Source organism: Engystomops pustulosus, chromosome 1 (genome assembly GCF_040894005.1).
Source record: "Engystomops pustulosus chromosome 1, aEngPut4.maternal, whole genome shotgun sequence".
In the NCBI taxonomy this organism is placed as follows: domain Eukaryota; kingdom Metazoa; phylum Chordata; class Amphibia; order Anura; family Leptodactylidae; genus Engystomops; species Engystomops pustulosus.
This window is the reverse complement of record NC_092411.1, coordinates 26884188-27127980: the sequence shown is the minus strand read 5'-3', so window position 1 is coordinate 27127980 and position 243793 is coordinate 26884188. Positions and strand designations below refer to the sequence as shown.

Genomic DNA, 243793 nt, shown 5'->3' with positions numbered 1-243793 from the left:
ATGGTTGTCAATGCAACCGCTATCAGCTAAAGTTTTCCTGCAGTCTAACTGCGTATAACTCATGACGGCGATGAAAAAAATTTGTGGTCTCACAATTACTGGCTGTTTAGGACTGGGTGGACTCCAATGAGACAATAGCAAGGACGGGTTCTGTTAGGTAGTTATGGCTAAATTCTATCATAAGCTCTAAGGAGACCTAGGGACCTTTACTTTGACGTGCTTCATGCTGTCCTAATGAGAAGTTTTAGAAATAGTTACAAATAAAAGTCACATTTTATATTAGTAGTGCTGACCCAATAGGACTTTTTGATTTCTTTTTCGAACGTGTAAATAATCTTCAAGCTCTTAAGAATAACAGAGCAAGGTAAGAGAACACCCACACCAACAACAACAACCACTGGTATATAAGGTAGTCCCCGGGTTACATGCAAGATAGGTTCCAGAGGTTTGTTCTTAAGTTGAATTTGTATGTAAGTCGAAACTGTATACTTTATAATTGAAGTTCTAGACAAATTTTTTTCTTTTGTCCCAGTGACAATTGGAGTTTCAAAATTTTTGCTGTAATTGGACCAAGGATTATCAATAAAGCTTCATTACAGACACCTTACAGTTGATCATTGCAGTCTGGGACTATAGTAACATCCAGAGAGGTCACCAGAGGTCACAGTGGGCAGAGGGGTCCGTATGTAACTATAGGTTGTCTGTAAGTCGGGTGTCCTCAAGTATGGGATCGCCTGTGTATAGGCAGTCCCCGGGTTACTTGCAGGATAGGTTCTGTAAGTTTGTTACAGTTGAATTTGTATGTAAGTCGGAACTGTATATATTTTAATTGTAGCCACCGCCAAATTTTTTTTTGGTTTATGTGACAATTGGATTTTAAAAATGTTGGATTGTTATAAGAACCAGGATTAACAATAAAGCTTAACTACGGACACCTGTGATAACTGTTACAGCTGTTTATTATAGCCTAAGGCTAAAGTACAGTAAATTACCAACATCCAGAGGTCTGTTTGTAACTAGGGATCATTTGGAAGTTGGGTGTTCTTAAGTATGGGACCGCCTGTACACATATCTAGAGAGATTTCCCTATGATTTAGGGAGACTCCTGGCTGTCACATCGATAGATGTTTGTCCACCCCTGTATGATAATGATCTAAGCAGCACATGTGCCACTGACATTGAGGTGCTTTGGTCATGCCAGTTAAGTGGCTAACACCCAATGTTAGTTTTGTTTTGAGAGATGCCAGCTTGTGTATATTGGTTTCTGGTATAGATAGTTCCTTGCGGTATTCATAAACATCAAAGGCTGCCAAAGTAACCACGCCAAGGAAACACTGGGAAACATTGTGCAAGGACTGTGGGAAAGAGATGTGGTGGGGCCACCAGGAGACATGATGTGGAGGGACCACGAGGAGAATGCACTGTGAAGGGACCACCAGGAGACGCAATGTGAAGGGACCACCAGGAGACATGATGTGGAGGGACCACAAGGAGATGGACGGTGGAGGGAACACCAGGAGATGCACTGTGGAGGGACCACCAGGAGACGCAATGTGAAGGGACCACCAGGAGACATGATGTGGAGGGACCACCAGGAGATGGACGGTGGAGGGAACACCAGGAGATGCACTGTGGAGGGACCACCAGGAGACGCAATGTGAAGGGACCACCAGGAGACGTGATGTGGAGGGACCACCAGAAGACACAAAGTGAAGGGACCACTGGGAGACGCAATGTGGAGAGAACACCAGGAGATGCAATGGAAGGTCAACTGGAAGATATTGCGCAGGTGCCGGTGGAACGTCTTGTGGAGAAGCCAACATGAGGGATGTTCTGCTTACAGTGAGGAAGAGGTTGTCCATCAGAATCGTATGCTTAGTGGAAGACCCTAACCCTAACCACTGTGCGGGCAAATTGAGCTGCACAGTGTACATAACAGGTGAAAACCCTCCGTAGCACAGGGTCGGAAACCGCGACATCGTAATAAAACAGTGTACTGCAATGTATACAGCAATCAAGTTACGGGCCTCATTTTTTCTAGTTCCCATATGGTAAATAATACAAATATACATGTCATTATATTTTCTAAATTTACATATTTTTTTTAAATAGCATAAATACAGTAGAGATATAAACAACACATTTTAACAATTATTTTATATATTTTTATATTTTTATTTTCTCATTATGCTGCATTCCCTCCATTTTAACTAAACGTAGAGCACAAAGCTCATCATCAAAATCAGAAACCTGATAAATCCAATTATCTATGTAGGTTTGGGCACCATATCATGTACACTACATCACATAGAAGAATAGCCAAATAAACATATCTTCCACTAGTGAAAATGTACAGTACATTTTTATGTTTCTTCACGTTCTGTGGAAGGTTTTGTGTCCTAATACTTTGTTATAGAACAATTGTTTTGTGTCCTGCATTTGAAAGATGCATAAAAAGGAAACCTCAAAAACCGCACAATGAAGAAATGTCACTGACTTCTCAAGCTCCGCTCAATACAAACCTTACACAATGTAAAGAAATGAAAGCCTTCACATCAGATCTGATATTAACTGTTTAATCCTCACTCTAATCCTGCAATATAGCCACAGAGCTGGATTCACAGTTCTGCACTTTGGTATTAGAAACATTCACACAACTCACATTGAGTACAAAATCTGGTGTAGTAAGCAATTGAGAGACAGAGGAGGGGACGGTGACAAAAGTGTCAGGAGCCAAGTAAAAACATAGTAGTTAAAGCAAAAATACTCAAAATCCTGGATATAACAACCAGGAAGAAGTGCAGTAAAAATCATAGGTTAGAGAGAGACTATATAACAAAGTGTCTTTAGGTAGAACTGATTAGATCACCAAGATACAGGAAGACCCCAGGTTATGTACAAGATAGGGTCTGTAGGTTTGTTCTTAAGTTGAATTTGTATGTAAGTTGGACCTGTATATATTATAATTGTAACCCCAGACAATTTTTTTGGTCTCTGGGACAAATAGATTTTAAAAATGTTGGGTTGTCATCAGAACCAGGATTAACAATAAAGCTTCATTACAGACACCTGTGATAACTGTTATAGCTGATCATTGTAGCCTGGGACTAAAGTACAGTAAATTACCAACATCCAGAGGGCCGTCTGTAAGTTGGAGTACGGTGTAAGTTGGGGGACCGCCTGTAATATTAAATCCTTTAAAAGGGTAGTTGCATCCTGTCAGGGTTCGGGGCAGTGGACCCCCTGGACCCCCGGGGGAGATGGAACTAGCCGACACCTGGGACCGGAGTCTGAGTGGCACCTAGTTTTCACCACAGCCCGCAGCAAAGCAGGATGGTCATGGGGTGCCACCAGGTCGTTCCACAGGTGCGACTAGCCCACGGTGCAGCTGAGGTAGAGGTACAGAATCGGAGTCCAGGCTCAACGTCAGAAACAGACACGGAGTCAGGGCAGGCGGCAGAGATGCAGAGGTCAGGTCCGAGGTCACAACAGGAATTCAGCAGAGGAGGGAACAGGAACAATGCAGGGAACACAGGAACACACTGGGAAGCTTTCTCTATGGCAATGAGCGCAAAGATCTGGCAGGGAATCCTGGAAACCCGGGAGTGCCAGCGCCAATCAGCGGTGCGCTGGCCCTTTAAATCCTCGAGTGCCGGTGTGTGCCCTAGGGAGCGGGGACGCCTGCGGACCAGGCCAGGCGGGAGCAGGAGCGTGGAGAGGGGAGTTTGGTGCAGGGGCCAGCCACACGGAGATGGGCACGCGTGTGCCCGCCATCCGAGACACGGATCGCAGGGGCACCCGTGACAAATCCAAGTATTCCTGGCTTTATCTCAAGTGTAAGTTCGTCAGTCTGTATCTTTCTTTATGTTAGGATTTCTAGTGGTCAATACGTTTGCATATTTCCTTCTCTTCACCCATTTTCAAGGGTCAGAGATTTATGTGTTTCCATCCAACCCTTGTGTACCTTGGTTACAAAATGCTTTACCCTACTGGGAGATGCTTGGTGTTGATGCCTGATATTAAATTTATCCTGTTTTGTGATTCTGAATTTTGATTTCATATGATGTCCTTAGCTTGACCTGGCCTTGATTCACATCTTCCGGTCTTCACATTGACCACTACCTTCTCTGACTTGGATTGTGCTTTACGTCCCTATCTCCAGGTCCATCTTGGCTAGCTGTCACTAGTACATGGAAGAATTTCCCATCTATGTTCTGGGGTGAAAGTGTAAAAAATTGCTAAGGTTAGTTGGGTGACACCCATCGGACTGATGAATCCAATCTTGTGACAAATTGGATACAAAGGATATGGCAAAAATATCTGAAAGATTCCTCAATTGCAAGAACGGGACCCTCTTTGTAACTTCAAGGGAAATGAAGATGGTTATTTGTAGTGTCCCTACTTTTACTTGGATTTTTCTAAAAAATAATCATATTTGCTTGTGTCACTTTCCCATTGTCCTTATGGGGCCTTATTCTACAGCACAGGCCTGGATTAGGTGCTTGAACATCTAATGTCAGTCCAAACCCTTTTCTACTGACTGGGATCCTAAGACCCTCCCATCCTCGTCTTTTAACCGTTTTGCAGGGCTGTACATTTGCACATCAATGACACCATCAGAGTCCAATGAAAACAGGTTTTAGAAATGTAATTGTTAATATTAAAATCTATTCCTCATTTTTCGCTCATTCATCAACGTCCAAAGTAGAAAAATGATATTGCCAAGCTTTAAAAATGACCGTCCACGTAGCTGCTCGACTTTGCCAAATAAACTTTTAATCAATACGTAAGAAATGATTTTTTTTTTCTTATAAAACAGGCTGTTCTGTCTGTGCTTCCTCTTACTCGTACACAAATACATTATTAACCAAAGTGACGTCCAACAAAATAATTGTTCTGTTTATTCAAAAAGCAGTAAAATAACCAAGACTTTGGAGTTTTAGAAGTTTACATATATCAGCAATGGTCAGCAAACCGTCTACCCTTGTCCTGTCCCTCTAAAGCTCAGGTTCTAAATGGACTCTAAACCTCTAAATAATTTCTAATTAATTACCACTCAGAGCAGACTGTACCCACACTAGGGTCACTTACCGGCTTCCTAGTGGTGCTGCTTATAACTATCTTTGCTGGCAGAAGGCCATGTGTTCCTGGTGCTCCATACAAGTATTTTTCAGTTTTGTTACTGTGTGGTTCTCTCTCTATTGCTACCTAACACCCTGTTGGTTACAGATCTTTATGGCCAGGAATTTCCATCAGTTTTGGAGGCAAGCTGTAACATAGTACAGGGCTTACCTTGGTGGCATGCCAAAATGTCTTGTATTAAAGGGAACCAAACATACCTTGAGAATGCTGTACCTACACTGATTAAGACACATATCTTGTTTCATCCCTGAGTGGTTTTGCTGAAATAACAGTTATAACATTCAGGAGCTTAGGAAAGCTGGATTGCTTCAGCCTTCCATTGATAAACACATTACACTGAGTTTTCTGAACTGTCCAGACCAGACTAATCAACCTGTGCTGTATAACCTATACACAGAAGCTGGGGGATGGTGCAACGATTGATTACTTCTGCCTGTCAGGGACAACACAGTGATTACATCATTCTCCGGAATGTTTGCCTGCATGCCCCCTCCGTCTGCCAGAAGCCAGCAGGACACTTTCTATGATGGTCCCTGAGGCTTTACGGAAACTTTACCAGGAGTAAGTACTATTATGTTTAACCTATTAGAGTCTTGTACTTACCCTGGTAAAGTTTTGTGATAGTGGTCCACTCCTATAAATTCTATCATTTTATTAAGGCAATTAAAACCACACACAAATCTTTTTTTTAAAAAGGTTACCATTGATAAAAGATACAAGTTAAATAATTATAATTTTTAAAGAGGACTTTTCACCTACCACATGTAGAGATGAGTATACGATTCAGAGGCACTTTAAATTTTCTTTGTAGCCCCCATAGTTGCAGTGATATCAGTCCCAGTATATGACCATTGTAATCTGTATTCTGTCTGACAGGAAGAGCTGGAGACATGTTTTATGCTAATCTTCTCTCATACTGTCCAATTAGTGGCAGAGAGTGTATGAACTCTCTTATGCTCATCTAGATGCTGTGTATTGTGTTAACATTCTGCTAATAAAGGCAGTCCCCAGGTTACGTACAAGATAGATTCCTTGGGTTTGTACTTAAGTTGAATTTGTATGTAAGTCGGAACTGTATATTTTATAATTGTAGCTCCAGAAAAGCTACAAGGGACCAAGGATTATCAATAAAGCTTCATTACAGACACCTTACAGCTGATCATTGCAGCCTGGGGCTATAGTAATATCCAGAGAGCTTCACCAGAGGTCACAGTGGGTAGAAGGGTCCGTCTGTAACTATGGGTTGTCTGTAAGTCGGGTGTCCTTAAGTAGGGGACCGCCTGTATCTGGTTAACATTGTGTTTATGTAAGCGTGTTTGTGTTGATGACCATTGTAATCTGTCAGATACTAGGACTGACAGTTCTCCACAACCGTGGGGGCTATATAGAAAATTTAAATTGTCCCTAATCCTGTGTTGCAGCCCCTACAGAATTGTGAAAGGTCCTCTTTAAAAGAATCTTTTAGAAGATTTTTGGTCCTTAAACCACTATAATACTTTCCCGCAGCTGGGGTTTAGGGGCCCAGCACTTTTAACCTTAAAGCTTTTGGGCGCTTCTCTCCCTTGTTTTTACAAGGGTCTCTGGAGGCTTGAATCTTCTTTGGACCCCAAGCACATGTTCACTATGCATAATGTAGCCAAATTCTGTAAGCATCGCTTCCCTCTGCTTGCTCTGAAGCATTTGGCATAGTGTTCTAGTCGACTAACTCAGACCCCATAGTCTTCCCCAATCAGAATATTGGTAATGCAGAAATTGAGAGCGGCAAGGTGAAAAGATTAGGAACCCTAACCATGCATGAAGGCATATTGCCAGTTTAGCGACTCAAACCTACTGACAGATTCTCTTTAATAAGAAGGACAGATACAAAAATTACCAAACTAAACCATAAGAGTCACTCACACTGCTTTCATCTATCCACTCCAACACCATGCACTCACTCAGGCCTCATGCACTCACTCCTGCTTTATCCAATCACTCAGGCTTCGTATACTCAGGCCTCACCACCTTTCCTTTCCTCAGCTTTATTCACTCACTCAGGTTTCATCAGCTCCTTCCAGATTGATCCAATAACTCCAGCATCAGTCACTCATTCAGGTCTTGTCCTGTCACCCAAAACTCATCCCAGCTTTATTCACTGGTTTAGGCCTCATCCATTTACTCAGGACTCATCCACTCACTCAGGCCTCATCCATTCACTTAGGCCTCATCCACTCACTTAGGCCTCATCCACTCACTCAGGCCTCATCCACTCACTTAGGGCTCATTCACTCATTCAGGCCTTATCCATTCACTCAGGCCTCATCCACTCACTTAGCCCTCATCCACTCACTCAGGCCTCATCCACTCACTCAGGCCTCATCCACTCACTTAGGCCTCATCCACTCACTTAGGCCTCATCCACTCACTTAGGCTTCATCCACTCACTCAGGCCTCATCCACTTACTCAGGCTTCATCCACTCAGTCGGGTCTCATCCACTCACTTAGGCCACATCCACTCACTTAGGCCACATCCACTCACTCGGGCCTCATCCACACACTTCGGCCACATCCACTCACTCAGGCCTCATCCACTCACTCAGGCCTCATCCACTCATTCAGGCCTTATCCACTCACTCAGGCCTCATCCACTCACTCAGGCCTCATCCACTCACTCAGGCCTCATCCACTCACTTAGGCCTCATCCACTCACTCAGACCTCATCCACTCACTCAGGCCTCATCCACTCACTTAGGCCTTATCCACTCACTTAGGCCTCATCCACTCACTCAGGCCTCATCCACTCACTCAGGCCTCATCCACTCACTCAGGCCTCATCCACTCACTCAGGCCTCATTCACTTACTCAGGCTTCATCCACTCAGTCGGGTCTCATCCACTCACTTAGGCCACATCCACTCACTTAGGCCACATCCACTCACTCGGGCCTCATCCACACACTTCGGCCACATCCACTCACTCAGGCCTCATCCACTCACTCAGGCCTCATCCACTCACTCAGGCCTCATCCACTTACTCAGGCTTCATCCACTCACTTTCTGGTTATCCCAGTTTTTTGAAACATGCAACCATTTCTATGTACGGAGCTGTGTGAGGGTTATATTATTGGGTCAGGTTGTAAATACCAATTTGGGGAATATTTGGCAATGCAGCAATATAAAAAAAAGTCTATCGAGACACATATGTACACGAATATTTCACTACAGATAAAAAATGCCATGAGGTCAATTCAGGTCAATGCAAAAATAGAAATCATCTTCTTCCTGGCTTTCATAGTTACCATGGCAGCTGAAGTGAAGGATCAATGTACATCATTATGCCATAGTATCCGTGTATTACAGGTTTTATACTGGGAACCACTCTGTACATCAGACTCTTTGTGCGTTAAGGGTTTTTATGCACTGCAGCGTTTTATGTGAAACATCCTGCACTGTATGCACATTAGAAGGGTTTTCCCAGGCACATTTACTACATATCCCCAGGAATGAAATACACTGTTCTTGTAACTCTTATCCATTCTGTGGGACTAGCTCAGTACTTATGTAACACCAGAACCACACCAATACAGATTTGGGGATATATGTGTTGGGCAAAGTACGATCAGCCCTAATTTATAACACCAAAACTTAATTGATTACACACAAATAATAAATATCAGAAGGGAAAAAAAAAACATACAAATAATCTTTATTGTGTAAACAAAATTCCTAAAACATATAAAATGACAGACAATATAGGAGCAACTAACAAACAAAAAAACTTCACAATGCCCGGGTGTAACTATAAATCTCCCAAATCTCCTTTATGAATTATAAAATGCGGGGGAAAGTGGGGGCTAAAATAAGTCCCAAAGAAATTGTATCTTCAGCTTGGACTTTACATAAGGAAAAAAGCGCCTAGAATAATGTCACCCCTAAAGTAAATAAGGGCGACAATAACATAGCAGTGGTACAAATAAAAGGGAAAGAAACAGGTTAAAAATAACGACCACGGGTAATGAACACCGACCCCGAGACGTGTTTTCCAATAATAGCTTTATGTGGGGGAGTGATCAGTCTCAGTATGTTCAGCCTGCTCTTGGGGGTCCAGGGGAGGCATCACCCCCAGTCTGCCCTGGGGGTCTGGGGCTGGCAACAGCTTCAGTCTGCTCTGGGGGGTTCTGGGGTCAGCTCCAGCCTGCTCTAGGGGGTCCAGGGGAGGCATCACCCCCAGTCTGCCCTTGGGGTCTGGGGGCGGCGACAGCTTCAGTCTGCTCTGGGGGGGGTCTGTGGCCGGCTTCAGCTCAAGCCTGTTCTTGGGGTCTGGGGCTGGCATCAGCTTTAATCTTCTGTGTGGCGTCTGGGGCCAGCTCCAGCCTGCTCTGGGAGTTCTGGGGCCACCATAAACCACAGCCTGCTCCAGGGGGTCTGGGGCCAGCGTCAGCCGTAGTCCAATTTTGACAATAAAAATGTTGTACACCATTTGATTAAAACATGATGTTATATTATTATAAATGTCTCAATTGGCTATTTGAGCATGAAAACAGGGGCTGTAACAATTTTCTTGTATAAATAGACGTCTATTAACACTATATAGACTTATATATTTGTATTACTGAAAATTTCATACTCCTCCTTAGCTAAAATTATTTCTCACCAATGGCGAGAGGAGTATTATTTCTATGGAAAAATATTAGTGTGACCTCTGCCTGTAAGTGACGCGTGGGCCCCCGTCCCGCCTGCATGCATTCCTTGTATTGGCTTCACATGGGTATTGTAGTTTAGGTTCTATGGGTGGTGGGCATGCACTTTAGCCCCCTTGTGGATGCTATTATGCTTCTCCCATGATGCCATGTAAATGTTTGCCAGGAAAGGGGGAGTATTTGCACCCCCCCCCCATCACATCGTCTGCCCAAACTTCTGACCAAAATGTTTGCCATAATATGAAAAGTAAGTCTTTTTAAAAAGTATTTCTACCAAAAGACATAAAAAAGGTTTTCACCGCATCATTATACTGACTTATGTATTTAGATGGTACATTAAACATCCCATACTGTGTCATGGTCTAATGATGGAGAAAGACTAATGACATCACATGTTAGCGCTGGGAACCAGGGACTACTTACATCTTATATCATTATGATGATTGGAGTCCCGTCCCCTGCCCACTGTGCTCCATCCGTGTAATCCACCCGGCGCACGCTTCATCATTCACAGACCGACCACAGTCATGTGTCTGTAGCCTTAGAGTCAGACCGAACAGAATATTTACAAAACTGATATTGAAACTGTTGGCATATATTGACAGTCACAGGAACATACTATATATATATATACACTCACCGGCCACTTTATTAGGTACACCATGCTAGTAACGGGTTGGACCCCCTTTTGCCTTCAAAACTGCCTCAATTCTTCGTGGCATAGATTCAACAAGGTGCTAGAAGCTCCTCAGAGATTTTGCTCCATATTGACATGATGGCATCACACAGTTGCCGCAGATTTGTCGGCTGCACATCCATGATGCGAATCTCCTGTTCCACCACATCCCAAAGATGCTCTATTGGATTGAGATCTGCTGACTGTGGAGGCCATTTGAGTCCAGTGAACTCATTGTCATGTTCAAGAAACCAGTCTGAGATGATTCCAGCTTTATGACATGGTGCATTATCCTGCTGAAAGTAGCCATCAGATGTTACAGGGTACATTGTGCTCATAAAGGGATGGACATGGTCAGCAACAATACTCAGGTAGGCTCTGGCATTGCAACGATGCTCAATTGGTACCAAGGGGCCCAAAGAGTGCCAAGAAAATATTCCCCACACCATGACACCACCACCAGTCTGAACCGTTGATACAAGGCAGGATGGATCCATGCTTTCATGTTGTTGACGCCAAATTCTGACCCTACCATCCGAATGTCGCAGCAGAAATCGAGACTCATCAGACCAGGCAACGTTTTTCCAATCTTCTACTGTCCAATTTCGATGAGCTTGTGCAAATTGTAGCCTCAGTTTCCTGTTCTTAGCTGAAAGGAGTGGCACCCGGTGTGGTCTTCTGCTGCTGTAGCCCATCTGCCTCAAAGTTCGACGTACTGTGCGTTCAGAGATGCTCTTCTGCCTACCTTGGTTGTAACGGGTGGCGATTTGAGTCACTGTTGCCTTTCTATCAGCTCGAACCAGTCTGCCCATTCTCCTCTGACCTCTGGCATCAACAAGGCATTTCCGCCCACAGAACTGCCGCTCACTGGATGTTTTTTCTTTTTCGGACCATTCTCAGTAAACCCTAGAGATGGTTGTGCGTGAAAATCCCAGTAGATCAGCAGTTTCTGAAATACTCAGACCAGCCCTTCTGGCACCAACAACCATGCCACGTTCAAAGGCCACAAATCACCTTTCTTCCCCATACTGATGCTCAGTTTGAACTGCAGGAGATTGTCTTGACCATGTCTACATGCCTATATGCACTGAGTTGCCGCCATGTGATTGGCTGATTAGAAATTAAGTGTTAACGAGCAGTTGGACAGGTGTACCTAATAAAGTGGCCGGTGAGTGTATATATATATATACACAAAAATAAATCCACATACACATAATTATATATATACATATTCCCAGTACAAAAAAAAAGTAGCAACGAAGCAGCACTTCATAAAAAAGTTTTTCTTTATTCCACCATAACAAAAAACAGGGGCGTTTGAAGGCATTATCAAGCAACGGTACAAGTGCATGGAAGACATTTATACATTATCTCACATATGATGTCATGACATCAAGTGACATCAAGACTGCTGCAGTAAGCCCCGACCCCTCACCCAGGGTTACAGAGCTTATTGAAAGGCAGGGAGAGAATGAGTATATGTGTGTTGTGGGCGGCCATCGGCCCTGAACAATCGCCCATAACACGCTAATGAGAATCCACCATTGGTTGCAACCAGGCCCAAGAGGCTTAGTGGGCCCACAAGGTGTCACTTTCCCATATGAGAAAAATAGTATCCATAAATTATATTCGGGGGCCTGGCATAGACTTTGCACTGGGGCCCATCAGCTTCATGTTACGCCACAGAAGCAATTTGTCTTTCTGCTGCCCACACTAGCCTGGCATAGAAAAAAACACAGCGGGCGACTTTTCACATATGAAAAGTCGCCGGCAGCAGAGAGTGCGCCGGCGCGGGGACTAACGCAGGGACTAAGTTTGTTCTTAAGTTGAGTTTGTATGTAAGTCGGAACTGTATATTTTATAATTGTAACCACAGACAAAATTGACAATTGGATTTTAAAAATGTTGGATTGTCATAAGAACCAGGATTAACGCTAAAGCTTCATTACAGACACCTGTGATAACTGTTACAGCTGATCATTGTAGCCTAGGACTAAAGTACAATAAATTACCAATATCCAGAGGGCCGTTTGTAACTAGGGGTCGTATGTAAGTCAGGTGTTCTTAAGTAGGGGACCTCCTGTATTAGTAGTATAGCAGGTCTGCATAGAGAAGTATTGTCACCTCTCTGGCTGCAGTGAGTGCACCAGGGCGGGGATAGGAACGCCTGCACTGGGCCAATCCCCCACCAGCTGTGCCCACCCCCTGCCAGCCACGCCCTCTGTGCCTCCCTGGCCTGGAGGTGACAGAATGAAGAAAATAATAATAAGTCCTAATAAATACCCCCTATATGTAGTGGGTGTCCTCTGGGTCCTCCGATTTCCTCCCACACTCCATACTGGTAGGTTGATTAGATAGGGTCTGATTAGGCAAGTTCTGTGTAGTTCTGTGGAATATGTGCACTGTATAAATAAAGAATTATTATTATATATAATATGTAGAAAATTTCATGCAGCAATCATCACACCATGTGCGTCCATTCGCATTAGTGGGGCATCAAGTCACAACTTTGCTTGAGGCCCCCAAAATGTCAAATCTGCTTCTGTTTTATATTTAGTTTCATCCAGGTAGTATGTCATAAAGCAGGAAGAGCTGAGCAATTGTACATATTGGGGCACATTTACTAAAAACAGTGCAGTGTGTACTATGTGCAGTGTCCTGTGTACTATGTGCAGTGTGTACTATGTGCAGTATGTACTATCTGCAGTGTCCTGTGTACTATGTGCAGTGTGTACTATGTGCAATGTGTACTATGTGCAGTATGTACTATGTGCAGTGTGTACTATGTGCAGTATGTACTATGTACAGTGTCCTGTGTACTATGTGCAGTGTGTACTATGTGCAGTATGTACTATGTGCAGTGTCCTGTGTACTATGTGCAATGTGTACTATGTGCAATGTGTACTATGTGCAGTGTCCTGTGTACTATGTTCAGTATGTACTATGTGCAGTGTCCTGTGTACTATGTGCAATGTGTACTATGTGCAATTTGTACTATGTGCAGTGTCCTGTGTATTATGTGCAGTGTGTACTATGTGCAGTATGTACTATGTGCAGTGTCCTGTGTACTATGTGCAATGTGTACTATGTGCAATGTCCTGTGTACTATGTGAAGTGTGTACTATGTGTAGTTGCCTGTGTAGTGTGCAGGGGGCGCCAGATTCAGGATTTCTATCTCTTGTCCTTCATGAATCTGGTGCCCCCTGCACTGCCCCTACTTTTTTTTGGTGCAACTTTAACATGGGACGTGAGACACACTTTTATCGGTCTTTGCATGATAAATGTGGGACTGCGCACGGGAACGCCCCTTTATTGATGAAATTTGTGTTGCATGATGACTAGTGCAGCCGCGATACAAAAAGGTCAAGTGCGACACATATGTTGCGCAGACACTTCTTAAATACCTGTGTGAGCAGTTTGTACATGAAAGAATGTGCAAAGTCTGACCGAAAACTGGCGCAAAGACCAGTAATGTTTTAGTAAATGTGCCCCTGCATGTTATAGAGCAGGAAGAGTTCAGCCGCTATCTGCATGTTCTATGTTATAGAGCAGGAGAGGCTGAGCAGCCGGTCCATAGTGTTCTACCTGCAAGCAGCATGTTATAGAGCAGGAGTTCAGCCGCTATCTGCATGTTCTATGTTATAGAGCAGGAGAGCCTGGGCGGACGGTCCATAGTGTTCTACCTGCAAGCAGCATGTTATAGAGCAGGAGTTCAGCCTCTATCTGCATGTTCTATGTTATAGAGCAGGAGAGCCTGGGCGGACGGTCCATAGTGTTCTACCTGCAAGCAGCATGTTATAGAGCAGGAGGCGCTGCGCAGATTGATGCTCAGCTTTATAAGAAAGGATCCCGTATAACTTGTCATACTCACCCATGAGCAGCGATTTTCTTCTATCTCTGGGAATTGCATGGCTCCAGCAGTCTGCAGTGATGTCTCAGAGATCCTCCAAGCGACTCATCCCCTTTGACAGTGCGGTTTAGCTCCATCCTGCAATACAAGTAGAAGGCTTGTAGGATTGAGCGTGTATCGCCAGCATAGGATCCGGCACACAATAGTATAGGCCTCCTGCTGTGAGTCAGTGTGCCTACCCCTACACTGTGGGTGTGCCTCTGTGGGAGGCAGTGTCTGTGCTTCCCAGGGCCAGGGTGCCTGTGTGTACAGTGTCTGCAGCTGTACATGGAGTGACTGCAGCTCTCCCCTCCTCTCCTCTCTATCTCTCTCCTCCAGTGTCTGCTCCACTCACTCTCTCCCTCTCACTGTGAGCAGCTGATTATTGTTATTATTCACTACCTCTCTTTATTGCACTGACAAGCGGGGGAGGATTTCAGCAACTCAGTCCATTGTCAGGAGGGGAAATTGCAATAAAACAGCAGCAGCAGAAGAAGAAGAAACAGCAGCAGCAGCAGCGGCAGCAGCATCAGCCTCCTCTTCTTCTTCCTCCTCCTCCAGCAACAGCCACATCTTGTAAGGAGAAGCTTTTGGGCTGACACAGAACACACGAAAGGCTGGCGGATTTCTTAGTATTATTTTTTACTATTACACTTGAACTGGGGGGGAAAATAAAGCTGCTTTCCCAGGGATTTATTTCATGGGGATGTGTTCAAGGCAAGAGAGGATTCAGAAGGATATTGACATTGTCATTCAAAAGTGCAAGGCGGAGAAGGACTGCCTGTTTTCAGGTGAGTTATCGCCTATGGAGAGATGGCCACCTCCATGCCCATGGTGCCCCTGGTCTTGTCTTCAGCATCTGCAAGTCAAGATGGGGCTGCACACATTGCAATACCTATATATATATATATATATTCCCCCTGTTCATCTTCATCCCCATCTGTCTACCTGGTCGCATCCACTGTCAGCCATAACATCAGTTCACTTGTTGAAATGGGGGTTCCCTGCATGTAGGGTGTCTGTAGATTGTCGCCTTTACCATCTCCTTTTTTTATTCTATCTCTTTTTAGATTTCAGATATTCGGACAATACTTTCACCTTTACCTTCCTAGGAGGCTCCAAAAGGTAATTGTGTGATTTCATTTGCTTAATGATACGCCTCATGTTATGCATTGGACTGTGTTGCCATGACACTCCGTCTTCTCAGGTTACTGGAGAAGGCTGTAACAACAGACATGTTAAGTGTGAGAAGCTGGAGGAGTAGGATACAGCCCTGCAGGGGGACAGGGACCTGATACAATGTGGTAGATACTACACCACTGCTGGATTTGGGATTGGAAACATTGTATCCCTTTTGCTTCCTGTTATGGACTGTTGGTTATCAGTCCTACAAGAGTAATATTTAGGGTATATCTATTGTATCAATTGTGTCAATTGTTGGTGAATCTCGCTCAGTCGGACGTCTACTGTGACTATTATTGGTAGTATTACCCATGAGTTGTGCCTATAGGTGTGGGAATGCACACATCTTCATGTAGCCTTTAAATGGGGCCTATACTAAAGCTTAATAATTCTCATACAAACAACCTTTCTAATATAGTTTTGGTTTCAATGTTGGGCGCGGTGGGTAATTATACTACTAATAATAATCTTTATTTATATAGCGCCATCATATTCTGTAGCGCTTTACAAATCATAGAAGAAATATACAAATATAATATTACATCACAGAGTACAAACAGTCATATGGAACAATAGAGAACACGTCCTGGATGAGAAATTGATAATATTATTTGTCTTGATCAACTACAGAATTAAGGGTTTTGTTATTGTCTTATCCTAATTTTAGCTTAAGGGAAAACAATCCCCATAGAATACAAAACCCCTTGAATTCAATAAATTATTGTAGTGCTATTATCATATTGTACAGTATTTGCCTTGTCCAAGTGTATGTTATGCACTCGTCAGGTTTCATCTTATATTTTGACAAAGAGTCAATCTATATATATTGTAATCAATGGTGCAAAATTGTATTAAAAAGTCCAATAAAAATAAATAAATGATACCCTGGTTCTCTCAATTCCCTGCAATGGAAGTGAATGGAATAACAAGCAGGTGGTCCCATAGAAGTGAATGGACAGAGACAATCACCCAGGCCATGAGTCCAGCTCTGTCATCTATGGCAGTGAGACAGAGGATCAGTCAACCCCTGTGTCATAAGGATGAGAAAACCCCTTTAACCATTAAAAACAAACATCTTTGGTTTGTTCAGATTTGTATATTTTGTTTTTTTTACAGAAATTTAATCAATTTTTTTATTCAGTTGAATGGCATTTTCAGAAATCCATGCACATGCTCTGTAAATAGCTGGTTTGGATGCATGGAGTTTTCGGTTTGAGTTTTGGCAAATATCTGGGTGTAACAGTGTTATTTTAACACTTGATATGGCACCTTGGTATTCTGTGGCCTACAATGTGCAAATCAATGCTGGGTGGTCACAAATCACACACATTTTTGGACCTTTAGTTAAAGAATAGGGATGATTGGACCCGTTCGAAGCTGAATATCCTGAAATCTCGGTCCGGGAATGCTCACCTCCACGCATATCCCAGCACCACTGCCTGCTATGTGCCCGGCTTTATAATCTTATGGGAAAAGAAGACAACAGAGAGTCCGTAAAATATTGTTTGGTCATAAAAAATCTCAAAGTAGTCAAATTGAGAGTTTTTGAGACATTTAACTGCTAAAAAGTCTCAAGGTCTATATAGACCTCTTCATTAATGTGGCCTAAAAATAGAACTACTGCTGGTGCAACACCAAGATTCATGACTGGAGACTTTTGTAGAAAGTCTCATAGAAAGTCTTATAATCCAGTCCCCTGCCGGTCTATGTGCTGGGACTTTTTCTGCATTTTGAGACTTTGTGAAAAAAAATCCCAGACAGAAAATAGACCATAAGATCATTTATTACAGGGCCAAAGCCACTTTGATGAATCTGATGGGCAGAGCTCCAAAATTAGACATAGAACTGTCCCAAGGAGCTGGTCTAAGGATAAATGACCCCCATTGAGTATAATAGTTGCACCTTCTAAGCTAAAACTTAGATGTAGTGTATACGTCCTGATAATCTATCCTTAATGAATGTTGGGTATCCAGTACCCTGGATCCCTGGTTATGTCTGATACTGCAGCATGATGAATAGGACCTAGTTGTAGCACTAGGCATGTATAGCTGTACAGGCAGTCCCCAGGTTACGTGCAAGATAGGGTCCAGAGGTTTGTTCTTAAGTTGAATTTGTATGTAAGTCGAAACTGTATATTTTATAATTGTAGATGCAGAAAAAATTTTTTTGGCCCCATTGACAATTGGAGTTTAAACATTTTTTTGCTGTAATGGGACCAAGGATTATCAATAAAGCTTCATTACAGACAACTTACAGCTGATTATTGCAGCCTGGGGCTATAGTAAAGCATTCAGAAAGCTTCACCAGCGGTCAGAGGGGTCTGTCTGTAACTATGGGTTGTCTGTAAGTCGGGTGTCCTTAAGTAGGGGACCGCCTGTATATAGAAATGGTGGGAAATATATTTTAAAGTAGTGGTGGATCTCCAGGAAGTGCTGTGGTTTCTCACTTTTCTGATCATATTCAGTCACAGCAGGTAGAACCATGTATATCACAAGTGTTCCAAAAAAAAAACCGCACCACTCACATTATTGAACCTTTCTTAAGGAACTCTTGATGAACTCACATGATAAAGGTCCTAAAGAACCCCATCAGGGTTTCTCATAAGGAACCTAACTAATCATATGATAAAGGTCTGTTCTATGGAATAAGCAATTATCCAGCTTTAGATAAAAACTATCTCAATTTAGTCATGGGATTTTATAGTCTCAAGTTTGGGATTTTATAGTCTCATAAACTAAAAACCTCAATGTGTCTCTTGTGCAGTATGCAGCCTTACTCATGTGAACCTAATGATGAAGAGCTATTCTAAGGAACCTAACTAATTAAATGATCATATGATAAAGGTCTATAATAAGGAATCTGTTGATCATATGATAAATGTCTATGCTAAGAAATCTGCTGATCATATGATTGTAGGTGTATCCTAAGGAATCTGCTGATCATATGATGAAGGTCTGTAATAAGGAATATGCTGATCATATGATAAAGGTCTATAATAAGGAATATGCTGATCATATGATAAAGGCCTATCCTAAGGAATCAGCCAATCATATGATAAAGGTCTATAATAAGGAATCTGCTGATCATATGATAAATGTCTATGCTAAGAAATCTACTGATCATATGATAAAGGGCTATCCTAAGGAATCTGCTGATCATATGATAAACATCTATGCTAAGAAACCTGCTGATCATATGCTTATAGGTGTATCCTAAGGAATCTGCTGATCATATGATAAAGGTCTATAATAAGGAATCTGCTGATCATATGATAAAGGTCTATAATAAGGAATCTGCTGATCATATGATAAAGGTCTATAATAAGGAATATGCTGATCATATGATAAATGTCTATGCTAAGAAATCTGCTGATCATATGATTGTAGGTGTATCCTAAGGAATCTGCTGATCATATGATTGTAGGTGTATCCTTAGGAATCTGCTGATCATATGATAAAGGTCTATAATAAGGAATCTGCTGATCATATGATAAAGGTCTATAATAAGGAATCTGCTGATCATATGATAAAGGTCTATAATAAGGAATATGCTGATCATATGATAAATGTCTATGCTAAGAAATCTGCTGATCATATCATAAGGTTCTGTCCTAAAGGTACCTAACTGATCACATGATAAAAGTAAACCCTAAGCAACCTATGTAATCATATAATAATAGTTTATCCTTATCAATTATATCATAAAAGTTTATAATAAGGAAACTTACTGACATGATAAAGGTCTACCTTAAGTGACCTATCTGATCACACGATGTAGGTTATTCTAAGGATAGCTCATCAATATATAATTTTGGAAAACCCTACAGATTGGTATTTACCAGCGGTCCCTACCAGGTGCTGTTGTTGCCACCCGATAACACCAGGTATCTGTAGCTGATAGGAGTTGCAGTAAGTAAAGACGGTTCTTTCTTTTTTTGGAATTTCATTTACGACGCATAACATTACTGGGTAATTGCTAAACAAGCCTACAGCGAAAAAGGAAGTTTATGCGTTAGCTGATTCAGATTGTGAGGATTTCATAGCGCAGAGGACAATATTCCTGCCTCACATTTATCTTGCGAGCAGTAATAATTTAGCAGTGAGGCCGCTCATCTTGATTTGTGTTTATTGCCGTTCATTTACAGAATATTACATTTGTAGCAATGTCTCTGGCTGCTTCATATGTAGAAAAGATGGGAAATTAAAGGAATGATTATCGGTCGGGTTATTTGGGTGCAGGGTCTACCTTAGGTTCGGTTGGCAGTATCTCCTATAAGAAGCTCTTATTTCTAATATATCAAGAATGAGATGGAAGCTCTCTATTGTCTATTGTGTAGTATTCACCCAAGATTAATAAAATAAACTAATTTTACATTTTACCCTGACATCTGTTATCAAAGAAGAACTGTGAGTGCTTCAAACACACTTCCTTTAGGGGTTATAATATAGTGGCAGCTTGCTGTAGAGAATTTCCAATGTACCTTTATTATTTCTGTCCATTATCTCCAAGATATTCCAACTTTTATCTGTATGCTAATGAGGCAACTGGTGCATCTGAGCATGTCCTTAGGACCACATCCCTTTATCTTCATACACTTGTGATATTCCTGTCTATTGATCTCCCGTTGTGACCTCAAACCTGTTCCCATTTACGCTCCTCCACTGCCAGCCCTGAGCTTCTGCTCTGCCTCTGACCCTGAACCTTTGCTGCCTGTCTTGACCTCCAGCCTGTCCCCGACCACAAACTTGCCTTCTGACTCTGTACCTCACCTTGGCTGCCACCACAGACAAAGTTGCACCTGTGGAACAACCTGGTGGTACCACACCACAGCAAGTCCAGCCCGCTTTGCAACAGGCTCTAATGAAAACCGGGTACCCCTTAGATTCCGGTCCCAGGTGTCGGCTTGTGTCATCGTCCACTACCCCAGAATCCTGACAATGGGCAGCCATGGGTGGAGCAGACAGACTGGTGTCACCTACCTAATGAGCCTAATTCACATATTGCATGCCAAATCTAACAGTACTGATTGTTTAGGAGAGGAGGGGTCCTCTATCACTAGTGAAATGTGTCATAAGGATAAGGTTCCATTAAAAATGTAAAAACATTTAGGAACTGCAGCAAAACATGAGGTAGGTATTTTGTGTCACGCCATCACTCATCGCAACGTAGCTTTAAAGCGACCGGCATTCAACTGTCTGTTCTGCAGCGACGTCTCGGAGACATGAGGCGTGAAGACGTTGTTAAATGTTGTCATTAAATTATATGGAAATTGTTTAGAGGAAAAGAGTAGGCTTTATACTAGTTTGTTTTTCTCCTACATGTCTTTCTCTATTAGTTTCAGTATTATGGCGCCTTTGTTGTAAACGTACTGCCATCGACAGGGATCCGTGACATTATTAGGGGAGGAAGACGCTACACTATGTGTGTGCACCCATTAGCATTTCTGTGACTGACACTAAGGTGCATGCCCCAAGGTATGATGTTCCTATTCCCACGTGTGTCTGAATGTCTGCCGTAACTTGGCCTCCGAGAATTGATTTGTTGGGTTTCAGATTCTCGCTAAATCATAGTGATTCACATTTTGGAGAGTCAATGAAAAATAGAATTTTTATAGATTTGCTGTTCCTTAATATGGTTTATAGGTTTTACAGTGATGGCGTATTCTGTCCTGTGGGAGCCAGAATGATAAGCAGAACGAGGGTCAACCCTTTACCCTGGCACAGTGACACATGTATGCCCACCACTATGTCAGTTTCATTATATATTGATGAATAATAGATGAGAAAGGTCATCAATATCAGATTGGTAGGCGTTCTGACTCTCAGCTCCCCTAAAAATTAGTTGATCCCAGCTTCCTGGCAGTCAGGGTGATCTAATAAATGAGGGTGCCATGTTTTGGACCCTCAAAAAATTCGATATGTATGAACTGTAGAAAAAGTGGTATATTGAACCTTATGGGCCCACCAGTCTTACACTTCATCTTAAAGGGCATCTACCATCAGTTTACTGATGTGTTTGAATAAGAAATTTCTGAAGACTTATTTTATTATAACTCTATCCGCCGCGTAATATAAAAGTTATGCTAATTACCATTGGCACTCAGGCTACTCCACCCAAGCACCTCAGGGAGCCTAGTATTTTAATTTATGCACTCCCCCATAGCGCAAGCTGTCCCCCCTGGTCCCGACCCCCCATAGCACATAGAGTAGGTGACGGGCGGAACCGCTAGCGCTGGGGGTGGGTGGTGCATAAATTCAAATCTGAGGCTCCCTGAGGTGCTCAGATGATGTAGCCTGAAGTAATTTGTATACTTTTTATTACCTTATATTTCTACAACCAAGGCATATAGGGTTATAATAAAAGAAGTCCTGAGGAACATCAACTTCTTATTAGTACACATCTACCATCAGTACTGATGATGTCTTTTAAAGAGGAACAGTATTTATGATATTTCTACAGTATATTTTATATGAATGCCATAGATGTGGGTCTTACCTTAGGGTTTACCAATTCTGGTCCTGTGGCCATTCTCCATTTAAGTCTATGGGAGCAAAGTCTATTTGCTTGGCTATTTTCCCAGCAGCCCCCCATTCCTGGGATAGGTGCGGATTTGTCATAAATATTGTTGTGAGAATACCTGAATGGAGGAGCAGCTGTGGATATTGTGTTCTTGGACTTTGCAAAGGCATTTTACACTGTCCCTCATAGACGCCTGATGGGTAAAATTAGGGCTATTGGTTTGGCAGAAATCATTTGCAATTGGATTGAAAACTGGCTGAAGGATCGTATCCAGAGAGTTGTGGTCAATGATTCCTACTCGGAATGGTCCCCAGTTATGAGTGGTGGACCCCAGGGTTCTGTGCTTGGCCCACTACTGTTTAATATATTTATTAATGATATAGAGGTAGGTATTAATAACAATGTGTCTATTTTTGCAGATGACACCAAACTGTGTAGTGTAATACAGTCTATGGAGGATGGGAGTAGTAGTACAAGCTGTGTAGTGTAATACAGTCTATGGAGGATGTTCATAGGCTGCAGGGTGACTTGGACAAACTGAGTGTTTGAACCTAATTTGCCAAGTGGATGACCAGTGTGGATAAATGTAAGGTTATGCACCTGGGGTCTAATATTCCACAGGCAAAATATGTCCTTGGGGGAGTAAATCTGGGAGAGCCCCTTGTTGAGAAGGACCTGGGGGTACTAGTGGATCATAAATAAAATAACAGCATGCAATGACAATCAGCTGCCTCTAAAGCCAGTAGGATCATGTCCTATATTAGAAGTGGTCTGGACTCTCGTGATAGGGATGTAATATTACCACTATACAAGGCACTGGTTCGGCCACACCTGGAATATGCCGTCCAGTTCTGGGCACCGGTCCATAAAAACGATGCCCTGGAGCTGAAGAGGGTTCAACGTAGAGCCACAAAAATGATAAGGAGCATGGAGGGTCTCAGTTATGAGGAAAGATTAAAACAACTAGATTTATTTAGTCTGGAAAAGAGACGACTACGAGGGGACATGATTAATTTATTTAAATATATGAATGGTCCATACAAAAAATATGGTGGAAAGTTGTTTCAAATTAAATCAAATCAAAAGACGAGGGGGCACTGTCTCCGTTTGGAGAAACCAAGGTTTAATCACCAGAGGTGACGGGGATTTTTTACTATGAGAACTGTCAATCTGTGGAATAGCCTGCCTCAGGCACTGGTCACAGCAGGGACAGCAGAGAGCTTCAAGAAGGGTCTAGATGCCATTTTACACATTGATGGTTATGTTATATAGAATTCCTAAATCCCTTCCTCATCCAATCCCTTCCCTTCCTTGGTTGAACTTGATGGACAAGTGTCTTTTTTTCAACCATATAAACTATGATACTGTGATACCTCTAGATACTGAGGTGAGGGTCTGCAATGAATCTTGATTCCTCCTACTTCCGTTGACTGGTGGGGAACCTGGAAGTAAGACCTCACACATCCTGTATGTGAGAAAAGTTATTATCAGTGGAAATTTTTGGTGTTGAAAATTCCATTGATCAATGGTCATTGCTCCCTCATCGGTTGTGAATGGTTCTCATCAGAAAGACAAGGTTAACAAAGTTCAGACTCATAGTCTTCTAATAGATACGTCTTAAAGTACATCTCCAAGGAGAACTAATCATAGGTAAAGGGACATGTGTCTCTGCTAATCGCTTCTGCTTCAATCAGTGACAGAAGGTCTCAGCACTCAGACCCCCGCTGATAAAATCTTCTGTCATGTCACTAGGACCTGTCAGTAGATTTTTGAATGCCTGAGGTCAGGCCATCAAGGGAGAAATTGGGTTTGTTTAGGAGGAAGAACATATCATACTTTTACTTTACCAAGCTTAAAACTGATAATATGTGGAACTTTGCAATGTCATTTTAAGTATTTTTATCCCTTTTGATTGATTAAATGTCTGAATATTCCACTATATTTCCTGATCTACGTCAGTCTCACCTTCATGACACGGCGACGTCCCTGCTGTACGTATCAGTGATAGTACCAAATCTTTAATACACTTCATTTTTTTAACATTTAGCCATGTAAATGTAAAAAAGCTCATAATCCCCTCCCAATTTTAATAAAGATGTCCTGAATCTCGAATTACATGTCACAATAATGCAAATTTCCTCCAACTACCCCCTTTGTGTCGCTGTCACTCACCACCTGTCTGTCATTATTCTAACTCCCGTGACAATAACATTTTCTGGCTATGAAGCATCGGCATATCCTGCAGCACACTACACTGGCAGCTCGTCTACCTTATGTCTATGCTGATTATCACTGGGATGAGTTATGTTTCCAAAAGGGTTTTTTGACCACATTATGTACAAATCAAATGATTTTGGTGAAAAAAAACCATTTCAGCCCACAAGATCCCTCAAACCTCGCCCCTAGTGGCCCCCACCAGAGTCAGCTTCAGGTTTCAGTAGGCCCCTGGGCGACACACCCTCAGCGGGCCCCTTTGCAGTGAATTCACATAAAAAATTCAGAAACTAAAACAATCTCCTGTCCTAAAATATTCCCTAGTTTCTCATACCCAACAGCTTCCTCATGGTTATTTTATATAAGCCCCCCTGACACCCTATGGAATCATTAGATGCAGTCCCCTTAACCTCCATGGATTCCTTATATACAGCCTTATGTGCCCCTCCAGCAGCTCTGGGCCACGGCACTTGCTCAGTGCGGGCATCGGACCTGACCCCCACAATTTATAATGTCGCATATGTACTCGGGTACAATGTGATGACATAATCACACCTGCCGGCATTTTCGGACTAAAGTATCTTGGGTCCACCAGATAATATTTTGTGGGGGGTCCTTATCAACCCCAGGAAAAAGACTTTACAAGCTGATGAATTAGGGTGTCTTCTACTGTATCTATGGCTTTCCATATTTTGTTAGAGCCTGGTGCACTGAAGGGTTCTCCGGGTGGCCACAATACTACTTGCCAGTTTCTGCTGTACACAGCAGTAGCTCAATGGTGGAGAAGGGAGCCTGTAGCTCCCTTCTCCAACATTGCATTCAACACCCTTCTGAAGAACACTGCAGAGTTTCCCCCCAGGACACACATGATAATCCACAACTGTTTTGCTCAGCTCAAGATAATTGGGAGGTGTAGGTGACTTCTCTATTTTTTCATTACACTATATTCACCAGTTCCCCTTCACTGCAAATTATATATTTATTATCATGTTTTTTTAATCTTTGGTCCCATGTTTGTTGTACAAGGTTTGATCTGGGAAATCCTTCCAGCACACAAAAAGTTTTTCTCTGACCTAACTCACGTGTGGGCAGCCGGCTTCACACTGGTATATGCTTGTCCATGTATGTGGCCATATCTGTATGTGGATACGTGTTCACCCGGAAAGGAAGTAGTGAGTTATGTATCATCCTGAGTGTATGCAGCGAGCAGACCGCACTACAGGAAGATAACTGCATATATTCTGCAAATATCTGACACTTACAGTATGTTGTATGTACATAGCAGCAGCAACATACATTCTTGTTAGCCCTTTGTTTACTCTCAGTTTTTGTTTTGACTTATTAAAACCAGATAGAAAAATGTATCACTATTTTCTAATTGGTTTTAATTATTTTTTTTTACTTAAAGGAACACTACAGTCAAAGCTAAATTATTGAATAATGCATGGTTCAGGGCCGGAAGGGAGGAGCAGAACTCATTTCCGAGTATTCCTAGAACCTTGCTTAGAGGCTAGAGTCCTGCTCCTATCTTCATGCTTTCCACAAGGTATAATTCAATGACTGAAGTGTCAATTCTGGCAGAGCTTTCATAACAGCATTGAATGATATAGTTTACAACGGGTTAACTAGTATTAACTATATAGAGGTCATTGTACAGGGAGGGGGAGGAGATAAGCTGTGACATCATCTATTGTCAGTAGTGATGTAATGATGGGTCAGTGTTATCTATATAGAGGTAATTGTACAGGGAGGAGGAGGAGATAAGCTGTGACATCATCTATTGTCAGTAGTGATGTAATGATGGGTCAGTGTTATCTATATAGAGGTCATTGTACAGGGAGGGGGAGGAGATAAGCTGTGACATCATCTATTGTCAGTATTGATGTAATGATGGGTCAGTGTTATCTATATAGAGGTCATTGTACAGGGAGGGGGAGGAGATAAGCTGTGACATCATCTATTGTCAGTAGTGATGTAATGATGGGTCAGTGTTATCTATATAGAGGTCATTGTACAGGGAGGGGGAGGAGATAAGCTGTGACATCATCTATTGTCAGTAGTCATGTAATGATGGGTCAGTGTTATCTATATAGAGGTCATTGTGCAGGGAGGGGGAGGAGATAAGCTGTGACATCATCTATTGTCAGTAGTGATGTAATGATGGGTCAGTGTTATCTATATAGAGGTCATTGTACAGGGAGGAGGAGATAAGCTGTGACATCATCTATTATCAGTACTGACGTAATGATATTTTCTATAGGAATTGTATCCATTGTAATCCTGTCTGCAATGTGAACTGTTGTTTAGAAAATTCTTATATAAATAGTGTCAGTCTATTATTGAAGGAAATCTACCATCATGATAAACCAGGAAACACTTACTCATAGATCCAGGCACCGTGACTGTGGTAATCTTGTTATATTTATTACCCATGGTTTCTGAAATTAGCCTAAGGCACTACCCTAGTCACTAACTTCACAGACTAGCCTTGTCGCACCCCCAGGAAGTGCTCACTGCACAAGTGCTGAGGAAGCAGGGGGGAGGGTGGCAGGGCTGGAAGGGCAGAGCTTCTATCATATGCCGGTGCACGAGTGCTACATAAGATAAATCTCCACCTGTGCAGGAACTTTGGTGCGGGAAGGGAACGATGACCAGTTGTCAGTACCGCTTAGGATTGGCAAAGCTTTTAGGTAGGGATAGCTTGGAAGGGGTTATAGCCTTAGGGCTCACTGCCCTTGCCTGTCCTTCTAGTCTGTCCAGACCATTCCCTAACCCTGCATATCAGATTTCCATATAAGTTCAAATGTAATAATGTAGTTAACTTGCAGGATCACTATATGCTCCATATCCAGTGCTGTATTATAGTATAGAGCCATAGTGTAGTAAATAGCATTAAAAAATCTACATAATATACAATAAAATCCTGATAACTGGTGTCTTTCATTAGCTGGAGAACAAAGTGGTGTTTTAAATAGAAGGAGCCAGTTGGGGACATTACATTAATGTTGACAGAGGAAGTACAAATATTTTTTGGAAAATAACAAGCAAACTGTGGGCCATCTAATAGTGACATTAATCAGAGCGCTAATCCAGATAACAATAGTGATAGCGGAGAGATAATTAGAACAGTAGCGGGATGGAGCTCATGAATAATCAAACACAGAAATGAACTGATATCCTCACTGGTGCTGAGAATACATCTTCTCACCTGCTTCAATAGCCCAGCTCAGGAATTTCAGTTAAAGGGGTATTCCAGGAATATGAACGTCTGCTGCAAAATCCCATAATACAAGAAATAAGTCAATATAACAGAACTCAATATCATTAGTCACAAAATGGAGCTTAAATACTTTGCATTTATGATTCATTCACACAACTTTATGGCCTTTTATAAAGTAGGCGGAGTTATCTCCAAGATGGCCGCCACTGGAAACTACAAGTCCCATGATCCTTTAGTTCTTAGAAACAGCTCCTCCCTCTTATGCACTGCTCCCAATGATAAAATAACAGACTGTTCTGCTCTGTTACCATAGTAATGATGTGTAACTGCCATCACTGAGATGGGTCTCACTAAAACACTGTCCATACTGGATGCACTGCAACCAACCGACTACAGCCAAACATAGTGATGATCACATGACCTGCTCAGGCAGATACAGGACATGAGATGTCGACATGTGATAAGTGGCCATGTTCTGTCCTGTGTCTCCTCCACTGGGGCAAATCAACTGACTGATTAAGGGGGCAAGTAGCATTTTAATTCTCTTCAACATTTTTCTGCTAAGCGGAGCAAAATTTTAAATAACAACTAATTACATGCAAGCTTATATTTTAATAACCCATTTGAATATGAATTATGCCTATTCCTGAAATACCCTTTAATTACAATAATTCCTGGTGGTTACGCATATTCAGCAATAAAAAAAGGAAAAAAGGTAATGGGAGGGTATTTGTAAAACTGTGTACAGGTGAGCATGGAAAATCAATGAAATAAAAAATTGTAAATTGTAAATTATATAAAACAATAAAGGTGTATCAACTCTCTGTAAGTGGGGAAGACTTGTTACCAATATGCAGTCCTTTCCGATAATCCCACCCCTGCTTAGCGAAACAATAACATCTTTGTGAAGAGCTTTACCCCGATTATATTACAACAATTTCTATTGATAAACCCTACTCCTGCTAGGTTAAAAGGAGCATATTTATGGAGGAGCCTACCCTGTTTATCTTAAAGCTATTTCTTTTTATAAATCCAACCCCTGCTTAGTTAAACAATAACATTAAAATGATCCAGTCTTACTCTGACTGTCTTTAAACAATCCCTTTTGATAAACCCCGCCCCTGCTTAGTTAAGCACTGACACTTTTATGTATGAGACTTACCCTGATCATCTTTTAACAATTCATTTTGATAAACCCCACCCTTGCTTAGTTAAGCTGTGAGATTTTGCCTCCTTCTGATCATCTAGTAATCAAACTCTATACATTTACCACACCCTTGATTATTGAAGGAAAGAGGATAGTGGATAGTTGGAACACAGAACTCATATTTTCAAAACTGTCCACATGTGTTCCATATGATGCATCCCTTCTGCTTGCTTTCAATCTGCATTTTCAGGACCTTTGGAGGACCTTCAAAGGTCCTGAAATTGCTCTTGTGTGTATGTATATTGAGAGCATTAACAGATTAAACAGATTTTATGGGTGAAGCTCCTTTTCAGTATGAAATTTGGTGGATGGTTTGGGTGGCCATGGGCCCCCTTTAAGGCAAACTGTCTATATTATAACCCACAATCATGGGCTAAAATTAATTTATAAAAAGGTGTTTTGTTTGTAGATACTGTAGTCTTTCCATGCTTCTGTTTCTTTTGTGCAGAGAAATCCGTCATAGAAGTAGCCTGACTGCTCAAAGTGTGTGTTTTATATGTATTGTCATAAGTGGTTAGAAACACTCATTTCAACAACTTCCACATTGCAGCATTTTTGTCAGTATTTAGCAAAAGAAATGGATTCTAAACAGATAAAAGGTAGACATCTTTTTACTATCGATCATTCCCTAATCTACTATTCCGTACCTACAAGAGAAGTAAGACCTACACTTGCTGTAAAATAGCTATGTAGGTAAATGTCTAGATTTCTTTGTATATGTAAAAAGTCTGTTGTATGAGAGCGACCTATTGGCCTATATTCTCAGCATCTCTTATTTTCTGCAGCTCATTTTTGTCTTTACCACCACTTGTATAACCTACTTAGACCGAGAGCGCTGATGAGAGACATAAAGCCACAGCTCGGCGCCTCCCGCTGACAAGTTATTGGTGATTATTTTAATGAAAATTATGTTCTGCTCCAATGTCCATCTCTGTGAATTGCCAGCACGTAACACAATTACATGAACATATAAGAACTTGGCTAATATATATATATGCTTTCATTATCTGTTAACCACAATAGGTTTACATTAAAAACAATGTAATCCAGTAATGAATGATAATGCAAATGCCTTAAAAAGCCTGTAAGGGAGACAAAAGCTCCTAAATCAGATCTCCCCAAGCTACTCCTAAACTGCTTCACTGAAAGATTTCCTTATGGAATACATTTATTCGTAGATTAAATCTGCTCTAGGTTCTAAAATCAATATTTTTTGAATATTTCATAAAACTTGATTTGGGTCTAAATCTATTAGGCCCAAACTAATGTTGCTTTAATTGTCCTGGAAACTGGTATGTAACCTCTAATCCTCAATTTTTTTTAAAAAAAGCTGATTTTCAGTTTTCACTAATAAACAGACAATTACGGAACCCAACAAAGGTCTATTGAAATCAATGGGCAGTTAAAAGAGTCTGTTAGACTTTCGTTATTATCTCATATCTAAGATTCATCCAACGTGAATTAGAAAATACACTGGAACCTTGGATTACAAGTATAATTTGTTCTGGGCACATGCTCGTAATTCAAATCGCTTGTATATCAAAGCAAGTTTTCTCATAGGATATAATAGAAACACAGAGAATTTGTTCCGCACCCCAAAAATATTGAATCATATGTAGTACCTTTATTTCTGATACTTCTTCAAAATTGTGTTATACAATTTTGAAAGTGAGGGAGGAGCTGTGCAGTAGAGGGTGGGGAGAGATCATATAATGCTTGTATTATGAAATTTTGCTTGTAAACCAAGTTACAATTTTTGTAAAATGCAGACGGGGACCTAGATACAACAGCACCGAGTTATGTTACCATTGGGCACTTTGAGAATGGCACAAATAATAACCATACTTGTATAAATATTATATACTAAACCTCCTATTAACCCCTTATCAACGTGTGGCGTATCTGTCGGCTACGGCTGTATGGAGAGGGCTTATGGGCTGAGCCTTCTCCATAAAAGGTGGGTGTTTGCTGCATATTGCAGCAAATACCCACTGGTAACACCAGCGGTCGATGCTGGCATCTATCGGGGGTATTAACAATCATAAAAATGTTAGGTATCACTATGCCCTAAAATGTTCGTTCTATCAAAATATAATAACAATAACCCTGTAATGGAAAATAGCGCCAAAGTCAAAAATGCCACTTTCTTGCCATTTTGAAAAACATTAAAAATTCAATTAAAAGTAATCAAAAGGCCGTACAGTCTTGACAGTAGCATTGAAAACATCATAAACTGTTGCAAAACATTACACCACATACAGCTCCATAAACTGAAGTATGAAAAAATTATTAGCGCCAGAAGATGGCAAAATGAAAAATAAATTTTTGTACAGGAGGTTTTAATTTTTGTAAATGTAGGAAAACAATATAACCTGTATAAATTTGGTATCCTCGTGATCGCATCGACCCAAAGAATAAAGTAGACTTGTCATTTGGGGCGCACAGTGAAAGCCGTAAAAATCTAAACCCACAAGAAAACGGGGCAAATGCATTTTTACACCAATTTAACTGCATTTGGAATTTTTTTCCTGCTTCCCAGTACACGACATAGAATATAAAACACTGTCACTATAAGATGCCCTCACACAGCTCTTTACATGGAAAAATAAAAAAGTTATGGAGTTTTGAAGGTGAGGAGTAAAAATTAAAACACAAAAAAGGGCCTCGGCTACATTGGTTAACCCCTTAAGGACGGAGGGTTTTTCAGCTCATTTTTCGCTCTTCAACTTCAAAAATCCATAACTTTTTCATTTTTACGTGTACAGACCTGTGTGAGGGCTTATTTTGTGCGTAACAAATTTTACTTTCCCGTAATGTTATTTATTTTAACATGCCGTGTACTGCAAAGCTGAAAAAAAATTCCAAATGTGGAAAAATTGAAAAAAACGTGCGTCACGTTCTTGTGGGCTCAGTTTTTACGACTTTCACTCTTCGCTCCAAATAACACGCCTACTTTATTCTTTGGTTCGGTGCGATCGCGGTGATACCAAATTTAAACAGGTTTTATTGTGTTTTAAAACATTTTCAAAAATTAAACGAATGTGTACAAAAAAGAAAAAAAAATTTTTGCCATCTTCTGACGCTAATAACTTTTTCATACTTTGGCGCACGTAGATGTGTGAGGGATCATTTTTTGCTAAATGAGCCGACGTTCTCATTGCTACCATTTTGAGGTCTGTGCGTTATTTTGATCATTTTTTATTTCATTTTTTATGTTATGTAAAAAGGTGTAAAAGTCGCATTTCGGACATTTGGGCGCAATTTCCCGTCTCGGAGGTCACCGCCGCCAGTAACCGTTTGTATAGTTTGATAAATCGGGCATTTTGGGACGCGCCGATACCTAATATGTTTGTGATTTTTACTGTTTATTATGTTTTATATCCGTTCTAGGGAAAGGGGGGTGATTTGAATTTTTAATATTTTATAAATTTTTTTTATTTTTTAAACTTTTTTTTTTCTTTTTTTTTTCACTATTTCTTAGACCATCTAGGGTACATTAACCCTAGATGGTCAGATCGCTCGTACCATGCAAAATGCAAAAACCCCCACCTCTGTATGAAGAGGACTCAGCCCATGAGCCCTCTTCATACATCCCTTATACCTCTGCGCCGTAGAGCTACGGCGCAGAGCGTTAAGGGGTTAATTACCTGATATCCTGTCCCTTCCCCCACACTTACACACATTACAAAAACATGCGGTAAAGTGGCCAACCCCTTTAAACGTTTCTATTTCTGATTCCGATTAAATGTCATGAATAAATACTGAAAATATCTACACTCTGAGTTTTATAGGTTATTGTTGAAGTGGTAGTGACTATAAATAATGCTAAAGTATATACCAAAAATATTCCTTCGGCTCTTTCTGGATGTAATCATTTTGGGATGTAGAAGCTTTGCTGTATGGAGATTACTCCCATTTACCTTTATTGGTTCAGTGAGAGCCCCTTCTCCGGGCGCGGGCGCGACTGCGCTTTCTTTATTATGATCTGTATCTAAATACAATATAAAAAATAAAACATAAAATAACAAGTAAATTGATGTAAACGTTATTGAAATGTTGATATTTTTTCGGTATGACTCTTTCAAGTTACACTTAGGGGATGAAACACAAATTCCTTTGTCGTACACTACACAGGGCGGAATTATTCATATAGATCTTTTTTGGGTCCGGACACGGGGTCTTTTGCCCAGTGACTTGGGATTTCCTGACTTTTGTATCACCATTTTTAGTTGTGGTGGCTCCTGCCTGGTGTGGTATAAGAATAAACACTGAGCCTATCAAATGTCTCCCCTTGCAGCTCTTCCTCCCCTCCCATAGCATTAAATCTTAATAGCCACAGACAGGGCTGCCATCAGGGGGGTTTAGTGTCACTGTGTTCATGGGCCCTGAGGAGCAGAAGGGGTCCCAAATCACAGAAAACCCTCCGCCCTTACCAGTTGCAGAGAACTCACTGCAGCACATTTACTTACCCGGTCCTGGCGTGATCCCGTGGTGCGTTGTCGAAAAGGATTCGGAGCTGCTGCAATTCTGTACGGTCGTGCGTCCAATTTCCTGCATCCGTTGCTTCTGATCCGCCGGAGTTCACCTTCTTCTTCCCGGTGCATGTGAGGGCTGATCATGCGACACAATTTTGTTTTTAAATTCCACGGTTTGTCCGAAACCGTCAGGTTGTCCGATGGCCACGCCCCACAATTTCTGTTGCATGTAAGACGGCGCCGATGCGCCACAATCTGATCATGTGCGCCAAAATCCTGGGGCAATTTGGCGCAAGAAGGAAATATTCGGAAAACCCCACAGAATCGCGGTCCGCAGACCCTTATTAAATGAGCCCCATTGTGTACACAGGGCCGGATTATCAATCTGTACAGGGTCTACAAAATTCCTAGTGGCAGTTCTGGACACAGGGCATAGATGCTAAAGATCAGATATAGTAGTAAATAGAGTTATATATAGAGAGAGTTTTTAGAGTATTATAGAGTTTTTAGGGCTAAGAGTCCCAGGACACCATTTTAATTTAGAAGCGAGAGGGAAAATTACATATGTGATCCGCCAGCAAGTAATGGATTAGGTGAACATCCTTTAGGCTATGTCAAGAACATGGCTGCCATCTTGAAACCAGCCAAGTGCAAGGTGATCATGTAGCAGATAAAAGAAGACACAAATTGTCTTAGAAATAAGATTTGCAGTATATATTGCTGTTCAATAATTGTTAACATAGAGATTCTCTATAGATGTGGGGTTATAGCGATTGGATCCACCGCCTTCGGCTCTCTGTTCAGCACCATGGACAACACGTCTAGTAGCCGCACATCCCAGGTTCGTTCTTTGTAGATAACTTTCGAAACACAAGAGATATTTCAATTCTGATTGTGGCAATTGGTTTCTCAGACTACATGACCTCCTTCTCATCAAAAAAAAAACTTGCTCTTGATCCAGTATGGCGGCTTTCAAGATGGTGGCCGTGTTCCTGACTTCAGGTTTTCCTTTTGTAACTGAAATAAAAGGGTGTCCCGAGACTTTGACTCGTCCTATGATGTCTCATCAGTGTATGAGGTAAAACTGTTCTAGTTGCACATGGCAACCAATCAGAGCTCAGATTTTATTTTATAAACAGGCTGTGGAAAAATGAAAGCTTGGCTCTGATAGGTTTCCATGAGCAAATGGAGCAGTTTTACTCTCAGACACTTCAGAGAAATCTCCCCCTTTATGAACCACTTTGGCCTCTATACTCTGTTCACAAAATAGTTAATTAATGCTCAGTTATTTATAAGGAGCTCAATGTTCAGCCTCCCTAACTGTATACTTATGCCATGCAGAATATTATAAGACAAGATATACACATGTCGCTCAACCTCCCTGCAGATTCCTCTGTCTCCTATTAATCTGCAGGCACACAGAGTAACACAGTCATCTAGCAGCAGGATACATTGGCCCAGATTTATTAAAGCCCCTGCGCCAGTTTTCTATCTGCACATGGATTTAAGAAGTGTCTGAGACACATTTGTGGTGCGGCTGCACTATACCCGACACAGCACTAAATTCTGCAGATAAAGGGGTGTTCCGGTGCTCAGTCGGACCGTGTGCCACTTTTATCATGTAGTGTTCGACAAAATTGTGTTGCACGACCCATGTTAAAGGTGAACCAAAAGAAAGTTGTTGCACTCTGTCGAAGCAGGGGGTGCCACATTCATGCACGGTGGCTTAGTGGTTAGCACTACAGCCTTGCAGCGCTGAGGACCTGGGTTTAAGTCTCAAGGTCAACAAAGGTCTGCAAAGATTTGTCTGTTCTATTCGTGTTTGCGTTGGTTTCCTCCGGGTCCTCCGGTTTCTCCCACACTCCAAAAGACACTGATAGGTTGATTAGATTGTGAGCCCCATTGGGGACAAGGGACTTATTAAATTATTATGCAGAATGTGCACCACAATTCCTGAATCTGGCGCCCCCTGTATACTACACAGTTAAACTGCACCTAGTGCAGTTTGTCTTTTTTGGACAAATGTGGGCCACTATTTGTAAGGTATCCAGCACTACACCGGTTAAGAATTCCAGAGCTTTATTCTTGCAGTATTATAATGACCTGTAGCCTGTCAGCATGGTTTGTAGTGTATGTCAGTGCATTTTAGACAGGCTACATGCATTTTTAATTCTGAGAGAATAACGATACAGAATTTTAAATAAGTAAAGTGCTGAATATCTGCAAGATAACAGATAGAGAATGTACATGACCTTTTGATGTACCAGCTTTGCAGTTAGTACAATAGGAACTTCTGAACCCCTGGCTTTCGAAAGGGACTGCCTCCAGAATACTGGGTCATAATGTATCCATATAGAAGATTCAGTCTTTAGCTGGTCATGTTATTCTCTGCTTAAAGGGAACCTTTCTACAGAAATTGTCCAACGAAATCACTTCCCGTAAACAATTTTCTCAAGCAACTTTGTACCTTTCAGATCCTGGTTCTTTCATAGCCCAGTACGGTGGCATCATCTCATAAAAATCAACTTAGAAGACAGAAGTAAAGTGCTTGTGAGTCAAGGAGGCGCTGAAGTCAAGTGCTGCTATCTTCAGAATGTCCCCTTTTCTGTTATTGATGGTCCTAGGTCCAGACCCATTATAAATGGATCTGGTGAATGCTATCAATTATAACACAGGAGGTGTTAGGAGGCAGGGAGAGCTTGACTTCAGCACTAAACTCTCTTCAGCCTAACTTGCTGATCAGTGGAGGTCTCAGTGCTGAGACCCCAGAGATCACAAAAAAGAGGGGTCCAATGGGGTCCCACTTACCTCCACCGGACCCCTTGTAATGGATTAGACGGCCGCGCATTCATCTCTATGGAGCTGACGGAAATTATAGAGCGCAACACTCACAAATCAATGGAGCAGAATGTTCATGCGCGGCCGTCTGCTCTATTAGTCTGACGGAGGGTTGGACCCCTTGTTTTAGTGATCCGTGGGGGTCTCATCACCTCGAGTAATATTATTGTTTGTATCATGAAATATGATACAATTTTCCAATATACATTCTGTATCAATTTCTCATGGTTTTCTAGATCTCCGCTTGCTGTCTTTCTATAGAAAGCTTCTACCTTTACTTCCAGTGGACAGAAATCCATGGTCACATAGGTGCACGGCCTGTTATGTCACAGAGAGTAATCAGAGCTGTGTGATAATGAGCTGTGCACCTGTATGACCACGGTCAGATTTCTGTCCACTGGAAGGAAACAAAGAAGCTTTCTGTAGAAGGACAGCAAACAGAGATCTAGAATACAGCTGGGGATTGATACAGAAAGTATATTGGAGTCTTGTATAATTTTTCATCATTTCATCAAACAATAACATTAATTTGCCAAAGTGGGAATACCCCATTAATTGTCAAGCAGGGACTGATAAACTGTTCTGTTAGAAGTCAATGCTTAAATAATACTATAGCTTTGTGAATTAACACAGGGTTATTAGATCAGAATGGCAGTCAGCCTTATATATACACACTATACAGTATTTCCTTCTCAACAGGCAGGTACTGTCTAACTTAGGCTACATACCGTAGTACGGTGGGCATACATCGGCGCTGCGGAGAGGAGAAGGGGATGAGCACAGCTCACCCCCGCCCCTCTCCATAGGAGTATACGATACATGTCCTATCTTTCCCCGGGCTACGGAGCGGTACGGTGCCGCACGTGTGTTGCACCATACCGCTCCCGTACAGGCCCGTGAGCCCATAGAAGTGTATGGGGGACGTATATCGGCCGTGTTTACGTCCCTCATACATGTGTGTGAATGTAGCCTTAGGGGGAATTTTGTAGCCAGTTTACTTACAAAGTCACAATATTTTCTAAACAAGGGGTAGCACGGTGGCTCAGTGGTTAGCATTACAGCCTTGCAGCATTGGCGTCCTGGGTTCAAGTTCCTGGGTCAACATATGAAAAAAAGTTTGTATGTTCTCTCTGTGTTTGCTTGGGTTTCCTCCAGGTCCGATTTCCTCCCACACTCCAAAACACACTGGTAGGTTGATTAGATTGTGAGCCCCATTGGGAACAGGGACTGATTTGGCAAACTCTGTGCAGCGCTGCATTATCTGTGTGCACTATATAAATAAAGGAATTATTATTATTATTAAAGTAAATTAAAAAATATTCAAAGCACAACGACCCCCCACCACAATAGGCAAATTTATCTTACATATACACTTTGAGACAGCCCTCAACATTCTTCCATAGTGACCATCCATAGGGGCACATTTAACTTACCCGTCCCTGCGCGATCCCCGAGGTGCATTGTCCGACGATCCTGCACAGCTCCGCGATTCACTAAGATCGTGCACCCGATATCCTGAAGGTGTTGCTCCAACAGAGTTCACCTTCTTCTTCCCAGTGCATGTAAGTGCTTGGCTTGCAACACAAATTTAAATGCTAAATACCGCATGTTGTTAGAATCTGCCGGATCGTCCGGCGGCCCGCCCCCCGATTTGTGTCGCATGAAAGCCGGTGCAATTGCAACACAATCCGATCGCGTGCGACAACCCAAAAACGTCGGGAAACCCGATGGAAATGCGGCCACGGGACCTTAGCCCCATAGTGTCCATCCATAGTGTCCATCCATAGTGTCCATCCATAGTGTCTAAAGGAAGAATATCATTGCAGGCAGCACGATTCCTATAGTCAGATGTAAAAAACCCTTAATGGACGCTCTGATACAATGTGAGCAGGATGAAAATGATCCATGCTCTGACTATTCAGTGTATTATAGTCCACAAAGCAAAGAAGAACAAGATTTTAATGGGGTCACTCATTGTGTTACTGAGAATTGCCAAATGTCAGCCGGCCACCCGTGAGCCTGGAAGTAGAATTAGGGGTCGGCCATGCTGATCCGCACAAGAGCGAGCACATCCAGCGTGGTCACCTCTGCCGGTTCCTAGGCAACTACCCCATCTCATTTGCTTGCGGAGTGTATTTATTAGGAAGTCCCTCATGAGTATTTACAACAGGAAACTCAGGTTTTCACCGCTTGACTGCTGCATTTTCTTACCGCAGCGGAGAGAAGGTTGATGTTTGATGCGTGTTAATTCTTATTCACACACATCAGTGGTGACCACTCCTGGGGTCGGGTACACTTTTAGTATGACCATGACATATCCTTTCCTTAGCATTTTACCTACCTAATTACCTTTCTTTCCCTTTGAGTTGAATTGTCTTATTATTAATCATTTTTAATTTTTTAATAGGAATCTTGATTTTTAATGGTTTATCCCTGTCTTAATCATAGTGGATATCCCCCATTCTGGACCACCATTTATGCGTTAGCTTGAAGAGGTTGACCACTGTTTTACATAATTTTTCATCTGCATTAATAATTATACCTGAATCTTCATCAAGTACTTACTTTAGTGCTGCCTGCCGACACTGTGGATCTTTGTTTACATGTCTGAGCTCAGATGAATAGCAGAAGAGTTATGACTTACCCTGCTCTCCCCCCTTCCCTTTCCCTGTGTCTATCAGTGAGGATGGACTGTGAGAGTGAGACAGTGGGTGACGCCATAAGAATGGACTGAAGGAGTGAGAAACAGGAAGCTGTATATATATAGAGGGCAGCTTGGTGAGAACAGGGGACTTAAAGGGAACCTACCACCACAAATCTACCTATAAAGGTAGATCGGGTGGTAGGTGGATCAATGGGACGTGAGGATAGCCCTTTTAAGGGCTAATCCTCACGTCCCCGCACTTTTTTAGTAACTTTTATCAAACTTTTATGCTAATTTTATTACGCGGCTACTGGGGCGTGGAGTAGCCGCATCTAAGGTTACACGAGGCGGCTACTCCACGCCCCGGTATCCTCTTTTCTCCTCCTATTCACCATCTTGCCCCCCAGTCCCCGGGGGGCAAGTGCCTGGTCACACAGCACATGGCATTGAAAGGTACTATATAACTTATCTTTTTTTTTGTTTAAAACTGTTTTTTATACTAAAACACTTTGGCAGTGTATGTACTATATGCTCTGTGGGGACTAGGGGAGTTAAAGCGCTACGGAATTTGATGGCGCTATATAAATAAAGATTATTATTATTATTATAACAATGGGTCTTCTGGTGGCAGGTTCCCTTTAAAAAGCGAGCAAACACTTTAGCAAGGATTTTCTTAACCTGAGATTCCAGTTCATATCCTTACTCTGGAAAGTAGGTTGCTGTTGACCACTTGACAGCCAGTACCAGGGCCACATACCCTGGTAACACCCCTCCCTACAGTCTATAGAAGGAACTACAGATATAATTAATCTACCTAACGACCTGTCATCTTGTACAAAATGATGAATGACCTAACCCATTTCATTTGTGCTTTGCTCTTTATTTAAGATGAGTGGACCCTTTGGTCTGGTTCAAGATTTGCTGGCCCGACCCGAATGTATTGCCGAATTAGTGACCAAACAACCAATCCGGAAAATCGATGCCCCTAGCTACTAGCTATAGCAATTATTGGCTAGGGTGAGTTCCCCATGCCCCATATTTGCTCGGCCGCCAATATGGCAATTCTCCGGTGGCCAGACCCGAACGTCAGGTCCGCTTATCTGTACCACTAATCAATTTGGTGTTTTTATTTCTAGAATCCATCCAGCCATTTAAGAGATATGGCCCTAGGAATGTATATGTAAATTAGCTCATTCTAGCCGAAGGGACCATAAATGTTTTACTTTCTCTGGGGACATGTCGGTGTATGGGGAGTGCCTCTCCCACTGTTTAAATGGTTCCCCCCTTCAGCTAATCATCTTTATATGTATTTTTTTTTATGTATGTATGTATGTATCTATCTATCTATCTATCTATCTATCTATCTATCTATCTATCTATGTATCTATCTATGTCATATCTATCTATCTATCTATCTATCTATCTATCTATCTATTATCTATATATATATATATATATCCATCTCATATCTATCTATCTATCTATCTATCTATCTATCTATCTATCTATCCATCTTATATCTATCTATCTATCTATCTATCTATCTATTATCTATATATATATATATATATATATATATATATATCCATCTCATATCTATCTATCTATCTATCTATCTATCTATCTATCTATCTATCTCATATCTATCTATCTATTATCTATATATATATATATATATATATCCATCTCATATCTATCTATCTATCTATCTATCTATCTATCTATCTATCTATCTATCTATCTATCTATCTATCTATCTATCTATCTGTCTAGCTAGTATGACCTAATTCACATATATTCTTCCAGAGGTGATATCTATATACAGTACCAGTCACAGTAAATAAACCTAGGTAAGGGAGACACCAGGGGCGTAACTTAAGGGGGTGCAGAGGTTGTAGTCGCACCTGGGCCTAAGAGGTTTAGGGGCCTTTAGGCCCCTTCCACACTTGCGTTGCAGATCACGTCAGAGTCTGATCAGGGAGCGATCTGGGTTTGGTCAGTGAAAAACTCACATTTTGCATCAGAGTGCAATCAGTTCTCAGTCAGTGTTTGTTCAGTGTCTCAGTTTTTCATGCGCTTTTTTGATGCAATTTCAATGCAATTTCAATGCGTTTTTCACGCGCAGATAATGCGCGTGAAATGGACTCAGGACTGAGCTCTATCTTTTCTATTGCAATTGATGGGTGAAAAACGCATTGCACTTGCATTGTACTTGCATGTGTCTCAGAGTGCGATGCGTTTTTGATGCATCTCCATAGACTTGTATGGTGCGTTTTTCACGCGCGTGACTTGCAAAAGTAGAGCATGTCGAGATTTATATGCGCAAAAAAAAAAAAAACGCGCATGTGTCCGTGAAAAAAAATGCAAGTCTGAAAAGACCCATTGATTACATTGGGTCAGAGTGCAATGCAAGTTCTGCACGTCAGAAGCACGCGCAGAAAACGCAAGTGTGAAAAACGCAAGTGTGAAAGGGGCCTTATGGTGTCACTTTCCCATATGAGAAGACTATTACTACAAACCATACGTTATAATCATGGGACAGACTTTGCACTGGGGCCCATCAGCTTCTAGTTACGCCACTGGGAGACACTGTCCCTTTAAGTACAGACGTCTACATAACTATCTTTCAGTTTCTTCAAATTTTAACGTGCAGGTTTGAAAATGTATTTTCTTGACTTATGTTCAATAATATCTTGCAAAGATGAATGAGACAACAAGGAGCTTTGGCACCTAAGGCGAAAATTCCATCATTTTACATGTGCGCTCATTAATATGCTGTAATTGTATTGAGCTTACATAATACGGCTCTGTGTCCTTTTATTACCTTCAATGAATTGCACTTGCCCTTGATATTCACTTGATTTTCTGCTGCAGAATTCAATATATTTTATATATAACTTGCAACGTTTCACAGTGCTGGCACTGCATGCCAGCAGGTAGGAGGTAGATTTTTCTCCCTCTCTCTCAGCGGGAAGTCGCAGCAGCATCTCAAGCACCAATTATTGGCTTTACATTGCTATACCTTTGCCTTTGTGAAGCAGAGGAAGCTCCCTTGGACCTAGTTATCGCTTTCCTTACAAAACAAATGTTATCAATATTATATTGTTCAGATAGGATGCATTAAAAAGGAAATCTATCTTCATAAATCAGGGGCGCTTACTCATAGATCCAGGCACAGTGTCTGTGGTAATCTTATATTTGTTATTCCTAGCTTCCTTTCTTCTAAAATCGACTTTTAAAATTAAGCTAATGAGACAGAAGGGCTACTAGAACCCCTCTGTATTGTGGATTCACAGGCTGTTACAGTGTCTCCCCCTCCCCCTGCTGCCTTCCCACCTCCCTCTGCCTGTTGTAATCTTACTTCCTAGGAGGGGGAAAGTGATCCTGTACAGAATAAAAGCCTGTGAAGCTGTAACACAGAGGGCCTCTGTAACACACCCATAGGCTTTCAGGTTCATTAGAATAATTTTTAAAGTTGATTTTAGAAAGAAACAGGTCATGGATAACAAATATAAGAAAATTACCACAGTCACGGTGCATGGATCTATGAGTAAGTGTCCCTGGTTTGTTACGGTGGATTTTGATGGTAGATTTTCTTCACTAATGTAAGTCACTGTGGTTTAGCCGCCACACATTCGGCTTTAGCTTAACCAAGGCTATTCCCTTATGCATGTCCCTAGTCTAAATAGGTTTTAAAGTAGTTTTATTTTTATTACCTATCTTTAGGATCAGTCATAAATCACAGATGAATGGGGATCCTATTCTTGGCAGCGGATTTCCTATAGATGAGCTCAGGGCTTTGGGACCTGGGACAGCGCCATCAGTTAGGTAGTGGACCAGCTATGCCCATTAACAGCCACAATGAAATGTATAGAGCGGTGTCTGGTCTTCAAGCATCATGGACCCTGCAGTCAAGCAATCCTGGTATCGATGACTTTTTCTATGGAAAATGTATGAGTATTAATGTCCGGGAACAACTTATACTTTATAGGTATTTCTATAATATTGTTACAGGGATGGAGAAGAATGAAGAAAGCAGGGGACTATATATCTCTACGGTGCATGGGTGATACAGTCCAGTGAGTGAATGATAGCATCATGGCTTCTAGGCAAGAACACAACAGCATAAAGGAAACAACAGCGGTCGCATCAGACCAGCTCTACACATTATTTCATTAATAATTAGCCATGTTATTCGGGTTCAAAATCCCATTTCCATGTATGAGGTTTCATGTCTACATTTCAACACAACAACTTATTGATGTCAGCAGTGTAATAATTTACTTCCCCTGTGTGGGCACTGCACTAGCACTTAAAGAGTTAAACGACATCTACCACCAGGATGAAGGCTTGTAAACCAAGCACACTGACATACTGGTGTGTGCCCCCTCAGACAGGATTTGCACTTCTTTTAGCTTCTTATGCCCTGGGTTTTTAAAAAACTGAGTAAAAAATTATGCAAATGAGCCTGAGCGGCTTTGGAGCCTGGAGCAACTCAGGCTCATTTGCATAATTTTAAAATCCTTTTTATTCGAAAACCAGAACATAAGAAGCTAAAAGAGTAGCAGATCTTGCCAGAGAGGGCACATTTCAGTATGTCAGTGTGCTTGGTTTACAAGCCTTCATCCTGGTAGTAGATATCCTTTAAGCATAGATTACATCTGATTACAATGGATATCATGGGATCCACCTATAGTAATGGGATTAATTTTAACAAATAGGAGTTTCCTAAAGTGGGAAAACCCCGTCAAACCCCAAACCACAGGGTGTAAAGATGCAGAATTTCCCTGATATTGTTTTTCTGAAGCTGTCATAGCTCTGAACGTTTGCATGGTCGACAGAAATCCAGGGATCACTTTGTACATCAGGTTTGTGTGACAGAATGAAGATGAGATTTCTTTAGGATTCGTGTATCGCAATACGGGGCAGCCCGGCCTGTAAGTCTATGTGAGGTTCTGGAAATATAGAGTTAATTGGATCGGTGCCATCCTCACCTGCAGGCGTTCTGACATCGCCCCAGTACTCCACAGTGACGTGAACACAGAATATACCAATGCATCCTTCATCCTGAAGCTGTGATCAGTCATCCATCCGCCTCTGCTCCATGCATCATAAACACACAGCAATACATCCTTCCAGCTGGGGCTCGTACTAAATGGACTGTTGTGGGAAGGACGAGAGGAAGAAATACTGCAGCGATAAAACTGTGAGGACGATGGGGCATGAAGCACACTCTAGCTAGGTGTCATGAGAGGACAATGGCCTAGATTTATCAAAAGTTGTTCAGTTTACGTCACCAATGTGCAGGGTGCATCAGATTATTGAATACACAGTCTACTATTATCTGGTGCACCCTGTACTGCTCGGGATGTGTGCACCATCTTTTAATAGCTGCACCTTTAACATGCAGGGGCACATTTACTTACCCGTCCATGGAGCGTTCCCCGATGTGCATTGGGCGACATTAATGCATTGTGCCGCGATTCATTAAGATCGTGCGCCCAATTTCCTGCATGTGTCGCTTCCCTGCTCAGGTCCGCCAGAGTTCTCCTTCTTCTTCCTGGTGCATGTAAGTGCTTGACACAATTTGAAAGTTAAATCCCTCGCTCAGTCCGGATCAGTCGGATCGTCCGATGACCCATCCCCCAATTTCTCTCACATGAAAGCCGGCGCAGTTGCACCAAAATCCAATTGCGTGCAACACAACCCACTGCTAAATACTTCTGCCAGCGGCGCAAATCACGAAAACGTCAGGAAGTCCGACGAAAATGTGATCCATGGACCCTTAGTAAATAAGCCCCACAGTGTGTGACACAATTCTCTGACTAAGCAGTAACCTGCCCCTTTAGGTGCACATTATTCAGTCTTGTCGGGCACAGCGCAGCCGCAACATAAAACTGGCGCAGACGCTTTATTAATACATGTGCAAGCTCCAAAATAAAAATCTGTGCTATGAACTGTATATGAACTGGACTCCTGTTCTTAGGATTGTCAAATGGTGAATTGTGAACTTGGAACAACTACACATACTGCACATACTCAGCTATACTCCTCTTCACCTCCATCCCAGCACTGGACTTTTTTAAGCTTGACATGACCGGGATCACCTGAAAAAAAAGTTTTAAGCTTTATAAAGTTTATAAAGCGACCTCGAACGCCGAGACATGATGTCTGGTATAAGGCTATTCATTTTTGACGCAGTACGAGAAAGAATGCCGCCTTCCTCTCCCAAAGCCGTGAAGAATTAACAGCCCGGAGTGCAGGACATAATGTCCCGGGACTCCGAGATGCTTTTTATAACTGTTTTTTTCAGGCAGTATAGGTGAGTATGTGTAATTTAATTTAGCTTAACTTTAGTGGTATATTTCCTATAAGGAACACACAACCGAGTTGTATAACATCCAATTTATGTCTGTGAAAATCATATGAGTTTCTTCAGAGTTTGATCAGAGTCCTAGTACTATTCAACCACCCATTTTTTGTAGTCCTAGTGCCATCCTAGGCCCCATTCGTATATAAACCCGATACTGTACATAGACCGCGCCAGGTGACCACTCACTTTCTGTGGAGAGGGGAGGGGTGAGGAGCTTTCATCCCTTCTCCCACCTACTTCCTCCTCCCGGCCGTGTACATGCATGAGCCCTTAGTTGCATCACATTTCCTGAGCTTTTAGCTACTTCCTATAAACTTTTGCAGGAATAACTGAACTCACAAAAATGTATCCTAGTGTGTAGAATAACACAAGTAAGTAGTGGTTCCCAACAAATTATAAAGTGTAAACAGATAAACCATTAATAGTTTATAGTTTTTTTTATATAAGGAGGGCGTACGTTGACTTGTACATTAAATGGCAATTCTGGATCATCTTTCCATATAACATATTGTTATGCTTTTTTTAAGAAGTGGTTTTTACTAGTTAAAAGTGTCACTGCACAGCCTGACATTGTCCAATCAGTGTAGACAATAAAGTCACACACATCCTTGACAAAAAGAATGGAAACGCCCACTTGTCAATTTATTCTTGAATTCTTTGGTGGAATATCTGAGTGGCAGCACCATATAGAGTAATAAGAACATGTGCTCCAGAAATGTTAATTTACAGTGAATTCACATGCCAAAATAAACATATCAAGAAAGGTTTTCTTAAAAATAATGATCTATCCATAGGATGAGGTATGGGGGTACAACACCCAACTCCACTACCAAATAGCCAATGTACTGTGCAGTTTGGTTCATATATTGTGGCGGGAAGCTGCGTCTGTGGTGAGGCAGGGCATCCACTAGACCAGTGATGGTGAACTTTTTAGAGATCAAGTGCCCAAACTACAACTAAGACCCACTAATTTATCGCAAAGTGCCAACACACAAAATGTAATCAGTGACTTATATTCTGTGCTCTGTCACAGCTTTCATTCATATCATCCTCCTGAGGACACCAATAAAGCAGAAAATAGAAAAAATTTGGATGATCATTGTAGCTTCCCTCCAGGGTCCCATAAACAGGAAGAATTGTCAGGGCCAGAGCAGGAGCTACAATGATAATCCAGATCTGTCCACATCTTCCCACTCCTCCAGTAGTCCCAGGTAGCTCTGTCACTTTAAAATAGCTCTGTGCACAGCAAGTACTGGGCTGTCTGGGACTGCAGGAAAATACCTGGAGTCATCTCTGGTGATGGCCTGAGTGCCCACAGAAAAGGCTCTGAGTGCCACCTATGGCACCAGTGCCATAGGTTCGCCATCACTGCACTAGACTATGGATGAAGCTATTTGTTCCCACTGTAAATAAGCTGATTGGGGAAGGGGTCTTGGTTGTCATATTCTCCCCAATTATCTATACTAACCATAGGTCAATAATAGTTGGTGGTTGTTCAGGGTGATATTTTTACTTAGATGGGTATCAAGGAGTTAAAAGAATCAAAAATGACAAAGAACCTACATTTAGCTCGCTCTGTCTCCAGTATTCGAGTATAAGCTGAACCGAATATAATCGGATGCATCTAACTAATAAAAAGTCTGGCAGCAGCCTCCACTCACTAATGAAATGACCAGCAGCTGCCTCCCCTAACTAATGAATTGTCCCACAGCAGCCTCCCCTAAATAATGAAATCTCCCACAGCAGCCTCCACTAAATAATGAAATCTCCCACAGCAGCCTCCACTAAATAATGAAATGTCCCACAGCAGCCTCCCCTCAATAATGAAATTGTGCTCAAAAACTTGGCTTATACTCAAGTATCTATGGTACATGATTATGTAGTAGCTTTGTTATTGATAACCCATACAGAGGCCATTAATATCAAATTGGTGGGTCACCGAGACCAAGTACTCCCACTAATCTGCAATACAGAATTGATTTGAGTAAGTGAGTTTTCAATAAAACAACTTGACCACTACACATAGAACGCAGCTGTTCTTCAATTGACTGTGATGCTTCTGAGAACGGTAGTGTTTCCAAGTAGAGATGTACGAATAATACAAGATTCTCTTCCTGCAGCTGCCTTCACCATATTTTTCATGAGATTCAAGTGGGTTCAAATCTATTATTTCCAATACAATGTTGCTTTAAAATGTCATGGAAATTGATACATAACTCCCTCTAGTCCTCTAAAACACAGGTCCAATCTCATTTTATAATTTTTTGATGTTTTTTTAATTTCTAGTTTTCACTAACATGAAATAATAGAAGCGTAACAGACATGGTGCAAATAACGCAAACCATCAGAAGTCCATGGAAAAAAAGTAAAATGTTAGATTTCCATTATCATATATGCAAGATTCTTCCAAAGCAAATAATTCAGTCACGATAGATAAGGGGGTGGAGGCCCAAGACTCACAACCACTGTCACCTACCTGACAAGCCTCAAAAACCAAATTGGTTAGGGACTTTTGGTCAACAATACCTACACTGACTAAGCGTATAGGAAAGCGGACCAAACACAGAGGGAGAGACAACAGATAACAGACAGACAATGAAAGTCAGACAGAACTCGGTAAAATCCAAGATGGCGGAAAAGTTCAGAATCAAAATAGAAGTGGAGTGGTCAGATAACGTGGCAGAGGTCGGATACACGTTAAAGCAAGGGGATAGCAAACAGAAATAAAAAGGTATTAGGAAAGTAGTAAAACCAGCAAGGTGTAATGGCACTGGGCAGATATATAAATGAGTTCCTGGATGCTGCTCCTAGCAGCTGACTGGATCAACTTCCCATCACTCAAGTCACACGTGAAATAGAACTGAGCTCTAAATGACAGTACCCATCTTCCCCATGCAAAAGACTCTGGAAGGCAGTTGTAAATCAACTCCAAACCAGCCAGGAAGCTTAGTGTGTGTTCATACAGACAACTGATATGTAAAACAGAAAGAGCAAAATCAACGCCACATAAGCCACATTCTGCGGACAAAGGAAGACTTTGGAATATATTTTACACTTTTGGATTTAATTGGAAGAGATTTGCTCATCTCTAGTCCTGAGGATTAGATTCCTACTGATCTGATGACTATCTGATCCATATTTATAAGGTGGAAATCCCCTTTAAATATACCTTAAAGTATCGGATGGTTCCATTTTGCTTTTCATTAGCACCAAGTGAAAGCAAACACACTAGAACTGTCTACACAGGGATCTAAATAGCACAAAGTAAAATTCCTACCTATAACGGTGTCACACACTGTGCCAAGATCCGGGCCGCTGCAGGATGCCAGCCTTTTATCTTCCGCAGTGCCATAGCTGAAGGTGAGTTATTAGTTGCACTTCAGGAAGTTTACAGTTCATGAATTCCTTCTTCGGCAAACGTGTCCTGATCGGATAGAATAAAATTAACGGATGACGAACAGTCCGTAGAACAGGCATGGAATGGCAAATAGGAATGATAGAGGCCACGGGCAAAACTACCTTTGTAGAAATACACCCCGGGGACGTAATTAAGAACGGGAATCGCTTCCGAAGAAAACGGCTTTTTGATCTTTCTTCCAGTTTGTTATTCTGCAATTCCCTTTGGAAATCTTCCTTCCATACGATTGTTTCATACCCAAAGCTGCTTCCAATTAGTCTTTGTATAAAGGGCACATTAAAAAGGTAATAAATATTTGTAATATTTGTTTTTGCTAATGTGCTCAAGAAATCGACACAAGAACAAATGATAATTTCTATTAAAAAACGGAATTTTTTAGTACTTGCCTTTTAATTGGTTTATGAGATAATTAATATGAAGTTTTGGCCGAATCTTTGTATTTGTTGTTACATTTTCCCAGTAGGCTAATAATTTTCTGTCGATGGAGATTATTGAGGCTTCATCCATGTTATATTATGGTGTACATTCCCAATGGTATAGAGCCATATAAATCTGCAGGATGGGTCCATATTGTACCCATACTATTATTTACCTACCTAATTTTCCTAGGTAAAGGGATGAGGCTTGTGCGGGATTATGCAAAAGTTGACACTTTGGCCTTTTTTAGGGGAATTCCTCTAAAGTTGGGGATGGAATTAAGATTTGTACCCCACATTGGGATGCCAATGTTCGGAGCTATGCTATTGTACTGCACAGTGTCGGACTGGGGTTCCTTGGGCCCACCAGATAAACTATGCTGGGGGCCCACCCTCCATGAACTTCCAGAGAACAAACTCTAGAATCCTCCTCCAAATTGGGCTGTCTTCTGCTGTATCTCTGGGGTCCAGTACTGGGTTAGAGCCTGGGCCCACCAGAGGATCCTCTGGTACTCTGGTGGGCCAGTCCAACACTGGTACTGCATGTACCCATTGTGCTGTACATGTCAGATAAAAGAGATAAAACTTGTGCCGTACAGTCAGCCATGCCTTAACCCCCGTTCATGGGGACAATTTTTCGATTCTTAGACTTGGTAGAGGTCTGGGGATTTTCAGAAACTGATTTGAGTCCATATATTTTCTGATTAGATTTGGACGATATCTTGCTTATATGGTCATAACGGATGTCTGATGGATCCATTAAAATGTTCATAGATTTCTATGGACTATTGATGGTTTCCATTATTGTCCATTTGCACCAAATTTTGTCAGAACTCGCAAATTGTTCTGATAGGATCAGGTTTCGGGCTTCTTGCTGGAAAACCACACCCAGAGCTGTCTGTGATTGACAGCTCCATTTCTGATCCTGGGAAAGCTGGGTGTGTCTTTGTATTTGTTTTGCCTGCAGGTGCGGTTTGAGTGATGGACGGCTGAGCCAGTCAGTGCTGGAGGTAGTGTCCATTACTGCCTTATATTCTGCTCAGCCCCTTCATTTGGTGCTGGTTATTGCAGTCTCCTGTGTATCTAGTGCTCTTGCGTTTCTTGCTATTCTTGCTACTCACCATTCTATTTGCTATACGAATCTGTACCTTTGCCGCCATCTTGGTTTTGACCCGGTTTGTTTGACTTCGCTTGTCTGTCTTACCTGTTGTTTGTCCCTCAGTATCGTTTATCCCCTAGTGTGACCCCACCTTCCTGTTTGTCTTGTGTCGTTTTCTGTTACCAGTGTGAACACTGACCTATATCTGTATTCCGGTTACCTGTCCGCTCCACCAACGAGCATCTGCCAGACGAAGTAAGTCTTCCTGTCATCTTGTAGGGTCACTCAGGGACCATCAGATAGGTTCCTGATAGTGGGTTTGCCCTTACCAGGGCGGTTTATCTGCTTTAGGCAGGGCCTTAGCCTGCAGGGACGTCGCAGGGTATGCTCGCCACCACTTACCTAGTCTGACAGCTAGCGCCAAGCCTGGTTGTGGTTGCACAGTTGCTGGACAGGTATTGACACATTCGTTATCATCAATTTAGTGAAAACTGAAAAGGATGCTTTTATGTGTTTTTGAGGACTTGAGGGGTTATATAAAAATTTCCAGGACAACTAAAGCAACAGTTGTTCATATAGAATTGATTTGGACCCAGATGATTTGCTCATCTCTACCCCGGTGTCTATTTCCCGCTCAACACTGCCCGTAATAACAGCACTGATCGCCAGTGTGGGCGCCAGCAATTACAAGCCATGGTGCCATTTTGGTGAGGATCATTGTTCTTCATGACGTCATAGGGGAGCGCCAAACCCTCCCCAATGTGTGCATGCTACAAGGCTGATAAGAGCTACTTTGCGTGCCCCACATTAATTTAAATGGAGCTGGCAGCTTTGACAGTGACATTTGAATGGATAATGCCAGCCATGGGTGCAGGTTACTGTTTTGGATTTGGGTCTGTTAGCTGGACCCAACCAGGATTTTTTAAATCGTGTCCGGCCAATTTAAAAATAGGGTCCTCTCATCCATAGTCAGCAAGTTTAACCATACAAAGTTCCAAACAACGTTCAGTATTGGTCCTGGTGATCTGATATGCATAACTTTTTCATTGATAGCAGTAGAACTTTGTAGCAGCAGGACTGTGAAATAAGAATTTATATTTGCAGATTGTTGCTGGACTGGAGAATGTCCTGACACTGCACCAAACTATGCCACATACATTTTTAATCTGAGTGATATCATAATAAATCAGAAGCCTAATACAACTCTTGCTCATGCCAGAGGGGTGAGTGAATATCAGTTCTGTGTGGAGATAACACAGCAGTTTCAGGACACTCCTCTACTGTTCCAAGTCCAGCTACAATCCTGAATATAAATCTATTGTCCACAGTCCTGTTGCTATTAGCAACACTCACAAAGGTAGGATTCAGTGGCTCTCCAGGTCTGATACCTGACACTGGGGTAAGTAAAGATATGATCCCTATTGGATTTTAAAATAAGGCCAAAACTTGTAACCCTTATTGCTCCTGGATACAGACTCCAATTCAGTTTAATATCTGAATACCCTATCATTGAGTGGCCACATACAGGATATTGCAATGTGATACAACATCACAAGATGACATTGTCTTTAAAAGCTACTCATCTCACGACATAAATAAAATAAAGAGTAGAGGTAATCTAAAAAGTCCAAAAACTAGGAGTGGAATCTGAACTACTTTGCTTTGGTAATATTTAAAAAACTATATTCATGGAACAAATAAAAGCAATACAGTAACTTCTTAAGAAGACTCTAAGAATCCTTGGACGCATCTTGTTTTCAGACTCTGTTTTCCCTCGGGACAGAAATGGTTTGAGGAAATAATTGCGGATTCTGTTGTGTGCCGCACGGTATTCTCCAGGTACCACGATCTGTTAGTTCTGCAGCTCGGTAATGATGATAAACAAGAAGTCTACAAAAAAAAAGCAGAATAAAGACTCAGTTTATAGCTAATGACCATGACCAGATTCACAGTTTCGTGGTGACCTGAAATGACCAGGTTTTACAGCTGCAGCCTAAGGACTAATAGACGCTGGCTCGGAGCCTGTACGCAAGCACATGGTGGAAGCCTTGTTCCTGTATAACCTCAGTAACACTCCATTCATAAAAAATATGATGGCAAACACCCCCAGGTATTGATGGAACTATGTACTGTGATATAGACCCTTATTTGTAATATTTAAGGATTCCTTAAGGACAGGTTCTATCCTTTAGGACTGGTGCATAGAAAATGTTGTGCCACTGTTCATTAAGGGTTAAAAAGTGATGCTGTAAAATACAGACCTGTGAATTTAATATCTATAGTGGGGAAAATATTTAAGGGGTTTGTTAGAGATGCTATCCTTGAGTATCTCACTGTAAAAAACCCTATAATCCAGCATCAGTAAAGGTTTATGAGGGACCGGTCCTAATTTGAGGAGGAAGTAATGGATGTGGATGTGGATGTTGCATATTGTGGACTTTTCCAAGGCATTTGGTACAGCGCTGCATAAAGGATTAGTGAGACTGCTGGGACTAGGGGAAATTGTAAGTATTTGGGTTAGAAATTGGCACAGTGAAAGAAAACAGTGGGTTAATGGCACATATTCAGATTGGGTTGAAGTTACCAGTGGAGGCCACAGAGGTCAGTATTTGGTCCCCTTATTTTCATTACTTTAATTAATGACCTCCAAGGGTTTACATGGTAGAGTTTTAATATTTGTAGATGATACAAAGCTCTGTAAGGTAATTAATACAGAGAAGGATAGTATAATATTAAAGAGGGATTTGTGGAAGCTGGAGGAATGGACGGAGAAATGGCTGATGAAGATAAATATTTATGAACTTGGATATTGGAAACAAATCGTACAATTATGTTCTAAACAGTCAATAACTTGGTAAAACTGCAGCTGAAAAAGACTTTGGGGTATTGGTGGATTGTAAATTTAACCCCTTAAGGATGCAAGGTTTTACACCTAGAGGAGAGGAGGTTCTACCATCACCCTAGACAGGGGGAATCCTCTACACCTAGAGGAGAGGAGGTTCTACCATCACCATAGACAGAGGCATCCTCTACACCTAGAGGAGAGGAGGTTCTACCATCACCATAGACAGGGGACTTCCTCTACACCTAGAGGAGAGGAGGTTCTACCATCACCATAGACAGGGGACATCCTCTACACCTAGAGGAGAGGAGGTTCTACCATCACCATAGACAGGGGCATCCTCTACACCTAGGGGAGAGGTGGTTCTACCATCACCATAGACAGGGGACATCCTCTACACCTAGAGGAGAGGCAGCTCTACCATCACCATAGACAGGGGCATCCTCTACACCTAGAGGAGAGGTGGTTCTACCATCACCATAGACAGGGGGCGTCCTCTACACCTAGAGGAGAGGTGGTTCTACCATCATAATAGACAGGGGGCATCCTCTACACCTGGAGGAGAGGCAGCTCTACCATCACCATAGACAGGGGGCATCCTCTACACCTAGAGGAGAGGAGGTTCTACCATCACCATACACAGGGGGCATCCTCTACACCTAGAGGAGAGGCGATTCTACCATCACCATAGACAGGGGGCATCCTCTACACCTAGATGAGAGGAGGTTCTACCATCACCATAGACAGGGGGGATCCTCTACACCTAGAGGAGAAGAGGTTCTACCATCACCATACACAGGAGGCATCCTCTACACCTAGAGGAGAGGGGGTTCTACCATCACCATAGACAGGGGCATTCTCTACACCTAGAGGAGAGGAGGTTCTACCATCACCATAGACAGGGGACATCCTCTACACCTAGAAGAGAGTGGGTTCTACCATCACCATAGACAAGGGACATCCTCTACACCTAGAGGAGAGGTGGTTCTACCATCACCATAGACAGGGGGCATCCTCTACACCTAGAGGAGAGGTTTTTCTACCATCATCATAGACAGGGGGCATCCTCCACACCTAGAGGAGAGGTGGTTCTACCATCACCATACACAGGGGGCATCCTCTACACCTAGAGGAAAGTAGGTTCTACCATCACCATAGACAGGGGGGATCCTCTACACCTAGAGGAGAAGAGGTTCTACCATCACCATACACAGGAGGCATCCTCTACACCTAGAGGAGAGGGGGTTCTACCATCACCATAGACAGGGGCATTCTCTACACCTAGAGGAGAGGAGGTTCTACCATCACCATACACAGGGGGCATCCTCTACACCTAGAGGAGAGGCGATTCTACCATCACCATAGACAGGGGGCATCCTCTACACCTAGAGGAGAGGAGGTTCTACCATCACCATAGACAGGGGGGATCCTCTACACCTAGAGGAGAAGAGGTTCTACCATCACCATACACAGGAGGCATCCTCTACACCTAGAGGAGAGGGGGTTCTACCATCACCATAGACAGGGGCATTCTCTACACCTAGAGGAGAGGAGGTTCTACCATCACCATAGACAGGGGACATCCTCTACACCTAGAAGAGAGTGGGTTCTACCATCACCATAGACAAGGGACATCCTCTACACCTAGAGGAGAGGTGGTTCTACCATCACCATAGACAGGGGGCATCCTCTACACCTAGAGGAGAGGTTTTTCTACCATCATCATAGACAGGGGGCATCCTCCACACCTAGAGGAGAGGTGGTTCTACCATCACCATACACAGGGGGCATCCTCTACACCTAGAGGAAAGTAGGTTCTACCATCACCATAGACAGGGGGGATCCTCTACACCTAGAGGAGAAGAGGTTCTACCATCACCATACACAGGAGGCATCCTCTACACCTAGAGGAGAGGGGGTTCTACCATCACCATAGACAGGGGCATTCTCTACACCTAGAGGAGAGGAGGTTCTACCATCACCATAGACAGGGGACATCCTCTACACCTAGAAGAGAGGGGGTTCTACCATCACCATAGACAGGGGGCATCCTCTACACCTAGAGGAGAGGAGGTTCTACCATCACCATAGACAGGGGGCATCCTCTACACCTAGAGGAGAGGAGGTTCTACCATCACCATAGACAGGGGGGATCCTCTACACCTAGAGGAGAAGAGGTTCTACCATCACCATAGACAGGGGACATCCTCTACATCCAGAAGAGAGGAGGTTCTACCATCACCATAGACAGGGGGCATCCTCTACACCTAGAGGAGAGGAGGTTCTACCATCACCATAGACAGGGGACATCCTCTACACCTAGAGGAGAGGTTTTTCTACCATCATCATAGACAGGGGGCATCCTCTACATCCAGAGGAGAGGAGGTTCTACCATCACCATAGACAGGGGGCATCCTCTACACCTAGAGGAGAGGAGGTTCTACCATCACCATAGACAGGGGACATCCTCTACACCTAGAGGAGAGGAGGTTCTACCATCACCATAGACAGGGGGCATCCTCTACACCTAGAGGAGAAGAGGTTCTACCATCATCATAGACAGGGGCATCCTCTACACCTAGAGGAGAAGAGGTTCTACCATCATCATAGACAGGGGCATCCTCTACACCTAGAGGAGAGACAGAGACAGGAAATCTTTACCGTAAGAGCAGTGAGACTAAGGAACTCTCTACCGCAAGATGTTTTAATGACTTCTAATTTGTTCATGTTCAAGAGAAGCCTTGATACCTCTCTTTAGAACAAAAATATCAAACAATATAGTTGATGTTGATTCAGTTGTTTATTCTGACCCCCATATTTGGGGTCAGGTATTTTTTACCCTACTGGGGCCAATTGGCATCAGCCTTGCAGGGTATTTTTTGCCTTCCTCTGGATCAGCACTGTATTATCTATGATTAATATGTTGGACTTGATGGACCAATGTCTTCTTTCAGCCTTATCTACTATGATAGAAATACTGATAAGAATACAGACTCTTGCACATTATTGATTTTTCGATCCAAGTGCAGTCGACACATAGGCCCATTATAGTCAATGGTGCTATTCATATAGGATGTCCATGTTTTTATCAGATTTATATATAGAAGTAATAACTGGACAATAAGGGGACAATGTCCACAGAGGACATGAATCGGAAACCAAACAAAACATGGATGCACAGTTCCATTCCTCTCTCCATGTAAGTCGCCTAAAATAACCAAACATGTACACATTGCTATATTTGGAACTCACCGTTCAGTCCTGCCATGGTAACGGAGTCTGTGGACTTGTATCCTCTGAATATTTCATACACACGAAATATAAAAACACCCCTTTGAGTAAACACTGTACATGTTATACTTAATTGGGCAGATTTATTAATATGTTTAGGGCAGAAATTTGTAGTCACTGTCTAAAATGTCTAGTAGGATTTTATAGTTTTCTGAAACCATTTTGACTTACTGAGCATCAAAATTATGGACTCACATCAGGGTTTGTGGATTTGCTGGGGTCCTGGGTTCAAGTCCCATCCAGGTCAACATCTGCAAAGACTTTGTACGTTCTCTCTGTGTTTGTGTGGGTTTCCTCCGGGTCCTCCGGTTTCCTCCCACACTCCAAAAACATACTGGTAGGTTGATTAGACTGTTAGCTCCCTTTGGGGTCAGGGACTGATTTGGCAAACTCTGTGCAGCGCTGCGTAATCTGTGTGTGCTATATAAATAAAGGAATTTTTATTATTTGCAGGAAAAGGGTTATGGTATAAATTGTGCCATTTGGAATAATTTTCTTTCATAAACTTGGTGCAAACAGACCATTTTTACCTGATGAGGTTGAACCCTTTGCAGCAATTATTTATTTATTTAGTTCGGAAATTAAGAGAGTGTTAAATTACGGTATATGAAACTTTTCATTTTTTTTCACTTCTTTCTTCTCCTGCAGTGAGTAATTTATCTAAAGATCTTCCCAAACCCTTACATAGCAGATAGATAAGGACAGGAAGCTAAAGATTAACTCCTTATATACCTAGAGAATATTTCACCTGATAATTAATCTCTGTAAAGTGTTAAGCCATTTGAAACTTAATCGGCTGCTTATCTATTAGCTGTCAGAGTAGGGAAAGCTGATTTACACACACTGCTAAAAGCAGAAAGGGAGGAAAAAAAGAGACGCGTGAACATTTTTATTTAATAAAAAAATATTTTGTAAAAAAAAACATTCATGTGTTCTTTTAATTGTTAAAATCTGCTAAGTTCTAACTTTATAAACGTTGTTGACCCTTGTCTTATACAGTGAACTGAGAAAGGCATCATCAACAATTCCTTAAAGGAAACCTACCACTTGAAGTGGCAGGTTTCAGATGGAAATACCGAGCACCAGCTCAGGGTGAGCTGGTGCCGGAGCTGATTTTTGTTAGTGTTTTAAACCACTGTATTGCGGTTTAAAACACTTTTTAAACTATATAGCCGGCGCAGGGAGGTACGCGCTCGGTGCTTACCATGCGCGCGACCGTGCCCGCGGCTACATAGGAAATATAAAGTTTCAAAAGTGTTTTAAACCGCAATACAGCGGTTTAAAACACTAACAAAAATCAGCTCCGGCACCATCTCAGCCTGATCTGGTGCTCAGTATTTCCATCTGAAACCTGCCACTTCAAGTGGTAGGTTTCCTTTAATATTTATATTGCAGCAAAGATTCAGGAAGAAGAGGAGAGCAGGGAGGTCAGAATTACTTTAACCTTAAGAGAACGTGTGAGAATGTAAGTGAGAAGGAGCTGTCACACTGGGCCACATTTACTTACCCCGTCCGAGGAGTTCATAGTAAGTGCATTATCCGTGTATAATGCCCTGTGCCGCGATTCACTAAGATTGTGCACCCGATATCCTGCATGTGTCGCTTCCCCCTCAGGTCCGCCAGATTTCACCATCTTCTTCCCGGTGTATGTAAGTGCGTTGGCTTGCAACACAATTTGAAACTTAAATCCCGCTCAGTTCGTATTAGTCGGATCGTTTGATGGCACGCACCCTGATTTCTGTCGCATGAAAGCCAGTGCAGCAGTGTCACAATCCGATCCCGTGCGTCACAATTCCAGCGCAAACCCCTGTTAAATATGTGTCAAAGCTGCCCAAATCCTGAAAACAGCAAACAAACCGACGAAAGTGCGATCTGCGACCCTTAGTAAATAAGCTACAATGTGCGTGTAGCTTCACATTTGGTCTATTGACAACCAATAGATGTGTCCTAAACCTGAAGCTGCCAAACTGCATTTCCCAGTCTATAGTCGAAGGTTTAGAGCCATAGCACTATAGGACTAAAGTGCCCAAAATCAGTTTGGGAATAATAATAATAATAATTCTTTATTTGTAAAGCGCCTACAGTTTACACAGCGCTGCACAAAACATGAAAAGTTGGACCCTGTCCCGACGGGGCTCACAATCTACTGCAGACTTGCAGCAAATATATCCCATGTATGTGGTATCAAGTAATGTGCTATGGGGAGGAGGCAAGAACACAAATCACGGGAGTTCAAAATATGTGACCAGAGGTGATGGGGGGAGTATTAGCACATGGTGGGCAGCATTTATCAGGAACTATTTGCCAATTTTTTCACTATACAAACCCTGAAATAATTGTAATTACTTGTGAACTGCCAGTAATTGTGATTATTTTCTCCTTTATGCCACCACAGCTCCAAGAAGGTGTGTAGGGGGGTGCAGTGTAGTGGGTCAGCGCGAGTCTTAGTCTACGCCTCTCTATATATACATCATACACCGGCTCTCCATATGATAAATCCCTCCCTACCAGTGTGCTTATGGCTATGATGTGATGTTTCTAGGATGTTTTAAACTGAGAGCGCTCCCACCATATGTGTAGGAAGGTGCTAGCTATGAGCGTACCTGTTCAATTTCAGGTGTAACCGAACTGGCACTGATCACTGGTCTTACCCTTTAAATCAGATATTTTTATTTAAAAATGTTTTGCTTTTTTTTTTAACACACAAACGAAGAAAATACTAAGTAAAGTATCACTCTGTGAGGCACCAGACCATGACATACTTTATTCATCCATAGAAGAGGTTGTCCTCCGTCAAGGTAGCAAAAGGAGGCATTGTTTTCCATTTAACACCTTGGAAAACTTTTTCCCATACTTCCCAGAATTCCCTAGTGGAGCATCAATGGCTTTAAGTCTCCACATACCTATATGGCAGCCTCAATTGGAAACCTCTCCATAAGGAGAGCTCTTACCTTCTGACCCTAGTCAATAGCCTCTCACACAGCCAAACGAGTTCCCTACACTGCACTGAGGAGACCCAAGCAAACATAAACTTCAGAACAAATGAGGGCGACACTTTTTGATACACAGGAAATCTTGAATCCTTTATTCATACATGGTGCCACAGCAAGTTATAGGTATTAACACATAAGTGCAGGAAAAAGCATCATCTTACGCGTTTCTGACCCATAAGGTCCTTAGTCATAGATCAGGAGACCCAACCAGGTCGAAACAGTGCTGTCTACATTTGGCTGGTTTGGCTTAATCCCACACCATGTTTTTAGAGTTCTTGTTGGTCATATTTGGTATTAAGGGGGCTGCCTTTCAAGGTAGCAAAAGGAGCCATTGTTCTCCATTTAAGGCTGCATTCAGATGGCTGTTGGGGGACCTATATATGTCGTATATACGTCCCTCATAGGCCGGCAATGGGCGTACTGTGCCCTATGGTGTGGTACGATGCAGCACATGTGCGGCACTGCACCGTTCCATAGCCAGGGATAAGATAGGACATGTCCTATCTTCCCCCGGAATTCGTCTCCGTGCGCCATGTTTCTTTATGGAAAGGGGCGGGGTGAGCGCCGCTCACCCGCTCCTCCTTACCCCATCGCCTTGGGCACGGCGGGCACACGTTCGTGTGAATTTAGCCTTGGAAAACTTTTTTGCATACTTCCCAGAATTCCCTAGTGGAGCGTCTATGGCTTTAAGTCTCCATGTGCCTATAATGCGGTCTTAATAGGCAACCTCTCCATAAGGAGAACTCTTACCTTCTCCCCCAACCCCGTGAGCTTCAGAGAATCCCTTAGTGTAGAGCATTCGGCAGAGAATTTGCTATCAGGATGAGCTGATTTTCTAAACTTGTCCAAATTTACAATAAGGCCCTCAAGGGCAACCCACCCAGGGGTGTCAAAGCATCTACCCAAAATTTTTTCAGACTTTGGTACACAATTAAGTTTCACATGTTGTGTGTTGCCCTTTACATGGCGCCAGCATTTTCCCAAGGATTCTTGTGGGAGTAACGTGCCTAGAATAAATGGTGGCACACATTTAAAGAGTTATTGGAGGGGAGTTGACCTGAATCCTAAACCCAAACCCGAACTTCTGGCTGAAAATTGTGGTTTGGGTCCGCACATCATTAGTAGGTACCATTAAGTGGTTATGGATTCATCCTACATGTGTAGCACAGCGGGAGTCCTGTACCACCTACTGATGAGTCTGAAGTGCTTTTCCTGATTGTAATGCATCTGAATGGGCCACAAGAGCTCTGCAATATGTATCGGACAGGTTATCACTAATTCTTGCTCCCATGATGAGATTAATTTTGGTGACGTTTTTGAGAAAATAGTTATATGGGGTGAAATTGGTTTTATTTTTTTAGCAGGAGAACTGTAGGCAATCAATATATTGAGCTCAGTTGCCTATTAATGTCACCTTGTTTATTTAAGTTTCACCCTCGAAAAATACCCCCACCAAATATGTTCCCCCTAATCTTGTCCCCAGCCCCTTTAAATGTATTCAATTTTTATTACAATGTGTGTGTGCAAACTTACTTTTAATCGATCCGACCTCTTACCAAATAAGAGGTCGGATCGTCGTACAGGTCCCCTGGCAGTCGGCCGTATTCATGAGGGGGCCGGCTGACACACCCCCTCCACGCCCCTGTTAGTCAGAGACCTGTAAGATTCGCCGGCAGCAGAGCAGGTGTAGCGCAATCGCTGCTGGCTCTATGCGATGCGGTGCGCTGACAGCGACAGCAGAGGGGCTCATTCACAGCGCCGATTGAATGTTCGGCCGGCGCTGTAAATAAGCACAGCCTGGCCCAGCTGCTGTCAGTGCGCCGCATCGCATAGAGTCGTCAGTGATTGTGTAATGCATGTCCCTGACTGACGTGGAGGGGATGTGTCGGCCGGCCCCCTCATGAATACGGCCGACTGCCAGGGACCTGTATGACAATCCGACCTCTTAAATCTAAGTTTGCACACACAAATTTTAATAAAAATTTAATAAATATAAAGGGGCTGGGGACAGGATTAGGGGGAACATATTTGGTGGGGGTATTTTTTGGGGGTGACAGGTCCTCTTTAAAGCATGACCGTCTTTTTAGGTAATTTTGTGTATTGTACATAGGGGTGGAATGGTGAGAAATTTTCTAATATAGTTCATGAACAAATTCTTTTTAGAGATGCATATTCTAGGCTGTAGATTGTGATTGGTTAAACCACTCTGAGAAGGGAGGATTATAGTGCATGAACACAACATTATTCGAAGAGCTAAATTTTAAATAACAACTAATGACATATTAGCTTATATTTTAATGACCCATTGGAACATGAATTATGCTTATTCCTGGAATAGTCCTTTAAAGCCACCATTTAGCTGTTAACAGAACAGAAGGCGCAGCCGTATCCAGCCGAAGTTGTGTAGTTTCAGGGGAAATAGACAAAGTCTTAGCAATTACAGAAAGCCTCTTTTTGCAGCTTTGTGCCGTAGCTGCTGAGTCCTCGCTTTTCTATGACAATTCCCAGTCCACTGTATATAATCCCTCCCCATTGTATGCAGGTTATGACAGCCAGGTGTATGGAGCTATTCATTAAACGCGACGTATCTGTACAGAAGGAAGGCAATACATCTACCTGTGTCACATTAAGTTGTGCGTCCATGACTAAATCACTGGAGACTTGGTTTTATTTTAAGGAATTTTCCTGCTGCTTTGAGAATTGTAAGTGAGGAGAAAAATAAAATTAATGGTTTATCATAAATTTGCGCATAAAGCCCTTTATTCAAATTAATTAATATTGTACCAATTATAATATTCCGTATATAGCAACAACATATCCTGTAACACCTTATAATGAAGCATGATAAACCAGAAGCAATTACTCATAGATCCAGGCACTGTGACTGTGGTAATCTTCTCATATTTGTTATCCATGACCTCCTTCCTTCTAAAATAAACTTTTAAAATTATGCTAATGAGCCTGGGGGAAGGGGATGGGGTTACCTCAGCCCCTCTGTGCTGTGGCTGTCACACTGTGTGCTTTTAATCTTTCACAATCAATTTACATTTCCATAAGTTGACATTCTCATCTTTAATATGACACCAGAAGCATGGTTCTAGGTGCTACAGAAATCAATTATAGAGGTTCCTGAAGTGATGCTGCAAATGAGCTAAAGGTTACTCTTTTCAGCTGATTTACATATGGAGATGATTTTATATGCCATAGGTTACTGAGTTTTACAATTAAAAAGGAGTGTGCCCCCTACACTTGCTCATACAGTTGAACTCTTCTTACTAGGTGCATGTCATGACCTAGAGTATATTGTCTTGATGTATTGATGAGATAATGAATGTGTGCCAGACATTTGTCTAAGCCAGTTGATGGTGGGAAATAAGTGTAAACCCAGCAGTGAACCTTGAGGCGTATGTAGAAAAGAGTATTTGGCTACCACTCTATCTTATTGCAGAATTCTATAAAATCGTCTGCTAACTGCTCCTTCCCCTGTGCATTCGGCCAATGCAGCCTTTAATATTCGACTTTATTCAGAATCCATCCATGAAAACATTCTACAAATGTAGGACGTAAGCCGCATCGATTCACCTACGTGCAACTGCTCTGACAGTGTGCACCAACTTTTTTTTTGGTGCTCCTTTAACATAGGCCATACGACGCACTTCTGTCGGACTCTGCATGATAAATGTAGCGCACAGTCCGATTGAGCTCCAGGACGCCCCTTTCAGTGCAGAATATTGGGGCAGATTTATTCACCCGGTCCCTTCGCGATCCAGGGGCGCGTTCTCTGCGGTGGATTCGGGTCCGGCTGGGATTCATTAAGGTAGTTCCTCCGACGTCCACCAGGTGGCGCTGCTGCGCTGAAGTCCGCCGAGGCCCGCCGGAATGCACTGAAGTTCACCGGCCTATTCCTGGTGAAGGTAAGTGCGAGTCCAGCGACACTTTTTTTTAAAAAATGCAGCGTTTTTTTCCCGAATCCGTTCGGCCATACATGCCAGCGCCGATGCGCCACAATCCGATCGCGTGCGCCAAAATCCCGGTGCAATTCAGGGAAAATTGGCGCAAAACGGAAATATTCGGGTAACACGTTGGGAAAAACGTGAATCGGGCCCTTAGTAAATGACCCCCATTGTGTTGTGTCGGGTATAATGCAGTCGCAACACTTTATAAATACCTGTGCAAGCAGTTTGCACTGAAAAGAACGTGCAAAGTCAGAAAAAAAACGGTGAAGGGCTTTAATAAGTCTGGTCCAAAGACGAGCTGATGCAACATTCGGGTCGGCATCAAACTTTTTGTTCAGGTCCCTGATCCTGGACTACAGCCACAAGTTTGGCATTCGGGGGTTTCTTGGAAAATATGGGTGATGGGATGCTGAGGAAGCATCCACCGGTTACGGGAAAACGGTGCTGGTACCAATTGCGAGTGTTAACCATTTAAATGATGTTGACATTATGTGATGTCATTGGAGAGTTGAAAATGGAGCACAAACTACCGGAATTCACAGGTTTAATACCAGCAAACATTGCCAGAACTAATGGTGGGTGTTACCGGTGGGTGTTTGAAGGGGAGGTCAGCCTGTAAATCTTCTTCAAACATAATCAGCAGCCCATCAACCAGCTCTTCCAGGGTATCCCGAATCCCAAATCCGAACTGCTGGCTGAAGTGCCGATTTGGCGACCCAAACCTACAAAGTAGGTGGACTGGGAATTTGTGTTGTTTGGGTTCACTCAACACTAGTTATAATATCTACCTCAATACTTACACAAGGAGGAATCATGGATGTACCCTAATTATTGGGCCTGGGAGATCGTGGGGGGGGGGGGGGGGACACACTAATGTCCCGAGGACGCTAATACAGTGAGAGCTATGGGAGAACAGGTAACAATAGACTAGAACATTCCCATTGGAGCTATGTATTAGAGGGCCCCCAGGAATAACTTTGCTGTTCACGAGTATAGCAATGAAGACACAAATCTATGGTATGCGAGCTAGGGCAGCACGCTCCCCTCCATTACCAAAGCTCCCAGGGGTCCTATTGTTGATGTCCACTCATCTATTTCCTTCTAGTCTGACCCAGCATCTATTTCTATAGTCTTCAGGGAAGACAGAAGTTGTTGGTATCACGCACCGCTTCCTTCTCACTGGATGTTACAAGTAATACAGTCAATTAATTACAGTCAATCTGCATTCTCCGTGCTACAGAGTGTGGTTTCTCTCAGCGGAAGCTTCGCCACTTGGAAGGATTTGCTAAGGAGTCAGAGATTGAATTTTATCCATGGCAATACGCCTAGAGATAGGAGGTGGTATCATGTTGAGCTGGATTTACATGTGGCCAGTGGAGCAGACACCAGAACTAATCCTGTAGGGTAATAATTTTTGTCATCCGGCACATGAAACCTCTCAACAATCGGGCAGGAAATGCATGAACAATCGTCATCACTTGTGTCCATCTCAAGGACAGAACTACCGGCGGCACAGAACTGATATGTATATAGTGGGGCACATTTTCTACATTTGTCAGACTGTGCCCGTTCTTCAATCTTAAAACTGCTTGCACAGGTATATAAGAAGTGGGTACCCTGGATTGTGGTGAACGCAAACCCTTTATGTGGGGCAGCTGCGCTGGCCTCCATGTGACACAGATTAGGGGGCGTGCTGCCGGACAGTCCAATTGATTCGGACTAAGTGCAGTATTTAAGTTTTAAATGGTGTCGCACGCCCTGTTAGAGATGCACAACAAAATAGATCCGGTGAGCCTGTAAGTAAATGTGCCCCATTATGTTACAGTTGCGGGCTGAACCAAGTTTTATCCACAGCTGATCAGCTTACCAAACTGATTGGTAAGGGTCTGACTGCTGGGACCGATCACCTTAGAAGGCACCCAGTAATCCAGAGAATGGGTGCCAACATCTTGTGATCAGTGGGGGTTCCAGTAGTCAGACCATCACTGATTGTTGTTACCGATCCTGTGTATAGGGGATTTCATGCGACCTTGGTACAACCCATTTACAGTGGGTACAGAAAGTATTCAGACTCCTTTAAATTTTTCACTCTTTGTTTCATTGCAGCCACTTGGTAAGATCAAAAAAGTTCTTTTTCACTTATTAATGTGCATTCTGCCCAGTCTGAGGTCATCAGACCAGAGAATGAGTGCCGTACTTTCCTCTCTTTTTTTGCCCCAGAGAATCTTATTTCTTGTAGACTAGGTCCTTCATGTGTTTTTTTGCACACAGTATTTCTTTCATTGAGGTGAGGCTTCTGTCGGCACACTCTGCCATAAAGCCCCAATTGGTTGAGGCTGCAGTGATAGGTAACTTTGTGGAACTTTCTCCCATCTCCCTACTACATGTCTGGAGCTCAGCTACAGTGATCTTGTGGTTCTTCTTTACCTCTCCAACAAGGGCTCTTATGTGTGATTATGTGGGATTATGGAAGCCACGTTGCTCTTAGGTTTGAGTGCTTCAGAAATTCTTTTGTAATCTTGGCCACAATTTGGTCTTTGAGCTCCTTGGGCAGTTCCTTAGACCTCATGATTCTCATGTGCTCTGACATGCACCGTGAGCTATGAGGGCCTATATAGACAGATTTGTGCCTTTCCTATTCCAGCCGAATCAGATTACTTAAAGACAGCTGGACTCCAATGAAGGACCAGAACCATCTCAAGGATGGTCAGAAGGAAATGGACAGCATGTTAAAGTTGAATATTAGTGTCTAAATATATATTAGTGTCTTAAATATGACTGTCTGAATACTTATGACCATGTGATACAGTATTTCAGTTTTCTGGTCTAATACATTTTCAAAAATATCTATATTTCTGTTTTGTTCCTATCAAGATGGGGTGCAGAGTGTACATTCCTTTTTTTTTAATGTTGCCAATTGGCTGCAATGAAACAAAGAGTGAAAAATGTAATGGGGTCTGAATACTTTCCGTACCCATTGTATGATTATTCTGTGATTTCCTGCAGTTTTGGACACAGATTTATTCACAAAGCTACGGTAGTGAGTAGATTAAATGAAATACTGCTAAAATTAGAATACTTCTTATCCAGAATACATACTGTGATATTTGGAACTTCCTTTTGAGGGAAAAGTGATTTGGGCCATACATCAATTTTCAGATTTTATGCTTATTAGTATTGTCTATTATTAGAAAAACATGGCTGCTTTCTACAAGAAACAGCGCCTCCCCTGTCCAAGAGTTGTGTGTGCTAGTGCAGTGCAGCTATACTAGAGAAAACAGAGCTGCAATACCACACATAACCTGTGGATAGAGGTGGCGCTGTGTTTTCAATAAAGTAGCCATGCTTTTGTCATCCTAGTAACCCCTTAAAAACAAAGAGATATTTTCAATACTACAGACAGGCCATAAACATGGGTGGGGTTGTTTCACGTAAGAAGTACAAGCTTTTATATTTTTACCCTGGATATTCTGTTAAATTCCTTATTTTACTTCCTCCCTGAGCAAGCTGGGAATTTTCTATAGCATCTCAGCACCGATTGTGGGTGTTAACCCTTTGAATGAGGCCGACAAAGCCATGCATGCTGCCATTTTCCCTAGGATTGTCGCTCCTTGATGATGTCACGGAAAGCGAAGATCTCAGGAAAAATACTAGTGTTTCATGCATAATGTTGTTGCCACCTATCGTAGATGTTGCTGGTGAGCAGTCTCATTCGGGCTCTGGTTCCCGAACAGAAGTTTGGCCAAACTCTGCAAACCAAACGGGTCTGTTCATCACTATTCAGGAACCCTGTGTAGACTGTCTCTCCATGCTACACAGACTAGTTACATATCAATGTATAAAGGGGATTTAGTCAGACGATATAGGGGAAGGCTTGGCAAATGAAACTATCTGAGTCATCTATTTAGGCCTCATCCAAACGACCATACATGGTGGCCGACAGCACAAATTATGGTTAGCTGACGGCCACCATCGATCAGTCACGGTGAGGCTGCCGTGTTTATCCATACTGTGACCAGGCCCCGCTCACCCTTCCCATGTCCACATTGCCGACAGGGACGTAACTTGAGGGGGCGCAGAGCTACCGGACCCAGGAGGTTTAGGGGGCCCATAAGGTGTCACTTTCCAATATGAGAAGACTAGTACTATAAAACATACATTATAGTCAGGGGCCCTGGCATCGACTTTGCACTGGGGCCCTTCAGATTCAAGTTACGCCACTGATTTCCAACACAGGCCTCTTTTTGTGGCCCGTGTCAGTACACGGTTGTGTACACGAGACCTAAGAGAGCAGCTCGGAGGATACTATACAATACTGAGCAGAATTTTTTATTTGAACCAATTGGATGAACAAAATGGAGTCTATAGTAGACCATGACATCACATGACCACGCCCAATATGATGTTTTTTCCCCCATAATTCCCATGACAAAGCATATGATATGGGAGCAGAGGGAGTGCGGTGTCTGGATTGTGTTTTGTGCACTTGTTTTCTTCACTTCTCATTAATCATCAGATGCCGGGGCGGGCATTAGGCACAGCTACAGTGTTCTTCCAGCGTGTATTTCCTCATATAACACAGATTTATTCTGAGCGTACAAGTGTTAATTAGTAATTAAAATATTCTACTGTGGTATTTTTAATTGGTTTTCTGCAGAATGGCGTTGGCATCACTGCTGTGACACCTATGGAGCTAAATATATACTGTATATATAGAGGGGAGCCATGATTTTGGTGTTACTTCTTCTTTTTAAAACTGAGTTTCCGAACAATTCTACCTCAGCCATTGGTTCTAAGTTGCCGAATCGGTCAAACTATTTTCTTAGACTCTTGGAAGAAAATTCTCTCCAATATCTTCCACCTATGTCTTCACTTTTTCTCAGATGACATCAGAGACCCTATAAATTTCCAAAAGCAGATTTGATTCTCCAAATGTTTCATAATATTCCATTTAGGTCTCAAATTTTGCTCAAATTGTCCTGGAAATCAGTATATAACCAGCTCTAGTCCTCTATTACTTTTTATGAAAATGTCCCAAATCGTCTTCTACATTTTCTTTAAAATTTTTCCTTGTCTATCCCCCTCCCTATCAATGAATGCATTAGCTCACCTCTACTCCTAAGCATTGATTGTGGTGTTGGGTGTCTTCCTGAGCCTTACAAAAAATGTTCATCCCATGGGGGGGGGGGGTTATCACAAGTTTCTTAGAGCAGAACTGTTCTAGTTGTCCATGTAAACCAATCAGAGCTCAGCTTTCATTTTCCCACTGCTGTTTTTAAAATGAAAGCTGAGCTCTGATTGGATCCATGGGCAACTAGAACAGTTTTATCTCAGAAACTTATGATAAATCTCATAAGAAAAGAAGTTGAGCTCACAGCTACAGCCGAGAATCCCTAGGTGCACTAAGAAAATGTCAACACGACTCAACATACAATGGAAAGGATACTCCAGCGCGTCCATATATAATCACTTCATGGACACAGCAAACCAGCGCGTTTTATCCAAAAGGACTGAATCATGATTAAGTCCTTTTGGAATTTTTCACGCCCCTTTGCCAGGCTTACTGACGCCTGATCCCTTCGCTCCCCAACCAGAGAGCCGTTGGCGTTAACCGACACTCGGCAATTCCTGCACATGTATGGTTTTCCCTGCAGTTCACAGCCAAAATTGGAGAGAACCGGTTGACATCAGCGCCACTGTGGCTGGAACGGGAGAGGGGGTAGCAGGCAGTAAGATGTGCAAAGGGGCATTTGAATTTGAATTTAAGAGTGTACAGCCAAACACTGCCAGCAATGTTTGTAGTGGATAGTCCTATGTAAATGAACAAGGCACATGAAAGAAAAATTGATACTAGAGCATGACTTTACAGATGTCACTCGTTAAAAATTGACAGGTAGAGTTTCTAGAGATAGACTTTAAAGGGTTTTGACTAGAGATGAGCGAGCACTAAAATGCTCGGGTGCTCGTTATTCGAGACGAACTTTTCCAGATGCTCGAGTGCTCGTCTCGAATAACGAGCCCCATTGAAGTCAATGGGAGACTCGAGCATTTTTCAAAGGGACCATGGTTCGGGAATAAAATGTGTTAATTAATTGAAAAAGAATGTCTTCTGATAAGTTATCAGATGTATGCAAACATCTGCAATCTATTCTTCACTGTTCCGCGCGTATATTATCTCCCGACAAGTTAGCAGATGTGAAGAACAGTAAAGAATAGAATAAAAACAGTGAACACAGGATCAATTAAGTGAAAAACACAGTGAAAAACACAGTGAAGAATAGATTGCAGATGTTCGGCACATCTGCTTACTTGTCGGGAGATACGCTGTCCCGGGATCCGCTCCTCTTCTTCCACTCTGTCTCTCTGCCCTTCCCGATGTCTCTGCGCCGCTACCCCAATGTCTCTGTACGTGCCGCTGCCCCGGTGCCTCCGTGCGTGCCGCTGCCCCGGTGCCTCCGTGCGTGCCGGTGCCTCCGTGCGTGCCGCTGCCCCGGTGCCTCCGTGCGTGCCGCTGCCCCGGTGCCTCCGTGCGTGCCGCTGCCCCGGTGTCTCCGTGCCTGCCGCTGCCCATATGTCTCCATGCCTGCCGCTGCCCCAGTGTCTCCGTGCCTGCCGCTGCCCCATGTCTCCGTGCCTGCTGCTGCCCCAGTGTCTCCGTGCCTGCCGCTGCCTGATGTCTCCGTGCCTGCCGCTGCCCGATGTCTCCTTGCCTGCCGCTGCCCCGGTGTCTCCATGCCTGCCGCTGCCCCAGTGTCTCCATGCCTGCCGCTGCCCCATGTCTCCATGCCTGCTGCTGCCCCAGTGTCTCCGTGCCTGCCGCTGCCCGATGTCTCCGTGCCTGCCGCTGCCCGATGTCTCCATGCCTGCCGCTGCCCGATGTCTCCGTGCCTGCTGCTCCCCGGTGTCTCCATGCTGCCGGTGCCTTGGTGTCTCTGTGCTGCTCCCCGGTGTCTCTGTGCTGCTCCCTGGTGTCTCTGTCCTGCTCACCGTGTTCTTCAATGTGTTCTTCACATGCTATTTTGTTCGCACCGTTCCGCGCGTATCTCCCGACAAGTAAGCAGATGTGCCGAACATCTGCAATCTATTCTTCACTGTGTTTTTCACTGTGTTTTTCACTTAAATGATCCTGTGTTCACTGTTTTTATTCTATTCTTCATTGTTCTTCACTGTGTTTTAAATTAAATGCTCGATCTCGAGCAGGGGAAATACTCGTCCGAGCAACGAGCCGTTTCGAGTACCTTAATACTCGAACGAGCATCAAGCTCGGACGAGTATACTCGCTCATCTCTAGTTTTGACCATGAAAGAGAATTCTCAAATTTTAATCCCCTGGTGATGATTATATACGAAAGATAATTTTAACCCCCTAACTTTACAATTTTACTCAGTTTTATTGATGTTTTAGCTTTTATCACTCAGTAATGGTCAGTGTAAGATTCCAGAGTGTGGGCGGGGACTCTCTAAGCAGACACTTCATGATCCCTCTGTGCTATGAGATGCTTTGTGCTGACAATGTGCTAAGTTTATCAGGGTGCAGGTGTATATACACTTTCATTCAGCTTCTGAACATTCTACTATTATCTGACACACAGAAAGAGAAATGAGACATATCAGAGATGATGGGATCCATGAGATGCATATTACACATAACATTCTCCACTCGGCTTTCACAGCCATTACATCAGCTCTGCTATATGCCTGCCTCCACCTCCTGTGGATAAGGACATTATCTGTCTGTAGCTTGTACATTTACTCTCCTCCAGCTTTCCTGCCGGCAGGGAGCAGCTCAGTGCAGCGGCAGACAGGAGAACAATGGGGCTCATTTACTTACCCAGTCCAGTCGCGATGTCCGACGAGGATTCGGGTCTCCCGGGATTCATTAAGGTCTTACCCCCGAGTTCCTGCAGGTGTCGCTGCTGCGCCGAGGTCCGCCAGAGTTCACCTTCTTCTTCCCGGTGCATGTAAGTGCGACACAAATCGTTTTTTAAATTCCACGTTTTTTCCGAATCCGTCGGATTGTCCAACGGCCATGGCCCCAATATGTCCTCCCAACCCGAAAGTCAGAAGATTATAGGTCGGATCCAGGGGCAACCAAAATTGTTTACAGCAGGATTGATAGAGATAAACTGGATTATATCTGTGAAATGCTGCATTTTTTAAAATAACAGTGAATTAGAGAATGCATTATTTCGTTATCTTGATTATATTTAAGACTCTTGTCTTCGTGGAAATACCCCTTTAACTACAGATGTATTTTCTACTCTTAATCCCATACATTCACCTTCTTATAAGCTCCTTTTCATTCTATCATTTTCACATGAGAGAGATTCCAGTAAAATATCATTCATTTTCTTCCGCCGAATCTTTCCATAATGCGGTCACTGCGACCATAAAGATGATGTACTTTACACATTTAGCCGCCACCTTAAACTGCACAATATTAAGTATTTCCTTCAGCTCCGAAAACTGATTAAAACGCGTCTAACAGTCATCTCGACTTTCAGCTGCCTTTAGGTTAGGCTGTCGGGGTAGAATTGCTTTGTTTTTTTTTCCCGTCAAATGTTTCTAACCTATTAAAGCAATTTCAGTAGCAAGAAGAGACCCTTAGTAATAAAAAAAACTTTCTAAATTGCATTTTTTTGTAGAACATTATAAAACATGATATAAAAAAGATAAAGGTAGACGATAATTGTGGTGCACCGTCAGTGTAGATGTCGGTCTATCTCCTGATATTCCAGAATGTGGATATGTTCGTCCAGAGTACAATGCATAACTCCCAACTTTTGGAGCAGTGAAAGAGGTACAAAAGATGCAACGTCTCTATGAATTATCATTGTAGTCTAGTCTATCGACTTCCAGAGGACACCAATAGAGTTGATGGCCTGGGACATACCTCCAGTGAAACAGTTGGCTTGAGATGATTTGGGCGAGAATCATTATATCTGATGGGCCCAGGGACCTTAGTATACTGCACAATATCTATTGTTACTTTGCATATGGTTGTATTTAAATGTGCCATTGTCAATAATGTAGTTGGGGATGTGGGATCCCTTTATAACATACCTGAAAACTGTCCCGAATTCAGCAAGACAGTGGGAGAAAGCCCAAAATCAAAGATGGTCCTGTCCCACTTAATTTGAGACAGTTGGGAGGTATGCTACAATGGGATTTCACAGCCCAAAATATATCATAGATAATGGCACTTTTGAATACAACTGTATGCAAAGTAACCAAATATATTGTACAATATACTAAGGTACAATAGTATGATTCTCGACTCATCATAAAGACTAAGGCAGCCTTCATATTGAATTGTCCTTTAAGACTTCTGAAACTCAGAACTGTGTCATAGCCTGGTCTGCTGTTTCTTTGGTGGGCCAGATCAACCCTAGGGACCTAGCTGAAGGTAAAGCCACATCCACCAGTTGAGCTCTGTACTAGACTCGTTTCCAGTTCACTGTTTCTCCATGTAAAGATGAATGATGAAAAGGGATGAGAAGACCCGTTAAGGTCGGCCAAACCCAAACATAATAAGGCAGTTGGGGTACTGAAACCCTACGTACACCCCCACTGGTTACAACTGCAAATGGGGCCACCAAGTGTTACCCTTTAAATCATTTGGGGAATGAGGGAATGATGATACTTGGGAATATGGTGGCAGTATTTATGGAGTTGGGGGGGGGGGGGTGAGCCAAATGCTAAACCTAAACTTCTGGCTGAAGGGTTTTGGTCTGCTCATTACTAATGATGAATCATTAGATGTGTGCTGGCTGAACTTTATGATTTCAGAGCATAGGCTTTCTATCTTTTATGCCTAGGAGTATATTATAGTATAATAACAGGCTGTGTACTATTTCTTTTAAAATGGGTAAAGTAGGAGGAGACTTGAGTTAGTGCAGTCCTTTACTTCCATCCTGCTGAATAGTGTTAAAATTATTATATCTGTATAGTTACATGTCTGGCCCCCACTAGTTTTTTCACCCAGGGGTCAAAGTGGAATTGAAATCTGTCAGAGACTTTTCCATCTAAGTATCCGACACAGGTGTGAACTGAGGCTAAGTCATCATTAACAGATTGGTGGAGGTTCACAAATGGGCAGTCCCTTATTGACGCAGCAGCTCTATTTCGGCCTCTCATTTCTGCTACTCTATGTCATGTTTATTGGGAACAAGTCTTAATAAAATGAATAGGGCTGAAATACCTAACTTAGCCACTTTACACTGCCGGATGCTTTTCATGGTAATCAATGAAGATAACGAAGCTCTTATATATTTGCTGTGACCTATTGAAGCAGCTGTGAGAGTGGGGGGCAACGCATCCCACCAATCTTATACTAATGGATAGGCGCTCAATATTTTAGTCCTGGAGAACCCCTTTAAATATTATGTAAATACCAGATAACATAATGGGAGCCTAAATAGCGACCAATGAATCAGTACGTTATGTAAGTCACCCCATGGGGCATTAGGGTCATGACAGGCCCCGGGGTAGGATGTGGTAGTAAAGAGTAGCGGCTTCTTTAGCGCGGTCTATTTCGGTACAGTAATATTGTTGTTTGTATACAATATTCCCACTTGTGCTGTGCTGCAGAATATGTTGACAGAGTAGAAAGAGCAGGTAATCACGGAGACTGCAAATTCGCAGCAAGTGATTCGCTCCTGTAAAGAATCGGCCTGTCACATCCTATATGCAGAGGGATCTATTCAGCGTTGTAAAACCCCGGCGCGTGCCGTAGATTCCCAAAGACAAAAACTTTCTGTTTCCCTACATTTTATGCTTTTTTTTTTTTTTTAAATTGTACCCGTGCCAAGGGACTCTTCAGTGCCATGTCCTTATCTGATGCATAGATTAAACGCCGTTATTTATCTGATGAATGTATTTCTTTTATGACCGCTCATAATGAGATAATAGGAACAAGTTCATTTTATAATTTGCTGAGAATTGAATCATAAGCAAAATTACCAGAGTCGCTCATTTCATTAGACTGCGCATATTTCACATGGTTACAATTGTGCTCTTTGCATATTGGGAACCATCTGCATGGAGACTGTATGTGCTCCGGCTGCTTGGGGAGGATTTCTCTGCTTCCTCTGCTTCTCTCCCACACTCAGAATTTTTGCTGATTGGAAATGTGAATTATTATGAAATTGATCCAGGCTAGAGATTGGAAGAGACGATTGTGAGCTCCTGAGGGGGAAAAGAACTGAATCTGTGCCCGGAGCTGTGACATATGTCAGTGTTATATGTAACATTAAAGGGATTTACTGGTTTATATATTGATAACTTGTGGCTACAGCAATAATTACTGGTTATACTGAATTATGTATCCACAAAACTATCAGGTTCTTATGCTCTATGATGGGCTGGGTGTAGATATACACAATGCCCAATCTGCTCCTCCTGCTCTATAAGAGGATGCCATTGGACATAGCGTCCTATCAGCACAGCTTCTCCTGCTTTATAACGTGCTGCGTGTATATATATATATATATACAGGCAGTCCCCGGGTTACGTACAAGATGGGGTCCGAAGGTTTGTTCTTAAGTTGAATTTGTATGTAAGTCGAAACTGTATATTTTATAATTGTAGATCAGGACAAAAAAAATTTTGGCCCCATTGACAATTGGACTTTAAACATTTTTTGCTGTAATGGGACCAAGGATTATCAATAAAGCTTCATTACAGACACTTTACAGCTGATCATTGCAGTCTGGGACTAAAGTAAAGCATTCAGAGAGCTTCACCAGAGGTCAGAGGGGTCTGTCTGTAACTATGGGTTGTCTGTAAGTCGGGTGTCCTTACGTAGGGGACCGCCTGTATACTGCCCAATCTGCTCCTCCTGCTCTATAAGAGGATGCCATTGTACATAGCGTCCTATCAGCACAGCTTCTCCTGCTTTATAACGTGCTGTGTATATATATATATATATATATATATATATATATATATATATATACTGCCCAATCTGCTCCTCCTGCTCTATACGAGGATGATATTGTACATAGCATTCTATCTAAAATTTGGCTTTGGCCAAACTCGGCTGAACCTGAATTTTAATGGATCCGCTCATCACTAATTACTATTAGTCCATTAAAGGGGTTGGCAGTGAAGCCTCCTGTCTTTTACCTCATCAGTCAGAGATTCCTGCCCATAAAATGGCCGCAGATGGAGGGTCATGAGATCTCTAACCGGCTACTATTCATGGACACTTGGAGATCCCATGACCCTCCATCTGCGGTCATTTTATGGGCAGGAATCTCTGACTGATGAGGTAAAAGACAGGAGGCTTCACTTTACATATCAAGAAAGCAGAGCAGGACTATTATGACCTAAAATTACCTAATATCCTGCCCCACACATATACACACATATTAAAGTGCCCAACCCCTTTAAAGTTATTATGGTAGGCCACTTGCACATGACTGTAATGGGGGCTGTGATCTGGCTGCACAATTTGGGACTTGGTCGCAGTGAGGTGAGTACATGTCCGAGCACCCCTTTCAATGGAGAGGGGTGAGGATAGCTCATTCCCCCTCCCTTCTGCACCTGACCCCGTGCTTTCCCTCGATCCGGTCACATGGCCTTGTGACTCCAGCTTTGGTTTTAATTTTTTTTTATGCACTGATATTTGGAGGGAAGCAGGAGCAGAGCAGCCAATATCTACTACCTGCTCTGCACATAATGGGGCGCATTTACGTGCCCGGTCCTGTCGCGATCCCCGGGGTGCGTTGTCTGACAAGGATGAAGTCCGGCGCTATTCACCCGGATCGTGCACCCGAGATCCTGCATGTGACGCTTCCCTGCTCAGGTCTGCCGAAGTACACCATCTTCTTCCCGGTGTATGTGAGTGCGTGTCTTGCGACACAATTTGAGTTGTTAAATCCCGCGTGTTGTCCGAATCCGTCGGATCGTCCGACGGCCTGCCCCTTGATCTGTGCCCCTGTGGTGCCGATGCGCCAAATACCGATCACATGCGACAAAAAGCCCTTCTAAGTGCGGCGCACATCAGAAATCATCGGGACCCTCAGTAACTGAGCCCCAATGTAGTGACATTTCATTTGAGTGATGTATGGGATTCCTTTTTCCTGCCTTTGTTCCTTAGCTATACATTTTTTACATTCTTAAAGCTTTTAACAAAGTTTGCAGAAATCCTTCCTGCAGTCTCCATCAGTAGTATCCCTGTTCCTGGTTATTACATGACTTGTAACAGCTTTCTCCTCTGCAGTCTATTGGGCCGATTTATTACTAGACGCTTTTTGGGAGTCATTTTTTTTACCTTGTGCGCCTTTCGAAGACTCCAGTGCACATTGTAAACTAAGCCACAAAATAAGATCAAACAATCAAGGTTTTCTTGACTTTTTAAAACTTTGTTCAAATGTTACATGAGATAATTTGGGATCTGGAATTCATATGCAATAATTTGTGATCTGATATCGGAAATGTTGCACTTATTAAATACAAAGCGCCACTAGAAAGCTCAACGCTTCACAAGACAAATTTGTTTTCAGTCGAATATGACGCAGCTACAAATCGAAAAGGTGCCCAATACTTCCTGCCCAAGAAACACTTTCAGCATTGCGGTGCACATCTAGTAAATAAATACCCCCCTTAGGCAAATTTGCAATACGCGGAGCTGCTGGGTGGAGACTTGGCTACAGTGACTTGTCCTCCCTTTTCAATAAAATGTCTCCATTCTGCTTGTTCGCTCCCGCCCTCCCATCTACTCCTCCCCATGTCCCATGCCTCTTTACAGCATGTCATGTGACCAAGGGGATGTCATCTAAGGTCCTTTACCCATTTATGTTTGCAGCATCTACACCATGTATGTATCTAATAATGTGGCAGTTGGCATGATCACTGCTGCGATTTCATGTGATCAGATACATACACTTCACACACACACATGCACGCTGTGCCCCCTGCAGCCACACACGCCAGACTGTGCCTCAATTCAATAAGATTGTGCACCCAATTTCCTGAATGCTTTGCCTCCCCGATCACGACCACCGGAATTCAACATCTTCTTCCCAGTGTATGTAAGTTCATGCTTGCGAAACAATTTTAAAGTTAAGTCCCGTGCTCAGTCCGAATCCATCAGATTGTCTGACGGCCCGCCCCCCAATTTCTGTCACATGAAAGTCGTCGGGATTGCGCCAAAATCCGATCACATGCGACACAATCCCCTTCTAAATAGCTGTCCCAGCCATGCAATCCCCAAAAATGTCTACAAGCTGCCGAAAGTGCGATCCGCAGGACCCTTAGTAAATAAGATCCTTTGTGTTCTTTGTACATACTCAGCGAATCACCAAAAAAGCTCCTGATATATACACTGACATCAGTTTTGTCACCTTACTTATATACCTTGGGAAATATAGAATGGAAAAACACAGCAAGCTACGTTTTTTCCATCCAGCGATGTATACACTCAGTGGAGACTGTGTGGAAATTATTGCCAGGTGAGTAGAGGTTTATTTTTATGTACAATGTAAAATCCGGCTCACCTCCACCCAATCCCCCACCCTCCGGCCACCTCAAGATTTTTGTATAATCTTGGACAATCCCTTCAACTGGTTGTATGAGTGTTAAAGTTTTCAGGTTGATCGGTGACATTCCAACTGCTGGGAACCCCACGGCTCAGGAGACTTACATTCTCCCTATTGGGTGAAGCAGCAAGATGAGCCTGTGTTCTGCAACTCCATTCAGTTGTATGAAAGTGCCAGAGATAGGCTACATTCACACTGCCGTTGTCCGGCATACCGTAGCACAGCCGGCACACGGCAGCGCGCGTCCACCTTGCGTCAGTGTGAATGCAGCCATAGACCAAGGTTGTGCTGGGTCATCTCGGGTGCCCACATACAAGAGCAGCAGGATGCATTATGGTTGTCCTGCCTCTACACCCATTAGTCAGAATGGAACTCCTGTTTCCCAGAACACAGGGCGTTGTGTGATCGGTGGAGGGTCCCAGCAGTTGGACAATCACCAATCAACTTGTCAATATCCAGCATCGAGATTAACTTCAAAAGTGATAATTCCGAAAAATAACTTTCATGCCAGGTTTTTACTTCTGTCATCCCTTTCACAGCGCTTGGCTTCTCAGCCACATCTGCTAACCTGGCATCTGTGAGGTCTCTATGTTGCTAGAATAAAGGACTATGAATTAAATTGAATGGCATCCATAAAAAGATCCATGAAAAGAACCGATCCAGAATGGACGATGCATTTTGGCATCAGTTTAAACCTATCCATTAGGATCTCCAAAAAAGTAGTAACTTATTCAAATCCAGGATTGAGCTAAGAAAAACGCAATGAAATGTTCAAATAAAAGGAGCCAAAACTGTAGAAAGTTCTCTAAACAGATACTATTTGTTGTCTTAAGTGCTCCTGGCACGCCGAGGCTCCGGCTCTAGATAAAACATAACCTAATTTTCTGCTTGAGGCACAATGCAATAAACTGACGTGCCAAAGTAGGAGCTGCCCATAAGATACAGGAGGAGACTGTCCAAGCCAGAGAGAAATCTGTGTGATTGATAATCACTAAGAAAGAAAACACATGCAGAGCATATGCCAGACCCAGGCAGATTATCATTCATGTTATCACTGGTTATTGCACGTTTTTTGGATTTTTCCATTCTTTAACTTGAACTAATAAATTTTGGACTTGATGAATAATTGACATATCATGTAATAATTATAGTAATATCCTTAAAGGAAACCTACCACATGATATGGTAGGTGTAAGCTTAGAAAACCGAGCTCCAGCTCAGGGTGAGCTGGTGCCGGAGCATATTTTCATTATCCTCCTAAAACGCTGCATCGCCGGTTAAACAGTTTAGTATCTTTATATGTTAAGCCGGTTCGCCGCAACGTGGTACGCGCGGGACCACGCACCGAGCACCTAAATAGGAAATGCGAGAGAGCCGTACGCACGGTCGCGCGGATGGTGCGCTGTGCACGTTCCGTGGTGCGGCAAACTGGCTTAACATATAAAGATACTAAAGTGTTTAAACTGCGATAAAGCGGTTTAGGAGGATAGAAAATATGCTCCGGCACCAGCTCACCCTGAGCTGGTGCTCGGTTTTTGAAGCTTACACCTACCATATCATGTGGTAGGTTTCCTTTAAATCGTAAAACTGAGTGCTCTGTGTTGGTTGGTAGCTTTAGTACATTACCTTACTACATGCATGCTCAACGCATTTTAATATCGGTAAGGACTCGTGCACATGACCGTATGGTTTTTTACTGGTTCTGTATACAGCTGTATTTTGGGTGTAAATTCAGCACGTTTTTCACCAGGTCACCATATCCGTACTGTGTCTGTATAAAATACGGTGGGCCGGTAGATGATAGATGGCTAACTATTGGCTGGCTGACAGAATGGACCTCCCACTGGTTCTGGATACTGCACATATATACAGCAGCATAAGGTGCATGACCATATGCAGCCTGTATGTAACTCAATATTTTCTACGTTCCCATAGACTTCTATGAAGTTTACGGGTCAGAAATACATGAGAAATTAGGACATTCTCTATACTTTTTTACAACGCAAGAATGGTAAGGTACAGTGCACAATACAGTCATTGTAATGGGTGGCTGTGTTGCCCATTGAAATGAATAGGGCCATACGCTACACATATATGTGGCTGTCTGTCTGTCACTCCTCCAAGCCCATTTGGTGTGGAGTTGGCATAAGGGACTAAATAGTCACAATTCCAGGTTGTGCTCCATGAATTGTGACTATTTCAGGGCTTGATTATGAGTGCCTGTCTGTACAGAACTATGCTATGTTCAATCGGGGTACAACGGACTCCTGTTCTCATGATCCGCGGGGGTCCCACCACCGATCAGCACGTTATCCTCTATTCACAGGAAAAATGGACAACCTCTTTAAAGCACATGTCTAGTGAGTCAGACATTGTAGAGTACATAAACCTCTTCAGTGTAATGTGGTTGTACCTGTAGAAGGAGACTTGAATTCCCACAGTTCTTTACTTCCTCCCTGCTGTCGGCTTCAGGAAATATGGATAGAATAGCTGGAAAATCTGAACAAACAGGAATTACAACTATGTAGATTTTTCTGCAATATGAGAGGGCACATGTTACTAAAAATGTTTAAAAAGCAGCAGTGTGAATGTTTTATTAGTATAATGATTCGGCCCATCCGGACTACAATCACTAGTGTGATTATGTAGGTCCCAGTTTCTACCCATATTGGCTGAAGTCTGTACCGACATCCATTGTGAGGTCATGTCCAGTATCTACAAAGGACTTTCACCTTATACAAGTACAAGGGGTTAGATTCTTATTGACGGCCAATGAATCTCAATCTGTTTTGCATGGCACATGGCCAACCATTTGTATCCCTGCTATATGCAGCTAATAATGTCAGGCTTTATCCTCCAATAGTAAAGGTTATTGGCCGGGGTCCTTCCCCTGGCACCCAGTCCTATAAGTCAGGAGCCAAATAGCAAACCGCTCTTGACATTGGAAAGGCGCACAGATTAAACGGGAGCCATGACTCTCTTTGTGTTTTCTGTGACTCAGTGCTTCTTGGAAAACCTGCAATTGCATTATAGCTCTCAGCAAATAACAGCTGATGCCTGCAGCACGACACACGAGCCCAGCTGCTGGAGGGTGACCTACCTACAACATGAGGTGGAGACGTGCAAAGAGAAACCAAAAAGAGAAAAAAGAAAAGAATATAGAATTTACCCATGTTATAAATTGTATGTCTGCTATATGTAGCATAATGGAAATATATACTCCTTCTGTGGGTTTGAGGGGTTTGCCTTCTCTAGTGTTCTAGAAAGATACTGAATGTAGTTTTTCTCTTCCTATTTCCTTAGCTTCACACATGGTTTCTTACCCTGAGGATAACACCGCTTATCGTAAACTAGTTTGCTTGCCTTACTTTAATGGGGTATTCCGGGAATATGAACGTCTGACACAAAAACCCATGATGATATAAATAAATGAATACAACAATACTCAATGTCATTCGTCACAAAATGGAGCTTAAATAGTTTGATTTTATGATTTACAAAATTTATGGCCTTTCTAAAGTCGGTGGAGTTATCACCAAGATGGCTGCCACTGGAAACTACAAGTTCCATGATCCTTTAGTTCTCAGTAACTCCTCCTACCACTTATGCTCCGCTCCCTGTGATGATGTAACAGGTTTTCTTGCTCTGTTACCATAGTAATGATGTGTAACTGCCATTACCACAACACTGGCCATACAGAATGCACTGCAACCAACCGACTACAGCCAAACATAGTGGTGATCACATGACCTGCCCAGTCAGGTTCAGGACATGTGATGTGGACATGTGACCAGAGGCCATCTTCTGTCCTGTGTCTGATCCACAACGGACCGCGCGGAGGAAATTAACGGACTGATTAAAGGGCCAGTAGCATTTTAATTCTTCTGCTAATTCTAATTTTCTGCTAAGGGGAGCAAAATTTTAAATAACAACTAATTACACATTAGCTTATATTTTGAGTGCCCATTTGTATATGAATTATGCTTTTTCCTGGAATACCCCTTTAAGTATTGGTTACCAGGTGATGATGTTCTGTACTTAGGACACATCTGCTGTAGATGAATGGAATTAAAGAGGTTAAATGGGATTTTTAAAATTTTTATTTTTTCCCGAGGTTGTCCAGAAAATGTTCCTATAAAACACACAGCTGTATATAATGTCATGAATGGGGCTAAGCTACTTAAAGACTGTGCAAAGGATCCACCTGATGTAATTGACCAATGAATAGGGATGAGCAAGCAGTTCTGATTTGGCCGAATTTGGTTCGGATTTGGATACCAAACGCAAACACTCATCCCCACAGGCAATCGGTGTTTGCACCAATCATGAGTGTTAGCCTTTTAATGCTGGCGACACGTCCAGCTTCATTTTCCTGAGGATCTTTGCATCCCATGACATCATCAGGGAGCAATGATCCTATAGTAAATGGCGGTGCACGCTCAAAGATTATGGTTCCGCTAGTTACTACCCATAGATCAAGAGTTGCGATAACAGGAGTCAGGTTCAAGCTGCTGATTAGCAGAGGTGCAAGGTGTTGTGTCCCGCCAATAAGTCAAGGTGATATAGGACACAAAACCAACTAGAGGTCCTTCTGGGCCAGTGGTTTAGTGTCCCGAATCGTCCTAGTTCTCTCTGCGGCTGTTATAAAAAACAAATAAACCTTTATACTTACCTAGAGATGAGTCTGATACGGCACATTGGACTCATCTCTGGTGTTCTCCACGCTTGCGTATTGATTGAAGTGGAAATATTACACCCAAGCTTTATATTGCAGGCCCCGTACCTATGACACATGTGACGCTGTGAAACGGACAATACTACGACAGTCTTATTGAATCACTGTGCAGGTGTCAGGAGCTCTGACCCGAGTATACAACTTTGGGTTTTTTTTGCGGGCACTGAATATAAAACTAATGATCAAACTGTGCACGGGAGGGAAAACTGAAGGTCAATCTGGAACATTAGATCACCGGTCCATACAAACCTCTGGGTGGTTTAGTGCCCTTAATCATCCTGGAAGGCTCCCATTAAATCGGGGATACTCCTCTCAGCATTGGTTTGTGCTGCAGTACCACTTCAAGCTTGATTCCTTAAAGAAAGGAAAATTTTGGTCCCTGTATGCTCTGCGAACTCATAGCCTTGTGAAGTGTGGTTAGCTGTGCGACTGCTAGAGTGCTGAGTGTGCATGTCTAGTGGTGTGACAAGGTGACTGCCTGAGAAGCAAGAGTGGATGTAGAGTGGGATACTTATTGGTCCCGGTATAAATGGTGGCAGCGGGTCTGGTGCTAGAGCTGTATGAGGTGTGATTTATTCTCAATTTGTGTCCTGAGTGAAAGGTGCCAAGTAAGATTAGGCTTAACCACATAAGGTCATTATCAGAAAGGACCCACACCTTGAATGATTCAAACAATACCAAGAAAACAGAGTGGTGTGCAAAAAGAGCAAAAAGGTCCATACAGTATTTACAAAGAATTAATCTTAGATTTATTCAAGAAACACAGAAAAAACACCAATAAAAACATTTAAAATTGCACGTGTGAAAATACGTGCTACAATGGGGGACTGGTTATGATGCAACCAGTCATGTTCCCCCCCACAACACCTCCTTATATGAACATATACAAGCAGATCATGGATAAAAAGCGGCTTAAAGATCAATCAACTGGCTCACAAGACAAAAATATCTCCATATCCAATATATAAAGGCTAAAATAGCCTACATGAAAAAAACATGCGGTAGCCAGTGTGATCTGATGTTACCTAATCCACGCTTGCAAAGGGGAGTGATTGTGGGCTCACCAATCAGAGCTCAGCTTTAATTTTACAAACAGCTGTGGGAAAATGAAAGCTGAGTTCTGATTGGTTGCAATGGGCAACTAGAATAGTACTGCTCTCGGACACTTCTGATAAATCTCTCCCATTATCTGCAACCACCGAAAAGTAACAATCGTGATTGAAGTATTGGATGTAAATACAGGTTTAGTTAGTGTCCGGCGTCTCCTGTGCTATACCCTGTTCTTGTCACACTGCTCTATTAATATCTCTGCAGTTGAGAAATGTCCTACATGATAGCTGACGACACAGAGAAAGGTGTAATACTCAGAGGTTTAGCGCCGCTGCTTATTTTTAACCTTGGATGTTCCTCTTTTATTTAGAACGATGTGTAATATTTTTTTAGAGCTTTATATAACACAATTGGCCAGATCTACTATTCAGGCTGCGCCAGTTTTCTGTCTGACTTTACACGGAATAGAACGTCTTTGGAGCTTGTGCATGTATTTAGGAAGTGTCTGCGCCAGTTTTGTGTCACGGCTGCACTGTGTCCAATGAGACAGAAAAAATATCCACCTAAAGGCGCTGTTAGTGCTTAGTTTGTGACGCATTTAATGCAGCGACTCAATAGAATTGTGTCGCACGCTGTATCTTAAAGGAGAACCTAAAAAAAGCTGGTGCACACTCCCCGAGCAGTGCAGGGGGCTCCAGATAATTGAAGACCGTGCACCAGTAATCAATAATCTGGCGCCCGATGCACATTTGTTTCGGCAAACTGCACTTAGTACAGTTTGCACTACCTTTGATAAATCTGGGCCGATGTGTCAATGTATGTTGTTATATAAACATTATGGGGCAGATTTACTTACCCGCTCCGTTTGCGATCCAGCGGCGCGTTCTCTGCGGTGGATTCGGGTCCGGCCGGGATTCATCAAGGTAGTTCCTCCGCCGTCCACCAGGTGGCGCTGCTGCGCTGAAAAGCATCTGAACGCACTCAACTTCACCGAGCCGGACCAAGTGAAGGTAAGCGCGTCCCAAGCGACACTTTTATTGTTTTAAATGCAGCGGTTTTTCTGAATCCGTCGGGTTTTGGCTCCGCCACGCCCCCCCATTTCCGTCGCGTGCATGCCGGCGCCGATGCGACACAATCCGATCACGTGCGCCAAAATCCCGGGGCAATACAGGGAAAATCGTCGCAAATCAGAAATATTTGGGTAACACGTTGGGAAAACGCGAATCGGGCCCTTAGTAAATGACCCCCTATGTGTCTTTATTTATTTACTGTGTCTCATTATCTGGACATTATTTGTTATCATCTGGGCATACAGTGTTATTAACTGGTTTATATGCAACATTATGTAGACGCTGGGGGTATTTATCACGGCATAGAAACCTATTGCTAGCAGGGGGATGTGGAGGGGCGTGAAGAGGGGGCAGAGGGGTGGGTCGGCATGGGGTGTTCCTGTCCCCGGGCCTGTGTGCTCATTGCAGCCAGCAAATTTTCATTTCAGAATCTTGTCTTTGTGGGAATACCCTTTAATGAGGCATATGAAGAGAACTCTACTACATATTATCAGACACCACTCAAATGAAAGTGTATATAAACCTCAACCCTGATAATCTAAGCACATTATCAGCACACAGCATCTCTTAGCACAGAGTGATCATAAAGTGTCCCTGTCCACACTCTGGAATCTTACACAGCCCCCATGTCCCCCATGGTTTTCTCCTCCAGCACCCTAAGGTCCCCTTCCATTTCCCACTCCTCCCACCTATGTCTTAACAACAGGGTCATATGAATGAACTTTCCATTTATATTGCAAGAGCTACAAAACAGAGAAAGGTCACTTTTTTTTTTAATTAAACCAGCTTTATTTCAAATTTTTCATATACATAACATAGTTATTAACACAGCCCTATTTCCAAATATCAAGTTCCTAAAACTCCCCCTCCCCTCCGCCCATGTCCGATGGGGCCAAACAGAAGAAAAAGAAAAATTAATAAATAAAATAAATATATATTTAAAAAGGATGACACTTTTAAGAAGTGCAAAATAGCAGAATGTTCTTGACCAAGTGATTGACACCCACCAATCTCTCCTTAAAGTTTGTAGAGATCACCTTTTTCACCTTTTAATTCTATATAATAACTTTTCTCCATAGTTGCCTAGTTACATGCGTTGTTTTTCTTACATTGCTCACTGATTTTAATAGATTCAGGTTTAATAATACATAAATGGTGTATAGCACCTCCAGAATCCAATATATACTGTGTAATAATCTTTACCGGAACCAGAGGTGCATTCACATAAGATATAGGTGGTCATTTACTAAGGGCCTGATTCGCGTTTTCCCGACGTGTTACCCGAATATTTCCGATTTGCACTGATTTTCCCTGTATTGCCCCGGGATTTTGGCGCACGCGATCGGATTGTGGCGCATCGGCGCCGGCATGCATGCGACGGAAATCGGGGGGCGTGGCCGAGCAAAAACCCGACGGATTTGGAAAAACCGCCGCATTTTAAAAAAGAAATGTGTCGCTTGAGACGCGCTTACCTTCACTCAGCCCGGCTCGGTGTACTCTAGTGCGTTCAGATGCTTTTCAGTGCAGCAGCGCCACCTGGTGGACTTCGGAGGAACTACCTTAATGAATCCCGGACGGACCTGAATCCAGCGCAGAGAACGTGCCGCTGGATCGCGAACGGACCTGGTAAGTAAATCTGCCCCATAGACTGCTCTGCTTACACAATATGGTTAAGAGAAGTCGCTTGTAAGTAGACGTGGAGGATATACAACAAAATAGTCTTATTTATGGCTACAAGGACAGCTATTTAAACATACTGTCAGATCTGTGTCAGCGTCTTCCTTGATTGACACCAGTAGGCTGAGGAGATGTTGACTTTTTTGGTCATTCACTAGTCCAGCAGTCTGATCTGGGCTCTAGTGGTTGGCTGACTTGACCTGGTTGGGTCTCCTCACGGAATGCAGAACCGGAGGCCTCCCACTGATTTTATACAGGATTCATTAGCTCTATCTTCATAACTAACAAATCCAAGTTTGTCACAATATCTGCAGTACTTTGTAGACCAACACCAAGGACATCTGATGTCTGAATGCCCACAGGAAAAATGTCTACTTATTGAATAACACATTGTAAACTTACTAATTACTTTTTGTTTAACACTTAATCTAAACAGAATGACACACTCCAGCTTTCTACATACCGAATTTGATGATGGCGCTATATAAATAAATATCATTATAATTATTATTATATCTAAGCCGTAATACACACACAAACACAGTCAACTATGCTATTCCTCCTTCCCAGGGGTGTAACTAGGAGAGTAGGGCCCCATAGCAGACTTCTTAATGGGGCCCCCCTTCCCACTTAAAAAATATACATGTTACACTCCTATATACATACACACATTTACATACCTATATACATACAGTTCACTTATACACACACACTTTTATACACTCTTACACACATATAGAGCATATACACATCACATACACATATATGAAGTGCCATACACTGATGTATAGCATATATACATACATACATACAATATATACGCATCATACACCATAGACAGATACAGCATATACACATCACAGATACACACATGCAGCATATATACATATCATACTGTACAACATGCAGCATAATATGTATATAATCATGAACATCCTTCATTCTTTAGTGTCAGGTCAGATGCTGGGGCCCCCTGACACTGCAGGCCCCATAGCGGCTGCAATGCCTGCTACCACTGTAGTTACGCCCCTGCTCCTTACCCTGTTACAAATACCTTATCTTGCTTATCGCTTGTATATTAAGTCCCTGCACACTGCTAGTTGCCTGCTGGAAGTGCCTGTGTCTGAGCTTGTCTTGTAATGCAGGGGGGAGGGGCAGGAGCCAGAGAGCACTGCAGTGTGCAGACAAGAGAAGCTATTCATGAGAAGAATCTGACCATAGTCAGAAGATTTGCAGTCAAATCCAGGGGCAACCAAAATTGTATACACCAGGACTGATAGAGGAATTGTATCTGTGAAATGCTGTATTTTTGTTAAAAACAGTGAATTAGAGAATGTGTAACTTTGTTATCCTGGGAATATTTAGGAATCTTGTCTTTGTGGGAATACCCCTTTAATGATGTTTGATAATCACAACTACAGATGGAGGAGATTGTAGAAATCGTAGTTGAAGACACTGTGGCACAGCAGCTTCCTGCTCAGTAATCTCAATAGAGGACACTCAATGGCTCTCAGCCAAAACTGACTACTCAAGTAGAACCAGAGCCGTACAACAAAGGGTAATTCAGTGTGAAATATCATCTGTTCTTGCAGGGTATAGCATATCTTATGCATATATGTGTTAATAATTAAATTTTATTGTAAATTCTCCTGCATTTGATCTGGAGACCTGCCACACATAGCGCTTAACCCACTTCCTTTTGGATTAAATTTTTGGATGAAATATTTTTTTCTGTTTTAATATCTCTGTTTTGCTAAAAGTCACTATGAATTCTTTCAGTAATGACATGCCACCTAAAAATCCCGTTTTGCAAGGGATTTCCCTACCAAAGGTCTCGAAATGTGGATAGAGCTTGCCCGGATTGGCAGATTTCAGTAGCCATTATGGGTTGTTTTGTGGTTGATCCTAGAAGGGTTGGTGCTGCAAATGCGAAAATGTTGGGCTGTAGAGTTGTTCAGAAGAGCTGGATGATGCATCTGGTAGTTGGCACATTGGTTTGAAGGTCCATCTGTGAATCTTGAAGCCAAACAGAGGTTGAAGAAGGCCGGACTATAAAGTTGTTTTATGATGTCGTTTTTGAGGTGATGGGTTGGGTACAAGCAAAGAACTGCTATCCCTGCTTCACATTTATGGTTAATGTAAGTTATCCACAATGTTTCATTACTAAATGGAGAACCTCACAAAGTAATGGGTTCAGCATTGATCTAAGGTAATGTAAAGAGCTTTCTTACAGTTACACTGTATGTAGTCCATATCGAGGCAGCAGTTGTATAGGAAGGTTAGTAAATAGTTTACAAAGTTTACAAAGTCAATTATGTGCCAAAAAATAACTTATGAGCCTTATTTTGGTTAACAATCCCCTATAATGAGCTGCAGGGGCTTAGCTAGGAGAGACATAGCAAACTTCTTAATGGGGCCCTCTTACCCCTTAAAGAAATATACATATTTGTACACTGACACATATGAGAAGCAATCACACACATACATTATATACACACCATACACCATATACACACTTATACAACATACAAACGTACATACAGAATAGTCACACCATACAGTACCATATACACCTATACAGCATATACACAGACATACATCATACACACGTCACATATGTAGACACATATAGAACAAATGCATACGTAGAGCAAATACACACATACATACAATATCATATACAACATATATACACACAAACACCATATACAGACATACAGTATATACAAATCAAATATATACAGCACTTACATCACAGATACATATAAATATACAGACACATACAGTATATATAAATCACATATCCATACATTTATACACTTATACACACAGATGCATATACTCAAGGTAGTATCCCATCCTGGAAAACTTTGCATATTTTCCCAGGATCCTCCTAGTGGAGCATCCATGGCTAGAAGACTCCACACACCAACATGGTGGCCTTATTCGGCAGTCTACAAATATACTACACTATACTCCATATATACAGGCGGTCCCCTACTTAAGAACACTCGACTTACATACGACCCCTAGTTACAAACGGACCTCTGGATATTGGTAATTTATTGTACTTTAGTCCTAGGCTACAATGATCAGCTGTAACAGTTATCACAGGTGTCTGTAATGAAGCTTTAGTGTTAATATTGATTCTTATGACAACCCAACATTTTTAAAATCCAATTGTCACAGAGACCAAAAAAGTTCTGGCTGGGTTACAATGATAAAATATACAGTTCCGACTTACATACAAACTCAACTTAAGAACAAACCTACAGACCCTATCTTGTACGTAACCCGGGGACTGCCTGTATTATATACTATATTAACCTGACTATACTCCCTCTCAGGCAGTCCTCTTATCCCAAGGGGGTGTCAGAGGCCATATCCCAGTAGCTGCTGACCTCATGAGAGAAGTAGACGGCAGAGTACTGTGTACTGTGGATGACGTGCGTTGTCATATGACCCTATTGCCTTTTTTTAAAAATTTACTTACAGTATTGCAAATCTGCCAGCATGATTGTGGTTAAAAAAAAAATTCAGTGCTCTGGGGGCGGTGCTTCATCCTGAAGTGCTCTTAGTCTTTTCACACAGTCCTGATTAACTAAAAGGTTGTTTTTTAAGGTTTGTCCTTTTACAATTCCATTCCCTTCGTTTGTAACTACAATAACTGTTCATAAATGATAGTGAAAAATCCATACACGGTAAACATGTATATAACGTTATATACTTACTGAAAATTTATTAAATCCGCCCCTGACCATCACATGAGATGATCAATAAATCACATAAATAATCTCATGGCAGTGTTACAGTGTGTCAGAACTAAGGTTGCATTTTCTCCGATTCCACCTCTTTCCCCATTTCTGAATCACAGCCATATTTACACAGGGAGGATCCTCCTTAATCCAATTTAACGAGATTTCTTTCCTGGCAGTATATAGCGCTATTATAATGGCCGAGTTATTAAGCTGCTACTGACTATGACTAGTGATGCCAAGGTGATTGATATTTACAGTATTGTCTGCTTGGCAAAACACCAAAGTGTGATTCCAATTCTACCTTTCTAAAAAAAAACTACTTGAAGTGTTTTTAAAATTGAAGTCAGCCTCTGTGATCCCTACATTCAGTACATGCACACATAAGGAGCAATTCCCTGTGACATGGCAGATTTACTTTTCTCCAAAAATTGGAGTCCACAAATGACCGATGTGAAGGGAACTGGTGGTGCTCATGGGTGTAAACCTCTTTATTGACTTTTATAGGACTAGTAGATGTGAATGTAGAGGTGGTCACATATGGATACCACCAATAAAAAAGGGGTATTTTTGAACCCTTGTTTTTAAGATGATTGGGGATGACATTCTTTGGCCACCAGTGATTAAAAGGGTTGACTTTTTAATAAATCCTGTGTCCTTGTCTCCTTCGATTGCTTCAGCCTTTCCCTATTCTCTTCATGCTGCCCTCTACATACACTCGTAGCTGTCATCTTTCTCACTGCTCCAGGTTGTCCATACTGGCATCACCCTCTGTGTCTCTCTTTCCACTGTCCAACCTCACTGACAGAGACAGGGAGAGGGACCAGGATGAGTGATCCTGTGCTGTTGTAGGTCCTCCTATTCAGCAGAGCTCTGAGATGTAAAGAAAGAAGCACAGAGGGTCTGCACACAGTACTGCTTGTTTGTGTAGTAAGACTGCTGAGTCACTTGATGAACATTCAGGGATTACCCTCTAGGCAATAAAGGCACATGAGAAACTTATGTAAAAGAGTGGCTAAACCCTTCAACCCCTTCCTGATACTACTGCACATGTCAGGTGCGGGTGCATAGGGAGGGCTCACAGGCTGAGCTCTCTCCATAGCTGGTAAGCCTTTGCTGCATATTGCATCAAACACTTACCGGTAACACCCGCAATCGGTACTAGCAAACAAATCAAATCTTTTATAAAACATTGGCTTAGCTTCAGCAAATCAAATTGTAAATGATTCTCTCATCTCTTATAGAGATAATAAAACCTCCAAGCAGTTGTTGCCCTGGTCAGATTTGAACACAAGAGCTAATAATTCATAGATCTTTCTCATATTGTTTTAGGATGTTATCACACATTCATTTTTAATGGAGATTTTAGAGGAAGTCTTCTTCCTACTTCTTCTTACTATTGTCTCCAAAAACCACTCCATATCTGTACAAGTGATTTTAGAGTAAGGATTGACGAGCGACCTTCATAACTACATGAAATATTTTATTAATTAATGGACATAAATATAAGCCCGGCATCTGTGTTTATTCATTTCAATGATTGCGTGATCATAGGAGACGGCAATTTATCATTTTTGAAACCGGTCTTTCCTTTCCTCCATATTTGCCGGGCTGGACCGCCAACATGAAATATTAGCTTTCTTGGTTTAGATCCCGTGTTGTTCCTACAGAATCTATTATGTTTAGACTTCATGTTGCTGCTGATAAATTAGAATGCGCCGTTGCTTTGCTTCCTGCTGTGATCAGAAAGACTCCATTTCTCAATAGCCGGATTGAACAGAGACTTTGTTTTGCTTCCCGATATTCTCTTATAAAGAGAATTGATGTGTTAGAGGAATTTGTTGTTGGAACAGATTGATGCTGCTTTAATGCATCGAATGGTTGATCCAGGGTCTAAATGAGAAGCGTAAGGCAACCTAAAGATCTGTTTCACAAGACCAATTTCACAGCGGTGGAGGGAAGATTTGATGTTAGATTGAGGATGATTTATCTGTGACATGGAATCGGCAAGTCTCATAGAGCAGGGATGACGTGGGATGTGTAGAGTAGACCACTCAAAAGAGATTCGGAGTACAAGGAGTCAATGGGGCATACTGTAGACTGGATATCTGTCGAGAGTGGACACTAGCTCTACAATATACACAAACATGGAGATGCTGGGACATGTATATCTTCAGTAAATATACCTCAAGGATAGAGAGCAAAATCTTACCAAATATATTTCAAGGGTTGAAAAGACAACATGTAGAATTACTCACAGGAGAGCCCATGAGACATGTGCACCTATAGTTTACTGAATATATATCTACAGTAGAGAAGACAACTAAATGGCACTTACATATAAGTGTAATAATCTAATAATAGTAGATATTGTCTATTGTTCTGTGTATTGTTAAATGTAATTTGATACAAATAACTACACTTGGTGTCAAAGTGATTATTCCCAAAATACGTCACTCGGTGACACCAGAAGGACTCGATGATACTTATAAAAAGTCTCCTTTATTGGCGTCATCCAGGTTGCAGAATACAGGATACAAGATACTTGCATAGGTTATCAGTCACTTGTCCATGTCAGTCAGTGTATCAGTGAGGATATGTTCTGTAATGGCCGGGAGGCTTCCATCTCTTCCCGTAGCTCTTCATATATTGTCATACATTACACCTGTTGTGTCTTCTCCATGTGTCGTCCGAGATGTGAGAGCAGTAGTTTCAGTTGTGAGCGTTGTCCAGCTGTTGTAGCCTTGATGTATCAGCCCCGATGTAACAGCCTCTCGGTATCAGCCCGTATCAGCCGCCATGACACTGTCCGTCTGTCATATATATAGTCCTAGTAGAGGTGTGTCTTGTAGTGTTGGACGTTCTGTGTCCCTATATATGGTATTCATATATATTTAGGCTTTATGTAATGTACAGTAGCTCATCCCATACACCATATGTATGTCACAGCTCGTGTACAGCTCGTGTATGCTATCAGTTTAACTCTTAATGGTTTAGTACAAGTGAATATTGTGATATATACTTTTTAACAATAAGCGCTGTGGAATTTGATGGCGCTATGTAGATAAAGATTATTACCCTGTTTCCCCCCAAATAAGACAGTGTCTTATATTAATTTTTGCTCCTACAGAGGCACAAGGTCTTATTTTTAGGGGATGTCTTATTTTTCCATGAACAAGAATTTACATTTATCGTTCTAACCTCCTTATGACTCTCCAAACTCTGAATTTCATTCTGTATTTCTTGTGACTTGTGATTCTATTAGAATCATTGGCCCCAATCTCTCATGTTTAGTAAAAGCACTTTCCATAAATGACCCTTCTTATCCTGGAGGCTGCTGGGATCACATTTGCAGCACAACAGCCGGTAATTTACTTCCATGAATTCTTCCCCATGTCACAACCTTCTGCAGCATCTAAAAGATTTCCTAATACTAATGTATGACATGGGGGGAGCTGCTGTAATGGCTGCCGCTAGGTCTTATTTTCAGGGGAGGCCTTATATTTCTTAGCCTAAACAAAATTGTACTAGGTCTTATTTTCAGGGGATGTCTTATTTTAGGGGAAACAGGGTATTATTATTATAGAGAGCTTATGGATATGTAGGATGGAGAACGTTAAAGATACAGGTATGTTCTCTCTTAGCTTCATCCTTTAGTCCCATCTTGGGACATGTCCAGGTTTGAAAATTTTAGGATAATATTGTTGAATGATTAAGTGCCACAAAGTCAAATGTGTCTACGGCTACTGATCCATTGGTTGTGGCTCCATGACAAGACCACGTGGTCTTTCCATGAAATTGGGGCCGATTACCACTTGGTCCATTAGGATTCACTCATCTCTCATGTAAATGATGAACATATACCTTAAAGTCGGCAACTTTACCAGACCATTCAGGTAACATGACATGTCTACGCCTGAAATCTCACAGCTTAAAGCCATTGTTAAGTACCGTCCTGATCAGAAAGTCTTATTATCTTTTTATGTCCTGTTATAAACCGCGTCTCCGATTACATAGTACTGAGCGCTGCCTCATATCCCCTGATGACAATAACAAACAGTGCTGCCAGATATTAATCCATCGCTAAACAAACACAGGAGAAAGATGTATTTAGCAAATGGTTCAGAACAGACTTTTTATGTCTTTGAACAGAACGTTTTCTTATCTGCCTAGACACGTTCACTGATCTACAAAGGCTCGTCTGTAGTAAATCCCATTAATACGGCACGCAACAGGCATGTGCAAATACACCATTGATCACAGCATCTGCCATCAATGCCTGATCGGTGCCAATAACGCCTAGGATCTTTATCATTTTGGATTGAGGGTCCGGTGACCATGTCTGGCTAATTTGATGCAGTGACTTTCCCCCATAGAGTTAATTGAAGAGGCTCTTGTCATTTTGGGAATGTGCTGTGTCTACCATCACATCATGGTGTTGGGAAGGTTGTATGGAGACGGCCCAGGAACATAAATCTCGTCCATGAATTCCATAGATGCCACAGCCAGTTACAACTGTGGCAGCTAAGGGGTTGGGATTCATAGGCTTCAGTATATTTTGCCCACCACCCCTCCCTGGTAAGGGTATATATTGTATTAGGACAGCAGAAGCCTATCAAAGCAAGGGTATGGACTGGACATCTACCATCAAATTGGTGAATGTGTCCTAGTAAGAAGTTCCTGAAGACCATCATTCCTCAGGACTTCTTTTATTATAACTCTATATCCCGCTATCACAGAAATATAGAGTTATAAAAGTTTAGCAAATTAGCCAGGAGAGCTCCGCCTATGTCACCCAACCGCCTCAGTGGGCCTCCTATTTTATTGTATGCACGCCGTGTAGTGCTAGCCTGCCCATCGCCTATCTCTGCGTTCGAGAGGAAGGGGGGTGCAGGGCTGCCAGCGCTAGGGTGTGCATGTATGAAAATATGAGGCCCCCATAGTCGCTCGGGTGATGTATCCTGAGCACCCCAGGGTAATTAACAAAACTTTTATAACTCTATTTCCATGATCGCGGTATATAGAGTTATAATACAAGATGTCATGAGGAATGATGTTCTTCACGAACTTCTTACTAGGACACATCTGCCATCAGTAATCTGATATTAAATGTCCTTTAAACATTATGTTTAAGCTGTGACATAATCTGTTGTCAGTAGTGATGTAATGATGGGTCAGTGTTATCTATATAAAGGACATTGTACAGGCAGGGGGGAGGAGATAAGCTGTGACATCATCTATTGTCAGTAGTGATGTAATGATGGGTCAGTGTTATCTATATAGAGGTCATTGTACAGGGAGCGGGAGGAGATAAGCTGTGACATCATCTATTGTCAGTAGTGATGTAATGATGGGTCAGTGTTATCTATACTGAGGACATTGTACAGGGAAGGGGAGGAGATAAGCTGTGACATCATCTATTGTCAGTAGTGATGTAATGATGGGCCAGTGTTATATATATAGAGGTCATTGTACAGGGAGGGGGAGGAGATAAGCTGTGACATCATCTATTGTCAGTAGTGATGTAATGATGGGTCAGTGCTATCTATATAGAGGACATTGTACAGGGAGGGGAGGAGATAAGCTGTGACATCATCTATTGTCAGTAGTGATGTAATGATGGGTCAGTGTTATATATATAGAGGTCATTGTACAGGGAGGGGGAGGAGATAAGCTGTGACATCATCTATTGTCAGTAGTGATGTAATGATGGGTCAGTGCTATCTATACAGAGGACATTGTACAGGGTGGGGGAGGAGATAAGCTGTGACATCATCTATTGTCAGTAGTGATGTAATGATGGGTCAGTGTTAGCTACATAGAGGTCATTGTATAGGGAGGGGGAGGAGATAAGCTGTGACATCATCTATTGTCAGTAGTGATGTAATGATGGGTCAGTGTTATCTATATATAGAGGTCATTGTACCGGGAGGGGAGGATAAAAGCTGTAACATCATATATTGTCAGTGGTGATGTAATGATGGGTCAGTGTTATCTATATAGAGGTCATTGTACATGGAGGGGGAGGAGATAAGCTGTGACATCATCTATTGTCAGTAGTGATGTAATGATGGGTCAGTGTTATCTATATAGAGGTCATTGTACAGGAGGGGGAGGAGATAAGCTGTGACATCATCTATTGTCAGTAGTGATGTAATGATGGGTCAGTGTTAGCAATATAGAGGTCATTGTATAGGGAGGAGATGAACTGTGACATCATCTATCATCAGTAGTGATGTAATGATGGGTCAGTGTTATCTATATAGAGGTCATTGTACAGGGTGGAGGAGGAGATAAGCTGTGACATCATTTATTGTCAGTAGTGATGTAATGATGGGTCAGTGTTATCTATATAGAGGTCATTGTACAGGGAGGGGGAGGAGATAACCTGTGACATCATCTATTCTCAGTCGTGATGTAATGATGGGTCAGTGTTATCTATATAGAGGTCATTGTACAGGGAGGGGGAGGAGATAAGCTGTGACACCATCTATTGTCAGTAGTGATGTAATGATGGGTCAGTGTTATCTATATAGAGATCGTTGTACAGGGAGGGGGAGGAGATAAGCTGTGACATCATCTATTGTCAGTAGTGATGTAATGATGGGTCAGTGTTATCTATATAGAGGTCATTGTACTGGGAGGGGGAGGAGATGAGCTGTGACATCATCTATTGTCAGTAGTGATGTAATGATGGGTCAGTGTTATCTATATAGAGGTCATTGTACAGGGAGGAGGGGGAGATAAGATGTGACATCATCTATTGTCTGTAGTGATGTAATGATGGGTCAGTGATATCTATATAGAGGTCATTGAACAGGGAGGGGGAGGAGATAAAATGTGACATCACGTTCTATCAGTCTATGTCAGGCTGGGCTGGTGCTGTTGCCAGTTGCTTTATAGCCAGAGTTAAGTTAGCTCTGATGTTTAAAGGAAGAAACTGGGTAAACGGTGAAAATATTTTTATCTGTATTTTTTAGTATTTTCTGCACCAGTATATGTCATGTCCGTTGCCTCTATTAGTGTGGTGAGCGTCGGGCCACTTTGATGACATTTCCAATGGGTGTTTGGAGGCTGAAGTTTTAGTAGCTGTCATACTTTATTAGTGCTGGTGTTGAGGTTGGACATATTCCCAATCCCTGGAATCTTTGTCTGTGATATCACTGCTAGCAGCAAGCATGGACACGACATGTTTTATCTGACTTGTTTACCTCCGTTTCTGTTTCACAAGTCAATTTCATGCAAATTTACTGTTCATGATGCAAGGAAGATGTATGTACCAGGGAATTAACCCGTAAATGGAACATTACATGTGAAATCCATTCTACCGGCAACATCTTATAAGGTGATGATGCTGAGAAGTTACAGTATATGAGAATAACTTGTACTTTCTTCACTTATAGGGATCCTGTCACCAGTAGTAATCTCCACAAATACCAAACAGTTCCTTATAGTGTTCTTTATAAGTGTTAATATAATGCCTTTATTACTTCTTTCGAGGCAACGTTTCTATAAAAAATACTTTTATTTTTTTTATTTTACTTTTATGAGACTGTTTAAGTTTCTGAATTTTTAGTGCCGCCCCGTGAGTTCACTGCAACGGGACCTACTGAGGCTCTGTCGCCCAGGGGCTTACTGAAACCTGGAGCCAACCCTGACTTTGGCACAGGAGAAGATTTTCATGAGAAGAATTTGTTCTGGCCAATCCTACGTCAGAAAATTGTATACACCAGTACTGATAGAGACAGGTTGGAATTATATCTGTGAAATCCTGTATTTTTGTTAATAACAGTAAATTATAGAACGTGTTATTTTTTTGAGTACAATTCTGAGTATATTACAGAATCTTGTCCCATGGGGTTTTAAGGGACTAATAATTGTTATGGATCCCACAAGTGGCACTTCAAAGCATCAGCTATATGAAGAGACTGCAGGATCAGACCAAAAGCTATTGCATCTTCATTACTTACAAGTCACAGCACCATACACTGTATAGTGGCTTTGCTTGGTATTGCAGCTCAGTGCCATTCATTTGAATAGGAATGAGCTGCATATAGGTCCTGTGGTCAATATAACTACCGTAGATATTGGACCCCCACTGATGTTGGTCCTGGATATTTCTTAACATTTCACCTCTGCAAATGTGTTTTTCTATATAATTTATCTAGCAATAATTTTCTTTCTGCTCACATAGTAGCTGTGATACTGCATCTTATGTCTTGTAAACCCATCACATTACATCTAATGGATAACTCTGATTCTGACCTAGTCATGGAGGATCATGATGTGGTCATGAAGACCACAAGAACCTTTGTTTTAAGGGGAAAATGTACATTAGGAGTCAAAAAAGTATAAAGTGCGTCCTGTGTGAGATCCTCTACATGCAGAGACAATGTATGGGAACAGGGATGATGCTGGTACTATATCTATAAGGCTGCATTCACTCTGACGTACGCCCGCACAGCCACCGCCGGATGGGCATACGTCAGCCGCGATTGCAGTGCATTAGGTACGGCCCGCAGCACATGGGAAAGATAGGACATGACTTCATCACTTTGTGCGGCCATTGCTGTATATGGGGGCGTATGTACGGCTTGCTGCCGTACATACAGCCCCCTACGGTCGTGTGAATGCTGCCTAAGTCTGGTGCTATTCATAGAAGTCTGGTGCTATTCGTAGAAGTCTGGTGCTATTCGTAGAAGTCTGGTGCTATTCGTAGAAGTCTGGTGCTATTCGTAGAATAGAAGTCTAGTGCTATTCGTAGAAGTCTGGTGCTATTCGTAGAAGTCTGGTGCTATTCGTAGAAGCCTGGTGCTATTCGTAGAAGCCTGGTGCTATTCGTAGAAGCCTGGTGCTATTCGTAGAAGTCTGGTGCTATTCGTAGAAGCCTGGTGCTATTCGTAGAAGCCTGGTGCTATTCGTAGAAGTCTGGTGCTATTCGTAGAATAGAAGTCTAGTGCTATTCGTAGAAGTCTGGTGCTATTTGTAGAAGTCTGGTGCTATTCGTAGAAGTCTGGTGCTATTCGTAGAAGTCTGGTGCTATTCGTAGAAGTCTGGTGCTATTCGTAGAAGTCTGTTGCTATTCGTAGAAGTCTGGTGCTATTCGTAGAATAGAAGTCTAGTGCTATTCGTAGAAGTCTGGTGCTATTTGTAGAAGTCTGGTGCTATACGTAGAAGTCTGGTGCTATTCGTAGAAGTCTGGTGCTATTCGTAGAAGTCTGGTGCTATTCGTAGAAGTCTGGTGCTATTCGTAGAAGTCTGGTGCTATTCGTAGAAGTCTGGTGCTATTCGTAGAAGTCTGGTGCTATTCGTAGAAGTCTGGTGCTATTCGTAGAAGTCTGGTGCTATTCGTAGAAGTCCGGTGCTATTCGTAGAAGTCCGGTGCTATTCGTAGAAGTCCGGTGCTATTCGTAGAAGTCCGGTGCTATTCGTAGAAGTCTGGTGCTATTCGTAGAAGTCTGGTGCTATTCGTAGAAGTCTGGTGCTATTCGTAGAAGTCTGGTGCTATTCGTAGAAGTCTGGTGCTATTCGTAGAAGTCTGGTGCTATTCGTAGAAGTCTGGTGCTATTCGTAGAAGTCTGGTGCTATTCGTAGAAGTCTGGTGCTATTCGTAGAAGTCTGGTGCTATACGTAGAAGTCTGGTGCTATTCGTAGAAGTCTGGTGCTATTCGTAGAAGTCTGGTGCTATTCGTAGAAGTCTGGTACTGTATGTAGAAGTCTGGTACTGTATGTAGATGTCTGGTACTGTATGTAGATGTTGGTACTGTATGTAGATGTCTGGTACTGTATGTAGATGGCTGCACTAGAACAATTTGCTCCTTACATTTGCATTTACTGTAACTTTAATGAAAGTGATATAACCCTTGTACATCAGAACTCGAGACGTCTAATGTCACATCATATCGTGAGGACTCGTACATATCACTAGCTGGGGCTCAGTCACATCATTCAATCAATAGATAATAATTTGGAGAGCTTCTCCGCCAATAAATCAAATTACCCTTCAATCCCTTGATGGATTCTTTATCTTATGTCACATTCTTTATGTAATACGCAAACACAAATAGCAATAAAAACACCATTACAACAATAGTAATAGAGAGAAATTATAATAATTTCTTTTTCTTTTTTATTTACAGTGTCGCTTACTCTGTGCACGTGTCTGAGGATTATCCAGGTAAAGTCATCTTCCTAATCACTTACTATGTACATTACTAAGTATCTGCTGTTTCTGTAATTCTTTATCAATTCAGCAACCTAAAGTCATCAAGGGGTTAACTGGGTGAATATGATGTCTTCTACGCTCTCATACAATCTGGGTGTAGCACAGGGTCTTACTGTTTATTTTACCACCTATATACGGTATGTAATACAGATCATTTTTATTTTTTTTCTCCAACAGAGTTTACTTTGTGTTACCTGAAGATTATGTTTTGTGAGACTGAAAATAATTTGTATCCCTAGGGGCAGATTTAGCCATAATGCACTACATTCAATTGCTTAGGGTCTTGGAGATTGGGGGAGCCCCATACATTGGTGATTCAACCCATATAAAAAAAAAAATAACCGTCTTGGGTTACCAGGATGTCAACCACATTTAAATTGTATTGGCATCCACAGGCTGCTTATATAGTTTCAAGCTATGTCAGACGCATGGGTAGACTCCCTGCTGGGTCTTTCAGAGCTGAGCTGTGCATTATGGGGACTTGTAAACATAATTTTGCTTGGTGCCTTTAAATGTTCCAATAGTTCCTCTGTGTTTTTAAAGGGGTTGTCCATTTATTGAACATTTTACAGTGTCAGAATAAGAATCTTATAGAGTCACCCATATTATACTTACCCTGTTAAAGTTTCCCTCCGGGAGCCATGGGTTACTTGACAGACAGCAGGGCTCACAACCTCATGTGACATCCCGTGTCCTGATGGTTTCTGGCTGATGGAGAGTGGTGTGCACTCTCATTACTGTATGCACCGCCCCTCCGTCATTACCACTCCCATATCACTGGTTCAAGAGGTGTGTTGAAGGCCCAAATTCTACTGCACGGCTTTCAAAGGTTAAAATATAAAATATTTGCTGACGGGCAAAACTATGCAGGTTTTATGTAAATAATAAATAGTACATCAGCGTGGGGTAAGAATCCTCTGTGTCGGCCCACTCCACCAGCGACTGTGCCCTTCAATGTCCGCATGGCACAGAGGTGGCGGAGCCGCAAAAATAATCACAAGAAATTGCAGTTATTTCAGTCCTTCTACGCCAGAAACTAGCATAGGTTCACTGATATATACCCCCCACACATTCTGTGTAGCGGCCCTGAATTTCACTTTACGGATGGGTCCGAAATGCGGGGTTTACGGAAAGATGTGAAATCATTTTTAACTTAAGAACAAGCAGCAGTAAATTCTATTAAATATGAAAAAGTTCCTCGCTTTTATAATGAGGATTTTTTTTATTTGCCCTCCGGGTACCAGTATGTAGGCAGCACATGGATTACGTATGAGGGCAGAGTTGAATATTAGGCTTTTATTAGCAGAGAGAACAGATGACTTCTGGGAAATCAGAGCCCCCCCCCCCCAGTTTAACAAGGTAGAAGCTATTATTTGTCTGTAGCCTGTGCCCTCTAGACATACGGTGAGCAGTAGTCTGCGTCGTGTTGACAGGCTCTAACACCCCCAGGGATTGTGACGTCCAGGAGCTGCCCTTCTCAGCCGGCGACTAAGTCTCTTCTGCTAATGAAAGCACATGATGCAGTTCACCTACTGAGAAACCCAACATACTGGGGCAAATAAACTCGTTCTATATACTAAGACTGTTACACAGTGTAGTTGACAGTGTTATACTGCTCCAGTTACTGCGGGGGACATTTATCCGGGCTTTTATGTCAGAAAACTGGTAAAGAAGCCCTAAAATAAATGCAATCGCTAGGAAACTGCCAAGGCAGGGGCATAACTACAGTGGTAGCAGCCATAGCAGCTGCTCTGGGACCCGGCGTGTCAGGGGGCCCAGCAGGGAGATGATAATGGCTCCCCTCTCTGCACATCACCAATCCTCCTGCATTCTTTTACTAGAAAGCTGGACAGAAGCTGATCTCTTAGCTGTATGAGAGGATACAGGCTCCACAGAGCACTTTGAGAAGCTCAGCCCCCGGTTCACTGAGTTTTTGGGGCAGATAGGAGAGGGGCGACAGAACGGAGATGATCAGATCATGGCCCCTAATACTCTTGTATGTATGGAGCCTAATGGAAAGGGGGCCCCACCCTCTCCTAATTACACCCCTGGCGGAGGAGTGGGCCGGCACTGGGCATTCCTGCCCCCTGCTTGCGCAGTCTCTGCAGCAGGCGGACTTTTACAAGTTTGCCTGGTGTGCGAGGGGGAAGAATTTTGCCATACATTGGCCAATCACCTTTTCCTTAGATCAGGAAGAGATTCATTCTTTTTATGGAGAATGCCTTTGCAGGCCACCTAGTCAGTCCTGCAGACCATAACCCATTAGTTAAGGGTTTTTATGTCAGTCACCATGGGGCCTAAGGCTAAACGGGTTTTTCTGTCGGCCCACCCTGAGTTCTGCACAGGTCCCCCTTGCAGGGAAGAGCAGTGAGCCCCTGCCCTAACAGTCCGGATTGGAATGACATCCGATTTGGACTGTTAACCTGTTAGATCCTGTGGTCAATGCTGTGACCATGGGTTCTACATACCTGGTGAGGGTGGGGGCTTCCTCGGCACCCTGCAATGTAATCTAATGAAGGTCATCTAATAAAGGTCCCTGGGTCTGTCCTTGGCATTGCCTGCTTGGTTCAACAACTGGCAGGACAGAGCAGTCTGTCTATCAACCTATGCAAATGCACAGGCTGACATTACTAATGCACTTATATATCTTGTCCATGGCCTTCTTTCTTCTAAAATCAACTTTTAAAATGTTGTCCATAATCCTGAAGGGCTCCTGGGGGTGTTACCAGAGCCCTACCTTGCTGTAGCTTTACAGGCTGTTACAATGTCTCCTCCTGCCCCTGCTCCCTCAGTACTTCCCCCTCCTTTTCCTTGCTGTAATCTCACTGCAGCAGAGGAAGTTTCAGCACACAGATTTCCTTTTTTAGTATATTTTACTCACACACTTATATATATATAAAGGGGATAATAAGTAGATCTAAACATGAAATCATTGCTCAGTAATATACCACAAACATCATTTTCTCAATTTAATCTGTTAGGGTTCTGAATAGTAATAATGAAGATAATAATAACCTGCATATTTGCTATGAATATATTTAGAAACTTATGAAACGTGATGCACGGGAAGAAGTTGTTTTCCAAGGAGACCAGTTACAAGCGGCTCTCCAGAAGCAGCGATGGAAAATAAAGCTTTGAAAGCAATTTCCAAAGAAATATTTCCACTCCCTCCTTAGACTGCACCATGACATGTACACTAAATTTACAATGTATATATAAAGTGTTAATCATAACAACAACTATAATAATAATAATAATATTAGTAATAACAGCAGTAAAAAGATAGCAGTAATAATAGCAATAATAATAAAAGCAGTCAACATAAAAATAATAATAATACAGCAATAACAAAAGCAATAATAATACAGTTTGAATTGCCAGTTGCCATCGGCTCCGAATCTTGTTTCATGATCAAAAACAGTGATCCCAGGTGGGGTAATAGTCATGTGTCCTCTGAACCAACATTAGAACTTTCTGGGCCCCATAGAACCAAGGATTCTGACCCCCAGGAAAGAGGGGTCTTTGCTTAATGAAAAGTGGTAACTGAGGAAATCTTTTTTTACATCCTTTTCTCCTAATTGGGATTATATGGGGCCAATGGCACCATATTTTTTTTAAAGTTTTTGGCTGGGGTCTTGGTCTCGGTACTGCCTTGTATTTCTTTGAATTAAAAGTAGAAACTAGAAAGAACTATGTACAGTACCCTATAAAACCAAGGCATTTAGGGGACACTAAACGACTCTACACTGAACTCAAAGTGCTCAACACCATCAAGTGTGTCCTCACAATACTGGAAAAGTTATTTTTGGAAGACGATTTCCCAGATTGTGCAGGGTGCGGAAGATTATTGAATACTGATGCATGGTCATCATTAATCTAGCTCCCCCTGCACTGCTTGAGAAGTGTGCACTATCTTTTTTTAGGTGCACCTTTAACATACAGGGGCACATTTACTTACCCGTCCCTGGAGTTCACCAAAAGTGCATTGTCCAACTCCATTGCACTGTGCCGAGACGTTCCTTTAAGTGTGATATTTCACAGAAAACTAGCGCACCCAGTTGCGATTTAATTTCTCTTGTGTAACCAGCAAGGATGAGATAGAAGATGAATATGTGGTGTTTTGTTTTGCCCCTGATATGTGCTATCCGCATGCTCCCTGGGAACTGGAGTAATGGCTCACTATCGGTAGTACCCAGGCTGAGTCAGGGCTCCGGGAGGACACCTACCTTTTGAGAGCCTTCTAGTCTTGGCAGCAATTCTGCCCCAACCAGAACAAAGAATCAGGACATATACAAAAGGGCTAAAGGGGGTTGTTTCTGGCTTCAATAACCTCCCAGTAGAGATTAGATGAAAATTTGGGTCCATGGATTTGTTGAGTCAGTGAGTTGATAAGTCAATATCTGAAAACTAGGAAATTAAGGCGAGCGGATTTGAACTTTCAGTTTGGGTCCGGGTCCATCCTTTACAACCCGGACATAATGCCATATCGGCAGCCAATCTGGCAAATTGACGCCCATTGCTACTGGCCTTGGTTGTGATTGGCTAGGCGTGTCCACTGGCCAAACAAGAAATTGATTCATCAACTGAAATGTGATATAATATTAGCTTTGCTTAAAGCTACAAGCACAAATGGTTAACATATAGAAGCATAACCCCCGAAGCGAGTCCCCTGTATATTCTTTATGACGTCACACTCCCTCCATTCTCGCTGTGGATCTGCATTGATGTCCATATCTTGTACGTTACAGTATTGATCGACGATGACTATGGTAAAGTGTATAAATTATAAGACGGCAGATATTGTGTAGTGTCCTAATAAACCAGAGAGCGGCCCAATCGATAGACGTTTTCCAGGAACAATTAATACATGGATGGATATCTAAGAAGATGACAGGCTCCAGATGAATGTAGCTTTATGTTAGAGAAGCCATTGCTACTGCGTCTTCTCTGTAACATTGTCCACCAAAGCATAAAGCAATAAAGCAGCACTCCCAAAAAACGCTATGTGCTCCGAAAGACTCTTTCTATCTTTGGATTGTAAAAATCAACAGGATAGGTTCTGTAGGTTTGTTCTTAAGTTGAATTTGTATGTATGTTGGAACTGTATATTTTATAATTGTAGCTCCAGACAAATATTTTTTGGTCTCTGTGACAATTGGATTTTCAAAATGTTGGATTCTCATAAGAACCAGGATTAGCAATAAAGCTTCATTACAGACGCCTGTGATAACTGTTATAGCTGTTTATTGTAGCCTAAGACTAAAGTACAGGAAATTACCAACATCCAGAGGTCCGTTTGTAACTAGGGGTCGTATGTGAGTAGGGTGTTCTTAGGTAGGGGACTGCCTGTAAATGGTAGCTACAATACTTACTAAAATTTCCCACAGATATTGATGTCACTCCCACCATTTTTTATGGTGCTAAAAACGACACCTCGAAAAAATGTTCTGTAAGTCGAGACATGACTGCTAGAACCTTGTGAATTCTGATATACACTTTTGGGCTAGATCAAAAAATAGTAAGGACTGGGAAATGTGAGATTTCGTTGAAAGAAAATGACAAGTTCTTTAAGATTGTGATGATGTCTTCATCAGGTCAATTATCTTTTATCAGAATGGAGAAAGATACACTTACTAACTGTATATATATAAATATATATACCATATATACTCGAGTATAAGCCGACATGAGTATAAGCCGAGACCCCTAATTTTACCACCAAAAACTGGGAAAAACTATTGACTTGAGTATAAGCCGAGGGTGGGAAATGCATTGGTCAAACCCCCCAGTATATAGCCAGCAAGCCCCCAGTAGTATATAGTCAGCCAGCTCCCAGTAGTATACAGCCACCAGCCCCCTGTAGTATACAGCCACCAGCTCCCTGTAGTATACAGCCAGCCTGCCCTCATGTAGAATACAGCCAGCCTGCCCTCATGTAGTATACAGCCAGCCTGCCCCCATGTAGTATACTGCCAGCCTGCCCCTAGTAGTATACAGCCTGCCAGCCCCCAGTAGTATACAGCCTGCTAGCCCCCAGTAGTATACAGCCTGCCAGCCCCTAGTAGTATACAGCCTGCCAGCCCCCAGTAGTATACAACCTGCCAGCCCCCAGTAGTACACAACCTGCCAGCCCCCAGTAGTATACAGCCTGTCAGCCCCCATTAGTATACAGCCTGTCAGTCCCCAGTAGTATACAGCCTGTCAGCCCCCAGTAGTATACGGCCTGCCAGCCCCTAGTAGTATACAGCAGCCCCCTAGTAGTATACAGCAGCCCCTAGTAGTATACAGCCAGTCTGCCCCCACAGCACTTAAAAAAAATAAACTTATATACTCACCCTCCGATGTCAGCGCGGCTCCCCGATGTCAGCCTGGCTCACCGATGTCCCCGATGTCGACTCGTCCGGTCTTCTTTCTTCTCCGCGGCTCCTCTTCTTTCTTCTTGCTTCTCTCATGGACGTGGCCATCTTTTCTTCTAGCAGGCGCATCTATGACGCGGCCGCTGCTGACGTCATAGTATGCGCGGCCAGGAAGAAAACATGGCCACGTCCATGAGAGAAGCAAGAAGAAAGAAGCGGAGCCACGGAGAAGAAAGAGGACCGGACCAGCCAACATCGGGGACATCGGGGAGCCGCGCCGACACTGGAGGGTGAGTATATAAGTTTATTTATATATATACATATACATAGTGCTGCTTCAATCCACAGAAAAACTTCAGGCTCTGAAGATGATGATGATATATAAAATCATTATATCTGATGATTTTGATACCAATGAATATTTTATTCCAACATATGTAAAAATACAATGGGACAACGCGTTTCACATTCAGGGACAAACATTTTGTGAAGTTTCATTACACTTTTGGAGCTGGTAATTTCCTTTTAAGCTCCATGATTGGTCATTCTGTCCTAGAAATAATTGTGGGAATTTATTAATTACATATTAAATGTCAATTTAAACTTCCCCCTGCTAGTGCACTACAGGCCGGATATACTAAGAGATTCCGGGCTCCGGTAGATCCCTGTGCTCCACTGGTTAGACGAGGTCAGACCAGATTTTTTTGCTATATTAATTAATAAATAATAATAATAATAATAATAGTTAATTGCTGTAAATATGGCAGACTGGGGAATTTACACTCCTGCCCCTCAACCCCAAGAAAACTAGCAAAAAAGTTGTAAATTCTGGTTTTAATTGGCGGAGGAATACCATATTATATTCCCCACTATGTGTTGCCCTCTAAAAATATTAACTAAAAATCACTTAATTGTCACTTAATTCTTGGACCATATTTAGTAGGTCACTTGGTTCTTCAGAAGTCGAAGAGTAAATTAGCTGAGGAAAAACCTTAATATCACAAACTACCGGAACATCTTGGAAGCTACAATATGGGATCAAGGGCAACATTTTCCAATAGGAATGTGGTCCAGAAGAAGAGAATTATCTCCGAAATCAATTGTCACAATCAGTTTTACAATATCTCTTGTGGTTCTAAAATTATCAAAGCAGGAGGTTGCCGGGAATGTTCCCTGTGATGCACAGCTATGTGATGTGTTGTCCATGGTGCTGAACTCACAGCTGAAGATACTGGACCTTACCATTATGAATCTATATGAAAACTTCCCATTGGAAGAACTTGCCCCCGATTCAATGGCGGCTTTTAAGATGGCGGCCAGGGGATGGATACACTTAATACACTTATTAACCACCATATATGGGTGTCATTGTCTGCTTTTGCTGTAGCATTAATCCAACAGTCACAGCTTAGTTTCTATTTTGCCACAGGTCATTAATATGAGATCTGAGCTTTGATTGGTTACTATAGGAAATGAGTATGAGACAGCTTATGTGTGAGGTAACATGGAGAGAGACAGACAGAGAGACAGAAAGAGACAGAGACAGAAAGACAGACATAGAGACAGACAAACACAGAGACAGTTAGAGAGAGACAGACAGAGAGAGACAGACAGACAGAGACAGACAGAGATAGATTGGAGATAGATAGATATAATGTTTGTTTTTAACCCATTCAATTTTGTTACTGGGGCTACAGCTAGTGTGTGCATTTATATATGTAATACAATATGAGAATACTGCACTGTATCCCTATTGGTGGATGCATAATTTGGATACTAACCACACAGGAGAAACCCGTCTATTTGCCTTGTACCATGTTATCAGATGATGAAGATTTATCTATACTGAATGTAAATAAGATTATGGTTTGTTTTCCTATAGATAACACATATGTGTCCAGCTCAGAGAATGATGAAGATGTGTTAGTGACTACAGAGCCCATCCCAGTTATTTTCCACAGGATAACAGGTATGGTAGCTGAACCTTTTGATATGGTTGCCTGTACTGTGCAGCGGATTTCTTATTTATTGGAAACATCCACTTCTTAAAAGCTTTGTCTAGCTTTGCCAACTTATGTTTCCCTTTCTGCCTATTATATTTATCAAGAGAGTAAAATATTTTACTATCGTACAACAAGGTGTCTTACTCTTTGCATCAGGCAGTTTGAATGATCACGGGGATACCAAATTTGTACAGGTTTTATAATGTTTTCATACACTTAAAAAAAAATTAAAACCTTCTATACAAAAAAAAAAAATTCTTCTTTTTGCCATGTTCTGGCACTAATAACTTTTTCATACTTCAGTGCACGGAGCTGTGGGTGGTGTCATTTTTTGCGAATTTTGATGACGTTTTTAATGCTATCGTTTTGAGGACTGTACGGCCTTTTGATCACTTTTTATAGAATTTTTTATGTTTTTCAAAATGGCAAAAAAGTGGAATTTTCAACTTTGGGTGCCATTTTCCATTACGGGGTTAAACGCTGGGAAAAATCGCTAATATTTTGATAGATCGGACATTTTGGGATGCGATGATACCAAACATATTTATGATTCTTACTGTTTATTTGCTTTTATATGTGATGTAGGGGAAGGGGGGTGATTTAAACTTTTACTTTTTTTAAATTGTGAGCTCTCTCCATACACCCTTTGCAGCACGAGGACGATACAGTTCGTCCTCGGTCGCGAAGGTGTTAATGAAGTGTTTTGTTTTCATACACTTTGCTTGTTGTGGAAACTACTTTTACTGTATATCAATTGGCAACCAATCACAGAGCAGCTTTCATTTTAAGAAAGACCTTTTAGGAATGAAAGCTGTGCTATGATTGGTTGCTATGGGTAACCAGCACAGTTAGGACCTATGTTAGGCCTCATTCCTTTAGGGATGTGTGTACACGTGATACCTGTGCAGTATGTAAGGGGCAACCATTGGGGTAGATGCATCCATAGGGGCAGTTACTGGACTATGTTCCCTCATGTGTGTTCCTTATGACCCTGTGAGATGTGATGTGCACAGACCTTGTATTCACCTGCCCAAGAAACCCCCAAGAAAAATGAATTAAACCAAAGAAGACGCAATAAATAGACAAAAGACAAATAATTGGGAACTAAATAACCAAATATTTATTTATAATCCCATCCCATGGCAGACCCCCGACTCACGAAGAGTCACCCTTCAGCACTCAGGAGAGGAAAAACCCCCTGTGGAGGAAACCTCTAGGGAACCCATGGCTGAAGGATTGCCCTTCCTCTGGGCTTAGAGGGTTACTGCCAATAAATATCTGTCACCCAGGTAGTCGGGTGTCCAGCGATCCAGGGGTCCACGATCCATACGTCCAGGGGTCCACGATCCATACGTCCAGGGGTCCACACATCCAGGGGTCCAGGCTCCATACGTCCAGGGGTCCAGGCTCCATACATCCAGGGGTACATAAATCCACGGTTCTTCACGCCTCGCCGTCTCCCCACCCAGTGCCTGCCCCTATTGACCGGCACAGATATTTATACTTGAGGCAGGTGGGTGTGGCAGCATGATGTGGCTCCTGATTGGCCACTTCAGGCGGGTGGGGCAGTATGATCTTGCTTCTGATTGGTCAGTTTCAGTGTCTATCTGTCAGAAGTGGGGATTATGACATCAGCGCATCTATGACACAAAATTCTGAAGAATTAACCCTTTCATGTCTGACTAGAGGGGGAATTCAGTTGTCCTTGTCTCTTGTACTGTAGTATAATATATACATATTTATAAGTGACGGCCTCACAGATCTTTTAATGTTATTTATTGGAGAACACAATGATTCAAGTTATTGGGGAAAAAATATGATATGTGTGAATAAAGATTATGATATTATATAAGGCTGCAGATTTAACATAAAGCGTCTTTAATATTTTTTTCTATTAAGCTGCAAAAAGAGGGAACAGGGAGGGCACAATATAAAAGGAGCCAAAATTGAAAGGAAGATGAGGGAGGACAATGGTAAGGGGAGATGAAGGGACACAATATCAGGGGGAAAGGAATAAGTGGCAGATATTTGTCCTCACTTTTTCCCTAGTAGCCTGGTCTATAATTAAGCCCCTGCCCTGCTATAACACAGGGCTAGATACCGTGGGACTGGAGAAGGTCACATGACCCCCTATTGACAGTTAACCCCTTAAGGACTAAGCCTATTTAGACCTTATGGACACAGCCAGATTCTTCTAATCTGACATGTGTCAATTTAAATTGTAATAAAGTTGGAACCCTTTAATACACCAAGTTGATTTTCAGATAGTTCTTTGTGACACATTGAACTTCATGTTATTTGAAACATTTGAGTGATACATTTTGAATTTATTTATGAAAAACTGAAAAATAGCAAAAAGTTGTAAAAATTTGCTCTTTATTAAACTTTTGAATTCTTAAAATTTCTGAAGCAATAATAAACAGGATTTTCATCCTGCCTCACGGAAGATGAGGCCCTGAGTACAAGCTCTTGAAAGTCAGAGAGCTCAGTCATTCCCCATCTCATCTCACAACACACTGCTCACCCCTGCAGCTTCTCTCCTGCAACCATGCCCCTCTCTCTCCAGTATCACAGAAACAGCTCAATCCACAGCTCAGTCCTGCTGCTTCTCTCCCGCACCCACGCCCCTCCCAATAAAACAGCAGACAGCTCAGTCTGATACCGTCCTGCTGCTTCTCTCCCGCACCCACGCCCCTCCCAATCTCACAGCAGACAGCTCAGTCTGATACTGTCCTGCTGCTTCTCTCCTGCACCCACTCCCCTCCCAATCTCACAGCAGACAGCTCAGTCTGATACCGTCCTGCTGCTTCTCTCCTGCACCCACTCCCCTCCCAATCTCACAGCAGACAGCTCAGTCTGATACCATCCTGCTGAATTCCCTCGCTCAACCACGCCCCTCCAATCTCACAGCAAACAGCTCAATCCACAGCTCAATCCTGCTGCTTCTCTCCCACAACCATGCACCTTCCTATCTCACAGCAGACAGCTCAGTCTGATACTGTCCTGCTGAAATCCCTCCCTTAGTCAGGCCCCTTCCCTGTGCAATTCTTTCTCATTACTCAGTGTATCCACTTAGCTGACCTGGACCAGCTGCTGTAAACCTCTAACTGGTGGAGGCATTGGTTGTTTGATTCCCACCAATGTGATATATTTTGAGGATAAGTCACCAATATCTTTTAGCTTTGTGCATTGTATTTTACTGGGCTGAAACAACTCATCAGTGCGGGTGCTGGATGTTGGCCACTCACTGATAAGATATGGATGGACTTCCCTGAACATAGGCCAGTAATAAAGATTCCTGGACAAATTCTGATCAACAAGAAATCGGAAGGGAAAATTTAGGATGGATTAGGAAGGATATTTATAGTGCTGGTATAGTTTATAACATATGATTATGTGTGACATATGTCTTGTGGAGTTTAACTGCTCACAAACATGGAAGCCCCTTGTACCCGCACCTGTACAAGGGATCTGTATAAGGGACCCACAGTATCCAAAAACCCTGTGGTTAGGTACTGGGGTACATTTATTACTTTTGTGACTTTTTGAAGTTGGTCGTACAAGAGATTTGTGAGTTGTTTATGGACTATTTGATCACCGCACCTGGACTTTAGCGAGATTGCAACAGTTTTTTTAAATCCTTTTAAAAAGTTGCAGTCAAAGATTCATTAAACACCAAAAACAAACCAAATAAAAAATGATGTACGTGGCGCAAATTATGAGCAAACTCAACTTTTACATGTGATGAACTTGACTCAAGGCAGTGTACACCATATGCCAAATATGGCACAAGCATCCTAATAAGCGTCCCCCATTGAGTTGTCAATTTGGTACAGCCCATTTTAGTTTGAGAATCCCTCTGCTGATTTCAGTAGCTTCACAGCAAATGCCTTTTATTCCGGGTCTTCTGACACGACTAATACAGAATGTTCTGTAATTCTCAGCACTGGCCAAAGTCTCCGAGATTATAACCATTTATATTTATTTGTTGGCCTGGATTGTCACCGCGGCAGATGGTCGGTAATTACCGCTGGATTCCTGTCCATTTAGTGTTTCGGTTTGTGACAGAGAGATAGTATTTATGTGACATAGTGTGAGATATAATGTGTGTAAATCCCTACCTTGCTGCCTCCTTCCTGTATGGGTAAATTTTATGCTTTTCTCCTATTTCTGTCTTTGTTGAAGCATGCCCTAAAAGTAACACGAACCAGATTTTACCCAATTACATTACTAGTCCCCTCAGGTAGGGGAAATGTCCTTTCTAGTGTTCCCTCTTTTACGTTAATACTTACCCCTCTATTTAGGAAAATAAATCAGCACCAAATTCATGTAGACATGAGCAGAGAAGAGTAACTTTTTTGCCTGAGATGAGTCACTTTTAGTGGCTGGAGGGGGAGTGTCACTATCGCAATTATCTCAGGCTCTACCTCCAGGCTTTTGGTGTCCAATTAAAAATAAGAATCTTCTCTTTCAAATTATTTAGTTGCTGCGGGTGAAGTTCCAATTCCATCATGATTTGTAAAGCGCTACGGAATTAGATGGTGCTATATGAATAAACATTACCATTATTATTATTATCAGTTTCTTTTTCCAACTGTGAGTCTGGTACAGGCGGCCCCCAACTTACAGACGACCCCTAGTTACAAACGAACCTCTGGTAATTGGTAATTTACTGTTCTTTAGCCTTAGGCTACAATAAACAGCTACCGTATATACTCGAGTATAAGCCGACCCAAGTATAAGCCGAGGCCCCTAATTTTACCACAAAAACCTGGTAAAACCTATATTTTGTTTACTCAAGTATAAGCCGAGTTTGGGTTTTCAGCACATATTTTTGTGCTGAAAAACTAGGCTTATACTTGAGTATATAAGGTATATCAGTTATCACAGGTGTCTGCAAGTAAGCTATATTATTAATCCTGGTTCTTATGACAACCCAACATTTTCAAAATCCAATTGTCACAGAGACCAAAATAAATCTGGCTGGATTGACAATTATAAAATATACAGTTCCGACTTGCATACAAATTCAACTTAAGAACAAACCTACAGAAACTATCTTGTATGTAACCTGGGGACCGCCTGTATTGTAACTCACAAAACTCCAGAATCTGGGGTCGTAACCAAACCAGAAACTAATTTCTTGGTTCACATTCTCCCTCATACAAGTCAGCCCCGGGTCATGGAACTTACTTGGGCCAAAGAGTAGACCCCCTTGAACCACGGAAAGTGACAGTTAAAGGGAACCTGTCACCAGGAGACCCATTTTTAGCACTCCCCCAGTCCCCACAGAGCATAGTACATATACTGTCAAAGTGTTTTTGTATAAAAAATAGGTTTTACAGAAAAAAAGATATGTTATATTGTACCTTTCATTAGCATCTGCTGTGTGACTAGGCAGTTGCCTAATGGGAGGAGCTGGAAAGGAGCAGCCCCCCCCCCACCCTTGGGGAACATGTGACCTTTTCAAATATATGAATAACTCCCCACACTCGGGATTGGCTGTAGAGGAGCAGGGGGCGTCGCTAAGCCAAGTGATGGGTGTTTTCATATATTTGAAAAGGTCACATGGAGTAGCTGTTCCCCAAGGGTGGTGGGGGGACTTCTCCTTTCCAGCCCCTCCCAGGGGGCAACTGCCTAGTCACACAGCAGATGCTAATGAAAGGTACAATATAACATATCTTGTTTTCTGTAAAACCAATTTTTAATACAAAAACACTTTGGCAGTGTATGCACTATGCTCTGTGGTGACTGGGGGAGTGCTAAAAATGGGTCTCCTGGTGACAGGTTCCCTTTAAAGGGAATCTGTCACCAGGAAGGTCATTTTTACTTGCTGACAGGTTACAATTGATTCAAATATGCCTTTGCGGTGCATCTGAATAATTCCAGTGCCCTTTTACCTGGCTCCCTGCCAGTAGTGTGTTGTGAGTCCCGATTGGTGGGCGTTTATATGGCAGAATTCGTCTTCTGCTCAACTTCTCCTCCCTTCATCCTCACTCATTGCCCTTCCCCTCCCTCAGCCTCTCCCTTGTCCCTCCCAACGGGGCACCGGTTCTGATTTGGGTTTAGGAAGGAGCTTTTCTCTGAAAATGTTTGCCTTCCTGCAGATCAGGATAGCAGGATAATCGGCTGAAGTTGATGGATGTCTTTTTCCACCCTTAAGAACTATGTTTTACTGTGATATCATTAAGCGCACAGCACAATAACAATAGATTAATAGCTGTAGTACACAAACCAGATCAAAGCCTCAATATAAGATGATGGGCTATAAGAATCCTAAGCCTCCAGCAGCCATACACCAAATGCATCTGACCTCCGCTGTGCAGTGTGTTGGAGAACATTTTGATATCTTTAGAGCGTCTTGGATAATGCCCCAGATAGAGGAGCCGTACATTGTACATCACTATGTTATATCCTGACTGCTGGGACACATAAGCAGAAATGCAGGTTACAAATCTAGGCTGGAGTCCAGGTAATGCTTATTTGACTACATGAAAGTGAATCCTCTTGACTTGGCCTCCGTACAGTCATTTCACTTTACTAAACTGCATAATAATAAATCTTTCTATAGCGCCATTATATTCCGCAGCGCTTTACAGATCACGGGGGCACATATAGAAACAATATAAGACATTGCAGAGTAATAACATGGTCATATGACATAATAGGAGTGAGGGCTCTGATCCCAAGAGCTTGCAGTCTAGGAGGAGGATGGGATGACAGGACCTATTGGAGCTTGTGTAATGGTCCAGTCATATTTTATAAGGGATCAGAATAAATAAAATCATTTTATAGAAATCTACCACCAGGATGAAACATTGTAAACCAAGCACACTGACATACTGGTGTGTGCCCCCTCTGGCAGGATCTGCTCTTCTATTATCTTGCTATGCCCTTATTTTTACAGAAAAAGTCTTTACAAATTATGCAAATAAGCCTGAGGTGCTCCAGTCTCCATAGCTGTTATTTAAACCCAGAGCCTTTTAAAGCCTTTTTTTGTAAAAACTAGGGCATTAGAAGCTAAATGAAGAGCATGTCATGTCAGAAGGAGCATACACCATCATAATGATTCCTTTATTTATAATTCCTTTATGTATATAGCGCACACAGATTACACAGCGCTGCACAGAGTTTGCCAGATCAGTCCCTACCCCCGTGGGGCTCACAATCTAATCAACTTGCCAGTATGTTTTGGAGTGTGGGAGGAAACCGGAGGACCCGGAGGAAACCCACGCAAACATGGAGAGAACATACAAACTCTTTGCAGATGTTGACTTTAGGACTTGAACCCAGGTCCCCAGCGCTGCAAGGCTGTAGTGCTAACCACTGTGCTGCCCCCATGTCAGTGTGCTTCTTCCTGGGGGTAGATTTCCTTTAATAAATGAATAGTGCTGCTGCATGAACCATAAGCCAGCATCTTATATACAGAGTCCAAGGTGAAGAGGACTGCAGAGGAAGCTGTACATTGGTATCTATTGCTTACTGGTGGGATAGTAAGAATAGAGTTGAAGTTACATGCAGTCAGGGAATGTTATAGGCTACCTGCAGAGATGGGCTTTAAGTGTCTAAATCTTTAGTAGTTGGGTATTGGTTTGATAGTCAGGGGTAGAGCATTCCAGAAGAATTGGTGAAGCTCAGGAGAAGTCCTCGAGATGTGAGTGTAATAATTTGCCAGTTGTGGGCTGTCCACCGAATACATGAAGAACACAATGTATAAAAAAATTCCTCATAAGAATTAGGTTAGAAGGGTAGCATAGGGTTAATGGTAGAGTAAGATACAATTGTACCTTCCTTCTGTTTTCTTTCCTTCCCTTGAGAAAGGTTAGTGATGTTTCATTTACATGTTCATCTTTGGTTAAATAGACAGATATGTAAATTTATTGTTATGGGGACACTAGACCCAGGGACAAAATAAATGACAGTGAACCCTAAAACCCCATCCCAACAGCACTGGGCAACAGACAACCACGAAGACGGACCCTCCATGCGCCAAAATGTGGACACCTAACAAGACAAACAAACAAAATAACACAAAAGGGAGGCCAACAATCTGGGTCACAACAGAGAAAGCGTATAAAGTACAGAATTGTATACACAGAAGAATAGTCAAGAACGTAAACCAAATATTGGAAACCAGAAGTACAGAAGGCAAACTTTAATTCGCAATCTATATAACACACACAGGGAATTTATTAGAACAGGGAGTCTCCTCCAGGTGAGAGTCGCAGGGCTCTGTTAATGAGAGCGTTAACCCTTGCTAGTTTAGAGAGCCATTCCAGGTAGCTTCAATCAGCAGTCCAGTTGCAGAGCGCTATTTTGACTGTTGACTAAAAAGAATCAGATACAATTCAGAATCTTCCCAGCCTGACAGAAAGAACTGCAGAAGACACCGACTTAACATATACAGTGTTGCGCAAAAGTTTAGGCGAGAGTAAAAATTGCTGCAAAGTAAGAATGATTTCACAAATAGACGCAGATGACCAAAAGTTAATCAAAATCATATTAATATTAGGAGTCCATGGTTGGTCTTCACAACAGCATAATTTCCTAGTTGCACAGTCCCACATAGTTTTTAAGGAAGTCAACAGGGAGGTTGTTCCAGCCATTTTGGAGAACCAAGTATAGACCTTCAGTGGGTGTAGGATGTAGTTGCTCCCCTCCTCTTCCCATTTCATGTAATCCCAGATAAAGTGGATGATGCTGAGATCGAAGCTCTACATATAATCACTTCCAGGATTCCTTGTTCTTCAAACTGAGGATAGTTCTTTATGACATTGGCCGGATGTTTGGAATTATTGTCCTGCTGCGGAAAATATTTTACCACTATGAATAGAGAATTGTAAAGCGGTAATTTTCAGCATTATTCCCACCTCTGCTTAAAACTTTAGCGCAGCACTGTATTTCATGTACTAAGGGAAATATTTATCCAGGTAGTGAATTCTCCGCTTAGGCTGCATTCACACGGACATGTATTTCTCCAGTCCTGTATCTACAGGCTGTATTTCTGTATAAATATGTGACGTTTTTCATCCGTATGCAGCACGTATTTAACCCGTATTTTATACATGCCCATAGACTTTTAGGGCATACAGAACTGAAATACGGGAGAAAATAGGACATGCTCTATATTTTTATACGGCCAGTATACGGTACGTACACTCCAGTGTCAAAAACGGCAATATAAATGGTTGGACGTATTGTCCATTGAAATGAATGTGGCCGTATGTAACCTGTAAAAAAACTGTACGTATACGGCCGTTTTTATACGTCCGTGTGAATGTAGCCTAAGTCTTCTGGTAGGATATGGGTGATGCAAAACCACAATAATCATAAATACAAGAACCCAACAGCGGAATGACAAGGGCTGAAGGTAATCGTGTTACCGATTGCCAAGTCCGTGCTTTATGTTCAGCCATTTAAAATCTTGGAACCTTAACTTGAGGCTATTGGTTCAGAAACAAATTCTGAAGTGTCGATTACTCAGTAATGTCCTACATTTACAGCAGATGTGAGGATAAATCTGGCTGAACTGGGAACATCGGTGGATTTGGGCTACCGTGGTCACAGGGCTAGCCCCAAGCAAGTTTTTAAATGCTTAACCCCTGATCCCCCACTATATTGTATCTGTTAAAGTTATCAGGCAAATTGTAAAAAAGTGCACACTCCCTGATCACAAAATGCCGAACAATGGACAAAATGCCGAACAATGGACAACACCTCCCCGAGTGTTGTCATCCACATTCAGCCTTAGTGGCACTCTGTGACACTATGGGGCACATTTACTTACCCGGGCCCTGTGCGATCCCCGAGGTGCGTTGTCCGACGAGGATGAAGTCTGCCGCAATTCATGAAGAGGAGAAGTCCCCACCCCTCCTCCACCTCCTGCCTCCTAATGAATCAGAGCGACAATTAGTGTTTTAGAAGTTACCATTGTAAGACATGGGCGGATTCTAGAGATGTTTTTAAGGTGCATCCGGCAAGACCATGCAACAGATTAAATGTACCGATGAATTGCACCACTCCAGCACAACAAGCCTAGACCTGAGGAAGCACTCGTTGGAGTGTGAAACGCGTTGTCCAAAATATCTCTGAATAAAAGGAAACCTTTTACCCCTGATGACCAGTGCCTTTCTGACGTCCCATTTTTACACATAGGGTGGCACAGCCAGTGACCTACCCTCCAGCCCAGATTGAATGTACGCTGCAAAGGAGAGGGCAGAGTCTAGCACAACCCCAGGACAGCGCCCTGCTGCCTCAGTGCTATAGTGATCCCACAGACCGAGATGGAGAGGTCAGGGTTGGGTCGGTTACTAGACGGTGGAAAGACAAGAAGTTCCGATTTGAAAAGATTAAGTTTCAAGAAGAGAGAGGACATAACGGGGCAGATTTACTTACCTGGTCCCGTTGCGATCCCGAGGTGCGTTGTCCAACGTGGATTCGAGTCCGGCACATGTGAGTGCTTGATCTTGCGACACATTTCCTTTTTTAAATTCTGCGGTTTGTCCAAATCCGTCGGGTTGTTCCCACGGCCCGCCCCCTGCATTTCTGTTGCGTGCAAGCCAATCACGTGCTCCAAAATCTTGGGGCAATTCGGCGCAAATATTTGGGAAACCTGACGAAAGTGCGACGTTCAAACCCTTAGTAAATGAGCTCCATTGTGAGAGACAGCAGAGAGACAGTCACTAGTGTTCTGCAGTAAGTCAGGGGTGATGTTACGTGCAGAAGTATACAGCTGGGTGTCATCAGCATAGGGATGATACTGGAAACCAAATCTGCTGATGGTTTGTCTGATGGAGACCTAGGACTGGTCCATGAGGAACCCTGATAGTGAGAGGAAGAGGAGAAGAGAAAGATCCAGAAAGGATGACACTGAAGGGGCAGTTAGAGAGATAGAATTGCACTATAGCCTGAGAACTTTCACTCTGCCACCAGCCGCCCCCCTCCTCACACCCCTCCACGCCCCCTTATACAAGTCCTGATAAATGTCCCACTTAGTTTCCATATTTCACAAAGTTGTAACTTGTTTTACTTCCATTGAATGTCCAGAAATAGGAAAGGAGGGATTAAAAATAAAATGTAAAAAAATATTGGCATGAAAAAAATAAATATTTATTATATGTTATTAAATGTATTATATTATTAAACCTCCTGCGGATCTTGCTGGAAGTTCTATATAGTGTCCACAAAACCTGATATATTCTGTATTGTCTTACATGTAGTCTCTCACTTAAAGGGAACCTGTCATCAGAAATTGACCTAAAAAACCATTACCAGTATGTTGTGAAGCAGATTAACACCTACCAGATAATGGGGCACATTTACTTACCCGGTCCTGTCGTGATCCCCAATCTGGACGGTCCGACGAAAATAAAGTCCGGCACGATTCACCAACATTGTGCGCCCGATATCCTGCATGTGTCACTTCCCCGCTGAGGTCCGCCAGAGTTCACCTTCTTCTTCCCGGTGCATATGAGTGCATTGTCTTATTTTTACAATATTAAATCCTGCACGTTGTCCGAATCCGTCGATCGTCCGACTGCCCGCCCCCCGATTTGTGTCGCATGAAAGCCGGCGCCGATGCGCCAAAATATGATCGCGTGCGCCAAAAACCCCTGTTGAATGCGGCGCAACACAGAAATCGGTGGGAAACCCGACAAAAAATGCGATCCGGGGAACCTTAGTAAATGAGCCCCAATGTTTCTTTCATGGTTCAGTGTGGTGGCATCATCCAGAAAATCAACTTTGAAGTGAAATATAAATTGGTTGTATAAAGTCAAGGAGGCGGAGATTTTAACACTGAAGTCAGGTTCTCTCCAATTCAGAACACCCACTTCACTGTAATTGATGGTCCTGCACCCATAGACTTCACTATCCATATCTGCTGAAGTCTGGTGGATGATGTCAATCACATGGGAGGAGACGTTCAGGGGTGGGGAGAACTTGACAGTGCTAAACTCTCCGCCTCCTTGACTTTATGCAACCAATCTTAATTCATAGACTATTTTCTGGATGATGCCACCACACTGGACCATGAAAAAGACTTGATCTGAAAGCAGTTAGCGTTTATTAGGTCAATTTCTGATGACAGGTTCCCTTTAAGACCTCATACTATGAGCCAGAATGTGGAAGATATCAGTATCTCCCTGAGAATTCAGTGCTTCTCCATGCGATCAGATGTTTGCTGGGGAGTGAGTGCTTGCGCTAAGCGTCCCCTAGTGTGCCGGGAGTTGTAATTGCACAACAGCTGGATGGTCTCGGCTTGGAGACTTCTGTGCTGTACCATAATTGCTTATCCTTTCATGGTGCTCCCCAGCTATTACTCTGTGAATTTGGATTCTGCTTCCCAGATGTGAGAAAGGTAACAATAGATGAGTGTTCTTTAAAAATAATAAAATTACTGAATCCTCGTAAAATAGGGTCATGATTTTTATGGTTTTTCGCTCTTTGGATTTTCAATGAATGTATTCACAAGTACAATTAAATATTTCCAAAAGCCCACCTTTTTGAGAATACCTTAAAGGACATCTACTACCCGGATGAAGGACTGTAAGCCAAGCACACTGACATACTGGTGTGTGCCCCCTATGGCAGGATCTGCTCTTCTTTAAGCTTCCCATACCCAAGTTTTTAATAAAAAAGGCTTTAGAAAAATTCAAATGAGCCCCGGGGGCTCCATTAACACCTCTGGAGCCCCTTGGGTGCATTTGCATAATTTAAGCCTTTTTTTTTTATAAACAGAGAATAACAAGCTAAAAGAGCAGCATATCCTGCCAGAGGGGGCACACACCAGTATGTCAGTGTGCTTGGTTTACAATCCTTCATCCTGCTGACAGATGTCATTGAAAGGAAACTTATCACCGCCTTTTAAACCACCAAACTAACATCCCCCACTTATATGTTAACACTTATTTACTGGTAAAAAAACAGCTCCAAAGTTATATGATCCGAGAGGAGTCACTTTTGTTTAATATAAGTTACTTTTAAAGGCTGAAGGATGCTGTTAAGCCATTAAAAACATAGGCAGCAATTGGATCTTTATGTGCAGTTTACCATCCCAACTATTCCTTTAACTGTCTGTATCTCCGGTTCTGTAGCTCACAAAACCACAAGCCTGATGTGATTTGAAATAAAAATATTTATAACTCTAACATGATGCCAAATGGTTGTAGGTGCTATAAAACCCAAGATTGGGGTATCTGAAGTGGCACTACACTTCCAGTCTCTAAAAGTAACTCAGCTCAGACAAAAAGTGACGCTTCTCAGCTCATTTGCATGTGACTCTAAAGCCAATTAATTTTTATAGGTAAACAGGTGAGTTTTTTCTTGGAAGAATACATTTTAGAAAGGACATTTCATACTCTACCTGAGAGGACTGGTAGTTTAATGGCATAAAATCTGATAACATTGGGGTACATTTACTTACCCGGTCCTGTCGCGATCACGCAGTGCGTTGTCCGACGAGGATTCGGGTCTGGCACGATTCACTAACCTCATGTGCCCGAGTTCCTGCATCCTTTGATTCTGCGGCGGAGTTCACCTTCTTCTTCCTGGTGCATGTGAGTGCTTGATCTTGCGACACAAATCCTTTTTTAAATTCCATGGTTTGTCCGAATCCGTCGGTTGTCTGGCGGCATGCCCCCCGATTTTCTGTCGCGTGCAAGCCGGCGCCGATGTGCCACAATCCGATCGTGTGCGCCAAAAACCCGGGGCAGTTCACGGCAAAAGAGAAATATTCGGGAAACCCGGCGAAAGTGCAGCGTTCGGACCCTTAGTAAATGAGTCCCATTGTTCCGTTTAGCCATTCATCCCGCGTGACGTACTATGGAGGGGTGGAGGTGGCAATTAGTTGTTATGGCAGCTGGGAGATCAGTAACCAAACTAAAGTACAATAAGGGTTAAAGTATCATAGGGGGCCTAAAAGTAGTAACCCCCCCTTTTTTAGAGCACTGATAAAATAAAAATAAACAAAAAACATTTTGCTACGAAAGGTTGTACAGCCCCCATGATGGCAGCAATGAAAACATCATCACATCCCAACAAAAATGACACCTTACGCAGATCCGAAACGCACTGGGTGGCATTTATTATTAACGCTTTTTTTTCCTTGCTGCGCCTCTTGTGCCGTATTTATGAAGTGGTGCGCCTCGATTTTGGTGGATTTCCGACACTCTCGGCTCTGCTTGTGAATCCGACATTTTTCCAGCGCTTCTATTTTCCAACTGGTTTTGTGGCACCGTTTGTGGCGCACAATTAGAGCAACTAAAAACTGGTCTAGGGGGTTCTATTTCATGAATGAATGTGGAGACAGTTCTTAACCTTTTGGTTCTTGCGCCAAATCATGAATCGCTGGCGCCACAAACTGAAAATGATAGCACTTTTCCTGCGCCACACTGTGCCCAAATTTATAAATGTGCCCACAGTTTTTTGATAAAGGGCTTTCCGGGTTTTATTCATTCATAACCAAGAAAAGCAAATACTAACAACCAGTGCAATAAGTCAAAATTGACTTTATGGGGGAATTTCATCATAAGTCTCTTAGAGCAGAGCTATCAGAGCTGAGCTTTCATTTCCCCACAGCTGTTTATAAAATAAAAGCTGAGCTCTGATTGGTTATAATGGGCAACTGGAACAGTTTTAACTCAGAAACCTGATGATAAATCTCCCCCTATGTTCTTATACTTTTTGTGCACAATTTGGTAGAACAGAATATCACCCGCCAGTACTTTCCATAGTAAAGCAGGTCACAAAGCTCTCCCAGATGCGCCATTTATAGGGAACACATTTTAAAGTGCGCACTCTGTACCCGTATGACCTTAATGTATGTTATTCATCATTCATGAGGGCTGATCACAGCTCAAATTTTTATAGTTCTTTACATGGGCCACTAATTTTGATGCCACGTAAAATATACAGAAAGTAGATTTAAATACACAGGCTCCCATCCGCTCGATCATAAACCATCCATCATTCTTTATGGTTATACATTCAGCAATAAAATGTGCACATGCAGCCAAAGTTGTTTGATTTGTGAACGGAATTATACTGTCACACTAAGGGTACACAGCCGCTCCGATTATAATCAGGAACAAGGGGACAGCACATACTCAGGATAATAATAACCAAAAATAAACATTTGTATCAATCTTTATAGAAGTAGATTTATTGGGAATTTGGACGTTGGGTGATGAAATGAGATGCTGGAAGTCATTAGCATAAAATACTGGAATGGATGTTGGATGGAAGTCAGACAGGATTCTCAGACACAATCCAGTAGGAAACTGTGCATAGAAAACCATGGCAAAACAAGGTCCTGAGACCAAAGAGAATCAATCAAAAAGTTTTAGAGATTTTGGAATGACGTTGAACAATTTTGATTCTGGAATGAGACTTTGAAAGAATGGAACCAAGTATTCCGAATGAAAACCAGTAATAGAGAAGATCAAGGTGCTCAGAACTAGTGGGAAATTATTGTTCACCTAAAGCAGATCCTGGATTAGAAGATAGGGCGGGAGCCAGAGGAATGAAACATTACATGGAATCAGCTGGGATAACATATAAATCAGAAGGAACACACCCTGCAGTAGGACCAGGTTTTTAAATTGGTTCCTGAATGACCAGGAAAGGAGTCCAAAACCAAGTACAGGCAGTCCCTGGGTTACGTACAAGATAGGGTCCTTGGGTTTGTATTTAAGTTGAATTTGTATGTAAGTATACTGTATATTTTATAATTGTAGATCCAGAAAAAATTTTATTTTTGTCCCCGTGGCAATTGGATTTTTAAAATTTTTTTGCTGTAATGGGACCAAGGACTATCCATAAAGCTTCATTACAGACACCTTACAGCTGATCATTGCAGTCTGGGACTATAGTAACATCCAGAGAGCTTCACCAGAGGTCACAGTGGGCAGGGAGGTCCGTTTGTAACTAGGGGTAGTCTGTAAGTCTGGTATCCTTAAGTTTTGATCATTTTTAGGGGGGGGGGTGGTAGCTGAAACCATCTTTTTGCACCTTGACAATGATCACCATTGAAGGTTGTTTCATTCATTTCCAATAATATGTTCTTGTACCGGATAATTGGATCAGTTCAGGAAGCCCGCCTATTGTAGGAATGATTAAAGAGTGAAATAGTGTAGAGGTATAACGGGTATTATATGATCAGATCCTCAAAAAGAGAATAAATGGACAAAACCACACAGTGACGGCCAAGCTTCAGTGACTCTGGACAGGGTATAATTCGTCAGGAACTTTCTAGGAGTGAAAGAACATTTTGTGCTGGAGTTTTCTGTCTAATAACTGTGTGAAGTGGTTCTATTCAATGCTCAGACACTTCCCAGACCTCACTGTTATTCATATTAGAGATCTAATACAAGACCCATAAACTAGACTTCCTATTCCTTAACATTCTCATTGTAAATGTTACTTTTCATCGTAAAATTGTATTATCGAAGAACCAATGAACGAAAGGTCCTGAAGGGGTCAAAGTACAGACTTGTCGTCAAAGAATGTGATTGGCCCCAAATTCTGAAGGATCTTCTCTTATTTATAGGATTGTCCACTTTCAATATATAAACTTTTTTTTAGTTTAATGAAAATGTATAAAATTTTCCAATATACTTTCTCTATCATGCCCTCATGTTTTTCTATATCTCTGCTTGCTGTCATTCTATAGGAAGCTTCATTCTTTTCTTCCTGTGAATGAAAACCGGTCCCTGAAAATGTGATGTCACACAGGTGCACGGCTTGTTATATCTCTGGTCATGTGATGTCACAAAGGTGGATGGCTTGTTATATCCCTGGTTATGTGATGTCACACAGGTGCACGGCTCGTTATATCTCTGGTCATGTGATGTCACACAGGTGCACGGCTCGTTATATCTCTGGTCATGTGATGTCACACAGGTGGATGGCTTGTTATAACACAGCGCTGATTACTCTCTATGTTTCAAGAGAGTACCTGTGTGTAAATCACATGACCAGTAATAAAACAACCTGTGCACCTGCGTGAAATCACATGACCATCGATATAACAAGTCGTGCACCTGTGTGACATCACATGACCAGGGATATAATGAGCCATGCACCTGTGTAACATCACATGACCAGGGATATAACGAGCCGTGCACCTGTGTGACATCACATGACCAGGGATATATAACGAGCCGTACACCTGTGTGACATCACATGACCAGGGATATAACGATCCAAGCACCTGTGTGACATCACATGACCAGGGATATAACGATCCAAGCATCTGTGTGACATCACATGACCAGGGATATAATGAGCCGTGCATCTTTGTGACATCACATGGCCAGGGATATAACGATCCAAGCACCTGCGTGAAATCACATGACCATCGATATAACAAGTCGTGCACCTGTGTGACATCACATGACCAGGGATATAATGAGCCATGCACCTGTGTGACATCACATGACCAGCAACATAACGAGCCGTGCACCTGTGTGACATCACATGACCAGGGATATAATGAGCCATGCACCTGTGTGACATCACATGACCAGGGATATAACGAGCCGTGCATCTTTGTGACATCACATAACCAGGGATATAATGAGCCGTACACCTGTGTGACCTCACATGACCAGGGATATATAACGAGCCGTACACCTGTGTGACATCACATGACCAGGGATATAACGATCCAAGCACCTGTGTGACATCACATGACCAGGGATATAACGATCCAAGCATCTGTGTGACATCACATGACCAGGGATATAATGAGCCGTGCATCTTTGTGACATCACAGGACCAGGGATATAACGATCCAAGCACCTGCGTGAAATCACATGACCATCGATATAACAAGTCGTGCACCTGTGTGACATCACATGACCAGGGATATAATGAGCCATGCACCTGTGTGACATCACATGGCCAGCAACATAACGAGCCGTGCACCTGTGTGACATCACATGACCAGGGATATAATGAGCCATGCACCTGTGTGACATCACATGACCAGGGATATAACGAGCCGTGCATCTTTGTGACATCACATAACCAGGGATATAATGAGCCGTACATCTTTGTGACATCACAGGACCAGGGATATAAAGAGCCGTGCACCTGTGTGACTTCACAGGATCAGGAACCAGACTTAATCCACAGGCAAGCAGAGATCTAGAAACCCATGAGGAATTGATACAGAAAGTATATTAGAAAATTTTAGAACTTTTCATTACACAAACAATATCAATTATTTGTTGAAAGTGGACATCCCCTTTAATAAATAGAGTGCAAAGATTTCCTACCCCCATGACTTATACTGCTTTACTCATGTTTGGTGGTTTGATGGCAGCTGTGTGACATTTTATGTCAGTGGGTTGTATAAAAAAGCACTTTAGTTCCATATGTGTCATGTGCAGCTTCTGTCCTAGAAATGCCTACATGAAGCTGAACATTCACATTCTGGGATAACGGGGGAGAGCAAGTTTTAATGAGCTGAATAACTACATTCTGGCTACATTGTACTGTGCAAAAGCATCCTGAATTCCAAAATCCAACCTAACAGGAATGCATTGCTAGTTTTTATTTTTACTGGATAAAAAAATGTCAGTAGTGATGTAATTATGGGTCAGTGTTATCTATATAGAGGTCATTGTACAGGGAGGGGGAGGGGATAAGCTGTGACATCATCTATTGTCAGTAGTGATGTAGTGATGGGTCAGTATTATCTATATAGAGGTCATTGTACAGGGAGGGGGAGGAGATAAGCTGTGACATCATCTATTGTCAGTAGTGATGTAATGATGGGTCAGTGTTATCTATATAGAGGACATTGTACAGGGAGGGGGAGGGGATAAGCTATGACATCATCTATTGTCAGTAGTGATGTAATGATGGGTCAGTGTTATCTATATAGAGGTCATTGTACAGGGAGGAGGAGGAGATAAGCTGTGACATCATCTATTGTCAGAAGTGATGTAATGATGGGTCACTGTTATCTATATAGAGGTCATTGTACAGGGAGGAGGAGGAGATAAGCTGTGACATCTATTGTCAGTAGTGATGTAATGATGGGTCAGTGTTCTCTATATAGAGGACATTGTACAGGGAGGGGGAGTAGATAAGCTGTGACATCATCTATTGTCAGTAGTGATGTAGTGATGGGTCAGTATTATCTATATAGAGGTCATTGTACAGGGAGGGGGAGGAGATAAGCTGTGACTTCATCTATTGTCAGTAATGATGTAATGATGGGTCAGTGTTATCTATATAGAGGTCATTGTACAGGGAGGGGGAGGAGATAAGCTGTGACATCATCTATTGTCAGTAGTGATGTAATGATGGGTCAGTGTTATCTATATAGAGGTCATTGTACAGGGAGGGGGAGGAGATAAGCTGTGACATCATCTATTGTCAGTAGTGATGTAATGATGGGTCAGTGTTATCTATATAGAGGTCATTGTACAGGGAGGGGGAGGAGATAAGCTGTGACATCATCTATTGTCAGTAGTCATGTAATGATGGGTCAGTGTTATCTATATAGAGGTCATTGTACAGGGAGGGGGAGGAGATAAGCTGTGACATCATCTATTGTCAGTAGTCATGTAATGATGGATCAGTGTTATCTATATAGAAGTCATTGTACAGGGAGGGGGAAGAAATAAGCTGTGACATCATCTATTGTCAGTAGTGATGTAATGATGAGTCAGTGTCATTGTACATATTTCTACCATATAGTTTCAGACAGACCCTACAGATAAAGGAAATAGTAATGTCCCTGTAAACTGTATGTATCTGGCTTGTATGGATAGAACAGTCTAATTCTCTGGTTGAAGTCCAACAAAGCATGCACATTTCCTGCTTGTCTACATATGTTCTGGTTCCCAAGAACCCAGTGGTTTTATCCACATTATTAAAACCTATCCCTTTTCCTGTGTATGAATGTCTGTTATGTGAAATCCCTTTAAAACCTATGAACTTTAAACTGAGTTTGACGTCTTTAATGTATAAGACCTACTATTGTATGATAATGACAGTCATGGCCCCTGTCCCTTCTCCTGGGTGCTCTGAAGAGCACTTTATTTCCTATACCCTGATCCGTAGATGAGGGTCTCGCTATCAGTCTGTCCTTAAAGCTGCATTAAGTTGGAATCGTCTAGAATCAATCACAATGAAGAAACACTTGTCAGGGTATATATTTTTTTTCTTGCTCCACTGGGCTGAAGTAATCCTGCAATTTATTACTCTCTGTTCGCTGTCACCGGGAAGCACAAGAGGCTTTCATATTCCTTTCTAATGTCAGCAACACACCTTGAAATGGATTTCATCTCGGGCTATTAATACAGGATTTGGTTTCATCTTTTCATAAGATGGCGAGCGCAAAAACCCATGGAAAACCCGCACAACTGTGACATCAATCTACTAGTACTAGGACATCAGTGCAAGACCCTAGTACCCCAAAACTCAATGTTTACATTGTTGTCCACTTGCTGTAAGACCCCTAAATGTGTTGTTCCTAATTTGCAACTTTATACCATGAGGTATGAAAACAACATTGCTCTGTGACCATATCTGACATATTCTCTGGTTTTGACCCGTACATTTGGCATGGGGTCCCAAACCCACTTCTTCTACAAGGACCTTCTGCTCTAAGTGTCTGCTCTTAAACACATATGTAGGTGTGTGTAAGGCTCCAGTGGTAGTGGATCCTCTGGACCACCATGGACGATGGTAGCTGACACCAGGGACCGGAGTCTAAGTGGCACCCGGTTTTCACCAGTGCCCGCCGCAATGCGGGTTGGACCTGCTGCGGCACAGTACCACCAGGTTGTTCCACAAGTGCGAATTTGTCGGGACAGGCAGCACAGGATCGGAGTCGGGGACATACCGGAAAATCAGGACAGGCAGCACAGGAGCGAGGTCAGGAACGGAATCGAGATCACAACGGGAAATCAGGATAATCGCACAGGTCATCAGGAAAGCTTTCTCTAAGGCTACATTCACACGATGTATGCCCACCATACCGTAGTACGGTAGGCATACATCGGCGCTGCGGAGAGGAGCAGGGGATGAGTGCAGCTCACCCCCGCCTCTCACCATAGGAATATATGGCGCACGGCGCCGTATTACGTAGAAAGATAGGACATGTCCTATCTTTCTACAGGCTACGGAGCGGGACGCGCACGCACGGGCTCTGCGCATGCAGACACGGTTGAGCCCACGACCTGCGATATGGGTCACGGCAGTACCCGTGACAGTGTGTGATTATTTAAGGACCCCAAAAAGCTTTTGTTCTAGGATCCTAAAATCGAGAGCTTCAACTTACTTAGGACATCTGAGGCCTTTTCTCTACATGCCATTACATCCCAAATATTCCTTTATGACCCAAATTGTCAAAGTGCCAATGTAGTTGATCCGACAACCCAGTTTGTTGTTCTCTTAGGATCAGAAATCGGATCCGAATCAATTTCCTGGGACCCCAGTACATTTCTCCATATTTATTCGCCAGTTTGTTGAAGTAAATGTCACCACATGTATTACTCGTCTCTTACTGACTGCCTAAAGAAATGTCCCCTTCTGTGTGGAGGTGTAAAATGTGCCTATAAACCTAAAGCCCATTCCCCTTCCAAGGAGAATTCACTGACTTCTCTTCCCAAGCGCAGTGGAAATGCTGAATTGTTATACAAGTTTGGTGCCCGCAATGAATTGGGAGAATTTTGTACAAAAGTTTACAGTCCAGTCTTGTTCAGTTATCAACAATTTGTGACAGAATTTTGTCATTGTTTGTGGTAAAAAGAAATCGCATCACATTTATCGAGGGAATAACTCAGTTTTTATACACTTTTAGAGTGACAAAAAGGTGTGGCCTTGTAAAAGGGGCGTGGCTGAGCAGGAAATTGGGTTTGCCAACAGTTGTGCACTAGAACTTTTGCTGCAGTTTTCTGGCCTAAACTGGGACATTTATCACAATTGTCTGAGAGCAAAATCAGAGCTCGGCTTTAATTTTCCCACAACAGTTTATAAAATGAAAGCTGAGCACTGGTCGTCATGAGATAAATCTCCCCAATACAGTCGTAGGGTACATACCCACAGCGGTGTGCTCTCTCCCGGAACCAATCCCAGGTGAGCACAGGGCTGGGAGGAGAAGGGGTGCGCGCTCTTCACACCTCCTCCCGCCATAGACAGAAGAGCAGTCTTGTGCTCACCACACCGTCACCGGTAGCCATAGAAGTCTATGGGTGTCGTGATCGGGTCCATAGAGGCTGTGTGAATGAGCCCTTATACTGTGTGAGATTTATCATTGAGGGCAATTAAATCTGGTGTAGCATAAGACCATCTTGTCTAACTTTTCACCTTTCTACTTTTAAATAGTTTTGGTAAAGTTTCCCCATCGGCACATTAGATTTCTGGCCTGCAAGGCATGAAAAATTCTCAATTTCAATCTTCCGGCATTGGTTGGTCCTTTTTGTCTTGTACACCATTGATTTATATTGGAAATATGGGATGGACTTGTCCTTTAAAGGAAGGAAATCTACTATTAAAATCAAGTTTGATAAGCCAGGGACACTTACTCATAGATCGAGGTCCGGTGATTGTGGTAATCTTCTTATATTTGTTATCCATGGCCTCCTTCTTTTTAAAATCATCCTGTAAAATTATGCTAATGAGCCAGACAGGCTCTGGGTGCTGTTATCAGAGCCCTTCCATGCTGTAGCTTCACAGACTGAAGCTAAATTACAGAGGGGAGTCTCCTTCTGGCTCATTAGCATAGATGTAAAAGTTGATTTTAGAAGGCAGGAGGCCATGGATAACAAATATAAGAAGATTACCACAGTCACGGTGACTGGATCTATGAGTACGTGTCCCTGGTTTATCAAACTTGATTTTGATGGTAGATTTCCTTTAAGGCCTGGTTTGTATAGGGTAGTACAGGAGAACCTGATAATCCAGGTAGTAAGCCCCCCTTCCTTTCCATGATCAGACATGTGGATAGACTATCATTTTTTCTGTAGGACTTTTCAGGCACCATAATTATTTAGATACCTTTTATTAACCATGTCCCATCTTTGGAAGTCAATGCCCTAGAATATGAAATCTACTGAAGAAGCAGAAATGTGTTGGATAATTTTCTGAATTATGGAATGTGCTGCCAACATATGTCACTGTCAGAACTGCCACCAAAAACTTTTTGCCACTTGTGATTGCTCTGATACCAGGTTGTAGTCTGGCTCAGATCCCATATTTCAGCATCCCATCAATCTAGGCCCGTCTGTTGTCAGTACAGCACCATTGTTCTGCCGCTATCATGTAAAGTATCGGGTAATGTGGTAGAATACGGCCGCACCTGCTGTGTCATAATGTTCTTATTTTCTCTTGCAGAGCTGAGGAAATCCAATGACATTACCAGCTGCTTGTCCATAAAGTCTAAATTACAGAAAGAAAATGGCGAGGTAATGTATTGCCGTGCACTTAGATGCAAATGTAAGCAGCCTCGTAGAGTTGTTCTCAGGTTGGATTGGTTTTTTTATATCTTTAAATAAGGGAAATTTTCACAATCTGATATTACAAAATCAACAGAAGTATAAAAATTGTCAATTTCACAATGTGTCGGTATAAAAAGATTTCCGCTGTCTCTATGGTGGAAGGCTCTTATCTCATACCAAGGTATCCATGGGGCCCAATTGAGCCAACAGAGGCAAAGGACTGGCCCCCATATCATTGGGAAATGTGGAATAGGAAACTGAGGCACTGCATCTTAATTAAAGCCATTTTCTGATACGCAAATGAGTATAGGTGAGTCAACTACTGAAGAAAAGAGTCAGTTTGTATCCAAGCTGACTAAACCCCGCCTCCTTCTTTTGACTGAAAGCTCAGTGTCTCTTCAAATCTCCTGAGCCGACAGGAGGTCCTCTCCCTGTCCTTACCAAAAGGCTGTCACTGCATGGTGACAACCCAACTCACCCCCATCCAGAAAAACCTTATATACCAAAAAGTCATTTTTTTCCCCCTTTTTTACATATGAGTCTTTGAGCATTAATGATCAATTATCACACTTGTGAATTTAAAATTCGCAAGTCCGAGGCTGCTGATTTAACCTAGTATCATTTATAATGCTGGGTATTCACTCAGCCTATAAGTACATCAACGGGTCTCTGCAGTGACCCGTTACACAAGCAGCCTCAAACAGGTCAAATTAAAAGCCAAACAATAGCCCCCCCGACATGTTTCGCCGGATAACCAGCGTCATCAGGGGATCGGGGCTAATGGTTATCCGGCGAAACATGTCGGGGGGGCTATTGTTTGGCTTTTAATTTGACCTGTTTGAGGCTGCTTGTGTAACGGGTCACTGCAGAGACCCGTTGATGTACTTATAGGCTGAGTGAATACCCAGCATTATAAATGATACTAGGTTAATCAGCAGCCTCGGACTTGCGAATTTTAAATTCACAAGTGTGATAATTGATTAACCCCTTGACGCTCTGCGCCGTAGCTCTACGGCGCAGAGGTATAAGGGATGTATGAAGAGGGCTCACGAGCTGAGTCCTCTTCATACAGAGGTGGGGATTTTTGCATTTTGCACAAAACCCCCACCGCTAATAACCGCGGTCGGTGCTTGCACCGATCGCGGCTATTAACCCTCTAAATGCCGCCGGCAAAGTCGCCGGCGACGTCTAAAAGACGGCGGCGCGCGGGCGCCGCCATCTTTTTTTCGATCGCCACGCCCCCGAACGTCATCGGGGGGCGGCGATCGGTTACCATGGTAGCCTCGGGTCTTCTTTTGACACAAGGCTACATGGTTTATGCAGGTTCATTACAATGAGCCAGTGGCTCATTGTAATGTATGACCTGCAAAAATGCCATATATTGCAATACTGTAGTATTGCAGTATATGGTAGGAGCGATCTGACCATCTAGGGTTAATGTACCCTAGATGGTCTAAAAAATAGTGGAAAAAAAAAGAAAAAAAAAAGTTTAAAAAATAAAAAAAATTAATAAAATATTAAAAGTTCAAATCACCCCCCTTTCCCTAGAACGGATATAAAACATAACAAACAGTAAAAATCACAGACATATTAGGTATCGCCGCGTCCCAAAAAGCCCAATCTATCAAAATATAAAAACAGTTACGGGCGGCGGTGACCTCCGCGGCGGGAAATGGCGCCCAAATGTCCGAAATGCGACTTTTACACCTTTTTACATAACATAAAAAATGAAATAAAAAATGATCAAAATGTCGCACAGACCTCAAAATGGTAGCAATGAAAACGTCGCCTCATTTCGCAAAAAATGACCCCTCACACATCTCCGTGCGCCAAAGTATGAAAAAGTTATAAGCGTCAGAAGATGGCAAAAAAATTTTTTTCTTTTTTGTACACATTCGTTTAATTTTTGAAAATGTATTAAAACACAATAAAACCTACATAAATTTGGTCACCGCGATCGCACCGAACCAAAGAATAAAGTAGGCGTGTTATTTGGAGCGAAGAGTGAAAGTCGTAAAAACTGAGCCCTCAATTTTTCCACATTTGGAATTTTTTTTCAGCTTCGCAGTACACGGCATGTTAAAATAAATAACATCATGGGAAAGTAAAATTTGTTACGCACAAAATAAGCCCTCACACAGGTCTGTACACGTAAAAATGAAAAAGTTATGGATTTTTGAAGTTGGAGAGCGAGAAATCAGCCGAAAAACCCTGCGTCCTTAAGGGGTTAATAACCTACTACAATTTTTATAGACCAAATAAAAGTTACGTTTTAGGCCTGACCGTTAAGGCTCTATCCTGTCTTAGGACAGCTTTGTAAATAAATTAGTACTTTGCCTTGGCAGTCCTAAAAGGGCTCTCTCTGTGATTTGGAAATTTGAGCATTAATGGGAACACATTTACTTTAATATGTTTCAATATTTTGTCATTCTCTGTCTAGGAGTCCCATGCTGGTCCTTATCAACCCCCCCCCCCCCCCATTGGACTCTAAAGCATAGGAGATGTAGGCATTTAAATAATCCCAGCTGCTATGGGGCCCACAGTGTCAAGGGGCCTGCACATGACCTGCCACACTAAATAATGGAAGTGTGCCCAGTAATATACATATACTGTACATTATACAGTATAATACAGTGGAGGAAAAAGTATTTAGTCAGCCACCAATTGTGCTCCCATGTAAAAAGGGAGTGGCATCATAGGTAGAACTCATCTATAAGAGCCAAAATGAGAAAACAAATCCAGGAAACCACATTGTCTGATTGTCGCAAAAACCCTACATTCTAAGCTGCCTTATAAATCAACCTCTAAGGCAGTGGTGGCGAACCTATGGCACTGGTGCCAGAGGTGGCACTCAGAGCCCTTTCTGTGGGCACTCAGGCCATCACCAGAGATGACTCCAGGTATTTTCCTGCAGTCCCAGACAGCCCAGGACTTGCTGTGCACAGAGCTATTTTAAAGTGACAGCTCTACCTGGGACTATTTTCTGCTTTATTGGTCCCTCAGGTGCTGGTATCAATGAAAACTGTGACAGAGAAGGGAGTATAAATCACAAATTAAATTTCTGTGTTGGCACTTTGCGATAAATAAGTGGGTCTTTGTTGTAGTTTTGGCACTCGACCTCTAAAAGGTTCGCCATCACTGCTCTAAGGTAAATGAATCAAGTCTAAGACCCAGAATAACCAAAAACAAGACACAGACAAATGTCCTAATAAATTACCCCCATGTTTTATGCTAAAAAAAACTTCTTTAAAGGGTTTCTCCTGAGGTTGAAAAACATGGTTGTTTTCTTCCAAAAACAGCACGACAACTGACCATGGGTAGTATTTTTCAGGCTATATGGCGCACTGGGGTATAAGGCGCACCATCAATAAATGCCTGCTAAAGTGTCTAGGTTCATATATAAGGCACACCAGATTATAAGGCGCACCGGATTATAAGGATGAATGATCAGCAGGTGGCAGACCTGTGCAAATTTCAAGGCAGCTGTTGTCTGTAAGTACGGTTCATATATAAGGCGCACTGGACTATAAGGCGCACCTTTGATTTCTGAGAAAATCAAAGGATTTTTGTGCGCCTCACAGTCCTAAAAATACGGTAAGCTCCATACATTTCTATACAGCCGAGCTGCAATACCTGTACAAACCATGGACAGGTGCGGCGCTGTTTTCGGAAAAAAGCTGCCATGTTTTTTTAACCTTGAAGAACCCCTTTAACTTTATTTGAAGTTGAATAACCAGATGTACAAAAATAACTCTTTAAATCCCAGCGTTCTTTAGCCCGGCCAAGTCTATATTCATCGCAGGTATCCCAGGTCACACCCTAAGAAATATAAATCTCTAATTCGGACATAAAATATCAGTCTAAATGGGAATTAAGCCATTTGTTTCATGCATGGGAAGGTCACGACTCCTTTCATTTTAATATTTTATCTCATTGAAATTGAAGTCTTTGCGCACAAGGTGAAGGCTGCATAATAAATGAGGCGAGGCGAATGAATGAGGACTTTTATTTCTCAGACCGGTCCTCTCCATCACTAGGAGAAGTCCCATTAGTTCTCTGCTAAATGATAGAGTTCTAGAAGGATGGCTTTATTGGTTTTCCTGACATTTGACTGATTATCCCTGTAATTCTCTTTGCATCTTTAAATCAGGTCCTTTACAAAATTTACTATCTGTGGGAGAATTTTTAGCACAGTGAATAGGCTTTATCTAGTGACCACATGGTGGATATCAGTTGCATAATTGTTATGGAACTTGGTGGATTCTATTTTAAATAATTTAATTTGTCAGCAGAACTTTACCCCTTACACCTAAAGGTTAATATAAAGTTAAATGATCTGCTACTGAGGCACTCTATCTTAATTAAAGAAATTTTTCTGATATGCAAATGAGTATAGATGAGTCAACTTCTGAAGAAAAGAGTCAGTTTTTCTCCACGCCCACTCAACCCCACCTCCTTCTTTTGACTGAAAGCTCAGTGTCTCTTCAAATCTCCTGAGCAGACAGGAGGTCTTCTCCCTGTCTTTACCAAACAGCTGTCACTCTCACTGCATGGGGACTTTAACAATGAGCACTTAGCCTGCTAAGGGGGCCCTGTCTCTCCTAGGTACGCCACCTGGCAGTGCCCCATTGCAGACTTCTGAATGGGGCCCCCTTCCCACTTAACAATATACATATTACAGAAATTTACATACCTGTATACATAAACATACAGTTCTTAATTTATACACACACATTTATGCACATCACATATAGACACAGTGCCATATAAAGACGAACAGCATTTATACACACATACAGTATTTACACACACCATATACCATATACACATACAGCATATACACATCACAGAGACATGCACACATACAGCATATATACATAACATATAAGATATACACATATTATTCTGTACAATGTGTAGCATAATATGTATATAATGGGGCACATCTTTCATATTTTAGTGTCAGTTCATATGACGGGGCCCCCAGACACTGCGGACCCCATAGCCACTGATACAACTGTAATTACGCTCCTCAACACAATTATCCTTGTACAAGTACCCCTCTAACACATATTAAAATAAATAAACAGTAAAAATCATAAATATTTATCGCCACACCCTAAAATCTGATCTATCAAAATATTAAAAAGGTTATCCCCAGCCTTCAACGCCGTAACAGAATATTAGCGATTAAATATCTGAATCGCCACTTTTTTCCCATTTTTCCACGCATAAAAATATGATTAAAAACTTATCAAATGTTTATATTAGTCCCAAATTTATATACGGTAAATTAAAACACCAAACTGTGAAAAAGTTATTGGCCTCCGAATTTGACAAAATATTAAAAAAAAAATGTTTTGCACAATTTCTTCAGCTTTCCAGTACATTGCATGGAATCAAGACTTCACTCATCCCTGTAAACCGAAAAATAAAAAAAGTTCTAGTTCTAGAGGCGAGTGACAAACTGAAACGTAAAAACGAAAAAGTGATATTGCGTCGTCACTGTGCAATACTGTATACATTTGTATACTGTTAGATTGTGACCATTTAAGGAGGGGACAATAGTGCAATAGAAGATTAAAAAGGTAAGTAGCCTCCCCCCCCACCCCCTGTGAGTGATACAGTATTATAGGGGGTCCAAGCTTCAGAGAAAACCTATTTCTAGTCAAAATAAACTACAACAAAGCAGAAGTATAACGTGATATTTCACATCGCTTTTATTTCTTCCCCCAGGAATCACGACACGGTAGTGCAGTGGAAGAGGATTCTGAAGGAGATAATGATTCGGAAGAGTTTTACTATGGAGGGCAGGTGAAGTTATAATGTGTGATATAGTAAGACCTGCACATACGCTTTGTCATTGTAACCTTAGGATTTATCATCTACTACCTCCATCCATCATATATAACTTGTAGAATGCTGCAATCAAGCAACTTATTGCTTTATACTGATACTGATGCTGATACTGGTCTTAAAGGGAACCTGTCACCAGGCACCTCATTTTCACTAAAGACAGGTTGTAAAAGCCCATGAAACCTGCGGTGCAAAAATGCATCTCTGTCTTTTCTAAGCATTTGTTTACAATAAATATACAAAATCCTTTGGTTTGGATGCATTTAAAAAAACAACAACATGTGACTTGTCTGAGCTGCAGGCTGCCTCCATCTTTGTGCTCTTGTACAGCTTGTCCCTCCCCCACTGATGTCAGGCTGACCAGGCTGTGACCTCTGTGAAGGAGAAGGAGGGAGGAGCTATACAGGAGCACAAAGGTGGGGTATAAGCTCTGAGAAGTGAGTAACACAGACAAGTCACATGTTGTTTTTTGAAATGCATCCAAACCAAAGTCCAGCCCCTGTGACTACCCTAGGATTTTGTCAGAGTGCAAGAGTAAGTTAAAACTCACAATTATATGGTAATGCAAATTTTTAGAAAAGGCAGAAAGGCAGATGTGCACTGCAGGAGTAATAAGCTTTTGCAAACTGTCTTTGGTGAAAATGAGGTCCCTGGTGAGAGGTTCCCTTTAAAGGAAATTTACCATCAAAATCCATCACGATAAACTAGGTACACTTACTCATGGCTCCAGGCACCGTGACTGTGGTAATCTTCTTATATTTGTTATCCATGGCCTCCTTCCTTCTAAAATCAACTTTTAAAATGATGTTAGTAGCTCCACAGGCTGTAACACTGTGCAGGAGAATTTCCCCTCTCCCATTGTGTAAGATTATATCAGGCTGAGCGAGCAGGGGAGGAGACAGTGTAATAACCTGTGAAGCTACAGAACGGAGGGGCTTTTGTTGCAGCTCCCAGAACCCTTCTGGCTCATAAGCATCATTTTAAAAGTAGATTTTAGAAGAAAGGAGGCCATGGATAACAAATATAAGAAGATGACCACAGTCCTGGTGCCTGGATCTATGAGTCCCTGATTTATCATGAAGGATTTTGATGGTAAATTTCCTTGAATTTTATGACTAATCATTCACAGTTTTTGTCTTCACATGTGAAATTGTTTTTTGTTGCTTTACTACAGGCTCTCGTAGCAGTACACTGGGGCCTGAACCCTCCCCTGCTTAATAGGAGGAGCATTTTAAATAGGAAAGGTAGGAGAGGAGTTAGGCAGCAGGAGTGGTGCTTTAGGAGTGCAGTGCATGCCCCCATTGCACCAAGCAGGTAGTAGTGGATTGTAATTTGGTTGGTAGCTCAGAGCTGATGGCCACCCAAACCACCCACCAAATTTTATGCTGAGAAAGACCTTCACCCATGAAATCCTATTACATCTGTTCATGCTCTCAATACACACGTACACAAGAGCCATTTCAGGACCTTTGACGGTCCTTTGACGGTCCTCCTTGACGGACCTTTGAGCGGTAGTGGCAGGAGGCGCTGCCGCGGAGCACAGATGGATAGATAAGTAAGACTTCTTTTATTTTTTTTAAAAAATTTTATTAAATTTTAAATTTTATAGACCCGGTAATTAAAGTTTGACTTCCTTATGGAACATTTTATGGCCCTGGATTAGGGATGTCACACGTCTAACCCTTACTTACACTTCTGCACCGTATTTAATGTTTTCTATGTGTGACTGCATATTTTATTAGTGTATATTTTATTTATCATCCTCCATATAACTTATAACTGCCTTCTATTAGGTCGGAGGGCTCTCCTGTGCAGCACATTAGAAGGTTTTCACACCCGGGACCTTGATTTTTATGTTTTCTTAGGGAATACATATTTAATGTATAGATTCCTTAAAATGACGACTTCAGCTTTAAGTTCAATATGTTTTATCATGCACAATATTTGTGAAACAGAACCGTAATGCATTCTTAATTCACTTTAAAATGAATTCCCTTACAGAGCCACTTGAAACTTATGCATAATAAATAAAGGTATATAAACTAGCGAGGACTACGTGCGCCTATTAATTATTGAGATGGGAAATTCATTTTACAGAAGAGTAGATCATATTCTATGTACGGTGATTGTAAAAGGCTTTGCAGGTGCTACATTCATTTTAACCCTATGATAACTGCACTGTTTGGGTTAAAGGGGTGTAACTTGAGAGGGGGGGGGGCAAATGGTGTGGTCACAACCGGGCCCAAGAGGATTAGGGGGCCCTTAGAGTAGATCATATTCTATGTACGGTGATTGTAAAAGGCTTTGCAGGTGCTACATTCATTTTAACCCTATGTTAACTGCACTGTTTGCCCATACGACATACAGCACATGTCTGGGTTAAAGGGGTGTAACTTGAGGGGGGGGCAAATGGGGTGGTCACAACCGGGCCCAAGAGGCTTATGGGGCCCTTAAGATGTTGCTTCAAACCATACAAGTGCAAGTTACCACCACTGCTGGGGAATATAGGGTGGATTCGCATTGGTGTGTGTGTTGCAAGTCCGTTGCGTATTTTGCTTCCGTTATTTGTCCGCAGTGCGTCCCTGATGATTTAGTTTTTGCAACAAAAAAACCGAAAACTTTAATATTTAACATAACACCTGAACATCGAAGTGGAAATGGTTATGAAGTTTTTTTTTTGGAGGGGGGCATATTGGCTTCTGTGATCCGCAAAAAACAGGTTTCAAAATTTTTTCAAATCACAGACAATAAAACGGATGTGAAAAACCACGCCAGTGTGAAAGAGCCCATATGTGTAGCAGTGCTGACCATTTAGCTCAACTATTCTTCACTGCTTTCAGAAATTTGTTGTGCGGTGAGGTTTTGGCTTGATCATTTTCCCACTTTCATACCTGATCTGCACAGGAAAGTAGAGAACAATCTGGTTAGTGGGAAGCCAATGATTACAAGAAGAAGTCCTATAGGTTGTGCATACCTTCTGCCAGTCCATTCAATACAATGGGAGTGTCGGTAATTGCAGAGCACAGCGTTGGGGTATCTCCAATACTCCTACTGTCTTAATGAGTGTCAGAGTTATCTGACTGCTGTGCTATACAATAGCTATAGCTTAGCATTGAATGGACTGGCAGTAGGTATGCTCGACCTGCAGCTCCATCACTTAGAGAAAAACTAGACCCCTATTCTTGTGATGTCCCAAGCATTGACCTCCCACTAATTAGATTGTTCTCTCCTTTCCTGTGGAGATTAGGCATCAAGTCTGAAAATGGTCAAGCTAACACCTTACAGCACTGCTACATGTAATTGATGCTACATGTAAGTGACAGTATGTACACACGACCTCTTGACCTAATAATGAGAATTGGATCCCCGTTCTCATGATGATCAATGGGAGTCACTTATCTATGACAATATGAATTAGTAAAACCTCTTTAATTGCCTAAAGAATCCAAGGGTTTCCTGATTCCGTTACATTCTGGAACTGTGAGATTGTACTGGATATACTAATCCTTTATTAATGTTTTTTTACATAGGACTGCAGAATTGACTTTGACTGGATTGTAAAGAATATCTGTCCTGATGTGAATGTTTTAGTCATTTAAAAACATGAAGAGTCTTTCCTTAAAACTCTACATTACTCCTAGAAATGTATGAGTGAATCGACAACTTGGTGTTACTATTCCATTTGTCAAATGGGTGTGTCCCTGCACATTATGAACCATCAGAACAGATCAGGGACACACCCCAGGTGGTAACGCCCAGCTGTCTATTACATCTGTCATTAAAAAAGGTGACCTCAGATTATTATATTGGACATAGTGTCCAATCTAAAGGAGTTGTGACCCTCAGTGATCGTGGTAGAAGGTTTATAATTGAAGTTTTGTCTCCTATGCAGGTGAGTTACGATGGGGAACTCCATAAGCACCCACAGCTGGAAGCCGACCTCGCCGCAGTGAGAGAAATCTATGGACCCAGCGCTGTATCTCTCAGGTAAATACAGTGTATGGAATATATTTTATTTTAATCAGAATACACCTTAAAGGATTTGAGGCTCAACTTTAGTACACTCAGCTCCTCTTGCTCAATAACATCCTGCCTGTATATTGGACACTATGCACAGTTTGCTCAGTTCTTCCTGCTCTGTAACATGCTGCCTGTAGATAGAACACTGTTTACAATCTGCTCAGCTTCTCCTGCTTTATAACATGCTGCCTGCAGATAGGACACTATGTACAATGTGTTCCATATCTCCTCCTGCTCTATAACATGCTGCCTACTGATAGGACACTACGTATAATCTGCTTAGCTCCTCTAGCTCTAATAATGTTGCTTGCAGGGTGGAAACTGTGTACAACATGCTCAGCTCATCCTGCTCTATAATATGCTGCCTCCAGATAGTACACAATGTAAAATCTGCTCAGCTCCTCCTGATCTATAACATGCTGCCTGCAGATAGGACACTATGTACAATCTGCTCAGCTCATCCTGCTCTATAACATGCTGCTCACATATAGTACACTATGTACAATCTGCTCAGCTCCTCCTGCTCTATAACATGCTGTCTGCAGATAGGACACTATGTACAATCTGCTCAGCTCATCCTGCTCTATAACATGCTGCTTGCAGATAGGAAACTATGTACAATCTGCTCTGCCCTTCCTGCTCTATAACATGCTGCCTGCAGATAGGAGACTATGTACAATCTGCTCAGCTTATCCTGCTCTATAACATGCTGCCTGCAGATAGGACACTATGAACAATCTCCTCAGCTCCCCCTGCTCTATAAAATGTTGCCTGCAGATAGGGCACTATGGGCACTATGTACAATCTGCTCAGCTCCTCCTGCTCTATAACATGCTGCCTGCAGATAAGACACTATGTACAATCTGCTCAGCTTATCCTGCTCTATAAAATGCTGCCTGCAGATAGGGCACTATGTACAACGCTTAGTTCCTCCTGCTTTCTTAGGCTCTATAACCTTCTTTTAATAATTTTTTAAATCCTGTACAACCCATATATCAGCAATGTCTTACTATCAATTCAGTCAATGTTTCAAAGAATGTCCTGCTCTCCAGTTTCATGTTTATGTTCAGAGTTTTCTCTTTGCTGTTAATATTAGTAACATAATAATAATTTTGTATTGCAGGGAATATGGAGCAATTGATGACGTGGATATTGATTTACATATAGATGTTAGCTTCCTAGATGTAAGTTATGTAAAAATAAAATGTACTCTTCTTAAGGATGGCAATGCTTTGACATGAAATCAAGTAGAGGAGAAGGATATGATTGGAAAATATATGAAAAATAATTGGGTTAAAAAAGTTAAATGGACATTATCCCAGGAAAGCAAATATTACAGTAAAATTTCACCATAACCTTTCTGTAATTGTGTTTGGTTTAATATTTTTGATATTCTTATATTTGTGCTCCATTTTTTCTGTATATATACAAGTAGTACTTAAGCCAAGGCACCTAATTCTACCAGAAAATACTGGAAAATGTATTCACTCAAGTATAAGCCTAGGGTGAGAAATGCATTGGTCACAGCCTCTCAGTAATGTAATGCCCAGCAGCCCCCCCCCCCCAGGAATATAATGCCAAGCAGCTTCTCCCAGTAATAAAATGCCCAGAAACCTCCCCCAGTAATGTAATGTCCAGCAGCCTCCCCCAGTAATGTAATACCCAGCAGCCTCCCCCAGTAATGTAATGTCCAGCAGCCTCCGCCAGTAATGTAATACCCAGCAGGCTCCCCCAGTAGTGTAATGCCCAGCAGCCCCCCCAGTAATGTAATGCCCAGCAGCCCCCCCAGTAATGTAATGCCCAGCAGCCTCCCCCAGTAATGTAATGCCCAGCAGCCCCACCAGTAATGTAATACCCAGCAGCCTCCCCCAGTAATGTAATGCCAAGCAGCTTCTCCCAGTAATAAAATGCCCAGAAGCCTCCCCCAGTAATGTAATGCCCAGCAGCCTCCCCCAGTATTGTAATGCCCAGCAGCTTCCCCCAGTAATGTAATAACAGCAGCCTCCCTCAGCAATGTAATGCCCAGCAGCCTCCCCAGTAATGAAATCCCCAGCAGCCTCCTCCAGTATTGTAATGCCAAGCAGCTTCTCCCAGTAATAAAATGCCCAGCAGCCTCCCCCAGTAATGTAATGCCCAGCAGCCTCCCCCAGTAATGAAATGCCCAGCAGCCTCCGCCAGTAATGTAATACCCAGCAGCCTCCGCCAGTAATGTAATACCCAGCAGCCTCCCCCAGTAATGTAATGCCCAGCAGCCTCCCCCAGTAATGAAATGCCCAGCAGCCTCCCCCAGGAATGTAATGTTCAGCAGCCTCCGCCAGTAATGTAATACCCAGCAGCCTTCCCCAGTAATGTAATGTCCAGCAGCCTCCCCCAGTAATGTAATAACCAGCAGGCTCCCCCAGTAGTGTAATGCCCAGCAGCCCCCCCAGTAATGTAATGCCCAGCAGCCCCCCCCCCCAGTAATGTAATGCCCAGCAGCCTCCCCCAGTAATGTAATGCCCAGCAGCCCCCCCAGTAATGTAATAGCCAGCAGCCTCCCCCAGTAATGTAATGCCAAGCAGCTTCTCCCAGTAATAAAATGCCCAGAAGACTCCCCCAGTAATGTAATGCCCAGCAGCCTCCCCCAGTAATGTAATGTCCAGCAGCTTCCCCCAGTAATGTAATTCCCAGCAGCCTCCCCCAGTAATGTAATGCCCAGCAGCCTCCCCCAGTAATGTAATGCCCAGCAGCCTCCCCCAGTAATGTAATGCCCAGCAGCCTCCCCCAGTAATGTAATGCCCATTAGCTTCCCCCAGTAATGTAATGCCCAGCAGCCTCCCCCAGTAAAGTAATGCCCAGCAGCTTCCCCCAGTAATGTAATGCCTAGCACCCTCCCCCAGTAATGTAATGCCCAGCAGCCTCCCCCAGTAATGTAATGACCAGCAGCCTCCCCCAGTAATGTAATGCCCAGCAGCCTCCCCCAGTAATGTAATGCCCATTAGCTTCCCCCAGTAATGTAATGCCCAGCAGCCTCCCCCAGTAAAGTAATGCCCAGCAGCTTCCCCCAGTAATGTAATGCCTAGCACCCTCCCCCAGTAATGTAATGCCCAGCAGCCTCCCCCAGTAATGTAATGACCAGCAGCCTCCCCCAGTAATGTAATGCCCAGCAGCCTCCCCCAGTAATGTAATGCCCAGCAGCCTCCCCCAGTAATGTAATTCCCAGCAGCCTCCCCCAGTAATATAATGCCCAGCATCCTCCCCCGGTAATATAATGCCCAGAAGCTTCCCCCAGTAATGCAATGCCTAGCACCCTCCCCCAGTAATGTAATGCCAAGCAGCTTCCCCCAGTAATGTTATGCCTAGCACCCTCCCCCAGTAATGTAATGCCCAGCAGCTTCCCCCAGTAAAGTAATGCCCAGCAACCTCCTACAGTATGTAATGTAATGCCCAGCAGCCTCCCCCAGCAATGTAATATCCAGCAGCTTCCCCCAGCAATGTAATGCCCAGCAGCCTCCCCCAGTAATGTAATATCCAGCAGCTTCCCCCAGCAATGTAATGCACAGCATCCTCCCCCAGTAATGTAATGCCCAGCAGTCTCCCCCTATAGTGTAATGCCCAGCAGCCTTCCCCACTAATGTAATACCCAGCAGCCTCCCCCAGTAATGTAATGCCCAGCAGCATCCCCCAGTAATCTAATACCCAGCAGCCTCCCCCAGTAATGTACTGCCTAGCAGCCTCCCCCAGAAATGTAATGACCAGCAGCCTACCCCAGCAGTGTAATGCCCAGCAGCATCCCCCAGTAATGTAATGTCCAGCTGCCTCCCCCAGTAATGTAATGCCCAGCAGCCTCCCCCAGTAATGTAATGTCCAGCAGCTTCCCCCAGTAATGTAATTCCCAGCAGCCTCCCCCAGTAATGTAATGCCCAGCAGCCTCCCCCAGTAATGTAATGCTCAGCAGCCTCCCCCAGTAATGTAATGCCCATTAGCTTCCCCCAGTAATGTAATGCCCAGCAGCCTCCCCCAGTAAAGTAATGCCCAGCAGCTTCCCCCAGTAATGTAATGCCTAGCAGCCTCCCCCAGTAATGTAATGCCCAGCAGCCTCCCCCAGTAATGTAATGCCCAGCAGCCTCCCCCAGTAATGTAATGCCCAGCAGCCTCCCCCAGTAATGTAATGCCCATTAGCTTCCCCCAGTAATGTAATGCCCAGCAGCCTCCCCTAGTAAAGTAATGCCCAGCAGCTTCCCCCAGTAATGTAATGCCTAGCACCCTCCCCCAGTAATGTAATGCCCAGCAGCCTCCCCCAGTAATGTAATGACCAGCAGCCTCCCCCAGTAATGTAATGCCCAGCAGCCTCCCCCAGTAATGTAATGCCCAGCAGCCTCCCCCAGTAATGTAATGCCCAGCAGCCTCCCCCAGTAATATAATGCCCAGCATCCTCCCCCGGTAATATAATGCCCAGAAGCTTCCCCCAGTAATGCAATGCCTAGCACCCTCCCCCAGTAATGTAATGTCCAGCAGCCTCCCGCAGTAATGTAATGCCAAGCAGCTTTCCCCAGTAATGTTATGCCTAGCACCCTCCCCCAGTAATGTAATGCCCAGCAGCTTCCCCCAGTAAAGTAATGCCCAGCAGCCTCCTACAGTATGTAATGTAATGCCCAGCAGCCTCCCCCAGCAATGTAATATCCAGCAGCTTCCCCCAGCAATGTAATGCCCAGCAGCCTCCCCCAGTAATGTAATATCCAGCAGCTTCCCCCAGCAATGTAATGCACAGCATCCTCCCCCAGTAATGTAATGCCCAGCAGTCTCCCCCTATAGTGTAATGCCCAGCAGCCTTCCCCACTAATGTAATACCCAGCAGCCTCCCCCAGTAATGTAATGCCCAGCAGCATCCCCCAGTAATCTAATACCCAGCAGCCTCCCCCAGTAATGTACTGCCTAGCAGCCTCCCCCAGAAATGTAATGACCAGCAGCCTACCCCAGCAGTGTAATGCCCAGCAGCATCCCCCAGTAATGTAATAACCAGCTGCCTCCCCCAGTAATGTAATGCCCAGCAGCCTCCCCCAGTAATGTAATGTCCAGCAGCTTCCCCCAGTAATGTAATTCCCAGCAGCCTCCCCCAGTAATGTAATGCCCATTAGCTTCCCCCAGTAATGTAATGCCCAGCAGCCTCCCCCAGTAAAGTAATGCCCAGCAGCTTCCCCCAGTAATGTAATGCCTAGCAGCTTCTCCCAGTAATAAAATGCCCAGAAGCCTCCCCCAGTAATGTAATGCCCAGCAGCCTCCCCCAGTAATGTAATGTCCAGCAGCTTCCCCCAGTAATGTAATTCCCAGCAGCCTCCCCCAGTAATGTAATGCCCAGCAGCCTCCCCCAGTAATGTAATGCCCAGCAGCCTCCCCCAGTAATGTAATGCCCAGCAGCCTCCCTCAGTAATGTAATGCCCATTAGCTTCCCCCAGTAATGTAATGCCCAGCAGCCTCCCCCAGTAAAGTAATGCCCAGCAGCTTCCCCCAGTAATGTAATGCCTAGCACCCTCCCCCAGTAATGTAATGCCCAGCAGCCTCCCCCAGTAATGTAATGACCAGCAGCCTCCCCCAGTAATGTAATGCCCAGCAGCCTCCCCCAGTAATGTAATGCCCAGCAGCCTCCCCCAGTAATGTAATGCCCAGCAGCCTCCCCCAGTAATATAATGCCCAGCATCCTCCCCCGGTAATATAATGCCCAGAGGCTTCCCCCAGTAATATAATGCCTAGCACCCTCCCCCAGTAATGTAATGTCCAGCAGCCTCCCCCAGTAATGTAATGCCAAGCAGCTTCCCCCAGTAATGTTATGCCTAGCACCCTCCCCCAGTAATGTAATGCCCAGCAGCTTCCCCCAGTAATGTAATGCCCAGCAGCCTCCTACAGTATGTAATGTAATGCCCAGCAGCCTCCCCCAGTAATGTAATATCCAGCAGCTTCCCCCAGCAATGTAATGCCCAGCAGCCTCCCCCAGTAATGTAATATCCAGCAGCTTCCCCCAGCAATGTAATGCCCAGCAGCCTCCCCCAGTAATGTAATGCCCAGCAGTCTCCCCCTATAGTGTAATGCCCAGCAGCCTTCCCCACTAATGTAATACCCAGCAGCCTCCCCCAGTAATGTAATGCCCAGCAGCATCCCCCAGTAATCTAATACCCAGCAGCCTCCCCCAGTAATGTACTGCCTAGCAGCCTCCCCCAGAAATGTAATGACCAGCAGCCTACCCCAGCAGTGTAATGCCCAGCAGCATCCCCCAGTAATGTAATAACCAGCTGCCTCCCCCAGTAATGTAATGCCCAGCAGCCTCCCCCAGTAATGTAATGTCCAGCAGCTTCCCCCAGTAATGTAATTCCCAGCAGCCTCCCCCAGTAATGTAATGCCCAGCAGCCTCCCCCAGTAATGTAATGCCCAGCAGCCTCCCCCAGTAATGTAATGACCTGCAGCCTCCCCCAGTAATGTAATGACCAGCAGCCTCCCCCAGTAATGTAATGCCCAGCAGCCTCCCCCAGTAATGTAATGCCCAGCAGCCTCCCCCGGTAATGTAATGACCAGCAGCCTCCCCCAGTAATGTAATGCCCAGCAGCCTTCCCCAGTAATGTAATACCCAGCAGCCTTCCCCAGTAATGCAATGCCCAGCAGCCTTCCCCAGTAATGCAATGCCCTACAGCCTCCTACAGTATGTAATATAATGCCCAGAAGCTTCCCCCAGTAATGTAATGCCTAGCACCGTCCCTCAGTAATGTAATGTCCAGCAGCCTCCCCCAGTAATGTAATGCCAAGCAGCTTCCCCCAGTAATGTTATGCCTAGCACTCTCCCCCAGTAATGTAATGCCCAGCAGCTTCCCCCAGTAATGTAATGCCCAGCAGCCTCCTACAGTATGTAATGTAATGCCCAGCAGCTTCCCCCAGTAATGTAATGCCCAGCAGTCTCCCCCTATAGTGTAATGCCCAGCAGCCTTCCCCACTAATGTAATACCCAGCAGCCTCCCCCAGTAATGTAATGCCCAGCAGCATCCCTTTAGTAATCTAATACCCAGCAGCCTCCCCCAGTAATGTACTGCCTAGCAGCCTCCCCCAGAAATGTAATGACCAGCAGCCTACCCCAGCAGTGTAATGCCCAGCAGCATCCCCCAGTAATGTAATAACCAGCTGCCTCCCTCAGCAATGTAATGCCCAGCAGCCTCCCCCAGAAATGTAATGACCAGCAGCCTCCCCCAGCAATGTAATGTCCAGCAGCCTCCCCCAGTAATGGAATGCCCAGCAGCCTCCCCCAGTAATGAAGTGCCAAGCAGCCTCTCTTAGTATTGTAATGCCCAGCAGCCTCCCCCTGTAGTGAAGTGCCACATTCACATTCCCCTGGTAATTATATACCCCATGCAGCCTCCCCTCTCTAATGAAATGCAACATGAAACCTCCCGAGTAATAAAATGCCAAGCAGGATTATGCCTCAAGCAGATGAATGGGAAAGTGATCCCCCACTTGCAGTATGCCTGATGTTTCTTACTCCACTTATGTTCACAGAAAGTGATTTCCCTTACCATAAAGATGGAAAGGATTAGGATCTTCCAAATGTTTTACAGCAGAGGCATTCGGCACATTCATGACGCATTACTGCACAGTACATTACGAACGTGCTGCACCATAAACAAGTCCAATAGAAAGCAATGGGGCTGTGATTTAGCTGATTTTTGTGTGGATGAGGCCTTAGGCAATGTTTATGAAGAATTAATAAAATGAATAAAATTAAAGTAATAAATGTCTCGGAAAATTGGTCAAAAACAAAAGACTCTTGGCCTTTATGTTCAGGAGTTTAAATCTCTTGAATGTATTTTAGGTCAGAATAAATATCAGATCTAGTCATAAAGGGAGATAGATACAGTTGCCCTCTCCAAAAAGATCTAAAGCAGTGATGGTGAACCTATGCCACAGGTGCCAGATGTGACACTCAGAGCCCCTTTTGTGGGCACCCAGACCATTACATTCAGCACAGAATTCGCCAGACCAGGTCTCCTCCTGCAGTCCGACGGAGCCGAGGATGTGCCACACTAAGTTATATTTTAAAACGACACATCCTTGGCTGCTTGTGACTACCAAATGAGGCAAAAGTTGTGCACAGATCTGAATTATCATTTGAGCTCCTACTTCGGGTCCTCTGATTCTTCCTGTTCAGGAGAATCTGAGTAGAAGCTACAATGATAATCTGAATTTCAATTCCTTCTTCTTTATAATGTATTGCTGTCCTCAAGGCGCTTATGCGATTGAAAGCTATGACAAAGCACTTTTGGTTGTAGTTTGGGCACTCGGAAGGTTATTTATTAACAACTTTCAAATGGAAAACTGGTGGAATAGTTTTTTTACCCTTGTGCCTTATATATGCAGTGTCTGTGCCACAATTTTGGTGCTTTTCCGGCACTCATGTCTTGTGAATCTGACACTTTTCTGGCGCTTCTATTTTTCCGACTGATTTTGTGGCTCAATTTTTGGCGCTGGGAGATGGTCTTGGGTTTTTCTATTTCGACTTCATGAATGTGGAGACTGTTCCAATCCTTTTTGTTTGTGCACCAAATCATTAATCTTTTGCGCCACAAACTCAGCACTTTTCTAGCGCCGCCCTGTGCCCAAATTAATAATTGCTCCCTCGGTCTCTAAACGGCTTGCCATCACTGATCTAAAGTATTCCAAACTTTATGAACATAATGGTCAACCTACCTTATATACTGTACATGGCTGAGAGCTCTGAAGATGATCAGTCCAACAAACCTACAATTTCATATTGACCATAGTACTGGACATTCTGCATATTGTGACCAGAGATTTCTACATAGTGTTCAACTACATACAGGACATGGTCATTCATCCAAAGATGAGTCCTGCCGTCCTGATATTTATAAGGGTGCTCTAGAAGGGCCTCTTCTACAGTTACTATGACTTTTAGTATTTAATGTAACAATTTCTTGCTTACCCAGTGTGTAATTGGTAGAACACAAACAAATTACTTATTTACCAGGTGGTGGAAGAAATCAGTGACAGTATTGTTATCTGTACAACGGAGTATTAGCTTTGTATCTCCCAACTTTATTCAAAAGAAGAATGTGAATGGCTTTCTTTTTATTGCTTATTTATATTTTTTATCTTTAAGGCCCCGTTCACATGGCCTTGTGCTCACCCGGACTGGATTTCAGGGGCCATGTGGAGAAGGTTGGTGGGTGAGCGCTCCACACCCCACCCCACTCCATCGAAAGCCGAGTGGCCGGCTTGGTCATGGTGCAATGAGTCCCTGAGTGCTCACTGCACCATGACCATAAGACCTCTATGGGGGCTGTGTTCTGGCGCTTTAAGTGTGCAACCAGGTCATAGGTCCCCATATGGTCAAGAAGATCTGACAGACAGAAATATGTGTTTTGTCCAAGAAATAACAATTCTTATGATTATAACAAGTTCTTTCCCAGTTACTTTGGTGTCATAGAAGATAAGTCAAGTTCAACCTTTAAATCCTATAGTGCTGATCCAGCGTGATGCCACTTGACACATATGAATGACCCTAATAAGAATAAATTGACACCTGGTTGTTACCATTGTCAAAGGGCCAACAGATTATTGAATACTGGCGCACTACCTTCAATTATTTGGCGCCCCTGCAGTGCTCGGGCAGTGTGCACCTTCTTTTTTTAGGTGCACATTTAGAATACAGGGTGCGGCACAATTCTGTCGGTTCTGTCAATTCTGTCGTGTCACAAACTCTGACTAAGCACACAAAACTGGCGCAGACACCTTACAAATACATGTACATGCTCCGAAGACGTGCAAACACAGACAGAAAACTGGTGCAGCCAGAATAAAAGATCTGGTCATAAACTATCTGGGATTGGCTTTATGGGTTGTGGAAATTTTTACTAAATCAATGTGACTATTTCCTAGGTAACCCTATTATTCATGTGTTTTTTTTATTCTTTCAGGAAGAAATTGCTGTAGCATGGGATGTGATCCGCACAGAACCTATTGTAGTCCGTCTGCATTGTTCTCTAACACAGTATTTAAATGGCCCAGGTGAGTAGGGGACTTCTAGGGTTTGATGTAGAGTCTTCTCCGTAGCAGACCACAGATAGCAGAGGATGACCATGCAGCAAGAGTGTATGGGCTTTCTTGTTATCCCAAACCTTATCTGAGAGCACCATCATTATGTATCCCTAACAATCCATCAGCCATGAAATGCATTAGCTCAGGAATTTACATACAATCTAATATTCAATAGGAAGTGTTCCAGCTTTTCCACTAGATCCCCGTGCAGCTAACCTGGCCTGGGCCTTTCCATTACAAATGTTCTTGGACTTTGTCCTTGACCTGAGTTGGCCACTTCATGGACCACGTCCCATATGACCCTTGTGCCACCTCTTTGACTGACATATCAGTACATTTTATTATTAGGATTTAATGATAACGTAAAATACTAAAGGACCCAATGCCCTCTCCTTGTCCAGAATAACCTTATTAAATTCTTTATCTGAGCAATTTCCATTTCCAGCTCGACAGAAGCCATTATTCTGTATCGCTCTTCTGAAACCTATTATGATCGACACAACGATTTGACGTTCCGGACTTACAATTCTTACTAGAGATTAATTTTCCTTTCTCAGGCCGTAGGAGATGATGGTTATTGGTGTAAATTGCTTCTATTTATGTGGATATATAACATTTATACATCACCCAGTGCAAAGGGAATTGTGTGTAATTCTATGGTCCCTGATACTGAAGAATACACATAAATTGCTGACACTTCACACATTATTTACCATACCAGAACCCTTAACCCTCCAGAGTAACCACCAATATTCCAGCAGTCCAGTCTCTAACACAAAAACTAGAGGTCCAGCAGAAGACCATGTCTGATGACTCTGCCACTTCATTAGTGTTGATGCGTCTTGTCCCGCGCCCATTCCCAATCTTCCACCCTACTCTGGCCATTGGTCACTTAATTGCACTGACCTCCAGTTTCTTGAAAAGCAAGAACCCACAGATTTAGCAAAAAAAAGAAACCAAATCAGCTCACCCCTTCCTGCAGATTGCTCTAATCACATCCCAGGTCCGTGCAGCGGGGTTAGTTGACACCAACAGGGCAAATGCTCGAAAAAAGAAAGATGGATCCCGGCACTGGACTAAAAAATTCTTCAATACCTTATTAAGTTACGTTAAAAAAAATGGCTACCACAAGCTTGAAATCTGACGACAAATATTCGTATGCTAAGACTAAGGGCGTTTTATATGCCCGAAACGTGTCAGTTTCAAGCCTGTGTGTAGCCTGTTTCAACGTACCGTAACTTAATAACGTATTGAAGAATTTTTTTAGTCCAGTTCCGGGATCCATCTTTCTTTTTTCAAGCATTAATCCACAGATTTCTTTTAACTTCAAATGATGCCCAAGTACCCCAGCCTTTTTGAGAACTTTCTCTATAACTTTTCTTGCCTGCCCAATTTATCCATTTGATAACAGATTCTTCGATTTGTGCAACCACCACAATTCCTCTCTACTACCTCGATAACATGTTTTAGTGTCTAGTTCTTCTTTGTCTACCGACCTTTGTTAGGAGAGATTATTTCACAGTCCTCCTTTCCAGACATCACAGATACCTTCTACAATGCTCCCGTTTCGGCTCTCCAGACGATATATCCAAGTGGCCAATGTTATTATGTTCCAATGACCAATCTCTTGCACTGGGGTCTATACGTTATAGGATGATTCACTAATAACTACATTTTATTAATAGTTGTAAAAATTGAAGGCTCATCGTATTTGATGGTGCAAATTAGGCACAAGTCTTATTACTGTGCCATGCAGTGCTGTTTTCTATGGAGAGGGGAAGGGTGAGCTGCGCTCATGCCTCCTCTTCTCCAGTGTGCCGCCATATGTCGGGCAAACGTCTGAGTGAATGTACCCTAAGACTGTGCAGCGAGAGGAACTACGGTTTTGCACGCGGACGACATTCAGCAGGCCGGAGGCAGGAGACCCCTCTCTCTAGCAATGGCTGCAGAGGGATTAACACGGCACACTAGTGGCCCATGCAGAGACTCATAATGGTGGATTCCTCTAGCGGCGGTCTTCTTCTTCAGGAGATTTGCTAGCTGTAGGGTCACAGAGGCTAGCGGGTTGATTCCACCAATCTATATAGTCTGCTGGCTGATGTGGGGTTCGCTGTAGCTCCGGAATGGGGGTGTGGATTGGTGTAACCCCCTCCTGGTTTATAGGTGGTGAATCGGGGTGCCCCTGATGTTAAAATAAGAACCAGGAGGCGGAAGCTGTGATCCAACAGGCCCAGCTCACGGCTCAGGTTACTTCAAGCTTACAAACGTCCATAAAATGGAAGCACATGCAGTTGTTGAAATACAGTCCTGTATCTCTAACCCCTTAACAACTTGGCTTTTTTGTTTTTGTGTTCCCATTTTCTGCTCCCCACCTTCAAAGATCTATAAATTGTTTATTTTCATGTACAGAGCTGTGTGTGGGCTTGTTTTCTGTGTAACAAATGTTACTTTCCAGTGATTGCATCCAATATTCCATGCCATATACTGGCAAGCAGGAAAAAAAATTCAAATGTGGTAAAATGTGGAATTAACAAAAAAAAAAAACGTTTTTGCCACTTTCTTTTAGGCTCTGTATTTATGCCCCCGGTAAGGGGTTAAGATCCAAGTCCCAAAACTGTCAATTGGTGCAGTACCCTGGTCTTGTGGCCGCTCTCTATCTTCTCTGGACCCTTTTATCTGGGTCTATGCCCCTCTGGATTTTCTATAATCTCTTTATTGTAGGCCGTGGCCTCTATACTGGAACATTCATCCAGCTACTCCTGGAGACAGTATGACTTGGGGGGGTCCTTAACCACATCCCTGAGATGAGAGACAATCTTTCTCTACCTCTGTCATCTGCTGATGTTGGGATTTTGCCTGTTGTAAGCTATTATGTCAGGCTGGCACACTCCTCTAGTTATGTGTCGTTTGTGAACGAGCCAGCTCCCCTCAGTGAACCGATGGCTCACTTAACCCCGCCCCTAACCGACTCACCACGCCCCCTTTAACACAATACAATCAGGTTAAAAGTGTTGTGGAAAGGGCTGACTGGTTGGACTGCGGCTCCCTATTATACATGTAATAGGGAGCCGATCAGGAGCCAGAAGAGCCTCCTCTTCTTAGTAAGCGGAGGCTAATGAGCCAGCTCACTAAGAAGAGCCGGAATTCCCATCACTACTCTCCGCACTGTCTCAGTACACACTCACTGACTGAGTGCAAACTAACTACATGTCTGAGGGATGGTCCCTTCCTTATATACTCTGCTCTGACACTAATATTAGGTAACTCCTACATATACAGGTAGCAACCTAGCAAGGCTTGAGCCTGAAAGTGGTACAACCAATGTATATAACATAAATGGATAATGACTTTGGATCAGTGTATACACATTATAATCAGTGCAATTCAAAATAAAACATCACATCAGTGTACTTTAACCCTTTCACTCATGCGTAGGAGCCCATAGGCGTACTGTATTCTATCATATATGTCATCTCATAATATCTCCTGTTTTCCAGTGCCAACGGTGGATGTGTTTCAAATATCGACAAAAGAGAAATTTGGTTTAGGACATCAGTTGAAAAAGTAAGTTACAAATATCTAAAACTATCATTTATCATGGAACCTCTTAGGGGCTACGTCAGGGTGGGTAACGGGCTTAGTTATGGGCTGAGCCCCTGGAGCTTGCATCTTTTATTACATACCTGTGCCAAAACCTAGGAAAATAAGTTCCTGAGCACAAAGCAAGTTTATATAAAATCAGCTCACAGCTGTAGCCTATAGCAACATATAGGGCGCCACGGTGGCTTAGTGGATAGTATTACAGCCTTGCAGTGCTCGGGTCCTGGGTTCAAGTCTCAGGGGTAACATCTGCAAAGAGTTTTTAAGTTCTCTCCATGTTTGCATGGGTTTCCTCCGGGTCATCCGGTTTCCTCCCACACTCCAAAGCATACTGGTAGGTGGATTAGATTGTGAGCCCCATTGGAGACAGGGACTGATATGACAAGTTCTGTGCTGCTCTGCGTAATCTGTGTGTGCTATATAAATAAGGGAATTATTATTAAACATGTACAGTACCTACCACTTATAAGCTACAACCATTAACCACAAAGTATGGAAGTATGAGAAAATAGCTTATTTCTCTCCCTCTGTACCTACAGGCAGCTGCTGGCCCTAGGGTCCAGAAAGCCCAGCCCTGATCTTTTTCTACCTAATTCCCAGAGTTAATTGCTTCAGTCAGAGGCCACTAGGGTGAGCTCAATGCAAAGAGAATTTTTTTTTGTTCAATAAAAACCAATTAATCTCTATATATTGAGCTCCCACTATAGGTGGATTACTATAACAGGAATTTACTCATTTATTTACACCACTTTCCTGTAAATAATCCATTAAAGGGACTTGCCACTTTACTTTATGATTTTTTAAATTTTTGTGTAAAAATGGAGGGCAAGATATTATGTAATTTACCAATATACATCTACTAATAGTTCTGCTCCGCTTTCTTAATAGTTCTGCTCCTCATTAACCAGAGATTCCTCTCCAAACAACAGCTGCATATAGAGGGTCATGTGATATTATCCTTCCATGAACAATCACCCTGCCAAGACCTTAATCTTATATTTATGAATAGTATCATAAGGTCCTGGCAGGGTGATTGTTCGTAGACAAGAGATCACATGACCCTCCATCTGCAGCCATTTCATGGATATGAATGTGTGGTTGATGCAGTAAAAGACAGGAGGCTTCACTTTACATATAAAGAAAACTAAGCAGAACTATTCATAGATAAATATTGGTAAATTACATAATATCCTGCCCCCACTTTTTCCCCCAAAAAGCTAAGTTAGATGAAAGTTTACCTTTCTGTATACCCCGATTTGCATGGGAGTGTCCAGTGAGGAATGGTTTCCCTCACCCCGCCCCACTCCTCACTGGCCACTCCCATGGGCCACTGGCCACTCCCAAAGGTAAACTTTCATGTAACTTATATTTATTTTGGAAAAAGGCAGTTTTACTATAAAAACTCTTTGGCAATGTGCACACTATTCTCTATGGGGGTATAGGGGAGCCAGAAAAAGGGCTCCTGATGACAGGGTTAAGTATGAACACCATAGAAATAAGTAACCTAGATGAGGGGTACAATATTTTGCTATGGGGCCCCATTATGTCTGTGTACACCCCTGAAGCCAGCTATGCTATTTTGGTAGCGTGTCTGTACAACCTTCTTATTAAAATAGCTGCACCATGTGAATACCTCACAACGCTGCAGCACAATACCCCGGAGCAGAACGCTGAATTTACGTTTTTGCGCCTGTAGCTCATTGATTCCTGCTCCTCTGCCATTTACATACCTTGGATGAATTGATTAGACATGTTTGTTCTTTGCTAATAGCTAATTCCAGGAAATCATTGAATCAGGCAAAGCAGATAATCGGGTGGATCAATGCCGTCATTTGCAAATATAATTTACCTATACTATAATTACCGTGTAATGAGGAATTGGCCTGCAGTAGCTTTACTGAGAGGCTGGGAATTAAAGGGGTTATCCAACCTTTTAATATTGATGGGATTTACTTAGGAGAAGCCATCAGTATTACATCTCTGTGGGTCTGGACCATTAGCTGTTTTTCGGAGCTGTGGTGCTGTGATCGCTGCAGCCTCTGCAATGGTCACAGCAGCCAGGGGTGAACCTAAACTCTCTGCTGTCTGAGATTAGCTATAGAATGACGCCCCCTCTGCCCAATCTGATAGCAATGTATTAGGTTATTTTAGTGGGTTCTCCATGCAATGTCTCGCACTCATGCTGACATCTGGTATGACCAGACATTATACATAAGTAGCAGATCCTGTTTTGTAGCAGGTGATTTCTCCCCTAATGCTGCCTCCTATCTTGATGCATGTGATGCTACCTGAGGCAAGTTGTTCAACTCGCCTCTTGGCTGGTGCACCCTTAGCAGCAGCTAAGTTTTATCGCAACATACACTGTTCTTCCTTCAGAAATTAGTTAAGGTACATCTGATTGTAGGTTCCTCCTTCCATCCTTCACCTTAAACTATCTTTCTTTAATCTTTGTAAAAGTACCAAACCTGATCTAAACTTTACTGGGGCATTGGATATCCTCTCCAGGCTATGGGAAGGAGGCTATTCCATGCCTCAGTAGCCTCTGTTAAAGTTTAGAACAGGTTTGGCAATATAGAGGGATTAGAGAACTATCGGAAGGAGGAACCTTAATAGGTAGTATCCTGACAGTAGGCTTCTTTTAATGATCCCTCAAAACAGCTGATAACGGGGACCACATAGAATGAACCCAATAATCATTTTTTGATCTTAGTGGGGTTTGCCCTAATTAATTTCTTTTTAACCCCTGCCAATAGTCTGTTACCTTTCTATCCATTCCTGCGTGGATGCAGCATTGCCCCTTCTTTAGGTCTCCTGGTCAATGTTATCATGTAGGACATCAGCACTAGATGATAAATGGGGGGCCTGTCATGTCAGACCCCAGGAGCTTTTTCCTGCTCCTATGCATGGAGCAATCCATTAACACCTTATAGGAGTGTTACATTCAGCAGAATCCAGCCCCTCAGTGGACAGGTAGCAAATCCAGCTACAAATATGCAACTAGTGCAACAAATTGAAATGGACTCCTGTCTCCATCAATGTTACGGTGAAAACAGCTTAGGTTGCAGATAAATCTGCGGATGGAAAGAATTTCAATTTCCTACAGGTTATTCTCATATTGTATCATACGTCCAGAGGGAGCAGTTCTAGCACTTACATTATATGAGGGAATTGCTATTTCTATGACTTCTGATCAGTTCACTTAGAGATTGACCCTCCAGAACTGATTCCTATAGACTCACAGCTTTATAATACACTCATGTAATAAAAGTATAGCTAAGGAGGCTCTACAGGGGGCCAGTACAATTAATAATGGTTTCTTATGCTCTACTGCCCCTCTATTACAGACACTTGTGGTTCCTTAGCTGTTACGTAGCATGGTACCTCAATTCTTAGGGGTCTATGACTGTGACGGTAACGTCCTGTTTACTGAAGTGTCCATTGAAAATCCCCAGTGGTCCACATGATGTCTCCATACCTCACAACTAGTGTTGAGTTGACCTAACAGACCCGAACCCAAAGTTCATTAGATCCCCTCTCACCGGCAATGCCCACTGTCAATCCGGGTACCGATCATGGATATTAACTCTTTAAATGCTTCCGGCAAAGCCGGTGGTGGCATTCAAGTCAATGAAGCGTGTGCTCACTGGCCCTAACATGCTGGTGGCACAGGGCACCGCCATTTTGGGGTGAAGAGTCACTCCCCAATGACATAATTTGGAGCGACGACGCTCCAGAAAATGACGATGCTCAGCAATGGCACACAGAGCAGCAATGAATGCCAACAGCGACTATGCCAAAGACATTTGAACAATGAACGCTCCTGATTGGTGCTACTGGAGGGGGTTCTGGTACATATTTTTCAAATTCAGAATTTTCATGGGTCTACTCATTATTACAACTTTTGTGATGACCAAAGAAGGACTAAAGGTAAGGTGCGCACAGAATTCCCCAAGTCACAAGTCCCAATCCTGCTCCGCCCCTAACTCCACCCCCTAATGTGCCTACAAAGAATAATACCAGCCCCCATTGCCATCCCCCACACAAAATGTGTCCTCAGTGTATAATGCCACCTTCCTGTGCACTTCACAGTAAATACCCCCCTTTTCTGTTGACCCCATTTAAAAAGCCCCCTTTTCTCTAGCTTATCTATAAAATACCCCCTTATGTCTACCCCCCACTTATTATGCTCCCCTTTGTATAGCCTCCCAACGTATGCTCTCTTTCATGTAACAATTCCAAATATAATCATGTCATCATCTTCTGGAACATCATCGTAACTGTGAATTCCATTGTAAATGTCTTGTTACACTTTTGCTTTCACTATAATAGACACAATTTCTCATGTTTAACACTGGCATGAGTCCCTCTTGTCCATGGAGCTCCTTGTAGTTTATTTAATCTGTCAGCTCCCTCTTCCCTGTAGCTCCCTCTTCCTTCTTCTTCTCCATTCTTCCTCCTGCTGACAGCTTGGAGGGGGACAAACTTCAAATAGCAATATCTTCTGAACCATGGCACCTAGAAACACAATTCTGGTGTCATTTTAAAGAAGAGAATCTCTACTGTATTCTATTGTACTATTGTGCTTAAGTTACAGTTAAAGTTACAGTCGGGAGTGGGAGCTGCATATGAAAATTATACTCCAGACTAAAATTTAACAGTAGATATCTCCGATTCTGTGACATTCTCCTATTTACAATAACAGCAGAACTGTGTTTCTTGGTGCCATGATTCAGAAGATATAACTGCTTGTAACTATGGCTTATATTTCAGCCCTACTATTAAAAGGTATCTGCCCCTGGCGGACTTTCCTCCCAATGCCCTGTAGTGTGGGACAGACTCAAAAATCAAGGAATGTCCTTTCAATTTGGGACGTTTTGGAAGGTATTTGTCACTGCTGCAGATCAGTAGTGAAGGGGTGCTGGGCTGGACTGGAGGAGAGGGGTAAGTATAGGGTTTTTTCTTGTATTATATGAGTCCCCAAAAATTTTAGACTTCCTAAAACAAAACCGTTTGACCTGATAGCACTCCTTCCAGGTCCTCAGCAGATAGAACAAGGTGACACCCGGTCATTGATCAGTTTTGCTATTTGTTCCTATTACTTTTATAACAATTAGAAAAAAGCGGAAAAGTCATTTTTTTTCTCCCCTAAACCAGAGATTGTACATCTTCTGGTAACATCTGTCGAAAACACCTTCCGGCTGTGCCTCACCAGCAGCGGGGGGCTCCCCTCCAATGAAGACCTCCTCACAGTTTAGGAAGCGCTCATCCTTACCTCTGTTGGTTAATGTTCTATAACTAGGAATCCAAACCCTAAGGAGCTCCGAATCTATAAAGCAAGCGCTGTTCTGTGCTGTCATCATGTTTGCTAATCTTCATCGCTCCGTCTATTTGGAGTCCTCCAGGGTGTCAGTCTCTGGAGAACAGAGCATGTGAACCATCCGCAGCAGGGGGCGAGCGCTGCAATCTATAGGGGCCCCGGCACAGATCCTGCGGCATGTGCTGATGAGTTGGGGAGAGGGTTTGTTTTAGTAAAAAGCTTTTGCCTGGGGTTCTTTTGCTTAGTAGAAGGCACAGATAGTCTCTAACCAGCCGCTGCTTTTCATGTGTGCACAGAATCATGCAGACGTTTGTGACACAGCAATGGAAACAGAGCAAAGAAAAATCCAACTGTTCGCACAAGAAGATATCGGACAAGAAGGTGAAGTCTCCTCTGCACATTTTTTCTACGTTGCGCAGGTAATGTTACCTTTAAGAACTTGTGTCCGGCTTTGACCTACATAGTATCTGTATATGGAATCACAAACAAATCTGCATAAAAGAAATCAAAATCCATCATGATAAACCAGGGACATTAGATCCAGACACCATGACTCGGGTATCTTATTATATTTATTATCCATGGCCTCCTTCCTTCTAAAATCAACTTGTAAAATTATACTAAGGCTGCATTCACATGATGTGTGCCCACCGTACCATAGTGCGGTGGGCACACGTTGGCACCCTCTCCATAGCGATTTATGGCGCCGTATTCCAGGGAAAGATAGGACATGTCCTATATTTCTCCCGGGTACGGAACGGTACGGTGCCACTCCCGTATGCCGCCGAGCGCCCATTGCCGTCTATGAGGGACATATATGCGCCATATATACATCAGCCAAATATACGTCGGCCGTATATACGTTCGTGTGAATATAGCCCAAGGCTGGGTACACATCAGGTTTTTTTGCATCCGCCTGACGTATGCTGAAACGTTGACATTTGAAAATTGACAAAAACTGATGCATTTTGTGTCATCCGTTTGCATCGGTTTTTACACTTTAAAAAGCAGATACGTTTTTTTTTGCCTCTGTGAAATAAAGTTCAAACAATTCAAAATACAAGATCCATAATTTGGGAATAAAGACGGGTGTGACTGGTGACTTGAACACTTTCAGCATTTGTCATCCATAGGGACCAATTTAAAAAAAAAGTATACTTTTTCATATGTTTTCAAAAAGGACATGGAAAATGCAGCAGCCCACGTTCTTCTCAACCAAAAAAAAAAGGGATACAGACGCGCAGGACAACAATCGTACACTGTTTGGGCATCAGTCATGTCCATGGAAATTAATGAATACGCCATAGTACATGTTAGATACGTTTTTTTGCAGTCAAAAACATGTACGTCAGGCGGATGCAAAAAAAACGTGATGTGAACCCAGTCTAATGATGCCGTTGGGTTCTGGGGGTTATTACCAGAGCCCTTCAATGCTGTAGATTCACAGACTGTTACAATGTCTCAACCTCCCTCTCTGTTCTCTCAGCACTTTCCCCCTCTCTCTGCACATAGTGGAAGGGGAGAAATGCTCATGCACAATGTAAGCTGCAGCACACAATGGATATATACATATATGAAAAAGATAGACAGATAGAAGATAGATACTGTGAATAGACTATAATCTACAGATAGATATGAAAAATATTGATAGATAAATATCCAAAGAATAAATAATCATCACTCCAAATGGCAAAAAGTAAAAATGGGAAAAAAGTTGTTTATTCCAAATGCTACGTTTTGGCTAATGAACCGGTTTCAAACATACTTGATAAAGGTTGATTAGCCGAAATGTAGCGTTTGGAATAAACACCTTTTTTCCCATTTTTCTTTTTGACATTTGAAGCCATGATTTTTTATTTTTTTGGTATTTTGGAGGGACCTTTGCTGCCTGGTCTAATTGGCACGCACCCACCTCTATATGGGTTGGTGCACTGTTCTGCTTGGAATTTTCTTTTTATAGATAGATGATAGATAGATTATAATCAGTGGATAGATATTGTAGATAGATACAGTATATAGATATGAGCTGCAAAGACGGATACAACAGATATATCTAGATAGATAGATAAGAAGAAGTAAAATCCAAGTCAGCACAATCTTATGGACTCCTAATAAGGAGGGGTGCAGCGCCCCCAAAGGATCTGGCTTGATCCTCTTGTAGATAAATAAAGTAAAAAGCGGGCAGCACTCCATGGTTCAAAATTTCAAAATAAAAGGTGAACTTTATTGAACAAGTGGCGACGTTTCGGTGTGGTGAAGGTGTTACACACCGAAACATCGCCACTTGTTCAATAAAGTTCACCTTTTATTTTGAAATTTTGAACCATGGAGTGCTGCCCGCTTTTTACTTTATTTAGATAGATAGATAGATAGATAGATAGATAGATATGAGATGGATAGATAGATAGATAGATATGAGATGGATAGATAGATAGATAGATATGAGATAGATAGATAGATAGATAGATAGATAGATATGAGATAGATAGATATGAGATAGATAGATAGATAGATAGATAGATAGATATGAGATAGATAGATAGATAGATATGAGATAGATATGAGATAGATATGAGATAGATATGAGATAGATATGAGATAGATATGAGATAGATATGAGATAGATAGATAGATAGATAGATAGATATGAGATAGATAGATAGATAGATAGATAGATATGAGATAGATAGATAGATAGATAGATAGATAGATAGATAGATAGATATGAGATAGATAGATAGATAGATATCAGATAGATAGATAGATATGAGATAGATATGAGATAGATAGATATGAATTGATGGATGGACATGGTCTTGGTCGTGTTGGATTCATTTATCTTTACAAGTAATTGACCAGTTTTTTCTTATCTGTAATTCCTGTTCCTTCCTCTTTGTAGGTCGCCCAGTTACCCCCCTCCTGGATGTGGGAAAAGCAAAGTAAAACTAAAGTCTGAACAAGATGGGATCTCTAAGACTCACAAGCTGCTGAGGAGGACTTGTTCTAGCACAGTCAAAGCTGAAGACATGTGTAACGCAAAATCTCACAGGAACTTTGGCCGGTCCTTATCAAGTGACCCCAGGGCCGAACAACCCATGGGCTTAAAACCACACAAACTTTTGAGTCGTCAGTGCTCCAACACCTTAAAACAGGAGGAATGCCTCTCACTGAAGCAACATAAACTCTTAACCCGTTCTTGTTCTGGAGACCCCAGATGTGAGCACAACAGCACCTTGAAGCCCCATAAACTCCTAAGCAGGTCTTACTCTAGTAATCTTCGTATGGAAGAATTAGATGGGCTTAAGAACCACAAACTTCTCAGCAAGTCTTATTCCAGTGCCCCCAAATCATCAAAAATGGACCTTTTGAAAGAACCTATCGCGGAGGGCAGGCGGCTCTCTCTTACCTCAGGGCTGATTGGTATATTAACGCCAGCTGCATCTTCACAACCTGCTGTGCGTACATCGATATCACTGAGGAAATGCTACTTGTCTTTACTTGTAGGCCTATGTTCTCATCCTTCCTTCTCTTCTTTGAGCTAATCTTAAAGGGGTATTCTAGTCTTTTTTTAATACTAAATGTTTAATTGGTGGAGATGCAACCACTGGCCTCCCCACCCAGCACAATAATTGGAGTACTCGAGTTGAGTGACAAGTTGAGCATACACACTGCCACCTTCAATCTCTATGGAGGCCAGATCTCAATCAGGAGTGAATGGAGCACCTGAGCATGCTCAATCTGTCACTGCATTCATACTAGGGTACAGAGAACCCCTGTCCTTGTAACTAATCAGTGACCCAGATAGATCTCTAATATTACAGAATACCCCTTTAAACCGCTTAAAAATGTATGTATTTTATCCTAAAATCGATAACTACTGTAGGTTACAAATCCTGTCTGGAATATTCACCCCCGGGACCTACCTCCACCACTTTATAGTGAAGGGGATTATTATTTTTATATGTGTTTGCCTATTAGAATTTTATGCTTTTTTTACTACCTACAAAAAAATCAAATGGTCACAAAATGTTATAAAATTTTGCACATATTAATAGTTCAAGTGAAAAGAACAAAAAAAGTTGAAAAATATTTTATCAGAGAAAAGTTTCCACTTCCTTCCCTCCTTCTTTCCTAATTTGGTTTTCACTGTGACATCTCAGCTGAATTCTGTCTTGCTAACAAAAAGACTGAAGCTCAATGAGATGTTGGATCTCCGGGTCCCCGCAGCGTAGTGAGGACTGCAGACTATAGAGATAAGAGCATAGTAGCCAGAATCAGTGTTATACCCCATGTACAAGCACTGGACTACTGATTTATGCAAAGTTACTTGAAAAATATTCAAATTACTACCTAGAAGTTAATTATGTGGTCCCGAAAATTAGCTGTAATTATACATAGGTACGTATATTATTTTACTTACCTCCTGCGGGTTGTCCGACGGCCACGCCCCCAATTTCTGTCGCGTGAAAACCGGCGCCGATGTGCCACAATGCGATCGCGTGCTCCAAAAACCCGGGGCAATTCGGTGCAAAACGGAGATATTCGGGAAACCTGACGAAAGTGCGACGTTCGGACCCTTAGTAAATGAGCTCCAATGTATTCATGCTGTGTCTCCCGGCCCATCCCTCTATGTCTCTGTTGCTGAGAGTAGCCGCCAAAAGGGTCCAAGGCCCTGCGCTGCTGAGGAACATAGACACTGATCAGGGACATAGAGGGCCCATTATAACATGTTGGCCCTGTAGCAGCCGTTATGGCAGCTCCAACGGTAGTCACGCCACGGATAGGTGGTTTGGGGGGTAGCCCGGGCTACCCACCAAATTTTATACTCAAAATGACCAACGCCCATAAAATCCTTGTACTTTGTTCCTGCTCCCAATGAACATGTACACAAGAGCCATTTCAGGACCTTTGAAGGTCCTCCAATAGCTTTGAACCTGTAGATTGAAAGCAGTGAGAAGGGACACATCTTCCATTCCACAAGAAGCTGATTCTAGTACCATATGTAGGAAGTGATTCCAGACTTGTAGGGGCTATAATATTCATACAGCCCAGAGCCCATGGCAGTCTTATCCGCCTCTGGCTAGGACCACCTTTTTGACTTCCAAAAGGTAATTTGCATCTAGCATGTGTTGTGTTAAATGTTGTAAAAAAAAAGATTTTTATAAAGGCAAACATTGGGGGGGGGGGGGGGGGATTTATCAAAATTCCCTAAAAGTAAGACTAGACAGTTTTATACTACACCTGCTTTATCGCTTTATCTGGTACTGGACTATAAACCTAGCGTAGCATAGGACTGGTCAGTCTAATATAGTACTTATTAAATCTGTTTCATTTGCACACTTATTGGTGCACGTCCCATTCCCGGTGTAGCCACTTTTGTAGTATCAGCCAAAAAAAGTGTCTAAAATTCTGTTGTAAACAGATTGATAAATCTGCCCCATCGTCCCCTGTCCTATTAACGGTGGTGAAGGTGCAAACCCCTTTTAATTTCCCTTTAACTTGTTAGTGGTCAGAGCTCTACTTTCATGATGCGGAGCTCCGAGTCCCTTGCACTGATTTAGATGTATAAAAAAATACAAACATTGTAGCCAAAATAACTCAGTTTATAGCAGTATAAAGTATCATTAAGGGGCTTGTCAGATAAATTCTTTTAGTTTATAAAAACAGAAAAATCATTTATTGAATTGGAAAAATGCTCTTGGATCTATATATATTGCTGTTGCATACTTGTTATGCAGCGCCCCCTGGTGTAAATTTAATACTATCTTAAAATGTCCATCAAATGTGTCTGATGCTGGTGGTCACACATGCTCGATTCTATTACCCAGCTCCTCTAGTACAGAGGCGACAAAGTGATTCCTGGGAGTCTAAAGTTCAGCCAAGGTGAATCCGTATCCATGTTTTTACTGGTACTGGGCTCATTAGATGGACATTGCTGTAGTGCTTCACCAAGAGGCACCAAAACAAGTATCTAGCACAATATCTAAACAGGAGTATATAAAAATGATTCCATATAAAGAATTGTTATGTTTTGCATAACCTTACAGAGTACATCAATATTTATCCTTATGGCAATCCCTTTAATAAGTTACCAGTGGCAGATTTAGGACCTTAAAGGGGATCTACTATCAAAATCCAGCATGGTAAAGCAGGGACACTTACTTATAGGCAAGGTGACTTTGGCAATATACTTATATTTTGCATGGCCTCTTTCATTGTAAAAGCACTTTTAAAATTATGCTATGAGCCAGAAGGGCTCTAGGGGGCATTTCCAAAGCCCCTCTGTGCTATACCTCCACTGGCCGTTACACTGTCTCCCCCTCTGCTCACCCAGCACTTTCCTTCTTCTTGATGTAATCTCAGGGCAGCAGAGGTTCAGCAAACAGTGGGAGGGGGAGGTGCTCCTGCACAGTGTAACAGTCTATGAATCTATAGCATGGATGGGCTGCGGTAACACCCCCCAAAACCCTTCTGTCTTATTAGAATCATTTTAATAGGTGATTTTAGAAGGAAAGAGGCCATGGATAACAGATACAGTATAAGAAGATTACTGCAGTCCCGGTGCCTGGATCTATAAGTAAGTGTCCTTGGTTTATCATGATGGATTTTGATGGTAGATTTCTTTTGATAAAAGATGAAGATTCATATAATGTTGAAGGCCAGAAAATGTGTGCATGTGGTTAATGTTAGTTGTTAGACTGAGCACAAAAAATGGCCAACAAATATCATCATCTCTGTCAGTGGGTTGTGTCTACTATTGCACCCTGGTTCCATTGAAGTCAATGGGGCTAAGCTGCCGTACCATGGGAAACCATTCCCATCCCAGAGAAAGCTGGGGCACTGTTTTTGGAAGACGACAATCATATTTCTCTAATTTGAGACAATCCATTTAACAGGCTTTGGTCTTTCACGTTCTTTTTCTACAAGACTTCTGTTATCTTAGAATTCTAAATGATTTTTTTAATAAATGGTAACAAAAGCAACATCCAGCAGCCAGCCAGATCCAGCCACGGGTCATAGGGGGTGTGTCCTGTCCTGCTGAGACGAGTCCAGTGACTCATCCCCACTGGCGCCCCCTGCACACTACACAGGCAAACTGCACATAGTACACATTGCACATTGGGGCTCATTTACTAAGGGACCGAACGCCACACTTTCGGCGGGTTTGCCGAATTTTTCTGCTTTGCGGCAAATTGCCCCGGGATTTTGGCGCACACGACCGTATTTGGCGCATCGCCGCTGGCTTGCACTCGACAGAAATCGGGGGGAGTGGGCGTCGGACAAACCGCAGAATTTAAAAAATGATTTGTGTTGCAAGATCAAGCACTCACATACACCGGGACGAAGCAGGCGAACTCCGGCAGACCTCAGCGCAGCAGCGGCACAGGAAGGGACTCAGACGCAAGGACTTAGTGAATCGTGCCGGACCTGAATCCACGTCGGACAACGCACCGCGGGATCGCGCCAGGACCGGGTAAGTAAATCTGCCCCATTATGTACAATGTGCGGCATAATGGGGCAGATTTACTTACCCAGTCCTGTTGTGATCCCCGAGGTGCGTTCTCCGACGAGGATGAAGTCTGGCGCGATTCTTCAAGATCGTGCGTCCATATTCCGCATCTGTTGCTTCTCCGCTGAGGTCCGCCAGAGTTCACCTCTTCCTGGTGTATGTCAGTGCATTGTCTTGCGACACAATTTGAATTGCAAATCCTGAGCTTAGTCCGAATCAGTCGGGTTGTCACATGCAAGTCGGCGCGATTGCGCTAAATTCCGATTGCATGCGCCAAAAAACCCATTTAAATGCAGCGCAAATGAAAATAGTCGGGAAACCCGACGAAAATGCGCCGTGTGGACCCTTAGTAAATGAGCCCCAATATGTATATTATGATGCACATCCCCCATTCTTCAGTGTAAGATCGAATGACGGGGCCCCCTGACACTGCAGGTCCCATAGTGACTACAATGGCTGCTACCCCTGTAGTTATGCCCCTGGGTTGACTGTTGGCAGCCATCACATAGATATTCATAAGGCTACTATACAAGAATTTTTTAGGTAAACCTCCATCCAGGGTGTGGTGATGTTATACCCTAACTATTCCTTGGTCTACCATAGGGGCGCTGTTTTGCTTCATTTTTCCCTACTATTTAGTTGGGCTCTATGGGAACCTGTCACCAGCTGTATGTGTGAAAATGGGGTGACAGGTTCCCTGGATGTTCAGCATTATTGTTTTTTTAATTTGTTAATCTATGTTGAGAGCTTTGTAACTGTGCGGCCTCTTTTTCCACACCCAGGTTTTCATTAGTAGTAAAAAAAAAGTATTCTGAAAAAATATTAAAATCATTGAATGTTATTCATCTTTTCTTGTAGCCAAATAATGGTGCAAAAAGTGTTCCAGCGCGGGGGCATGGATTTCTTGTGCAGGTATGTTCAGCTATACTATGTTATGTTATACTATACAATAGATCATACTGTACATTTCACTTGTCCAATCACAGACCAATATACTGGATACAAGATAAGCCCCCATCCCTCGCTGTAATATTACACGTCAGTGTGAACTAGGTCTAAGAGTAAACGTTTACAGGTCACACAAATATAAGACTTTCCCTAATATTCTTCAAAGTTTATAGAGTAGCTGAAAGTAGATGACGCCTTATAACACTAGGCAATGCTGCTGCAGAACCTCTTTTTAAATTATTAGAGGAAGCTTCCTCTTTGCCAAAGGTTAGTTGAAATGAAATACTGATGACGTTCTGTAGCATCTAAGATTTATAAATATTCAATTTTTGGTTTATAGAATCGGTACAAATCTTCCATTTCTCAGGCACAGAAAAATATCCAAATATTTTATGATTTGCTACGGACAAATCTTTGATAATTACTGGATAGCTACTGCTCTTATTAATCCCACTTACTCATAGATCCAGGCACTGTGACTATGATAATCTTCTTATATTTGTTATATGTGGCCTCCTTCCTTATAACATCAACTTTCATAATTATGCTAATGAGACAGAAGGGCTCTGGGGGCATTACCAAAGCCCCTCCATGCTGTAGCTTTACTGGTTACTTGTGCAGGAGCAGTAGTGAATTATTATATAAGCGGTTTGGGCAGTAGCTCGGGGGCCCAAGTCTTCTAGGGTGCCCATAGTCACCCAAAACGCCCACCAAGCGCTGCTTACCCCTCCATCTCCATAGAGAAGCGAGCAGCCGGAGCCGTATCGCAGCAAGAAAAAAAAAGGATGTTTCCTATAGTTTTCTGTGCATGGTCATGGTGCAGTGAGACAACGTACCATGACCATGCACCATAGACATCCAGGGGGATCAATATAGTTTGCGGCTGGATATTGGTCCCCCATGTCCAGGACCTGCTTGAACTTTTTCATTCAGTCTTCCATAGTTTAAAAATATGTCCTTTATTGTAAGGCGGGGGCGAGTTTTGACACCGGGGGTCCCAACGACTGAGACCCCATTGATTATTAGAACAGGTAATATGGGGATGGTCTTATGGCCCCCGTCCTAGGACTCCAACCGTTGGGATCCCTAGTAATTAGACATATCTCCCAGTGTGTGGACAGGGGATGAGGGTTTTTAGCGGCTTTTTTGTAATTTGCTATAAACACCTTCTATTTCTTCTTTTTATTTCCTCCTCCTCTTTTTAGACAATAGAATTTGCTGAACAAAGAATCCCTGTGCTGAACGAGTACTGTGTGGTGTGTGATGAACCCCATGTATTCCAAAACGGACCAATGCTGAGGGTGAGTGCTCCCTAAGTCACATGTCAATGTTGTTTGATATTTAAAGGGGTTTTCCTATGAAGACCCTCACTGTATGGAGAGAACTCAACCTGTGACCCCTCTCCGTACAGCCTAAACCTACAAGAATGACAAGAGTTTAAGAAAATAATGTCCAGAATCGATAATGCACGAGAAATACACGTATTACGGCTCTTGAGCACGAATGTGCCGTATGGTGGCCCAATCTCACGAGCTGCACACAGAGCAGTGGACAGGATTCCCTGCAATATACAGAAATATAATGTAGAACGAACAGCTGCGCCGGAACTGTACTTTAAAAAAGTGGCAACATTTTTAACACCCATTTACAATATCACAGATTTTTGAACCCACCTCCCAAAAAGCACAAGAAAAACAATAACTACCTTATATACTCGAGTATAAGCCTAGTTTTTCAGCACAAAGATGTGCTGAAAAACCCAAACTCGGCTTATACTCGAGTCAAAAAAATAAATCAATCAAAACTTGCCTTTCTGGCGGCACCCGTAGATCTTCTGTGCGATCACTGGGGCAGGGGCTGGCTGGCTATATACACTGGGGCAGGGGCTGGCTGGCTACATACTGGAGAGGCTGTGACCAATGCATTTCCCACAATCGGCTTATACTCGAGTCAATAGGTTTTCCCAGTTTTTTTGTGGTAAAATTAGGGGCCTCGGCTTATACTTGGGTCGGCTTATACTCGAGTATATACGGTAATAACACAGGAAAAATTTACCTTCACCCAACAAATTGCACATTTGTCAGGTCACCGATGGCTCCTTCTCAGAAGGGACTTTATGGATTTTCGGGTAGTACACCCCACTCTACGTACTGTTATAATTGGGTCCCACCTCTTTTTGGGGCAGAACCCGGGAAGTAGAAATGAGTGAATGGGAGTCTCTTTGACCTTGGCTCTGATTATCTGCTCCGTATGATTTATTCTTCCCATGTTGTAGCCTTTGATTATGGGATGAAATCGGTTCTTCGCCTGATGATGATTAGTTAATTAGCGCCACGTCTGCTCCGCGCATCTTGGCGTTAGAATGTAAAAACATTCATTTATTTGTTGGCTTGTACACAGGTCTTTTGTTCCTATTGTCTCCTCGTTTGATGTAATTATGACTAAGGTCAGAAAGGATCATTGCGCTGCTGTATTAATTGGATGCTAAGCACAACATGAGATCGTAAATTTGGGACTTTCATGCCATGAATTATATGCAGCGCGGCGTCTCGGGTGATGTACGGAGTGTTCTAGAACAGCTGGAAAAAAAACTTTGCGGAACATCTTTTCTTAGGCGCCTGCTTTCTGCTGGAAATGTGGGAATAAGTTTATAGTGTACAAACCTTACAGAAATCAATAGTACGAATCAATAAAAGTAATATTTTAATATATAGTAAGAGGAAAGTTACTTGTCTCTTATTCTCTCTCGCAAACTTTATTTCTGAAATCTCTGCTGGATTCTGTCTTGCTTTCCACATAGATGGAATCTCACAGAGGTGTCAGATGACATAGAAGTCTATGGAGAGGGAGGAGCAGGAGTGAGTCACAGCAGCTAGATCTCCACCCCCAGCTCTGATAGAACTTATAGATGTTTTCTATAAATTCCATAGGAACCAACAGGGAAAACGGTAAAAACGAGTGCACTTACCCTGCTCCTGGTTCCAGCAGTGCAGTGGTCTTTGGTTTCTTAACACTATTGATTAGGCCGGATGTCTCAGGGGACCCAATACAGCCAAAAAGTGACCCTGGTGACATCACTTGCTCTATGTCCTGAAAAATCCCGGGGCTCCCGGGGTCACTCTGCGCCATGACCCTGTTTGCTCCTCTCTGAGAACTTCTGGGTGACACTTACTCATAGATCTAGGTACTGTGACTGTGGTCTCTTCTCATATGTGTTATACAACTTCTTCCTTCTAAAAGCAACTTTTAAAATATTGCTAATGAGTCAGGAGTTTTAAATAGCACTTTCCAAGAGCCCCACTGTCCTGGCTTCACAGGCTGTTACACTGCGCAGGAGCACTCCCCCCTCCCATTGTGAGAAGTAGTGAGGTAGCTAAGGGGGAGACAGTGTAACAGCCTGTGGAAAAGCATGGAAAAGCTCTAGTAATGCCCACCAGAGCCCCCCAGGATATTTAAGTTAAAAAAAATTCAGACACCCTTCAACAGCTGTTATACTTATGGAAGGTGTCCAACCACAATTTTGTAACGGATATTTCCTAATTTCACCCCTGTCAGTCACTTACAGCAAGCAGAGATCTAGCAAAAGACCAGGAACTGAAACAAAATGAATATGTTACCCAAAAAATTGTATTGGACCAGCAGGTTTAATAATAATGATAACGCACACATATTAGGCAGGGCTGCACAGAACTTGTCCAATGGGGTCACAATCTAATCAACCCACCAGTATGTTTTGGAGGAAACCGGAGGACCCCCACACAAACTCTTTGCAGATGTTGACCCTAGGACTTGAACCCAGGACCCCAGCACTGCAAGGCTTTAATGCTAACCACTAAGGCACGGTGGTTTCTGAGTTACAATACTGATTTCATTTCCTTCCACGATTCTGTGTTTTCTATCAGGAGCAGGAAAAAATAAATATAAAAAAATAAAATAAAAACAATGTCAAAATGGAGCAGCATCTAGTGCAATAAATGCAATAACAGCCCAGTTACTAATAATCACATAAACATCTAAATTAGCATTTTCTGTGGTCAGATAACCGCGTTTTTCCCTGTGTAGCAGAACGCGATTACTGTGACATAACATTTCCCTTTAAGATGCAAGGGATGATCCCCCTAATGCACAAAGCCGTGAATTGCGATTTTGTAATGAAATTAGGCGGCGCTCCCTGCGTCTCAGTGGAAGCAATGAAGCAGGGCCCATCGTGTGGCGCTGTACTGTACATCAACGGATTTGACATCTCATTTCACAAGTGCTGAGCAATGGAGAAGCGTTTCATGAATTAAAACATGAATAGAACCTGCAGGAGCGGCTTTAAATACCGCCACATGGGCCATTCGTCTTATTACACTGCCATCTGGTGGTCACACGCTGGAAGTGTACATCTGTTATGTTGGCTTTTCATCTCCGTGGTCTATATAAATCCATCTCATTTGTATGTATAACCAAGTTTTTATCGAATTGGATGCAAAATAAGATTAACTAATAAAAATGACATAAAAGCCCAAGTGTGTTATTAATAAAGTGATATTTCTCGTTTTTCTTCCATCGACAGCCTACTGTTTGTGAGCGAGAGCTTTGTGTATTCGCCTTCCAGACACTGGGCGTAATGAATGAAGCTGCAGATGAAATTGCAACCGGTGCTCAGGTATATGGAACAATCACATCCTGCATCACTTATACTGCACATCGGGAGTAAAGATACCTGATATTAGAGGATATGTTCTATGTAAGCTAGAAATGTAGGCTAGCATGTGTCTCATGTGCTGCATGTTACATGTCCCGTATCTATAGCAGCTCTAGACTCACAGCAGCACAGAGTGTATCAGCGTATCAAACAGCTGAAATAAACTGACTGCATTATCCTTGTACTGTGACATCACTGTGTGCATTATCCCTGTACTGTGACATCACTGTGTGTATTATCTCTCTACTGTGACATCACTGTGTGTATTATCCCTGTACTGTGACATCACTGTGTGCATTATCCCTGTACTGTGACATCACTGTGTGTATTATCTCTGTACTGTGACATCACTGTGTGTATTATCCCTGTACTGTGACATCACTGTGTGTATTATCTATGTACTGTGACATCACTGTGTATTATGCTTGTACTGTGACATCACTGTGTGTATTATCCCTGTACTGTGACATCACTGTGTGTATTATCCCTGTACTGTGACATCACTGTGTGTATTATCCCTGTACTGTGACATCACTGTGTGTATTATCCCTGTACTGTGACATCACTGTGTGTATTATCCCTGTTCTGTGACATCACTGTGTGTATTATCCCTGTACTGTGACATCACTGTGTATTATCTATGTACTGTGACATCACTGTGTGTATTATCCCTGTACTGTGACATCACTGTGTGTATTATCTCTGTACTGTGACATCACTGTGTGTATTATCCCGGTACTGTGACATCACTGTGTATTATCCCGGTACTGTGACATCACTGTGTGTATTACCCCTGTACTGTGACATCACTGTGTGTATTATCCCTGTACTGTGACATCACTGTGTGTATTATGCCTGTACTGTGACATCACTGTGTGTATTATCCCTGTACTGTGACATCACTGTGTGAATTATCTCTGTACTGTGACATCACTGTGTGTATTATCCCTGTACTGTGACATCACTGTGTGAATTATCCCTGTGCTGTGACATCACTGTGTGTATTATCCCTGTAATGTGACATCACTGTGTGTATTATCCCTGTGCTGTGACATCACTGTGTGTATTATCCCTGTACTGTGACATTACTATGTGCATTATCCCTGTACTGTGACATCACTGTGTGTATTATCCCTGTACTGTGACATCACTGTGTGTATTATCCCGATACTGTGACATCACTGTGTGTATTATCCCTGTACTGTGACATCACTGTGTGTATTATCTATGTACTGTGACATCACTGTGTATTATGCTTGTACTGTGACATCACTGTGTGTATTATCCCTGTACTGTGACATCACTGTGTGTATTATCATCCCTGTTCTGTGACATCACTGTGTGTATTATCCCTGTACTGTGACATCACTGTGTATTATCTATGTACTGTGACATCACTGTGTGTATTATCCCTGTACTGTGACATCACTGTGTGTATTATCTATGTACTGTGACATCACTGTGTGTATTATCTCTGTACTGTGACATTACTGTGTGTATTATCCCTGTACTGTGACATCACTATGTGTATTATCTCTGTACTGTGACATCACTGTGTGTATTATCCCTGTTCTGTGACATCACTGTGTGTATTATTCGGGTACTGTGACATAACTGTGTATTATCTATGTACTGTGACATCACTGTGTGTATTACCCCTGTACTGTGACATCTCTGTGTGTATTATCTCAGTACTGTGGCATCACTGTGTGTATTATCCCTGTACTGTGACATCACTGTGTGTATTATCCCTGTGCTGTGACATCACTGTGTGTATTATCCCTGTAATGTGACATCACTGTGTGTATTATTCCTGTACTGTGACATCACTTTGCGTATTATTCCTGTACTGTGACATCACTGTGTGTATTATCTCTGTACTGTGACATCACTGTGTGTATTATCCCTGTACTGTGACATCACTGTGTGTATTATCCCTGTACTGTGACATCACTGTGTGTATTATCTCTGTACTGTGACATCACTGTGTGTATTATCCCTGTACTGTGACATCACTGTGTGTATTATTCCTGTACTGTGACATCACTTTGCGTATTATCCCTGTACTGTGACATCATTGTATTATCCCTGTACTGTGACATCATTGTGATGTCAAAGTAGTCAAATTGAGGGTTTTTCAGACGTTTCACTGCTATAAAATCGCACAGGACTATGTACACCTCTTCATTAATCTGGGGTAAACATAGAACTACTATTAGTGCAAAGCCAGATTCATGACTTGGGACTTTAGCAAAAAGAATCTGATGGGCAGTGGAACTACAAAAATAGACCTAGAAGTGTAATGATAAGTGACCCCATTGTCGTTGTTCTATAGTTGAGCATTTCTATAAGATATTTGTGCTGTTCTCTGTTTCCAGGTTGTGGATCTCCTTGTGTCAATGTGTCGTTCTGCTTTGGAATCTCCGAGGAAAGTTGTCATATTTGAGCCATATCCTTCAGTGGTAGACCCCAACGATCCTCAGACCCTGGCCTTTAACCCACGAGTAAGTGTTTATTTTTCTGCTTTTACGTCTATACAAACTAGATGAAAATCATCCAAATCCGCTGATTTTGGTGGTTCCCTTGTGTATCGGTTGTGTATGGGGCTCCTGACTCTCCTCCCATGGCAGATATTTATGAAGATATGAATCGGGTATGAGATGCTGACATTGGGGTCTGACAGCAGCTTGACTCTTTCATCACTTCTTTTAGCTGTGCCTATCATTCATGTGATTAATGGATTCATCTTGACCTCCCCACATATATGAAAGTGGAGCTTATGTGTTAAAGGGAACCTTCACCATATTTTCGATAAATACAGCTTCCCATATTTCCATACAGGAGCCCTATTAACTAACTGGCACCCTTCTTTTAGCTAAAAATTGTTTCCCTCACACACCCATAAAATCAACTTTGTCATCTTACCTGACATCAGCACTTAGTCACTTCTACTTCTCCCCATGCTTCCTTCAGCGCTTCATGTCATGTTAACATGGTGATATCATCTAAAGTCTTTTATCCAGCAACATTTGCAAAATCTACCCCATGTATGTATCTGATCACATGAAATCTTAGCAGCATCCATGGACTATTGCTCCTCCCCATATCTTCATGGAGGTTGCTGTGACTTTTTGTGATCAGATACATATATGGGGTAGATTTTGCAAATGTTGCTGGATAAAAGATTTTAGATGACATCTGCCTGGTCACATGACATGAAATGCTAAACAGTGAGAAGGAGTCTCAGAAAAAAAAGATAAGAAATACGGGCATGTGTAAATTCTGGATAGATTGTTTTCACTTATTTAAAAGGCAATTTTGCTCACTTTGTTTGGTTGTACGATCGGTACAACACGTTTTTAGGCTTCAGCAGTAGTCCGAGCAGTTTAGGCAGGCATTCCTGGATTTCCAATGCTAAGCAGTGGATGGGGATTCTTGGCGCCAATCACTCAAAGTAGCAACTTTGTATCGATCAAACTTCTTTATTGGTTTGCTCAGTAAAACGCATTTCAAGCCCGGTCCGGGCTCTTCAACAGTTACATAAAGCAACTTTATGACTGCCTTCTGACTCACTGCTGGGTCTAGCTGTATGCCTGGTAAGATAACAAAGATGGGGTAGATGTGAATGTTACTGTGTAAAGGACCTTAGATGACATCACCCTGGTCATATGACATAAAGTGCTAAACAGTGAGAAGGAGGCATGAGTCATGTGGAGGAGTAGATGTGAGGGAGAATGGCAGGGGTCACTGGACTTGGCCAAGCAGGACACCTCCCCTCTGACTCACTGCTGGGTCTAGCTGTATGCAAGGTAAGAAAACAAAGATCACCCTGGTCACCTAATATGAAGTGCTGAATGTGGAGGAGGCACACGGCATAAGAAGGAGTATATGGGAGGGGCCAGCCAAGCAGGACATACTGTTGGCAGGTAGGATAATATAAAGTTGATTTTATGGGGATGTGAGGAAAACTATTTTAACTAACAGAAGGGTGGCATTTGGTTTATAGGGCTCTATGGGAACCTGTCACGAGCTGTAATTGTGAAAATGTGGTGACAGGTTCCCTTTAATGGAATGGGGGAAGAATTGAGGTGGCAGGCACCAGTGGCGCTGGTCTATTTCTTTGGAGAATAAAGGTTAGAGAATATTGAATTACAAGCACTTTTTTTTTCACCACAAATTGAAGTTAGCTGAAAATTGGGACACCTTTACTAAAATTTGGGAGTTTGGGCCAAGATCGATCTGTTATGTAAAGTCAGTATAAAGAACAGCACCTACAAAGTTTTTAAAGTTAATGTTAATGTGTAACCTTCATATTGAACAATATCTTGACTCGTCTTTATTTTCCCAACAGAAAAAGAACTACGACCGAGTAATGAAAGCGCTAGACAGTATCACTTCCATCAGAGAGATGACGCAAGTGAGCGCGCTTATATTTATATCGTAATGAGATTCTTTTCATCTGGTTACAGGATGACGTGGAGGAAACATTGGATAAATATAGTCAGTGTAATTGTTGCCTGGAAACTGCATTACTTCAATGAAGGTTTCAAATTAAGTGAAGCATCTCAAAAGAGAGACCATTGTGAAGGTCCACAAAACAGGGACAGACTTCCGCCATCAGAGCTATCGGCAATCGTTAAGTGTAGCTTAAAGTGGACCTGTCACCCCACTAAAACTACTAACCCACCGGCCCAGGTAGGCGAAGGAATGTCCTTTCTAGAATTCCCTCTTTAATATGAAATCTCACCCATTTACCTACAATAATTCTCCCTCAATGTCAGGTAAATATGACTCATTTTCACATAAGATGAGTCAACTTTAGAGGCTTGCAGGGGGATTGTTACTTCTATAGCACATGCTTAGAACATGCTTATTGCATCACAATAAAGATAAGAACTAGAGATGAGCGAGTATACTCGTCCGAGCTTGATGCTCGTTCGAGTATTAAGGTACTCGAAACGGCTCGTTGCTCGGACGAGTATTTCCCCTGCTCGAGATCGAGCATTTAATTAAAAAAAACACAGTGAAGAACAATGAAGAATAGAATAAAAACAGTGAACACAGTGAACACAGGATCATTTAAGTGAAAAACACAGTGAAAAACACAGTGAAGAATAGATTACAGATGTTCGGCACATCTGCTTACTTGTCGGAAGATACGCGCGGAACGGTGCGAACAAAATAGCATGTGAAGAACACATTGAAGAACATGGTGAGCAGCACAGAGACACCAGGGAGCAGCACAGAGACACCGGGGAGCAGCACAAAGACACCGGGGAGCAGCACAGAGACACCGGGAAGCAGCACAGGCAGCGGCAGGCACGGAGGCAGCACAGGCAGCGGCAGGCACGGGGAGCAGAACGGGCAGCGGCAGGCACGGGGAGCAGAACGGGCAGCGGCAGGCACGGGGAGCAGAACGGGCAGCGGCAGGCACGGGGAGCAGAACGGGCAGCGACAGGCACGGGGAGCAGAACGGGCAGCGGCAGGCACGGGGAGCAGAACGGGCAGCGACAGGCACGGGGAGCAGAACGGGCAGCGGCAGGCACGGGGAGCAGAACGGGCAGCGACAGGCACGGGGAGCAGAACGGGCAGCGGCAGGCACGGGGAGCAGAACGGGCAGCGGCAGGCACGGGGAGCAGAACGGGCAGCGACAGGCACGGGGAGCAGAACGGGCAGCGGCAGGCACGGGGAGCAGCACGGGCAGCGGCAGGCACCGAGAAAGCGGGGCAGCGGCGCAGAGACATCGGGAAGGGCAGAGAGATCGGGGAGACTTCAGTGGAAGAAGAGCAGCGGATCCCGGGACAGCGTATCTCCCGACAAGTAAGCAGATGTGCAGAACATCTGCAATCTATTCTTCACTGTTTTTCACTTAAATGATCCTGTGGTCACTGTTTTTATTCTATTCTTCACTGTTCTTCACATCTGCTAACTTGTCGGGAGATAATATACGCGCGGAACAGTGAAGAATAGATTGCAGATGTTTGCATACATCTGATAACTTATCAGAAGACATTCTTTTTCAGTTAAATAACACATTTTATTCCCGAACCATGGTCCCTTTGAAAAATGCTCGAGTCTCCCATTGACTTCAATGGGGCTCGTTATTCGAGACGAGCACTCGAGCATCAGGAAAAGTTCGTCTCGAATAACGAGCACTCGAGCATTTTAGTGCTCGCTCATCTCTAATAAGAACCTAATTTTTCCAGCTTCTTTTTACTGTGAGCTACAGAACTGGACATACACGCAGGTAAAAAGTAGGCGGGAACTGGATCTTTATATGCAGCTCACATTTCTAACTATGTATTTAGCTGTCTGTATCTTTGGTTCTGTAGCTCACAAAGCCACAGCCCTGATCTGAAAGATGAAATCCTTATCTTCAACATGACACCAGGTACAATAGAACCAAAGATATGGGCTTCTAAAGTGCCACAACTTCTGCAACCACTAAACTTGACTCTTCTCATATAAAAATGAGGTGAAAGGAGTCATATTTGCCTGACTTTGAAGCAACTTTGAAAAGGGGAATATTTCACATAAAAGAGGGAATCCTAGAATGGACACTTTTTACCCTACAATGACAGAACTGTTAGTTTAGTGGGATAAAACTGGGGGACAGGTTCTCTTGAAAGGAAATCAACCACGTGGATAACATTAAAAAAATGTATTAATACTCACCTTCGCTCCTCTTCACCTTGATCTGGGCGCTGTTTGGTGCTAAGCTTGACAGGCCTGGATCACCTGGGAAACAAACTTATAAATAAGCAGCCTGGATCGCAGGGATGAGATGTCCAGCACTCTGGGCTGCTAACTATGCACCTCCCATGTTGGGAGAGGGAGGTGACATCATGCCAGAGGCATGAGAAAGGGAGGTGCAGGGGTGTGCATGATTAGCAGCCGGAGCACCGGACATCTTGTCCCCGCTCTCTGGGCTGCCAATTATATGTTTGTTTTCTAGGTGATCTCGGCATGTCAAGACTAGCGACTGACAGCGCCAGGATTAAGGTGACGGCAGGAATTGTTCCCCATTATTTCTGTATACGGGGACAGTCTCCAGTCAGCACTCACACTGTTCTGCATTGCCTATAATGAAGAATAGTGTATGAGGGGTTTTGGCTAAGAATTTGTGTGACAACAGTCCATACTAGTCGATGGGAGCTCTAAAAGTAACCTATTTTATACACTCTACAAATTTTGATTTCTCCCATGGACGTGAATGGAATGGAGAGGGGTCAGTGCACCCTTATTCTGGATATGTCTTGAATTTTAAACATGAGTATGCTCTTTCAGGTCTCCAATACAATATTATGACATGCCAATAAAACCCTTAAAAGGCTCCACAACCACTTGGTGGCTTCAAGAAAACACATAAGATAGACAAACTCACATATCTAGATATGACAAGAGGTCATCATTGTATGATCATAACCTATATGATAATGGAAGCTCCAAAGGCTATAAATCATATGATGTATGTGGTGTATAATTACAAAGTTCAGATGCTGCTGTGCAGTGACATGCAGATGTTGCATTAACAACTGTACAAGTGTCATAGACCCTTTCACAGGCAATTTTACTCCTTCAAAAAAAAACTCATGCAGATAAATCCACACAGGACCTTTCCCCCCTTTGTTGAAAGCTGTAGCCTCTTTATGTCACTGTTGCAGCCTGATGTAAAGTCATGTGACTGCAGCACAGCCATTCACTATTCCGGTCACATGACCTTGCATAGCATAGCTTCAGCAGTGAGGGAGGCCATCCCATCGCCATGACACTGTGCGCACAGGCACACAGTGCCTTCATCCCAGGCTGACAACCCAATCCTTTACTGCGACATCATCAGTCCCCTGTCACAGCAGACCCCCTATACAGCGCTCACACTAAGTGTTGCAGGGATGTGAGGCATGTAGGGAAAATTCAGTGTGCATCCTCTCCGCATGTATGTGTATACAGATAACTGATGACAGTGATCATATGGGATGTTACCATAAGATCACCGTTATCAGTGATCTATATAAAATAACAGCAGGGGGCACATATATAATGGACTCCCTGCTAGCTGTTGCCCCAGTTTATAAAATTACAAAATAATATTTTTTTACAATATAATAATTAAAAAAAAGAGTTTCACACCCCCCCCCCCCCCCCGTTCTACCACACAAAAATATTTTTTAAAGATATGTTTAAACAGTCCAGGTTGGGAGGTAAGCGGAGTCATACATAGTCTGGTCTGGGGAGGGGAAGGGCACCATCATCCCTAGTCTGGTGTGGTGGAGGGCACTGTCATCCCTAGTCTGGTGTGGTGGAAGGCATTGTCATCCCTAGTCTGGTCTGGTGGAGGGCACTGTCATCCCTAGTCTGGTCTGGTGAAGGGCACTGTCATCCCTAGTCTGGTCTGGGGGAGAGCACTGTCATCCCTAGTCTAGTCTGGTGGAGGGCACTGTCATCTCTAGTCTGGTCTGGTGGAGGGCACTGTCATCCCTAGTCTGGTCTGGTGGAGGGCACTGTCATCCCTAGTCTGGTCTGGTGGAGGGCACTGTCATCCCTAGTCTGGTCTGGTGGAGGGCACTGTAATCCCTAGTCTGGTCTGGTGGAGGGCACTGTCATCCCTAGTCTGGTCTGGTGGAGGGCACTGTCATCCCTAGTCTGGTCTGGGGGAGAGCACTGTCATCCCTAGTCTGGTCTGGGGGAGAGCACTGTCATCCCTAGTCTAGTCTGGTGGAATGCACTGTCATCCCTAGTCTAGTCTGGTGGAAAGCACTGTCATCCCTAGTCTAGTCTGGTGGAAAGCACTGTCATCTCTAGTCTGGGGAAGAAGCCTGTCAGCCATGCGGTGTTATCTATAGTCTGGGGTGAGGGAGGTGCACCATCATCCATAGTCTGATCTGTGGTGGGGCACTGTCAGCCATAGTCTAGGGTGGAGGAGGGGCGTTGTCATCAATAGTATGGTCTGCAGTGGTGGGGGTGAGCAGTCGACCATAGTCTGGTCTGGGGTGGGAGGCGCTGTCCTCTATAGTTTGGGGTGGGGGAGTTGCACCATCATCCATAGTCTCAGATTAAGGAGGTGTCTTGTCCGGGGTGTGGGAGGGGCAACATCAGCCATAGACTTTGGTGGAGGAGATGCGCCGTCACCTATAGTCTGGGGTGAAGGAGGGGCGCCGTAAGTCATTGTCTAGGGTGGGAGAGGAGGGCTGTTAGCCCTAGTCTGTTCTTGGGTTGGGGGTGGTTTGCAGTGTTATTACCCTCCTGGACAAATTGTAGTGCGACCTCTGGTAGACTTGGAGGGCTCTTTAAGATTTCCTTCACACTGAAGATGGGTTGTCCTCATATGACCCCAGCACAAGGTATAGAATACAGTCACAGCCACGGCTAATGGTTCCCCATGTCAGTCTATTATGTGTCTTCATGCTGCAATGATTAACCCATCATACACTCATCCGATATTCCCAGTAATCCTATCTGTATTTCTCCTAGGCACCTTATTTGGAAATCAAGAAGCAGATGGATAAGCAAGACCCGTTAGCCCATCCTTTGCTGCAATGGTTGGTGACTCTATATATAACCCAAACATTTTACGTAGCTTCCTGTGAAATACATTATCTGCCAAATCAAATTTGCTGCCTTGATATTGGGAAATAGGAATGAGATTCTCAGCGGAAGGGGATGGAATGACAAATAACAAAGGAGCTAAACCTGAATGCATTAGAGGGGATGTATCCTCACATGGAAGCGACATAGATTACAAGGTTGGGTCACTGCTCACATAGGATACCCAATATACAATGGGGCCGAACAAATGTGTCAGATTTTGTCAGAGTGTAACAGTCTGGCTCTATGAGTAAGTGTCCCTGGCTCATAAGGTTTCATTTTGATGTTAGATTAATTTAGAACCTGCCCTGCAAAGTAACCCACCCAAAATAAAGACTACATTAAAAACTATGATTAAAAAGCATTGCCCTTATCCCTTAATGGTTGCAATGTTTGTAATCAGTTTGCAAACTTATATGCAACTCACCTGATGGGAGTCATTCACCCTAATTGAGTCACGCATATTAAAATTTACTTGCATTCCCTGCCTCCATGTTCCTGATTGACAGGTCTCAGGGCTATAATATTCTGCTGTGTGGAACAATGAGAAAGAGAGCTCTGTTACATCATTGGTCATGTGACCTGGATGACATCATGTAAGGTCCTGTTACATCTGCAACGTGAACCCCATGTAAGTATCCGATCACATGACATCACAGCATGCCTCCTGGGGAGAAGTAGAAGTCTTTGGAGTCTGCTGTGATTTTATGTGATCAGATATATGCATGGTGTGCAGTTTTCTATCACCCTGGTCACATGAGCCATGAGCCATGGGACATGGAGAGGAGTAGATGGGAGGGGCAGGATATGCCCCCTCTGATACCAGAGAATATAACATAAAGTTGATTTTTGAGGATGTAAGGGAAGCTATTTTCAGCAAAAAGATGACTGAGCCGGGGCGGCCACCGCGCAAATATAGGACAGGTCCTATATTTTGAAAACATATGGCAGGGGACTCTCAGCTTTCTAAGGAGAGGGGAGAGGTGGGGAGCGCTCATTATTCTGCCACAGATATACGCTGGAGAAGACCCTGATAGGTTGTGAGTGCAGTCTCCGTATAAACTGGATGGTAGATAGTAGAACTCACTGACATTCATTCCACAGCGTTGCCATTTGCATGAAGGGAGGATGAAATGGATGTGCTTTAGGTTCAGTTTAATGCCTTTACCTTAGAAATGACATGCCATGCGGTCAAAACACATTGCTACTGCACAGTGAAGATGAACATGTCTGCTACAGTCACAAATGGAGGACAGCATGAAGAAGGAGGAAGTGATGTCACAGAAAGAGGAGGAGAAGCTGGGTAACAGTGCATGATGGGATAGCTAGCTTAAAGATACAGCAAGCAAATTATCCAACAATAAAAACTTTGACCACTGGGTGGCAGCATGCATAACATGAGTATGAACATATCATTGCAGACTGAATGTACAATACAAGACCAATAACAGCAAGGGCAATATGACAGGCTGTAACAGCATACTCCCCGTCTGAAATCCCTGGATTTCACTACATATATAGATCAAACATTATGTAAATGTCCTTTGGTTTAGAATGATGATTCTGAACCCTGCAAACAAAATGCAAATAATCAAACAACAATAACTGGAAAACTGCTGATCAGGAACAGTTCAATGGTAGATAATCCAGCTCGCAGCAAGCCGCTGTCCCTGGCATAGTTCTGCGTTGAGCGACTGAGTCAATGTACTTGCATTGTCCCTTCTGCTTGACTTATTCCTGGTATCAAGAGGACAGTCTCAGATATAGGCCTAATAAATGTCTTGGGGACTCCTTGACGTATGGTGGTAACTTCCACCTTACGAACCTTACCATCCTCACTAGGAAAGATTTTAGAGATGAGCCCCATGGGCCAAGAATTCCTTTCCCATGAACCACCCATATGAGAGGCGTGTGGAGGGTTAAAGACCCACGTACAACCGTTGTTGGCCAAGTAATTTTGAACTGGCTTAGAATCTATCTGCAATTCTCGGCAGGCACCGGTAAAGTTGGTCCCACAGTCAGATCTCAGTTGTTTTACTGGTCCTCTGATGGCAAGAAAACGTCTTAAAGCATTGATAAAACTGGAAGTGTCCATGGACTCTATAACTTCAATGTGTATAGCACGTACACTCATGCATGTAAACAACACTGCCCATCGTTTGCTCTCAGCATGACCACCTCTGGTTCGGCGTGCAGACACTGCCCATGGCCCAAAAACATCCAGACCAACATAGGTAAACGGTGGCTCAGTGCTCGTCCTGTCAACTGGCAAGTCCGACATTTGCTGTTGTTGCAATTTCCCTCTTGACTTGCGACATGGAACACAGTTGTGAATTATGTGAGCAATCCGCCTTTTCGCTCCTAATATCCACAGGCCTGCGGCTCTTAAAGCACCCTCGGTAAAATGTCTGCCCTGGTGCTTGACCCTTTCGTGATGATGCCGTATGAGCAATGTAGTAACATGGTGATGGCCAGGAAGAATAAGAGGATTCTTTTCACACACTCCTAACTTGGCCTTGTTCAGGCGGCCACCAACCCTCAGCATACCATGATCATCAACCACTGGTTTCATGTTGATGAGTGGGCTGCTTTTTGGAATGTCCTGTCTGTCACGAAGACATTTCAGTTCATTATGAAAAGCACTCTCCTGTACATTACGTATCACTAACATCTCACTTAGTGTAATGTCTTCTGCAGAGAGAGGCTTGCGACACATGTGCCAACCACGACATTCAGTGCTATCGTTACTGGTATGAAAACACTGTGCAATGTGAACTAACCTTGCAATGGTGCGTACAAGTTTTAGCCATCTGGAAAAGCGCTCAAATCGGTGACAGTTCAAGCCGGACCTCCTTTCAGTCTTGGTGATGAGGGTACTCACTTCAGAACGTATCTCAGGATCGTTGTCAGGATCTTGGAGACTGAAGACGTCTTCGTCAGATGCTTTTTTATTCTCCTTCAGCAAGAACTCTGGACCTGTCAACCAAGAAGACTTGGCAAAGGCGCTAACAGACGATGGTCTGGTGGCACAATCTGCAGGGTTGAGGTTAGATGACACATAGTGCCATTGTTCAGTGTTGGAGGATTTTCTAATCCTTTCTATGCGGTTACTGACATAGACATAGAAGCGTTTAGTCTGATTGTTTATATAACCTAGGACAACTTTGCTGTCAGTGTAGAACTGAACGTCATCCACATGAATATCAAGCTCATGATGTATAAAGTCTGCAATTTCTGCAGCAAGTACTGCGCCACACAGTTCAAGTCTTGGGATGGTGTGCTCAGGTTTAGGGGCTAGTTTAGCTTTTCCGAACAGAAATCCAACATGAACGTTATTGGAATTGTCAATTACCTTCAGGTAGGCAACAGCTGCGATGGCCTCAGTCGATGCATCTGAGAATATGTGGACTTCCCTTCTCTGGCTTGTGATGAGAGATGCTTTAGTGTAGCAACGTGGTATGTGAACCCTGTCTAAGGCATGAAGGGATTCTTTCCAGGACTCCCACTTTCTCTGCTTGTCATGGGGCAGTGGAGCATCCCAGTCCTTGGTAGTCTCTGAGAGCTGTCTTAGTAGGAATTTTCCCTGTACAGTCAAGGGTGCAACAAATCCCAGTGGATCATATAGGCTGTTCACCACTGAGAGGACTCCACGTTTAGTGAACGGTTTGTCTGTACAATTGACCTGGAAGCCAAGAGAATCATTTAACAAGTCCCATCTCAAACCCAGACTTCTCTGAACTGGAGGGATGTCTATGCCTAGGTTCAAGTCTCTGAAATCTGTTGCATGATCACTGGGCTGAAAGGCTTTCATGACAGCAGTACTGTTGGAGGCAATTTTGTGTAACCTCAAACAAGCTTTAGATAACATACCTTGTGTCCTTTTTAGCAGGTCTACGGCCACTTCTGCTGTGGGCAAGGACTTGAGCGCGTCGTCCACGTAGAAGTCTCTCTCGACAAAGTCACGAGCGTCTTTGCCAAACTCTGACTCACCATCAGAAGCAGTCCTTCGTAGGCCATATGTAGCAACAGCAGGTGAAGGACTGTTACCGAACACGTGCACCTTCATACGGTATTCAATCATTTCTTTGCTAGTGTCATTGTCTCTGTGCCATAGAAACCTGAGGTAATTTCTGTGGTCTTCTCGTACAATGAAACAATGGAACATTTGCTCAATGTCAGCAGTAATGGCAACTGATTCCTTTCTGAATCGCATAAGCACTCCTACCAAGTTGTTGGTCAGGTTTGGACCCGTTAGGAGAACGTCATTCAGGGACATACCATGATGCTTGGCACTGGAGTCAAATACCACCCTGATCTGGTTCGGTTTTCGTGGGTGATATACTCCAAAAGAAGGAAGATACCAGCATTCTTCATGTTCTTGCAAAGGTGGAGCTGGCTCTGCGTGGTCCTTGCAAAATATCCTTTCCATAAAGGCAACAAAGTGACTTTTCATCTCAGGCTTGTTCCTTAACGTACGTTGCAAGGAGATGAATCTGGATAATGCTTGTTCCCGATTGTTAGGAAGCCTGGCTCTTTCAGCCCGAAAGGGTAAGGGTGCAACCCAATGGTTAGATTGATCCTTGAAGCATTCACTGTCCATTATTTTGATAAACTCTTTATCTTCTATGGACGAAGCTACTCTGTTGTCATCTTGTGTTGTGCGAAACACTGATCCTCCTAAGTCATCATAAGGTGTAAGAATGATGTCTGGTGCCTTATGAAAGTTAGAAAGATGCTCCTTTACCTCATAATGATGAGGACATGGCCTAAAGTGAGTTGTGCGACCATTATTGAGCACAAAGGTTTTGAAGGAGTTCACTTGAGATGGTCTAAGATTCTTATCCGAACACACATTGCCAATGATTACCCAGCCTAGATCAAGTCTTTGTGCATATGGGGCATCATCTGGGCCATTGCATTGTTGACGTACCTTATGAACTCTCAGAATGTCTCTCCCGAGCAAGAGAAGGATGTCAGCATTCAAGTCCATCGGATGGATCTCTTTAGCCAGGTGTCTCAAGTGGGAATGATGATAAGCAGCTTCAGGAGTAGGAATTTCCTCTCTGTCATCAGGTATCTGGTCACATTCAATTAACGTTGGTAGGGATATGTGGATATTCCTGTTAATTGGAGAAATAATGTATCCAGTGGCTCTTCTGCCGAGGGTCTCTACTTGTCCAGAACAAGTGTTAAGGGTGTATGGAATTGCTTCTCCCTTTATACCGAAGATTTCAAAGAACTTGGGTTTTGCTAGAGACCTGTTGCTTTGTTCGTCTATTATGGCATACATCCTGAAGGCCCTTTCAGGTTGCCCTTCTGGGTAGACGCTCACCAGACACACTTTGGCACAGCACTTGGAACCATTTTCCTTGCCACATACTTCCATGCAGGAGGAGGAGACAGTGGTAGTAGCTGAAACTTGAGCTGGTGGCTCCCCGCCATGCACTGTGACGGCCTTAGATGCTGCTTGAATTTGTGGGATGTCAGGAGAAGGGGTAGGATGCATGGCTACAACATGTTTGTCGCTACCGCATTCAGTACACTTGATGACAGCCTTACAGTCTTTAGCGAAATGGTTTGAAGAAGCACAACACTTGTAACATACTCCTAGTTCCTTGAGCATGTCTCTGCGTTCTTGCAAAGTCTTTGCCCTAAGCCCACGACATTCTTTCAGTGGATGAGGTCTTTTGTGTATGGGGCACATACGGTTAGGGTCTTTGTCTTTATGGACAGGAGTGTCATGTCTAGTGTTGTAGGATGCAGTCAATGGTACGTCTGTCTTCCTAACAGACACTGTTCCTCTTAAGTCTCTACGTTTGCTTGTTTGGTTTTCATACCTTGAGCATGATGATGAAGCTGGTAGAGTAGATTCTGTGAAGTCAAAGCTGGGATCATTCTTCTTCCGAGCTTGGTCGCTGATGAATCTGGAAAAGTAGGAGAAGGGTGGAAAAGACACATTGTGTTCTCTTTTGTACCTGGAGCCCAGATCTGCCCATTTTTCTTGCATGCCATATGGTAGCTTGGACACTATTGGGTTAACACCGTGAGCCGTATCAAGGTAACTCAGTCCTGACAGACGTGGATCTGTTTTGGCTAACTCCAATTCCTTTAATAGGTCGCTTAGGTCTTGAAGCTTGCGGTTGTCCTTGTTGGTAATCTTTGGGAAGATATGAAGTCTCTTAAATAAGGCACTTTCTATGGCTTCAGAACTGCCATAAGTTTGCTCAAGTCTTTCCCATGCTGCAGCAAGACCTTCCTGCGAGTGGCCCACATGAACTGCTCTCAATGTCTTTACACGTTCTGCAGAATCTGGGCCTAGCCACTTAACTAGCAAGTCGAGCTCTTCCTTGGCAGTGAGGTTAAGATCATTGATAACTGCTTCAAAGGTGGATTTCCAGGCTCTATAGTTTTCCGCATGGTCGTCAAATTTTGAGAGACTAATGTTTATCAGTTCTCTGCGCATCATATATCTGGCAAAGTCCGACATATCTGATCTCCCACCTTGTGTCACCAGATTACCTTGCCATATCCCTGGGGCATGTAGATTCTCTGCCATATGGGGCTGAGATGAATCAGGATGAAATGAGGTAGCATAAGGGTTAAGCGGCACTTTAGTCTCAGGATGATCCACTCGAGTGATGCTAGAAATTACCTTGTTCTGGGTAGCTGGCGTCATCTCATACTTTACAGGCATGGCCGTGTGGTAGGTTTGAAATTGTGCTGGAGATGATTGTTTTAGCACATAGTTGGCAGTGCGGTCATCTGGGTCTTCCACTTCTGCAGGGATGGAGCAGTCATGGTCAGTAACTTGGACTAATGCTTGCTCAAGAACCTTTAGCTTGGCTAAGGCGGCTGCTTCCTCCTTTTCCATTTGGAGAATTTTCAGTTGGGCTTCTGCCTCCGCTTGTCTTTTCACCATTTCTGCTTCTTTCTTGGCAAATGAACTTCTGACACTAGCTTCCTCTGCATCAGCACGGATTTCTATAAGCTTGTCGTGTAATGCAGACCTACTGGAGCGGGAGGTTCTGGAAGATGATAGTGTACGTTTGGTTGAAGTGGACCGGTGAGATCTTACTTCTTGCAAGTGTGCAATGCAAAGTTCTGCCTTATTTTTGGCATCTTTCACTATGGTATCCTTTGTATGAAGTAAAGTCTGTCTCTTGGCTAGCTCTGCTGTGGCATCATCAAATTCGGTATTACTCAGGAATGTGATGTACCTTGCAGACAGCCGCTGGTAGCGATCATAGGTGGTAGATAAGCGATTTAATGTTGTGCCTAATTTGGCTGCGTCACTGTCATAGCGTGATATGGCTGCTACACAGTGTTCAATTCTTTGCCATAAATCATCAAGATTAACACAGAACTCTTCCTTAATTACTTCAAAGTTCTCTCTGATCTTTTGTGTGGGTTTGGTAACACGTTTAGATCGTACGATTTGTTCCTCCTGGAACACAAACTCTGTATCTTGCACATCTGTGGGTCTGGTAACATGGTGCACTTTGCTAGGTGCAGTGACAGAGGATTTCATAGAGCCTTTTGTAGACATGTTAATCCTTGTCAATGTGGTACTGTCTCTTTAAGATGGGGTTGCAGCTTGTTCACAATGGTGAGGAAGCCACGTGCTGCTAAGATGGTGGCAGCTCTATTTGCTTGCTTGCAGACTATGTGTGGATCTTGCAGGAACTGCAGATTCAGCTGTGTTTTGACTATTCTGCCACAGATATACGCTGGAGAAGACCCTGATAGGTTGTGAGTGCAGTCTCCGTATAAACTGGATGGTAGATAGTAGAACTCACTGACATTCATTCCACAGCGTTGCCATTTGCATGAAGGGAGGATGAAATGGATGTGCTTTAGGTTCAGTTTAATGCCTTTACCTTAGAAATGACATGCCATGCGGTCAAAACACATTGCTACTGCACAGTGAAGATGAACATGTCTGCTACAGTCACAAATGGAGGACAGCATGAAGAAGGAGGAAGTGATGTCACAGAAAGAGGAGGAGAAGCTGGGTAACAGTGCATGATGGGATAGCTAGCTTAAAGATACAGCAAGCAAATTATCCAACAATAAAAACTTTGACCACTGGGTGGCAGCATGCATAACATGAGTATGAACATATCATTGCAGACTGAATGTACAATACAAGACCAATAACAGCAAGGGCAATATGACAGGCTGTAACAGCATACTCATCCTCCCAATCCCCTACGATACAGCCCAGGATACAGCCCAGGATACAGCCCAGGTGAGCACACATTTGTGTGCAAGAGCCCTGAGGGGGATGGAAGCCCTTCTTTTTAACTTCTGTATTTAGCTTCTGTTATGACCATGGACATAATGGAAACCTCTGAAGCAGGTGTGAAGGATATCAATTTTAAGTCTAAATTTTACTATAATACTTACCTGGCAGGGGGGACACCATGATCACAAATATGGTTCTCCAGGAAACTCGATTGCATAATTTGTGGTAGTGGGAGACTGCATTTTGGTAAAAGGGAGTACAGTGGTAGTGATAGAGGGAGGCCCATTTAGCCCATTTAGCACTATGGCAAGAAAATGTAAAGTAAATCTACCACCAGGATGAAGGATTGTAAACCAAGCACACTGACATACTGATTTGTACCTCTTCTGGCAGGATCTGCTCTTCCTTTAGCTTCCTATGCCATTGTTTTTAAGAAAAAAAATTGTGCAAATGAGCCTGAGGGGCTCTGGGTTCTATAGCTGTTAATGGAGCCAGGAGCCCCTCCGGCTCATTTGCATAATTTTTAAAGCCTTTTTTTGTCAAAACAAGGACATAAGAAGCTAAAAAAGAGCATATCCTGTGGGGACACACACCAGCATGTCAGTGTGCTTGGTTTACAATCCTTCATCCTCGTGGTAGATTTCCTTTAAATACTAATTTGTCTCCATCTATTGCATAACTACTGCCCCTAACTTCTCTTTGACTTTCACCAAATGCTACTCTTGCTATAGTCGGAAAAATCTTCTACAGACCATCTATGTAACTAAACTACAGACTTATGGTACAGATAGGGGCTCATTTACTAAGGGCTCGGCGGCTGCACTTTCGTCGGCTTTTGTTTTGTGCCGAATTCCGCCGGAATTTTGGCGCACGCAATCGGATTTCGGTGCAATCGTGCCGGCTTTCACACGACAGAAATCGGCGTGGCCGTCAGAAAACCCGACGGATTTGGAAAAAACGCGGAATTTAAAAAATTAAGTGTGTCGCTAAATTATGCACTTACATGCACCGGGGAGAAGATGGTGAACTCCGGCGGACCTCAGCGCAGCAGCGACACATGCAGGATATCGGGTGCACAACCTTAGTGAATCCCGGCAGACCCGAATCCTCGTCGGAGAACGCGCCGCTGGATCGCGACAGGACCGCGTAAGTAAATGAGCCCCATAGAGTCAGATACAGGGCATTATACAGTATATCCAGCTTGTAAACACCTTATTAAATCTCATCAGTGCAAATCGATATAAAAATACCTTCCAATGCTTCCGCAGATTGTGATTACATGAAACAATGTAATGTTATAGAAATGGCGCCATATACTATGTGACAGTACGAGTCGGTGCGTCGGGCTTCCTGCCGCGGCTTATTACGCTCATCACAATTTTTATCTTTAGCGCTGAGCGGATCGCGTTTGTCACTGTAACCGAGACGATTTCCTTTCCACTTTGTTGCCTCGTACATTAAGATATCGACAGTAAAGGCAATGAGAGAAGGAGCGGGGGAAAGGATATTTGCAGAATGTGCCATTCGCGACACAATTACTATGCAAATCTCGAACACCTACTGAGATTTAGGAACTTAGTCAAATTGAACATCTGCTTATATTTTGCTTATTTTTTTGCAGGGTAATTTCAAGTAATAGGTCTCATATAGTGAAACTGCCAGCTAACAGGGTAAGTGTGTTTTCCTCGGTAACCAATGAGATCATATGAGTTGATATATGGAGTGTTTTTTTATGTTTTATACTCAGCATTTTGTTTTTAGCTAAGTCTGCTTTATGTTGCATAATAGTACTTATATCGTTACATAGTTCAGAGTCTCACAGCCTTATACACCATGTTTCCTATTGTATCAGTAGATTTAATGCCTCTTCCCTGGGGGACCACCAGAATCACTCTTTTCTAGTCCCATTGTTGTCCAGTTGGCCAAGTGGGAAATATGAAATGGTATGGGGAATGGGTCAGCACAAAAATAATCATGTGGGGAGCATTACACATTCTTTACCCATGTATATAAATTAATAGAGTTTCCAATGCAGATTAGCTCAGAAGTGCTATGGTGGGCGTTACCAGAGCATTCCAAGGCTCCCACTCCACTGTTGTAAAATGTAGTCACACCACATGATGCCAGTGTTGAACCTTCCCCCTCACTCCACGTCAATCCTGTGGTCACAGCATATGAGTATCACAAACTCTTGGAAGATGGCACAATGGCAGTGGTGTAGTAATTTGAGCTAACTGTTGGGCATTACTGGAGAGGGGCCCCTTATAAATAAAGTGGTTGTTGCCCCTGGGAGACTGCCCCTGGAGCCTTTGTATGATCCGGCCCTGTGTGCGATACAGATAACTCACACTGTGATTGGCCTCAGTAACTGATCTGAAGCATTGCAAATCTAGCCAACACATGCGCAGATCAGCCACTGATGCCAGCCAAGACATAGCATCTGCATATTCTCCTACTGCCCAGATTTAGCAGGACAGTCCCAGATGCCTCACTGTCCCTAGTGGTCCCAGATACAGATAAAGGGGATCGTAATGGCGAAGCAGGGAGCTGCTGGCATCAGCATTCAGCATTACACGATGAACAATGCATGCGCCACGGGCATTTAAAGGGTAACACCCACGGTCAGTGCCATAATCATGGGTGTTACTTGTGTGAATGAGCATTCGGATTTGGGGTCTGTTCATCCATAGTTCTAATTAATTACACTTTCCACTTTTTGAAGTAACCAAGTAGACATGTTGTCTGTTAGATTTACCGTATATTCCGGTGTATAAGACGACCTGGTGTATAAGACGACCCCCCTACTTTCCTGTTTAAAATATAGAGTTTAAGATATATTCGCCGTATAAGACTACCCCTTTTCCAACGCATACAAAACACCAGTAAAAATTAAAAAAAAAAACAGATTTGAATTTAACTTTTTTTAATTTAAATTCTTATGACATGCAGGTATATAGCAGGAAAACTGTCGCTCATAAACATAAGGCAAACAACAACAACATTACCATCGTCCATTTTACTGTAAATGTTACCATACTGTACCTTAAATTTTTATTTTATTAAATATTCCAAATGCAATGAAAATGGTGAAAAAACGCATTTGCGTCATTTTCTTGTGGGCTTGGATATTACGTCTTTCACTGAGCGCTCCAAATGACATGTCTACTTTATTCTTTGGGTCGGTACGATTAAGGGGATACCAAATTTGTATAGATTTTATAATGTTTTCATACATTTACAAAAATTAAAACCTCCTGTACAAAAATTTTTTTTTTGATTTTGCCAACTTCTGGCGCTAATAACTTTTTTATACTTTGGTGTACGGAGCTGTGGGTGGTGTCATTTTTTTGCGAAATTTGATAATATTTTCAATGATATCATTCTTAGGACTGTACGACCTTTTGATCACTTTTTATAGATTTTTTTATATTTTTCAAAATGGCAAAAAAGTGCCATTTTCGACTATGGGCGCTATTTTCCGTTACGGGGTTAAACGCATTGAAAAACCGTTATCATATTTTGATAGATCGTGCATTTTCGGACGCGTTGATGCCTAATGTGTTTATGATTTTTACTGTTTATTTATATTTATGTCAGTTCTAGGGAAAGGGGGGTGATTTGAAATTTTAGGTTTTTTTATTATATTTTTTTTTTTAACTTTTTTTTATTTTTATTTATACTATTTTTTAGACTCCGTAGGGTTCTTTAACCCTAGGTTGTCTGTAAGATCCTATCATATACTACCATACTACAGTATGGCAGTATATGGGGATTTTCTTCCTCATTCATTACAATGTGCTATCAGCCGATGACGTTACGGGGAACGGCGATCCCAGGTAAGATGGCGGCGCCCATGCGCCACTATCTTTTTGAGGCTGCTGGCAGCTTTGCCAGCAGCCATCGCTGTGAAAACACCCGGTGCTAGCACCGATCGCGGGTGTTACCGGTAAGCCTTTGCTGCAATATGCAGCAAAGACTTACCGGCTATGGAGAGGGCTCAGCCCGTGAGCCCTCTCCATGCAGCGCGACCCGACCACCGCTGTGAATACACGGCGGGCGGTCGGGATTACCGGCGTATAAGACGACCCCAGACCAGACAGAAGATTTTTCAGTCTTCAAAAGTCGTCTTATACGCCGGAATATACGGTAATACCCAGATCCATCTCATGCGCTGGAGCTTGTATCTTTGTATTCTGTCCTTATTGAGTTGTGATAGTTTTCAGATAAATATTTTATATTTTGCAGCAACTGAAATTTATGCACACCCCTCACCAGTTCCTCCTACTCAGCAGTCCACCAGCCAAAGAAGCAAATTTCAGAGCTGCTAAAAAACTTTTCGGAAGCACATTTGCATTTCAGTAAGTTCTAGAGTTTTCTGCAGTTTTTTGTTGGCGCGATGCAGGTAAAATACAAAGGTTACCACAGAAAAGGTGATACTGGTGTTAATTTAGGAATCTGATCTGATGTAACTGGTCACTAAAATAAGTTGCCTGTAGTGTCTGCATTGGGAGCAGTATGTGATGTACTTGTGTCACCTTGAAACGCACTCTGCAGCATGTTATAGAGCAGGAGTAGAAGCCTTCGCTAAATTACCTGGATGCAGCTATAGCCGGACCAACCACTAAGCTCTTGGGACAAGAATGAGAAGGCAGAGAGAAATGAATAAAATACAAGCTATGCTAAATTATCTTTTCTAGAACATGCTCTAAAATATGTTGCTTACAGATAAGATACTAAGTACAATCTTCTCATCTTCTCCTGCTCTATAAAATGCTGCCTGCAGATAGGACACTATGTACAATCTGCTCAGCTCCTCCTGCTCTATAACATGCTGCCTACAGATAGGACACTATGTACAATCTGCTCAGCTCCTCCTGTTCTATAACATGCTGCCTACAGATAGGACACTATGTACAATCTGCTCAGCTCCTCCTGCTCTATAAAATGCTGCCTGAAGATAGGACACTATGTACAATCTCCTCAGCTCCTCCTGCTCTATAGCATGCTGCCTGAAGACAGGACAGTATGTACAATCTGTTCAGCTCCTTCTACTCTATAACATGCTGCCTGCAGTTAGCATGCTATGTACAATCTGCTCAGCTCCTCCTGCTCTATAACATGCTACATGTAGATAGGACACTATGTACAATCTGTTCAGCTCCTCCTGCTCTATAACATGCTACATGTAGATAGGACACCATGGACAAGCTGCTCACCTTCTCCTGCTCTATAACATGATGCCTGCTAATGGGGCAATCTTCCCAGGTCATACTGCTCTATAACATGCTGCTTATAGATTGAACTGCATTTTATTTTGTTCTAGAAACCGGGGTTACTATGTTTGAGAAAGTACTGAGGGTTTTGACCCGAGGCACAGATCCAGTTCAGAATCTATATAGACCCCTAAGCTCTTTTATTCTAGTGTCTTCATATTTGGCAGAGGGGCTTTTGGGCTCTCTCACGGCCTGGTCTCTGATGCTATGTTTCCTGTTGCAGCGGCTCGCACATTGAGAACTGGCACTCTATTCTGAGGAACGGATTAGTAGTTGCTTCCAATACAAGACTGCAGGTAAGGACACGAATTTACGAAAAATAACCAACCTAACAGTGTGAATTGTCCAATACAGAAGTAAATGCCTCTACGGTTTGAAATTCCCTAAGACCCCCATGTGGCCCACTTGGTGGTCTCTTCAAGGTTTGCCGGGTTTGGCTGATCTGTGAACAAAAGTTTGATTTAGGTACCCGAATCTGAATGTGAACACCCATTGGTAACACCCTCAGTCATGATTTGGACATGTAAATTTTCATAGAATCAGGGTTACACGCCCCGGGGAAAATGACTCCCGACATTTAAAAAGTTGGCACCCACAATTGGGGGCAGTGACATTTATGGGTGTTACCAGTGAATGTTCACGTGCAGGTTCAGGTACCCAAACTAAACTTTTGTTCAAACTTTGGCAGAACTGAAACCTGATTGGGTCCACTCATCACTAGTCAGGTATCAATAGCCTCCAGTCCCCAAAATTAAGGGAGAGGTAATCTAGCTCTTGGCAATGGCACAAACCTGACCATTATGGTTTGGGCCTGCTCTACCCTGTCCTTGACCCTTAATGGTTATCTACTCATAGCAAGTTATCCCATATCCACAGAATAGGAGATAGCTTTCTGATCAGTGAAGGGTTCAAGAGAATGGGGGGGGGGGTCTTTTGTATCCCAAATTAATTGTGCAGGGTGCCTGTGGCATTGACGGACGTAACCAAGTCCTGCTCTCCACTATGTCTGTCAGTGCCATAGAGACTAATAGAACAATAGGGCTGATGTACAATCGACTCTTATTCTCATGATTCATGGGGGTTGCACCACTGGGACCCTCACAATTTTTCTGTAAAGAGGGGCAACTTCTTGTTACCAGACAATCCCTTTAAGTGACCTTCTAGCATGAAAATTCTAGTAGGGTCATCAGGGTCCTTACTCTTTCTGGTAAGAAGCCGTATATGTGTTTTATTGGATAGAGCTTAATAATTTTTGTACAAAAACTGAGGCTGTTTTGTGTAATTTCTGGGGACAATTTCCATGTGTTTTATCAATATAACTTTTGATTGTAAAGGACTGTATCCTACAAAAAAATTCAACTTTCCAATTATATTTTGTTACAGTGATAAAATAAATTTTTCATATAAACTTAAAAAAAAAAACTGACATCAACACAACACAAAGAGATTGCATTTTGACATCCAAAAGGATCTTTTGTGAGTTGGACACCGAATGTGTCCGATATAATCATCTTCAGGTTGTGTTACACTACCTTAAATCCTTTTACTGCATCCACCTGCCTGAACTCCATAAATCAATGGACCTGGGCAGTGACCCCGGAGCGTCTCCCGATAATATCTATAGATTTTTTGTTTGTTCTGTGCAGATGTATCTTACACCTGACATTTATGTAATTTTTGAGCACAGTTGTGGTAGGGAATAATAATGTCAGCCATTTATCTGATGCAAATCTCTCTTGCTATCGATCTAGCTTCATGGTGCCATGTACGGGAGTGGAATATATCTAAGTCCATTAGCAAGCATATCATTTGGCTACTCAGGTAAATGACTGATTTCCTCTTCAGGTTGGTGAATTATTTTCTATTTTATGTATTTAATGTGTTGTCCTGACATTTATGTAGACTGTAACAAGCAGCAGCTTGTGAACCCACCATTCTATCCTTCTGATTTGACTCTGGGCCCCATACTAGGTGCACAGGTGCTCTCCAGACCCGATCCTGGGAGAGCACAGGGCTGGGGGAGGAGGTGGGAGGGGTGAGCGCTCTTCACCCCTACTCCCTCCATAGGCAGAAAGTGGCCCGACTCGGTGACGTGAGCTCATCGCACCATCACCGGGAGCTATAGAAGTCTATGGGGGCCGTGATCCGGTTGCAAATGATGCAATCAGATCGTGACCACATAACGTCCATCTGAATGATCCTTTAGAGCGTTATTCCTGGACCTCTCCTCCAGTTTTCACCCTTCACCATTGTAGACGGATCTGGACTTCACTTTGGAGAGATCACAAGGCCACTACTTCTAGTGGTGGTCCCAGTAAAGAGAGAAGCTGGACCAGTAGGCACTGAGACACAAGTGCATGACGGTTAGGGGACACGCAAGCAAGTGGTCAGGAACAGCCCAAAGTTAGTGTCGGCAGCGTACAAGAAATGGACAATCACAGGCAGAGGGTCGTGACAGGATCAGGAACATGTCGAGGTCGTACACAAAGTGGCATGTCAGAGATGTACCTGCAAAAAATCCCCGAAAGCCCTTTTAAATTTGGTTTTGGCCAAACTGGGATGCACCCGAATTTCATTGAGTCCACTCATCACTAATAAAGACCTTATACAGGATCTGTATCGTCGCTGAATATGATAATACGCGGGAGCTTTTAAAGTAGGTACCAACTTCTTCTTATATTTTCTTTATAGGGATGAACAAAAAGCAACAGAAAGTATCAGCCAAGGACGACCCCCCAAGCAGCAAAAGCAGTAGTACATCACAGGTAATGGGGCAGATTTACTTACCCGGTCCATTCGCAATCCAGCGGCGCGTTCTCTGCGGTGGATTCGGGTATTCCGGCGATTCACTAAGGTAGTTCCTCCGACGTCCACCAGGTGGCGCTGCTGCGCTGAAGTTCCCCGGAATGCATTCAAGTTCATCGGCCTTTTCCTAGTGAAGGTAAGTGCAAGTTTCACAACACTTTTTTTTTTTAAATGCGGCGATTTTTCCGAATCCGTCGGATATTCGTTCGGCCATGCCCCCTGATTTCCGTCGCGTGCATGCCAGCGCCGATGCGCCACAATCCGATCGCGTGCGCCAAAATCCCGGGCAATTCAGGGGAAATTGGCGCAAATCTGAAATATTCGGGTAACACGCCGGAAAAACTCGAATCGGGCCCTTAGTAAATGACCCCCATTGTGTCTCTTTGAGATATGATCCATTCATTCATAACTTAAAGGGGATTTTCCAGCTTATTGATGATGCTGAGAAGATCGTGATATGTCTATATATACCATTTATATAAACAAATATACAGGCGGTCCCCTCCTTAAGGACACCCGACTTACAGACAACCCATAGTTACAGACAGACCCCTCTGACCTCTGGTGAAGCTTTCTGAATGCTTTACTATAGTCCCAGACTGCAATAATCAGCTGTAAGGTGTCTGTAATGAAGCTTTATTGATAATCCTTGGTCCCATTACAGCAAAAAATGTTTAAACTCCAATTGTCACTGGGGTCAAAAAATTTTTTGTCTGGATCTCCAATTATAAAATATACAGTTTCAACTTACATACAAATTCAACTTAAGAACAAACCTCCGGACCCTATCTTGTACGTAACCCGGGGACTGCCTGTATATATAAATTAGAACAGAGAGCAGCACTCCAGAAGTCAAATTCAAAAGTTGGTGAACTTTATTGAGGCAAGTGGCACTTGCCTCAATAAAGATCACCAACTTTTGAATTCTACCTCTGGAGTGCTGCTCGCTTCTTTTAATTTGTACCTATGTAAGGACCAAGCCAGGACTTGAACCTTGTATATATATTTTTTTTTTTTCTAAGAATATTTACTAATGTTCTGTCCATGGATATTTTTTTTGCATTTTAGTCACAGAAAAAAGGACAACAAACCCCATTTTTGCAAAGCCGTAACTTGAAATGTATAGCCTTATGCGAAGGTAAGAATTTTAGTTGATAGTTTGCTTTGATTACTTTTGTATTGTTAAAAAAATATATCCCAGTTATGTCATGAAGAGATTTCTGTGTTGTCCACAACAGCTTCAATACTTACAATTTATTATAGCGGTCCCTGTATGTGGAGAGGTTGCCCTGAGCCTTCTCCATTCTCTTTTCTTGGGGTGAGGATCTGGAGGGACATCACTGATCTCCATTCTTCAGAATGGTGCGAGTTTAGGAGGTTTGACCCAACTCTGCAAGATATTAGTGAGGCTTTAGGTTCTGATGAACTATCCTTGGGATGGTCCGACCCTGGGCACCATCACTGATCAGCTGAGCCATTACACCAGAACTTCCAGTAGAATCCCCTATAACTTTGTGAAGTGAATTAACTATAAAACATGTTGTGTTCTTTATTTAGTGATTACTTCACCAGAATTGCACAAACATGGGGACATCTGGGTCGTTCCCAATACGGATCACGTCTGTACACGGTTCTTTTTTGTGTAAGTATCAAACATCACTTACATTCTCTACTTGAAAACCTTGTAATGACCAAACCAGATGTGGACACAGAAGGGAGTGATCTTTCATATGACCGATGATGATCCTTTTCCATTTTTCAATACACTTTTAGTATTGGCTTTGAAAATTGCATCAATAATCTGATTGTGAAAACTCACGGTCAAGGAACAGTTCAATTTTTTTTTTGAATTTTAATTTTTTGTACACCTTTTTCTCTTATTATTAGAGTAGTCATAGTAGGTAAGTAACAAAGTAATTAAAGGGGGTTTCCCATGAAAAAAAGTTCTCAAATCTTAATCCCGACTGATGTTTACACAATAACGATCATATTTAACCTCTTACTTTACAATTTTAGTAAAACATTTTTGCTCCTATCACTGAGTGATGGTCAGTGTATAATTCTGCAGTGTGAACAGGCATTAGCTGAGGATACACTTCATGATTCATCTGTGCTATGAGATGCTGTGTGCTGACAATCTGGTTAGATTATCAAGGTACAGGTTTATATACACTTTCATTTAGCTTCTGAACATTTACCAATAGCTGACAAATAGAAATAGAGAGATGATACAGATCTGATTTATGAGATGGATATAAGACACAATGACACACTCATGTCTCCTAGACAGTCAGCACTGCTATGCTCTCCCCTTCATTTGGATCAATAGCTTATATTCTCTGTAGAGTTGCTGCTAGACATTAAATGCCTCCGTCTGTCTGTGTCTGTAGTGATCTCCGCCTCCTGCCCCTCCCCCTGCAGTACAAAAGAAGCTATTCATGCAGAACCTGCAGACCAAAGTCAGGAATTTATGGTCATGTCCAAGGATAACCAAAATGTAAACACCAGGACTGATAGAGACAGATTAGAATTATATCTGTGAAATGCTGTATTTTTGTTAATAACAGCGAATTAGAGAATGTGCTATGCGCTGAGTACATTTAAGAGTCGTGTCTTTGTAGGAAGACACCATTAACAATAACGAAACAATTACAATGAAAACTGTTTAGGTTTGGGTCAAGTAGAATATAAACCTGGTCATGTGTCATAAATATAAAGTTAATTGTTCTAATATTTCAGTGCCACAAAGCAACTTTTACAAATGCACGTTTGTAACTTGGATGAAGTTTTTTTTTTCACTGGTGGAAGTGTTATTGAGGACTGAAATCAAATTAATCAAATTGCATGAACTGGCATTGGATCGGAATGTCATGAAAAATATGCTGTGGCATGAATCCAAATTTCCTATTCTGAAACTATGAGGTCATGGAAGTCGTGAACGACCTCATGGATCCCTTTCCGACATGGAAAAGGACTGGGAATCCTCAAAAGCTATTCACCCCCTTGGAGCCCTGACACACCCTGGGGAAGCAAGTCCTCCTGGTAGTGAGCCAGAGCTACAATAACCAGGGAGCACCCACCGGACAGAGGGAGGACAAAATACCTGGGCATTCCATAAAGAACTGTGGGAGGTTAGATAGGGCTTCCATAGCCACCCAATTTAGACCAGAATCAAATCTTTTAAAACATTTTTTGCCAATCTGACGAATCAATTTTCATGAAATTTTCTCATCCCTAATATTGATAAGTCATACCTCTCAACTGGTGTCAGAAAGTTGCATGTTTCCAACAGAACTTAATAGCAATGCAAGTGTTGGATGACTTTGTGTCCCCAATAAAGTCTGCTTCGCTGTCTTACTTACAGTGTCTGGTATAAAGTATTTTGTAAAGGTCTGAGCCCCAGTCTCCAGTACATTAAAAGTGGTGAGGATTTAGTATCAGTAATAAAGGCATCACTATGAACCTGCAGCCGCGCTAGTAAATCACTGGCCCTAGCTGGGGATGCCTACACATGGAAGTGATTTATGGAAATTAAAGGCGGGAGTCCAGAGCGATGTGGTGTTCATTTCATTATCCACCTGTCCTGGACTAAGAGTTATGTGATATTTGTCCAGTCTATCCAATGCTTCAGTCACTTGTTTTCTCAATCTTGATGGATAATAATTTTGATGTAACCAATGGAGGACTGATGAACAGATCAGGTGAATAGTGCAAGGAAATGCTGGAGGATCATGGCCATATGTGACTGTACATGTACCTACCATTACAGGAAAGGTCCAGCATACGATAGAGCTTAGGGGTGAATAGTGTTTTATGAGTTGATTCATTTTTTTTTATATAGAAAGCTTTTTATAAATGTTTCCAGGACTTATTATCCAAGCCTGCGCCCACCCAGAGTGAAATCCTGATCCCCCAGCAACCGAGACATTGATAGCTTTTTCTTTATCAGTGTGTATACAAGGCAAGCTGTCAATGGTTCTCTGTATGTAGGGGAAGCAGGACTCACAGGCTTTCTCTGTGTGTGGGAAGGGGAAACAGGACTTTTAGGTTTTCTCTATGTGTTTGAGGGGGAAACAGGACTCACATGCTTTCTCTATGTGAAGGTGAGGGAGGAGGGACTCACAGGCTTTACTAATGTGTGGGTTTGCAAAGCAAGACTCACATGCTTTCTCTGTATGTGGGTGGGAAGTATGAGGCTTTCTCTAAGTGTGGGCGGGGGTAGCAGGACTTTCAGGCTTTCGGGCTGACTTCTCCAATCTCCTCCCTGGCACAATAAGGGGTCTAGGCTGAGGAAAGGCTTGGACTACCTGTCCCTGTCTTTCTCAGAAGGCTGATATCTTGGCAGTGGTGTAACTTGAAGCTGATGGGCCCCAGTACAAAGTTTGTGCCAGGCCCCAACTGTTATGTATGGTTTATAGTACTAATCTTTTCATATGGGAAAGTGACACCTTATGGGCCCCCAAAGCCTTTTGGGCCTGGTTGCGACCGCACCCCTTGCACCCCCTCAAGTTACACCCCTCTACCTTGGTCAATAGCTAGGACCTCTCAGCTTCTTCTTCTGGTTTCTCACGTAGACTGGCAGTCTTCTCCTCCAAGCTCTGTTCCCTGACTGCAAGACACTAAGGACTGGGACTGTTCTCCTCATATACTTTCTATACATTTCAGCACAAAAACAATGACAAAGCATTCCCCCATAGACTTACATTAAGTCCCCATAATATTCTATGGCAGGAAGGTTTTTCTTCTGCAAAACAATCTCTTCTATAGCCGAATAATTACAGACTTCTCTTTAGTCAGAGATACAAAGTTCTAAATGTTTCTCAATGTTCATTAACCCTTGCTACTACACAGATACAAAAACACTATAGGTTGATGCCTAGAAGTTAACCCTTTGACCTAAAACAAAGTAAGAAGTGCTGAGATTGCATAGGGGAAATATTCAAATGTCCACAAATGCCCAAGTTCAATGCTCCTGTGATCCAGGACACTACAATTGCTCATCATTTGAGAAAATTCTCATGATGATTCTTAGTCTGTAAAACTTCTGTACCTTTGGAGATAATTTGTGTAATTTGCTCTCTTTTTTTTTTCTCTAGCTATGAAGATGGTCAAGTGGGAGACACAAGCATCAACACACAAGAACCAAGTAGCTATAAAGAAATCCTTCGAGTTATAGGCAACCAAACGGCTACTGGTTAACTATGACCTTTCTGGAATGTGGGGTTTGATCAGTACCAAAGCTGGACTTTGTACTGAGGACCATTGGGGATCTACTTTATTACTCCTTCTTGTTATTATTATAATAATTATTATATACAAGCTCCTTTTATTTCTGCTTTTTAATGTTTGACCTGATTATAACCTATTGATTCACATGGATTATTTAATACGAAATTAATATATTGTGGTGTCGGCACGAGAGCCAGGCTCCTACCTGAGAGAGTAACCGGAGGAGTTTTGTAGCGATTAGTCCAGATTCTCTACATTAACGTTACGAGAAACTACTTTCTATGGTTTTATCTGGCAATAAACGAAACCGCCGAGTGTTTTATGGATTTTATGTTGAAGATAATTGGGATATAAAGACGTTATTGTAACGTGTGCTGTGCTTACCTGGAGGTTAGACCCGAATCATCACCAACGGTGTTATATATAGCATTCGCCTTTTTTTTATTTCTCTGGTTACGTATGGTATGGTAATAAAAAAAAAAAAAAATGTTACGTTTTATCCCGACGAGGAATCTGTAAAAGCGTAGCTCACTTTTTTTTAAAGGGAAAAACAGGGCAATAGGGAGATATTTTATAAACTTGAGCATTGAACGTCCATATTTCTTACTTTTTTTTTGCTTTTTTGTTCTTCTTTATATTGTATATGGAAAATGTTGAATTGGCGCATCGTAAGCATAAACCTTGTATTGAATGCTGTGGCCATGGGACTGGATACGGTATGGATGTAGTACGAATTAGTTTGATTTCGACAAACTCTGCAGAAATCCATAGTCCAGTTTGTGTACATGAGGAGTAACATGCGACTTGTTATCTTTACTTTCTGAAATATTATCCTCTCTGAAGTCTTTATCTTTTAGTTTCTAGTCCCTTCTAAGATCCTTAGCTGCTTTGACGCATGGCTTCTCCTCCTATCGGCATAGAGCTTCTGTGTAACCAATGAAAGCAGAGTTTCTATTGGACTTGCTAGCAAGATGGAATTCAGCAGGTATCTAAGAGTGAAAATCAGATTAGGAGCCAAAGTAAGTGGAGAAGGAAGAACTTCTGATTTATGCAACGTCTGATGAAAAGTCACCATGCACATTTATGTTATCCAAGCCCATTGATCTATCAGAACCGGCCTGTTGGATAGGAAACATGTGATAGAGATGGAACTCTGACAGTCGCTCACCCCCTTTGCCCCATGTAAAACATATGAACCCCCGGCGAAACAGTGCTGGAATGTATGTGTGGTTTGGCCAAATTAAGGTTTGGCCAAAAATTATCTAATGTGATCGGTCAGCTCTAAAGTTTCCTACTCCAATGGACAAAAAATCTAGTTTTTCTGTTTTGGCGTAGACATACTCATTACAACAGGTTACAATCTAATACAAAATGTTCCCAAGGCTGGATGATGCCATAAACTTCTGGATTTAAGTGTTCTACCAGCAATATATTTTTTGGTTCAAAATGGATAGACATAGGACCCATTGTGACCTTTATACCCAAGGGCTTAGATCCACCAGGGGCAGAAGCAGTAACCTGTGCACCAATCGAAACATATGAAACAGGGGTCCAAACTTAATAACAGAGCACAGATCCTAAATAGCTTTCTACACCAGCAGGGTCTGAATATGTGACATTATAATGATGTTTAAAAATGGACCAATACAATAAAATCTTTCTTATAGCCAGAACTGCCATCACATGTATATGGATAGTGATATATAGTCAATGTTAAGCAAATTTCTCCTTTCTCAATAGATTCTACTTCTGTCAGCACCTGTCCAGCAATCGCGCAACCACAACCAGGCTTGGCGCTAGCTGTCAGACTAGGTAGGTAGTGGCGAACTCACCCTGCGACGTCCCTGCGGGCTAAGGCCCTGCCTAAAGCAGATAAACTGCCCTAATAAGGGCGAACCCGCTATCAGGAACCTAACTGACGGTCCCTGAGTGACCCTACAAGATGACAGGGAAAACCTACTTTGTCTGGCAGCTGCTGGATGGTGGAGCGGAGAGGTAACCGGGATACTGATATAGGTCAGTGTTCACACTGGTAACAGAAACCGACACTAGACAGACAGGAAGGTGGGGTCACACTAGGAGATAAACGATACTGAGGGACAAACAACAGATACAGACAGACAAGCGAAGTCAAACAAACCGGGTCAAAACCAAGATGGCGGCAAAGGTACAGATTCGTATAGCAAATAGAATGGTCAGAAGGCAAAGCAAAAGTCAATACACAGAATAGCAAGAAACACAATAGCAAGAGCACTAGATACACAGATAGACTGCAATAACCAGCACCAAATGAAGGGACTGAGCAGAATATAAAGCAGTAATGGACACTGCCCCCAGCAGTGACTGGCTCAGCCGTCCATCACTCAAACCGCAGCTGCAGGAAAAACGAGTTCAGAGGCACACCCAGCTTTCCCAGGATCAGAAACACAGCTGTCAATCACAGGCAGCTCTGGGTGTGGCTTTCCAGCAAAAGGCCTGAAACCTGATCCATTAGTACAATTTGCGAGTCCTGACAACTTCTCTATAAGCCTCAGAGTAGGTAATTTGGTTTGCAGATTTTAGCAGATTTCACCCAGCTGTAAGTGTTCAGTTCAGCTGCAGTGCCTCCGCAGGAGAACTCTATTATTACACTTTAATATCTGTAATTTATCAACTAAAAACAGCTCTTTTTAGCTTTCCTTCAATCCATCTACAACAGTCTTGACTTTGGGATTAAGAATGGCTTATATAAATCTTAGAAATATCTTGCCTTGCCTAAAAGAGCAACACAGTGTTCCAAAAAATTAGGAATAAGGGAAAACAACACAAAAAGAAGAGGATCTCAAGTCTGCCATAGCATAGATGCACTGATGCACTTTGTTTTGCACATTTATGAAAACTGAAGTTTGATGGACAAGATTATAAGAGGGGATATCCTGCCAGTATAAAAAATGCTCAGGATGTTTTCAGAAACAATAATCAGTCATTCTGTGTGTGCAGTGCTGGACTGGCCCACCAGAGAATCAGAGGATCCTTTGGTGGGCCCGTGCTCAGAACCAATATTAGACCCTAGAGGTCATTCAGAGGACAACCCAATTTAGATACTACATAGCTCCATTTCATAAGGCCTGTTAAAGATAAGGCCCCCAAAAATAATGTTATCTGGTTGGCCCAAATGACCTCAGTCCAACATTGTATACTTTAATGACTTGCAACCTCTCGCATTTGTATGCTTCCTGCGTCTCCCCTTGTGACCATTAAGACCATCATCGGAGCATCATTAAGTATTGGAATGGGAGCAACAAAGAGTCTGTATATATACTACCTGAGCCACCTGAACACTTTAACTAAATGTTTAACCTTATTTAAAGGCAACATCATATGGAAATATAAAGTAAATGGCTGTCAAGTATAGGCCATCAATATCTGATTGGTATGGGGTCAATACCCAGGCCCAATACTGATCAGCTGTTTCAGCAACGGGCTCAGAAACAAACATGAAGTTGGCTCCATGCTCTATGTAGTGACCAGGGGCCACACATGCAAACATGGCTTCCATTAAAGGGAATGAGAATATAAGATAGGAATTGACTTATCACTTTGGTATTTGGTATATGTGCTGTCGCATTTTTCATATATGTATATATATATATATATATATATATATATATATATATATATATATATGCAAAGAGAATGTCCAAGCAGCACAATAAAGGATAATGGTGGGTGCTCACCACCCACCCGGGTGCTCTGGGACCGGACGCAAGGCCCTCCAACAATAATATCCAAAGATACAATAACAGCACTCCAAAAGATCAAGTGAAAAAGTTCCAGGGTATTTATTTTCATATTAGCAACAATGTCTCGGCCTAAGGTGTGGGCCTTTCTTAATATATATATTTATACCTAGTTCCCTGATGCCTCTATTCATGGGACTAAAGCCATCATCCTTCTAAAAATGACTTGGATGTCTTTATGGATGTCTTTAGGGATTTCTTCTGTTACTAACGATCAAGTCATGGATTTGGGGTAGCTCCATTATACAAGCTACCCAGTCTCTCGATTACCTCATTCACCCTTCCCAAAGGAATTCTCTTCAGCCAGGTCAGGAGTGTCAGAATCAGTGAGGAGGTGGGGGGTTGCTTGACTGTATGTTGGAGATTCACCCCTTCCATGATTGGACAGGATCCTCAAGAAGAATGGTGGCGCTAATCCCATGTATAGAGGCATCAGTGGAACATGTATAAAGACATCTCAAACGTGTTGAGTGTGGTTTGTGGGAGGGGAGAGTCACTGGTGACAGGTTTTCATTTCTTACACCATGTCCATGTAGTCCGTGGGAATAAAAGGGTACTTCGGAAATAGGAATTTTTGAATTTTTTGTATTTATTTTTATATTTTTTATGTTCGTGTCAATTATTACAGCCAATTGAACAAGTATTAAAATAGAAAACTACATCAGTCTTCAGTATGACAAATAGAAAGTTATTGCCTGTTTTAAATGGAGCCATTATATGGGCAGATGCTCCAATTTTCTTGGTAGAAAACGCTCAATTTTCAATTATTATTTGCACAGAGGTGGTTCATTTTCTATAAAAAGATTGAACCTGCCCTAAAGGGAACTTAAAATCTGCATGAACGTGCCAAGCGGAAGTGCCTCTCATTGAGTGATGGGAAGCTATGACTTGTGGATCCTATTGTGTGCTCAGTTTAACCACTGGATGTCAACACTTTCAAATCTGGACATTGTATCCGGTCATAATAGCAAATTTCCAAAAATTCCTATTTTTCATCATTTTTTTTTTCAAATGTGAATAGATGAATAATGGGCAATGGGAAATATTAGACAGATAGCCAGTAGAATGTAAAATATGTACGGTATTATTCTTAATCCAAAAAACAACATCCGTTATATTTGCTAGTTTTGGGCTTTGCTAATACTAGATACCTATGACAGGGACAAAGGTCACATGGCACCCGTTTTGTACACGGTGGCTCTGAATGCACAATTGTTTTATGGATCAGTTCTAGATATGACCGGACCCGAACTGTTGGGTTGGGTTCGGCTTCTTGAAACCCAAAGGAGAAACAATGGCCAATCAATCATAGCCATGGATAGTCGTTAGGGGCCTTCATTTGCCAGATTGTCTGCTTGGCTGGCAGTCAGGCAATATGTTCGGGTCGGAAGGAACGACCTACACTTCGGGTCCCATGATCTATAATCAGTGCCACTGTGGAGTTATTCAGATAAAGGGAAGAACATGCCATAACATGGAACATTTTTCATGAGTCATGTTTATGAAAATCTGAAAAAGTGATGCCAAACTCGGTCACAAAAAGTGGCGAAAAATGTTCCTTATTCACAGCTGAGAATCAACTTGTTTGTGTGCATCTAGCACATACTAGAGGAGATTTATCATACGCCGGTGCTCCTGATGTATCTGCCGGTCCTGAAGTGCCGGCGGACAAAACTATGGCAGGTCCAGCAAATTTTGGACACATCTGCATAATATTTGGTGCAACTTAGGGCACACCCCTTTGCTGTTATACCAAGCTTCCTATCAAAGTGCCCCTCCCGTTTTTTGTTGTACAAGTCCGATAGACGTCAATGGTTTCTAGGGGGGCTGAGGGTCTTCCAACTCGGTTTAGTGGACCCCCGAGACCAAGAAGTCTCCCAGTATAAAAGGGAGGTCATTCTGTGGATTGTAGTTGGACCCCCTGCAATGATACATTAATTCCTTATCCTGTGAATAGGGCATAAATCTTTACTTTGATATCACCCCTGATTTATTTCAAGTTACCGGTATTGTTTTTCCTCCATACCAGAAAGTCATTGGTTAAGGTACTGATTTTTCTGTACAATAATATAAAAAGTCGAAATAAGGTTCTAGCCTTGAGGTGACCATAATGTAATAAAGATTATTCTCCCATTTGAGCAGGACTGGCCCCCATCTATTACCTATTCTATAGGGTCAGGCATGCTGAATCTCAACATGTCCAATCCTGTGTTTTCTATAAAGATACCTAGTTAGAAGGTGTACGGATGCATATACATGGGGCAAAAACTTAGATGACGTATTACAATAATGTATGATGTTACAGCCGTCACGTTCTGCCTAATAATAAACCAAGTATTGATAGGTTTTATCTAGAAATTTTGGTGCTACATGATCTAACATGAGCATATGACTGATTCTAGCTATATGATTACAGAATACAGATGCAGCAGAGCTTACTCTGCTATCTAAGGGTGCAACACTTTGACACATCTGTGACACAACGTAGGGTTTGTTACTTGCAGTCCTAGGTAAATAAAACATAGATTGTAATATTCCAAATGAATAGTGCCAAACCACAGCAACTCGCCTCTCCTAAATCTCCAGAATATCCCACCTGCCAAGACCTTGCTGACCTGCCAATCCTTTCCGTCCAATCAGAGACAGTCTTTTTCCTACTTTTTGGAATTTATAAATATTCTCTGGCAAAAGAAATCTGTGTTTTTATGTTAACCATAAAGTGATAGATAATGGTGCCATCGATTACATTAAAGGGGTTTTAAGCAGATAATAACTATTGTCATTGCACAAACAATATCCATTATTTGATGAATGTGGATGACCCCTTTAAGATATATATATATATATATTACACACTAAAATATATATAATTTTAACTAATTTAATTTTCAATTAATTAATTATTGAAAGCCCAGACCTTGTTTTTACTATTTCCACAACCATTGATCTCTGATATTGTGCATCCCCTGATATTTGGGTTTCAATCTGCTTGATCTGGATTGTTATACAGGCAGTTCCCTACTTAAGAACACCCGACTTACATACGACCCCTAGTTACAAACGGACCTCTGGATGCTGGTAATTTTCTGTACTTTAGTCCCAGGCGACAATGATTAACTGTAAAATTATCACAGGTGTCTGCAATGATGCTTTATTGTTAATCCTGGTTCCAACATTTTTAAAATTCAATTGTCACAAAGACCAAAAAAATTTACTTACAAACTCAACTTAAGAACAAACCTACAGAGCCTATCTTGTATGTAACCTGGGGACTGCCTGTACATGCAGAGTTAGATGGGTCAGGTTTAGTTCTAGCATTTGCGGAGGCTCGTAATTTCCTCTTCTGCAATTTAGATCAACTTGGATGGTAAATGTCAGATAATGGTAGCGGCCTTGTTACATTGTGGCCTAAGTGCTTTACATTGGTGCTAGGGGCTCCATGTGCCACCGCCCATTAGTTTGGTTAATCATTGGAATCCTGATCCTCCATTATTAACCTATTCGAAATATAGGTTGTCAAATGTTTAATTAATTCCAGGATCATTTTCTAAAATCGGGATTTCAGTTCAGCCAAATAGAAACTGCACAATTTACTAACGTGAGAACTGCTTTTGAAAAGGGCTACCTGATGAAATGCAGAGCAAGTTCAATGCCAATTGGTACCTATCATTGACAAGGCAAAAAGGAAGGATGTGACTTTGAATCTGGTTGAAGACATTACTTATCTGTCTGCAGAAATAAGTCTATTTTTGGCTTCTGATAGGTAAAAGGAGGTGCTACCTCCCAATGCTCCGCCTACTTGACCAAAAAACTTACTGAAGTTTTCCAGACATTTTAACACATGGATGCTTACTTTCAAAAAGAGCTTCACCCCTGCTCATGGGTTACTTGTGGCGATGCATCTTAGCCCAGTTTGATTCAGTCGAGCTGTCCTGCAATACAACCCCTGGAAAATATTTTTGCCATGTTTTACCAATAGTGTCCAATCCCTTTAAGGGATTAGCTTACGATTTAATCTTGTCCCCTATCTCCGTGAGTCTCATAGACACTGGATGTAGAGGCAGGGAGCATGATTGACTTGCCATTCCATATATTCCATGGAGCCCAGTCTCGTGATTGAGTTGGACTCCCCCGTATCAGCATGTTATGTTACATCCTGTGCATGGAGGATAACATTAAATCTTGGGCTAAGTAGGACTTACCAAGTTTAACATCACTTCAATCGTTACTTCCTAAGATGAGAAAACACTTGAATTGGTAAAAATATAGAATTTTTTTTAAGTAATTCAAAATGGCCGCCTGGTGATACGTCTGCTTAGTGGAAAGTCTAGCGAATTATCTCTCCGGTCCTAATAGCCATGTCTAATAACAGTCTGCTCTAAAGGATTTTATTGCAACCTGTTTACTTATTCCAAACTTTTTGATACTTGTATTTTTCTGACTCTTTCCTGATGCTGTACGATAGCACTTTTAATTTTCTAGTCATTGGTACGATAAGTGATTCTGTTAAATAAAGCTAAGCTTCGACATTTCCTTTAAAAGTTGTTGAAAATGATAAACTGTGTGCTGATGGTCAAATGTAACACATTTGTAATCCTTTTTTTGTACTATACATGGTCGGCTCTTCTCCTTGTTTGTTACATGCAGGGAAGGAGGAGGAACTGGGAATAAAATGGAAAATTTGAAAATATCCTTCTGTCCTTGGGTCGTTCTCTGTATCTATCTGTACATAACGTTTGTTGTATTATTTGCATTGGTTTTTGGAAGTGAGATTTGCATATACATTGGAAGTAGTGATGAGCGGACCTGAACCCACAATGTCCCCTACCCCTGACTTCTGCTTGAAGATCGGCAATTGGATTACTCCCATGACGTTAAGACGAACAATTGGGGGTGGCACAGATCAGAAGCTGACTCTTTAAATGCGCCGCAAATTTGATTGCTGGCAGCGTGTGCACACTTCCATTTTGCCGAGGATTGCTACTTCCCGTGATGTTAGACCGCCACTCCCCGTGATGTTAGATTGACACTCCCCGTTATATTATTGGGGAGCGGCGTTCCTTGGGAAAATGGCAGCATGTGTGCACTGCCAGCGTTTAAAGGGTAACAGGCACAATGGTGCCGGCACTGATTGTGGGTGTTACCAATGGGGGTGAGTAATTGGATTTATTACTCAAACCTTGAAGGAAATCTTCCATCAAAATCCATCATTATAAACCAGGGTCACTTACTCATAGATCCAGGCACCGGGACTGTGCTAATCTGATTATATTTCTTAGACATGACCTCCTTTCTTCCAAAATCAACTTTTATAATTATGCTAATGATGTCCAAATACTATATAGGGACAAGTAAGAACTGGTTTCTACTCACACCCAATGCCAAAGACCTACCGACCGCCATCAGCAAGGGACCGTACTACATTGAGAGCCTTAGGGGCACTAACACCATCATCGTCATTTCCAGTGCAACCCTATCATCAAGCTGCCATCAAGCCTGTACTGGTAACAAAATATAAATATTGTGGTCATTTACTAAGGGCCTGAATAGCTCATTTTCGTGGGGTTTCCCGAAAATTACCGGTTTGCGCCGTTTTGCCCCGGGTTTTTGGAGCTTGCGATCGGATTGTGTTGCATCGCCGGGTTTCACGCGGCAGAAATTGGGGGACGTGGCCGTCGGGAAACCCGACGGATTCGGAAAAGCCGCGGTATGGTGAACTCCGGGGGACCTCAGCGCAGCAGCAACACCTAGTGGATATCGGGTTCACGACCTTAGTGAATCACGGCAAGCTCCGAATAAACGTCGGACAACGTGTTGCAGGATCGTGACTGGACCAGGTAAGTAAATGAGCTCCAATGTGTCATTTTTTTATGTGGGGAGGTCATTCTAGATAATATAATTCATTGCGGGGCAATAAACAATATGATTTATTCTAAGCCACTTTGGAAGTTATTTATCATATCCCACCACAGTATATAAGGAGGCTCTGAACATATGCATGCCCTAGTGCACAAGTGCAGTGGTAAGAACTCCACGCTCTGGGCGACTCTTCTGCCAATTGCTCCCCCTTCACACTCTTCTATGCCAACTTGGCTCTGAGGTGGCATAAGAGGAGAAGTTATACCAAATACTAGCATACAAGCTCTTCTGTTTAAACAGTACCATATTATAAATGTATTGTAAGGAATCAAGGGGGACCTATATATATTCTTTATTTAGTTGGTATATACATGTGTAGAATTTTTAGGGGAGCAGTGTGGGATGTGCTCCAAGGAGCTGAAGACATCTGGCAGCATATTCTACAACAATGGAGCAGATCATTACATTTTGGACCTGTTGGAGCTGCTTGTCACCGGTAAATTCCTAGATGTCATTCCTGCCTATGTTTGATCAATCTTGTAATCCGTGATTGACCTTCTAATGTGTGAGCAGACTCTCTGTCATGGAAGAGGGTTGAGTGAGAATGTTGGCAGAATTTTTTTTAATTGGGGTCAGGTATTTTTTTTTTTTTTTTAGATTTGCCTGGTACAATTAACGTAACATAAAATGACTTGGGTATAGACAATTCATAGACCTATTCAAGTCTATGGAAATTTCTGTCTCCTGTCTAAAACAGTTAAAGGGGTTGGCCACTTTAACTTCTGTCTTTGTAATTTGTGTGTAAGTGTGATGGAGCAGGATATTAGGTAATTTACCAATATACTAATATATTAATATACTACCAATATCTATTAAATGTTCTCCTCCACTTTCTTGATATGTAAAGTGAAGTCTCCTGTCTTTTACCTCATTAGCCAAAGATTCCTGACCATAAAATGGCCGCAGTTGGAGGGTCATGGGATCTCTATCTGTCCATGCAAAATTGCTCTTTCAGGACCTTGATCTTAATCTGCCAGGGTGATTGTTCATAAATGGTTAGTGATCACATGACCTTCCATCTGCAGCCATTTTATGGACACGAGACCGGAGGCTTCACTTTACAGATCAAGAAAGCGGAGCAGAACTATTAATAGATGTATATTGGCGAATTACCTCATATCCTGCCCCCCACACACCGATTACAAAAAACATGAGGTAAAGTGGCCAACCGCTTTAATAGTTACCCATGCAATATTGTATCGGATGGCAAACTATAATGTGTGCTATGGTAGAAGAGGTGCCCTGGTTGCATGGGGATGGTTGGTTGCCCGGAGGATGACCAACGCTGCCGGCCTTCCTAAACTATAACTCCTGTGGCTTCTCTGTGCGGCACAATCACCCCTGGGTGTATACACTGCAGTTCTATGTTCAGTAGTAGAATATCTAACATTAAATTTTGAAAACGAGTTGCAGATTTTTTAGGCCGATCAGGTGTTTCTTCATTGACAGACCGCCCCGGAGTCTGAGAACGTGACGGAATAATCTGTGGAATAAAGTCAATTAACAGAACAAAGGTCCCGGCTCCAGATCTCATTTTAATTTCTAATACTGCAGGAATACAGAGGATATTGGAGAGTTTTATTATTACAAAAGGCAATAACTTCAGAATTAAATTGCATTTCTTTTACTGGAAATGTGGATTTTCTGGGTCAGCGACTATAAAGCTTATTCCTGGTTTATCACAGCTGCATATATTTAAAGATACGATTTCTGCCATTTTTCTGCCTCCAAATCATATAAATTTATGGCTTTTTATATGATTGTTTCTCTTTCTACATACTGCTAAGGCCACATTTCTCACTTGGGTCATAAAACTGTGAAAGGTGTAGTAGCAATATACAGCGCAGATTTCCTTGCACCTTATTGTTGATAGATGCTAGGGAAGAAGAGGAGAAGTAATTTCCTGGGGCTGTTAATCACACTAATGCTGGCGTGTCACAAAGCTATCTGTAGGCTTTGTCCTACCGGCCACAATCTCACCGGCTCCTCCGCTGCTGGGAAAGCGCTTACGTCCATATTGTGACTTCAGTTTAACCATAAGTCACAGGGAGAGGAGTATTTCACTCCTTCCAGCTTATAGGCTATATATCATTTTACAATAAGATGAAGTTTGGATTATATCTACAAAGTCAAAACAATGTTGTCTTATTCTTTGAGTCTTCCTTCAGATGATCTGGATTTATGATGGGATGTACCCAAGAAATGGATGTAGATCTACATATCTTACAATCCCCCACTACAAATTTTAGGCTTCAATAAAGATATCATCAAGAGTAGGGATGAGTGGACCCGATCCCTGCCGAACATTGCGATCATTTGATTAGGACTTTGGGTTGAGTGTTTGAGTTCACTGTTGCCGGCAGAATTTTTCTTAGGATTCTTGCTCCCAGATGACATCACCGAGAGCGACATTCTTAGGGAAAATGGTGATGTGCATGTGGTGCTATATTTAAATGCCAGAAGTGGCTTTGCCAAGGGTAAGTACCAGCACCGACCGGGGGGAAGGGGGCTAACCATTTGGGATGAGCGTTCAGACAAGTGTTTCAGCTTGGCAAAACCAAACATGGACAAATCTTCTCATCTCTAATCAAGAGTCATTTTCTTTAGTTCTTTTGTACGAACTAAAGGGGTTTCCATTTTTTTCATATTTTTATTGAATGATATCAGGTCTATGGAGGTTGAGAAGACCCCCCAAGATATTTTGGCCTCCTCCAGTGCGGCTCAACCAATACACAAAAAATGGGACATTAAATTTTAGTGTCTCATTCCACACTGATTTGACTGAAGAAAAATTCATTTCAAGACGTTGGAAAACACTTCTAAGTTATACCAGCAAAGTCAGAGACCCTCATGTGCAGATAGCACTCTTATTTTTTGATGAAAGATCATGGACTCTCTTCCAAGTGCATAAAAACATATTGGTGCAGATTTATTTACCCCGTCCCGTCGTGATCCCCTAGTGCGCTGTCCCACGAGGATTTGGGTCCGGTGTGATTCACTAAGATTGTGCGTCCGAGTTCCTTCCTGTGTCGCTGCTGCTCCGAGGTCCGCCGGAGTTCACCTGCTTCTTCCTGGTGCATGTGAGTGCTTGATCTTGCAACACAAAACTTTTTTTAAATTCCACGGTTTGTCTGAAACCGTCGGGTTGTCCGACGGCCGTGCAAGCCGGCGGCGATGTGCCAAAATCCGTTCGTGTGCGCCAAAATCCTGGGGCAATTTGGCGCTAAACGTAAACTCGGCGAAAGTGCGGCGTTCGGACCCTTAGTAAATGAACCCCATTGTGTGGCAAAAACGAAGTGCACAAGGATACAGTCTAATACAAGGCCCACTACAAGGGAGAAGTGGCCCATACACCTTCACCAACCCAGACCCTGCAAAGGTTAGGAAGATGGTGAAGGGGAGGGTCTTGACGTTAGCAGCAGCCAGGGATCACATTTAGAGACAGAGGTTATCAACATAAAACTCATATCTCTTTATTCCAAGATTCCAACACAGCAATGGTAACAGACTGAGTTGGTAGGCCCTTTCTGCCAGGTCTGAGGTAATAGCTCACAGCCAGGATCCTATGACTTGGGGATGGAGATGTAGTAGGCTGCTGGGCCACAATTTTAGGCAGGCTCTGTAAAGGAGATGTAGCCCTGCAGGACTAGCATAGGGACATGAATAGAGACATGAGCAGCAGGCTGCTTGTCTCTGCAGGCCTAGTCAGATGTATATCTTCTTACATAGTGCAGAACTCTCATAGTTCAGCCAGAGGTGATCAGGCTCTGAGTATCATATAGGACCTTAAAGGAAGCAGGTTTAGTTTGTAATGCCCTACTGAGTGGGCCATTATAGCACAACTATTGGAGGCTAACAGCTCTGCCAATAGTTGAGTGGCCATGCAGATTCACTTATAATGTTACAGGCGTCTCCATTGATTTATTCTCCTCCCCCCATCAGATCTCTCCAATAATGGAAGATGCCTTCTTCAGAAAAGCTTCCTATAAGTCACAAACACACCGCTTCACCTTCCAGGAAAAAGGTCATTGGTTTCTCATGAAGATTTTTAATATATACGAACAAATGATTTAAGTAGTGTTGAGCGGACTTGTATCTGCAATGTCCGAGTCCATGACGAACACTATGGTTCAGATTTACTTACCCAGTCCCGTCGCGATCCCACAATGCGTTGTCCGACGAGGATTCGTGTCTTGCGCGATTCACTAACATCGTGCGCCCGAGTTCCTGCATGTGTCTCTGCTGCGCCGAGGTCCGCCGGAGTTCACCTGCTTCTTCCTGGTGCATGTGAGTGCTTGATCTTGCGACACAAATCATTTTTTAAATTCCATGGTTTGTCCGAATCAGTCGGGTTGCCCGACGGCCACGCCCCCGGTTTCTGTCGCGTGCAGGCCGGCTCCAATGTGCCAAAATTCGATCACGTGCGCCAAAATCCCGGGGCAATTCGGCGCAAAACGGAAATATTCGGGAAACCTGACGAAAGTGCAGCGTTCGGACCCTTAGTAAATGAGCCCCTATGGGTTTGGGTCCTCGAAACTGGACTTCGGACAGAAGTTCAGCATTCGGGCTTAACCCTCTCGCCGGTAGCACAAGCGATTGGTGCTGGCACTAAACGTGGGTATTAACTCTTTAAATGCTGCCAACGAAACTGGCAAAGCTATTTCAATGTGACGTCATTTAGCTGCCTGTAGTGCGTTTATGCCAACATTTCCAACAACTTCGCTTCTCAAAACCACGCACCACGGTGAGTGACAATCGTCTAGAAAATGGTGCTGTGCTTTGCTGTCATTTAAAGGGTATCTCCCACAATCAGTGCCAGAACCAATCATGGGCAATATCGGTGGGGAGTGAGGGTTCAGGTTTGGGCCCCCAAACTACAACTGAACTTTCTGGTCTCTCCAAACTCGGCAAACCCGAACCTGAATGTTTCACTAGATATAAAATATACCCACAGAGCAAAGATTCATTTCAACATCTGGGTGAAGGAACGCTTCATCCATTTCTATCCATCCACATTGTATCCTAGAATATAACATTGCTCATAAAAAAATGACGGAGAGATTTTCTCAGCCTGAGCTCCAGACACATAATGGACTTTACCTTTCACCGGAGCTATCCTGTATATTTTTAACATATCTTACCCATTTAAATCCCTAACATGAAGTATTCTTAGGACCAAAGGGCGTATTTCAGCGGCAGTGAGAAATGGAATTGGTCCCTCTGTGCGTCGCGCCATAATAAATATAAAAGAGCTGTGGGCGATCAGAGGCCGGTGTTATAATACACAAGAGAAAATCATATGGTTTAATACTCATCACAATGTAAAATAATGCCGAGGAGATTGAGGGAGAGACTAAAAGACATCATTATAGTGTTAAACTATGAAGGAACAGCACGCGCACCTTGTTGAGATGGAGAAGGCCAATTCCTACAACATAGTTTACCCTGATTTTGATAAGGCTATTGCAAAGTGTTCTAAGTACAGGCATTTCACAGAGCAGCGGAGCACCACAGGGTGCTGATAGCAGAGGAACCGCTCAAGTAGGCTCGCTCTTTCTATACGACTGCATCATGTTACCCTCCTGCTGCTGCCTGGCCTCCAGACCCTCACTATCAAACACTTGCTTTTCTAAAGGCAGTAATTGGAGGGGATTGTGATCAATAGGGTCTGTCTGAAAGGCCTGACCACTTCTAGGCTTACATTGTCTGCCGCAACCGGACCTCCAGTAATCAATATATCATTTGTGGGTCATATGCTGTTGCCTTCCCTCATATATATTGTACATGAGATCCTACACCAGAACTATCAATCTATTACTATACAATATTGTGATGTATGGAACATGACTTGACACTCTTGGGCTACTGGGCTGTATGTGATTGGATATAGGATTTCATATTTTCTTGTTTTCCGGATAAGGAAATATTGAACATGAGAATATCCCTTTAAGATTTTTTTAGGATTTTAAAAAAAATACATGACCCATTCAGGTTCACCATGTTCGGCCGAACCCAGTCCTGAAAGTTCGGTTTGGGTCCAGGTGCCCAAACTCAAATACTCACCCCTAGTGCTAACATGTGAAATCAGTGCTGGCAGCTGTTGTAGTTGTTCCCCTCCACCATTTTTCTTAGAAGCATCGCTCCTCTGATGTCATTGGAGTGTGCCTACCCTAGGAAAAATGGTGGTGCACACACTTTTCTTAAACAGTTAAAATCTGCAATCACTACTGGCAGACGGATGGGCCTGAACACCAGATCCGAACGCAGACTCCTTGCTGAAGTCTAGATTTGGTCCAGGGACAGTTAGTGTGAATATGGAGATACCAGATTTTTTGAGTTTTGTTATGTCATAATACATTTACATTTTTTTTTACTCTTGTCCAAAAAAAAGTTGCATATTCTGATGCCCATAACTTTTGTAGCCTTCAGTGTACAGTGCTGGAAAAGGTTTTGCAGGACAAGACGATGTTGTTATTGATACATTTTTATTGATCACTTTTTATTCAAATTTGGCGAAATATTTGCAATTTATAGAACAGAATTGTATAACTAGATATAGGTCAAGTAAATGTAGCAGAGGTTGGATACAGAGAATAGCAAGTAATTAAATGAGATCACAGGGAACAGGTATGAGGAGACTAATATAAGCAGCAATGTGTAATGCGAGTGGGCAGATATATATAAAGGAGTTCCTGGATGCCTCCCACAGCAGCTGACTGGATAGGACATCCGTCACTCTAGTAGCCCTTGCTGAACAGGACTGGGCTGCAGAAGCTGGGTATGGCTCATTCAATCCCAACACAGCAGCAACCATAGAGACAGTTCACATTCATATACACGCAAAACACAGAAAAGAATCACCGCTTTCTAAGCCACCTTCTGCAGACAGCAGGCAATGATGGTGCGGATGTTACAATATGCTGAAGCTAAATTAGAAAGATGAAAGGTATGGAGTTACACTGACTTTGCACCTTCCCTTCTATGCAGAATAGAGGCAGTTTGTACAACCTGCTTTTAAGTGAATTGAAGATCACTGTTTAGAGCGACTGAGCATGCCCGTCCACCAGCTCTCAGCTCAGAAGGTGGACGTACACATCGCTAAACATTTTAAATATCCAACTATGAAAGTAAATATCAGAACTGTCCAATTAATGCACATAAAAGGTCAATATTTTTATCATGTTTGCAATAAATGTAAAGCTCACTGGTGATAAGGGATGTAAACTGAAAACAATAAAAAAATTTTGATTCAAGAAAATAAAAAAAATTTCCTTGATTCTCTATTATATGATACATTTTTTATGCAGTAGACAGTGTAGGAGCTAACAGTGATCTCCTCTCAGTACAATTCCAGTCACGCCACTTTTGTATTTTTGACAGATGATCTAGTTCTTGTGGCTTCTCAATCTTTCTCCCATGTGCCCATGATGAAATAATCTATAAGAATAGGTAGATGATGAAGCTGAATAGTGCAGCTCCGTGATTGACCATCGCAGTGGCCAAAATTTAGAGTATCAATCAACTAACTGTGGTGAGGAACAGCGCTCTACCAGACCGTTGATTGATGAGCACCTCCTGACCTTACAATGCGAAATCGTATATATTTATATAAAATTAAGGTGCTCTCCCGAGGACGGCAAAATTAGCAAGAAAAAGATTTGATTATAACTGTGATTTGGATCATAAGAGCCACGGAGGAAAAGTTTTGTCCATGGACGAAAGACTGAAATCAGAGGAAATTGAGAAGACTGTAACATGTAGGGAAAGCTGTGAAACTTAACAAAAAGTTCAGTGCACAAAAAGAGAGTGCCGATCACCCACTGACCTAATATTACATTACCTGCCTGATGAAAATTGTTCCTTTCCACCGATGTGTAATTTCCTGACATCCTGATTCTAACATCCAATAATAATGCAAAAAAGGATTTATACAGTGCAACGCAAAAATGTTCAACCTCCCCAACCCAAAAGGGATCAACACAAAAAACTTTCCATTTAATTACAAACAATATTCATCCTTATGAATATGAAATGTGTACATTTTCCGAATGTAGGGGGTTACCAATAGTGGTAGCAGCCATAGCGGCTGCTACGGGGCCCTCAATATCGGGGATGGCCTGGCCACCAGATCCGGACTAAAGAATGGAGGATGTGCACCATTATCTACACGTTACGCTGCACATTGTACAGTATATTGTGTATATAACAGTGCGCATCATCCACAGTACAGAGCACAGGTAAGTTATTATCTGGAGAGGGGACAGCAGAATGACAGGACAGGAATCTCTCAGTTCTACTTCCTACCGTATACTTCCCCCGTATGATCTGTAACTACTGTGGCATCTGACAACCCCCTAGGATACGAAGACTGCCTCACATTTAGTATATACATGTTGTATGAGTGTATAAATGTATGTGTGTGATAATGCTGTGTATAATGTGTGTATATGTGTGTTTATGGTGTGTATGTCTGCATATATATGCTGTATGTGTCAGAGAGAGCCCCTTCCAATTTAAAAAATATACATATTTGTATAGTCACACATGCGAGTTTTAATCAAACATTTATACACTCATACACACACATACAGTGCCATATACAAAGTACAGAATATATACACACATACAGTATATACTGTACACACACCATATAGTGTTTACACATACAGCATATACACATCACATATATGTTATCTACGTAATATGTATATAATGGTGGACATCCTCAACTCTTTAGTGTGTCGGGGTGGATGCTGGGGCCCCCTGACACTGTGGGCCCCATAGCAGCTGCTAGTCATGCCCCTGGTATGTGAGCATTTATGCTGTTTGAGTGTATATGTTGTGTATATAATGCATGTTACATGTCTGTATATGTTTTGTGTGTGTTCATATGCTATATTTGTTTGTGCTGTATATGTAAATTCAAGAAACAAACTTTGAAATCCTCTCCAGATGGTACCGCACCCCAGTGGTACGTATATATATATAAGTTGTAATGACATCATGCTACGTATTTGGTGGGATTGCTCGGGGGTAAGGGAGCTTTGGAAGGCAGTGTTTGCACTCTATAAGAGGTTATGGTCAGACTTCACCCCTGTAAAACCAGAGATGGCTTTGCTCTCGATGTTCCCTGGCTCCATGTCCTCCATCACAAGGAGCTTCCTAAGGCACTGCCTTTCAGCGATGCGGATGATTATCCACAGTCTATGGAGGACCTCGGCAAATCTCCCTTGAGCCCAGTGGGCTGAAGCCCTTAATCATATCATGTGAATGGAGGAGATAAAAAGCCACAGACCATATGGTAGATCTCCAGATCTCAAGATACCAGGATTTGATCTCCATGGTTTGATCCTCGAGGTTCTGTGAAGTTTGGTACCTGGATAGAGGGCCGACTGTGGCAGGTTCCTACTATTGGAGCTGCTTTCTATTCCTTCCACTAATGATCATGGCTACTTACATATCTGCTCTTTCTTTTTTGTCCTTTTCTTGCGTGTTTTCCTACTTTTTCTAATGTCTATCCCCTAGTACAGTGGTGGCGAACCTATGGCACGGGTGCCAAAGGTGGCACTCGGAGCCCTTTCTGTGGGCACTCAGGCCATCACCAGAGATGACTCCAGGTATTTTCCTGCAGTCCCAGACAGACCAGGACTTGCTGTGCACAGAGCTATATTAAAGTGACAGCGCTACCTGGGACTACTGAAAGGAGTGGGAAGGTGTGGATGGATCTGGATTATCATTGTAACTCCTGCTCTGGCCCTGAAAATTCTTCCTGTTTATGGGACCTTAGAGGGAAGCTACAATGATCATCCAAATTTCTTCTATTTCCTGCTTTATTGGTGTCCTCAGGTGCTGATATGAATGAAAGATGTGACAGAGCAGGGAGTATAAATCACAAATTAAATTTTTGTGTTGGCACTTTGTGATAAATAAGTGGGACTTTGTTGTAGTTTGGGCACTTGGTCTCTAAAAGGTTCGCCATCACTGCCATAGTATCTTGTGTCCCTCTCGATGTGTGTGGACTATACCTTCTGTGTCTATGTGCTACATGTTGGTCTTTCCCCATGTTTCTGTGTTATTGGTGTAGAGTTAGATTTTTGGTTTTAGGTTAGATTTAGGTTTTTGGATTGTTTGTCCGTCTGGACCTTTGTTCAAACAGTCATTAAATCTCTATGTATTCCAAATACTTGTGTCTTATCAATGTGCCATTCATGTGTTATGTTGAGCTGCAAGCTTGTAAGATTATTTGTATACAATGTTTGACTGTTTGAGTTAATATTTGCTGTTTGCAACGGAAATGCTGTAGAGTATATGTGTGTATTTGCAGTGTTGTGTGCATGGTGTGTATATACCTTATGTATGTGTGAATATGCTGTATGTGTGTGTATATGCTGTTTATATGCTGTATGTGTGTGCATGGTGTGTGTATACTATCTGTATGTGTATATCTTCTGTATGTGTGTGCATATCTGCTGTATGTATGAATATGCTGTATGTGTGTGTATATGCTGTTTATATGCTGTATGTGTGTACATGCTGTTTATATGCTGTATGTGTGGGCATGGTGTGTGTATACTATCTGTATGTGTATATTTTTGTATGTGTGTGCATATCTGCTGTATGTGTGAATATGCTGTGTGTATATACTCTATGTATGTAGGTATATGCTCTCAGTGTGTGTATATTCTGTATGTGTGTATGATATCTATATGAGATATGCAAGTGTGTATATGTGTATGCAGTATGTGTATATATGGTGTAAGTATACAGTATGTCTAAGTATATGATGTGTATATACTATGTATATAAATATAATATTTATATGTGTGTGTATTTGAAGTGTATATACTGTAAAGCTGTATATTATGTGTATATGCATGTATATAAATGTATATATGAGTACATAAATGTGTGCATATGAGTGTACACATGTAGGTATGTGTGTTAAAGTGTATAAATGTGTGTGTATGTATAAATATATAACTGTGTATATATGACTGTATAAATCTGTGTGTTCATATATATGTGTGTGTATTTGTATACATTTTTTTTAAGGGGAAGGAGGCCTTATGCAGAATTCTACTAAGGGGGCCTTGCCTCTCCTAGTTACGCCCCTGTCCATAAGTTTCCAACACTCAAATCTTAAAGTGAATCTGTGCCCATTTAGGATTAAGAGCCATCCTCTTCCAGTAAAGTACAGCAAAAACATGCTGCTGTCTGTGATTTTGTGCTTAGTTTGTATTGTGTCCTGCACACTGCCTTATTCCACTATTGTCTTAAAGAGATTGTCCGAGAGCTATAAAAATTTAGGAGTTGGGTTGGGGAGAGCTTTATAAAAAAAAAAAAAAAAAATAAACATGTATTCACTCCGAGAATTTTCAGGGGGCCGGGCACGCACACCCTCCCACTGTCCAAACAATGTATCAGGTGTTGGCACATGGGTCACTGGGAGGGACGGAGGAGGTGGGTACACATTCGGATATATCCGCCACAGAGCTATGAATGGTGTATGAAGAGAGCTCATGGCCTGAACCCTCTTCATACTGAGATGCAAGCACCGACCGCGGGTATTAACCTCTCCTCTGCCACCGGCAAAGTCGCCGGCGGCACTTAAAACGCGGCGGCGCCCATTGGGGGCGGCGATTGGCTGCCACGACAGCCTCAGGTCTTTGTCAGACCCAAGGCTGAATGGTTTCTGCTACAATGAGCCAGCATATGCAAAACGCCATATACTGCAATACAGTAGCATTGCAGTAATTGGTAGGAATGATCTGACCATGTAGGGTTAATGTACCCTAGAGGGTCAAAGAAATGTAAAAAAAAAAGGAAAAACAAGGTTTAAAAAATTTGAAAAATGTATAAAAAAAATTCAAATCACCCCCCTTAGGTACACATTAGGTATCGCCGCGTCCCAAAATGCCCGCTCTATCAAAATATAAAAACACTTATTGCCGACGGTGACTTCCAAAACAAGAAATGGCGCCCAAATGTCCGAAATGCAGCTTTTACACCTTTTTACATGACATAAAAATGTAATAAAAAGCTATCAAAAGGTCACACAGTCCTCAAAATGGTAGCAATAAAATGTTTTTCTTTTTTTTACACATTCGTTAAATTTTTGAAAATGTATTAAAATACAATAAAACCTATATAAATTTGGTATCACCATGATAGTACCAAACCAAAGAATAAAGTACAGGTGTTATTTGGAGTGTACAGTGAGAGTCGTAAAAACTGAGCACATGCATTTTTTTAAAATTTTTCCACATTTGGAAATTTTTTCCTGCTTCCCAGTACCTGGAAGGGAATAATAAATAACATCACAGGAAAGTAAAATTTGATAAAGTAAAATAAGTCCACCTTTGAAGGTGGAGAGCGAGAAATGAGCGAAAAAACCCTGTGTCCTTAAGGGGTTAAAACCCTTTAATTGATTACCAACTCACCTGTACATCACCTGATGACTTTCTTCTAAGCTGTAGATAGTTAAAGGAAATCTACCATTTGTTTTCATGCATTGTGAACCAAACATACCTTTCGAATGCTATAGCTACAATGATGTAGAAACATATCTTGTTTAACCCCTGATCCGAGTGGTTTTGCTAAAAAAACAGTTATAAAATTCAGGACCTTGGGAAAGCTGGGTGCCTACATAAAAACATTACATAAACACACATTGCTTTCCTGAACTGTCAGACAGTACTAATCAACCTGAGCTGGATGACTCATACACAGCAGCTGGGGGATGGTACATCTATTGATTACTTCTGCCTGTCAGGGCAGACACAGTGATTACAGGGTTCTCTGAAGCAGTACATAATTAGGGTAAGAGGAGAAGAGTCGGATCAGCCACAGGAGCTACAGAGCCTCATTATCATAATTTTATAATTGATTTTTCAACAAAACCACTCAGTTCAGGGATTAAACAAGATATGTTTCTGCATCAGTGTAGCTGCAGCATTCTCAAGGTACTGTATATACTCGTGTATAAGCCGAGTTTTTCAACACAAAAAATGTGCTAAAAAATCCTCTACTCGGCTTATACAAGAGTCAATACACGAGCCCAGCCGGCAGGCACATAGTATGACGCGGTCGCTGCTGACGTCATACTATGCGACGGCCGGAAAAGAATATGCCGGCACCCTGCGGAAGACAGAAGAAGATAGAAGACAGAAGAGGATCCGCACTGACATCGGGGGAGCAGCGCGAACATCGGGAGAGCAGCGCTGCGCATCACGGCCACCGGAGGGTGAATATATATTTATTTTTTTTAGTGCTGGACTCGCTGTACACTTCACAGGGCAGGCTGGGCTGGCTGTATTATACTGGGGGCAGGCTGGACTGGCTGTATACATAAGGGGGCAGGCTGGGCTGGCTGTATTATACTGGGGCAGGCTGGGCTGGCTGTATACATAAGGGGGCAGGCTGGGCTGGCTGTATACATAAGGGGGCAGGCTGGGCTGGCTGTATACTTCTGGGGGCAGGCTGGGCTGGCTGTATACATAAGGGGGCAGGCTGGGCTGGCTGTATACATAAGGGGGCAGGCTGGGCTGGCTGTATACATAAGGGGTAGGCTGGGCTGGCTGTATACATAAGGGGGCAGGCTGGGCTGGCTGTATATTACTGGGGGCAGGCTGGGCTGGATGTATACTACAGGGGGCAGGCTGGGCTGGCTGTATACTTAAGGGGGCAGGCTGGGCTGGCTGTATAAAAAAAGGGGCGGCTGGGCTGGCTTTATACATAAGAGGGCAGGCTGGGCTGGCTGTATACTTAATGGGGCAGGCTGGGCTGGCTGTATACTACTGTGGGAAGGCTGAGCTGGCTGTATACTACTGGGGGCAGGCTGGGCTGGCTGTATACTAGAGGGGGCAGGCTGAGCTGGCTGTATACTACTGGGGGCAGGCTGGGCTGGCTGTATACTACAGGGGACAAGCTGGGCTGGCTGTATACTACAGGGGGCAGGCTGGGCTGGCTGTATACTACAGGGGGCAGGCTGGGCTGGCTGTATACATAAGGGGGCAGCTGGGCTGGCTTTATACATAAGAGGGCAGGCTGGGCTGGCTGTATACTTAATAGGGCAGGCTGGGCTGGCTGTATACTACTGGGGGAAGGCTGAGCTGGCTGTATACTACTGGGGGCAGGCTGGGCTGGCTGTATACTAGAGGGGGCAGGCTGAGCTGGCTGTATACTACTGGGGGCAGGCTGGGCTGGCTGTATACTACAGGGGGCAAGCTGGGCTGGCTGTATACTACAGGGGGCAGGCTGGGCTGGCTTTATACTACAGGGGGCAGGCTGGGCTGGCTGTATTATACTGGGGGCAGGCTGGGCTGGCTGTATACATAAGGGGGCAGGCTGGGCTGGCTGTATACATAAGGGGGCAGGCTGGGCTGTCTGTATACTTCTGGGGGCAGGCTGGGCTGGCTGTATACATAAGGGGGCAGGCTGGGCTGGCTGTATACATAAGGGGGCAGGCTGGGCTGGCTGTATACATAAGGGGCAGGCTGGGCTGGCTGTATACATAAGGGGGCAGGCTGGGCTGGCTGTATATTACTGGGGGCAGGCTGGGCTGGATGTATACTTAAGGGGGCAGGCTGGGCTGGCTGTATACTTAAGGGGGCAGGCTGGGCTGGCTGTATAAAAAAGGGGGCGGCTGGGCTGGCTTTATACATAAGAGGGCATGCTGGGCTGGCTGTATACTTAATGGGGCAGGCTGGGCTGGCTGTATACTACTGGGGGAAGGCTGAGCTGGCTGTATACTACTGGGGGCAGGCTGGGCTGGCTGTATACTAGAGGGGGCAGGCTGAGCTGGCTGTATACTACTGGGGGCAGGCTGGGCTGGCTGTATACTACAGAGGGGCAGGCTGGGCTGGCTGTATACTTAAGGGGGCAGACTGGGCTGGCTGTATAAAAAAGGGGGCGGCTGGGCTGGCTTTATACATAAGAGGGCAGACTGGTCTGGCTGTATACTTAATGGGGCAGGCTGGGCTGGCTGTATACTACTGGGGGAAGGCTGAGCTGGCTGTATACTACTGGGGGCAGGCTGGGCTGGCTGTATACTAGAGAAGGCAGGCTGAGCTGGCTGTATACTACTGGGGGCAGGCTGGGCTGGCTGTATACTACAGGGGGCAAGCTGGGCTGGCTGTATACTACAGGGGGCAGGCTGGGCTGGCTGTATACTACTGGGGACAGGCTGGGCTGGCTGTATATTACTGGGGGCAGGCTGGGCTGGCTGTATACTTAAGGGGGCAGGCTGGGCTGGCTGTATACTTAAGGGGGCAGGCTGAGCTGGCTGTATACTACAGGGGGCAGGCTGGGCTGGCTGTATATTACTGGGGGAAGGCTGGGCTGGCTGTATATTACTGGGGGCAGGCTGGGCTGGATGTATACTTAAGGGGGCAGGCTGGGCTGGCTGTATACTTAAGGGGGCAGGCTGGGCTGGCTGTATAAAAAAGGGGGCGGCTGGGCTGGCTTTATACATAAGAGGGCAGGCTGGGCTAGCTGTATACTTAATGGGGCAGGCTGGGCTGGCTGTATACTACTGGGGGCCGGCTGAGCTGGCTGTATACTACTGGGGGCAGGCTGGGCTGGCTGTATACTAGAGGGGGCAGGCTGAGCTGGCTGTATACTACTGGGGGCAAGCTGGGCTGGCTGTATACTACAGGGGGCAAGCTGGGCTGGCTGTATACTACAGGGGGCAAGCTGGGCTGGCTGTATACTACAGGGGGCAGGCTGGGCTGGCTGTATATTAATGGGGGCAGGCTGGCTATATACTACTGGGGGCAGACTGGCTATATACTACTGGGGGAAGGCTGGGCTGGCTGTATACTACTGGGGGCAGGCTGGCTGTATACTACATGGGGCAGGCTGGCCTGGCTGTATACTATAGGGGGCAGGCTGGGCTGGCTGTATACTACAGGGGGCAGGCTGGGCTGGCTGTATACTACTGGGGGCAGGCTGTATACTACAGGGGGCAGGCTGGGCTGGCTGTATACTACAGGGGGCAGGCTGGGCTGGCTGTATACTACTGGGGTCAGGTTGGCTATATACTACTAGGGACTTGCTGGCAATATACTGGGGGGGTGGGTCTGTGATTAATGCATTTCCCACCCTCGGCTTATACTCGAGTCAATAGGTTTTCCCAGTTTTTGGTGGTAAAATTAGGGGTCTCGGCTTATGCTCGGGTTGGCTTATACTGGAGTATATACGGTATGTTTGGTTCACAATGCATAAAAACAAATGGTTGATTTCCTTTAACTATCTACAGCCTAGAAGAAAGTCAGCAGGTGATGTACAGGTGAGTTGGTAATCAATTAAAGGGTTTTAACCCCTTAAGGACACAGGGTTTTTTTTGCTCATTTCTCACTCTCCACCTTCAAAAATACATAAAATTTTTTGTAAAGAGCCATGTGAGGACGTATTTTGTGGGTAACAAATTTTACTTTCCTGTGATGCTGGTAGATTTCCTCTAAGCTAACTGTGATGGTCCGGTTTTATGAGTGAATTGTCTCTCCACTTGCTATATGTTCTCTTTTGAACCTGTTAGCGCTTTCTGGACTTCCTTATTTTTGATTTTCTGACTCATGCATGTCTTCTGACCATCTGTTTGTCTTTTGATCTATCCATCTATCTATCTATCTATCTATCTATCTATCTATCTATCTATCTATCTATCTATTTCATATCTATCTATCTCATATCTATCTATCTATCTATTTCATATCTATCTATCTATCTCATATCCATCTATCTATCTATCTATCTATCTATCTATCTATCTATCTATTTCATATCTATCTATCTATCTATCTATCTCATATCTATCTATCTATCTATCTATCTCATATCTATCTATCATCTATCTATCTATCTATCCATCTCATATCTATCTATCTATCTATCTCATATTTATCTATCCATCCATCCATCTATCTATCTATCTATCTATCTATCTATCTATCTATCTATCCATCCATCCATCTATCTATCTATCTATCTATCTATCTATCCATCCATCTATCTATCTATATCTTTCTTCCCATTTACTACAATACATACTAATAAATGCCTGTATTAGTGCAAAAATATCTATGATTTGTGAAGCTGTGGGATTTGACATGAATAACATTGCAGCTTCTCCTCTTTGTAGTCCACATGTAAGGTGCAGGGATTGTTACAGTTTATAGAAAGGAGGTTTTTATTACCTCCCCAGAATGTAAGTCCTATCTATAAGAGTGGGTGAACAATGGGGCAGGGAACACCCTGGGTCAGGATCGTTCTCCATCTGCCAGCGCACTGGGTTATAATCCATGGCCTGACCTTTCCTCATGTTGTAACCTCAGTCTGATCAGAATGTTCTGTAGATCCTCCCCACGACAACTGCTCTACTTATAGTGACACATGCCATTCCTTCACTCACGGAGAAGCTTCAAGAACCCTCATTGATGTGTGAGAGACATTTGACCTTGTGAACTACCAACTGCTCCTGGGATACATAACACCTAATGAGAGGCCATGACATGGGACAGCCCATGGCCACCTAGGTCACCGACACAAAGCAAGAGGGAGTGAGTATAAACCATCCTTTATGTAGGTCAATATCCTCACCAGTACCACCCCCACCCACCATCAGATACTGGACTCTCCAGGCTGGAAACGATAGAAAAAAAATCAAGTTGGATGGAGATATTAGGCGCATGGCAGTGCCACGACATCCATAGGAAACACCTCATACCTCCATCATCTATACGTCGTCTTCTGGAACTGTGTATGGGGGTCACTATAAGACTAAGTTCACACTATTGTCAGAGTTTCCCTTATTTATCTCCATTAAAAACGAAAAAACACATGCTAAAGAAACTGAAATAATCGGAACATAACTGAAGACATCAGATAGTGGGCCACATTTATCACTTTTGTGTGCCTAAGTGTAGTAGTTGTGTCTAAATTCTGACGCACTGTTTTGCCAGAATTATCACCATCTGTGATAAGGTAATTTCCTGCCTCTTATTAATCACTTTACTTTAACGCAGTTTAGGCGCAATGTTAGATTCAGGCACTTACATGTGATCCTGCTACAAGCTCCTCTCTGCTTCTCCCACATCTCAGAATGAAGATAACACTCACAGCAGCACCCAGGTGTGTGACACCCAGCACCCAGTGACCTCCTCAGCAGTGGCTTCTCCTGGAGGGGATCCTCTGGTGCTGATCTTCTGCTGCACCCCTGTAATTCTGCACAGTATCCCCCTCAGACACTGTGCAGAATTACATGGGGGACACTTGTCTGTAGAATCTGCAACATTCTGCAAAGTTCTCAGCTCTTGCTTTGAGCTCAGGATTCTGCAGAATGTTTTGTAAATAGGTGATGAACTGTAAATAGAGTCTGCAGCTCCTGTCTGCAGAGTATCTCATGTCTGTATTATCTGTTCTAGTGTCTGGCTGAGCTTTGCTGCTAGAAATGAGCTGTTCTGCAAAGGGGCTCTGTGCTTTCTTCTCATTTAACGCCACCTTCGGGCTGGAGTGTTTTTGCACCCGTTTTTGCGCCTAAATGAAAACGTTGCAAGTGATGAATATCATTATGTGCAGCAAAACATCTGGATTGGTAAGATAGATGAGGGAAAGCTGCTTATTTTTGCTGCGCGGCTAGTTTGGCGTTTAGTTGCCAAAATGGCGCAAAAATGGTGCACAAAAACAACAGAAAAAATGAGTGATACATGTGGCCCAGTGTCTGTTTTTATTATGACAAATCATCAATTAATTTATTAAGCATTGGCTGGCACTATTGAGCGCCAGCCTATGATGGTGCCCCCGTCCACTGGCATGCATGGGATATATCAGTTGGCTCCAGTTTCCTGGAAAATCCAGTGAAGCGATGCACCAGCAGAGGATCTCTTCAGCACATCCAGTGTCCCTGCCCAACCAACATAGAGAGGTCACAATACCCAATTATGTGCCCAAGTGGCATAGAGGGCAGAGAGGTCACAATACACGATTCTGCGCCCAAACAGCAAAGAGGGCAGAGAGGTCACAATACCTGATTCTGTGCCCAACCGACATAGAGGGCAGAGAGGTCACAATACCCGATTCTGCGCCTAACCAGCATAGAGGGCAGAGGGGTCACAATACCCGATTCTGTGCCCAACCAATATAGAGGGCAGAGAGGTCACAATACCCAATTCTGTGCCCAACCGGCATTGGGGGCAGAGAGGTCACAATACCCGATTCTGCGCCCAACTAGCATAGATGGTAGAGAGGGCACAATTCCCGATACTGCGCCTAACCGGCATTGAGGGCAGAGAGGTCACAGTACCCGATTCTGCACCCAACCGTCATAGAGGGCAGAGGGGTCACAATACTCGGTTCTGCGCCCAACCAGCATAGAGGGCTGAGAAGTATAGAGAAGCGCTGGTGTATAATAAGTAACCGCATATCTATCTGATGTAATCACTTATTAAAAAAGCGCTCCTGTGCTATTCTTTTTACTATTTGAGGGGGGGTGGGGGGTAACGGACCCTGCTAAATACAAATTTGAATTCAGTTTTATAAGGACAATTTATCAGAAATATGCAAAAAGTTAAACATTTTGGAACATGCCATTAAAATTGTGATTTTTTTGCGATAAGACAGTGGGTGTTTTGGTTAGGTTAGGTTAGGTTAAGCCTCTGCTTAACTGGTTTCCTTTATATTAGTGCAGATTATAGATGAAATCTTCACCACCGGCTGATTGTGGTGCCCCCTAACCATTGCTGCCCTAGACATCTGCCTAGTTTGCCTAAATGGGAAAGTCATGTTTTCTGATGCCAGAAGTTTGCATTGTAATCCCCCCCCCCCCCCTTCCTCCCATTCTCTCGGTTCCCGGACATTTTGGAATGTCCTTAATAACATCATTGAGGGTTACATCAGTGCAAAGTTGTATGTTGTATTTGTGTTGGAGACAGCTGGCTGATATTGTAAGATAAACACGTCTCGGCTTTATACATTCGCACTCACCAGTACAGTAAAACAAAGCGCTGGCTGCCAAGTGCGAATCTGTTTCTCCGAGGTCTTTCATGGCGTGTAATTCAGCATATCTCTAATTATTGTAAATATTTAACTCTCGCAAGCAGGGCCTGACAATAAAGATAATGGCGAGCGCTCTCTGCGTTCAGCACTTTATACTTATGCAGATTTTCTTTTTTTTTTCTAAGGGTTAGTGAACCAGTCATCATTGCTTTACTGGCAGACATTAAAACCACCCCTCTATACCCCTCCGCCCGCAATAATATCAAAGCGTTTGGGAATGAGCGACGGATCCTTTGGAACGCAAAATGAATTCTTTATATTTATTTACCAAAAAAATAAGTAAATAAAAAACAAAAAAAAAATAAAAATGAAATCCTAAGCTGCTTTTTCACTCCAGCTCCACCAAGGGACAGCATGAGACCATGGCAAAAATTCTTAGCAAGAAATAACATGCGACTCCACTCTTCACCACTAGGGGGCAGTGATGTTTTTGAATTATTTTTTTTTATTATTGACTCCCAGGATTTTTGTATTTGCATTTTTTTTTTTTTTTTTGCAATGAAGATTATAATAAAGGCAAGGGAAGAAAAACAATAGAAGCTAGACGCCCCGTGACAAGGTTTCCTTCTGCATAATTCAATTCTAGCTGTGCTATATTTATACCCCTAGACTACAAGTAACTAAAAATCTTCCAGCACTAGCTAAATGCTGCACAAATAGTCTACATTTCCCAGGCAGAACCTTATAATTGAGACAAGAGGAGCTGCCTGTGCCATGAGGAGGATGCATGTGCCATAGTGATTGCATTGGCTGTGCTGTGATAGATGGAAGGATGCAGCCCTGATGATGGACACTTCTACATCATACAAATACATAGCATTCACTGACAGCTCTGGAAGAAGAGTCTGCTCTACATTTGTGCAATGCAGGGGCTAAAAAACAGTGTTTAAATAAATTTTAATAAGTATTAAAGGGCCTTCTCCACAATAATCTTGTGTAATTAGGGATATAACACTTGGCACTTCAACAATCACCATAGAGGAAAAGCTGTATGCAAATGGGCTCTTCACATCTCCCTTCTTTGTGATGCTGTTTGGACTGGCTTTTTTTGATTTTAATGATATGGTGCAATGGGTAACTTAAAATTAATTACAAGGTTCTTGACTAAAATGGGGGAAGGCAGAGCTATTAAAAGTGGTTAGGATGCAGAGAACCACCTGCGCTTGGCACCAGTCAATGGTAGACAGCAAGGACTCAGGCTGGAGGAGGCATCTGAGCTCTACTGGGACTACAGGATCACACCTACCATGGAGGAGAAGTCACACACCTGAGGGGACAGTGCCTGACCAGCAGCTGGAAGGTAGAGTATGACACACACAGGAGGGGAGCATTGTATTACTACACAACATGTCTACATAGTATCCAGTCTGTGATAGTATCCATTCTAGATATATTGTTTAGGCACAATAAGTGGTGAGGATTATATAGTATATTTTCATATTATCTATTAGATGTTAGATAGAATAGTTAATAGATAGATAAATAGATGGATTGAAGATAGATAAATAGAATATGTATTAGATAGATAGATGACAGATAGATAAATAAATAGATAGAACAGGTGATAGAGAGGTATCAGATAAATTGATACATAGATAAATACTGTAGAAATAATAAAAAAGTATATATATATTAGATATAAATGTGATACTGTAGATTCATTTCTATATAGATAGATATAACATAGATGATTGTTCTATAGATAGATAGATAGATATGATATGGATAGATATGAGATAAATAGATACTGTAGATAATTAGATAGAATATAGATAGATAGATTAATTAATTATAAATGTATACGTGTGTCTAATATATATAATGGATAGATTGTATAAATTGTAATACCAGGTAAACATATATATGAGTTTGATTAATGTCCAAATAGATAATTATTAGATACAGTATGTAGATAAATAGATAGTTATTAGATCTATAGATAAATAGATAGTTATGATATACAGTATGTAGATAAATAGATAAATTATTATTATTTATTAGATAGATAGATGGATCTTTATTAGATACAGTAGATAAATAGTTATTAGATAGATAGATAGATAGATATGAGATAGATAGATAGATAGATAGATAGATAGATAGATATGAGATAGATAGATAGATAGATAGATAGATAGATAGATATGAGATAGATAGATAGATAGATAGATAGATAGATAGATATGAGATAGATAGATAGATAGATAGATAGATAGATATGAGATAGATAGATAGATCAGTATGAGATACAGTATATAGTATGAGATACAGTATATAGATAGATATGGACACAGATAAGTTATAATACACTGGAGATCATCGAAGTAAATGTATTTTACAGGTTTGAAAAGCAAACCAAAAGAAACATAAAATCACCTAAAATATTTAAAACATAGATAATAATTTTATATTTCAAACGATATAATACACATACTCACTATAGATAGCATAATACACAGAGAATATGTATAACTCTTTGCCTCACTAGCCCTGTTTTTTTAGAAATATTCCTCACCTGTTTTAGTGTGGTTATGGCAAGTTTCCCTTTTTCTTTTTATTTTTTTTCGCTTTTGTCTAATTGTAAAAAAAAAATATTTTATTTTTTTCCAAAGTAGCTTTTTACATTTATTATTGCTTTGTTTGCATTTATTGTTACCTGTGGAACCCTCCCTGCCCTCCCACCATACTGGATGTCTAGGTGTATAGGGGGATATAAATAGAAAATATAGGGAGGATATTATTAATGATGAGGTTTCCCTGTAATTAGGGGAAGCACTTCACAGTAATGGCCTGTATACAGAGGGATTCATTTTTGGAGGCTGAAGTGGATGGAGTTTACTCAGCAGTCATCTCATTTACACAGGGTCTATCTACATGGAGATATGGAGGGGCTCTGGGGGGCTGCACTGGAGAGTTTGGAAGTTGGAGGAAAGCTTGTGATTTATTCTTCTCTATCAGTGATTAATGTGGGTTAATGAGCTAATCTCACATCTATTATTTACAGCTAAAGTGGACAAGGGGAGACTCTACTGATCACTGGGGTCAAGAGAAAAAAAACTGCTATTTTAGAATTTTTTGCATCAATATAATATAGCTATACTATATATGTGTATATATGTTTCTATCCTTTAATATGCAAATATACATGTATATAATTAAATAAATCTAAAGAGAGAGAGAAAGAGAGAAAGATTAGTGAATTAGTGTGTCCTATAAAATTATATATATATATGATGTATATATTTACTAAATATAAAAGAAAGAATCTTTTGCTATGCTCTACCCATCCAGGCTATTTCCTTTTTTGCTTAACTTTAGTTATTATTTAGTCTTACTTTTCATTTTTCTTATAATTATATTCATCAATGTTATTTTTTATTTTGTTATATTGTTTACATTTTTTTCCATGTTGTTTCTTTTTCCCCATCTTTATTTCATCATTTTATTTTCTATTGTTTTTTTTTCTTTTGTCTCATCTTCTTCTTGTTTTCATTGATATATTATTTGTGTTTGTTTTTGTTTTGCCTTTAATTATTATGTACAATTATATATGACTTTATTTTTATTTCCTATTGTTTTTGCTTATTTTTAGTTTGTCTTATTTTTTTATCATTATAGTCATTGGTATGTTTTTTTATTTTCTATATTTTTTCTTTTAATTTTGTCGTTTTTTGTTATTATATTCATTCATTTATTTATTTATTATGATTGTTATAAGATTTTTTAAAAATGTTGTCTTATTTTCTTTTTTGTTATTATATATTCATTTATTTTTGTCTTTATAGTGTGTTTTTATGTTAAAAAGGAAGGTAACACAGGGTGGTTGGTGGCTGGTACTCTAAAGATCTAATTTTTTTTCCAAAAATAATATATAAAAATGAAAAGCTGTAATAAAGAATCAGGAATAAACCCTTAATTGACATGTTACACACTCTGTACAGTATGGAACGAAAACAAAATTATAATCCTTGAATCTTTTATGTAAAATCCAGGCTTCCTGTAAATTCCCTTTAGTGACCCTTAACACCACTCAGCGCCCCCTGAACAGAGGCAGTAAATTAACCCTTGGTTGTATATTATCAGTTCATGTGAATGACTACAATGTCACCAAACCATAAAACCTGGAGTGTTCAGAAAAAGAGCTTTCATTTCCCACCAAGGAGAAGGAGAGAAAGAGGAAGAGAAGGAGGAGAAGAAGAAGAGGGCTGCAGCTTTTCCAATGATATCACTCCTTCCCCAGACAAATGATTTATTTATATGGCTTTTACAATACTATAAAGTTCAGGGAATTTTACCAGAATATTGTTAACAAAAAGAAAATAAATGATAAAAAAATGACTAAAAATGTTTTCTTCCTCCAATCATTTCTACAATAAAGTCGCTGGATCTTTGTCCTGGGGTTGGAAGCTGTGAGCAGCAGATTATTAATCTCTTCTTTATTCCATTGGCTAGAAATAGATTGGGAATGTTATCGTGGATTATTATGATCATTTTTTAATGTCTGACAGATGGAACTGTGCTGTAGAAAAACACTCACACTAACACTTGTTAGCAGGTTTTTTTTTAATGTAATGTTTTTAATTTTATTAATTTTTTTTGCATTTTTTTAAATTCCTCTCATTCTTTTTTTATTCTTCTTCCTATTTTTTTTGTTATTTTAGAATTTAAAAACGTGTATTTCTTATTTTATTTCTATGATGTTGAACACATTTATTTATCTTATTTCTCACTTATTGTAGCAGGTTTTTCTAATGTTGGAAATGAAATGTGAGTCAATGTCATGTGTCTGCTCAGTTGCTAATCTTGTTATACACACAAACATATATATATATATTCAGAAATAATGTATGTAATGTATATTATATAGTCATAGTAATATAATCAAAGATTGATAGACAGATAATGTAAATAGATACATTCTGTAGATATATATAAATACAATCGGAAGATAGATAGAGAGATAGATAGATAGATAGATAGATAGATAGATAGATAGATAGATAGATAGATAGATAAATAGATAGATACATAGATACATAGATACATAGATACTGTAGATGATGACATAGATACTCTAGATATAATATATATAGATAGAAAGAATAGATAGATATTGTATATATATATATGGATCGATAGATACTGATAGATAAAAATAGATAAAAAGATAAATAAGTAAATACTGTAGATAGTGACAGTTTAGACAGATAATAGATAGATAAATAGATAGATAGATACATAGATAGATAGATAGATAGATAGATAGATAGATAGATAGATATGAGATAGATAAATAGATAGATAAATAGATAGATAGATAGATAGATAGATAGATAGATAGATAGATAGATACATATGGCTTTTCTCATGTAGGTATTTTACATCCCTCATTCCCAGTTCCCAGTGATGACGTCACTGGCCGATGACGTCACAGGCTGACTGCAGTGGGTCTGGGTTGTCAGGCTGCTGAGTTGCAGGAATTTGGTCATTTATTTGCAGATATTGACACGAATATGAATGGTTTGTTTACCCCTGGATGAGGGCAGGACACACACACAGGACACATTGTGCATCAGATGTTGTGGCATCGATTGAAATAATAGACACATTATTGTGATTTGTCCTGACATGAGGCTGGACTTCTACATCTCCTCTGTATTGATCCTGCCTGTGGTCCAGACACATGGAATTGATAGAATTTCTCCATCCCCATCAGGGCTGGAGGGGGACTGGGAGGACTGGGGGGACTGGGGGCTTGTGTGTGCCCTGGACTGGGCTCTGCCTCCATGTGTTTCCACTTTACACATTGCAGAACCAGCACAGACAATGGTGCCAGAGACATTGCGGATAGAAGGAGACTTGTGGAGGCAGGGAGACACAGCACAGGCAGCTCCAAGGCTTGGAGAAAGACAAAAGGAAACCTGCATGAAAGGATGGATGGATGGAGGGGTGTCGTTACAGTGTAGCAGGGGACGAGGGGCAGCTCCTAGCGTGCATAGTCTGCACAGACACAACTGGGACTGGATGGACGATAGGGGGCGCTAAAGAGGCGGCTGTGATTGACTACAGAATCCTGCCCACAGGTAGGTAGCAGCATGTGGGTCCTGCCTGGTGGAAGGAGACTGTATAGACACTGGCTAGTCCACTGCCTGCAGGTAAGTGGTCATGTCACAGCGCTACAGCTCAGTCCTCCATCACGTCCTCTCTCTATATATATTCGTCAGTAAATGTTTCCTATAGTCATCACAGGCTCCATGTAACTTTCATTTTCTCTTCATTTTTCTCTCTTATACATGTTCTTATCCCAGAAACCCATTATTGTCACAACTCCATTCACCGTCTTTCTTTCTTTCTTTCTTTCTTCTCATTCTCTTACTTACCTGCCGGATCTCCCTATCTCTCTCTTTTGTCTTCCCCTCCTCCTCTCTTCTTTCTCTTCTCTCATCCCTCACACTTTCACTCTCTTCACTCTTCATCTCTCTCTTTCTCCTTCCCTCATTCTGCATTTTCTTAATCTCTAATCCCTATTCTATATTTTCCCCTTCTGTTTTCCCTTATCCTTCCTTAGTATGTATTTCTCACTCCCTCTTTCCTCTTTCCTCCCCAGCCCCAGCTCTGGTCCTCCATGCAGACCCCTGGCTGCTATCACTGTGACTGTCTTAGAAATTGTCCTGTGTGTCCCATATGCCAAGTGCATAGCATGGTGCTGCCACTCTGCCAGATTGCAGGAAAAGTAAAAGGGGAGGATTGTGGATTTAATGGCAGTGAAAGTATTAAGGGGGATCAGATCCAGAAGGAAGGAGAGACACTCTGAACATCTGTCTAATGCAGCCAATACAAATGACATTAGTGATATTGGAGAGAGGGAGCTTGCAGCCCTGTGAGCTGGGATTACAAGGGCAGACACAATCCGATTAGACACTGCTCCTCTGCTGCCAGTCACAGAGCAGCAACCTGCAAGATAATCACTGCTTAACCCCTTCACCGCCAGCACAGGCTCACACCTATAGAAGATGTATATACAGCACTCTCTACTACTACATACTTCTCTATATTTATCTAACTTCCCATATTAAATGTATCTCTCTAATATATATATATATATATTTATGTAACTATCGGCCTCTATCTTTTTAGCTATCCATTTGTCTAGCTTTCTTTCTTTCTTTCTCTATTTCTCTTTATCCAACAATCACGGATCATAGATAAATAACATGTTTTTTAAAGCTATTTACCATATCTGTCTAGGTTTCTATCTATTATTTATATGACCCACTATTTATTTATTTATCTGATTAAGTATAAACTATTCATACACCTAAATTCTACCTTAAATCTATCTATCTATCTATCTATCTATCTATCTATCTATCTATCATCTATCTATCTATCTATCTATCTATCTATCTATCTATCTATCTATCTATCATCTATCTCCTATCTATCTATCTATCTCTCTATCTATCTATCTATCTATCTATCTATCTATCTATCTATCTATCATCTATCTATCTATCATCTATCTATCATCTATCTATCTATCTATCTATCTATCTATCTATCTATCTATCTATCTATCTATCTATCTATCTATTATGTATTCTCTCTCTCCTATTTATTGATTATCTATACGGTATCTATCTTCTATCCATATATCTATAAACAAAGGAAAAAAATCAGTACTCTGATTAATAGGGGAAAAAAGTCCTCTTTTATTCCATATCCAAAAGTTGCAATGTTTTGGCTCAGCTGAGCCTTTCTCAAGCTATCTATCCATCTATCTATCTATCTATCTATCTATCTATCTATCTATACATCTATTATCTATCTATCTATCTATACATCTATTATCTATCTATCTATCTATCTATACATCTATTATCTATCTATCTATCTATCTATCTATCTATCTATCTATCTGTCTGTCTATCCATATCTATCCATATATCAATCTATTATGTATCCTGTATCTCTCTCTATCCATCTATTCTGTATTCATCATCTATATTTATATAAATCTGCATGCTGTATAGTAGTGAAAAAATTGTATCTTTTATTCAATTTCCAAAGTGGAATTTCTAAAGCTATCTATCCTCCATCTGTCTATTATCTATCTGTCCATCTATTTATCAATCTATTGTGTATCCTGTATCTCTATCTATCATCTATATCTATCTATTATCTATCTATCTATCTATGTCCTATCTATCTATCTCATATCTATCTATCTATCTATCTATCATCTATCTATCTATCTATCTATCTATCTATCTATCTATCTATCTCCTATCTATCTATCTATCTATCTATGTACTATCTATCTATCTATCTATCTATCTATCTATCTATCTATCTATCTATCTATCATCTATCATCTATCTATCTATCTATCTATCATCTATCTATCTATCTATCTATCTATCTATCTATCTATCTATCTATTATCTATCTATCTATCTATCTATCTATCTATCTATCATCTCTATCTCCCATGGCTGTGTATAAGAGTTATCAGCTCTGGCAGTAGGCTGTACACACATGGCCCGGTGCCTGATGGGTAATCCTGTATATTGTACATGTGCCTGGAGTTCTCCTTTATTACATCACAGGGAGAATCTGATGTAAACAGCCGGGGCCTGGATGGTCAGTGGAGCGTGTGATGGACAGCATGGAACTAAATATCTCCTAAAATCTTTCCCAGTGTAACAGCCTGACCTCCACTGTGAGGGTGAAATGGACCATTCAGATGGATGTGACTGAATCCAGGCCCAGCATGGAGAGGTTAATAGAAGATTATTAAGTGTTGTGCTGGGGAGCGGCCGCCATCAGAAAATTATTCAAATCAAATCAATTACAAGGAATTTCTTAGCAGAAGAGGAGCAGGTCACCCGTACAATGCAGATGTGTCTGCAAAAATCAACGTAAAGTTCTTATCAAATCTTATCAGAGGTGG

General features: G+C 42.5%; 1 protein-coding gene and 3 long non-coding RNA genes across 6 annotated transcripts in view; 2 read left to right on the top strand and 2 right to left on the bottom strand.

Annotated features, from left to right (window-relative positions):
• Positions 1 to 13599: 13599 nt before the first annotated feature.
• Positions 13600 to 14742, bottom strand: LOC140118434 (uncharacterized). Its single transcript, XR_011853196.1, has 3 exons — positions 14586 to 14742; positions 14368 to 14484; positions 13600 to 14277 (listed from the first exon to the last, which is right to left on the bottom strand). It is a non-coding gene; the product is annotated as an uncharacterized lncRNA (long non-coding RNA).
• PARP8 (poly(ADP-ribose) polymerase family member 8) lies at positions 14596 to 205416 on the top strand. Of its 2 annotated transcripts, none has more exons than XM_072136327.1 (26): positions 14596 to 15176; positions 15456 to 15510; positions 100041 to 100078; positions 108365 to 108451; positions 131838 to 131908; positions 137678 to 137755; positions 141690 to 141784; positions 142941 to 143001; positions 151768 to 151858; positions 155386 to 155452; positions 161102 to 161224; positions 163705 to 164305; positions 169174 to 169227; positions 170469 to 170564; positions 173822 to 173914; positions 176332 to 176457; positions 178305 to 178370; positions 183425 to 183492; positions 193405 to 193453; positions 196029 to 196141; positions 197280 to 197352; positions 198808 to 198877; positions 199748 to 199821; positions 200930 to 200999; positions 201419 to 201503; positions 204958 to 205416. In XM_072136327.1, exons 1-26 carry the CDS (start codon positions 15086 to 15088, stop codon positions 205058 to 205060), a joined length of 2598 nt encoding a protein of 865 aa, XP_071992428.1. In that variant the 5' UTR covers positions 14596 to 15085; the 3' UTR covers positions 205061 to 205416. The 2 variants fall into 2 exon arrangements, with proteins under 2 accessions (XP_071992428.1, XP_071992437.1); XM_072136336.1 differs by having other exon boundaries at positions 14598 to 15176; positions 163705 to 164260.
• On the bottom strand, positions 51456 to 81302 carry LOC140069183 (uncharacterized). The gene is made up of 4 exons (XR_011848731.1): positions 81215 to 81302; positions 80028 to 80113; positions 56319 to 56543; positions 51456 to 51880 (listed from the first exon to the last, which is right to left on the bottom strand). It is a non-coding gene; the product is annotated as an uncharacterized lncRNA (long non-coding RNA).
• A 35169-nt stretch (positions 205417 to 240585) lies between the features above and the next one.
• The window catches only part of LOC140118420 (uncharacterized), a 6119-nt gene continuing 2911 nt past the window's right edge, over positions 240586 to 243793 (top strand). Inside the window, exons 1-2 of one of the 2 annotated variants that reach the window (XR_011853195.1) lie at positions 240586 to 240923; positions 243450 to 243621. This is a non-coding gene — a long non-coding RNA (uncharacterized lncRNA). Of the gene's footprint in view, positions 240996 to 243449; positions 243622 to 243793 lie in introns of both variants that reach the window. The other variant, XR_011853194.1, reaches the window with a different exon arrangement.

Bases quoted from the DNA above. Each gene is read 5' to 3' on its own strand.
- PARP8 (XM_072136327.1), top strand. From the start codon at position 15,086: ATGGGGATGTGTTCAAGGCAAGAGAGGATTCAGAAGGATATTGACATT. The intron at 131,909-137,677 runs GTAATGTATTGC...TTCTTCCCCCAG, and splicing joins TACAGAAAGAAAATGGCGAG to GAATCACGACACGGTAGTGC. The intron at 137,756-141,689 runs GTGAAGTTATAA...TCTCCTATGCAG, and splicing joins AGTTTTACTATGGAGGGCAG to GTGAGTTACGATGGGGAACT.